Source organism: Bombyx mori, chromosome 2 (assembly GCF_030269925.1).
Source record: "Bombyx mori chromosome 2, ASM3026992v2".
NCBI lineage: Eukaryota > Metazoa > Arthropoda > Insecta > Lepidoptera > Bombycidae > Bombyx > Bombyx mori.
In genome coordinates, this window is record NC_085108.1 from 1,732,987 (window position 1) to 2,005,942 (window position 272,956).

Genomic DNA, 272,956 nt, shown 5'->3' on the forward strand with positions numbered 1-272,956 from the left:
TATGAGCTCGCCCACCCATCTAAGCAATAAAAAAAATGGCGTTTATATACTATAGTAGTACTCTTAGCAGTAAATAGTAGGGATGTCAAAACTAGGAAGATCCGATGGGAATTTCTCATCGCCTGCTTATATACAGTATCCTACATCCAAATTAGAATTATCAATTAGCGAAATTAGCACCAGAAGAACACAAACACAACGATTCCACTATTTACAAATTAATTATATTCAATCCACAATTTGATTTGAGCATGGTTTGAGCGTCGATAAATGACAATGTTGCCGTTGTAATTCTCGCTAGTAAATCATACTCTATCGTCTTGACTTAAAGTATAGTTCAATTCAATCAGCGCTACTTTTTATTTTGTCATTAAGACGTATAAAATGACCTGTGATGCTTGTAGTGTATTGAATCAGACATTTGCTCGGGTTTCGTTTGGCGTGTACACAAATCCGATTGATATTTCGAAATGTTTTCCGTCATCAAATGTTTTTTGTTCTTGTTGGGTCTTTTGTTGGCTTTTGAGGTGAGTTTTAAGGATTATATTAATTGTCTTATTCTGTTTCAATAATTAATTTGACCATATAGGCATTAAGACGTGAATATAGTTTTCCAAAATCCCCTATAAGAAATTGCAGTTAAATTTATTTGGGTCTCGTAGTTCACCTGGAGTTTATTTTTATTTTTTATTGCTTAGATATGTGGACGAGCTCACAGCCCAACTGGTGTTAAGTGGTTACTGAAGCCCATAGACACCTACAACGTAAATGCGCCACCCACCTTGAGATATAAGTTCTAAGGTCTCAGTATAGTTACAACGGCTGCCCCTGCCCTTCAAACCGAAACGCATTACTGCTTCACGGCAGAAATAGGCGGAGCGGTGGTACCTACCCGTGCGGACTCACAAGAGGTCCTACCATCTGTAAAAAAGCAGAACCCGTGGAAATTATAGAGGTGAATATCGCCTTCGTATCCTGAGACATGAGGCCAAAGTCTGATTGCTTCAACCAGAAATAGGCAAGATTGTGGTAAGCGTTTCCACTCAAAAAACCCTTACAATTTTTTTTTATGACTGCACTTGTCCACGAAAGCCCTACAATTAAATTTCCTGCTTTTCTTAATTACAAATTTGTCGTAACATTTAATTAAATTATGTCTAATAACTGGTAGTAGGACCTCTTGTGAGTCCGCACGGGTAGGTACCACCACACCACCCCGTCTATTTCGGCCGTGAAGCAGCAATGCGTTTCGGTTTGAAGGGCGGGGCAGCCGTTGTAACTATACCGAGACCTTAAAACTTATATCTCAAAGTGGGTGGCGGCATTTACGTTGTAGATGTCTATGGGTTCCAGTAACCACTTATCTAAGCATAAAATATAAAAAAATATTTTCAAACGATTTTTTTGTTTCGACAGGATGGAGACGCTCATTGGATCGGAGGTTGGGGTAGGGGCTGGGGACCTCCCGTGGTGGTAGGCGGGTTCGGATATGGGATCTATAGACCATATCCGCGTCCCATATTCTATCCGCCGCCTCCCCCTCCTCCATTTTTCGGATAAATCCAGAGTTGTATACACGAAATCAAAAGATCTTTATTTTCTGCTAACGGACCCGGCAGACTTCGTAGTGCCTTAATCGATAAATAAAAGACCTAAACTTTTGTGTAAAATAGGCTTAAAACAAACAAAAGGAATTCGTCCGACGGGGGACACATCAAAGGGAAAACAAAATTGTTATTTTTATTTAATTCCGAGCATTTTCATATTTATCTACCTTTTAAACCTTCTCTGGACTTCCACAAATAATTCAAGACCAAAATTAGCCAAATCGGCCCAGCCGTTCTCGAGTTTTAGCGAGACTAACGAACAGCAATTCATTTTTATATATATAGATGAATATTAAAAAAAAAAACTGAATTTCTAATGAAGTTTATGTAAAGAGTGTTTTGAAATGTCACGCCAAGTTATTTGTTTTCCGACTGTGGGTTCATCCACGTAAAAAAAAGTTGTTTGTAGATTAGGCATAAGATGTGTATTTATTCATACGAAACTATATAGATGGGAGTAGGTAGATAATTAATCTATAATAGGTAATCGGATTCTATCAGAAAATAATGTAAAAAGTAATTACTAGTGACCTTAATTTAGTTATAATTATCTGTGAATTGTTGCTTTTGTGACATCGCGATGTTTTAAATGTTACACTAAGCAATATATTCTCACGTCACACGTGGTTAAGCTCTACGTATTAGTCCATGATTTAAGTTAGCTATTGACCACGTTTGACGTCACACGTAAGGCTGGGTTCACACCGCTTTATCCTGCACGTTTATTTGCAGTATACGTCTTATCGAATAGTGTAGACAATGTCGTGCGAACCCAACCTAAAGTTGCGTTCGGTCGAAAAGTAGCAGCCAAGTGAGACCATTAAAAAACATAGTTTCTCTGACCATAGCACCGGCTTTGGATGCGTTTCCCAATCGAGATCGGCATATTTGCCAAATACATCTGGTATCCTCCAAACTTCGGTATAAATATTTTCCCATAATTTCGGGCGAAATCATAATTTTGCATCAGAGAAAATTTGCACACGGTGCGTTGACAACAAATTATTATCCTTATTTGAGAGTAATGTATCGGGATTCATAGGTTAAAATCTCATTTAAATTTGATTGATTGATAGAGAAAAATTCCACACGTATAACTGATTGCTGTGATAAAAAGAAATTATTATCCTTATTTGACAGTAATGTTTTGGGATTAACCTCATTTAAATTTTGATTGATTGTTAGAGAAAAATTGCACAAGTATAATTAATATTTAAAACAAATTTAAAAGTATATCTTTTGAATATACAAGAAAAATTCGAAAATATCAAATATAATTACTCCGTACTATAATTAATTATGCTTTGCAACTGCAATTTTTATTTAATTAATTTAATAATGTAATTTTGTTGTCCTTTTCATAACTGTTTTTTTTTATTATTCATGTTCTTTTTGGAACGAAGTTCCTTACGGCAGGCTTGGAGGGGATAGGGATTTTGCTGCGCGACCGAACTGAAAAAAATGTGATAGTTAAACCGTAAGAAAAAATCCGTGGAAAAAATTGCGTGGAATAAAACCGTTAAATGAGACGTGCGCAGGCGCGACAGTCGCATACACAAGCAAGTAGTGTATAATACCTTTCTCTTTCTCCCTCTTTTTATTATTATTCATATAAATATCTGTTTCTTGGTATATTAATATTATATATTTTTTATAAATCATTGTAAATAAAATAAAGTTGATAACTTTGTAAAGTATTTTTTTTATCAATAAAAAAGTCATAATAACGAATAGAACTTAAAATTAATAATATTTATATAATAAGGAACTTCGTTCCTATCCGGTGTCCCACGACACCACACATCTTTTTATTTTTTAATATATTTTACAATGTTGTGTATTGGTCGGTCTGATGCTGGTGGGCGCGTCACTCCGCAGGTGCCGGCGGGAGATCAGCGCCGCAGTACCGATTGTCTCGATACTGTTAGGAATTGCTGAGCCGGTAACCGTTTCCAAGCCTCGTTATTTTTTTTATCTTTTTATTTAATTTTTTGTACTTAATTTGTGTGTTGGAATAAATGTTTATTATTATTATTATCTATATATTAATTAATACGTGAAGCAAAAACTTTGTATCTCTTTTTACCAAAATTGCGCGGACGGAGGACTATGAAATTTTCCACACTTATAGAGAATATAGAGAAGAAGTGCACAATGCTAATATTTTTTTAAAATAATGCATAAAAGATACATTAAATCAATAAAGAAAACATTACACACACTACATACCATGTATTTGACGCACACACGCATGCATACTATTTATTGTCAAACTTTTGTTCTTGACGTCTGTTGTCAAATTGAGATTAGATTAAATATTGTTTGTCTTTCTTATTACTTTTTATAATGTAGTCTTGGCGAAATTTGTGATTATAGAAGTATAAAATACAATCATAATAGTGTACAAACTTACAATTCCAATTAATTATAGTCGAATTTCGACTACTGCGGGACCTCTAGTTATTATTAATTGGTGCGGCGAAAACAAATTGCTATCCTTATTTGAGAATAATGTATTGGGATTAATTGTTTAAAATCTGATTTAAATGTTGAGTTCGATCGGTGATTGTGGTTTGTTGCTGTTTCATAGAGCTATATTCGTTATGCTTTACTGATCAGCGAATAGCTGTTTGAATTCACTGGTGGTAGGACCTCTTGGGAGTCCACACGGGAAGGTACCGCCACCCCGCCTATTTCCGCCGTGAAGCAGTAATGCGTTTCGGTTCGAAGGATGGGGTAGCCGTTGTAACTATACTGAGATCTTAGAACTTATATCTCGAGGTGGGTGGCGCATTTACGTTGTAGATGTCTATGGGCTCCAGTAACCACTTAACACCAGGTGGGCTGTGAGCTCGTCCATCCATCTAAGCAATAAAAGAAAAAAAATATTAACTTAAAGAGCCTGAAAATTCCTACCGAATTATATCTTTGACGAGATTGTTTCTACTATGCTATTTGGAATATTCTTATAACATATATTTATGTATATACTAGAATGTGGTTTAAAAACCCAAACTATTTGTTAAATGCGTAAATATTTTCAACTTAAAATATAACCTAATTGCCACTCATTGCTTACTAGCAATCACTTACTTATAATCATAGAGCATATTAAAATTATTAACTAGTTGTTAATTTGTTTTATTTGATATATAATATTGAAATATAGCATTGAATATTTATATAAACTGAATATAATAAGGCAAAAGTCGTCGTGGCCTAAAGGATAAGACGTCCGGTGCATTCGTATGTAGCGTACGCAACGGTGTTAGAATCCCGCAGGCGGGTACCAATTTTTCTAATGAAATACGTACTTAAATGTTCACGATTGACTTCCACGGTGTAATCCATTCCATTGTGTAATAAAAGTCTAGCTCGCAAAATTATAATTTGCGTAATTACTGGCGTTAGGACTTCTTGTGAGTCCGCACCGGTAAGTACCACCACCCCGCCTATTTCTGCCGTGAAGCAGTAATGCGTTGTAGATGTCTATGGGCTCCAGTAACCACTTAACACCAGGTGGGCTGTGAGCTCGTCCACCAATCTAAGCAACAAAAAAAAAAGATCAGGTATCTACATCGTGTCTTTTTTTCCCTAATTTATTAGCAGGTAACCTAAGGTGCTATTCCAAGTATGCGCAGACGGGTAGGTGAGTTCACGGGCTCAACCTGAGAGAATGTGCTAACAGCAGCGCTTTGTAGAATCTACCACCGGATCAGAATCGCGATCCACAGAGAAGATCCGGCCAGAAACTCAGCGGGTTGCGTCTATGAGTTAGTTCGCTCACCGAACTCTGCGTCTTAATCAACGAATATCGCTTCAAAATTATTAGCTACCAACAATTTTTTTTACCTTTTTTCTTCAATCTCTTATTTGTGTCATTTTCTACGGCACGTCTGTCTTAGTTCTCTCGATCCAAGAAGGCGTAATGATGACCTTCACTCTTGCTGTAGTCGTCGTGACTTAAAGATAAAACGTCCGCTATCTCGTCTCGGAGGGGTCGCACTGGCGACCGACATAGACATCTACAACGACCGCCCATAGACATCTACGACGTAAATGCCGCCACCCACCTTGAGATATAAGTTCCAAGATCTCAGTATAGTTACAACGGCTGCCCCACCCTTCAAACCGAAATGCGTTACTGCTTCACGGCAGAAATAGGCAGGATGGTGGTACCCACCCGTGCGGACTCACAAGACGTTCTACCACCAGTAATTACGCAAATTATAATTTTGCGGGTTTTGATTTTTATTACACGATGTTATTCCTTCACCGTGGAAGTAAATCGTGAAAATTTGTTAAGTACATATTTCATTAGAAAAATTGGTACCCGCCTGCGGGATTCAAACACCGGTGCATCGCTACATACGAATGCACCGGACGTATTATTCTTTAGGCCACGACGACTTCGCGACGATATTTTGTAATTCAATTAAAATAGTTCGTATTCTAAAAAGTATCATTTTTTAAAACGACCTCTGAGTAAACTCCCATATCAGAGCAGTTATACAACACAATTGACAGTTGTCGCTAAATGTGCCTGTCTGGTATATCCGGAATATATGAGTGGGGGGTGCATCGCTTCTAACAGCTTAGTACCCGGCATGGGAGTACCCAGACCACCGCCAACTCTCCGACGCATCGTCCTATATCGGTATTCAATAGCTTAGAAATAGCTAATACTCCAAACACTAACTTAAAACAACTCCAAGTCATTCCCGTGGTTCGTCAGGAACATCGACCTGCATGATGACCTGGACCTAGAGTCCATCAGTAAGTATGTAGAGTCGGCATCAATGCGCAACTTCGATAAAGCGGCACAACACGAGAACCCTCTCATCGTGGCCGCCGGTAACTACCTTCCCGATCCTGCGGACAGAATGGAAAGCAGTCGACGTCGCCCAAACCACGTCATTTCGGATTCTCCCGATCCACTAATAGTGCTTTTAGGTACCTCAAGCACCGGTCATCGTTCTCGTTGAACCCGTCGCTTGCGACGAAGGGCTCGACGAGTAAATTAACCCACAGACACAGCCCACTGAGTTTCTCGCCGGATCTTCTCAGTAGGTCGCGTTTCCGATCCGGTGGTAGATTCTGCGAAGCACGGCTCTTGCTAGGGTTCGTGTTAGCAACGTCGTCAGGTTTGAGCCCCGTGAGCTCACCTACTAGTGAAGGTTACGCTGAAATAGCTTCTCAAGGCTATAGGTTAAGGTAGGAAAAAAAAATCTCCAAATACGGATATATTCCATGACTAAGCTACTGAAACTACCCTTAAGGCCTTAGAAATGTTTTGACCAAACTGTTATTTTGTAAGTATAGCTGGAAACAAATCACGCTCTGGTCCCAAACGTTCACATCCTAGAGGGACGAGATATCTTTTATATTTGAAGATTTCTCTGGTTTAATAACGTCTTAATTATTTTGACTATATTCATTTTTGTTTAAAAAAGCGCTGTATAGATTATGTAAGATGATGACGGTAGTATAAATTTACCTATATATTACAATTGAAGACATGAGTGGATGAAAGGGGTAATGATACAATTTGTCAATTTTGAGAAAAAGGGTCAACAAACTTTTGTTACATGTACTTTTTATTCGTACATAGCTCCTTAATTCAATGTAAAAACTAAAAAAATCTTAAAAATGGTATTTAACCCCTTCATTCCATTCATGTCTTCAATTGTACTTTACCATCTATCTCTATATATAAAGATGAATTTCTGTTCGTTAGTCTCGCTAAAACTCGAGAACGGCTGGACCGATTTGGCTAATTTTGGTCTTGAATTATTTGTGGAAGTCCAGAGAAGGTTTAAAAGGTAGATAAATATGAAAATACTCGGAATCAAATAAACATAGTTGAAGTCGTCGTGGTCTAAAGGATAAGACGTCCGGTGCATTCGTATGTAGCGATGCACCGGTGTTCGAATCCCGCAGGCGGGTACCAATTTTTCTAATGAAATACGTATTCAACAAATGTTCACGATTGACTTCCACGGTGAAGGAATAACATCGTGTAATAAAAACCAAACCCGCAAAATTGTAATTTGCGTAATCACTGGTGGTAGGATCTCTTGTGAGTCCGCACGGGTAGGTACCACCACCCCGCCTATTTCCGCCGTGAAGCAGTAATGCGTTTCGGTTCGAAGGGTGGGGTAGCCGTTGTAACTATACTGAGACCTTAGAACTTATATCTCGAGGTGGGTGGCGCATTTACGTTGTAGATGTCTATGGGCTCCAGTAACCACTTAACACCAGGTGGGCTGTGAGCAGGACCATCAATCTAAGCAATAAAAAAAAAAAAAACATAACAATTTTGTTTTTCCTTTGACGTGTCCACCGTAGGACGGATTCCTTTTGCATGTTTTAAGTTTATGTTTTATGTTTTATAGATTGAGGCACTACGAAGTCTGCCGGGTCAGCTAGTTAAGAATATAACTCGTTTGTTTGTATCGAGCGATGCCACTAATGGCAGTGTTTAAGTGTTTTCCGCTAGAAAAGATTCTGTATCTAAATATAGATAGAATTTTCTAAAAGAAAACACTTGACAAATGAAGCCGATCGAGGAAAACTTTGTGTAATCTATATCAAAACTTTTACGTGTTTGATTTTTTTTAATTTACGTAATTAATGGTGTATTTTGTATGTATACAATTCGACCTTCCAAAATTTTAGGGGAGTTGGCGCCATTCCCATTGCGAGTCTCCAGTGCTCCTTTATATATTTAATAGCAAACAAATCTCTCTCTCTTCGATCGGTTCCTCACTGCTGAGGATCGTGACTCCGTCCGATTTCGTCAACCAACTGTCTCCATCGATCCCGCCCTGCAGCCCGGTGGAGTGCGTCGCTGATAGGTATCCCCAGTTCCTCCGCTATTTGGTCCGACCATCGTTTGGGACCTCTACCCCTAGGCCTTTTTCCCTCCTATTTTACCGGTCACCACAAGGCGTTCCAAAGCAAACAAATAACGGAATGAATAAAAACGATAACTGCTGACATACTTTATATAATTATAACACACAATATAATTATTACATATAAGTATTACATCAACCACTTAATTAACAATAAGTAACCGGAAAAACCTACAAAGCATAACTTTTATTCCTTAGGCCGTCCGGAATAAAAAGTCGAAGGGAATAAAAGGTCGGATGGAATAAAACAGAAGTCGGAAGGAATAAAAACGTTTTTTTTTTCTTTCTTTCTTTATATTAAATATCTGTTTTGATATAATCTTGAATTTTTATATTTTTCAGAAAATATTAATAATCACAGTGGGCTTAGGCTAGAATAAGACTTAACTCTGCTTAATATCTTTTTGATATGTGTATTGCTATGATATGTATTACTGGGCACCTAAATTATTCAAGGGCGCTATAAGGAAAAAGCTTTTTCCACTAAATATATATATATTTATAACCTTATACTAATAATGATATGTATTTTAACATCAATCATATATTTTTTATTTATATACCACGAATGCCTCTGCCATTTAAAAGATTTATTTAAATCGAAAAACTTACATTTATAACACACATGTAGTAGATAACTTTTTTTTTTTTTGTTATTAATATTAATAATTATGACACGAAAATTCTTAAATTTTTTTTTTAATAACATTCTCATAAGTATCGATAAATTTTATATAATGCTTTTTTTTTTTTTTGTAAATTAAATCGTTTCTAAGACTACACGGATAGAATTTTTTAAACTTAAGTTTGGAATTTGATTTTTTTTTTTTTTGTTTTTTTTGTTTTTCTTATTATTTTAAATTTAAATCTTTATAACCTATTTTTAAATCAAATAAGTAGACATACGTGATCGGTTGGCCGTTTTTCAGAGCGTTTTCGTTAATTTTTTTTAACCATTCCAGTTTTTTTTCTTTGGATTACACTTTTTTTTTTTTGTGGAAGAATTGATACGTTAGTTGGAAACCTGGCTCCTTGGAAAGAATTTCATGAAGATTTATAAAAAAAAAAACAGTGTAATCCAAAAAGTTTTTAATTGTTTATTTATTTAAAAACAAAACTCTGTCCGTTTACCGACATTCTTTTTTTTTCATTAAAAGAAATAACCTTCTAGAATTATTTCCTTTTATCGTGCATCCACAAAATACGCAGCTATTGTGGATTACGAATTAAAAAAAAAGCTGCCAATGAACGCACAATCAGATCCCGGCGCGCAGATGTTCAATCGAGAATCTTCTATTTCGAAAAAAATAAATGCGATACGGTATTTTTGGTGGCGCGGCGTTTGAAGCTTCTAATGGAGGCGGTAAGCTCCGATGCGCTTTTCGCCGGTCGTGTGCTCCACGTACTCGCGGATCTGGTCGATGGCCACCGGGCCGATGCAGACCAGGGGCTCCTTGAAGTATCCACAGCTCTAGAATAAAAATATACACTTAAATTTGGTTATTAGGTCAGTTGGTAGCGAAAACAACGTGTACGGGTTTTTGGTCAATGAGAGGTGCCATTATTGGAACGAAGTTCCTTATGGGACGACGCGGACGGGTACCCTAACCGGGAAAAAACGTCCGTAACGTAAGATTTTTATTAGTAATGCACACAGTGTACCACGTAACTTTGTAATAACGTACAAAAAATAACATATTTTCTTATCATTCATTGACCACGATCTCAGAGCGTTCGTTTGCGCAATACACTAACTCTTATGCAAACAACCGTGAATGAAGTGTACCACAATAAGTTCGCACGTTACCGAATGACCGTGGGCTGTTACGAAACCTCCAGTTTTATTTTTTTTATACCTCGAATAGAACTTAAAATTAACATTTTTATAATAAGGAATTTTGTTCGTGTCCAGTGTCCCACGACACCACACATCTTTTTTGGTGTAATAATCATTGACAGTGCGTTAGGTATCTCGAAGGTTCTTTTCTCAAGCCTTCTCCTCAGTGTGGCCTCAAAATATCCAATCCAGACAACCGAATAAGACACAGTCGGCGTTGCCCTAAACACGTCAATTTGGATCCTTTTGTTCTATTGTCCTCGGTCACCGTCCTCGTCGAGCCTTTGGAATGCGACGAAGGGCTCAACGTGCAACTTAACCCTCAGACACAGCCTTGCTACACAGGCTATCGACTAGTAGTTTCTCAATCTTGCTCGATATAACGTTCAGAAGGTATCTATATACATAGAAATGAATTGCTGTTCGTTAGTCTCGCTAAAACTCGAGAGCGGCTGGACCGATTTGGCTAATTTTGGTCTTGAATTATCTGTGGAAGTCCAGAGAAGGTTTAAAAGGTAGGTAAATATGAAAATGCTCGGAATTAAATAAAAATAACAATGTTGTTTTTCCTTTGATGTGTATCTCGTCGGTCGGATTTCTTTTGTTTGTTTTAAATTTATTTTATACCAAAGCTTAGGTCTTTTATTTATCGATTGAGGCAGTACGAAGTCTGCCGGGTCAGCTAGTCAAGAATATAACTCATTTTTGTTGTATCGAGCGATGCCACTGATGGCAATGTTTAAGTGTTTTCTGCTAGAAAATATTCTGTACCTAAATATAGATATAAATATAAATATAAAAAGGTCGGAATTAAATAAAAACAAACAATTTTGTTTTTCCTTTGATGTGTCCCCTTGATGTGTTTTTTATTTATCGATTGAGGCACTACGAAGTCTGCCGGGTCAGCTAGTCGACAATAAATAAATCCGTAACGGTGATTTTATTCAGATCAAACGATGTTTGAATACCCTTTTTAGTAGTCCAAACGTATCGGTCTGGTCATTTAGCGCATTCAAGAACACAAAGAGAAACTTCAATCAAACGAATTAGTATAGCAAATTTCAATGTGAACGTTATGTTGAAAAATCCTCAAAGGATTTCTTTGGCGCTTTCACTCGACTTGCCTAAATGATTTCCTTTGAGCTCTTCAAACGCAAATCGTCCGAGTATTTACGGGTATTTACATTTAAGTAATGGTCCCGCAGTAGTCGATATTCGACTATAATTAATGGAAATTATAAGTTCGAACATTAATAACGTTCTATTGTCAAAGACTTCTTTATGAACAGACGACCCGCCCTCGCTTCGCTTCGGAAACATTAGAACACACATGAAAAAAAAAAAAAAAAAAAAAAAAAAAAAAATTGTAGCCTATGTTCATCAGGAACAATGTCGGCTTCTAATGAAAAAAGAATTTTTCAAATCGGTCCAGTAGTTTCGGAGCCTATTCGAAACAAACAAACAAACAAATCTTTCCTCTTTATAATATTAGTATAGATTTCGCCAAGACTACATACTCAAGACTACAAGACTTCGTACTACACTACTACTACTAGACTACACTATAGACAAATAATATTAACTTATCTTTTTTAAGAGATTTTATGACCTGGTAACTGAGACCTTTAAGTCATGTCTTATTTTAATTTATATTATTCATATTTTTATGAAAAATGATATTATGGAGTGAAATGAAATGAAGATGATTAATTTGAGACACTAATCAACTGGGATGAAATTAAATGAAATGAATTGAGATGATATGGGATGAAATATAATCTCAGTAAAATGGTGGTCATTTACTAAGATTTTTTCAGTGGACTTTTTGGAGAATCCCGAGAAGTTACGTCCAGCGGCTTTGTTTCATTTTCCCACATTTGTGCACTTTCACAGATATTAAACAGTTAATAAACCACCATTATTACACATTTAAACCCGAAGAAACACTAAATAGACAAAATAAAACAAATCACACAACTTCACTCCTCGCGTTCCCGCCAAAAAGTCCAATATTAACCTATTCTCAATTTGACCACAGACTATACGCAATAACAAAAGTTTGACAATAAACAAAGAGTAGGTATATATGTTTAAGTGTGTATGTCAAATACATAGTAGTATGTGTAATGCTTTTTTTATTGATTTAATGTATTTCTTATGCATAATTTACAAAAATATTATCATTGTGCACCCCTTCTCTATAAGCGTGGGAAATTTCATACTCCTTCGTCCGCGCAATTTTCGTAAAAAGGGGTACAAAGTTCACGTATTAATATATAGATTAGATAATATAGATAATATATAGATATGTGGTGGGCACGGTAGAAAGAAAAATACCCTGGCTGGTCACCAAGCTTGTAACCGGATCAAGTAACCGCGCGCACCGGACTCTGTTACAACCGCCCTGAGGGAAGCCGAAAACCGAACCAAATGGAAGGTACAAAGAGCCACGGAGGCCTTTTTTAATTTTTTGTATTGCTTCGATGGGTAGACGAGCTCACGGACCCTTTGGTATTAAATGGTTACCGGAGGAGTGGAAGTCGATCGTGAACATTTGTCAAGTACGTATTTCATTGGAAAAATTGGTACCTGCCGGCGGGATTCGAACATCGATGCATCGTCCACCCATCTAAGCAATAAAAAAAAAAGCAAGTTCCTCACCTTCCTAGACTTCTGGCGGTGTCGGCGTTGCATGATGCAGCAGAGTCCCCTGGTGATCTCGCATTCGCTGGACGTGGTGCAGTCCTCGTTGTATTGCTTGCGGCCGGTGGAAGGCGGGCGGCAGATGTGCATCTCACCTGAGCGAAATGTCAGCTCAGAATCAACTTTTAAAGGACGCTTAGTGTACTGCTGGAGAGACTCATAGTGACGGGCAAAAGGGATGCAAGACAATCCAGAGGTCGGAGCCAAAAACAGATGGAGGAACCAAGTTTCCGAGAATCTGGACAGGAGACTGAGCCACGCACTTCCGACATAAGTGGCTACAAATCACAAAAAAAGATCATAAGGTCACGATATTCAGCAATGAGCGATCGATTGAAGGAGGAGTAGTGTACTGGTATTTCCTGTCATCGTTTCCTACTAGGATCTAGGATTTTCAAAAGACAGGTTAAAAACTCCCTTTGTTTAGCGAAATGTTCAACCATCAGTCCAATTACGCAAGTCAATGAAAATTTCTGGTTTTTTAGCATACAATGTTACATCTTCATCCTTAGGTATCATGAATTTTCGACAAATGCGTATTTTCATATGAAAAAATTGGCACTTGCCTGCGGATTTTGAACGCTGGTATAGTCGCTTCACTCGATACGACTGTACCATCGTGTTCTTTTGTAACACCATGCTTTAGCACCGCTTTAAAAACCAATACTCAGAAGAAGCGGTAAGGATTTCAGGGTTTTTTTAATTTCAAATAAGGCAACACAGTCATTTGACTTTTGTGTCTATCTTAATGATTAACATACCAGGAGCAGCTTCCTCGCAGATCAGTCCGGCATCGCATTGGTTCTCTCGGTTGCAGATCTCGCCAAGCTTCCTTCCAGCAAACGCTGATAGGCACCGTCCTCCGTCATCTGTTTTAAAGACGTCATATAAGATCCTTTTGGAAAACTCACATAAAGAAAAAAAGGATTGTGTGGTTTTATGAAACAAATGGTAAAAGTGAAACTTTTTTTCACATTTAACTAAAAAAAATTGGAATATTATTCCATTAAGGGTATAATAATCGCTTTATCAATCTTAATTTTATGGAAAATTGGAATGATATGGGAAAGGATAATGGTAGACTAAGTCTCCAACTAATATTTTTATTGAATCCGCCGCCATATTGGCCTTGGCTGTTCTGACGAGCGCCTTTCACTTTATCTCTATTCTGAGGCCGACCGTCACGCGACATGCAACACACAGACGAAAAAGTTTGAGACGATGTAATAAAAGTTTCAAACTCGGTAACCGGTTAAGAATCGTCATACGCTTTCATTTACGCCAAAAGAAAACCTTTTTAATCTTTATACACTTTCTGCCGCCATTTTATCCGGATATCCCGGTCTCAAACAATTTCCTTTAACCTCTAAATCCCTCCGGGAAAATACTTTGTTAACGTTTTGTTACGACTGAAATGTTTATTCTGTCGAATACATTTGTTCGTTGTATTTGGATTAAGGCTTTTTAAACTTTGAATCAAGATTTTATGATGATTTACGTAGGTAGACACTGTCAGACGAAAATAGACTCTATCGCAATCATAATTAAATAGTTATTTCTAACTATTTAGAGCTAAAGAATAGGCTAAAGATTATTTATGGTAAAATGGATAGGTTGCTTTATCTGAAAGATATATTTCTGATGCATAATATTATTATATAGTTTTTTGTTTTAATTGAAGGATTATAATCACTGGTGGGTGATTGATAATTGGGTGTACAGTGAGCTTTTGGGTGATCTTCTACCATCTTCCTGTAGAGTGGTGTTGTAAAGCAATCATGTCGAATGTAAGCTTCGACATGATTGCTGTAAGCTTAGAGTTTTTACTGGTGGTAGGACCTCTTGTGAGTCCGCGCGGGTGGGTACCACCACCCTGCCTATTTCTGCCGTGAAGCAGTAATGCGTTTCGGTTTGAAGGGCTGGGCAGCCGTTGTAAGTATACTTGAGACCCTAGAACTTATATCTCAAGGTGGGTGGCGCATTTACGTTGTGGATGTCTATCGGCTCCAGTAACCACTTAACACCAGGTGGGCTGTGAGCTCGTCCACCCATCTAAGCAATAAAAAAAAAAAAAATCATGTAGGGGCAGAACTCAAGTGGTGATATACATAATATTACGTCGGTAAGAGCAACGCCATCTGTCGCCGAACGGCGGAAGCGAATATCAAAGGAACTAGTAAACTCGAGAACGCTCGAGAAATACAACGCTATCTATTGTCAGATAGCGGAAACAGATATCCGAGCTACTCGTTCTGTCAAGAATGTTCTCGATAATTGTGGAGATGTCCTATCGACTATAAAAGCGCTATAGAGATGACACGAAGGCAGTTAGTAATCGGGTCTATGCGAAGCGAAACGGCGAATGGATCATCTGAAGCAAAGCGGTAGAAGTGAATTACAAATGTTAAGTGTTCTGTGAGTATGCCGCCCTGCCTATTTCTGCCGTGAAGCAGTAATGCGTTTCGGCTTGAAGGGTGGGGCAGCCGTTGTAACTATACTGAGACCTTAGAACTTATATCTCAAGGTGGGTGGCGCATTTACGTTGTAGATGTCCATGGGCTCCAGTAACCACTTAACAATAGGTGGGCTGTGAGCTCGTCCACACATGTAAGCAATAAAAAATACAAATTCTAAGAGTTAAATAGAGTTTTAATTTGTACTTCGGTAAAATTCTTATTTATCCCGAACCCCAGCGCGTAACAATATCTATGACCTCTAGTAACCACTTCACACGAGGTGAGCCGCGAGCTTGTTCACCAATCTACGCGAAACGTGCAAGTTGTATTTCCTAATGATTCCAAAATTAGACCAGTTTAATTTTAATCTTCAAAAGTCATTTGATGTGTGCAAATAAACGGAAGATTAATTTAATTCCCTTTGGCTCCAACGATTAATTAATAATAAATAATGGCTTTTGAGGGCTTATTAATATGGGAGAGGTAGAACGAGCTCCGAGGTTGGTTTCATTAAAAATGTATGCTGTGTTTGTTGGCCGAACATTGGACAAAGCTGGATTGAGTTGGCTTTCATTTTCGGGATATTTGTTGAATTAGCCAGAGGGTCGTTTGATGTTTGATCCGCGAAAGGTAATGTGGAGTCTAATGAAGGAAATTGTTTAGTTAGAGTGAATAATGTGATTATAGTTGATTGCGAGGAAATCGTAGTGAATGCACCGGTGTTCGAATCCCGCAGGCGGGTACCAACTTTTCTAATGAAATACGTATTCAACAAATGTTCACGATTGACTTCCACGGTGAAGGAATAGCGTCGTGTAATAAAAATCAAACCCGCAAAATTATAATTTGCGTAATTACTGGTGGTAGGATCTCTTGTGAGTAAGCGCGGGTGGATACCACCACCCTGCCTATTTCTGCCGTGAAGCAGTAATGCGTTTCGGTTTGAAGGGTGGGGCAGCCGTTGTAACCATACTTGAGACCTTAGAACTTATATCTCAAGGCGCATTTACGTTCTAGATGTCTATGGGCTCCGGATATCCACTTAACACCAGGTGGGCTGTGAGCTCGTCCACTCATCTAAGCAATAAATAAAAAAAAGAATGGGATGAGATTCATTATCATCTCAGTAAACCGGTAGGTATTTGTTGAAGCTTCAATAGAATCTTTAGAGGAGACCGTGAAGCCAAATCCAATAGTTAGTTTTATTCTCCCAGACTTCTTCGATTGCACAGGTATCAAGCGATTGACAAGTTACACACAATGAACTCTGACAAATAAATAAATCAACAAAGCCAAACCATTCCAAGAACTTGTCTCCTTGGGTTTTCCCCTTAAAAATAACCAAAACTGACATCGACAGAACAAGGTTTCCTTAAAGCAATGTATATAACAATGTAAGGTATATTTATTAGATAAAGAATGAGTATATCAGAGGAAGTGTGAAGGTAGCCCCGGTAAGTAACAAATTAAAGAGCGGACAGTTAGCGTGGTATGGGCATGTAATGCGTAGAGAGAAGATGCATGTGACTAGGAGATGTATGGAAAGGGTAGCGCAAGGTAGAGGGGGAAGAGGTCGACTGAAGAAGACATGGATGTAGTGTGTGAATGAGGATATGAGAGAGAGAGAGGAATGAGTGTTGAGTGACGGCTGATGAAGGGAATGGAAGAGAAAAATTAGCTGTGCCGACCCCACTTAGTAGGATAAGGTGGAGAAAAAGAAGAAGATAAGATGAAAAATCTTTTCAAATCTGCGGAATAGTTAAGTAATAATAATGTCAAATATGACAAAGTTATTTTCAATGTATGTTCAGTGTATGCGTGTGAATATCAATGTGTCATCTTGCTAAATAGGTTAGCTATCAACGAGAATTCATGAACGATTTTGTATAAATCTTTACGATAGTCGATGATTCAGTTGTTTTTTATTTTATATGGCGTAGGTGTTAAGTGGTAACCGGAGCCCATAGGCATCTACAACGTAAATGCCGCCACCTACCTTGAGATATGTCTTCTAAGGTCTCAGTATACAACGGCCGCCCCGCCCTTCAAACCGAAACGAATTACTGCTTCACGGCAGAAATATGTAGGGCGGTGGTATCTATCCGTGCGGACTCACAAGAAGTCCTACCACCAGTAATTACGCAAATTATAATTTTGCGGGTTTAATTTTTGCTGCGGGCATTACGAATGTCGCACCCTTTAGTTGTTAGTCAATACTTTGCTCAGAACGTTTTAAAGACACTCCCTAATATCCCTAAATAGCGTAAACGCTTAATATAGGCTTAGGCCTGTACCCCTGGATATAGTTGACCTTGAGACATGAGGTCGAATATTTTATTGCATGACCCTTTTTGAACCAGCTGAAGCTTCTAGTTAGAAACAGAACGATGGTTTTTTTTTACCTACTTAAGCTGATAGCCTTGAGAGGCTATTTCAGAGTAACTTTAACTAGTAAGTGAGCTCATGGTGCTCAAATCGGAGTGATGCTAACACTGTTCTTAGCAAGAGCAGTGCTTCGCAGAATCTACCACCGGATCGGAAACGCGACCCACTGAGAAGATCCGGCGAGAAACTCAGTGGGCTATGTCTATGGGTACGATAGCATTCATCCTTCCAAGTTCACAGTAAATCCGTTCTGTAACTACACAAGCTATGAAATCTTTGACTTTGCTTTTATGACTTGAATTTCAACTTGGGATTCAAGTAACACACACTCCCTATCTGAAGTCTCTGAATAAGCAATCACATAGCTATTTTTATGGACTTCTGGCCATAGTTAACTACGGACTGGTCGTAAAATTGCTATCGAAGTTCAACGAAAACAACCTTAAAGTTTAGCTGTTAAGTCTCAAAATCGCGCTCCGAGCTACGTTATAAATCAATTAAGGTTGAACTCTAAAAGCTTTTTACGTCATAAATAAGGTATTACTAAATTAACCTTCAGTCTTTAAATAAGATAACTAAATAATGAAACACACCCGACCAATGTTTGTTAAAATGTTGGCCAAACTTTTACTCTGCGCGGATAAGAGGGTTTTCCGTTTAATCACGTCCCGTGAGATCGTTGTGGCTTTTATGAGGCACTGTGGCTTACGTCAACACCAGCCGTGGGTTTTATATGAACTAGAATCTGTACACAAAAGAGACTTTTTCAGAAAAAAAAAATTGCTATGAATATCCCGTTGTGGTAAGAATGCGTCACTACAATTACGTTTTTATTTACTATTATTGCTTGAATCCAATAAACCCACCGCTGGACGAGCTCACGGCCCACCTGGTCTTAAGTGGTTACTGGAGCCCATAGACATCTACAAAGTAAATGCGCCACCCATCTTGAGATAAGAGTTATAAATTCAATTCAAATTCAAATGGTTGTACCTAGCCGTGCGGACTCACAAGGCGTTCTACCATCAGTGGATAAAGTTCAATAAAAATGACTACTGTTTAATTTGAACCTAACAGTATTAGAATAATTCAAATTTCATTCGCCAATGAATCTGTTAATAAGCCTGCGTTCTTGATTCACGAATTGCTTTAACGATGGAGAAATAATTACGTATTGTTACGGGTCAGCCGTGCCAGTCTCAAACTAGATGGGTGCATTCGCACTGGTCTCTATCGCTTCTCTTTACCATTTAACATAAGGAATCATATCTATTATCGATCTATTGAGGTTCGCGGGGATCTGCTGGATGCAGGCAGCGCAGGACCGATCTTTGCGGCGAGGCTTGGGGGAGGCCTATGTCCAGCAGTGGGTGTCTGTAGGCTGATAAGAAGATTTGGCCGGTGTTCTGCGTCTGGCGGGGCTTGGATGTCAGGCGAGAGGACATTGGAGGCGTTTAGTGGGTGGGCTTTTAGCATCCTCGACCCTGCCCTTTACAACATTCGGCCGCCGTGTCCCTAGCGGAGGTTTGTTTGGTCCCTGACCCGTAAATTGGCTTCTAATGCCCCATAATTAAATTGCATTTTTGTAATTAATATTCAAAGTTTAGAGAATGAAAAGGTTGTTCCTATATTTAATAACTAGCTTTTTCCCGCGACTTCGCGTGGAATAGTTCACAAATAATGCTTTATTTTAGAACAAATTTAGTTAGCATAAAAAACGTTATAGTGAGCCAAACTTAACATATGTCGCGGACTTTTTTTTTAGATCCTTTAAAGGGGAACAATTCTGTCATAGATTATTTTAGCGAAACTTTAACCGTTTCTGCAGCACACGCAGCGGAAGCTCTCAAAAGGGAAAAAACCCCGATTTTGAAACATTCTTTATCGGTGCTCCGCTTGTATTGGTCTTAGCGTGATGGTATAAAGCCTATAGACTTCCTCGATAAATGGGCTATCTAACACTGAAAGAATTTTTCAAATCGGACCAGTAGTTTCTGACATTAGCGCGTTCAAACAAACAAACTCTTCAGCTTTATAATATTAGTATAGATGGGAACAACTGCGTTCGTCCACAGTGCGTATATTAAATGTTATTTTATTTCTATAATACTTTATGTAAATGAGGCTTTTATTCTTATTAAAGTCATCATGATTTAGGACATAAGTTATCGTATCTTCTAATGCTTTAAGAACCGCAATGTCATCATTATCAGCGATACCGGTAAGTCGTAGAAAAATAAAGTTCCTTTTACGAGGCAACTTCTATTACCATTAAAACTTCGTGCATATAAAAGTTTTATCTGTTTCAAGCACGACACGTTTAGCATAAAAAGCTCGGAGCGTAACAACTTGGAAGACTTTAGCAAGAAAATACGACTTCAGGGAAGCATTAGCCGTGACTTTGATTACCGGGACTTATAGACGTGACTACCCATTGCGGAATGGGGGGTAGATTCTCATTTGTATCTGTCACAACGGTACCCACCCTTCAAGTTGGAACGAAGAACTACCTTGTATCAGAAATCGGCGGAATGTATAAATATTCGTATGATGTAACGATAGGCTTTTCTCGCAGTAGATACTGAGCTATAGTATACTGGTACAATACTCGATGAATGTTGCTGCCTGTTTTCAGATATATATATATTGCTTAGATGGGTGGACGAGCTTACAGCCTACGTGGTGTTGAGTTGTTACTGGATACTATAGACATCTACAAAGTAAAGCGCCACCCACCTTGAGATATAAGTTCTAAGGTCTTAAGTATAGTTACAACGGCTGCCCCACCCTTCAAACCGAAACGCATTACTGCTTCACGGCAGAAATAGGCAGGGTGGTGGTACCTGCCCGTGCGGTCTCACAAGACGTCCTAGCACCAGTAATTACGCAAATTATAATTTTGCGGGTTTGATTTTTATTACACGATGCTATTCCTTCACCGTGGAAGTCAATCGTGAACATTTGTTAAGTACGTATTTCATTAGAAAAATTGGTACCCGCCTGCGGGATTCGTACACCGGTGCATCGCTACATACGAATGCACCGGACGTCTTATCCTTTAGGCCACGACGACTTTAAAGTCCTTAAATCTTAGAGGCATTTATCGACATCCACAGGAAGAAATGAGGTATTGCTATTTTAGACCGCCACTTACAATAATATCTTAACTTAGAAACGATACAAAAAACTCGTGTTTTAGTATCAATAAAAAAACCACAGTTTTCCTTAAGGCCTATGAAAGCACTTTTAAATTATGGTCATGTCATTTTTAGAGTTTCGAAGCGCAGTTCCAATAACTACCAGAATCTTCAATTAACTCAGGGCCTGGTCTGCTCTGAATATAATGCATACATTATCTCTATACCTATATATAAAAATGAATTGCTGTTCGTTAGACTCGCTAAAACTCGAGAACGGCTGAACCGATTTGGCTAATTTTGGTCTTGAATTATTTGTGGAAGTCCAAAGAGGGTTTAAAAGGTAGATAAATATGAAAATGCTCGGAATTAAATAAAAATTACAATTTTGTTTTTCCTTTGATGTGTCCCCCGTCGGACGGATTCCTTTTGTTTGTTTATTTTATACAAAAGCTTAGATCTTTTATTTATCGATTGAGGCACTACGAAGTCTGCTGGGTCAGCTAGTAGCAAATACATTTTAGAAAGCATTTTAATTAGTACATACAATTTGACTTTAAGTGCAAGAAAATGGCCTATTAGACAACTGACCAACAATCCACTTAGGAGTGTTGCTGTGTGGAGGATTTTCAAAGGAAGGAATTTAAAATCCCCCTATTTCATAGCAGCATTGTGACATAGTGATAAACCAGGTGAATAGTACCAAATCCCTAGCACTAAACCTGCTCTGGGCGTACAGTTTTTACCGCATACTAAAAAAGGACATTTTGTTCTCTGCAAATGTGACATGGGTCGTCAAATTTAGATTACACACTCAAGTTGTATAGGATAACTTTGAACGTAAATTCCCTATAGTTTCTGTCGGCCATTTTGTTATCACATGCGTTATTAGAAGCCCCGCAGTGTTCACAAATCTCACCCGCATTTGTATTTTTGAGTCGGGTCAAACAATCATACCAAACAGTATGGAGTCAGCACTGTCGTGTGTTTGACAAGCAATTATTAGATTTTCATTTTTGTGTGTGTTTGTGAAGTCACTGGGTTTGAAAGGAGGATTGTTTTGTATAATATTTTTTTAGGAAAATACAAGGTCCAAGCTTTTCAATCATCTGATAAAAGTATTAATTCATAAGGTAAAAGACAATATGCACATTTTGTTGGTAGTTTAGGGTCTTGTAAGCCCATATGGGTGTGTACCACCCTGCCTATTTCGGTCGTGAAGCAGTAATGCGTTTCGGTTTGAAGGTTGGGGTAGCCGTAACTAAACTCAGACCTTAGAACTCGGCAGCGATTATACTATAAAAGTGAGGCTTAGAACTCATATGTTGAGGTGGGTGGCGACACTTACATTGTTGATGTCTGCCGGCTCCGATAACCATTCAAAGCAGTATAACAAAAGGGGATAAAATTCTGTTGTTGAAACAGTACACGGATGGATTGTGACAATTCCAAAAAGAATGGGATATATAGAAAGGCATTGATTGGTGTTGTAATAATTTGGAGAGTATATCCCAGTTTCGTTTTAAAATGCAGTTATTTCTCCAGGGATTCGATTTACTTGAGAATAGTTGAGACTTTGTCTTGATTAGCTAGAGGCGACCACTCTGCCAATACTGTAGTGACGAAGAAGAAGAAAACATAATATTGTTCTTGTCGTGACCAGTGACAAGACCTGGATTACGCTGATTCTTAAAATACGAGAGATCGACTGATAGATTCAGGTACCAGATTCAAGGAATCCAGAGAACGATATAGGCCACTCTGTTTCACGGGAAATACAACGCGTTTCCCACTTTCTGAACTACAAATTTAACGCGGATGTAACCAAAAGGTACTTTTATTTAAAACACGTTCGATGAAGATCTCGAAGGAGGCTTGTGTTGGTATAGTGGTTAGCGATTCTGGCTTTTGTACCAGATGGTCAGGTTTCGGATCGGATCAGATTTCCGACCAACCAGCGTGTTTATCAGAGTGTTTAAGATCTTCGGTCGTAGTTCTCTTCTAGTATCTCCTTTATCCATAAAATAGTTTGCGAGCTTTAAGAAATAAACGAGAGCTTTCGTGGTTCTGCTTACTCTACTTAACTAAACTTAACTTCTCTACTTATTAAAATCCGCCAACAAATATTATTCGTGTAACAATTATTAATTCTCACCCAATTAATTAAGATTATTTTATTAACACGCAAATAAATAATCCCATTAAATTAAAATTTCCACGAAAAACCTATTTTGGTTATGTTAGTTAATTAAATTTGATTGCTTTCACTCGGAATTAAATTTAAATGAATTATTGAACAGTCGACAAAAAGTAATTAATGATGTTAACATGAAGTTTTTATATTTGCGTTATTTCTATGAGTTCTTGCTTTCTTAATTATCCAGTTTTGGCAGTGTCCACGCTCTGGTTTCGAGTGGCGGATTCTATATCCATGGCAGCGTTAGTACCGCCACTTACTTTGAGATATGAGGTCGCACTATTCTATTGTATAACAGCAGCCCCAGCCTTCAAACCGGGAAGCATGATTTCCGCGCGCTAGAAATAAGCAGGATACTGTATGACGATGGGTGGACGAGCTCACAGCCCACCTGGTGTTAACTGGTTACTGGAGCCCATAGAAATCCACAATGTAAATGCGCCACCCACCTTGAGGTATAAGTTCTAAGGTCTGAAGTATAGTTACAACGGCTGCCCCACCCTTCAAACCGATACGCATTACTGCTTCACGGCAGAAATAGGCAGGGTGGCGGTAACCACCCGCGCGGACTCACAAGAGGTCCTACCACCAGTAAAAGCAGCGGATTTTATATCCATGGCAGCGTTAGTACCACCAGTTACCTTGAGGTATGAGGTCGCACTATCCAATTGCATAACGGCTGCCCCACCCTTCAAACCGGGAATCACGATTTCTGCGCGCTAAAAATAAGCAGGATACTGCATGATGATCGCAGTATGCAACTACCTGTCTCATTCGTCTCGGGCTTAGGATAATCTAGCACAATGGAGTAGAGTCTACTGATCATCAAGAAAACGCACCGGTCTCCAGACACAGAAGTCCGCCGCAGCAATCGCCGTTGGTCACACACGGGGAGCTATAGCAGTGTGCTGGTTCATCAATCACGTTCGAGATGCGGTTGTTTTCCAGGGCCTCGTACGCTTCGTCAGGTTCCACCTGTTACAAAAGAGCCTTCAGTGTCGGCGTGGTATGTTTAATGGCACCAGAACTTCTATTACTACGAACGTGATGGTGGTAGGACCTCTTGTGAGTCCGCGCGGGTGGTTACCACCACCCTGCCTATTTCTGCCGTGAAGCAGTAATGCGTTTCGGTTTGAAGGGTGGGGCAACCGTTGTAACTATACTTGAGACCTTAGAACTAATATGTCAAGGTGGGTGGCGCATTTACGTCGTAGATGTCTATGGGCTCCAGTAATCACTTTACACCAGGTGGCCTGTGAGCTTGTCCATCCATCAAAAAAAACGTGACCGCGAGACAAAACCCAAATAGATTTTTGTTTTTATTGCCCCGGATTAGCTCACAGCCCGTCTGGTGCTAAGTGGTTACTGGAGCGCATAGACGTCGACAACCTAAATGCCGCCACCCATCTAGAGTTATAAGTTCTAAGTTTCATTAGTACAACCCTTGCCTCAGCCTTCAAATCGGAGCGCATTACTGCTTCACGGCAGAAATGGGCTGGGTGGTGATACCTACTCGTATGGACTCACAATCGTCTTTTTGAAGTATTTATTGATAATGTAATGAATTGTAAAAGTTTGTGGTGTGCCCAAATTCTGTGACGATTTCAAAGCGCACGTTTAAGACGTTGAACGCCATGACGGACACCATGTATCAAAGGCGTACTTTCCTCTAGAGCCGCACGCACTCCAATATATATAATTGGGGTGTTTTTTCGTAAATATTGTCAAGAAATAACTCAAAATAATGTGGGGGACATACGGCAAAAAAAAGCTATATGTAATTATTATTTTACCCAACTTAATGGCGGTCACTTATTGTCCTCCACGGCACACTGGGCTAAACATGGGTTCTAGTCTGGCGTTCAACGTGTTAAAAGCCGACTTGGATAGAAACTGTTTTTTTTAATTGTGTGTTTAATTGTCCATTCGTTTTACTGGAATTTCAACATCAGTCGAACAACGAACTGTCTACGGAAGCAGAACTAAAATCCCTATCACAGAATTTATTATAGACCCTGGTGTATTCATTAGGGGTCGCCTAAAATTATCCTTTGCAATAGGACATGTTCTCACAGATCAGCAGGCAATGTCCGATGACATTTCACGTCACCTTTGCGGTTGGAAGGGCAAGAATCCCATTTTAAAACAAAGGTGTATCCAGAGGTAGATATAGATGACATTTTCACTTTACCTAATTTAGACAGTACTAGCTGTACCCGGCCGCTTCGCTGGGCATTTAAAATTAACATTATTATTTCTCACCCCACAAAGATTCTCATAATTAACGCCCCCGCAACTGGTGTAGGGAGTCCAACACTCATATAAATATTAGCCTATCCATTAAATACATGTATTTTCTACATGGACACCAAGTTTCAAGCCAATCGAATGCATGGTTCAGTAGTTATAACGGAACATCCGTAAAACCACTGTAGATTTATATATTAGTATAGATATGTCAAGAAAGATAAGCAAATGCCATATTATTATGTCGGGTTTAGAGGCATATTAAGATCATTTAACAGTGGTTTCAAATATACACTAATCAATAAAGTTGAAGTGTCATCTTTTAATAAAGATTATTATTATAACAAGTAATAAACATTATTATAACATATGCATAAAAATGATTTGTCTTTGTATGTTTGTTTTGGAGAATCCTCGAAATGGCCGGACCGATTTGAACGGGTCCTGGTAGATATTTTGGGCAATTGGTTGTTTTTAGGGTATCTTATAAGCTCGTATAGGCTTCCATTTTATTTGTTGTCTGGTCTGGTATAATTGAGATTTCAATTTCAAGATGACCTCACATACGTAGCAACTAGATAAAGAGCGTTTCCAGATATCTTTTTTGCCACGTACCATCCGGCTATGGAATGAGCTCCCCTGCGCGGTGTTTCCCGAGCGCCATGACATGTTCTTTTTCAAACGAGATGTGTGGTGAGTATTTAACCGTAGGCGGCGGTTTGGCTCTGCCTCTGGCATTGCTGACGTCCATGGGCGACGGTAACCATTCGCTATCAGGTATGCTCGTCTGCCAACAACGGCAATAAAAAAATGGTATGAGGCACTATGCAACAAGAAAAACTTAGGCAAAAATCTTACCTGCCCGTAAGGATAGTGGCGATACGGGGACCTTCCGTAGCCAAGATTGGCCAGCATATCGGAGCTGAAACGGTTGAAGAGGCCACCCCAGGCGTGGGCGCCGGAGAGACAGCCCAGCACTAAGATCGCGGTGGCAGTCATGGCGAAACTGGTCCGAAAAAAAATATATGTAAGTTTATGTTTTTTTTTTATTGCTTGGATGGGTGGACGAGCTCACATCCCACATGGTATTAAGTGATCACTGGAGCCCATAGACATCCACAACGTAAATGCGCCACCCACCATGAGATATAAGTTCTAAGGTCTCAAGTATAGTTACAAGTGCAAGATATTCACGAATCCTTAGTCAACTTTCGCATCTATCTAAATTAAACACGCTATTTCATATTTAGTTTCCGATATTTCGTTTTTTCCAAGCGCCATGATCACGAATAGACAGCAGGTAGTATTGCATGAAGTCATCGTGGCCTAAAAGGATAAGACGTCCGCTACATTCGTATGTAGCGATGCACCGGTGTTCGAATCCCGCAGGCGGGTACCAATTTTTCCAATGAAATACGTACTCAACAAATATTTACGATTGACTTCCACGGTGAAGGAATAACATCGTGTCATAAAAGTCAAATACGCAAAATTATAGTTTGCGTAATTACTGGTGGTTGGACGTCTTGTGAGTCCGCACCACCGCCCTGCCTATTTCTGCCGTGAAGCAGTAATGCGTTTCGGTTTGAAGGACAGGGCAGCCGTTGTACTGTGAAAAGTGAGACCTTACAACTCATGTCTCAAGGTGGATGGCGGCATTTACGTTGTAGATGTCTATGGGCCCCGGTAACTAATTAACACCAGGTGGGCTGTGGGCTCGTCCATCCATATCTATCTTCTATAAATATAAAAATGAATTGCTGTTCATTAGTCTCGCTAAAACTCGAGAAAGGCTTCACCGATTTGGCTAATTTTGTTCCTGAATTATTTGTGGGAATCCAGAGAAGGTTTAAACGGTAGATAAATAAGAAAATGCTCGGAATTAAATAAAAATAACAATTTTGTTTTCCCTTTGACGTGTCCTCCGTCGGACGGATTCCTTTTGTTTGTTTTAAGTTTATTTTATACAAAAGATTAGGTCTTTTATTTATCGATTGAGGCACTACGAAGTCTGCCGGGTCGGCTAGTAAGTAACAAAAATAAGGTAGGATGTTAATGGCGGAGTCTATTGCTCGTCAGACGCAGGGTATACGTTCTATTAACATTGTAACTCGATGACTCGCTCGGACTAACTTAAGACTCGTTCCAATTAATTGAATAGCCAAATTGAATCTAACCGTAGAAGTGAGTCATTTTTGACACGCCCTTATCGACTTGACCTGTACCTTTGTATCTTGACCTTTATCTACCTGTATTCAATCATGATTTCCAACTTCAAACGTTCGTATAATTAGACAAAAAAAAATGCACGCCTGTCAAGAAGCGATGATATTGCAATCAAGTATATTCATATATGTAGTCTATGTAGGGTCAACCAAAAAAAAATATTTTTTTTTATTGCCCTTGTAGTCAGACGAGCCTGTGGCCCACCTGATGGGGAGTGGTTACCGTCGCCCATGGACTTCAGAAATGCCAGGGGCAGAGCCAAACCGCTGCTTACCGCTAAATTTGCATTATTAAGTCATAAAAACAATATATCTTAGTATAATCTCGTATGCCTGCAATACAATAAAAAAATTAGCATAAAAGCTAAATGCTAATAAATAATGCTAATAAAACTTTTGTTATGGGAACACAATAATGTTACAAAGTCTTTTTTTTAATTTAGTATAATCTCGTATGCCTGCAATACAATAAAAAAATTAGCATAAAAGCTATATGCTAATAAATAATGCTAATAAAACTTTTGTTATGGGAACACAATAATGTCACAAAGTTTTTTTTTTAATTTAGTATAATCTCGTATGCCTGCAATACAATAAAAAATTAGCATAAAAGCTAAATGCTAATAAATAATGCTAATAAAACTTTTGTTATGGGAACACAATAATGTTACAAAGTTTTTTTTTTAATTTAGTATAATCTCGTATGCCTGCAATACAATAAAAAATTAGCATAAAAGCTAAATGCTAATAAATAATGCTAATAAAACTTTTGTTATGGGAACACAATAATGTCACAAAGTTTTTTTTTTAATTTAGTATAATCTCGTATGCCTGCAATACAATAAAAAATTAGCATAAAAGCTAAATGCTAATAAATAATGCTAATAAAACTTTTGTTATGGGAACACAATAATGTTACAAAGTTTTTTTTTTAATTTAGTATAATCTCGTATGCCTGCAATACAATAAAAAAATTAGCATAAAAACTAAATGCTAATAAATAATGCTAATAAAACTTTTGTTATGGGAAAACAATAATGTCACAAGGTTTTTTTTTAATCAAGTTGCACCCGAGCTTTTAATGCGGTTTGTATTTAAGCACTTCGAATTTTGGTCAATTGGATTTTACTGGTGGTAGGACCTCTAGAGTCCGCGCGGGTAGGTACCACCGCCCTGCCTATTTCTGCCGTGAAGCAGTAATGCGTTTCGGTTTGAAGGGCGGGGCAACTGCAGTAACTATACCTGAGTGGGTGGCGCAGTTACGTCGTAGATGTCTATGGGCTCCAGTAACCACTTAACAACTATGTTAGCTGTGAGCTCGTCCACCCATCTAAGCAATAAATATAAATATATATAATGATGTCCTTAATTCTCCCAATATTTACCGCGTAACTTAAAATAGACTCTCCCATTTAAATAGCACGGAAGCTAAAAATGTTTATAATTTTAGTTAATAGAAGAGAATAATGTTTCCATGCTTTTTCTTTAAATTTGATTGTCACCCTAGCAACCATTGCGGTTTGTAATGGTGTAACTACGAATTATGGCTGTATGAATTTATTTATTAAAACCGTGTAACATAACTATGGCGTGGTTAAAGATGCTTACGTTAATTTTTTTAAAAGGCTTTTATTAGCTTGGGATGTGCCTTTGTTTGTATTTAAGGTAATCTTTGAATGTAATTTTCGGTAAAAAGACACGTTGATTGACGATACAGCAATTGTATAACAATAACAAAAACTCCCTCTAATATCCCGACTGGTATTAAAAGGATAACAAAAATAATTAAACTAACTGTTATTAAATTAAATTAATTGTGGAAATTAATTAATTTTTAAACTACATACTTTTTTTTAGTTGAGAATTAAGTGCCTTAAGAATTAGTTGAATAGCTTTTGCCTGATGGACACAGAGACTGACAGACATCTCGTTTATACAAATTAGTGGAGATTTATATGTCGATAATAATAACAGTATATGAATAACACTTTGTAACAGTCTTCTTATCATAAGCTCCTATAGCTAATCGCGAATAAAAAGACTAACAAAATAAATAATAGGGTTATAATAGATGCAAAATATTTGAAGAGTTTTTTTTTTCAAAAATCTCTCCTTTATCCCGAATTCGAGTTTAGTTTTAGAAAAATGGTTTTTTTTTTAAAAATTTTATTGCCTGGATGTGTGGACGAGCTCACAGCCCACCTGGTGTTAAGTGGTTACTCGAACCCATAGACATCTAAACGTAAATGCGCCACACACCTTGAGATATAAGTTCTAAGGTCTCAGTATAGTTACAACGGCTGCCCCACCGAAACGCATTACTGCTTCACGGCAGAAATAGGCGGGGCGGTGGTACCTACCCGCGCGGACTCACAAGAGGTCCTACCACCAGTATTCATAGACTTTAAGTCGATTTTAAATTTCTAGTGATCTTACGCCAAAAACCATCACATAGATTGTCCTATTTCTGCCTCAAAGCACGCCGGCTCGAAGAGTAGGATAACCTATGTTCCAAAACAATGGATATTTCAATCTAAAGTTGGATAGAGCGTTGTACAAACGCTTTCCTCACTTCTAAAACCAGAAAGCTCGATAGCTTCCCGGCAGAAATAGGCAGAGCTGCGGAACTTTCCCATGCAGCCACACAGCACACCCTACCACTAGCGAAAGCTTGATAAAACGATTATAATTTAGCAGAACACTCCCCCACCCCGTAACAGAAAAAAAAAAACACATCAAAATCGGCCAAATGGTTTTGTGAATACGTCCCAAAAACAATATTTCGGATTATACCAATAATAGTCTTTCTACTCGCGTTAAAATACAGACAATGTCTTCTACGGTAAGCTGTATTAAAAGCGTAATATGAAATACGTACTCAACATATGTTCACGATTGACTTCCACGGTGAAGGAATGACATCGTGTAATAAAAACCAAACCCGCAAAATTATAATTTGCGTAATCACTGGTGGTAGGACCTCTTGTAAGTCCGCGCGGGTAGGTACCACCACCCCGCCTATTTCCGCCGTGAAGCAGTAATGCGTTTCGGTTCGAAGGGTGGGGTAGCTGTTGTAACTATACTGAGACCTTAGAACTCATATCTCAAGGTGGGTGGCGCATTTACGTTGTAGATGTCTATGGGCTCCAGTAACCACTTAACACCAGGTGGGCTGTGAGACGTCCACCCATCTAAGCAATAATAAATAAAAAAAAACGTTAAAGATGCAAAAAGAGTAATTAAGTAACTTCCGAACAATTCACTGTATTAGTGACTAGCGGCCCGCTCCGGCTCCGCTCGGGTCTTTAACAAAAATTTCAACGATATTTGACGTTGTTTTATTTTTTTAAATAAAAGAACACTTATTACGGCATAACTATAATAGTTAGATATATGTTGTCGCGATACTTTTTGTAAATAATAATGTGTTCTACAAAGTCGTAGTACATTATTTTATTCTATCATCAATAGTTTTCGCGGGGCACGCGATGTAAAGAATATTTTAGGTAATTTTTTTACACCTTGGGTTACATTATTGGAGTTTTAGTAAGGATTCGTAATTTTTTTCAAAAAAGATTATAGCCTATGTCACTCGGGAATAGTGTGGCTTCCAAACTGTGAAAGAATTTTTCTAATCGGTTCAGTAGTTTCGGAGCCTATTCAATACAAACAAACAAACAAATCTTTCCTCTTTGTAATATTAATATAGATCTATATATTAATACGTTAAGCAAAAACTTTGAATCCCTTTTTACGAAAATTGCGGGGACGGAGGAGTATTAAAATTTCCACGCTTATAGAGAATATAGAGGAGTGCAGAATGTTAATATTTTTTAGAATTATGCCTAAAAATACTTTAAATCAATAAAGAAAACATTCCACACACTACCATGTATTTGACGCACACACGCATGCATACTATTTATTGTCAAACTTTTGTTCTTGACGTCTGTGATCAAATTGAGAATAGATTAAATAATGTTTGTCTTTATTAATATTTGTCTATAGTGTAGTCTTAGCGTTGAAAATACAATCATAACAGTGTACAAACTTACAATTCCAATTAATTATAGTCGAATTTCGACTACTGCGGGACCTCTAGTTAAGTATAGATTGGTGTGTGTCTTTAACTAAATGATTCTAATGTTCGGTACTCACTGAGACATCTTTGCTCTGCCGTCTTCTGGCCCCGACTAGAGGTTCGATCCGTATAGACCAGTACAGGGGTACTTCATTGCGCATGAATGGAAATTCTAGGGGTGTGTTCAAAATGCTTCTGACGTCATACGGAAATTTTACGTCCGTATCATTTTGTTTCGACGGTGGAGAATTTGATTTGTGTGATCGGGCATGTTCTGCGATTTCTTTTTTTTATTGCTTAGACCGGTGGACGAGCTCACAGCCCACCTGGTGTTAAGTGGTTACTGGAGCCCATAGACATTTACAACGTAAATGCGCCATCCATCTTGAGATACAAGCTCTAAGGTCTCAAGTATAGTTACAACGGCTGCCCATACCCTTCAAACCGAAACGCATTACTGCTTCACGGCAGAAATAAGCGGGGCGGTGGTACCTACCCGTGCGGGCTCACAAGAGGTCCTACCACCAGTAAACCACTGTCCACCACCTTCTTGCATGTTTCCGTCATTGACTCCGGTACGGATGAGAGAAACGTTGTACAACGCTATTGAGACTTGTACCTCATGTCTCAAGGTGGGTCGTGGCCTTCACGTTGTGACGTCAATAGGCTCACGATCTTTCAATGTCGCATCAAGGAGGTATTTTATGTTAAACCCTGTACAAGAAATATTTCGGTTAGTATTTGGATTCAAGAAATATTGAACCCAAAATGAGGTTGGTAAGAGAGTGTTAACTATGAATGTGGAAGGCTATAGAGGAAGAGGTAGACCTAAGAAGAAATAGATGGACTGTGTGAAAGACGATATGTTTAAGAGGGGAGTGAGCGAAGAAATGGTATATGATAGAAGAGTATGGAAGGAGAAAACATGTTGCGCCGACCCCAGGTGACTGGGAGAAGGGCAGGAGAATGATGATGAATAAAGAACAATTTTTTTATTGCTTAAATGGGTGGACGAGCTCATGGTGTACCTGGTTTTAAGTGGTTATCGGAGCTCATAGACATCTACAACGTAAATGCCGCTACCTATCTTGAGATATGAGTTCTAAGGCCTCAGTTTTAACAGTACAACGGCTGCCCGATATATCAAACCGAAACGCATTACTGCTTCACAGCAGAAATAGGCAGGGTGATGGTAGGCAGAGAACCCCGCTGTCACTCAATGCTCCCAGAATTATTTCTCAATTAAGACTGGAGGAAATGTCCGAGGTAAGAAATCTTAACATTCATCGCTCACTATAAACTCATCCTTAGAATCTTGGAGGGGGTTTACACGTCACACCGATTTACCAGTCCTTAGACATGTATATATATACAGTTTTCTTAAAGACACCCTAGAGAATGACGGAATTGTTCTTTTTTATCCACTAATTTAGGATCCTGAGTTCGTCCGGTAGTTAATAAGCAGCCGTAGAGGTCTGCGGTTAGCGTTATCAGTCTTGGATGAGACAACAAGTCGCACTAGATGATTAGAGCAATGATCATCAAGCATCAGCACCCTGGTGATGACTGGTCAAGAGAAGTTGAACAAGATACTGTTCTCAAAGATGATGCCTAATATAATATTACAAAAAAAAAAATCTGTCCCCTACTTTATCCCCTTGATATCTACCCTAATGTTGAGCACCTACGGGCGACTACCAGCTTGCTACCCTGCCGATGCCGAGCTGTCATGCATTTCTGTATTAAGGATAAATAAAACTTTTTTACTGGTGGTAGGACCTCTTGTGAGTCCGCGCGGGTGGGTCCCACCACCCTGCCTATTTCTGCCGTGAAGCAGTAATGCGTTTCGGTTTGAAGGGTGGGGCAGCCGTTGTAACTATACTTGAGACCTTAGAACTTGTATCTCAAGGTGGGTGGCGCATTTACGTTGTGGATGTCTATGGGCTCCAGTAACCACTTAACACCAGGTGGGGTGTGAGCTCGTCCACCCATCTAAGCAATAAAAAAAATATTAAAAAAACTTTAGTAAGTCGTCGTGGCCTAAAGGATAAGATGCACCGGTGTTCGAATCCCGCAGGCGGGTACCAATTTTTCTAATGAAATACGTACTTAACAAATGTTCACGATTGACTTCCACGGTGAAGGAATAAAATTGTGTCATTAAAATCAAACACGCAAATGTATAATTTGCGTAATTACTGGTGGTAGGACCTCTTGTGAGTCCGCACGGGTAGGTACCACCACCCTGCCTATTTCTGCCGTCAAGCAGTAATGCATTTTGGTTTGAAGCGTAGAGCATCCGTTGTACTGTAAAAAACTGATACCTTAGAACTCATATCTCGAGTTGGGTGGCGGCAGTTACGTCGTAGGTGTCTATGAGCTCTGGTCAAAACTTAACATCAGGTGGGCCGTGAGCTCGTTCAACTATCTAAGCAATAAAAAAAAACCACTTTATCTACATAATATGTTTTTGTATGGATGGGCAAAAGCCTCATGGCCTAACTGGTCTGGCCGTGCCCATAGATATCATATCGGTCACCATCAGCCCAGAGACGTGAGGTCTAAATTTCAATTGAATCGTGTCACTGCCCCCTCATCTTTTAAATTGCAAGGAGTGACTTCTTGGCGGTCAAAAGAGACGGAACGGCAAGCATCTGTAGTTTCATGTCTATATTTGTATATTCTTCGGTTTTCGATCGCAGACATAATTAAACTTTTACGGTTTAATCTCGCGACTTTATTGTCTACTAGCGGTCCGCTCCGGCTCCGCTCGGGTCTTTAACAAAAATTTCAACGATATTTGACGTTGTTTTATTTAAAAAAATAAAAGAACTCTTATTGCGGCATAACTATAATAGTTAGACATATGCTGTCGCGACACTTTTTGTAAATAATAATGTGTTCTACAAAGTTGTAGTACATTATTTTGTTCTATCATCAATAGTTTTCGCGGGGCACGCGGTGTAATGAATATTTTATGTAATTTTTTTACACGTTGGGTTACATTACTTGAGTTTTAGTAAAGAGCACTTTTTTTTTTTTTTCAAAAAATATTATAGCCTAAGTCACTCGCGAATGATGTAGCTTCCAAACAGTGAAGGAATTTTTCAAATCGGTTCAGTAGTTTCGGAGCCTATTCAATACAAACAAACAAATCTTTCCTCTTTATAATATTAGTATGGATATATTCTATATACGACCTTTCAAATGAGTTAGAGAATATGTTGTCTCCGTTGCCGCGAAATAAGGAAGAACAAACAAGAGTAACCAATCAAAAATGAAACATGAAACAAAAAACCTTTATTTAAAAGATAACGCTTCGCAATCTTCGATTTTGGGTTCTGGGCTGACGACTGCAGAGCGCTTCGACTCTTGGGGCGTTTCGTGTCGATCGACAATGCTTAAATCAATAAGCTCAATAAAGCTTCAACTAATAACACGACCAGTTGAAGCAGTCCTGGTAAAAGCCCTCCACCGATTCCGATGAGGAGATCTTCAGCCAATTCCGTTATTGTTTTCACTAACGTACTCAGCAAGCCTTGCAAATTAAGCACATTCGCTGGCGGTGTGTTAGGATTGGCCCCGATCGCATATTCGGGTAAGGATCGTAAGAAGTTCACGATGGCCAAAGCTTGGGAGTAAAGTTTGAGTAACGATGTCTCTAAAGCTCCCAAGTCGACCGGGATAATGCAGCTAATGCTAGGGGGTAGGGTGTCGAAGATCGAGAGCAGTGAAAGCAGGAGGTTGTAGACGTTGTTGAGGAGAGGCAGCAAGATGTTGACTAGTGGATAGACGGCAGGTAGCTGGACTCCTGTCGCGTAGACTGGTGTCTGAAAGAAATTAACTGTTAATATTGAATTAAAAATCGTGTTTGACTGGAGATTTTGGGCTAGAAAGAACGTTTTGCGATAGAAACAGGGCGGAGATTGGTACCTACGCGTGCGGACTTAGAATACGCGGTTATCTATAAAATTATGTCTCAAAGAAATAGATTTATGATGAATATGGGTTCTGAACATCTGTCTGGCATCAATGTCTTTATCCACTGCGAGGAGGACAGGAAAGAATGGAGGTCTATTGATGGCAGGAACTGCTGAGAGTCCGCATGGGTACGTACCACCACCCTGCCTATTTCTGCCGTGAAGTAGTAATGCGTTTCCGTTTGAAGAATGGGGCAACTGTCGTACTGTTACAAATGAGACCTTATAACTGTTGTCTCAAAGTGGGTGGCGGCATTTACGTTGTCAATGTCTATGGGCTCCGCTAACCACTCAACACCAGGTAGGTAGTGAGGTCGTCCACCTATCTGAGCAAAAAAAGGAACATGGTCCGAATAAAAATGCTCCGTAAAGTTCACGACCATTGAGAAACACGATGCAAGGAGGAGAAGGCCACAGACCGTTCAACTTGTATCTTTAACGTCACAATCAGAAATACTATTACTGTATGCACCTGAGCTAAGCCTTTACGCTTTTGTGAAATTAAAATTAAATTTAGCGTCGTATTTTGTAGAACTTACCGTCAAAAGAAAAATCGTGCCAATACAAACCAATGCAAGGGATGGTTTCGACATCTCCATAAATAAATAAAAACTAAACGAATCGATATTTTGACAAACGAAAAAAAATATCTTTATACGTTGATTGATTAAATATTAAATAATGTATCCGACATTTACAATTACATCTATTTAAAGAGTGAATTGTAAAAATTACGCAAACGCGCCATATTTATTTTACAATAGCTGATAAAGTTTTTATAATCTTGAGAATCGATTTCGTTACGAATACGAATTATGTAAATATTCGCGTTGCGTTACACATTCGAATGTTTTATCGATTTTCTTTTTGTGTTTACTAATCGATTTCTCGAAGCGATAATGTTTCTAGTTGACATAATCGATGTTCGCTTCAGCTGAGCTGTGCCAATTGAAGCCTTGTCTGATTTAGTCACAGAGCATTCGTACCTTTCTTTTATTGCTTAGATGTGAGGACGAGCTCACAGCCCACCTGGTGTTAAGTGGTTACTGGAACCCATAGACATCTACAACGTAAATGCGCCACCCACCTTGAGATATAAGTTCTCAAGTCTCAAGTATAGTTACAACGGCTGCCCCACCCTTCAAACCGACGCATTACTGCTTCACGGCAGAAATAGGCAGCGTGGTGGTACCTACCCGCGCGGACTGACAAGAGGTCCTACCACCAGTAATAACGCAAATTATAATTTTGCGGGTTTAATTTTTATTACACGATGTTATTCCTTCACCGTGGAAGTGAATCGTGAACAACGCTATCTGTCAAGAGTGAAACGATTGAGAAGAAGAAGTAGTATCCTGGCCCAAATCACTGGGTCTAAAAAAGATTATTATTTATTTAAGGCGGTTTTTTTTGTGTTTGACCTATATATATTTATTTTGAATGAATTTCTTTAAAGCTGCTTGCAATAGGAGTTGATTGAGAATGAAACTCGTGGATCGAGGTGATCACGGCCCTAAGACATGAGGAGTGCGACTGAGGAAGAAGAGGAGAATGATATTGGACGTTGACATTGACAATGGATATTTTATGTTATGACATAGAAATCACGATAATGACATGCTCAACGACGTAGCGACGTCACGATCCGGTTAATCGTTTCATGTAAATGGACATTCGTTTTTATTGTTCGCAACGCAAAAGGAATACTAGATATGTCCTAGAATTTATTCTGACGGATATAATATTTATGAGAGATTTGGAGATAGAAAACAAAGCAACAAAGCAGTCCATGTTTGTCTTAGTTTGTTCAAATGGAAGTTTATATAACATTTGAAATCAGCTAAGTATGAAATACGATCTTCAGTACTTTTATTAATTGTAGTAAGTGGATTACAGTAAGCTCATACATCACTACGAAATTTCAGATCCTCCCAATCCACTATCGGTGCTTTTAGATACCTTAAGCACCGACCACTGTTCTTGTCAAAACCGTCGCTTGCGACGAAGGGCTCGACGAGCGCATTAACCCGCAGACACAGCCCACTGAGTTTCTCGCCGGATCTTCTCAGTGGGTCGCGTTTCCGATCCTGTGGTAGATTCTGCGAAGCACTGCTCTTGCTTGGGTACAGTGTTAGCAACACTCCGGTTTGAGCCCCGTGAGCTCACCAACACGTCAAAGAGAAGCTGAAATAGCCTCCCAAGGCTATCAGCATAGGCAGGGAAAAAAACCAGACTGGTTCCTACCAATTAATCTAATGAAACATGTACTTAACATATGCTCACGAATCACTTTCCACGATGAAGCAATAACATCGTGTGATAAGAATCAAATCTTTTATAATACTTTTTTACTATGCGTAATGACTAAGCAATTGAGTCGTAGACCTCAAGCCTCAAGACACCAGTGACCGCTTGATACCAATTAAGTTGTGAACTTGTTTCCTAATCTAAGCAATAAAAATTATTATTACGAATAATAGTTAAAATTGTGCTTCATTGATTGTGAAGTAAAGATTCGATTATAGATACTTTTACGGATTATTTTTTTTTAATCACGCCACTTTAACTGGTCCCGTGATAAGTTCGTAAAGAACTTGTGTTACAGGTACCAGATAACGGATATAAATGTAAGATTTTTATTATACACATACATATATTTAATATACATCCATAACCCTGGAAAAGACATTTATATTTATCATACAAATATCTTCCCTTGGCGGGATTCGAACCCGCGACCTCCTTGTGTAGTGACCGTGTCACTTACCACTACACCAGACGGTCGTCAATGTTTTACATTTGATATATATAACTCACGGGGCGTGATTGTTTGACGGGGGTATAGGGAGACCCAGTGAAACGGTACCCGCTGCCGCCCGCCGGTCAGTAGGGGACCTGAACCCGGGTGTCTCTACTAAACTCCGCCCCGGGAAGCTGTCCCGCCAACCGGTGTAAAATCCTGCCGTGCGGTCGTCGTGCCGGAGTCGGAGACCGGAGTGGATCCCGGCGATCGCACGCAGAGTGGACTGGGGGCCCTTCCATGCCCTGCGTCAGTCTCTCACGCAACCCGTGGTCGAGCACGTACTATGTTCCGCGCTTCATTCAGGTGTTGCCTCGATCTCACCTCCAACATCCTACTTCTCCTAATCCTACTCTCCGAAAACATAAACATCATGAAGACGACAAAAAAAAAGAAAAGGGTTTCACAGGCGGTCCCCCATTCCACATTTAATGTGGATTTCAGCAATGTCAGGGGCCTACATAGCAACCTTGACGCCGTACACCACCACCTTGAGACGGCGCAGCCTGCCCTGCTTTTTTTTTAACGGAGACGCAGATATCTGCTCCGGATGATACCTCATACCTTGAATACCCCGGCTACGTATTGGAGCACAACTTCCTGCGTAAAGCCGGGGTGTGCGTATTCGTCCGGGCTGATGTCTGTTGTCGCCGTCTTCGGGGCCTCGAACAACGGGACCTGTCCCTCTTGTGGCTGCGCGTAGATCACGGGGGCCGTAGCCGAATCTACGCGTGCCTGTACAGGTCCCACAGCAGTGATGCAGGTTCAGCTCTGTTTGAGCATGTGCAAGAGGGGACCAACCGCGTGCTTGAGCAGTACCCATCTGCGGAGGTAGTGGTTCTTGGAGACTTTAATGCTCACCACCAAGAGTGGTTGGGATCCAGAACCACTGACCTCCCGGGTCGGACTGCCTACGATTTCGCCTTGGCCTACGGCTTCTCCCAGCTGGTGACACAGCCCACCCGTGTCCCAGATATCGAGGGGCACGAGCCTTCTTTGTTGGACCTTCTGCTGACCACAGATCCGGCCGGATACAGTGTGGTGGTCGACGCTCCGCTTGGATCGTCTGATCACTGCCTTATTCGTGCTGCCGTACCACTCTCTCGTCCTGATCGTCGAACGACGACCAGGTATCGAAGAGTTTGGCGGTATATGTCAGCAGACTGGGATGGATTGCGTGAATTTTACGCATCCTACCCATGGGGGCGGTTCTGCTTTTCCTCTGCTGATCCTGACGTCTGTGCGGACCGTCTTAAAGACGTGGTGCTCCAGGGGATGGAATTGTTTATTCCCTCCTCTGAAGTGCCCGTTGGGGGTCGCAGCAGACCCTGGTATAACAATGCCAGCAGGGATGCTGCACACCTCAAGCGGTCCGCATACGTGGCATGGGATAATGCCAGGAGACGTCGGGATCCTAACATCTCGGGGGAAAGGCGGAAATATAACGCCGCTTCCAGGTCCTACAAGAAGGTAATTGCCAAGGCGAAGTCGGAGCACGTCGCTAGAGTTGGCGAGCGATTGAAGAGCTATCCCTCCGGGAGCCGTGCTTTTTGGTCGCTCGCCAAAGCTGCAGAAGGAAACTTCTGCAGGTCTAGTCTCCCACCACTGCGCAAGTCCGATGACAATCTGGCCCACAGCGCGAAAGAGAAGGCTGACCTTCTGGTCAAACTCTTCGCCTCGAACTCGACTGTGGACGACGGGGGTGCCACACCACCGAACATCCCCCGGTGTGATAGCTCCCTGCCGGAAATCTGCTTCACACAGTGTGCAGTCAGGCGGGAGCTCAGACTCCTGGACGTCCATAAGTCGAGTGGGCCAGACGGCATCCCCGCAGTGGTTTTGAAAACGTGCGCCCCTGAGCTGACACCTGCGCTAACGCGTTTGTATCGCCTCTCTTATTGCACTAACAGGGTTCCGTCTTCATGGAAGACCGCCCACGTCCACCCTATCCCCAAGAAGGGTGACCGGTCGGACCCATCGAGCTACAGGCCTATCGCGATAACTTCCTTGCTTTCCAAGGTGATGGAGCGAATTATAAATACACAACTCCTGAAGTATCTTGAAGATCGCCAGCTGATCAGTGACCGACAGTACGGTTTCCGTCACGGTCGCTCAGCTGGCGATCTTCTTGTATACCTTACTCACAGGTGGGCTGAAGCCTTGGAGAGCAAGGGCGAGGCTCTTGCTGTGAGCCTTGATATCGCGAAGGCCTTCGACAGGGTCTGGCATAGGGCACTTCTATCGAAGTTACCATCTTACGGAATCCCCGAGGGTCTCTGCAAGTGGATCGCTAGCTTTTTGGATGGGCGGAGCATCACGGTCGTTGTAGACGGTGACTGTTCTGATACCATGACCATTAACGCTGGCGTTCCACAAGGTTCGGTGCTCTCCCCCACGCTTTTCATCCTGTATATCAATGACATGCTGTCTATTGATGGCATGCATTGCTATGCAGATGATAGCACGGGGGATGCGCGATATATCGGCCATCAGAGTCTCTCTCGGAGCGTGGTGCAAGAGAGACGATCAAAACTTGTGTCTGAAGTGGAGAACTCTCTGGGGCGAGTCTCCAAATGGGGTGAATCGAACTTAGTTCAATTCAACCCGTTGAAGACACAGGTTTGCGCGTTCACTGCGAAGAAGGACCCCTTTGTCATGGCGCCGCAATTCCAAGGAGTATCCCTGCAACCTTCCGAGAGTATCGGGATACTTGGGGTCGACATTTCGAGCGATGTCCAGTTTCGGAGTCATTTGGAAGGCAAAGCCAAGTTGGCGTCCAAAATGCTGGGAGTCCTCAACAGAGCGAAGCGGTACTTCACGCCTGGACAAAGACTTTTGCTTTATAAAGCACAAGTCCGGCCTCGCGTGGAGTACTGCTCCCATCTCTGGGCCGGGGCTCCCAAATACCAGCTTCTTCCATTTGACTCCATACAGAGGAGGGCCGTTCGGATTGTCGATAATCCCATTCTCTCGGATCGTTTGGAGCCTCTGGGTCTGCGGAGGGACTTCGGTTCCCTCTGTATTTTGTACCGTATGTTCCATGGGGAGTGCTCTGAGGAATTGTTCGAGATAATACCAGCATCTCGTTTTTACCATCGCACCGCCCGCCACCGGAGTAGAGTTCATCCATACTACCTGGAGCCACTGCGGTCATCCACAGTGCGTTTCCAGAGATCTTTTTTGCCACGTACCATCCGGCTATGGAATGAGCTCCCCTCCACGGTGTTTCCCGAGCGCTATGACATGTCCTTCTTCAAACGAGGCTTATGGAGAGTATTAAGCGGTAGGCAGCGGCTTGGCTCTGCCCCTGGCATTGCTGAAGTCCATGGGCGACGGTAACCACTCACCATCAGGTGGGCCGTATGCCCGTCTGCCTACAAAGGCAATAAAAAAAAAAAAAAAAAATTTTTGAATTAAAGGACTCGATTAAAACTACTTTTACGGATTAATATTGGATTTTATTTATTTAATGATTTATTATTGATATTTGTGAATTAAAGGACTCGATTAAAACTACTTTTACGGATTAATATTGGATTTTATTTATTTAATGATTTATTATTGATATTTGTGAATTAAAGGACTCGATTAAAACTACTTTTACGGATTAATATTGGATTTTATTTATTTAATGATTTATTATTGATATTTGTGAATTAAAGGACTCGATTAAAACTACTTTTACGGATTAATATTGGATTTTATTTATTTAATGATTTATTATTGATATTTGTGAATTAAAGGACTCGATTAAAACTACTTTTACGGATTAATATTGGGTTTTATTATTGACATTTTACGATATTGATTAATCCGTAAAAATGGTTTTAATAAATTAATTATTAATTTATTAGGTTTATACACAAGAATACAGTGGCGGACTTAATGCCTCAGGCATTCTCTACCAGTCAACGAAAGGTGATCTATAGTGTTTTGTGGTAGGTGTATTCCTTTTTGAGTAATAAGAAATTTATAATAACTAGAGGTCCCGCAGTAGTCGAAATTCGACTATAATTAATTGGAATTGTAAGTTTGTACACTATTATGATTGTATTTTATATTTCTATGATCACAATTTTCGCCAAGGCTACACTATAAAAAAATATTAATAAAAACAAACAATATTTAATCTATTCTCAATTTGACCACAGACGTCAAGAACAAAAATTTGACAGTAAATCATCAATAAATAGTATGCATGCGTGTGTGCATCAAATACATGGTATGTAGTGTGTGTAATGTTTTCTGTATTGATTTAATGTATCTTATAAGCATTATTTTAAAAAAATATTAGCATTGTGCACTTCTTCTCTATATTCTCTATAAGTGTGTAAAATTTCATACTCCTCCGTCCGCGCAATTTTCGTAAAAAGGGATACAAAGTTTTTGCTTCACCTATTAATGTATAGATTATTATATAAATATACAGACACATACATAGTATACATACATAAACATAACATAACAAATTATATAATATATCATAACGGTAATATAAAATTGACACATAATATATCATTAAAAAAAATTCTCATGCTTAAATAATTACACACACATTTATACACAACATAAAACGTCAATTATCTGTACGGTCTATATATTAATACGTGAAGCAAAAACTTTTTATCTCTTTTTACGAAAATTGCGCGGACGGAGGAGTATGAAATTTTCCACACTTATAGAGATTATAGAGAAGAAGTGCACAATGCTAATATTTTTTTTAATTAATGCATAAAAGATACATTAAATCAATAAAGAAAACATTACACACACTACATACCATGTATTTGACGCACACACGCATCATCATCATCATCATCTTAGGCCTTACAGCCCAGGGTGGGCCTTAGCTCTCTCTCCAGACTGCTCTGTTCAGGGCTTTCTCCTTCCAGTTCTTGACGCCGATATTTTTGAGGTCGCGCTCCACGCCATCCAACCATCGAAGTTTGGGTCTGCCACGACTTCTGCGGCCCTCTGGTTTGCCATAGAGCAATTGTCTTGGCATTCTGGTACTCTCCATTCGAACCACATGTCCTGCCCATCGTAGGCGTCCAATCTTTATAGTTGTTATGATGTTAGGATCTTTGTAAACATCATACAACTCGTGGTTATAGCGCGTCCTCCATATCTGGTTTTCCCGCACAGCACCGAATATCCGTCTTAGAATCTTACGCTCGAACACAAGTAGACGGTTCTCATCTTTTTTGCTGAGTACCCATGTCTCTGAGCCATAAATAAGAATGGGTCTCAGTAGGGTCTTGTATAAAAGAATTTTGATATTTCGTGACAGAATTTTGGAACAGAAGTATTTAAGCAGGCCGAAGTAGCATTTATTCGCCGACAGTATTCTCTTAACTATTTCTGCTGTTATATTATTATTATTCGTTATCAGAGAACCAATGCACACACGCATGCATACTATTTATTATCAAACTTTTGTTCTTGACGTCTGTTGTCAAATTGAGAATAGATTAAATATTGTTTGTCTTTGTTAATATTTTTTATAGTGTAGTCTTGGCGAAATTTGTGATTATAGAAGTATAAAATACAATCATAATAGTGTACAAACTTACAATTCCAATTAATTATAGTCGAATTTCGACTACTATGGGACCTCTAGTTCATCGAAAACTTCGATAAAAATGAAAAAGAAACAATTACTAACTAAAAACAACAAAAAAAAAATTACATCAACCCCTATGGGTTCTCTATCAGTCTTATCTATCTATGCATAGATATAATTCACAGATGAAAGAAAAAAAAAATCGATAACAGATATTACGCAAATTTTATCATTACGCAAACATTACTATTACCGTTTTACCTTGTTACGTCATTACCGCAATCAGATAATGTCGCATATTTATATGATTATAAATTAATAAATTTATTTATTATTTATATATTAGTCTTATAGTGCGCTAGTTTTTTTTTAAATCATGATTCGATCGATTTTATTGTGTTTCGCTGTATTATTGGTTTGTATATTTCTACTTTTTACTAATGGTAGGAACTCTTGTGAGTCCCCACGGGTAGGTACCACAACCCTGCCTATTTCTGCCGTGAAGCAGTAGTGCGTTTCGGTTTGAAAGTTGAGGCAGCCGTTGTAACTATACTGAGACCTTAGAACTTATATCTCAAGGTGGGTGGCGCATTTACGTTGTAGATATCTATGGGCTCCAGTAACCACTTAACACCAGGTGCGCTGTGAGCTCGTCCACACCTCTAAGCAATAAAAAAAAAACTTTAGCTGTATATAGCCATATTGTCTGTCTGTGGGTGTCGTAGATACTAAGGAATCAATTGAAGATCCGTAGGTCGTATTTTAAGTCGGCAAAACCTCAGCGCTCTGCAGATTTTTAACGCGAAGCCGTCCCATCATACAACAAAAAGGAGACTTAGGTCTGGTGTCTCGTGGTGAGGTCGGTCACCAGCCTCACTACCTTCTACCACCACCCTGCCCGTTTCTGCCGTGAAGCAGTAATGCGTTTCGGTTTGAAGGGTGGGGCAGCCGTTGTACTGTTAAAACTGAAACCTTAGAACTTATATCTCAAGGTGGGTGGCGCATTTACGTTGTAGATGTGAGCTCGTCCGCCTAAGCAATAAAAATAAGATATTATAAACTTCAATGCTGAGGGTTGTGGCCACCTTTAATAACTTGGTCCTGGATTATCCTGCGCTAGCCTTGCCTATCCTCGACCGCGCGGCTAGCCTATAGCGTAGAGCAGCGGTCGGGGAACTTTTTTAACTATTACCCGAAAATATTTTTGTGTAAGCTGATATTACCCCATGGCGAAGAACAAAAAAGGGTGCGTGTACTTATGTACGCGCGTAAGAAGTTATACTTTATTTTTGTTAAATTTATTTCTTTTTTTTTTGTTAAATCTTAAATAATTAATAATAAATATTAAACGTTAATAATTTAATAATATTTAGTATGAATTATATTAAATAATAATTTTGTCATTTATATTACTAAAAAATGAATGCTAATAACACATTTTTTTACGAGTGTACATGCGCAAAAGTTCACCTGCGGCTATATTCAGACTCGCCAAGTTACGTCGGTCGTATTGTAATGAGCGATTTTGTGGGCAACTTCATTCTGTTAAATTTGTGTCACGGTGCGCGCGCATCGTAAACTTTCACTCTCATCAATTTTTCATAGCGCGCCTAAAGAAGTATAACTTCAAAAATAACAAAATCGTTTCTTTTTAACATCTTTCATATTATAGACGCCATGATAATTTTGAAAAAAAAAAAAAGATTTTTTCGTTTCTTTTCATTTTGTTTCATCGAGTTTGAAATCACAACGATTCTAAAGAAGTTTCACTTCATTATATACTTTTTACTCACAAAAGTTTAATTTTTATCCCCCAAAATTTCATTTTACTCCATTTGGGGTAATTTACCCAGGTTCTCCGACCGCTGGCGTAGAGCTATCTGGTTCGACCAGCAGATTGTTGTTCTGGCTCTGGACCTTCTTCCGCATACCTTGGCTTTTACCAGCAGCTTTTCTAAGTTGCCACCAGTTTACGTAATAAAATAACAGTCTACCATTTGTGTAGGATTGTTGACACGATAAATAAGTCCATTGGATATTAGGTGGCGCTTGGGTTCGAAGATTACGGGTCGTTTTCTCGCCCAACTGTCCTTAATTCACTTTGCAGTTCCCCGTATTAGCTTAGATACCAATCTTGTGCTTAATTAAACAAACTAGTGGCTTTCTAATTGAAATCGCCATGATTTTTTTGAGTGAGAATCCAATCTCGAATTCGACATTGAGATGAGTCTACAATAGAAAATGTCAAGAGGAGAACTTCTTCGAGTCTTTTAATAGCAAAAACACGCGTCCTCTCTCAACTCTCAAACTTTCATACCGATGGAGTAAAATTACGATCACTTCCTGACCCGTAATGTACTGCGAAGCAGTAATGTGATAAGATTTCAACAGAAGGATCATTGTTGGATGCATAATATGCATTTTTGTCTATCTATGGGGTTCAATGGTTGCTTTGATATTTGAATGAATTGCATTGAACGGAAACAGTAATGAGTTTCCGTTTGAAGAATGCGTCAGGCGTTGCTCAATTGGGACTAACAATTAAATATTATGTCTCAATATGAGCGGTCGCAATTAAGTGGCGATTCCTCTGGACTTCTGTTACCACTTAAAAAGAGATAAACAATTATACTCTTCACCCGATTATGAATTCTAGAATAAATTTGTTTTAATAAAGAAAATTGACAGTAGTCTTGAAAATATTCTAATATCGACGAATAACGAAAACTGTGCAGTGTTCAAAAAGTCGGAAATAAAAATTACAATTTAAAAAAGCACGTGTGGCACTCAGGGACTGCCGCGGTACAGCTATTGCATAGCATATTTTATCAACTTATGCAATTATAATTAGACAATAATAATTTAATATTAAAACAATAATTAAAATAAGACCACGCTATACTTATAAACATTAACAATAGCAAAACATTAACTGTCCTTCAAAATCATAAGCTAGACCGCGTGAGAGAGAGATGGGCAGACTTTTTATGATGCGCATGCAGTTTGACGTCACGCCGCGCGCTTATTCACAAACACTACACAAGCGCAACGTGTGAATGTGTTGAACGCGAGCTACATGGTAGGCGGAGTGAGGGGTGTTAGGTTTTATTTTCGTTACGGAATTTCTTGATTCGGTCGCCGCGCTTAAAAGCCCGCGATAAAAGCTATGCAATACAATTAAAAATTCACAATTAAACCGTACCTAAATGTACTTTTAGTTACGCCATTTCATTGTAGCGAGAAACCATGTGAAATCAAAGGCCAAACAAATAAAACTTTCCTCTTTCTCTGACAGGTCGAACGAGCTGACGCGATGATACCGGCGTACTCCGTGTCAGCATTGCGTCTCGCATTCGACGAGATCGCGACGGTTTTACCAGTCGCGAACCAGCTCGCCTGCCTCCTGATACCGTTCCTCATCAACTTGATCAACAACCTGAACAACCTCTCGAATATAGTGCAGAATCTGACGCCGGCAATACTGCCGTATTTTGGTTGCACTCTGCCGCTGCTTTACGCAACGCTGACGGATCTGGCGAGCGTCCTCTTCCTGTACATCAGTGTGTTGATTTCGCTGTTTCGTTCCAACGTCCTCGCGGCTCCGGGTCTGCTGTTGGGGCTAGTGGTGCAGGTGTTAAACCTGGTGCTGACGCTCTTAAGCGGGCTGACAGACGGAAGCGGCTTGCTCAGTGGCCTGATAAAGCTAATAACGTGTGTCGTCGTTGAATTGGAGAAGCTGTTATTGTGATTTCAAAGGACCATAGATTGTAATGCGTTATTAATATATATATACTTAATATTATAAAGAGGAAAGATTTTTTTTGTTTGTTTGTCTTGAATAGGCTCCGAAACTACGGAACCGATTCGAAAAATTCTTTCGCTGTTTAGAAGCTACATTATCCCTGAGTGACATAGGCTAAAATCTTTTTTTGAAAAAATTAGGGTTCCTTACTAAAACTCAAGGTATAAAAAAATTACCTAAAATATTCTTTATATCGCGTGCCCTGCGAAAACTATTGATGATAGAATAAAATAATGTACCATGACTTTGTAGAACACATTATGATTTACAAAAAGTATCGCGACAGCATATGTCTAACTATTATAGTTATGCCGCAATAAGCGTTCTTTTATTTAAAAAAATAAAACAACGTCAAATATCGTTGAAATTTTTATTAAAGACACGAGCAGAGCCGGGCCGCTAGTTAGCTTATAAAGCGATTCGTATTTTATTTCGTGTCACGTATGGTGTTAAGATACCATTATCCATCATCACCATTCATCTGAGGACTCCATTGAGCGGCTGGTGGTGCAAGACAAAGTTTAGGGCAAAAGATCTCGCGGACGATCTCCAACACGATGGACCGACCTCATAAAATCTATGACAAACTCCAATATAAATGATTGGTTTCACTCTGCGAGACATAGAGTGAAAGCTCCTCGAAGAAAGTTTTCTAGAAAGTTTCTAGTTCGATCTTCTCAGAGGGTCACGTTTCCGATCAGGTGATAGATTCTGCGAAGCACTGCTCTTGCTAGGGATAGTGTTAGCATCACTCCGGCTTGAGCCCCGTGAGCTCACCTATTAGCTAAGGTTACGCTGAAATAGCCTCTCAAGGCTATCAGCTTAGGTAGGGGAAAAAAAGCGAGACGTCATGCCATATGGCGTTGCATCGCGAGAGCATCGGTGTCACAGTATTCGACTGATGCATGACCACGACCACTCTGTCAAGAGTGTACGACTAGGAAGAAGTTAAGATACCGTGGTCTATTTTTTGTTCCCCACCTATTCAGTAGTCTGAGGGGCTATTCCAGTTACATCCGGATGGGAGTCCATATAGACACAGCGCGAACGCCGCCTTAAGATGTAATAACGAATCGAGCTGTTGCATTGGAGGTCTATGATCGCTTGGCGTCAGAAATGGTCAGAATTGTTGATCAGAGCACCAATTATTAGGCACCACGGAATAGTTAAATAAAGTTGGAATGGTAATGTAGGCGGGGCAAGCGTGCCACAGTTATGATTGTACAAACATAACTCGACCGATTCTTTCATTCACCGCGTTTAGTGCGCTTCGGACTACTTTAGCCAACAGATCTCCGCTTTATAGTGCCGTGATGTGCAATTATAACTTGTAAAACAAAAAATCAGACCTCAAGTATAGAGCGAGGAGGTATATCTTTCGATCGGTAAGTCGAAATTACCATTTAATTACAATATTATTTGTCTAAAACATAAAAATATACTGAGCATTATGAAATTCCAAACATTAACAATATTATTGCAGCAAGTTATAAATAGCATACATTGCGCGATGTGTACTCGCCCAATGAACGCAATGACCAAGTCAGCTTCCAATGTACTACATGCATTGCGTTCTCTACACTTCAATCTTTGAAATTTCGGCGTTTGCCCTGATTGGCCGTGGTGCAGTTGTCGATAGTGAGGTGACCATGTGGTGAAATAAAATCATTGACAGAATTCTCGACTATATTTATATTTGACATGGATATTTTTTGCATTATTTTATATTTAATTAATGATACCTAGTATATTCTTAGTGAGACGTATTTTGAGTAAAATAAATATGTATTATTATTATTGAATTATTATCATTGAATTAATGTGAAGGTATAATATAAAGGGACATGTAGACCTCTCAATTACGGGTATTTACTATATTGTCTAAGACGTATTAAAATCTAAGTAAAATGCTATTTGACTTATGCAGTTAATTAAAAATTTTAGGTTTCCTAAAGAACCTAACGCCAGCGAACAATGGATTGACGTGACAGGTAGAGGAAACTGGAGACAAAGACGAGTACTATTTACTACTACTACTCTAAACATTTTACTGAAAATGATTTTACCATAAAAAAATCAGAATACACTTAATTTTGAAAAATTCATTCGCAATTAATAGCAAGCGCCAACTGCTTAACAAATACGTTTTATTCCAGGGACAGTGACTATTTGTAATTAATAAAATTAAAATATTTTTTTTTTTCAATATTTATTCCATGTTTCATTTTCTCCATTCATTTCATTCAAAGATTATCGATTTTATCAAGCACTATCGTGTATGAACATTTTTATTGCCTTTTTGCGTGTGTGAGTGTGTATGTCTACGGGTGTTTTGTGCTAGTTTGCGAACGCATATCTGTCCTGAGATTTATGTGTGGGTGTTTTTGTTGTGTGCGAAATTCTTGTAATCACAGTGTGTGTATGTGTAGAAATTAAAATAGTGGGGATGAAGCGGCGACACTGGTTCTAATACAAAATTAGAGCAAAGGCCTTTCCAACCTTATTTATCTATTCCGTGTTAGGCACCCTTCTTCTTTGTTTAATGGTATAAAATATACCTTATATTTAATTTACTATAATTTTTCATGGTGGTTAGGACATCTTATGAAACCGCGCGGGTAGGTAGGTACCACCACTCTGCCTATTTCTGCCGTGAAGCAGTAATGCGTTTTGGTTTGAAGGGTGGGGCAGCCGTTGTAACTGTATTTGAGACCTTAGAACTTACATCACAAGGTGGGTGGCGCATTTACGTTGTAAGTGTCTATGGGGTCCAGTAACCACTTAACACCAGGTGGGCTGTGAGTTCGTCCACCCATCTAAGCAATAAAAAAATCGTAAAAACCATAATGTTAGTTAAGATGTACAGAGTAAGCATATAAAACAAATAATAGTCGGTGACATAAATTTGCCTTATCGCTGAAAGCGTTCTCTTCCAGACAACCTTGCAGGGAGAGGAATAAGCGAACTGGACGGTACTATATCTTAATAAAATAAAATAAATATTATCTCGATTTATTTCTTCGATCTTCTTAATAAGACGCAGGAATATCTAGTTGACTCTGGGAAAGAGAAGTTCGAAGATACTAAAAATTAATCTATTTGTAAGATACCTATAAGACTTTTTTTTATTGCCTAGATGTGTGGACGAGCCCACATGGTGTTAAGCGGTTACTGGAACCCATAGACATCTACAACGTAAATGCGCCACACACCTTGAGATATAAGTTCTAAGGTCTCAGTATAGTTACAACGGCTGCTCCACCCTTCAAACCGAAACGCATTACTGCTTCACGGCAGAAATAAGCAGGGTAGTGGTACCACCTACCCGTGCGGACTCACAAAAGGTCCTACCACCAGTAATTACGCAAATTATAATTTTGCGGGTTTGATTTTTTATTACACGATGTTATTCCTTCGCCGTGGAAGTCAATCGTGAACAATTGTTATGAACGTATTTCATTAAAAAAATTTAAAAGGCTACAACATACATTAACAAACAAAAGCAATAATTGTTAGGTAACTCAGGAGCCTTAGTAACAAAAATCGACATAATTCCTTCAGTGCGCTGTCTAAGGCACTGGCGGTCAAAACTTAAAACATTTAATATTTAGAATTCTTGTTCCAATCGAGTCCTTACATAACCCATCCAACTCCGTACTAGTTTTTCGGACTTGGGACACGAAGACTTTACAATTAGTCGCCCGATTCGCTGGGAATTTAAAATTAACATTATTATTTATTGTCATTATTATTAGGGAGTCCAACACTCATATAAATATTAGCCTATCCATTAAGTATATAATATATTTTCTACATGGATACCAAGTTTCAAGTCAATCGGATGCATGGTTTAGTAGTTCTAACGGAACATCCGTAAAAACCACTGTAGATTTATATATTAGTATAGATTTGAAAATTGGGAGCATCACAAACAAAGCCCACCATAAAGAAATGTGGCAATATATTACGATATCGTACATTCAAAATCGTGCTCAATCATCGACTCCGATTAAAACTCTCAATCAATCTCAATCGATAAATCAATTTAAAATGTATATATATATAAAATGAAATTGATAAAACTATCACGTATTTCTTAATTCTGTTTTGACAGCGATGGTATAATCGATCGATCGTTTTGAATTTTTAACGATAAACACAATAATGTTAGCGAAAGATGAATTTTATCTTAATAATCTGTTGCTCCTTGAATTTTTTGGTGAGTTCGTTTTTGTTATCACGTGAATCTGCTATAGAATGAGCGAGGTTTTTTTTTTATATTGCTTAGATGGATGGATGAGCTCACAGCCCACCTGGTGTTAAGTGGTTACTGGAGCCCATAGACATCTACAACGTAAATGCGCCACCCACCTCGAGATATAAGTTCTAAGATCTCAGTATAGTTACAACGGCTAACCCCACCCGTCGAACCGAAACGCATTACTGCTTCACGGCGGAAATAGGCGGGGTGGTGGTGCGTGCGGACTCCCAAGAGGTCCTACCACTAGTGAAGGATTTTGATGCTTTGCTAGCGACGGACGTAAGTTCTCTCCCTCATATCCTGATAGCCTTGTGAGGCTATTTCAGCTTCACCCTAGCGTGTAGGTGAGCTCTCGGGGCTCAAATCGGAAGTGTTGCTAACACTGGCCCTAGCAAGAGCAGTGCTTCGCAGAATTTACCTCCGGATCGGAAACGCGACCAACTCCGGCGGGCAGTCCGGGAGATCCGGCGAGAAACTCAGTGGGCTGTGTGTATGGGTTAATTTACTCGTCGAGCCCTTCGTCGCAAGCGACGGGTTCGGCGAGCACGGTGACCGGTGCTTGAGGTACCTAAAATCACCCAAAAGTTCTTATGGGCAACTATCGATTTATACACTAGACGCGACGTGTTTTTGTCTTTAATAGCACGAGGGAAAATATTTAATAACTCTAAATTCGTTTATTTGTTGAGCCTAAGTTAAAAAGGTTACTGGTGATTCCTCACACTTAGTGTATTAGTGTAAACGGCCGTCTGGTGTAGTGGTAAGTGACATGGTCACTACACAAGGGGGTCGCGGGTTCGAATCCCGCCAAGGGAGGATATTTGTATGATAACTATAAATGTCTTTTCCAGGGTTATGGATGTATCTTAAATATATGTATGTGTATAATAAAAATCTTACATTTATTTCCGTTATCTGGTACCTGTAACACAAGTTCTTTACGAACTTACCACGGGACCAGTTAACGTGGCGTGATTGTTAGTAAATATTTATTATTATTATTATTATTAGTCCACGGAGGGTCCATATGTTCTTTGTGATCTGTAGGGGGTCCGGGATAATTCCCCGGGATTGTTGATGTCTATGAGTGGAGAAAATCTACCCTTAGGTCAGCAGTATGGTCATTTGTATAAAAAAGCTATTAAACAAATTTCAGTGGACCATAACTTTGTATCTCAATCTAGAGCAATATTAATAATATGTACATGTATTGAAAAATGGATACGCTGTTTATGTAAAAAATAATAATCGAAATAAAAGATATTAATTTTATTATGTAATTTTCATTTCAGGTGACCGCAACCCCGCAAGTCACTGTACCAGTTCAGATCCAACCTTTGTATCAAACCAATGGATATACTCAGCTGTCTAACACTTACACGCCATCCAAAAACATCCCTTGTAACCAACTAGCTACAGCTCAAAATTATGTAGCGAGCAATAATCAATATCAACCGCTGATATCTAGTATAAATCCAAACGAAATCGTCAAGGTCATATTGAGCAGAGTTTTGACAAGTCCTCATGTCCACAGAGTTGAAGTTCCAGAAGTAAAGCCTCAGCACAATCCTGACGCAAAGGAACCAATAAACACTAATGTGCCACACGTTGTCAACAATTATTTTATTGTATCACCGGAATACTTGAAGCTTAACGAAACAGTTTTTAAGAAAGTAAAAGATAAAAAGCCGGAAACGAAGCCGGAAGCGGTAGTTAATAGCGACGAAAACAAAGATAAGAAAGAGCAAGCTACTGAACCGGTAATAAGAAAAAAAAGTAAAAAGACGAATAACAATAAGAAAAGTAACTCAAATAAAGACAAAGAAGTAAAAGGTGATAACCTATTGAATAATCAAGATACTAAAAGAGATAAAAGCAAAAAAACAGATATTACAAAAAGAAATAAGAAAGATAATAAAGAATCCTGTAAAGTAGACGCAAAAACACAACCGAGGACACCAGATGTCGACCAAAATTGTAAAACTACTAAAAAGGATTGCCAGACTAAAAGCACCAACATAGTATCAACAGACAGTTTGACACACGGTACAAATCAAAACGAAGAAGTAAAGAAGATAAATAACAAACGCACACAGCTCGAAAATACAGAGCTCAATTCCAATTACTTCGAAGATATATTTAATCATTTGCAAATGCCTGACATAGATCTCGAGAATCGAGTGACAAGAAATTCTAAAGACGACGAAATAGTTAAAGATTTTCGCAAGAAATTCCCCGAAGTGTCTGAAGATATAGCGCACTCTATACTGAAATATGTCAAATCTAACCTTCAAAATACCTTCAAAGCACCCACAAACTTTCCTTACGGATTATATCAAATACCACATATGAGTTACGCTCCAAATTTTGGATTTAACGTTAGAAAGAAAAGAAGAAAACACAAAAGAAGAAAAAAGTCTAAAAGAAGACACCGACATAAACATAAGTGGCAATTTCAGAGCAACGATAACGTGAATTCTGATTTACACGATGTTAAAATGAAAGAAAGCTACAGACAAGGTAAAGAAATTTATGAAGAAGTTGATCAAATCAATCAGAAAACTTGGAGCGCTTGCTCTGTAGCACCAAAAGATGTTACTAGTTCACCTAATTTACCCGCCGAATCAGTGGTTCAAAAGGCTTCGGAAACATCTAATACTACATCAATAAACATTAAAGATGAACTACCATCAGAAAAGCTCCAGCCTCAAATAAATCAGACTCAAGAGTTCGAAGTATTCAAAGAAAAACCTGTTACTGAATTCAAAAAGGAAAAATCAGCACAACTTCCTGCATCAAAAAGAATTGAAACGAATATAGATGTACTAGGGTATTCTGAAGTAAAAGATCTTTTAGGTAGTGGAGAGAAGGAGTTCTTGGATTTAGAACAAGAATATATGGTCCCAATTATGTACGACAATATGCTAATAGACGATTATCATCCTGCTTACCCAGAAGATACTATATCTAATCTTGAAAAGGAATACATCATTAAGAAATTTTATGATAGGCATTACTATACAACGGATAGAAATAAGGGATCGGATAGAAATAATGAAAGAAAATTACTGCAGCATTTGCTAGCAGATGCAATATTATTGAGACAGCATCTGAAAGATAGCAAAATTTATAAAGACATCGAATCTAGAAATATTATGAATCTTCTAGAAGTATATAAGCACGCAGAGCCGTCATTTCCGCAGCAAATTATATCTAATGTAGATGCGAATCCAAAAGTAAAGATAGAAGAGTTTAAAACTCCAACAATACTTGAGTTTCCCGATTTTGTTACAAAGAAAATCGATAAAAATATTCTAACCCAAACAGAGAGCTTAGATTTGATGGAAGATGATAAGTCAGCATATTCAAAACATAGCAACGTCAGAGTGAAGCCTGTAACAGAAATAAGAAGGGTACTTGTCCCGTCGAATAAGAAAGAGAATATAGAAACTGTGTTTGCTAATTCCAAAGTCATCAAATATGGTGGTGACGCTGAACTAATTGAGACAGGCAGCGGCAAAGATATTGGCGAGGAACAAATCAGCTACGTTACTTCGAAATCTGTTCGGTTTGATGAAATGTGGTAATGTTGGGTTTTTAATTAAATATATTTTTTTAATTTATTTCTTGTCATTGAAGTCCTTCTATGGAGAGCACTTTTGGAACTTCAGCATTGTTTGAAGTCTTCTTGCCGTCGTCCCTTCTTATGTGGGCATGTGCTCTTATCAACCTGCATAGGGATTTAAAATAAATATACAATAAATATAGACATGGGACATCATCATAATCACCATCACCATCATCACCACCACCTCCACCACCACCAAAGAATTATTCTAGCTATTCAAAGAAGGCACGCTGCCAGTATCTTCAGAACCTCGCCTAAAGGAGTCCCTCCTTTTAATAATATATTTTAGCTATTATATTTGTTTTTTAGTTTTAGGTTCATTGTTAAAGTTAATTGTCTTTGATTTTTTTTTCCGTTTGTAACTAGTTAAATATTATATTGTCTTAAAATACATTTTTACAATCTAGCTTAGATTTAAGTCTATTGATTAATTGGTATATTAAGTCTTTGGTTCTCAGTACAGAGAATCTTAGTTTTGGGCCAAATTTGTATTACGATTTGTACCCCATTCGGATGGGGGTTTGTGAAAGATATTTGGTATTCGGAATGTACTCGTTATTATCTCGTATATATTTCTATTTACTGGTGGTAGGACCTCTTGTGAGTCCGCACGGGTAGGTACCACCGCCCCGCCTATTTCTGCCGTGAAGCAGTAATGCGTTACGGTTTGAAGGGTGGGGCAGCAGCAAAAAAAAAAGTCCTAACTTTGAGCTTTTTTTTTTATTGCTTAGATGGTTGGACGAGCTCACAGCCTACTGGTGTTAAGTGGTTACTGGAGCCCATAGACATCTACAATGTAAATGCACCACCCACCTTGAGATATAAGTTCGAAGGTCTCAGTATAGCTGTTGAATGAAATAGTATTTATTTAAGGCCTGTAATGTAAACTAATATTCTTAAGAAATTACTAATGTATTTTTGGAAGAAATATCATTCCAGCGTTCAATTTATTTGAGAAATCCTATCTTGAAGTTTTTGCAAATGTAATTAGACCCATTAGAATTTAAAATGTCATAGCTAAGGTCTGAATAATTAGACAAGGCAAAACCTTGTATCGGAAGAAGTTGCATGGGATTTTTTTATTTGACCAACGATTTACTTGTTTCGTTCATATTTTATTCCTATAGAGAGAATATGAATGATAGGTCATTGGAATGCATCGGAACAGAAAGTGCAGGAAGTTCTGGCGGGTACTCATCATAGAACACAAGATATTTGACAGATGCCTGAATCTCGCTTACGACATTTTCAAGATAAGCATGCATAATATATACAAGTTCCGAGCAACAACATATGAACCGTCGGTCTACCGAGTAATTTCACCAGCTCAGTGGAAGTCACTATCCTCACAAAGTATTATGATATTGAATGCAGATCCACAATACACCCTAACAAATCCGAACATGGTCGAAGCTGGTACCAATCAGGCGATGATCGATAAGATATTAGCCGGCGATGGTATGGTTCCACCGCTTATTGTCACTAAGAAAACGGCAATGATTTTGTGAAATAACATATTTCGTGAACTTTATTACTGTAAATCAGCCCTAACAATTTATTGGGTAAAAAAGTATGCTTCGTTACAAAGACAAACGAAGCTACAGAAAGAAAGACATTTACATGCGGTGTGTTAGTATTTGCAAAAGCATAATAGCAGGTAATTCGCATTCAGTCCTTTAGAGTTTAAGCATCTCTCGTTCCAAGCGCTTTTTTTAATTGTTGTATTATACGAAATATAACTATCACTGACAATGTTTGTTTATTATTTTTTCTCAAATCACATATTCTAGAATTGGAGGTTATTTTTTTGATAATTGTTGACCCCGCCTATTTCCGCCGTGAAGCAGTAATGCGTTTCGGTTCGAAGGGTGGGGTAGCCGTTGTAACTATACTGAGATCTTAGAACTTATATCTCAAGGTGGGTGGCGCATTTACGTTGTAGATGTCTATGGGCTCCAGTAATCACTTAACACCAGGTGGGCTGCGAGCTCGTCCATCCATTTAAGCAATAAAAAAAAAAGTTTGGTAATTAAATAATTTGAACATAATTGAATGTCGGAAATGTTGTTTTCGACTTTACAGGACTAATTTTAGTCCTACTTTCTGTTGTAACAGTTGCTATTTTTCATTTCATTTTGGCAAATCGTCTTCCTTTTGCACATATCTGAAGTTCACGCATGAAATTTACAAAATGATTTATTTGTGTAGTTTAGGTGGTCTCTTTTCCCTACCTATTCGACTGTATTCGGTAGCCAAAGGGGCTATTCCAGTTACTAGTGGTCCCGCAGCAGTCGAAATTCGACTATAATTAATTTAAATTATAAATTTTAACATTATTATGGTTCTATTGTCAAAGTTCTATTGTCTATTGTTCTTACTGGTGGTAGGACCTCTTGTGAGTCCGCACGGGTAGGTACCACCGCCCCGCCTATTTCTGCCGTGAAGCAGTAATACGTTTCGGTTTGAAGGGTGGGGCAGCCGTTGTAACTATACTAGAGACCTTAGAATTTATATCTCAAGATGGGAGGCGCATTTACGTTCTGGATGTCTATGGGCTCCAGTAACCACTTAGCACTAGGTGGGCTGTGAGCTCGTCCACCCATCTATACAATAAAAAAAAAGATGGCCGAAAATTACTGCCATATATATATCAAACCAAGTGACAAGAGCAGAATTGACAAACCTAACCCGAGATTCTAAAGAGACATTAAAACTCAAAATAAAATTATGAATAAATATTTATTTAAAATATAACAAAACAATAAAAATACAATAATAATAATTAAATACAAACAATCAAAATATATAGTTGTAGCTGCCGTAATTGTTGCAGTTCGGAATAGGTGCAAAATCAACGGTCCCGAATGGAACGACCACGTCATTACAACCGGGCAAAGTATTACTTAACAGGTTGCTAACGACCATTAGTTGTAGAGCGTTGGCTAGGTTGTTCGCGACCGTGCTGTCCTGTATGATCGTGGTTGCAGGGTTCTGGTATAACGCGTCTAATCCGTAATCTAGGTTGCAAGCGGTTACATAGCTGGCCGGGTTCGGTATTACCGTTTCGGAAACCGGCAGAATGCTTGTCTGCAAAGGTAGCATCCGATTTACGCATTGTGCTTTGGCTACCTGGAATAAATTAATTTGTTATTAGATAGTTGTTGATTGTTGAACCACAAAGATTCCACATGGAAAACCCCGACTTTTTTGTGCGAGACCATTCTCCTTAAGAGAAGATTAATGGAGAGAATCGCTTAAATGACTCAGGCCGTAAATTACTGGTGGTAAGACCTCTTGTGAGTCCGCACGGGTAGGTACCACCGCCCCGTCTGTTTCTGCCGTGCAGCAGTAGTGCGTTTCGGTTTGAAGGGTGGGGCAGCTGTTGCAACTATACTGAGACCTTAGAACTTATATCTCAAGGTGTGTGGCGCATTTACGTTGAAGATGTTTATGTGCTCTAGTAACCACTTAACACGAGGTAGGCTGTGAGCTCGTCCTCACATCTAGCAATAAAAATAAAACTGAATTAAATCAAACAGTTTTTGAAGTGAAACTTTTTTAGGCGCGTTGAGATTAAAATTTAATTCGCCACAGATTCGTTACGGCTAGAGAGAAAAGATACAATTTAGGAAGAGTGGGAGTGAGAAAATAGACAGAGCGTCTCGTGAACCACTCGACCGTCGAGTGAGGGAAAGGACAAAGTGAGCTAGGTCGTTTCTCTTATACACAGCATTCCCTATTACAAGAGAAATTTGATTTAAGGATGAGAAATGAAGAAAAGCACAATAATACTACATGCCGCAAAAGAAGTTTCACTTCTTTCACGTGTACCATGTTGCATGCGCACTATTTCTTTCTTTTTTTTTACAAATCCTATACCTTTAAACGAGCAATTCTTGTATATAAGTATTTATATATATATATATATATATATATAACCTGAATCTCGGAAACGGCTCCAACGATTTTCATAAAATTTAGTATACAGGGGACTACGGGGGCGATAAATCGATCTAGCTACGATTTATTTTCAGAAAATGTTGTTTTATTCGTGTTTTCAGTAATCAACTCTTCCCGACATCTATTGGCGAATAATAATACTATTTTTCTTAATTGAGGGCAACTAACCGCTTTAAAGACACAACAAGATGGCGTTATCAAAAAAAAAAACCGAACAAAGCTCGGTCATCGTCTAGTCTATCTCTCTCTCTCTCTTCGATCGGTTCCTCACTGCTGAGGATCGTGACTATACTACTAATATATAATAATAGTCTATACTAATATTATAAAGAGGAAAGATTTGTTTGTTTGTATTGAATAGGCTCCGAAACTACTGAACCGATTTGAAAAATTCTCTCACTGTTTGGAAGCTACACTATTCCCGAGTAACATAGGCTATAATATTTTTTGAAAAAAATTTGGGCTCCTTATTAAAACTCCAATAATGTAACCCAAGGTGTAAAAAAATTACCTAAAATATTCTTTACATCGGGTGCCCTGCGAAAACTATTCATGATAGAATAAAATAATGTACTACAACTTTATAGAACACATTATTATTTACAAAAAGTGTCGCGACAGCATATGTCTAACTATTATAGTTATGCCGCAATAAGTGTTCTTTTGAAAACTTTGTTAGACCCGAGCGGAGCCGGAGCGGGCCGCTAGTTTATCTATAAACACATTCCGCCCTACCCACAGAAATCTATTAGCGGGAACGATTTAAATTCCTCGAACACGGAAACCGTTCATATATTGCGCACACTTCAAATTTCAGATACACACTCTAACGATCCATACAAAGCCCAGTATATCATCGCAATAACTATCGCTGAGGGACCAATAAAATATAAAACTTACGTCTGATACCGCCATAAGAGCAAAACAGAAAACCTTTAGTGATTCCATTAGAACTCAGACTATCAGAACGAGTTTTACAATAACTATCTAACTAATATATCGCAGTACAGCCGATTGTTATGGTTATATACATGCTAATTGTATAATTACACAATTATTATCAGATTAATGATTAAGCAAATGATGATAAGGCTTCGATATCATTATTTTTGGAAATGAAATCAATGATTAAGTGATTGCATCTATTGCAATTGCAATCGGAAGACACAGGCAGAGAAATGAAAACGTGCTAGAAAATATACAGTTACGTTTTTATTCTTAACGGCCGTCTGGTGTAAATGACATGGTCACTACATTAGGGGGTCGCGGGTTCGAATCCCGCCAAGGGAAGATATTTGTATTTTTTTTTTTATTGCTTAGATGTGTGGACTAGCTCACAGCCCACCTGGTGTTAAGTGGTTACTGGAGCCCATAGACATCTACAACGTAAATGCGCCACACACCTCGAGATATAGTTCTAAGGTCTCAGTATAGTCACGACGGCTGCCCCACCCTTCAAACCGAAACGCATTCCTGCTTCACGGCAGAAATAGGCGGGGCGGTGGTACCTACCCGTGCGGACTCACAAGAGGTCCTACCACCAGTGTATTTTATGAGTAATCAAAGACAAACGAAATATTTAACACGGACCACACCAGTAGACTAAATAATCAATACTAAAATATAAAGAATATTTAATGTTATTTATACATCAAATTGTACATGATTATATAGTTAAAATTTGTACTTTTTTATTTCTATTGCTTAGATGGGTGGACGAGCTCACAGCCCACCTGGTGTTAAGTGGTTACTGGAGCCCATAGACATCTGCAACGTAAATGCGCCACCCACATTGAGATATAAGTTCTAGGTCTCAAGTATAGTTACAACGGCTACCCTACCCTTCAAACCGAAACGCGTTACGGCTTCATGGCAGAAATAGGGAGGGTGGTTGTACTTACCGCGCCGACTCAAGTTTGGATGCTGTTTAAGTCCTCTCTCTCTCTTTCAATTCTCAAACGTCCAATGCTGGATATTTGCCTCCCTAAAATCAGGCCGCTACCGGTCCTGCGATGCCTGGATCCAGCGGATTCCCACGATCATCATCAGGTCGTCGGTTCACTAGGGGGGAGGCTTACCGCGCTACGTCTTCTGGTACCACGAACCGGGTCGCCAGTCGAGAACTTTTTGCCCCCAGCGGTCATCTGTTCTAAGAGCAATGTGCCCTGCCCATTGCCACTTCAACCTCGCATCCTTTAGGCTATCTCCGTTTTCATGCTAGCTACTCAATCATACAAAAATGTCTCGGCCTATTTGGATTAAGTTTGGCACGAAGATAATCTATATTTATTTATTTACTAGCATCGCTTCGGAATCATTAAATTTTATTATTGATAGCTGAGTCCCGCGTTGTTACCCTGACGTGACCGGGTAACGCCGCGGGGCGAAGCTAGTCTAAATAAAGTAGCCTAAGTTACTCCTTATATCATCAGCTACCTATCAGTGAAAGTCGCGTCAAAATCGGTCCAGCCGTTCCAGAGATTAGCCGGAACAAACAAACAGACAGACAAAAATTGTCAAAAATGTTATTTTGGTAGCTTAAAAAACATTTTTTTTTCTTTCTTTATAGTTAGATATTATCGTAGTACCTAAAGAAAAAAATTAAAAGTTTTTTTGGCGCACCCTAATCTTTATATCTATCTATATTATTATACTAGCGACCCGCCCTCGCTTCGCTTCGGAAACATTAAAACACACATGAAACCAAAAAAAAAAAAAATAATAATAAAAAGTAGCCTATGTTCATCAGGGACAATGTCGGCTTCTAATGGAAAAAGAATTTTTCAAATCGGTCCAGTAATTTCGGAGCCTATTTGAAACAAACAAACAAACAAATCTTTCCTCTTTATAATATTAGTATAGATATAGATATAGATTTTATTATATCTATCTATCTATCTCCTGCAACTGCGGTTTCAACTTGTCGACTCTCCCAGCTATATTGGCGAATTGATTTCTCTGTTGAATAGCCTCATTTCTCATTTTATTCTTCAATGAAGCTTTGAGCTGTTTCCATGGCTCGCTGAGCGACCTTCAGCTGATGGACTAGCCGTATTGTGAGTACAGCAGGAAGCACTGGTTGAAAGCTTTTGTTTTCGGGCACTATGGGATTTGAGATGATAGGACACCACGTACTTGGCCGAACGCTGCCCAGCCCAGAGGAATCCTCCTCTTAGTTTCTGAGTATTATATCTGAGTGTTATAGTCGCTAATTATGCTCTGAGGAATTGTTCGAGATGATATCTCGATTTTACCATCGCACCGCCCGCCACCGGAGTAGAGTTCATCCATACTACCTGGAGCCACTGCGTTCATCCACAGCGCGTTTCCAGAGATCGTTTTTACCACGTACCATCCGGCTATGGAATGAGCTCCACGGTGTTTCCAGGGCGCTATGACATGTCCTTCTTCAAACGAGGCTTGTGGAGAGTATTAAGCGGTAGGCAGCGGCTTGGCTCTACCCCTGGCAATGTTGAAGTCCACGGGCGACGGTAACCACTCACCATCAGGTGGGCCGTATGCTCGTGTCTGCCTACAAGGGCAATAAAAAAAGGAATATTTCCTAGTGTGGTGAGCACGTGCGGATTTTTTTATTGTCATTGAAAACAGGCTAGCACACTGGCCTCCAAAGCTAAGTGGTCACCGTCGCTGCCTTGTTACTGCTGTATCCTTTTTTCCTTCATTCTTTTCAGAACTTCGACCAGGCGGCACACTGTGGCATCGGAGATGAAGAAAATCTGGTTAAGCAACTAATGGTAGGATGACTTTTACTGGTGGTAGGGCGTCTTGTTACCGCTCTGCCTATTTCTGCCGTGAAGCAATAATGCGTTTCGGTTTAAAGAGTGGAGCAGCCGTTGTATTGTAAAAAGTGAGGTTTAGAACTAATGTTTCAGGATGGGCGGCGATAATAATGTGCTTTATATCTATGAGTTCCGGTGACCACTTAACACCAGTTGGGCCGTAAGCTTGTTTACCTGTATTAGCAATAAAAAAGGTGCATACCAGTAAATCACACACTAAATCGCATATAGACACATAGAAGGCACAAGTACAGGGATTGATTATAAATAGCGTCTCTCAATTTCTAAGAACAGAATTTTTTTAAGCGGCATCCAAAGCGTGAACTGAAAATTGATCAGTATTCATAATTCATTCCATAAATCCAATCCAATTCTCTTATCGTGAAGACGAAAGCAAAAGTCAAACAAGATGCCTCAAGGTACTGTTTGTCCTTTTTGTGGCAAAGAAACATGAATCAATAGTGTTTTTTTTAAATATTAAATTCCCTAAGAAATATTTCAATCCATTATTTATTACATGACATGTTAACTGCGGGATTATTTTTCTGGGACTCTCTGCTAGTGCGTACGAGACCTGGTAGACCTCACAAAAGTCCGTTCTTGAATATACCTATAGCCATAGAAATGTGGACACAGTTGCCTCCAGTATCGAGCGAAGCAGCGCGGTTTTGACGTCCAGCCATCAGGAGACAGTCGTGCATGAGACTTTTTTAACCATCACGAAATTGACTTGTTAAAAAAAAAAGAAAAAAAAACAATACCCATACGCCACGAATTTATAAATTCCCCTTTCTTTTTTGATTGATGTCGATGAAATTTTGACAGAATTGAGAGATTATTTAAGTCAAAAGTCATATACAGCGTTTCTAATGCAAAACAATTGGTTTTTAATCCGTTGAAAATGCTAATTAAATTTTTCATTTTCGAACAAAGATAACCCTCACTTTACTCCTAGCTATTTATCCCACATGGTGGTGGGGTCAACTTTCCTTATTCTACTCCTCCACTTTGCTCTGTTTTCGACTTGAGCGCTATGACATGTCCTTCTTCAAACGAGGCTTGTGGAGACTATTAAACCGTAGACAGCGGCTTGGCTCTGCCCCTGACATTGCTGATGTCGATAAGCGACGGTAACCACTCACCATCAGGTGGGCCGCATGCTCGTCTGCCTAGACGGGCAATATAAAAAATCCTCGTCAGCAACATTGCATTCCGTTTGGCCCTTCAGCACTACATCTTTCCACCTTGTCTTGGGTCTATCTCTAGATCTCTGACCGGGGAGGTCAGGCACTAGTGCCAAATTTCTGACGTTGTTTGAACAAAGAGAACACAAAAATAAAAAACAATAAATTAAAATTTATTCAGCACATACAATGAATTAAAATACTAGGCTACTAATACAGATCTGAAGGTCCAAAGAGGTCTTTGTCCACGACGTACAAAGATTTTGAGGGCGAGCCATATACTGAGGGAAAAGATTCACCAAATGACGGACTACTGTTAATGGCTTCGTAAGGCGACATCAGGGCCCCGTGGGATCGAGAAGATCGTCTCGCATTTGAGTCATACGCGCGGAAAACATTCGGCTCATAAGAACCAATGTACTTTGAATTGGACAACGGCACCGGTTCCCCTGTGTAATACGGCTCTATTTCATATTTTGGTTCAAATTTGGCAGCTTCTAGAACATATTTGGGTTCGTGCTTTAGCGTTTCTTGAAGATAATGGGGTGCGACGGGCAACTTGTCAATGGCTCTAGCCAGATTTGAAATAATTTCGCTGTTCTCTTTCGGATAATTAAGTAGGTTGCTGACTATTAGCAATTGTAGTGCTATGGCCAAGTTGTTCAGTACGTTCGGATCCAATGCTGTCTGTTTTGGGGCTATTTCACATGGCGTGGGTGTGATGGTTGGCGGCTCAGCTGGGCGGTTGATTGGTGCTGGCCTGGGTGGATAGGCAGCTGGATTAGCTGGATATGGAATTCCTGTGACTATGTAATGGGGCGGAGCGGTGACATGGGAATTTACCTAAAAAAAACATGCTAATCAGTTTTGCGAAAACAATAGTTGTCTAGTATCTTCTAATCTTAATACAATAGTTTTTCGTGTGAATACTGAAGAGAAGAGAGCCTTTCTTTTTAAAGCCACACTATGTGATGAGCATGGTTATGGTAGCCGCTGTTGTGACGAAAGAATGAGATGACAGAACCAACTCAAACATCTTCACAGGGCACCATGATTCTCCGATATAAGGCACAATAAATAAAAACTAAAACCCTTCGTCGACTCACCGGTTCCTAATAATGAAAACTAATTAAAATGCATTCTGATAAAAACTAATTTTTTTAAAAATCAAATCTCACCTCGTTTAAAATTAAATGAAAAATCGAAATGACGAAAATTAACGAAGACATGACAACATCTATGACAACTTTATCAATTGACGTGCTCTTCGTACGAACCTACGTATTTACCGTGTTTTAGATCACACATTATCTCGATTTCGTTATCTTTAACTTATCAATGAATTTATTATCTCATTGCATATTGCAATATCTTTTCTCGACTCTGTTTATTTTACGTACGATTATTTTTGAAGTCGTCGTTGCCTAAAGGATAAGACGTCCGGTGCATTCGTGTGTAGCGATGCACCGGTGTTGGAATCCCGCAGGCGGGTACCAATTTTTCTAATGAAATACGTACTCAACAAATGTTCAACGGTGAAGGAATAACATCGTGTAATAAAAATCAAACCCGCAAAATTATAATTTGCGTAATCACTGGTGGTAGGACCTCTTGGGAGTACGTTGGCATGGCCGCTGCCAGGCAAGCGTACCTCAAGGCACAAAAAGAGGAGAAGGAGCTCACTGAGAGCGCGCGCACCACACGCCACAAGAGGAGAGCGGCTGAAGGGTCTGTCCCTAAGCCCGATGCCGAGCGTAGGCTCCATCAAAGTGCAGAGGTGGCCCTGATGGTCGCCGCCAAATCCAGCAGCCCGAAGGGCACGTACGTGCGTGCACTGAAGGAGTTGGCAGTCACTGTCAAGGAGGCCACGGAGGACCTTGTGGGCTACACCGCAGCCGAAGAGGCTAAGAGACTGCGAGCGGTCAACGTCAAGCAGGAGCAGGAGATCCTGCAACTGCGTAAGGAGCTCGATGAAGTTAGAAGGGAGTTGGCGAGGGTTACGCAGGTGCTAGCGTTGCCCACATCGACTGCGACCCCGGCCCCGAACACCAAGGAGGAAGAGGAGGAGTTGCGCCTACAGCGCATTATGCGAGCTGTCGGCACTATGCTCGACGCTCGCTTTGAAGGGCTGGAGGCACGGCTTCTACCGGAGCCCCGAATGCGACCACCGCTAGCGGCGGACAAGCAGAGGAGCCGGGAAGAATCGTCTAATCCCCCTGTCGTCGTTGACGCTGCACCGGATGCGGCACCGTCATCGGTGCCACCGATGACATTGGCGAAAAAGAGGATGCGTGGCCCCAAGAGAAGTGTCACCGCGCAAGCGGCTTCATCCGAAACGCACACCTTCCTCCCGGCTCCAGCTTCCATGATCGAGAGCTGGTCAACGGTCACCCGTAGGGGTGCTCGACCGAGGGAGGAAGCAGTGAGGACGGTTCCAGCGGCAGCTATCGCTGAAGCGGAAAGGAAAGACCGGTCTTCTGTAAAGAGGAAAGAGAAGAAGCTGCGCCCTCCACGCACTCAGGCCGTTGTCCTCAAGCTGCAACCAGAGGCCGTGGAAAGAGGACTCACGTACCGCACTGTACTCGCCGAAGCGAGGGCCAAGGTAGATCCTGGGGCACTTGGAATACCCATCCAGCGCATCCGGTCTGCAGTGACTGGGTCTAAGGTGCTGGTAGTGGAAGGTGCAGACCAGAGCGCCAAGGCCGATCTCCTGGCCCAAAAGCTTCGTGAGGTTCTGCCCACAGAAGGGGTCATAGTGACCAGGCCAGTAACGACTGCAGCCATCCGCATCAGCGGACTGGACGACTCCCTGATGCCGGAGGAACTTACCGCGGAGCTTGCCCGGATTGGCGAATGCGCTCCTGATGCGGTGAAGATCGGAGACATCAAGTATGGCCCAGGCGGGATGGGTCAAGTATTGGTCCGGTTGCCCGTCGTTGCCACGATGAAGGTTCTCGCCGTTCCAAAACTGAGGGTTGGTTGGAGCGTGCTCCGCGCTTGTTTGTTAGAGGCTAAGAAGCTACAGTGCTTCCGATGCCATGAGCTAGGGCACGTGAGCGCCCGATGTCCTTCGTCGGTCGACCGCAGCCGGGATTGTTATCGGTGCGGCCAGACCGGCCACATAGCGGCCGGCTGCTCTCTTGCACCACACTGCACTGTATGTACCGCTGCCGGCAGACCGGCGGACCATGTCTCCGGGAGCAAGGCTTGTGCCAAGTTCCCTAGACCGAGACTTAGAAGAGGAACTTCCGCTGCACTTGAGAATGCACGGAGGCAGCCCGGTACGGCTATGGAGACATCGAATGGCGTCCTGCTATGACAGGTGTCCTTCGATTCCTGCAGGGGAATCTCAACCATTGCGCCAGAGCTCAGGACCTTTTGTTCCAGAGCATGGCGGAGGGGTTGACCCATCTTGCGGTGGTCGCCGAGCCGTATCGGGTCCCTTCGAGCCCCGATTGGGTGGCCGATTTGGAGGGCCGAGTGGCAATCATCCGGCGTTGTTGTGTGAGTGCTCCGCCTACGTTTGCCGTTGTTGAAAGAGGTCGCGGCTTCGTTGCCGTCCTCTGGGCCGAGATATTCGTGTTGGGAGTGTACTTTTCCCCAAACAGGACGCTCGCCGAGTTTGAGGTTTTCCTCAGCGAGCTCAGCCGCGTCGTTGGAAGGTCGCACTTCCGACGGATTCTCGTTCTAGGTGACCTAAATGCCAAGTCATTGTCTTGGGGTTCCTCTAGGACGTGCCCCAGAGGTAGAGCGGTGGAGGAGTGGCTGGTCGGAAGCGGTCTCCTCATCCTCAATCGCGGTACGGAACTCACATGCGTGCGACGTTTGGGCGGGTCCGTGGTGGACGTTACATTCGCCACGCCTGACGTCGCATATCGCGTACGCGGTTGGGCGGTGATGGTTGGCGAGGAGACCCTCTCCGACCACCGTTACATCCGATTCAGTGTCGCCGCGACCCCGGTGGGTTCTGTTCGGGGCTTTTCCTTGCCCATCAGTGGCAGCGCTAGGGGTCCTCGTTGGGCCCAGAAGCGCCTCAACATCGAGCGGTTGCGTGAGGCGGCCATAGTGCAGGCATGGCGTCTTGACTCGCTTGGCGAGCCAGCAGACGTGTGCGAGGGGGTGGAGCGTCTGCGCGAGGCAATGTCACGGGTGTGTGACGCTGCTATGCCTCGCGTGAGAGCTCTCGCTCCTAAGCGCCAAGTTCATTGGTGGACCGAGGAGATCGCCAGCCAGCGCCGGCTATGCGATATTAGTCGTCGCACATACCAGCGATATCGACGACGAAGAACGCGCCGGGATCCCAACGAGGAGGACCGCCTCTACGAAGTGTACAGGACGGCGATAAGAACCCTGCGCTTGGCTATCGGGGAGGCGAAGGAGGCCGCCTGGAGCGACCTACTGGCCTCACTGGACCGTGACCCGTGGGGGCGGCCCTACAGGCTGGCGCGTAATGCGCTTCGCCGTTGGGCTCCTCCCGCAACCAGCACCCTGCCGCCGGAAGCATTGCAGCGGGTAGTCGGGGGTCTGTTTCCCGATTTATCCGGGACGGCCTTCGTCCCCCCTGTGATGACAATGGCGCGGATTGCTGATAGCGAAGAGCTTGAGGACGTCTCCCAGGTGGAGTTCGATTTGGCTGTGCAGAGGATGCGGGCTAAGCGCACGGCACCCGGTCCCGATGGGATCTCGTCCCAAGCGTGGGCGCTCGCCTTGACAGGTGACGGCTTGGAGCCTGCCCTCCAAGGGCTATTCAGCAGGTGCCTCCGTGAGGGCAGGTTCCCAGAGCCATGGAAGACTGGTCGGCTTGTCCTTATTCCTAAGGAAGGCCGGCCACGTGACGAGCCAAGCGGGTACCGCCCAATCGTCGTGCTGGACGAGGCTGGTAAGCTCCTCGAGCGCATCGTCGCCAGTCGCCTCGTCCAGCACCTCGAAAGCGTTGGGCCTGACCTGGCTCCTAACCAATATGGTTTCCGGAGAGGTCGCTCCACCATGGACGCGGTCTTGCGCGTCCGCCACCTCTCCGATCGTGCGTGCTCCGAGGGGGGCGTGTTGTTGGCTGTGTCGATTGATATCGCCAACGCCTTCAACACGATCCCTTGGAGCACGATCGTGGAATCGCTCCGGTTTCACCGCGTCCCCCCTAGTCTCCGGACCCTGATAGAGGATTACCTCTCAGGGCGAAATGTAGTCTTCCCCGAGAGGAGGGGGTGGGGACGGAAAGCGGTGTCGTGCGGGGTCCCGCAGGGGTCGGTACTGGGACCACTCCTGTGGGACATCGGTTTCGACTGGGTCCTGCGCGGTGCTAGCCTGCGTGGCGTCGACGTAGTGTGCTATGCCGACGACACGCTGGTGACGGCCCGCGGAGCCGACTACAGAGCCGCAGCGATCCTTGCGACGGCGGCGGTCTCCACCGTCGTTAGTCGCATTCGGAGATTAGGTCTTGAGGTGGCCCTCCGCAAGTCCGAAGCGGTGTGCTTTCACCCAGTCCGGAGGGGACCTCCTCCGGGAGCCAATCTCATAGTCGGCGGAGTATCGATCGCTGTCCAGCCGAAGCTCAAATATTTGGGCCTTGTGCTGGACAGTCGATGGCGCTTCGACCACCACTTTGGTGAGTTAGTCCCGAAGCTGCTGGGGATGGCGGGCGCACTAGCCCGTCTTCTCCCCAACGTCGGTGGTTGCAGCGCCGGCGTCCGGCGTCTGTACCTGGGGGTCGTGCGCAGTATGGCTTTGTACGGCGCTCCCGTGTGGTCGCCCGCACTCTCTGCGCGCAATGCAGCTTTGCTGCTACGAGCGCAGCGGGTGCTCGCGGTGAGAGTCATCAGGGGGTACCGTACGATCTCCCGGGAGGTCGCCTGCGCCCTCGCCGGTTCCCTTCCTTGGGATCTCGAGGCTGAGGTAGCAGCTGCGGTATACCGGCGCAGAACACAGTCCCTGAGTCGGGGACGGACGCCCGGCCCGTCGGCTGTCGGTCGGTGGAGGCGTGCTGCGCGTCATCTGGCGTACGCCAAGTGGAGGGAGCGGTTGCTGGAGGAGCTTGGCCAAACTTCAGTCACTCGCCGACGCACCCTCGAGGCCCTGGTGCCCGTGCTGGAGGCATGGTCAGATAGACGACACGGCGTGCTCTCCTTCCACTTAACGCAGGTCCTCTCGGGGCATGGTTGCTTCGGGAGGTACCTGTGGAAGGTCTGCAGGAGAGAGCCACATCCGGGTTGCCACCAGTGCGGGCATCCGGACGATGACGCTCAGCATGCACTCGAAGCGTGCCCGCGTTGGGAGCGCTCGCGGCGAGACCTCATCGCGGTGCTGGGGAGAGACCTCTCCTTGCGGGCTGTCGTCGCCCGCATGCTAGAGGACCGGAATTCTTGGGAGGCCATGACCAGGTTTTGCGACCTGGTCATGGCGTTCCGTGAGGCTGAGGAGCGCGAAAGGGAGTGGGATCCCTCTTCGGCTTCACAGCGAAGAAGGCGGAGTGGGCGGCACGGGCGCGAAGCTCCCGTTCATCTCCCGTAGGGGCTGTCGGGTGCCGGGTGCGGGGGTGCCCGGTACTCGGCTGTTGGTCCGGTGGTGAGGCGGCGCAAGATGGCTCCTGTGCACCGCTCACGGTGTGTCTCCGAGACGACGTCCTGCGGGATTTTCCCGGGGATGGAGTGCCGTCCTATTAACAGGATGGGTACCGGCGACGGCGAGCCTTCGGCGCGCACTGTGCGGTACCGTGGGTTTCGTGGAGTCGGAGTGGTGGGGCTCGATGGGGTTTAGTCGGTAGTCGTTCTGCGGGGCAAGTGCTTCGCGCGCCTTTTTCAAGGCGTAGTCTCCTGTGAGAAATTGGGGGAGGTGAAGGACCTCGGCTCTTCTCTTCTCCCCTTCTTCCTCTCAGGAGGCGCCGGAGTCCGACATAACCCGGTCCGTTACCCCCCTCGACCGGGTATCCGTAAATGGATTCCCCAGCGTTAAAAAAAAAAAAAAAAAACCTCTTGGGAGTCCGCACGGGTAGGTACCACCACCCCGCCTATTTCCGCCGTGAAGCAGTAATGCGTTTCGGTTCGAAGGGTGGAGTACCCGTTTAACTATACTGAGACCTTAGAACTTATATCTCAAGGTGGGTGGCGCATTTACGTTGTAGATGTCTATGGGCTTCAGTAAGCACTTAACACCAGGTGGGCTGTGAGCTCGTCCACCCATATAAGCAATAACAAAAAAACCTAGCTTAAATCGGCTGACTCGAAAATAAAGTTCATGATTATAAGTACGGTATTATAATAGGACCATTGATAATTTCTGTTAGCCAATGTTTCCAATGCCGAATGGACAATAATAATTCAGCCAAGTCGCGCATTCCTACAAGAAAACTCACATTATGATATAAATTAATAAGAAATATGAATATGCCAAGGTAGGTAGTGGGTGAAGAGTTTTATTGCCTTCATAGGCATACAAGCACCTGATGCCAAGCGATTCTTGTTGCTCATAGATATCAGTTTTGCCAGGGGCACACAAATTGCTGGGTATTACTGAGAAAATGTTCCAGATGTCATGAAATCCAGAGGGAGTTCATTCGAGACTTGGATGGTTTGTTCCAAAAAAATCTCTGTGCATGAACGCGGAGGTGCCGGTGACATGAGGTGCGATAGAAATCTTATCCAACAATTCTTCAGAGCACATCCCGTGGAGCATACGGTACAAAAGAGAACCGCAGTCCCTCCATGGAAGAAAATGATCCGTGAGCACACGGCCAGCTTTGTATATAGTGTTAAAAAAACAAAAAAAAAAGCCCGCTGAGTTTGTTTCGCCGGTTCTTCTCAGGACTGTGGCTTTTTTTGGAACCGGTGGTAGAGTTAACATTGTTATTTGTATTTTGACATTCAACAAGTGTGTCATACTGACATCTAAGTTGAAATAAATGATTTTGAATTTGAATTTGAATTTGTTAATAGGTGCCAAGGACGTCTCTATGTTCAAAACGACTAACTATGACAGATGACTCTTCGTCTGAAGAAGGAAAGAGTGAATGAGGAGGAGAAGATGCTGGTGTTACGCAGCTTATGACTATCGCGATTTATTTAGAAAACTTTTCACACCCTACATCATTATTCTGCCTTCAATAACGTATGTAACATTAAGAATATAAAGTACATTAGAGTAACAGCTTACTAGTAGGTAAGACCTCTTGTGAGTCCGCGCGGATAGGTACCACCACCCTGTCTATTTCTGATTCCGTGAAGCAGTAATGCGTTTCGGTTTGCAGGGTGGGGCAGCCGTTGTTACTATACTGAGACCCTTAGAACTTAAATTTCAAGATGGGTGGCGCATTTACGTTGTAGATGTCTATGGGCTCCAATAACCACTTAACACCAGGTGGGCTGTGAGCTCGTCCACCCATCTAAGCCATAAAAAAAAAGCTATCTGTTAAATGGAAAAACGGAATTTGCTGTAAGGTCATGGCATGGTTCGAGTTTTTTCCCCCCGTTTGTAGCATTCATGTAGCCACGATCATTAGTGGCGACCATACGAAATTAACTAATCCAAACAATTAGATTCCGGATCCTGAGGGGAAACTAAATTTTCAAGGGTCCCGCAATGGAAACGATAACAAGAGACATAGGAATATATTTTAACGGGTGTATGGACTTCGAACATAATGCGGAATCTCTAAAGAGCATAGAGGTCTTTAATATTGCGTTAAGGTAACATCGCTGACACTCAATAGCAATGTCAGGAATAGTCAAGACCCTGCCCACTACTTATGACCCCCTTTCAAGTTGAAACAGGACATGTCGTAACGCTCAAGAAAAACCGAAGAGAGGATTTTATTACAAACAAGCGGGCCACTCCGGCTCCGCTCGGGTCTTTAACAATAATTTCAACGATATTTGACGTTGTTTTATTTTTTTTAAATAAAAGAACACTTTTCAAGAGCAATTGAAGAAGCCTATGTTACTCGGGAATAGTGTAGCTTCCAAACAGTGAAAGAATTTTTCTAATCGGTTCAGTAGTTTCGGAGCTTATTCAATACAAACAAACAAACAAATCTTTCCTCTTTATAATTTTATAGTATAGATAGATTTCTGGTAACGCCTTTTCATTCACCATATTTGATGGCAATTAGCCGCGATACAATTAAACACAAAAGAGTTAGAATGCTTAGGATTTAGTAGGCTAATTTGATAGATTCAAAGGTCTGCTTCTTATAAAGTGATTTCTTTTGGTTTTGATATACAACACGAAATCATGGCTTGAATGCGAAACGAAATTTCAAAACCAATACGTATTCCATACTGTTGCCGGTAATCTTTTCCGAACACGTTTGCGAACGTGTATTGGAAAAGGGTGGATTTGGATGGGGGAGATGAGTTCGGGGTGGGAACTTAGAGCGAGCTAGTAATCTGAGGCGCCAAAATAAATCAATAAACCCTTGAGATTTATTGGCTCGGGATCTTATTGAAGATTCGTGTCCAGAAATTTGTTCAGCTATTCAGTGGTGCAAGATAAAATACCTACTCTTTAGTAGAGACTGGAAACATCAGTGATTGATAGATAAATAGATAAGTTTTAGATTTAGTTGGTTTATTGATCTTTGTAGTAACCTGAGGGGGCGCAGCCGTGCCGTGCGCTACTAGCAATCACGCTGCATGACAGAAGTCTTAAGGAACTGCTGTGAGAAAATGATAATGACGGACTGGTTCTGGTTTAGGGCGGATATTCCAGGACAAAAGTGGCTCTACCTGGGGCAGCTTTACTGATAGCCGTACCGAGACGGCTGAAGTAGAGTCGTTGACTGTCACCTCGATGACTCCGTATCCTGGGATCCTTCTAGAGAGCTGAGCTTCTGGTTATACTTTTTACCGCGAAATTCTATCTACCTTGTCCGGGTTCTGTCTCAAATAGGGATCAAGCAATGAACTTGAGAGTTACTTGAAAGTTATACTAAGAAAGGAAATAATGAGGTGAGACTGACTGAACTGAACTGACTGGCTAGCTTGAAAGGCCCATCCTATGAGGCCTTTAGTATCTTCGAACACTGAGTCGCACAAATCAGCCGTTAACCCTAAGCACGGGAACCAAGTATGAGGTTCGGCGTCTTGCCCGAAAAAAAGGCCGTTCAGCTGTCTACCTTATTGCTTTGACGGTTTTGCAGTATCTTGTTTTTTTATTTATAGCTTAGATGGGTGGACGAGCTCATAGCCAACCTGGTGTCAAGTGGTTAATGGTTATGAGCCCATAGACATTTACAACGTAGCTGCGCCACCCACCTAGAGATATACGCATTACTGCTTCACGGCGGAAATAGGCAGGGTGGTGGTACCTACTCACGCGGACTCACAAGAGGTCCTATTACCAGATATTGTATAGAAAGGAATCGTTATGCATCACAAAATAGCGATGCTTATCTATGCCAAATACTAAACCCCTTTCTGCAATGAAGGAATTTTGCGTTCTAGTATGATATGTGGGACATCATTTACAATACAGTTAAGTTTTAGACCGGCTATTTCAAGATCAGCATTATTTCTGACTTCGATAGATCAATAATAAACTGAAGTTTATACAAAACTAGATAGTATATACCACATCCGTTTTTCAGTATGCAACGGTCTGATTTAATTTTGCTCGGTAAAGGTGGAGGCACATTTATTTGTATTTATATTACGCACATTACCAATCTATACTAGTATATATACATACATATATTTCGGCATACATTTTATTGGGAAAGGAATTTTTAGGTCACTTATTTCTAAAGTCTACAACCTTGCTCAATGAGTTTTTTCAATTAGGTAATAGCGTATTTTGTAGTAAATGTGTAATAATGTAATGTCTTCATGTAATGTTATATAATATAGTTTTTTTTTTGTTTTTTTTTTTTATATAATGAACAGCATTTTTTTCAATGAATGCAGTCGGTACCTGTAATTGTGTTAGCATTTAGTGTGAAATCAATGTATATGATACTTGTAATGTTCTGTGCTGATGTATAACAAGTTGGTACCGAATAAATAAAATAAAATAAAATAAATTCGTGGTCAATTTTTTTTCTATAAAAGAGAGGATGAACCGACCTTGACACATGAGGTTGAAGAATTTTATAATTGCTGTCTCATATTTTAAACTAGAACTCAAAGTTACAGAAATAAGCAGGATTGTGGTAGCTATCTGCGGGCTTATAAAGCGCTCTTTTTTCGGGTCTAGGCCTAGCCTCTTACGAGGTTCCCGCGTCTAGCTGGAACTAGATCGTCGAAGTTGTTAGAGGTCCACTCATTAAAGGCCTCCTTGAAGCCAGGTCCACTCCGGAGACCATTACCGGTCAAGGTAGAGGGATTACCGTCATTCGTCGTCGGTAAAATCCTAAAAGTGGCGCCGCGAGTTGGGTTGTAGTGCTGACCGCGTGTACCCCTGACTCTGACCCTAAGCGGAGATTAGATGTTGAGTGAAAGAGTGCTAGTAGAGTCATTTGATGAGTACGGTCCTAAAGTATCCTTGGGGTCGTGGTTTGCTCCCACATCTGCAAATCGTCAAGTCCCACATATGTACCCCGTGTGCCCCCTAGGCGCGAAGATTTCTTATGAGATTCGACCCTTTGCCCGAAAAGAAGCAAAAACGGCGGATTGCCGTGGTTTTTGATACGCCCTACCACTAGGGATTACACAATTTACACATTCTGTGAGTTTGATTTTATTACACGATGCTTTTTCTTCGAATCTAAGGTTACTCAACATATTAATTATTAGCTGTACCTGTCCGCTTCGCTGGGCATTTAAAATTAACATTATTATTTCTCACCCCCCCAAAGATTCTCATCGTTAACAAACCCGCAACTGGTCTAGGGTGTCCAACACTCATATAAATCTTCTTCTTCGCTGTCCTCCACATAGTTCTGAATTTTGTACATTCTTCATTCACAATTCAGTCTATTCTTCTATGGAATGCGCTCCCACTCAAAATAAGGTCGGCCACTACACGTGAAGCGTTTAAGACGAAGGTTCGAGAACTGTTTCTCAGAGAGTTAGCAGAGTCATCTAATTGATAATATTTGTTTATATATGTTTTTATATGTATATATTTATATATATCTATATATTTATGTATTTATTTAAGTACTATGTATTATGTATGTTATATGTACACATAATATATGTTTAAGTAATATCCCCTTCACACTACACCTACCAAGCTTCATCTCTGCACTCTCCTAAGGTAGACTGTTAGAGAATGCCTATGGCATTAAGTCCGCCTTTATACTTTCTAGTATAAGAAGTTATAAATAAATAAATAAATAAATAAATAAATATTAGCCTATCCATTAAGTACACGTATATTCTACATGGATACCAAGTTTCAAGTCAATCGGATGCACGGTTCAGTATTTATAACGGAACATCCGTAAAAAACACTGTATATTTATATATTAGTATAGGTGTATTCGCAAGAAGCACGAGTGCCGCCTTCTAATATTTAATTAATTATCGCCAGATGAGAGCATGTTCGTTTGAGGGGAGACAGTGATAACCCAGAACTCTCTATAGAAAAATATAAAGCTATGGTGATAGACCGCCTATCTTTTTTTTTATTTTATTGCATAGATGGTTGGACGAGCTCACAGCCCACCTGGTGTTAAGTGGTTACTGGAGCCCATAGACATCTACAACGTAAATGCGCCACCCACCTTGAGATACAAGTTCTAAGTTCTCAGTATAGTTACAACGGCTACCCCACCCTTCAAACTGAAACGCATTACCGCGCCGCTTGTTGTCACTAGAAGTTTGCTACGGGCTGTTCACGGTTTTGTATAGGTGTTGTCCAATCATGTTTCCAGTAAACCCGAATTGCGATTGAATGGTACGCCCAAAAGCACTATCTCTTTTTGATGAACTATGAAGGATCTTAGGAAGGATTTAAGGTTGGCTCTGCCCCTGGGATTGCTCACGTCCATGGGCGACAGTAACCAGTCACCATCATTACTGGTGGTAGGACCTCTTGTGAGTCCGCACGGCTAGGTACCACCGCCCCTCCTATTTCTGCCGTGAAGCAGTAATGCGTTTCGGTTTGAAGGGTAGGGCAGTCGTTGTAACTATACTGAGACCTTAGAACTTATATCTTAAGGTGTGTGGCGCATTTACGCTGTAGATGTCTGTGGGCTCCAGTAACCCCTTAACACCAGGTGGGCTGTGAGCTCGTCCACACATCTAACCAATAAAAAAAAAAATAGAACAATAAATAAGCCCGACTAAGTTGAATATTAAAATCAGACTAGGTCGTTTCTTAGATCTCCGGTTTTCTCTATAACTTCAGTATCAGTTTCAGAACAGGAAAACAGCGGCTCATAGTCGACTCACTGACCACTGACGTATTTCAGATGTGGTACTAGAGAAGAATGTTGAAAATACTGAAAATATTGAAACAACTCTAGACTACGTCAAGGTTGTCTACAACTTATTTGTCTTCAACGTATTCTAGTACTTAGACTACATTGGCAGCGGCAACCTTGAAGAGTTTGGGAATGATGATGGCAAAATGTCATTGGGACGCAGTTTGGTCATATCGACTAAACATTAATTGTACCTACTAGTCTTGCCATAAATACTGAGACAAAGGAAAAAAAAAAACTTTTGCAAATAACATTTATTACTTTTACAGTGCGTTAGTTTAATACATAAATATAAAACAATTTAAAGTATAAAAAAGCTAATTCGAAGTGGTCTCCATTGGCTGCAATACAGTCCTTTAAACGTTGAGGCCAGTTCTCAATAGAAGCACGCACTCTTTCCATGGGAAAAATTTTCACTGCCAACCGTACGGATTGTTTTAGGGACTCCAAATTATCATGGCGTTTAGAGCAAGCCGTACTCTCTAAAACTGACCATAAATCATAATCCAGCGGATTAAGATCGGGACTAGACGACGGCCAGTCTTCAGCTCTGATGAAGTCCGAAACGTTCGTTTCCAACCAAGACTGCGTAGACCGAGCTTCATGACCTGGCGCCGAGTCTTGCTGGAAGGACCATTCTTGATTATTGAACATGGTGTTGTTAAGGGGCTTTACTACCTTCTCAAGAATGGTATCTTGATACACTTGTGCCGATGTTTTGATACCTTTTTCACAAAAGTATGGCTCAGTCACTCCTTCTTTTTTTTTATTGCCCTTGTAGGCAGACGAGCATACGGCCCGCCTGATGGTGAGTGGTTACCGTCGCCCATAGACTTCAGCAATACCAGGGGCAGAGCCAAGCCGCTGCCTACATAGCTAATAGGCAGCCCCCCCATCAAACCATCACTGAAGTCGGATAGTGCCCACGTTGCACTCTGTCAACTAATTGGGAAGCTTCCTTAGAGCTTTGAGCATAAAAACGGTCGTTTTGTTTGTTAAAATGTTGCTCAATTGTTAAAATTTTCTCATCCGTAAACAAAAATTTTCTATGACCTCCCTTTGCGTACCGCTTCAGTAGTTGTTTCGATTTTACCACCCTATTCTCTTTTAAATTATCAGTTCAGAAATGACCAGTACGTCTCTTATAGGCTGCAAGTCCTAAGTCATCTTTTAAAATACGCGACATGGTTCTAGGTGATATCTTTATTTCCCGAGATAAAATCTTTTGCTTTCGGACAGGATTTCATCGAATTCTTTCCCTTACTGCTTTGACCACCTTTTTCGTACGAACACTACGTGGACGGCCAGATCTTTTTCTGTCACAAACAGAGGAGGTCTCATTGCACCTATTAACCCTTTAACCGCCATGTAGTACAACGATGCCTTACGTGGCGCACTGAAGTACTGTTACTAAGCGTCTAACTATTTTAATTGCCTAGCTTTGCCTTCTTTTGTTTGTTAATGTACGTTTTAGTTATTTTGGTCTCTTAGAAAGAGATTATTTCTTTGTATCTTCGAATACGTCTTTTCCAGAGTCTACTAGATATTCCGGCGCCTTAGTTACAGAATGCGAGATAATTACTTCAGTGCGCCACGCATGGCATCGGTGACTTACATGGCAGTCAAAGGGTTAATAGCCCGGTACACAAACATTTTACTAATACCAAGCGTATGGAGAGTTTTAAAAATTGCATTTGGCTCCATACCTACTTTGTGTAATGCGATCACAGCGATTCGGTTCTCTTTATCACCCCACTCCATTTTAATATCGCAAAATATTGTACAATGTATTGGCGCCGAAATGAGAAAACTCAATGAGCATTCATATAAAAATGACAGATTCCAAATTCAAAGGTAATATTTTGTTTATTTTTAATTGTAACAGTATTTATGGCCAGACTAAGTATATGTAGATAGGTCACATTGACTACACATTAATTGTATACATGTGGATAACGAAATGTTTGTTTTTGATTCTTTTGAAATATTTATTTAATTTTACAAAATTACTTTATCTATAAAAAGGTTTCTTCATTTAAAATACACAATTTTCCACGATGTTGTCAATCAAGCTTATTTATTCACTTCATTCTATCCAAAATAGTCAAAGATAAATTTATAAAAAAAAGTTTAACTCGCCCTATAGTTAAACTATAGTAAAAATCTATCTAATTTATGATAACACTATCCCAGAGAAAAAAATTCACCAAGTTACAAACTACTTTACCCATTAATAGCGATGGAAATATAGAATATATCCATTACGCCTTCACATATTTATCATCATCATCATCATCTCAGCCTGTCCATTGTCCACTGCTGAACATAGGCCTCTCCAAGTGATTTCCAGTGCGGCCGGTCCGTTGCCACCTGCATCCAACGTGACCCAGCGGTTCTTACCAGGTCGTCGATCCATCTCGTAGGTGGCCGTCCCGCACTGCGCTTGCCAGTACGTGGTCTCCACTCGAGGATCTTTCCGATTTATGAAGGCCTGTAGTTCTATTAGGTACACGTCTAAGTGAACAGATACCAAAACGTTTTAAAGCTCATATACAATGCGTGGCTTAAAGCCGAAGGAAGGGATTCAGCAAGTTCATGATCGTCAGATATGAAGAATGAAACTTGAAGAGAGATGGTAAAATAGGGAAATAAGTTTGTATATTTTTTTTCCTACCTATGCTGATAGCCTTGAGAGGCTATTTCAGCTTCGCCCCAACGTTTGTAGGTGAGCTCGCGGGGTTCAACCGGAGAGTTGCTAACACTGACCCTAGCAAGAGCAGTGCTTCGCAGAACCTATCACCGGATCGGAAACGCGACCCACTGAGAAGATCCGGCGTGAAACTCAGTGGGCTGTGTCTATGGGTTAGTTCGCTCGTCGAGCCCTTCGTCGCAAGCGACGGGTTCGACGAGGACGGTGACCGGTGCTTGTGGTGCCTAAATGTATAAATATAAGCACTCTTAATTTCTTTACCTTATATCTCTGGAGAGCAGCGGGGCAGTCAATAAACAACCCTATTTATATTTCCTTAAAGTGTATACAAATAACTAGGTCACATATCGCCAGCAAACAGCTGAAACGACATGATTATTGCAAAATTATAATATATTCCTATTCTAAATAGTAGCTAGTTCGAATCGTGTCGAATTCTTTAAGAATAGGATTACATTGACTTACAAAATTTTCAATTACAAAAAAAAAACGTTACAAAATAATATCCGATAACATTTTTACTAAATTCATAATATAATTGTGTTTGTTTAACGTTTTATGCAATTGACAAATTATGTCACCGTGATAAGTTGTTTTCGTGTATATAAGGCATTGGGTTGTACGTATCGTTTAGAAGGACCAGAATAATGGTGTTCCCTTTGTTAATATTGTTTATAAGTTTGATTTACAAGGTAACTATACATTTTGTTAATTCATTATAAATAACTAGACTAGGAGATGTATGGAAATGGTAGTGCAAGGTAGAGGGGGAAGAGGTCGACCGAAGAAGACATGGATGGAGTGTGTGAATTACGATATAAGAGAGAGGGGAGTGAGTGTTGAGATGACGGCTGATAGAAGAGAATGGAAGAGAAAAATTAGCTGTGCCGACCCCACCTAGTGGGATAAGGTGGAGTAAAAGATTATAAATAACTACTTAGACGATGACCGATGATGATTTTTTTTATAACGCCATCTTGTGTTGTCTTTAAAGCGGTTAGTTGCCCTCAATTAAGAAAAATAGTACTATTATTCGCCAATAGATGTCGGGAAGAGTTGAAGATATACTGGGCTTTGTATGGGTCGTTAAAGTGTGTATCTGAAATTTGAAGTGTGCGCAATATATGAATAGTTTCCGTGTTCAAGGAATTTAAATCGAACCCGTTAATAGATTTCTGTTGGTAGAGCGGAATGTGTGTTTATAGATAAACTAGACGATGACCGAGCTTTGCTCGTTTTTTTTTTATAACGCCATCTTGTGTTGTCTTTAAAGCGGTTAGTTGCCCTCAATTAAGAAAAATAGTACTATTATTCGCCAACAGATGTCGGGAAGAGTTGATTATTGAAAACATGAATAAAACAACATTTTCTGAAAATAAATCGTAGCTATATCGATTTATCGCCCCCCGAAATCCCCTGTATACTAAATTTTATGAAAATCGTTGGAGCCGTTTCCGAGATTCAGATTATATATATATATATTTATATACAAGAATTGCTCGTTTAAAGGTATAAGATATGTTGATAAAATAAGTTTCTGAGCGTTATACGGGAATCAAATAGTTTGTTTGGATTTATAATTAATCTTTACGGTTTTATAAGAAATCAGACGTAATAAAAATAAGTTTTTTTTTTATGATACAGATACATAATGAAATATCTTTGTGCCTCTTTTACGTGTACATTCTCGGAAAATTCCAATATTTGATATAGTAACGTGATTCACCTGTGTACATAATCTCAATTCAAATATTTACGAGATATAGAAAATGAATTTCAATGATATTAGAACTAAAAAGTTTAATTAGTGCCGAATTTTGAAAATCGATTGGCAATTGCAGTTTTTATTCGAATATTTATGGACGTGTTAGTGGTCAACAGGCTCAGCATCGGAAACGACCATCGACTATCAAGAGCTACGCTGAGCATAAGGTCTGATTGGAAAGACGCCGCAGTCTACACTCCGACCTAGCCAGTTCGAAATCAATGTAGGATCAGAAGTTTTCCATAAAACTTTGGAAGAACGATTCTTTAACTTGGAAACCGCCAACGATGTCGACGAAGACCTCAAAAATTTAGTCACAGTCGTGAGGGAAGAGGGTGCAAAAATTTTCAGGGGGCAGCGAATGGGTAAAAACTTTGTGCCGACTTGACTTTGCGACTCATGACCATACGGCTTCAGGACACATCCTCCTCTCCATCAAAACGATCGACTCTAAGCAAGCAGAAAACGTAATGGGTTCGATGTGACCTTTGACGCTCCCAAAAATGGAAAGAACCATGGAGAAAACCGATGGGTTGAAGGTATTTAACCAGCAGCTTAAGAGAGGCCGTTTATCGAAACTCAAGAACTTTGATGGCAACGTCATTGTGTCGCAGACGGAAATTCTCGCTGAGATTGCAAAACAATATTGTCAGCTGTACAAGTCTCACACCACCCGTCTTATACAGGATAGTCACATCTAGACACAGCCCAGTTTCTCGCCGGATCTTCTCAGTGGGTCGCGTTTCCGATCCGGTGGTAGACTCTGCGAAGCACTGCTCTTGCTAGGGTCAGTGTTAGCAACACTCCGGTTTGAGCCCCGTGAGTTCCCCTACACACGTTACCGTGAAGCTGAAATAGCCTCTCAAGGCTATCAGCACCGGTAAAAAAAATGTAGAGCCCCACTCACGCGCCATTTCACCGACGAGCTACCGCACGTCAGCACGGACGAAACAAAATTGGCTCTGAGACAACTCAAGAATGGAAAAGCCCCCGGGGATAATGGTATAACAACTAAGCCATTGAAGGCAAGAGAAACACATCTCTTAGTAGAGCTATATAAGATCTTCAATCAAGTCATTCATCGCGGGAGAATTCCGAAGGCGTGGAATAGCAGTATTGTTGTCCTCTTTATCAAAAAAGGGGACAAGACTCTTTTGAAGAACTATAGACCGATCTCTCTCCTGAATCACGTCTACAAGTTGTTCTCACGAGTCATCACAAACCGTCTACCAAGAAGGCTCGACGAATTTCAACCCCCAGAGCAGGCTGGGTTTCGGAGCGGTTACGGCGCCATATACCACATACAGACACTGCGGCAGAAAAAGTTAACAGAGTACAAAAGTTTACAGAGTATAATCGGCCCTTGTGCTTACCATTCGCATGAGAAGGCTTTAGACTCCATCGAGACCTGGGCTGTGCTGGATTCTCTGCGGCAATGCCAAGTAGACCATCGCTATGTGTAGGTGTTGGAATGCCTCTACTGTGCCACGATAAATGTTTGAGTACAGAATCAGCAGTCTAATCCTATCTAATTGTTATTTCCCCGAAAATATTTCCTAGCGCATTGGTGGATATGTCTAAGACGCTGGAATGGAAAAAAATCGGCATAAACACTTGCGGTTTGATGCTGAACGGCTTAGCAGATTCTGTATTACGAATTGGACTCTGGATGAACGTGGATAATATTAAAGTTATGTTCAATGGTTACATTAGATCGAGTCCGATGGTCTTGACGGACTGCCCGCTTGAAGCTGTTGAAGAATATTTATAGCTCGGGCAGATGCTGCAGTTGGGTAAACACAGCTTGGAGAGGGAAGTTAAGAGAAGGATCCAATTAGGCTAGGCGGCGTTCCGCAAACTACGTGGAATCTTTTCATCGCACATCCCACAGTACCTGAAAACGAAAGTTTTAACCAGTACGTCTCACCGGTTATGACTTACGGAGCCGAGACGTGGACACAAGTGCGGCTGGTCCGTCAGCTTAAGTTCACTCAGGAGCCATGGACAGATTCGTGCTCGGAGTTTCTCTGAAGGATAAAATCAGAAATGAGGATATTCGACATAGAACTAAAGTCATCGACATAGCTCTAAGAGTCAGCAAGTGCAGGGTCGGCCATGTAAGCCACAGGACCAACAATCGCTAGAGTGGACGGGTTCTTGAGTGTTCTCGGGTGTAGGGATGACCTCCGAACGGTGACCGCTAAGAGTTGGATGTGTAGAGGCCCATGACTGATGATGATTAGTGGACTTGTGCAGAAAATTTTCGTATTAGTTCGAAGGCTCGTGACTTTAAAGTTAAGAGACCTAGTGTAATCGAGCCGAACATAATCAAATTACTAAATGCATGTTCTCAAACAACTTCTATGATGAGGACATAATATCATGTCATGATAACATCCAAATTATAAGGTGTTTATGATTGGCGGTAGCACTTATTGTGAAATTAAATGAGTAGGTGCTCCATTCTACCTATTTCTGTTGCGAAACAGACGTGTGCTCCCGTTTGGAGAGTGCGACAATTTTGGAAAGGAATTGAGGCCTTTATCTGATGTTGCAAGGTGGCTGCAGCAACGGCGTCGGGATATCTATCTATGGACATTGGTATTCATGGATATTCCCACACGGGTATTCCCTTAGCATCGGGTCAAACGCGAGGTCGTTCGTCTAGTGCAATATAAAAAAAAGACACATCTAATTCCTGTCGATAATCTCGGAAATATATTGCTGTTTCTCTGTTTCGGTAAAATATTTGCTTTACTACCTAATAAATTTTGGAGCAACCTAGTTTATTGGAACGCTGAACATTAGATGGAAAATCCAAAAATACGCTTATCTAAAAATAAAACAAATGAGCGTGATGCGATGCCTCCTTGTGCATCTTCCTCTCCATCATCAGATACTGCTGTTCTGCTTTAGAATGTTGAAGACAAATGGACAAATGACTAATTATATCAAATAAGCAGTTGCCCAAGCCTTTTGAACCAAAGCGTATTTTCCTAATATATTTCTACTATCTGGGACTGTGTTGATCAATAGCGCGTTTCCTAAGATCACACTTGTAGAATCCGTTTCTTCAATGAGACCTCACGTTCTTCTTCAAGAGCCCCGTCATGCTTCAAGCAAGATTTGGAAGGTTGTGTCCCTATTTTGTCGATGTCCATGAGTGATGACCGATGACCGTTATCGATACGAAACCAATGTTTTTTTTCTGTGTCTCCAACAGTGACCTCTATGTCTATAGAACGACTGTGTTTTGAGGTTGAATGAGGTGCTTATTACAAGATTTTTGATGAGCACAATGAAATGTTATACGTGTATTGAAGAAATAGTTTAAATCGGCTGATTGAAGCCACCAGTGCAAAAGCGTAAAATTTTGGTGGGAGTAAAGAGATGGTACTCCATCTCTTTCTCGCAAAACCAGTTTTCGTAGGATCATAAATGGATATATGTGTGATGTACTGGTGGTAGGACCTCTTGTGGGTTCGCGCGGGAAGGTACCACCACCCTGCCTATTTCTGCCATGAAGCAGTAATGCGTTTCGGTTTGAAGGGCGGGGCAGCAGTTGTAACTATACTTGAGACCTTAGAACTTGCATCTCAAGGTGGGTGGCGCATTTACGTTGTGGATGTCTATGGGCCCCAGTAATCACTTAACACCAGGTGGGCTGTGAGCTCGTCCACCAATCGAAGCAATAAAAAAAAACGTTTTATACGGTATACGGTATGCCTTATATGAAATCAAAACGCTCATTTCCTTATTTATTAGCATATTCTAAATGGGTGGCCCATAAGTCCTTTGATATGAAAAAAAAATTATTAAAATAAAATTAATTACATTATGAATTAAATTTTTATTTACATAAAAAGCTTAAAAAACGGGAATTATTTTTTGAAAATAACATCTCCTAAATGTAATCCGTTGCGATCACGGCACTCTTGCAAACGACGTCTAAAATTGTCGATGACTGCGCGGCACGTCACTGCTGAAATGCTTGTCATTTCTCTGCGGATGTTTTCTTTTAGGGCCTCAATTGACCGCGGGTTTGTGTCGTATACTTTAGCCTTAAGGTAGCCCCACAATAAAAAATCCATCGGGGTCAGATCTGGACTACGTGGAGGCCAGGAAATGTCTCCTCTCTTAGAGATAACTTTGCCAGGAAAAAGTTGACGGATAACGGGCATAGCAGTGTTAGAGGTGTGAGAAGTGGCCCCATCCTGTTGAAACCACGTCCTGGCATTAAAGCCTGAAAAGTTTTGCAATTCTGGTATGAAAAACTCTACGTTTAATGCTCTGGCGCGCTTACGAGTTGACTGTGTCGGATTTTCGCGAATAGACTGTGTCACTGTGTCTATGTTTTGTTCCGTACGTGACGTCCTTGGGCGACCCAACCGCGGTTTATCTAACGTCGAACCGGTCTCCTCGAACTTAGCAACCCAGTTCTTAATCGTTTGAAGAGTTGGAGTGTCGTCAAAGTTGTGTAAACCTTTGTGTTCTCGAAATTTACGCCGCGCAACGGTTGCCGAATTGTCGTTTTTATAAAACTCGCGCACACAAAACGCACGGTCCGCTCCGGTAAAACGCTCCATCGCGACTAAATTCCCAGAAACCGAAGTTACTCCCCCCGCTTCCCCTGCACCGCTCACGCGCGCCCTGTTCGTTTTATTCAAATTTTACTTTTCAAAGGACTTATGGGCCACCCTGTACGTTCTTGTAAATTGACTATGTACATATGTGTATAATAGATGAATACAAGTTTCCTTTTTGATTAATTATCTTGAATGAAACAATGAATTATCTTTAATTCTTCCGTTTTAATTTCAGGTGGACTCCCAAGTATGTCCAGGGCCCGGCCAGTTTTTCGCGCCACCGAACTTATGCCCTTACCCGGGCCAAATATTTCCCCAGCTCGTACCTCCGTGCCAGGAAATTATAAGGCCGGTTGAGTCCGTCATATCTCAGCCATTGTACCCCGGATCCCCTCCTGTGGCCACCACCATCATCGACAACACCGTCTCGAATGCTTTAGCCAATGCCATCCAGCTTCTAATTGTCAGCAATCTTATTGAAAACACAATGAACACTGGAATTTGTCCAGGAACTTTTTTGCCTTACTTTGACTCAATTATCAAACCTGCTCCTTGCAATCCAATAGAATATCCAACCCAAGTCGAGATGGTCACTGTTAACCCTTGTGTATGCGAAAGTCCTGTGATAGAAACAGTGACCCCGATATACTACGACGCCAGTCCCTGCCCTAACTTCGCCCAGGAGGTCGTGCAAATTCAGCCATCCTCTCCATCTTTTTGCTCCATTCCATCCACTGGCTTTCCTTGCTCCGATTTCCTTGGACCTCCCATCGCTCCTATCGCCACCGAGGTCATGTTTCCTTCCGCAATACCTGCCCAATTAACGTGTAACTTTGGCTATATGAACGCTAATGTGCCGTGTGTCAGCGTAAACGTCGAACCCGCCCCGTATGAACCATGCTCGCAGTTTTGCAACGGACCATTTTATTAAGATTATAAACTGAAAAATTATAATTTTGATTCATTTATTTCGTTGATTAATTATTATCAATTTGCCCTTATTCTATTTTAGCGTTATTCATGCTCGGAAGTGGCTTACTACCCAGCGCCCTCAAAGATAATTTCACGCACTTAACATAATATTATAGTATAATATTACTTATCGCAATTAGCAAATTTATCACGAACACAAATAAATAATACCATAATGTCAAAGAAATAATTTATTGAATAATTTATTAAATAAATAAATAAATAGATTGGATGACCATAATTGAATTGGGTTTATATAGAGTTACCAAATAAGCTCATGAGATTCGATAACAAGCTGCATGTCGGCTGTGCATTACTTACGGGGCTGTTAAAAGCTGCCGTTATAAAGTTAGGGACCATGCTAGGGGAAACCGCTTTAGGAGAAACGACGTTAGGCGAGAACGGATTAGGACAGCCGCATGAAAAGACCGGCGAAGTAAAAACTTCGTTTAGTACCGGAGATGCCAACTGCAAAGCCAATTCGGGACCACCCTTTGTGTTCTGTAGTAAATTACAGATGATCATTAACTGGATTGTGTTGGCCAAGTTCTTGCAGACGGTCGGAGTGCAGTCCGTAATTATCGTGGCCGATGGAACCCTTGGAGCGACACTGTTGCATGGTGTCTCGGTTATCACAGGCTGGTTGATGATCCTTGACGCTTCGTATATCCTAGGGGATTCTATCACTCTAGGGCTCTCGATGAGCCTAGGGCCCTCAATGAGCCTCGGACTCTCGATGAGCCTGGGACTATCGTAGAATCTAGGGCCCTCGAAGATCCTTGGTCCGTCGTAAACTCTGGGCCCTTCGATGTATTCCGGCATTTGTCTTGGAGTTATGCTGTAGGGTTGCTGCCGGAGATATTGCGATTTTGCTGTCTGTAGAACATATAGAATCATATATTGATCGATCTTAGACATAAATTATGGAACTAATTTCATTTTAATTGCGATTATAAACGCGGCAGAGAGACGGGTTTTTCGAGGAAGAACTATAGGATCTATTAAAAAATTAGCGGTGGAAAGAAATTTTCTTTTTTATTGCTTACATAGGTGGACGAGCCGAAACTGCTAAGTGGTTACTGTAGCCCATAGACAACAACAAGGTAAATTACGTCATCCACCTTGAAATATGAATTGTCAGTCTCAGCATAGTAAGTACGACGGATTTCCCACCCTTCAAACCGAAACCCATTACTGCTTCATTGTAGAAATAGGCAGGGCGGTAATAACTACACGTGCGCACAAGACGCACCAGGTCTTGACTGGGATAAAACTATTTTTTAGTCTATTAAAATGTAACTAATGCCTATTTATCTGGTAGCCATTTTTACTGGACATTAAGAATGATCAGAGTTTCCCTAAAAATAATTAACTGCTTACCTTATCAAATATAGTCATAGAAATCAACAGCAAAACAAACTTAGACATGTTTTTTCTTTAAATTAAATAATTAATAGACAAATGTTAGATCCGGATTGCTTGTAGTGTTTGATTTAGCGCAACATAATTTTTATACTTTTCCATCTAAATCACAATCGATGGTTCGTGATCTATCAATGATTTGCGATAATGTTTATATGAAAATTACAAGCTGTTTCGTAATTATTGCTATGATAACTGTTTTATCGGTTCGACTATCAAAATCTTGTTTAATCTTCGTGCTCATCGACTTATGTGAATCGTAGTCGTGGCCTAAAGGATAAGACGTCCGGGGCAATTGTGTTGAGCGATGCACCGGTGGTTCGAATCCCAGGCGGGTGCCAATTTTTCTAATGAAATACGTACTCAACAAATATTCACGATTGACTTCTACGGTGAAGGATTAACCGGAAGGATGCGATACTTTAAGACAATTTTTTTTTTGAATGGAAACTAGCGACATCTTGTTGCGGATGCCCCTAAACTTATAAGTTTTTAAAGTTAAGGCATTTAATTATTGTATAATTTAAATTATACATAATTTAAAATAAGTAAATTAAAATTTTATAAATTTGTGGTTTCTGAAAATTTACGAAAAGCTTCATTAAAAATTAAAATATAGGATAGGTAATATATTACTGTCATCTACTGTAGCAATGAGAAACTAATCGAAGCGAAGCCGTCTAGTGTCCGGCGCCCATAAACAATTTTGTTGAGTGCTTGAGTTGCGTATCTATGACTAATTTATGCGTATTGTCTATGACACCAGCTATTTACGAAATGAAGCCAGACTATATAGCCTAGCGGTGACTTTGGGTAGGAATATGTATCCACACTAGCCGATACAACAGACGTAAAAAAACATATATATTTATCACTACATAAGTAGTCTATACCCTACATCCTATGGACCTTTTGGCGGGAACGCGAGGAGTGAGGTTGTGTGATTTGTTTTATTTTGTCTATTTAGTGTTTCTTCAGGTTTAAATGTGTAATAACGATGATTTGTTAACTGTTTAATATTAGTGAAAGTGCGCAAATGTGCGAAAATGAAACAAAGCCGCTGGACGTAACTTCTCGGAATCTTTCAAAAAGTCCACTGAAAAAATCAATCAAGGAAAAAGGTCTTAGTTACCAGGTCATAAAATCCCTTTAAATAAAAAATATACGTCCTATGCTTGTCTCTATAGAGTGTCGTCTTTCGTGTGTCTTTTACATTTAATCAAATTCCAGAACGGTGATGGGACAGTTTTCATTTCAGCAACTTTTAGATTTGATAACACCGACGCATCAGTGTGCTTAGTGCGAGTTTTTTAAAGTTCTCGATAGAGTAAAAGTAACTCAAATTTGTATGCAGTTGGAACAGCGCCCCTAGCGGCAAACGTAGGCAAACGTTCCAACTCCATACAAATTTAAGTTAACTTTTACGCTATCGAGAACGTTAAAAAACTCGCACTAATCACACAGACATGTGAAATGTTTTTGAAGTTATACTTCTTTAGGCGCGTTATGAAAAATTGATGAGAGTTAAATATTTACGATGCGCGCGCACCGTGACACAAAATTAACAGAATGAAGTTGCCCACTAAATCGCTCATTACAATACGACCGACGTAACTTGGCGAGTCTGAATATAGCCGCAGGTGAACTTTCCGAACCGTACCGAGAATTACCGAATTTATACGATGTCAAGAAAAGGGATGTCCAATATGCGTGTGTGAGGATGTTGATTAATCGTTTTTTTTTCAAATTGATTAAAAAAAAAAGATATAAATTTAATAAAAATAAAGTATAACTTCTTACGCGCGTACATAAGTACACGCACCCTTTTTTTTTTTTGATAAGCAGCTGCAGCAGGAGAGAAAACAGGAAGACATCAAACAATTTATCACGACAATTCAAAATAATTCAGAAAATTGCATAACCCGTTTCGATAAGATATAAAAAAACAATTTGCAATCGATCGGTTTATTAGGACACAAATTATGTTATTCTATATAAAATCGAGACAGTTTTCTTATCTAAAACAATTTTATTTGTAGCTATTTTAAAATGGAACTGCCTTACGTTTTGTGTGTAATATTATTTTTGCAGGTAGGTTCAATAATTTGTTTTTATTGTGTTGCTAAAATATTGCCTCAGAGCGAATGATTACACCTAAACTGACAAAAAGGCTTTTGATAAAAACGTAATCAAACAAAAGTATTTTTTTTTATTGCTTAGATGGGTGGACGAGCTCACAGCCCACCTGGTGTTAAGTGGTTACTGGAGCCCATAGACATCTACAACGTAAATGCGCCACCCACCTTGAGACATAAGTTCTAAGGTCTCAGGTATAGTTACAACGGCTGCCCCACCCTTCAAACCGAAACGCATTACTGCTTCACGGCAGAATTAAGCAGGGTGGTGGTACCTACCCGCGCGGACTCTCAAGAGGTCCTACCACCAGTAAATTAGAATTAATTCGGATTCCCATTCTTAATTACTAATCTAAACGAGAAATTACGTACGATAGGTCAAAGCGAAACAAAACTTTGGTTAAGTTAAAGTATTTTGATTGGAAAAAAAAATGTTTTTTTTTTTTTTTATTTTTTATTATTGAAAGTTTACTGGTGGCCCGAAGGCCTTTCCAGTTTCACCAGGACAGGTGGGCGAGCAAAGGCTCAGCCAAGAGGGGTGGGATTTGCTAACAACTGCCCGAGCGCCTCCGAAGGAGACCTAACAACTCAAGAGCAATTGTTTCGCGAATGAATCTACTACCGGATCGGAATCGCGACCCGCTGAGAAGATCCGGCGAGAAACTCAGCGGGCTGATGCATGGGTTAGGTTGCACGTCGACCTCTTTGTCGAGTTCGACGAGTACGGTTACCGGGGTCCCTAAGCCTGCCCCTAGTATTAGAGCTGAAGGCATCTAATGCAAAGGTTATTGGATCTGATGGATCCGTAAGGACGTGTCTAGGGCGTCGACGGTGACTGGCTCCTGCATGATCAGGATTCGGAGAGTAGTCAGCGGCGGCAACGATAAGGCGATTATCATGACGCATAGCCTTATCGAAGTATCGTTCCGACGCTGACTTCATGTATTTCCGAATTGATTCGAGGCCCAGGTCGTCGTGTAGGTCAACGTTCCTCACGAACCACGGAGCCCCGACAGCTAACCTGCAAAAGCGGGATTGTAGGGATTGGAGGGTGTCTATGTGTGTGCGGGCCGCGTGAGCGAACACCACACTCGCGTAAGTCATGACGGGCCTTATGCAAGTTTTGTAAAGTGTCACCTTGTTCCGAAGGGACATTTTACTCCGCTTACAGATCATGGGGTAGAGTCTACCGAGAATAAACGCGGCACGGTCACGGACTGATTTTATATGCGGGCGGAATGTCATCGATGCATCCAGGGTAACGCCCAGGTACTTGACCTTCCTGGCCCAGGGTATGGGTTGTCTAAAGAGAGTAATCGGGGGTGTGAGATTCCTCCTCCTAATCCGGGAGGAAATCCGTGTGGAGCTTCCCCTCTGAAATAGCACCGCAGTACTTTTCGCTGGGTTGATGTCTATGCGCCATTTTCGGAACCACTGTCCTAGGGCTAGGGCTGCGCTCTGAAGCTTCTTCGCGATTAGGGACTTATTTCTACTAGAATAGTAAACAGTCGTGTCGTCGGCGAATAAAGCTAAATGGGTCGGCGGCGACCGGGGAAGATCGTTGACGAATAAGCTAAATAGGAGGGGTGAGAGGACAGAGCCTTGCGGGACTCCAGCTGTGAGAGGTCGTGGGGAGGAGCGGGTTCCCTCGACTCGATATCGAAAAGAGCGGTTCGACAAGAAGTCCCGTATGATGAGCACGAGACTATCCGGCACGCCCATGTTGAATAGTTTGAAAATCAAACCATTGTGCCAGACTTTGTCGAACGCTTTTGCGACGTCGAAGAAGAGAGCTCCCGTGTATAACGGTTTTGGTCGATTAAGCCCCACAAGAATGTGCTCCGTGAGGCGGTGCACCTGTTGAACGCATGAGTGATTTGTACGGAATCCGAATTGTTCATCGATAAGAATGCCCTTGGATGAGACGAAGTCTCTGAGGCGTTTGTAGAGCAGACGCTCATACAGTTTGCCTAGAGACATGAGGAGGCTAATCGGGCGGTAGCTCGTCGGATGATTTTTTGGTTTACCGGGTTTATGTATGCCGATAACGTCCGCTTCTTTCCACACCGCGGGAAAGATACAGTTCGCCATAGCGGCATTGAAAATAGATGCCAACATCACGATGAGTTGGACGGGTAGAAGTTTAATAACGCGGTTGGATATACCGTCAGAACCGGGAGCCTTGCGAGGACGTAGGTCTTTGATCAAGTCTTTAACTTCCATCGGGGTGACGGGTGGTAACGCATCAGAGGGTGGCAAGGAGGCTCTGCGTTCTACCTCACTGTCTACTAATTCTACATGAACAGGGTCCACGGATTGAGTGCTGGGCGTGCACTGGGTTTGCAATGTATCGGCCAGCAGCTCTGCTTTTTCGTCATCATCGAACGCCGCGAGTCGGCCTGAGGGGCCTACGAGGGGGGGCATACTTACTACCATATCCGATTTGAGAGTACGAGCTAAGCGGTAGTAAGACCTTTGGGAGGGCGCGAGTCCTTCTAAGAAATCAGACCATCTGGCATCTCGGACTTCGGCGATGCGAGACTTTACGTCGCGTTGTAGGGCACGCATTCGAATACGATTTTCCGCGGTAGGATACCTGTCGTAGGCGCGTATCGAGGCGTTCTTAGCTCTAAGGAGTTCCCTAATATCGTCGGACAATTTGAAGCGGTGAAGGAAGTCCTCCGCTACAACTTGTTTCGATGACCTATCTAATGTCGAGGTGATGTGTGACGTTAAGATGTCTATGGCTTCAGCGGTATCCTGAGGAGACGGGATAGAGTCCGGGTTAAGCGGGAGCGACGGTGGATCAGATTCAGCCAGGCTGATGCCCAGCGTGTGCCAATCCACCACAGTCCTCGTGACGGGAACGGAATCGGGAGCGCGACCGAGCTTCATAACGACGGGACGGTGGTCTGAATCTAACTCTGAAACTACTTCGATCGAGTGTAAGCGCAGAGTTACGTTTTTTAATAACGCTATGTCGAGTATATCCGGGCGATGCGCGATATTTAGCGGGTAGTGAGTCGGGGTTAGCGGAGCGACGATATCGAAGGCAAAAAAAAAAAAAAAAAAATTTCTGATTACTTTATTTCAGTTATCTTATCGGCAGCATAACAAACAATATATTGTGCACAAAAAAAACATATATGAAAAACTACTTAGATAGTGTAAAAGTCAGAATGTAATCAGTGTGGCCGTATGTAGTCATTTTTTTTTTATTGCGCATAACTGCTTCACTGCAGAAATAGGTAGAATGGCAACTACCCGTGCGGACTCACAAGAGGTCCTACCACCAGTATATGAAATGGCTGCATAGTATGCGTTTCTAGAGATATTTCTTGAGCTTAAGAAGTATATTGGTCATGTTTCAAGTTCTTGACTTTGTTACTTAATTGGGTATAATTACATTAGCAGTTTAAACTACTTCTGCTAAGTTCAATAATTGTTTTCTCTCTTCATGTTATCGTAGGCAGTGAGAGGTTTTCAACGGAAATTTCCGTGTTACCAGCCGGAACCTCTTAACTCCGGATTGGTAGTAATTCAAAACCTGGTCACTCCAAATCGAGTATACAGAACCAATGCGGATTGCCTTCAGACTTTGACGTCGAAAGCGAGAAATCATGAGCGGATAATGACGTCACCATCAAGGATGCCGTATTATGAAGAATTAGTACCAATTTCTCCCAAATTCAAACGCAACGACGAACTGGTTCTATCTACACCGAATTTTATCGACGCGCTGAACCTGAACTCGAATCAAAACTTAATGTTGCCAGCATCAGAATTCGAATGTATCGAAATAGTGTTCCCAGCTATAATAAATTTCGATGAGCAGTTAATTATGCCGCCTTACCCCGTGGAATTGCCATACGGCTTGGGCTATCTACCTGCGGCAGTGCCGTTGGTAGAAAATTATTTTACGCCAACACTGGATCCAACAAGTACCAACTTATTGGTACCGATTGCAAACGATTTTGATTACATGGCCTTGGCAACACCTTTGGAATCTGACTTGAAGTATTCAGCCAAACCAATCATACTGTAAATTTGTGTTTTAAGTAATAAACATGTTTTCTAGTGATCTTGACTTTTTATTACCTGGTACTCTTCTTTACTGCTCTTGTAGGTTATTGAGCATACGGCCCACCTGATGGTGAGTGGTTAGCGTCGATCATGGCCTTCTTTTTTTATGACCTGGTAACTAAGACCTTTAGGTCAAGTCTTATTTTAATTTTTAATCTTATTTTTGTGAAAAATGATAATATGGAGTGAAATGAAATGAAGATGATTAATTTGAGACATTAATCAACTGGGATGAAATTAAATGAAATGAGATGAGATGATATAGGATGAAATATAATCTCAGTGAAATGGTGGTCATTTACTGAGATTTTTTCAGTGAACTTTTTGGAGTATCCCAAGAAGTTACGTCCAGTTGCTTTGTTTCATTTTTCCACATTTGTGCACGTTCACAGATATTAAACAGTTAATTAGCCACCGTTATTACACGTTTAAAACCTGAAGAAACACTAAATAGACAAAATAAAACAAATCATACAACTTCACTCCTCGCGTTCCCGCCAAAAAGTCATCATGGCCTTCAGATAAGTTAGAGGCAGATGCTAATCGCTGCCAAGCTAAGTCTCATGTCATTTCTCCATGCCTCAGAGTAGATGGCAAATGGTATTGTGATGGGCCCTCGCCATCATCAAGCAATAATTCATAAACTCTTAGAATTCACAAAACCAACCTCGTATTCATTAATATACGTCTTGTGAGTCTGCACGGGTAGGTACCACGACCCTGCTTATTTCTACCGTGAAGCAGTAATGCATTTCGGCTTGAAGGGTGGGGCAGCCGTTGTAACTATACTGAGACCTTAGAACTTATATCTCAAAGTGGGTGGCGGCATTTACGTTGTAAATGTCTATAGGCTCTAGTAACCACTTAGCATCAGGTGGGTCGTGAGCTCGTCCAACCATCTAAGTACCGTCCCGGTGATGGTGCAGTACCGTGAACCCATTATTACCGTGAAATATTCACGGAACAATTTGTTGAGCGATTAATCATTTTTGACATATGTACGTACCTGACGAAAAAATGTATAATTTACATCCAATTATTTTCCTATCAATCACACATCTACACAATATAAAATTTATTGATAATTACAATGCAATAATTACATAATTAACTGTAACAACGATAAAAATAGTACATATATACTACGTTTTATTTTATATTTGTATTATTATTAGATAATTATATATTTAATATTTGTGATTTTTTTTATTCTAAAGTTTATGGTGAATATGTTTTTATTATTTTTTCTGGTGTTAAAGGTATGTTTAGTTTTTTTTTAAATGTCAACATGTTTGTCGAATGCTTAACAAAAGAGCTAGCTTTCCCGCCAAAAAGTCCTTCTGTAATCTTTTAACGTAATCAGTAATCGACGTCTATCAAGTCTCAATTAAAGTAATGAACATTTTCCAAATAAGATATGACCTAAAGGTCTCTGTCACCAGGTCATAAAATTAAAAAAAAAGTCTCAATTTCCTTTTTTTTCAGACAGCCCAAGCACAAGTGTGCAATGGATTCGTTTCAAGCCAAAATTCAGCTAGTCAACATCATAGACAAAACTTACAGAGTTCGCCGTCAGCAGTGAACCACCAAAGCTATTGGGCCAGCCAACCGAAATGTTGGCCAAGTGAAGCCAAAGCCTACTTCCTGCCAAGTGCACCGGCGTCTATGAAAGCCGCAGCGTTCAATACAATAGAAAATGGCTTGGGCGATCCTTTTGCGAATGCATTAACAAAAACGTTAAATGAAAAGCCTCGTAACCTTGCGGAGAACTTTGCAAATAAAATGCCGTTAAAATTTGAAATTACGCCCCCGCCACCATGTCTCCCAATATTGCCAGGAATCATTGAATTCCCTACTATATTTTTATCTGCGAATGAATTGTGCCCGAATTGTAAGCGGCAAGTCACTGCTGAAGAAGTTTTTCAAGAGAAACCGACTGTGCTTCCCAATATGTTTAATTTTGACAAAGAGTTGGTGAGGGGCTTTTTGAATAGCTTGGGATTGTGAATTCGGTACGAGTTTTAATGCTTCGGAATCTAATAATTTATTTTTAAGTATAATGTACCTTTATCAAATTAAATTTAGTTACAAAAGATTTGAGAAATATTAATAATAAAAAATATGCCTCTAGTATTAGGGGTTAAAGTATGAAATTGCCGATTTGTACTGAAAAATTGAAATTGGTTTTTTTTTTTCATTTAACATATTTATTTAATCAAAATTACCATTATAATTACATTGCTGAAATCTAATTGGAAGGTCATTTATGCCTTTGCGATAGAACTCTGGCGATCTAGATTCCACAAGCTGTGTGAAAGCATTTTGTACTGCCTCCTGGGAAGAAAACTTTTTATCACGTAGAAAATTCTCCAAATCACGAAAAAAATGGTAGTCCGTTGGAGCAAGGTCTGGCGAATACGGAGAGTAACGAATGGTTTCTAATTGCAGTTCCTGTAGAGTTAAAACGGTTTCTCGTGCGTATGAAGTCTCGCGTTATCATGGAGCAATAATGGTGAAGATCGATTCATGAGTCGGGGCTGTTTTACTGCAAGTTTTGCCATCATTATTCGGAGTTCGGCACAGTAAGCCTCTGCCGTTATTGCTTGACCAGATCGGAGAAAGCTATAGTGAATAACACCATGCTGAGACCACCAAACAGCGGTAGGCAGCGGCTTGGCTCTGCCCCTGGCATTGCTGAAGTCCATGGGCGACGGTAACCACTCACCATCAGGTGGGCCGTATGCTCGTCTGCCTAAAAGGGCAATAAAAAAAATAAAAAAAAAACAGTTACTATTTATTGGTAAGCTTTGCTTTAAGACACTGTTGCGGCGTTTGACCTGGGGTCAACCATTGTATTTTTCGCTCACGGTTATCGTAAAGAAACTACTTTTCATCAGATGTCTCAAATCGATCCAATATTCCTTCATTTCTGTATCGATTTAAGAAGGCAACATCAGTTTCGATATCCAAGAAAGTCGATAATCGAATGTTGCACATTTTTTATTCATTTAACCTCATGGGTACCATTTGAAAAAAAGTTTCACACAAAAACCTCAAGCCATGAAGGTTCTATGTCAATTCGAAGTACCTATTACAATATAATGGCAATTTCATAATTTAACCCCTATTATATTAAATCAATAAAAACTAATAATATGTATTTAATTGTTTTTGTTCGAATTATCACTATGTGGATAGGATTAACTATCTGGACCTATCTATCTACCTATCGATCTAACTATCTGGACCTTTACTAGCTTGTTTCGCTCTTCTATATCATTCCCACACTACTGAGGATCGCGACCACATGTGACGTACTTCCAATGTGCTCGATCACGAGTGGCATGGACTGCATGGTACAGACTACCACTAAGTGCTTCTCTTGCTAGATCTGACCATCTGGCTGGTGTTCTGCCCACGGCGCGCTTGCCCTCTATGCGACCTGTAATTATGAGCTTCTCTAATTCATGTTTGGGAGACCGCGTGATGTGTCCGAAGAAGATCATAGTACGTTCCCGGCAGATGGAAGAGAGCCTTTTTCAGATGTTTAGAGAGCTGCCTTATGGACTGAGCTTGTTTCATCTAGTGTTAATTAGTTCCATTAAACTTAATTTCGTAATTTAACTTAATTTCGTTTTCTCATTTGGTTCGATTTAACTTTTCATAAAATAAATAGCGCTTCCCTCCAACCTTTGTTACAAAGATTTGGTTGTTTGGGCTATATTCCCTTTGTCTATCTTGTGGACGAATCAAAAAATCAACTGTGATCTTTCATCTGTCACAGTTCTATCTAGGTACTGGGTGTCTTGCATTTATTCCTTTAGTATTATTTTTCTTCTGTGAAACTGCAATAAACTAAAAATGGTGGAAGCTCAAAAATACCGCATCGAGCAAGAAATGACTAATCTGGTTAATGAACTAGATCGTAGCTATTTACGAAAAATGCAAGTATGTTAACCTAGAAGTTGCTAATAAGCTTAAGAAAATTATGCAATAATGTAATAAAATAACATAATTTGGACGTCTATTTATACTTTATTAATCTATTAAAAATCTGAAATAATAATACTGTCATAAAGACGAGAATTATATCCTCCAACTATTTCTTATAGAATTTATTGTTATATACATTACTAAGATCGAAGAGGTCTTTATTGAATATTAATTTGCTTTAAAGGGAACACACTTGGCATTCAAATATAAAGATAATCGTTAATTGTAATATATTAGTAACATATATCAATCTCTCGAAGATATAATTAGTCAAGCATACATTATTATGTATCAATAAATCGAAGCTACTGGTCGGTCATAATTATTATGACTACTGTGGTTTATTCTCATGTTTGTTGTTCGTCAATAACCGCGATAGCTAAAGTAATGAGCATAAGTATTGCACTAGATAGAAATAATGATAGCTGGATGTTTAATCATCCAAATGGAGCTTTTTTTTCTTATTTATTTACTTATTTATTGCTTAGGTGGGTGGACAAGTTCACAGCCCACCTGATGTTAAGTGATTATTGGAGCCCATAGACATATACAAAGTAAATGCCACCACCTACCTTGAGATATGGCAGAAATAGGCAGGGTGATGGTACCTACCTGTGCGGACTCACAAGCTGCCCTACCACCAGATAAAAATATACAACTAGATTGAAACAACAACAACAATATACATTAAGGGCTTATTTTGTGATCTCCATGTTTTTGAGTTCAGGTTGCTAGTGACTTTACTTTGTATCCTAATTAGTATAGCCATTTATCGACATCGATAAGTCTTTAGACTGGTAGATATACATGTCGGGGAAGGGTTGTTCCCACTCATTACAGTCATTACAATGTAAATGCGACTTCCCACCTTGAGACCTACACTCCAAGTCTTTATTGTGTAATGGCTATCTTTGCCATTTAAACTGGTCCGTATCAACTCTTAACCACAGTATACACAGGTAGGATGCTGGTACTGGTTCGAAACAAGCCTTACCACCAGTGAAAGTAACGTAATAAAGAACTAAATTTTTTTCTGTATATCTCAGGGTGACATGCATAGATGTGCATCCAAATGCTGTGACGATACACAATCCTCATTGGAAAGGGTTCATGGCTGCATAGAAAACTGTACTACACCTCTCAATCATGCCAATAATTATGTTCAGGTGAGATTGTTTAAAGGGTGTTTTGTGGTCTTTAGTTTGTACAATATGTCAGGATATAACAGAGTATATTCTTGATAGTGATGCAACAAATATCAGTATATTCAATATATGTATATAAATATATAATACTAGCTGGCCTGGCAAACGCTTTTTTGCTGTATAAATTATTTCTAGGAAATATAAATAACCTAGTTACCGACTGCAGTGCCATCTGCCGGGCTGATTTGTAATCTGATTCTTCTGATTCTGATTCTGATTCAGATTTGATTTAGATAGATTAGATTAGATAGAATACCATTTGGTGGTCATTTTGCATTTTCATCACTAGATAGATCAGTGAACAAGCTCATGGTCCATCTGTTGGTTAGTGGTTATCTGCAACCATAGACTTTCCTCAATTCAAATTGACTGACTCAGAGCACTAATAGGTAGTACCTACGAGCCATCCATACTTTAAGACAAACAAAATACCAGCTCAGAGCTAGGAATTTCATATTTGTACATAATTAAGAACATGAAATCAATGAAATGAAATCATGAAAAGAAACATAATAATATGTAAATGCCTCCTTATTCAACATAATGTAATTTTTCAGAACGAGATCAATCATTTCCAGAACAGGCTACAGAGATGCGTTATGGATTGCAATGACACGGCCAGAGATAGATTAGGACCTGATCCTAGTCAAGAAACTGTAAGTGATATATTCGGAACATACAAATTCATTAACATACTGTTTTTTTGTCTACCAACCTTACCTCCATGACGACGTAGACCTAGAGTCCATCAATAAGTATATACAGTCAGCATCAGTGCCCCATTTCGAAAAAGCGGCACGCCACGACAATTCTCTCTTTGTGGTCGCCGGTAACTACATTCCCGACCCTGTGCTGAATGATAAATGGTCAATGTCGCCCTAAACGAGTTATTTCGGATCCTCCCGATCCACTAACGGTGCTTTTAGGTATCTCAAGCGCCAGTAGTAATCAAAACCAATTGGCCAAGGAAGTCACAAAGGACATCTCAATTGGAACACAACCCTTGAACTGGATTCTTTATTTCAGTTGTAACTCTGAAAACTGATATTTATTTGTAGACACTTGTTCATTGGACAACTGATGGCAGTCTTAATTAGCCTAAGTTAAAGTAGCCTAAATTACTCCTTATATCATTACCTATCAGTGAAAGTCTCGTCAAAATCGGTCCAGCCGTTCCAGAGATTAGCCGGAACAAACAGACAGACAGACAAAAATTGTAAAAAAATTTATTTTGGTGTATGTGCCGTATAATATATATTCATGTGCATGTAGTAAAAAGCGGCTATTTCAATATTACAAACAGACACTCCAATTTTATTTATATGTATAGTATAGATTACTATAAATAAAATCTCAGAATTCGATCTATTGAATGAATGAATGATGAATATTTAAAAAAAATCTAATATTAAAAAAAAAAAGACATGCCCGCTGAGTTTCTTGCCAATTCTTCTCAGGACGGAGGCTAGTTTTTGTGAATTGGCGGTAGTTCTTTTTGACGTTCAACAAGTATGTACTTTCATTTATGTTGAATAAAAATTTTTTGGTTTGATTTGATTTGATTTGATTGATTTATATACACTTTATTTTCAGATTGACAAATGCACTATAGATTTTGAGAAGTGTGCCGTGAAGTGCGTCGATAAACACATGTCACTCATTCCCGGCATGATGAAGACAATGAAGAAAGTGTTGGCAAGTGGAAAACCACCACCCACGACAAACGAATAACGTCAGAGTTATTTTCAGTGACAGTAAATTACCTCACGGTACAATAACCAGTACATAAACACTATTATTAAGTCTGGTTCATATAATGATTATCGAACTGAATGATTGAAGCAGATGAGTTTAGTGGTAAAACTCAAAAATGAACTAGAAATAACGCACATTTTTTTTTTTTTTTATTGCCCTTGTAGGCATACGAGCATACGGACCACCTGATGGTGAGTGGTTACCGTTGCCCATGGACTTCAGCAATGCCAGGGGCAGAACCAAGCCGCTGCCTACCAACATCCTAACATCCTATCTGTACTCTTCAATTTACCCGTGATAATGGGGTTTGCTAACATCAAATCAAAATGTTAGGACCTCATTAAAACCGAAAAACTTGGTAATAATAGTGTTTAACCCCATTAAATAATAGTGTTTATATTGTAGATAATCCTGAAAGTTTAGTTGTTTTAAACTACTTAGTGTTTTAAGTGATTGATCAAAGTAAATTTATTTTTCTGTTCTGGTTTAAAGTGTTGACAATTATATGGAATTTGTTGAAATTTTATGGTTGTACATAAAAATATAAGCTGTTTACAATTATTGATGTTTTATTTTTGTAATATTTGTGTGTGAAACTAAGAGCATTGAGATTATATTATGATTACTTTCATGTTAGGTCTGTTTGTATCTGTTTAGATTGTTTTGAAAGGCAAATTTTTTTTTTGCTTGTATGTGTGGACGAGCTCACGGTCCGCGTGATGTTAAGTGGTTACCGGAGCCCATAGACATCTACAATATAAATGCTGCTACCCACCCGAAACGAACTTATTCTAACCAAATCAAATGTGCACTTATATATAAATAAAAACATTTCAATTGGCGTCACACCCATAAATAATACACATATATTAGTTAGAGATGAGCAACTCAAGCACTCAACAAAAATGTTTACGGGCGCCGGCCACTAGATGGCCTCGTTTTGATTAGTTTCTCATTGGTCCTGTTGATGGCAGTAACATACTACCTATGCTATATTTTATTTTTAAATGAAGGATTTTGTAAATCTTGAGAAACCACAAATTGATAAAATTTAATCAATATGTCTCTAACAAATTTAAGACTTGTTAGATTTGTATTTTTTTTTTATTTTCTATGTTTAGTTATATCTATATATTAATACGTGAAGCAAAAACTTTGTATCCCTTTTTACGAAAATTGCGCGGACGGAGGAGTATGAAATTTTCCACACTTATAGAGAATATAGAGAAGAAGTGTACAATGTTAATAGTTTTTTAAAATAATGCATAAAAGATACATTAAATCAATAAAGAAAACATTACACACATTACCATGTATTTGACACAACACATATATATAAATATACTCTTTGTTTATTGTCAATTGTAAAACTTTTGTTAGTGTTTAAAGTCTGTGGTCAAATTGAGAATAGATGAATATTGTTTGTCTTTATTTATTATTTATGTATAGTGTAGTTTTGGCGAAATCTGTGGTTATATTATATAAGTACAATAGTATTTGACAATAGAACCATAATAATGTTTAAACATAAAATTTCAATTGATTAAAGTCGAATTTCGACTTCTACGGGACCACTAGTAATAATGAAATACCTTAACTTTAATAATATATAAGTTTACGGGCCTCCGCTACAAGATGTCGCTAGGTACCATACAAAATAAAATACTTGTCTTAAAGTACCGCAGTTTCAGGGACCTGGTCACACCTCTCATCTTCTGTCTTCTTAAGTACTTTCTCGAAATTTTCATGACAAATGCGCCCTAAAAAAAAAAAAATTATTGCAATGAAAAAATCAAACATCACATACTTGTCAATGCTATTGGACAGGTTCAATTATATTATATCAAAGTTGATTTTATGTTTTAAATCCAAATAGGGTTTTACAGGCGTGTCCCTTATTCATACATCCATCTATTCGGAAAGCAATTTTATCATTCGGATGTAATAACATTAAATAGTATTTTTCTACGAATGTACATTATAAAGATTTTTAAAGATATTTTGAATCTGTCATAATAATTTATTAGGACTTTTTTCCTACCTATGCTGATAGCCTTGAGAGGCTATTTAATTTTCAGCTTCTACTTGACGTGTAGGTGAGCTCACGGGGCTCAAACCGGGAGTGTTGCTAACACTGGCCCTAGCAAGAGTAGAGCTTCCCTGAATCTACCACCGGATCGGAAACGCGACCCACTGAGAAGATCCGGCGAGAAACTCCCACTGAGTTTCTGCTGAGCTGGCATTAAGACTAGAACTAGGAGAAAGGTCTGCAGTATTTATTAAACAGATTACAGACATTTCGCGGGTTTTTAAGATTTTAAACTATTATTGATTGTCCTTTTTTTATTTGGTTTTCTATAAAAGTGTGTTTTGTAAACCTTATACATACCTTAATATGGTGTAAAAATAGAACATCAACACGTCAATAATAAGCTATTAATTTGTACAGCGGTTGAATTAGGCTTTGTTAATATTGTGGAAGAGCTGTTAAAATTGGGAGGTAATTCCGACAAAAAATCGATAATCCTGATTATCCTGATTATCCTACTAATTCTGCTATCGTGGCTATCGTGCTCTGAGGAACTGTTCGAGATGATACCGACGTCTCGTTTTTACCATCGCACCGCCCGCCACCGGAGTAGAGTTCATCCATACTACCTGGAGCCACTGCGGTCATCCACAGTGCGTTTCCAGAGGACTTTTTTGCCACGTACCATCCGGCTATGGAATGAGCTCCCCTCCACGGTGTTTCTCGAGCGCTATGACATGTCCTTCTTCAAACGAGGCTTGTGGAGAGTATTAAGCGGTAGGCAGCGGCTTGGCTCTACCCCTGGCATTGCTGAAGTCCATGGGCGACGGTAACCACTCACCATCAGATGGGCCGTATGCTCGTTTGTCAACAAGGGCAATAAAAAAAAAGTAATTGAATTATCATCGGTCCTTGATAAGTATGCCAAGTGTCGGGTTGATCCGACATTTTCAAGGGAATCAAAATGATTTTCAAAGTTTTTTTTTTACTTATTTTTATTGCTTAGACGTGTGGACGAGCTCACAGTCCACCTGGTGTTAGTTAAGTGGTTACTGAAGCCCATAGACATCTACAACGTAAATGCGCCACACACCTTGAGATATAAGTTCTAAGGTCTCAGTATAGTCACAACGGCTGCCCCACCCTTCAAACCGAAACGCATTACTGCTTCACGGCAGAAATAGGCGGGGCGGTGGTACTTACCCGCGCGGACTCACAAGAGGTCCTACCACCAGTAATTACGCAAATTATAATTTTGCGGGTTTGATTTTTATTACACGATGTTATTCCTTCACCGTGGAAGTCAATCGTGAACAATTGTTAAGTACGTATTTCATTAGAAAAATTTGTACCCGCCTGCGGGACTCGAACATCGTTGCATCGCTAGATACGAATGCACCGGACGTCTTATCCTTTAGGCCACGACGACTTCAAGTTTCCGTTAAACATACGTGTGAAGTTAATAAAAGCGTGTTAAAAAGAATCATTATTGTCCACTTTAAAACTGCTTGCGTAATTAGATTTATATTATTTATCATATAATTTTTAATATGAGAAATATTATAATTGATTACCAACACAGATAAGTTTTACGCAAATTATCGACAATCGGAATGCAATTTTTTGTTTGAAAATCATTATTTTATCGTGACTTTAATTGTTTCATAACTTTATTAATTTTTAAGTATATAAAGTTGAATTTTTATATCACTACGTATATTATTAATTCGATATTGTTTTTGTAAGAACGATGGAGCGTATTGTTCCTTTAATATTTCTCACTTTGTTTTGTGTGTTTGTAAGTACTAACACTATTTATAAAAATAACTATTAGGTTATAATATATTTGATAGTGGTCGCAACCGTCTATACTTAAAAACAAAACCGTTTTCTGTTCAAATATTTATATACAACTAGCTGACCCGGCAGACTTTGTAGTGCCTCAATCTAAAAAAAAAACACCTAAACTTTTGTATAAAATAAACTTAAAACAAACAAAAGGAATCTGTTTTTTTTTTTTTTTAATTCCGAGTATTTTCATATTTATATACATTTTAAACCTTCTCTGGACTTCCACAAATAATTCAAGACCAAAATTAGCCAAATCGGTCCAGCCGTTCTCGAGTTTTAGCGAGACTAACGAACAGCAATTCATTTTTATATATACAGATTGCAATGTATTAATTTGACCACTCTTAATTATCTTAACTTATATACTTAACTTAACTTATATACTTTTTATTCAACAATTTCTTACCGCGATTTTCAACTATTGGACGAAATCGTAGTAAGAATATGTACGTCAAATATATATATATATATTTATATAGCTTAGGTGGGTGGACGACCTCACAGCCCACTTGGTGTTAAGTAGTTACCGGAGCCCATAGACATCTACAACGTAAATGCCGCCACCCACCTTGAGATATCAGTTCTAAGTCTCAGTATAGTTGCGGCTGCCCCACCCTTCAAACCGAAACGCATTACTGCTTCTCGGCAGAAATAGGCAGGGCGGTGGTACCTACCCGTGCGGACTTACAAGAGGTCCTACCGCCAGTAAATTGTGTTTATTTTAAAACTTTAACGATAGTTGGACGATGTAACTGTAAACTAAGGGATTCCTTTGCACACTGAGTAATATTGAGTTTCGATTAATAGTTTTGTCAACAAAATCTTTGTCAAGCAATTTAATGGCAATTCGAAGCATGTTTTGGTTTTAAATTGCTGCCATTGCTTGACATGTCCAATTTTATTGATAAGTGACTCGGGTATAACTTCCTTTCCCAGATTTTGGTTGAAATTGGCTCAATGAGGTTTTGACTTTAGTGATTTAGATTAGTGAGAAAATTATGGGGAAGTCGTGGTAATATAACATGTAAAATAAACTTAATAATAATGTAGTAGTTACACAAATACTATATTGGGATGATATGACGTGGATTCGTGATTATTTAAACCTGCAAAGATATAAAAAAGTGGCACCGTAACAGACGCCATTTTTTTTCGTTTCAAATTAGTTACAATTTTGTAGATTTCTTCTATAGTTTTAATATGGAATCATCATCATTATCATTCTTTCCTATTACCCTCTGCTGGGGTGTAGGGCTCGAATCAAAATTTTCCATTTATATCGGTCTTGGGCAGTCTGTTCTATGGAATATGGTTGGAAAATATTATAACATTAAAACTAATATTGACACGTTTTTCAGGCGGATTCACAAGTGATCTCATCGTTTAAAACAACAAAAACAAATAAATTCAGATTGCCGCTATGCGGCTGTCAAAAACAACTAGAAATGCCAAATTATGGATCCGGGGTGCCAATTGATTCGAACTTCAATTGTGGCTGTATAGATGCTTGCGGGTGCCAAGTCCCGTATCTAAACATTCTAGATTTACCTTTTCTAGCATCATTTGCCAGTTCTATACCTATCGAGGCTTATAGTTATTTATTGCCAGAAGTCGGTGACTTCGTTCGCGCTCCAATACCTCGAGTACCATCATCCGTCGCAGATGTACCGAATTGCGTATGCCAAATGCCGAACTGCGGATGCCATATTGCCGATTGTGGATGCCAACGAAACAAATTCGGTGGCCCGGTTCAGAATTATAGATATCCGCTGAATAAATGTGAATGCAGGATTCCGGAATGCGCATGCCAAGGTTTTGGTTACGGATGCCCGAATTGCGCTCGGCCATTGACAGAATGCAGATGCCAAAATTTGAACTGTGGATGTCAAGCAGGAGCTTGTAACTGCCAGAATAGCCCATGCACTTGTCAAATTAGCTCGTGCACTTGCCAAAGCAGCCCATGCACTTGTCAAAGTATCCCGTGCGCTTGCCAAAGTAGCCCATGCACCTGCCAAAGTAACCCATGCACCTGCCAAAGTAACCCATGTACTTGCCAACGTAATCAATGTACTTGCGAGAGTGACCTCGGTATTTGCAAGGCCCTACAAATGCCAAACATCATTGATTTCTTGACTTCAATAGAAATGCCTTACCCTCAAAGTACTTACAGTCCTCCCTACGACTTTACCTCTTACTACGGATTATCTGTGCCAAGCTGCAACTGTCAACCAAACTGCGCCTTTGGCCCGGTTCAATTACTACCAAACCCATACGACAGTCCGCCTTTTGATATGTTTGGATACAACTACGATCTACCTGCCTGCTCGTGTGGATGCCATTTGGAAATTCCAATAAGTGGATTGGAGCTACCGAAGTGTGCTTGTCAGTTACCGAACTGCTGTTGCCGAGACGGGATATGTAACTGCGGGATGGACTGCGGCTGCGGGTGTGGGAAATATCTACGTCAGATCACATTGCAACCGCCATTCTTGTGAATCATTATCTATATATTAATACGCGAAGCAAAACTTTGTATCCCTTTTTTACGAAAATTGCGCGGACGGAGGAGTATGAAATTTCTCACACTTATAGAGAATATAGAGGAGGTGTGCAGAATGTGAACTTTTTTTTTAATTGTGAACAAAAAATATAATAAATCAATAAATAAAACATTACACACACTACTATGTATTGGACACACACGCGTGCACACTATTTGTTTATTGTCAAATTTTTCTTAGTCTGTGGTCAAATTGAGATTAGATTAAATATTGTTTGTCTTTATTAATATTTGTCTAAAGTGTAGTCTTGGCGAAATCTGTGATTCTAAAAGTATAATAGTCTCTGACAATAGAATCATAATATTGTTCAAACTTATAATTTCAATTAATAGATAATATATTATAATGTTTGATGTGCACGATTTTCAACTTTATGTTATCCGTCAAAAGTTCCATTTTGATTTGTTTGTTCTATTGGTAAACTCAAATTGAATTTATTTTGTAAGCTAATAATAAAATATATTTTTATAATCTTAATTTTTTATTCATAAACCAGTCCGTCAATAGTCCAACAATTATATAAGTTTTTGTCTGACATTGTTTAGTGAATTTTTCTGTTCGACAAGTTAACTTTTAGAAATAAAGAAATAGTATTATATAACCAATGAATTCCCGCCAAATCTCACTATATAATACTAAGCATTTTATTTTTCTTAGATTAACATTTGTTGTTGCAAATACGTATGAACTAATTTACTTCAATTTCAGCTAGAAACAAATATATTTTCAGTGAATTTACGATTTCGATATATTTATGATTGAGATGAGATATAAGTTCTAAGGTCTCAGTATAGTTACAACGGCTTCGCGGCAGAAATAGGCAAGGCGGTTGTACCTACCCGCGCGGACTCTCAAGAGGTCCTACCACCGGTAAAATTAAAATTAAATAGGGTATGGTTGCACGAAAGAACTAATAGAATACATTTGTTTATAGTTATATACCGTTCACTTATTGTATTAGTGGTACTTATTCCTGAAAAGTTAATAACTTAATTCAATCGAGTAAAAGACGCGTATATATAAAATTAGAAAAAAACACGCCTATTGTTATCTATATACATAATAATAGCATAACAAAGAAGGATTTAATGACAAATTTAACCTCATGAAACACGCTGTACTGAAAAAAACGGAGACCTTAGTACTCATGTCTCGAGGTGGGTGGCGGCATTTATGTTGTAGATGTCTATGGGCTTAGTTAACCACTTAACACCTGGTGGGCCGTGAGCTCGATCGGCCGTCTAAGCAATAAAAAAACACTACTGAAATGTACCAATACTGTAGTGCATTCATAGTGACCGTAAAATAAAATACATTTAAAATGGCGGTCCTGTAGCCAAATGCCTCCAATGCCAAAGTTTATTCCACCCCTCTTTTAAAACACAGTTTCAATGCAGATATATCTTTTACGCTAATCAATTTTACTTCTATATATTTTAGTAGCTGCTCCCAAATCATTGCGCCAGACTTCAAATTCAATTAACGCCATTTTGTTAACTCATTCATTGAACAATAAAACTTTTCTTGTAACTGTGTGCTTAGCGCGAGCTTTTTAACGGTCTCGATAGCGTAAAAGTTAACTCAATTTGTATGCAGTTGGTACGTTCCAATTCCATACAAATTTGAGTTAACTTTTACGCTATGGAGAACGTTAAAAAACTCGCACTAATCACACTGAAGTCTTTAAGAACTCCGTCTATAACCGTCTACTTCCTTAAAATTTTAGCCAAAATAAACGATTTCAAGATTTATCTTAACTTGTCTATTCTGTATTTATTTGACGGGATAATGTTACAATGTAGTTACGAGAAACTATTATGAAATGTTTCTTAACATGTTTCTTGTGAGTTATCAGTGATGATAGTAAAATAATGACGTGACAAAGATATTATGTAGATTTTAGATAATAATGTTTCGTAATTGAACTAGAATATAAAAGAATCGATTGAAACTACAGTCTGCATGTTATTAAAGCACTAGCTGTCGATAAGATAACAGGTATTTATTCTTCTTAATTTTAATTTATAATTTCGGATAAGCTTATACAGATTTTATAACTGATATTTATAAAAGGTAGGAAATCGTATTGTTTATTATATGAACTGTTATGCTCTTATTATCCTATGCCGCAATGCTTTTATTAAAAAAAAAGTGGGGCATGAAGACCAAAAGACTAAACCCTTTCGAATAATAATTCATTTCTATTTACGTCATTCGGGGCCAAAATAAATTTGACATTTAGGGTTTAGTCTAATTAACCGGAAATGTACGCAATAGTACATAATGTGTGTTTTGTGTTCGTGATTGCATTAAAATTCTTAGAAACATTCAAAATTTGAGGTTAGGTATGCGTTTGCCTCGCTGAAAATAAAAACAAAATGTTGAACATAATGTCAAGCATTAGCTAATGAAACCACACCCCTTTGCCTATATCTTTAATTCCATTTTATGATGTTTCTTGCAATTTTTTTAAGTGCTTTTTGGCGGGAACGCCAGATGCGATGTTCTGTGAATTGCTTTATTTTATCAACTAGCGACCCGCCCTCGCTTTACTTCGGAAACATTAAATTTTATTATTGATAGTTGAGTCCCGCGATATTACCCGCGGTTATTGTCGTACCGCGGCTGACTCCGCGGGGCGAAGCTAATCTAAAAAAAGTAGCCTAAGTTACTCCTTATATCATTAGCTACCTGTCAGTGAAAGTTCCGCCAAAATCGGTCCAGCGTTCCAGAGATTAGCCGGAACAAACAGACAGACAGACAGACAGACAAAAATTGTAAAAAATGTTATTTTCTAGTATTTCAATATTACAAACAAACGCTCCAATTTTATTTATATGTATAGATTTAGTGTTTCTGCAGGTTTAATCGTGTAATAGTGGTGGTTTATTAACAGTTGCGCGAAAGTGGAATAACGACAAAAGCTTCTCGGGCTTATCCAAAAAGTCCATGGAAGTTGCAGTAAATAACCACCGTTTTACCGAGACTTCATTTCACCTCATGTCATCCCGAATCATTTCATTTCATCCCAATTTATTACAGTCTCTATCACTATCTCCTTCATCTAATTTCACTATAAATCCAATAACAAATTCAAGGCCAATAACAAAATACATATTTTCTTACAATTGAAGATTTTTATAAGCTCGATACTGGCAACAATGCTATCTTACGAAGCCAATTGCCATACTTAAAAAAGGAGAACATATAGTTACACACTTACTTACACTTACTGTACTGATATATACTAATCTGCTTATTTCGGTCCACTTGTAATTAATTTATCATCAGAGTTGCCATTAATCAACTTTGAGATCCGGAAAAACTGTTGTATAATAACAGTAACAATAACATAAATACATTTAACAGACCCAAAAAGGTTTCAATTAATAACATTTCTATTTCAGATCTCCAAACAATGGGAAGAATTAGAGTCATCTTTGTTTGCGTCTCAATCATCTTATCATCACAACAGTCGTATGCCCAATGTCCAGATACAGCTCTAGCCTCATTATTGAGGCAAATTTTGACGCCATCGAAAGCACCAATGGCAATACAAGCTATTAAATCTGCCGCAGAGGATACGGGCAGAACGATGTTTGCCCCGGAAATGATTAAGTCGAGACGGGTTATTGTGCCAAGCCAGAATATGTTCGAACCAATCGCTGTACCCAGAGAACGAGAAATCGTCCCATTATCCAGTATCGTGCCGGCCAACGATTGTCCCATCAGAATACTGGCAAACGAAATAGCACGTGCGCCAATCGAAGTGCGCGTACTACCAAATGAGTTTCCGTGTGATTGTCAACGAACTTTGACACGACCTCGAGTGGAATGTCAAACTCAATCAGTCATACCTTTTGAGCAATATCCCGTTAACGAGTTCTACAGAAGCGCTCCGGTCGTGAATTACATGTCACCCCAAATGTACCCCGAGAGGCAGCCAGCGGGGAACCCTTATCTGCCCATTGCTTCTCCAATATCAGCCCTTTCGACGACGTCATCCAATTTTTTACCACCGCCAACACAGGCGCGGAGTCATTTTCTAAGGAAAGTGCCCATACCACCTCCTACTTTGTAGATCTTATGTTTAGATTAAATTATTGGAATTTAATTACTTTGGATAGTTACGTAAATTATTTTTGTGTGTTATTTAATTAAAATAAATAATTTATTTATTAATAAATTTGTACGTTTTTCTAATTGAGAGGTAATCTGTGTTCGGCTATAGATGGGGGAAAGTGAATAGAAAAGAGATCAAACACATCAGGAATAGAGTTATGGCAATCTTTTTTTTGTAGTATAACTAGCGACCCGCCCTCGCTTCGGTTCAGAAATTGTAATTTATTATTAATTTCTCCACCATTTAAAGGATGTTATTATACATATAAACCTTCCTCTTCAATTACTCTATCTATTAAAAAAAAACGCATCAAAATCCGTCCGACTTTGTTTAATACTATGTAGTGATTTACGTCTAAATAATAGGTTGTTGTGCATTGGGCTATCTATGCAATTTAGCTACGACGAATATTCTTGCAAACGAGACGGAAATCTCGTGAAGATCTCGATGGCACTCGGGCAGCTGTTAGTAAATCCCACCCCTCCCACGTGTCCTGCTCAAACTGGAAAGGCCTTTGGGCCATCGGTAAGACTTCCTTCCTAAAAAAACATAAAAACATAAATCATAAGGTACTAAAAACTAATACTTGTTGTTGTATGACAAACATACTTATATACCTTTAAATACACACATATATATATAGAAAATAAGCGCCCAGACAAAGAGCAAATAAACTTGTTTATCACACAATGTTTGCCCGATGTGGGAATCGAACTCGCAACCCTCGATGCAACATTCCGAGGCGGTAACCACCGAGTCAGTCCTCTCATAAACTCCGCTAGCTATTGTTACGCCGGTATGAGCAACGCCATCTATCGTCGAATAGCAGAAACGAAGATCAAAAGACCTGTAAACGCTCGAGAAGCACAACGCCATCTATTGTCAAATAGCATATCGAAACTACTCGACTTATCAGGAAGGTTCTCGATAATTCTAGGGATGTCGTATCGACTATAAAACCGTTGCAGGGATGACACGAAGGCAGTTAGTAATCGGATCTACTCGAAGCGAAACAGCGAACGGAACACCTGAAGCGAAGCGGAAGAAGTGAATTGAGAATTTTAAAGTGCTCGTTAAGTGTTTTAAGTTAAATAGAGCTTTAAGTTAAATAGAGCCGTTGTAACTATACTTGAGACCTTAGAACTTATATTTCAAGGTGGGTGGCGCATTTACGTCGCAGACGTCTATGGGCTCCAGTAACCACTTAACACCAGGTGGGCTGTGAGCACGACCACCCATCTAAGCAATAAAAAAAATAAAAAACTTGTACTCCGGTAAAAATTTTATTTATCCCGAACCCCAGCGCAAAACACTATTGCACAATCGAAGCTACCGCCCGTAGTGCAACTCACAAATGCCAATTTACGCAATACAATTATGGATTTCCATTAAAATAAGTCTTTTCAAAATCACACAACCACAGATTTGATAGCGCCTCGATAAAGATTTACGCAAGCACCCGATTGAAATATATTTTAGTTGCACAAAATTAAGTGAATATAAACTGTGTTTGTTTAATGGACGTTACTACTGTTATATATATGCACTGTGACACTATTGTGGATAATACCGTTGTTCAAGTTCAGATTAATATAGTTTCAATAAAACTTTTCATTCGTGGCCGTCGTAATATAGAAAAATGTTAATCGAATTATTATTTGGATGCACAATCGTTTTGGCTGTAAGTTGTTATTATTGAAAATTTTTAATTGAAGCTTCAGCTTTTGAATTAGCTTCAGTTAACTCATCAACTCATTTGGAGTCATCGTGGTATTTGATAATGGAAAATTATTTTTTATTTGTTACCAATCAATGAATGAGCTAGAAATTACGTTTTTTTTTTTTGTCAGGAGGAAATCGCCGGACTCCCACCCTCCACTGGGGATGGAGGGTGGGGCATGTCGGAGTCGAACCGACTAAAACCTCCTGTCGCTCAACAACCAACGTCCAACCCTCGCATGAGACAGAACTCATGAAAAGGCAAGGGGAGGAGAGTGAAGCGTTTAGTGCGGAGCACATCTCTCCCATCACCCTCCCCCTCGGGACGCCGGACCAGCGGTCGTCGGCGCCACGACCACCAGCCCTCTCGGTCGGCAGGCTATCCGGAGCCCGCCTAGATGGCGCCGGTTAGAATGGGTTATCCTACGGAATACCCCGCTGGGTCAGAACCAGCGTGGGTCGAGGATAGCCGGCCTTCCATCACCCGGATGCTCTTGCGTAAAACGCGTGCAGAGCAGCTTGCACGTCGTCTTCTTAGGCCCCCTTCGCCGGTCCCCAGACCGACATATGAAGGGGACCCGAAACACTTAGAGGGCCAGGGCTTGGGCGAGATCCGCCTCCCTGGCCCCCGCTCGACGGCGGCGGGCTTGCGCGTCTCTCACGCGCTCCGCCGCCTCCTTCTGCGAGATGGTGCACTCGCAAAAGTCGAGCATCGCCTTCCACGACTCGTCGTCGCCGAGCAACGATGCCACAACACTCGGCAACGACAAGTCGATTCCTATTTTTGCGACGAGGACACGGCGCCACCCCTCCCATGCGGGGCAGGCGACGAGCTTGTGCTCCGCCGTGTCCAAGTCGCAACCACAATGGTGGCACTCTGCCGTCGGCTGGGCTCCGATCCGGTGCAGGAACTCACCGAAGCAACCATGCCCAGTGAGCACCTGCGTGAGCCGGAAAGTGAGGCGTCCTCTGTTACGATTCACCCAGTTCACAAGAACCGGGCGAATCGCCTCGACGGTCCTACGACCAGCCGAAGGATCGGCCAGCCGTCTGGACCATGACTCCAGACGATAATTCATTTTGCGGCTTCGATTTTCGTTATACTACGTTATTTCGTCATCTTGAAAGTAACTTGTGGGCGCGAGTCGAGAAAAATTGGACTTGCCACCGGGATTCGAACACTGAGACAGTCGCTTCGCTTCAAACGAGCACATTGGTCGTCTTATTAATTAGGCCACGGTGACTTCAATTAGTTGTGTCTGTGTAACGGGCTTTATTAGAAGGCACAGTCACCTGAAGAGCAATGGAAAGGGTTATACTTGAAGTTTCGCTGCTAGAAAATAATTAGGAATGAAATGATACGCAGGAAAACTGTGATAAGCGACATAGCCCAAAGGATGCGAGGTTGAAATGGCAGTAGGCAGGGCACATTGCTTATATAACAGACGGGTTGGGAGGCAAAAAGTTCGGTACTGGCGATCGAGCACCTGAAGTTGTGGTTGGGTAAAGCGCGTACGAGGAAGACGAATGACCTGCTAAAGGTCACGGGCTTCGCTGGACGCAGGCAGTATCGGTCATTGTGGCAAACCTTGGGGAAGGCCTTTGTCCAACAGCAATGTCTGTTGGCTGATGATGGTGCCTCATTTAGCCTTCCAGTAGTCTTGGCTTAGTTACCCAAATTACGGGTTATGAGGCATCTTGCGTATTCGCATGGATACATACCACCACCCTGTCTATTTCTGCCGTTTCGGTTTGGAGGGTATGGCACAGGTTGTGCTGTAAAAATTGATATTTAGAACTCATGTCTCAAGTTAGGTGAGGGCTTTTACATGTCTATGGGCCGGTGAGCCGTGTGCTCGTCTACTCATCTTAGCAATAGAAAACTAGACGGGTGAACGAATTTACGATTCAATTGGGGTTGGGTTGTGAGTTCACAAAGTTAAGTATTACCAAGCCCCTTTTCTCACCCGATGTAATCATGTGTAATCACAATCCAATTTAGTCTTCGACCTGATTTTTCAAGGTGAATGTTGGTATTCAGATTCTGATATGCAAGGGCCTCGTCAATAAACAGCGAGAAATTAAAAAAAAAAATTCTCTGATTCCAGGTAAACAGTCAAGTTTATTTACAGCAGCCATTGCGTCCGAACACGCCGCTGATGCCAACCGGCGCTGCTTTCACCGGACTATTCTGTACGAACTCCCTACCGTTACCAGCACCGATCCACTGTGAGACACCGCGTCCATGCCACAGACCGATCACGAATTGTGTGCCGTTTCTAACGAATTCCTTGTCTATGGCAGCACCATATCCATTTGAAATCATCTCTAAGTGCTGCGAGACACCAGCCATCCTGCCAGTCACGCCACCGGTTTGCCCGAGGTGTGTACCGTTGCCGGTACAGTTTCCCTGCGAATCAAAGCCACCATGTTGCCCACCAAAAGCCCCCAGCATTCTTCCCCCACTGATCCCCTACGAATACCCATTAATAACAGCGCTACCAGAACTGCATCAGTTAGGCGGTTTAAGTCCAACGATAACGCCGTGCGGAGCGATAACCGAAGTGTCTTTACCGGATATTATGCCAAGCTACTTGCCGAATCCATTTTTGCCAATCGCGTCGCCAGTCTCGGCGCTGGCTCCCCTGTTTTCTCCCCTCCTACCCCCTGCATTACCATGCAACTGCGGTTGCAATTATTTGAAAAAAATACCTATTCCTCCCCCCTGTATTTAAGTTTTAATAAATTTCTATAAGCTTATGTCCAGCTGTGGACGTCTGTGGGCTTAAAGAATAGAGGTAAGAAAGACCCGTAATGTGTCTGATCCAGGGGTCAGTTTGAAAGTATTTACTGATTTAGGCTCTATGAATATTTAGTACCCGATGGGCTTTTTTCGTCCGCCTATCTAAATCAAAAGTAAGACGTTAGTCGTGTTTGTTTCTATAAAATTAGCATTATCCATTTCCATTCGGAGATCAATAGAATTGAGACTAGACCTCATGTTTCAAGATGGGCTGGCGATATTTACGTTGTAACTTCTATGACATTTGTTATCCACTCGACCCAAATCGGTCAGTGAATCAATTCGTCTTTAAACACAATAAAAATTGTTTAAAATCAAAATTGGCCCGGTATCCGGTTGTTAAGAATGAAAGCGCCATTACAATTGTTTCCACTGTTATTTATTGACCAATAAATAGTTCTTGTTAATATTTTCGTTTGATTCTCAGTTTCCCTTTACTAGTGTACGACTCAGGTTCCAAAGCCAGTAAATAAATATATAGATTGCAATAGTTCACTTAATATTGCTTTAATTGTAACTCCACTTGTACAATCTTTAGATATCTGCTCACTACTGAATACACTGCTTTTTTTTTTTTAAGAGATGTTATGACCTGGTAACTGAGACCTTTAAGTCATGTCTTATTTTAATGTATATTCTTAATTTTATGAAAAATGATATTATGAAGTGAAATGATATGAAGATGATTAATTTGAGACATTAATCAACTGGGATGAAATTAAATGAAATGAAATGAGATGAAATATAATCTCAGTAAAATGGTGGTCGTTTACTAAGATTTCTTGAGTGGACTTTTTGGACGATCCCAAGAAGTTACGTCCAGCGGCTTTGTTTCATTTTCCCACCATTATTACACATTTAAACCCGAAGAAACACTAAATAGACAAAATAAAACAAATCACACAACTTCACTCCTCGCGTTCCCGCCAAAAAGTCCACTGCTTTCTGTTGCGTTTTTTCAGACTACCGCCTTTTTTATTATATCACGTCCCCACTACTGCCATTGCTCCCACCAACAGTGTTGCTATTTGGCAATCCGATAATTGCCTTAATTTTAACATGATACATTTTATTTTAATTTTTTAAATTATTTTACAATAAACCTTACACTAGTATGACGTGATAAAGTCTTATAAATCGATAAACACCGGCTGCACACACGAAAAAGTGTCACGTTCCGCCCGACCCTGAGCGTGCAAGCGAGAGCGCGGAACAAGCGACAGAGAGGCACGATCGGCCCAAGCGTTGGCTTGTGACACATTTGCTCTTCCCTTGTGACGTCAGAACTAGCAGTTCAAATAGTTTTACTACTGACATTATCACGATAAGCTATTTGTATCCACATACAGAGTGTGCTTTTAAGTCACAACTGTGTGTATACAGAGAGTATTTTTCGTGACACATTTATTATTATTATTATTATTTTTTGCTTAGATGGGTGGACGAGCTCTCAGCCCACTTGGTGTTAAGTGGTTACTGGAGCCCATAGACATCTACAATGTAAATGCGCCACCCACCTTGATACATAAGTTCTAAGGTCTCAGTATAGTTACAACGGCTACCCCACCCTTCAAACCGAAACGCATTACTTACTGCTTCACGGCAGAAATAGGCGGGGTGGTGGTGCCTACCCGTGCGGACTCACAAGAGGTCCTACCACCAGTGATTAAATAGGCTGACGATTTGCTGGTGGTAAGGCATACCATGTGTCCAAAGAGGTATGTTTTTTTTTATGCTTAGATGGGTGGACGAGCTCAAAGCCCACCTGGTGTTAAATGGTTACTGGAGCCATAGACATTTATAACTTAAATGCTAAACGCATATCTGCTTCACGGCAGAAATAGGCAGGGTGGTGGTACCTACCCGTGCGGCCTCACAAGAGGTCCTACCGCCAGTAAAACCGTATTTTTTATGATTAACACGACAAAACCGATTCTAAGTATTCGATAAGATTGATTGCTCGATGGCTTTACACGCAAACTTATGCAAAAAATACAAAAAAATATCATTATCTATATATTAATACGTGAAGCAAAAACTTTGTATCCCTTTTTACGAAAATTGCGCGGACGGAGGAGTATGCAATTTTCCACACTTATAGAGAATATAGAGAAGAAGTGCACAATACTATTTTTTTTTTAAATAATGCGTAAAAGATACATTAAATCAATAAAGAAAACATTACACACACTACATACCATGTATGTGACGCACACATGCATGCATACTATTTATTGTCAAACTTTTGTTCTTGACGTCTGTTGTCAAATTGAGAATAGATTAAATATTGTTTGCCTTTGTTAATATTTTTTATAGTGTAGTCTTGGCGAAATTTGTGATTATAGAAGTATAAATTACAATCATAATAGTGTACAAACTTACAATTCCAATTAATTATAGTCGAATTTCGACTACTGCGGGACCTCTAGTTTATTATTAATTCATTACAAAATTCGATAATTTTTAAAAAGAAACAAAGACTTTAACTATGGCGCTTAACGTTTAACGTTCTCGATATCGTAAAAGTTAACTTAAATTTGTATGGAGTTAGAACAGCGCCCCTAGCGGCAAACGTAAGATCGCTGTTCTAAGACGAGAAAAGCTCCGTGCTGAAATTGCGCATATCACCCATTGTGTATAGCCGGAATTTTTCAGCCGGTGACTATAGCCACCTATGGCGTATCCTTTGTCGTATCACTCTTGTCAGAGCGGTCGTGATCGTTATTCAGTATCATCGCTTTGGGCAGATGTTATGCGCCTCACGAACAATCACCAATCCCGGTTTGTGGTGAGTCTGGTCCTCCTCCTCCTTCAGTCGATCGCTCATTGCTGAGCATCGTGATGCGCCCGCCTGTGACCTTTTTTTGTAATTTGTAGCCACTTATGTCGGTCTGTGGCACAGTGAAGTGCGTGGTTCAGACTCATGTCCAGACACTCAGACACTCGGTCACTCCATCTTTTTCGGCTACGACCTCTGGATCGTCTTCCATCCACTTTACCCGTCACTATGAGTCTCTCCAGGTTGTCAGAGGGTTTTCTTGCTATATGACCAAAGTATTCTGTCAAAGTAGTCTGGTACACTCATGCAAACAACTGCCACTGCCGACTTGACTTGGTCGGCAACCTTCCGCGCGATCTAGTGCCTTCTACTTTGCCCTGAGCGACAAGGCGCTCTATGGAGTAATTTCCTAGTCGGGAGACATGTCCGAAAATGATAGTATGCGCCCATGCACGAGTGCCTAAAGACGCTGCTTAATGCCGAGTTCTTGAAGAATGGAGATATTGGTGCGAAGCTCGACCAAATCAAATGAAATCAAATTTTTTTTTTTTATTCAACATATTTGAAAGTACATACTTGTTGAACGTCAAAAAGAACTACCGCCAACTCACAGAAACTAGCCTCCGTCCTGAGAAGAACTGGCAAGAAACTCAGCGGGCATGCCTTTTTTTTTAATTATTAGAATTTTTTTTAATATTAGATTTTTATTAAATATTCGTTTTTACAAGGAGTTTTCTTTATTTATTGTTTAGAGGGGTGGACGAGCTCACAGCCCACCTGGTGTTAAGTGGTTACTGGAGCCCATAGACATCTACAACGTAAATGCGCCACCCACCTTGAGATATAAGTTCTAAGGTCTCAGTATAATTACAACGGCTGCCCCACCCTTCAAACCGAAACGCATTACTGCTTCACGGCAGAAATAGGCGGGGCGGTGGTACCTACCCGTGCGGACTCACAAGAGGTCCTACCACCAGTAATTACGCAAATTATAATTTTGCGGGTTTGATTTTTATTACACGATGTTATTCCTTCACCGTGGAAGTCAATCGTGAACAATTGTTAAGTACGTATTTCATTAGAAAAAATGGTACCCGCCTGCGGGACTCGAACATCGCTGCATCGCTATATACGAATGCACGGGACGTCTTATCCTTCAGGCCACGATGACTTTATAAGTCCATTTAATTCAATTTAAAAATTAAAAGACTTACCTGGGCTACGAGGGCGATGGCGCAGACGAAAAGAATGAGTTTAGCGGCCATGTTGTTTCACTGAGTGACTTCAGAATGAGTTGACTCTGAACTTCATCAGCTTTGACACCAAGCAGTTTCCCTGAAAATCCGCATGGTTCATATCTAAATGGCATATAGACGTGACTTTGGAGATATTCTGCAGTTTTCGTCTTTCGGGCGATCTAATAAGGAAACAATTACGAACACCTGTTTGATTAAAAACCAAACTATCATTGTTTCTCTACTGTTTTTATTTATTTATTGTTTAGAGGGGTGGACGAGCTCACAGCCCACCTGGTGTTAAGTGGTTACTGGAGCACATAGACATCTACAACGTAAATGCACCACCCACCTTGAGATTGATTTGAAGTCGTTGTGGCCTAAAGGATAAGACGTCCGGTGCATTCGTGTTGAAGCGATGCACCGGTGTTCGAATCCCGCAGGCGGGTACCAATTTTTCTAATGAAATACGTACTGAACAAATGTTCACGATTGACTTCCACGGTGAAGGAATAACATCGTGTAATAAAAATCAAACCCGCAAAATTATAATTTGCGTAATTACTGGTGGTAGGACCACTTGTGAGTCCGCGCGGATAGGTACCACCGCCCTGCTTATTTCGGCCGTGAAGCAGTAATGCGTTTCGGTTTGAAGGGTGGGGTAGCCGTTGTAACTATACTGAGACTTTAGAACTTGTATCTCAAGGTGGGTGGCGCGTCCACGTTGTAGATGTCTATGGGCTCCAGTAACCACTTAACATCAGGTGGGCTGAGAGCTCGTCCACCCATCTAAGCAATAAAATAAAAAAAAAAAAAAATATAAGGTCGTAAGGTGTCAAGTATAGTTACAACGGCTGCCACACCCTTCAAACCGAAACGCATTTACTTTACTGTACTGTTATTACTGCTCTACGGCAGAAATAGGCAGGGTGATGGTACCTACCCGCGCGGACTCTCAAGAGGTCCTACCTCCAGAATTTTTTTTTATAACGTAACAATTATTGCAATATTGAAATGCCCGGAGTGAGCAACTCATTCTAACTTTGTACAATCTTCTAGATAATCATTGACTTTATAGTAAGCTTTATTGCACAGATGTTCTTTAATAGTTTTCTTAAACCTATGCAATAGAATAGATCCATGAAATACCAAGCGTTCGTCTCCCGCACCACATCTGCCGCTTTTCTCGACCTGCCGCAAAGTCCGCGTCTCCGCAGCGTATTTTTTTTTATTGCCCTTGTAGGCAGACGAGCATACGGCCCACCTGATGGTGAGTGGTTACCGTCGCCCATGGACTTCAGCAATGCCAGGGGCAGAGCCAAGCCGCTGCCTACCGTGTAAGAATATGGTGTATAGCTGGCGTTTTTCAACCGGTGACTGTAGTCACCTATCAAATAGTATGCTTAGTGCGAGTTTTTTAACGTTCTCGATAGCGTAAAAGTTAACTCAAATTTGTATGCAGTTGGAACAGCGCCCCTAGCGACAAATGTAAGCAAACACACAGGGGGCATTTTGTGGCGGATGACTTAAGTCCCCGATAGCAACAAATGGATTATTTTTAAGCTATTGCATAGCTTCTATCACGGGCCTTGAGCGCGGCGACTGAATCAAGAAATTCCGTAACGAAAATAACCTGACACCCCCACTACGCCTACCATGTAGCTCGCGTTCAACATATTCACACGTTGCGCTGGTGTAGTGTTTGTGAATAAGTGGCGTGACGTCGCACTGCATAAGCATCATGAAAAGTCTGCCCATCTCTCTCTCACGCGGTCTAGCTTATGAGTGTGAAGGGGACAGTTAATGGTTTGCTTTTGCTAATGTTTATAAATATAGCGTAGTCTATTATTTTTATTATTGTTTTAAAATTAAATTATTATTGTCTAATTGTAATTGCATAAGTTGATAAAAAATGCTTTTCAATAGCTTTACCGCGGCAGTCCCCGAGTGCCACACGTCTTTTTTTGTTGCATATTGAATGGTCGGTCACGGACATAAGTAGTCATCTCAAAACATGTCTGAATGGTTCTAAATTGTTGTACATATTTATTTGGTCTTTTTTCGGATGCGATTTTTTTTTTAATTCAGCTCTCGTGCACAAACCTAAATGCCGTGGCAAGCAATGACATTTGCAGGAATATCTCACGGGAAATTGCAGAGAGTGAAGCAAACCATGTTGCTAATGTACAAGTTGTTTGCACGTCTCTTCTGTGTTTATATGAGCTTATAGATCTATTAATGTGAATACAATTTCAGGTCGCAATCTCTGAATCAGCAAATCTAGTAACCCTAGCTTACAAGATAGCATTAAGAAACAAAAAAAAGTGCGTGCGTACAAAGTACACATGTCAGAAGTGAAACTTTTTTGGCGAACTAATTTATAAGTCTTGCTTATATTTATACAAATCTAAAACTTTACATTTCCGAGACTTAGAGGAAGGGAAAAAGGAAGATATGTTCCCGCCAAAAGTCTGTCAAATGTCAATCTCAAACCTCAGTGTTGACAGTCACATTATGTTTAGATTTCTAAATTGTAAATGACTAATATTTTGCCAATTGAATTGACTAATTTAATTTCACGCTATTTGATTAATGTTCCAAATTCTTTTCATTTCATTTCAATTCCTATTAACATTTTTCACAAAAAAAATATAAAATATTAGGCTGTATGGTATGATACATTTGCCTTTCCAGTTGGAAAAATACAACAATTACTACTACTACTGACATTTGACAAGTACTTAATTTCAATAGTAGTTTGATGTCACTTCCGTTGCATACCTGCGTGACGTTCTGCAAAAATGTTACCCTCAACCCTAAAGAAGTTTCACTTCAAAAAAATACATTTTTATTTATTGCCAAATTTGCTTCAGATCGCTTTGGGCGAAATTCGGGAGAAGCTTTCTAATCGATTTTAAGCATTTGGCCAGATTTGACATCTAATACAGCTCATGAGAATATATCTCATGATTAATACAACGGAAATGGTACAAATAATAACGAAGATCTTGCCTTGTGATCTTGTGATTGTGATGTGTGATATTAATACGTGAAACAAAAACTTTGTATCCCTTTTTACGAAAATTGCGCGGACGGAGGAGTATGAAATTTTCCACACTTATAGAGAATATAGAGAAGAAGTGCACAATGCTAATATTTTTTTTAAATAATGCATAAAAGATACATTAAATCAATAAACAAAACATTACACACACTACATACCATGTAGTTGATGCACACCCGCATGTATACTATATATTGTCAAAATTTTTGTTCTTGATTTCTGTTATCAAATTGAGATTAAATATTGTTTGTCTTCGTTAATATTTTTTATAGTGTAGTCTTGGCGAAATTTGTGATTATAGAAGTATAAAACACAATCATAATAGTGTACAAACTTACAATTCCAATTAATTATAGTCGAATTTCGACTACTGCGGGACCACTAGTTCGTGTTAAAAACGTGTTCTATTACAATGTTTAAGACTTTTTTATTGCATTGCATGCATTGTGAATCAGTTGGTGAGGCGTTAAGTCTGTTTAGGCGCTTAGACTAAGTACCAATTGAATACAATCGTTACGTTCAATCACAAATCGAAGCGTATCCAACCACTAACCATGATTTTTCCTCTGACTTTAATTGACAAGCTTAATCCGTGTGAAACTAGAAACTCGAATCTCAACATGGCTTCCCTATAACGGATATTATTTTTTGTTTAACCAGCTAAATAAATGCCGCGCTGATTAAGGTTAGCATTTTTTAAGACTACTTTTACGGTTTGGTTTTATTTTTGTTGTCATCTATACTTAATATTATAAAGAGGAAAGATTTGTTTGTTTGTTTGTATTGAATAGGCTCCGAAACTACTGAACCGATTTGAAAAATTCTTTCACTGTTTGAAAGCTACACTATTCACGAGTGACATAGATTATAATATTTAAAAAAAAAAAAAATAGGGATCTTACTAAAACTCCAATAATGTAATCCAAGGAGTAAAAAAATTACCTAAAATATTATTTACATCGCGTGCCCTGCGAAAACTATTGATTATAGAATCAAATAATTTACTACGAATTATTATGTATAAAAAGTGTCGCGACAGCATATCTCTAACTATGCCGAAATATGTTTTTTGTTTTTGTTTTTTTGCTTACATGGATGGACGAGCTCACAGCCCACGTGGTGTTGTTAAGTGGTTACTGGAGCCCATAGACATCTACAACGTAAATGCGCCACCCACCTCGAGATATAAGTTCTAAGGTCTCAGTATAGTTACAACGGCTACCCCACCCTTCGAACCGAAACGCATTACCGCTTCACGGCGGAAATAGGCGAGGTGGTGGTACCTACCCGTGCGGACTCACAAGAGGTCCTGCCACCAGTGATTACGCAAATTATAATTTTGCGGGTTTGGTTTTTATTACACGATGTTATTCCTTCACCGTGAAAGCCAATCGTGAACATTTGTTGAGTACGTATTTCATTACAAAAATTGGTACCCGCCTGCAGGATTGGAACACCGGTGCATAGCTATATACGAATGCACCGGACGTCTCATCCTTTAGGCCACGGCGACTTCAAAATTTAAAATTTCTTCTTCTTTCAAAACTCAAAAGTTCTTTTATTTAAAAAAATAAAACAAGGTTAAAAATCGTTGAAATTTTTCTTAAAGACCCGAGCGTGGCCGGAGCGGGCCTCTAGTTAAAAATAATGTTGCTCCCGCTTCGTAAAAGCAGATTTAATTTTGTCAACGGGCCGCGAAAATCGCGAATATAATACTGAGATGAGTTTTTGATGCTGCTATAAGTAGGTTTAATTTTAAAGAAACCTTATCGGCGCCTTAATTGAATGCTTTAAAAACAAAATATTAATACAGCACTATATTGTTAAGTATTGTTGTCTTTGTTTCTCCAGCGTTGAATTTCCAAATGAATTACACAATTGTTGTTAATTGCAAAAAAAAAAAAACGGTGAACTGGATCGTATTGTGAGGCACAGAATTGACGCAGGATGGATGAAATGGCGGCAGGTCACGGGCACCATATGTGACTCACACATTCCACTTCCCCTAAAAGGGAGGATATATAAGACCTTAATAAGGCCGTCTGGTATGGATCAGCTTGTTGGACAACGAAAGTGACGGATGAAAGGCGATTGCATGCAGCAGAGATGCGAATGTTGCGATGGATGTGTGGAGTAACGAGAATGGATAGAATACGGAATGAATATGTTAGAGGAAGTCTGAAAGTGGCAGCTGTGACAGAGAAGCTGAGGAGTGCGCATTTGGGATGGTATGGACATGTGTTGAGACGAAATGAAAATGAGGTTGGTAAGAGAAGAGGTAGACCTAAGAAGAAATGGATGGACTGTGTGAAAGACGATATTAATAAGGCCTGCCGTCTGGTATGGATCAGCTTGTTGGACAACGAAAGTGACGGATGAAAAGCGATTGCATGCAGCAGAAATGCGAATGTTGCGATGGATTTGTGGAGTAACGAGAATGGATAGAATACGGAATGAATATGTTAGAGGAAGTCTGAAAGTGGCACCTGTGACAGAGAAGCTGAGAAGTGCGCGTTTGGGATGGTATGGACATGTGATGAGACGAAATGAAAATGAGGTTGGTAAGAGAGTGTTAACTATGAATGTGGAAGGATATAGAGGAAGAGGTAGACCTAAGAAGAAATAGATGGACTGTGTGAAAGACGATATGGGTAAGAGGGGAGTGAGCGAAGAAATGGTATATGATAGAAGGGTATGGAAGGAGAAAGCATGTTGCGCCGACCCCAGGTGACTGGGAGAAGGGCAGGATAATGATGAATGATGTTAATTGCAAATTAAACGTGCTATCGGCTACATTGTTCAGGATCACTTATAAATTTTGACGATTTTCGGGTATTCGCAATTTAAGCTGCTAACGATTGCGTCCTGATATTGTAATCGATTATCGTCTGCCCACAGCCCATCTTTCGTGCTCTTGCAAACGTTGGCTGCGATCATGAGGTTTTGTATTGCGGACAGCTTCAAAACATGCGCTAAGTCGTTTAGTTTCGCTCTGTTGGTAGCTCTGGTGCTCTGAGCCCTCGCGGAATCCGCACACGGCAGGTTTCGGCACGAAAACAGTTGGCTAGTGAATGGTGATGGTGTCGCCTCTATGCGTTGAGTTACGCAGCCGTTCGACGTGTATTGCAGGGAGCTCTGTGGAGGAAATTTATTAATCGTTAGCTGTTTATTTCAATTCAGATCTATTCAAACGTGCGCCTGTACAACAAAATCCCACAAGATGTACAGAACCTACATATACATAGGTTTAAGAAAACTATTAAAGAACATCTGTGCAATAAAGCTTACTATAAAGTCAATGATTATCTAGAAGATTGGACAAAGTGGGAATGAGTTGCTCGCTCCGGGCATTTCAATATTGTAATAATTGTTATGTTATAATACTCATTGTAAAAATGAATATTTAAAAAAAATTCTAATATTAAAAAAAAAGTAATTTAATATTTAAAAAATAATAAAAAAACAAGCCCGCTGAGTTTCTTGCCAATTCTTCTCAGGACGGAGGCTAGTTCTTGTGAATTGGCGGTAGTTCTTTTGACGTTCAACAAGTATGTACTTTCATTTATGTTGAATAATTTTTTTTGATTTCATTTGATTTGAGACACATTTCATGTGTCGTTGTAAATCTCACCAGAGGCACATGAATATATCGGTCTTAACAAAAACCGGGGAAAACAAAATCGCCGCCGCTATTTTTATATAAAGCGAGTTTAAACCGTAAAATTATTTTTAATTTATTTAAAAAATCATTTAAATATATTTTTATCAAAAGTTGTTTTGCAAGTTGTACTTGCAAAGCTAGGGGTGACGAAACATGAACCGCCTCATGGACAAGTGGAAACTAAGGTACGTTAAGAGCAGTACGTCCTACCTAGCACACTACAAATACTGCGCAACATTCACTCCACAGTTTTATTGCTTTAATGGATGGACGAGCTCACAGCCCACCTGGTGTTGAGTGGTTACTGGAGCCCATAGACATCTACAACGTAAATGCGCCACCCACATCGAGATATAAGTTCTACGGTCTCAGTATAGCTACAACGGCTACCCCACCCTTCGAACCGAAACGCATTACTGCTTCACGGCGGAAATAGGCGGGGTGGTGGTACCTGCCCGTGCGGACTCCCAAGAGGTCCTACCACCAGTGAAGTTTAACAATTTTAATAACTTACGCTGATCCCAATCAGAATAGTGAGAGTAAATATTACAGTCTTCGACATCATGCGCCGATAACTTGAAACGCCCGTACCGAGCACAATTTTGTTCTATGATAGTTGAAATATATTAAAAAAAAAACTTCTTTTATAATAAACGCGAACACGATTTCGTTACAAGTTATCTTATCAACGCCTACTCAAAGTCTTTGTTTCTTTTTAAAAATTATCGAATTTTGTAATGAATTAATAATAAGTATTGATAATTTTTTTTTTTTTTGTATTTTTTGCATAAGTTTCCGTGTAAACTCGCACTAAGCACACAGCGGTAGCGAGAGTTAAATCATTTATTATTAATCTTTTATCAATTACTAGCTGTCCCGGCAAACATTGTTTTGCCATATATAAGATTTCTAGGGAATTTCTAGTGTAGAAAAAAAAACTAACTTATTGTAAGTGTGTAAGGATGTGGTAAATGAGTGAAAGAGGCATGTAGCGCTGTGAACGATGAGGGAATATATAATAAAAATAACAAAAACCTAATTCAACCACATAATACCTCATTATAACAAATTAAAGGCCAAATAAAAAAAATATGTTAGGGGTGGACAGCCCTAATCACTTAGGGGTATGAAAAATAGACAGTAGCCGATTCTCAGGCTTATTGAATATGCATAAAAAATTTCATAAGAATCGGTCAAGCGGTTTCGGAGGAGTATGGGAACGAACATTGTGACACGAGAATTTTGATATATTAGATATCATCTTCATAGACAGATTGATATTACAGACAGTGTTACTTATAATAAATTATGATGTCTTTGTGTACGTATCAAATTTTAAAAGCAATTAAATTATTTAATCACTTAACGAATTGAACAATCACATTTAATTGTTCACGTGCAAACAGTTTTAGAGTTAATGACAAAACGTCTCTTAATCTTATATATACCCTTAAACGAGCAATTCTTGTATATCAATATATATATGTATATAATCTGAATCTCGGAAACGGCTCCAACGATTTTCATAAAATTTAGTATACAGGCGATTTCGGGGGCGATAAATCGATCTAGCTACGAACTATTTTCAGAAAATATTGTTTTAATCGTGTTTTCAATAATCAACTCTTCCCGACATCTATTGGCGAATAATAATACTTATTTATTTATTTTATTATTATTTGTGGTCATAGTTTAACAAAGATTAATAAGCTAATATTAATAAATGTATCACTATGTCCTGCTAGTAAAGCGTACAAATATTAGGTGTAAGTTTAATCTACATTAAAAAAAAAAAAAACTTAAATTATTCTACTTTATCATCTAAAGTTATCGTCTAAATATTCTGACATACTATAGTAAGCCTTATCTATTAAAAATATTTGCAATTTTTGCTTAAAATCTTGTGAATCTACTGTCTTCAAAATGTTTATAGGTAGTTTATTAAATATTCTTGATGACATACTAAAAAAACTTTTGTCATAAAGGGCAGTTCTATGAGGTAGCGAAGACATTTTTAAAGTATTCCTAACAGATTGCGGTTTTGCAAACAGATGTTTGTTCGTTTTGACAAAAATCACTACCTCATAAATATATAAAGATGTAAAAGTCATGATTTTTAACTTTTGAAAGAAAGGCTTACATGCTTACTATTAAGCTCTTTCAGCAGACGGCGTTGTTAAGCCACCCGAAGGCAATGAGTATTTGGTTTAAGGTTAGACCAAGAAAATGAATTGTTTGTTTATATTATTTGTGTCTTTTACATATAAAATATAAAAAAAATACCGGTCATCGTCTAGTTAGAAATAAATCTATATATTAACACGTGAAGCAAAAACTTTGTACCCCTTTTTACGAAAATTGCGCGGACGGAGGAGTATGAAATTTTCCACACTTATAAAGAATATAGAGAAGAAGTCCACAATGCTAATATTTTTTTTAAATCATGCATAAAAGATACATTAAATGAATAAAGAAAAAAATACACACACGGCCATATATTTGACACACACACATATTATGTATATATACTCTTTGTTTATTGTCAAACTTTAGTTAATGCTTAAAGTCTGTGGTCAAATTGAAAATAGTTTAATATTGTTTCTCTTTAATATTATTTGTCTATAGTGTGGTCTTGGTGAAATCTGTAGAAGCAGTCTGTCAATGTAACCATAATAATGTTCAAGCTTATAATTTCAATTAATTATAGTCGAATTCCGACTACTGCGGGACCACTACTAAATTTAAATACGCAAAAATTACTTGTGCTGACGTGCTTCCATACCCGATCCTGTGAATCGAATGGTGAACAGTCGACGTCGCCTTAAACACGTCATTAGGGATCCTCCCGATCCACCAACGGTGCGTTTAGGTACCTCAAGCACCGGTCACCGTCCTCGCCGGACCCGTCGTTTGCGACGAAGGGCTCGACAAGTAAATTAAACCATAGACGCAGCCCACTGCGTTTCTAGCCGGATCTTCTCAATTGGTCGCGTTTCCAATCCGGTGGTAGATTCTGCGAAGTACGTCTCTTGTTAGGGCCAGTGTTAGCAACAATTCCGGTTTGGGCCCCGTGACACAGTATATACGTGAGATTACTCTTTCATAAAAATGTGTATACCCGTGTGTATTGGAAAGCCAAAATGAATAAATACCGTGTATAGTAAATGGCGCCTGTGTAAGAACATTATAGAACAGAGAATGGGGTTAAATTAATTCGTCTTCTGACAAATAATCTTGGAAGGGACAAGTACCAAGTCATTATCTAAAAATTGAAAAAACCAGGTTTGGCATACCATAATCTGCATTAGTCTTACAAGACATACCTACAGAAGAGTGAGGAGCAGTTCATTAGGTTCGACCCACTCACTGGCAGTCGGCATATTTCAATCCATAAACCTTAAAATATATTTGAAAGGCGAAACACAATTGATGTTAATGGACCTATCATGACTATGTGACTGGAAACCAGATAATGCGCGTAGCACGTCTTTTTTCCCCCTACCTAATCGTTGATAGTCTACCGTGCTATTCCAACTTCATGTGGAAGGGTAGGCGAGCTCACGGGCTCAACCTGAGAGAAATGCTAACACTAGCCCTAGCAAGAGCAGTGCTTCGCTGAATCTACTATCGGATAGAAATCGCGACCCACTGAGAGCATCTGGCCGGAAACTCTGTGGGTTGTGTCTATGGGCTAGTAGATTTAATTGCCATTGTAGACAGACAAGAATACGATCCATCTGATGATCACACTTGCTAAGCAGCAGCGGAAAGCAGTTACTGTCGATTTTATAGAATGAAGCTCAGCTGGGTAAGATTTTGTTGCATCAATATTTTCGGAACGTATATATGTAATAATAATAATAAATAATAATAAAAATCATTTATTGCCTTTCACATCACAGAAAATAAAATGGAATACAAATAAAAGAAAAGAAAAAAAAAGAGAAAAAGGCAAAAGGAGGTGGCTCAGCTATTGCTGTTCGAGGTTGATAAATCGAACAGCGCTGATTTTCAGTCACCCCCGTTTCCCCTTGGTTCTTTGCGGGATTGAAGGCTAATTACGTGTGTACATACTTAGAATATGGTATAAATTAGTAAAACTAGTAAATAATAAAAATTTAAGAAAAAAAACCAAACAAAAATCAAATTAAATTGTGAACCCGAATACAAAACATAATAAGCACACAGTAACAACACCCCGTAGGCAGCCCACAACGAAACAACATGTCTTTTTTTATTGTTTTGATGGGTGGAGGAGCTCACAGCTCGCCTGGTGCTAAGTGGTTACTGAAGCCCATAGACGTTTACAACGTAAATGCGCCACCCACCTTGAGATAATAGTTCTAAGTCACAACGGCTGCCCCACCCTTCGAACCGAAACGCATTACGGCTTCACGGCAGAAATAGGCAGGGTGGTGGTACCTACGCGTGCGGACTCACAAGAGGTCCTACCACCAGTAAGCGTTTAGTCACATCCGATATGAAATTAAATTAACTAGAGGTCCCGCAGTAGTCGAAATTGGACTATAATTAATTCGAATTTTAATTTTGTACACTATTATGATTGTATTTTATACTACTATAATCACAAATTTCGCCAAGACTACACTATAAAAATATTAACAAAGACAAACAATATTTAATCTATTCTCAATTTGACAACAGACGTCAAGAACAAAAGTTTGACAATAAATAGTATGCATGCGTGTGTGCGTCAAATACATGGTATGTAGTGTGTGTAATGTTTTCTTTATTGATTTAATGTATCTTTTATGCATTATTTAAAAAAAAATATTAGCATTGCGCACTTCTTCTCTATATTCTGTATAAGTGTGGAAAATTTCATACTCCTCCGTCCGCGCAATTTTCGTAAAAAGGGATACAAAGTTTTTGCTTCACGTATTAATATTAAATTAATAAAGATACATCACGTTTTTAATTAGACGCGCGATACCAAACAAGAGCCACATTGGGAATCGTGATAAGCAATGTTTTATTCGATAAATCTGACTATAAATATAATCGTTTGAGATAAAATTAAAAAAAAAACAAAACGTTTACAATCAGTGAAGATGTGATGTAGTATATTTTTGTCGTTCAAAAAAAAAATGTATTTAAAATGCATGATAATATTAATCAAATTGTTTTTGGTTCAGGTAAAGTGATTTAAAATTTCTTTTTTTTTGGTGGAAAAAAAAACGGTTCTTTTTTATTTGACAAACCGCTTATATAGATAAACAAACCGCAAACTATTGCAATCCATGAAGCCACGTATAATAAATAAAAATCAGGCTCTACTGGTGGTAGGACCTCTTGTGAGCCCGCACGGGTAGGTACCGCTGCCCTGCCCATTTCTACCGTGAAGCAGTAATGCGTTTCGGTTTGAAGGGTGGGGCAGCCGTTGTAACTATACTGAAACCTTAGAACTCTTATCTCAAGGTGAGTGGCACATTTACGTTGTAGACGTCTATGGGATCTGGTAACCACTTAACACCAGGTGGGCCGTGAGCTCGTACACCCATCTAAGCAATAAAAAAAAACTTCACAACCGTCCTTATGCAAGTTGTTTTCACACTCAAAAGTGTGAATTCAACAATAAATTATATTTTTTTTATCTATATATTAACACGTGAAGCAAAAATTTTGTATCCCTTTTTACGAAAATTGCGCGGACGGAGGAGTATGAAATTTTCCACACTTATAGAGAATATAGAGAAGAAGTGCACAATGCTAATATTTTTTTTAAATAATGCGTAAAAGATACATTAAATCAATAAAGAAAACATTACACACACTACATACCATGTATTTGACGCACACACGCATGCATACTATTTATTGTCAAACTTTTGTTCTTGACGTCTGTTGTCAAATTGGGAATAGATTAAATATTGTTTGTCTTTGTTAATATTTTTATAGTGTAGTCTTGGCGAAGTTTGTGATTATAGAAGTATAAAATACAATCATAATAGTATACAAACTTACAATTCCAATTAATTATAGTCGAATTTCGACTACCTACGGCGGGACCTTTAGTTTAAGTTAATGTGTGTAGATTTTATTCAATGTTGAGAATCTAATAAATAAAAAATACAGTTATTGGGTGTTACTCCGATATAGATTGCATAATGTAACAAGCATTCGAAGTGTAGAAAATATTAATGAAATAATACATTTCAATCGGTCTACGTGGGCAGTGGGTATTTGTTAAGCCATTTCTTACGGTTTATTGTTTAAATTCAATCTTTAAGATTTTCAGCTCTTCAAACGATTTGAGTTAAAGGACAATGCCCAAAAGTGGGCCAACTTTATGTCAAAACTATTTGTACTTGAAAAACTATGACTTATTTTTTCACGTTGTTTAGTTTATGTATCAACATTTCTTTCACCCTGGCATTGTTTTACAAAAAAATAAATTACTTAATTGTTAACATCCCAAAACTGAGTGCCATCGTTTTTAAATTCGCCAATAGGCAAAGGCCTTAGCCCATACAGCCTTATAGTAAACCTATATGCTGCCAAACGAAAGAGTTGCCTGTGACTTGAACAACAAATAAAAAAAAATAGCTAATGCTTATAATTCACAGACTTTTTAGTTTATTTTTGTTCAATTCATTATTTATATATTGTTATAATAATTATTATTTAATACCATGAATTATTGAATATCTTTAAATATGAATGATTCCATTAGTAAAAATATCAATGGCCTACCATTACTCTATTCTTATTATAATAATATATGATCAGAGTTTTGGCAGCAATCCGAGTGAAGCGTCACTTGAAGTTTTATTTTAATGTTTTTTTAATAGTTTATTGTGATGTATAATATATAAATTGGGTGTTGTTTTGTGTATTAAACGTCAATAATCGTTGTTCACGATTAACGACATAAAAAAATATAACTACGACAGATTAGGCTGTATAGGCTACTCTCTTTGCCTGCTTATTGGCGAATTTAAAAACAACAACAACAATATCGTTGCCGACTTCCGGATTTCATTTCATTTTATTATTATTATGAGGATATAATAATAATAAAATGTATGTAAGGGCTTATTTCTAGCAACATTAACCACAATTAAGTTATTTAATACTGTAAATAATGATGAGAGCGATTATTGATTTCGAAGAAAAGAATTAACAACTTAATTTTAGCTGCAGAAAAAAACAGATTTCTCTTAAACCCGGATGAGAATATAAAAATCGTTTTCTGAATATGAAACGATATTTCTTGGTCTATCAAATTAAGTTAAAACCATCATGACACGACAACTTTTTTTAGGGGCCCAAACGCCCATAGAAAATGGGCATTGTCCTTTGCCAAATTATAATTGTTATATTATCACCAAACTTGGAAATTTAATAATTATAGTAATTCCGCTGAATTGATTTCGTAACCAGGTAGGCTAGTTTACGCCGCTAATTGTAAAGTCTTGTAGATAATCTGTCATCGAAGAATATACAGCGTCATCTCTTTTAAATAAAGAAACTGCATTTACCTTTTGTTATGTATGTACACGGTTCACAGTACTGTATCAAGGCCTTCGAGATTACATACTAATTACATAAGATTAAGTACATAAATACAGTCTGCATTCTGATTGTTTTTTAAATCAACATTTTATTTTCAGTCCATCGCAGCACAGTGTTTGCAATTCGGAGAATGTGACTGCCAGAGAATCTCTAATCGACAACAGTCGAATGACATATTAATGCTAACAAATACAGTTGAAGACGGAAGACGCGTGGTATACGACAACAATAATCATATTAAAATCAATTTCCCGGAATATTTATTGCGAAGACTTATAACGAAGATAAATTCTATGGCCAATGATAGCGGCAATATGAAAACCATCGGTCCTGATGTAGCAGTGATTAATGAACCTTATATAAACAGGTATAGAGATGCTATTGAACCTAGCGATATGAGTTCGTTAAGTCGTTTCGTAAAGCAAACTGAAGTAACAGATATAGGAATACCTAAAGTAACACAAAATCAATACGATAATGAACGCGTAATCCTTAATAGTTTGAGAGAAAACAATTATAATAATGTTAAGAATGGTAATAACAGAGTTTCAAATGAAAATATTCAAGCTAGTTTTTTGAATGCAATCCCAGAATATTCCAAGCTGTTTATCACAAATTACGAATTAAACGGAAAACCAAATGTCAATCAACAGATTTTGGGACCAAACAATCATAATAACGATCTTTTGAATTACGTTCCAAGTGTTAATACTCCATTTGTAAATTACGTAGAAAACAGCAATAGAGTTCCTACAGAATTCCAGCGAAATTACAACGATTTAACTGGCAAGCTGATAATCGATGCTTCAGCTGGCAACAAACCGTTGTATGATGTACCAGCTACTGGAATGGCTGTTGCAAACGAAGCCGTAATTATGAATAGTAAAAATCTGACTCCAACGCTTGGAAATTTTAAGTACCAACCTCTTAATTTTGATGACACATTTAACAACGCACACAACAGTCCGCGTTACATAAAAGATATAGCAAATATGAAAGTCAATTTTATACCTAACATGTTTTTGGAGACTGCAGATGAATCAAGCATATTTGACGAATCGAGTCTAATGAATACGCCTCATATAAACACGTTGAATTTGGGCAAGTATGGAAGTTTGCCGATCATAAATGGACTCCCGGTTGCTGGCATAACCGAAACAGTGACATTACTAAATGCTTTGTAATTGTTTAAAAAGATTGAATCTGTCGACTGCTTGTATAAGTATGTATGTGATTAAATGAGTATTTAAATTTTGTTGATTTTTTGAAAGCAACATTTTTAGGTCAAACCTATTTAAGTAATTGATTGTTACTGAGCTTTCGTCGTGTGTTTGTAGTTCACTCCCTTATTTCCCTCAGACACAGCATAGATCTACTGTTTGTTTAATAGAAAATGACCCTCAGATATGGCCCAATGAGTTTCTCTCCGGATGTTCTCAGTGGGTAGCGTTTCCGATCCTTTGGTAGATTCTTCGAAGCACTGCTCTTGCCAGGCCTAGTGTTAGCAACTTGTCAGGTTAGAGCCCCCCCCCGTCGCGCGGAGGCTCCAATCTCGGCGGTCCGTGTTGGAGGCGTGGTCTCGCCGCTTGGCGGACCCGTCGGCCGGCCTCCGTTCCGTCGAGGCGGTCCGCCCGGTTCTCGCGGACTGGGTGGGCCGCGACCGCGGATGCCTCACCTTCCGGCTGACGCAAATGCTTACCGGCCACGGATGTTTCGGCCGGTACTTGCATAAGATAGCCGGAAGGGACCCGACGGCACAGTGCCACCACTGCGCGGACCGCGACGAGGAAGACACAGCGGAACACACGCTGGCGCGTTGCTCTGGGTTCGACGAGCAACGCGCCGCCCTCGTCGCGGTCATAGGAGAGGACCTCTCGCTGCCGCGTGTCGTGGCTACGATGCTCGGCAGCGACGCGTCCTGGAAGGCGATGCTCGACTTCTGCGAGTCCACCATCTCGCAGAAGGAGGCGGCGGAGCAAGAGAGGGAGAGCTCTTCCCTTTCCGCACTGATCCGTCGCCGTCGAGCCGGGGGTCGGAGGCGGGAATACGCCCGTACGTCCCGGCCCCTGTAGGTAGCGGCCTCCCCCCGGTGAAGGTCAAGGGGCGACCTGAGCAGCCAGCACTCTAGCGCGCTGCCGTGGAGTGAATAGAGCGACCGGTCGACGGTGTATCGCGTCCCGACCCGGCAGGCTGGTTCTGGTCCAGCGGGGTATTCCGGGACACCAGCGGCACCGTCTGGGCGGCCCGACGGGCTGCCGTACCGAGACGGCCGACGTTTCAGAGCCTTCGATTCGCCTCGAAGGCTCCGTCGGCTGGGCGTCCTTGGGGTGAGCCGCGCCGTCTGGTTGTAGTGTTGACCGCGGTAGCCCCCCTACCTCATCCGGGTTCTCACCTCGGAGGGGATCGGACGTCGGGTGTAAGAGTGCAGGGGAGTCGTTTAGTGGGTGGGTCCTAAAATCCTTGGGCCCGCGGTCTGCTCACAACACCATGCAGATCGTTGAGTCTCACATACCCCGCGCGCCCCTTTTGCGCGGGGACCTCGTAGGAGGTTCGGCCCTCTACCCGAAAAAAAAAAAAAAAAAAGGTTAGAGCCCCGTAAGCTTACGTATTCGCTCGGTGAAGCTGGCATGGTCCCTAGAGACTACCAACATAGGTAGGAAAAATTCCTTATTTTTATTGTGTGTGTGAAGAACATAGTGAATAATTTCTTTTTATTTCCAATAGAATTGTGATTAAATTGAAATAAATCGAACGAAATCAGCTGAATGTGCCAAAATATATTCTTTTAGAAGACTATAAGCAAATGAAATTTTTTTTCTTCTTAATTAATAACTATAATCTATGGTTTACGGTAAATAATTCAAGCAAACAGGCATGAGCATCCATCTAAATAAATATCTAATATTGAAAACGCAATTAGTGATCGCTATCTTATTTATACTAAAATATAAATCTTCAGCTTTGGCTCTCTCTGATTATTATAATTATTAGATGAGTTTCAAAAGTATTATAATAAACTATCGACCTGCCTTCGCTTCGCTTCGGAAACTGTAATTTATTATCGATTTCTCCACTATTTAATGGATGTTATTATACATATAAGCCTTCCTCTTTAATCACTCTATCTATTTAAAAAAACCGCATCAAAATCCGTTGCGTAGTTTTAAAGATTTAAGCATACATAGGGACAGAGAAAGCGACTTTGTTTTATACTATGTAGTAATATTCAAAAAAGGCTTACTTAGTAAAACTGGTTGGGAAAGTGAAGGGTTTGATATCGATGCAAGTACTCCATGCCAGACCCAAGATTCAGCGTTGATGATTTCATCACTCAATACATTAGCTTTAAGTGTTACAGCAAGTTTATGTGGGTGGAGTTTTCGTTGAAACATGCAATCCCAATCATTCGCTGTTACGTGGTCACGTCAATAGTAACATTGTAACAGAGTGAAGTAAGTAAGAAGAAAGACACGTCAATTGATAACCTGAAAAATTGGGCAATTCTAATTTAGCAGAGACCAAAGGATGAAAATAATGTGTTATAAAATTAAGAATTGTATTCAATCATAGAATCCTTCATGATAATAAGCGCATTTTTCAGTGTTCTGATAACGCAATTTTGTTTCCATTTAAAAATGTGTTATTCGCTACATCTATCCTGCTCTATCTAATAAAGAGCAAACGGAACAGACACAAGGAAGTAATGTTTTTTTTGCACCTTAAACATTTTTTTGATTGTATTTTTCCAAAATGTCACGTTTCATTTTTTATTGAATCATAAATTAGTATTAAGCTAACGGTTTTGCTTGTTGATTAATTACCGTCTACGAACAAACAAGTGATTTTTTTTATTCATTTACTAAATTTGGACTGGTGTTAAGTGGTTACTGGAGCCCATAGACATCTACAACGTAAATGCGCCACACACCTTGAGATATAAGTTCCAAGGTCTTAATATAGTTACAGCGGCTGCCCGACCCTTCAAACCGAAACGCATTACTGCTTCACGGCAGAAATAGGCGGGGTGGTGGTACCTACCTGTGAGGACTCACAAGATATCCTACCACCAGTAAACAGTAAGATAATTACACAGATGTATCTACATAGAAGAGATAGTGAAATGGAATGATAATCGGTTTTTAGGAGTTTAATATTGACCTCATGTATAGAGTTGCCGGATTTACGTTGGGCGTTGAGAACTTAGCATTGGTCATGGTACGGGTAGTTAGCGATTGATTACGATCAACTACTGCTGACGAACAAACACACCCGCTGAATCGTTTTAAATAGATTCAATTTTTAAAAGATATTCGAGAATAAAACTATCAAGCCGTATGGGTAATTAAGAAATATTATAAATAACTAATTTAAATGGGTCACGTATTTCATTCAAATGTATACTCAGAGATGCACGTACTCCAAAATGTTTCTAATCTTTTTAATTCTGCTAAAGGAAATCGTTGTGACTCAGGTATATATTATATTTTCTTTATCTTTTTTGTTCTTAAGTAAGAAAGAAGACGTCTGCACTTAATTTAGCTGGGTACCCTGAAGTGAAGTGAGTATTAAGCCTCTGGATATAGTACCATTAGTGTTGCTGCTCCTTTTAAGACAAGGTAAGGGATGCTTGCTTCGGTGTAGAAATAGCCATAACATCGAATAGCAAAATAAATCGCTCCAGCAACAAGTGGGGGTCTAATTTCCAACCTGCCAAGTGGCTTCCATAATAGAAGCAGTAGTATTTATCCGGTAAATCTCTCAATGGCCTTTTTTGACATCGATCGGTAGAGATATGCTGGTGTTGTTTTAAGCAAATCAGGCAAGCCTTTTTTTTTCTTTCGGGTAGAGGGCCGAACCTCCTACGAGGTCCCCGCGCAAAAGGGGCGCGCGGGGTATGTGAGATTCTACGATCTGCATGGTGTTGTGAGCAGACCGCGGGCCCAAGGATTTTAGGGCCCACCCACTTAACGACTCCCCTGCACTCTTACACCCGACGTCCGATCCCCACCGAGGTCAGAACCCGGATGAGGTAGGGGGGCTACCGCGGTCAACACTACAACCAGACGGCGCGGCTCACCCCAAGGACGCCCAGCCAACGGAGCCTTCAAGGCGAATCGAAGGCTCTGAAACGTCGGCCGTCTCGGTACGGCAGCCCGTCGGGCCGCCCGGACGGTGCCGCTGGTGTCCCGGAATACCCCGCTGGACCAGAACCAGCCTGCCGGGTCGGGACGCGATACACCGTCGACCAAGCCTGCCTTTTACTACATTCAAAACCTTGTACACTATCGATTTTGTTTTGTTTGATTTACTTGAAATTTCTCCACAGCAAACAGAGACGGCCGTTGATGAGGGAGACGTGGCAGTGGTCGCCGAAGATGTCGCCAAAGATTCGGTTAAAGACGAAGTGATCAAGAAAGCCTCAGTACCTAAAACTGTACCGTTTTCCGGTCGCGCACACGCCAAAGGAAGTGTCAGAATCGTCACTCATTTTGGTAACTAAAACTTTTAGATACATGACTCGAAAAATTCTGCATAAATCCGATTTAAGCTTTTGTATTGTCTAGAATGTGTCCATTGCCCATTATGCATTTGAAGTCGTCGTGGCATAAAGGATAAAGCGTCCGGTGCATTCGTAGCGATGCAACGGTGTTCGAATCCCGCAGGCGGGTACCAATTTTTCTAATGAAATACGTACTTAACAATTGTTCACGATTGACTTCCACGGTGAAGGAATAACATTGTGTAATAAAACTCAAAACCCGCAAAATTATAATTTGCGTAATTACTGGTGGTAGGACCTCTTGTAAGTCCGCACGGGTAGGTACCACCGCCCCGCCTATTTCTGCCGTGAAGCAGTAATGCGTTTCGGTTGAAGTGTGGGGCATCCGTTGTAACTATACTGAGACCTTAGAACTTCTATCTCAAGGCGTGTGGCGCATTTACGTTGTAGATGTCTATGGGTTCCAGTAACCACTTAAAACCGGGTGGGCTGTGAGCTCGTCCAGACATCTAGGCAATAAAAAAAATAAAAAAATAAAAAATGCATTAAGTGGCTATCAGGGTCTACAGATATTTCGACTTAAAATGCGGTCGACGACCAATTTTCGGGCCATTCCGATTTCTGTACAAACATTGCAATAGTTTTGTAGCCAGTGAAATAGAAATGAACTTTATCAAATTAACAGTCAATAATTTATTTATTTTTGTCTAGGACCAAACTACGGAAGAAAACCGTGGCCTTTTTTCATGAGAACTGGCCCGCTACCACGCTACATAAACTCTTCGTACATATGGCCGTTACGTGTAATTGAAATCCAACCCCAACCGTGTTACCGACCATTCCGGATGCAACGGTTCGGGCCAAAGTTTGCACCGTTTTTCGATTTCGTGCCAAGAAGAACGATGTGGCAGCGTTCCGTGGCAATACCGATGTTGAACGTGCCACGTTATCAATGTGTTCCGAGATTGCAAAATCTGAAAGGCGATGATACTACGGATGACTGATTGGCATCATTTGGCGGCAATATTGATATTGGTCATAACTTAACATAACCGCTTTTATATATATAAAAAACAATATAAATAGGCTATATATACTATTTCCTTTTTTTATGGCTTAGATGGGTGGACGAGCTCACAGCTAACCTGATTTTAAGTGGTTACGGGAGCCCATAGACATCTACAACGTAAATGCGCGAACCACCTGATCGACACCGGCAAAATACCTGTCACATAAGTAGATAACAATATTCAATTACTAAGTTAAAAGCAAATGTTTGGGCGTTTTAGTAGTATCGTTTTTTAATAAGTAATTTAAAGCTAATTCCATTAAATATCCCGCGCAATCTCAAGACTGTGGATCAATTATCACTTAATCATCATTGGTGTCCTATTTAGACAAGTATGGGAAAACATAATTCACCATTTACAATAGGTCTCATCCTAGAATCATTTTCTTTTTGCGCTTAAACGGGTGGTTAGCTCACCGCCTATCTGGTGTTAAGTGGTTACTGGAGCCCATAGACATCAACAATGTCAATGCTGCCACCCAGTTTTAGACAAGATTTCTAAGTCTCAGTTAGTGGCTATGCCACACTTTAAGCTGAAACTGCTTCACGGCAAAAATAGGCAGGGTAGTGGTTCCTACTAGGGCGGACTCATTAGATGCCCTAAAACCGGTAATAAAGGTTGAGACAGTTCTCCTAAGAATTTGTGTTACTTTGAAATAAGAGCTATCATAGAAATTTTGTATCTTATATTTGGTGGTTTCTTAAGGAGTCTTATCAACGGTAAAACTTCTGTTCCAACCTCTCTTTACCACTTCGGTAATGGTTTAATTCATTCTGCATTAAAAAAAACATAGACCTTAATCACTGACACCACAAGACTTAGATTCATATGATATATTTTTATTACGTTTCCTCTTTTGTTTTGTTGTGGATATTATTTCTTGTAAATAAGTGCAAAAAGTGCTATCGATTTTTTTTTGCAAAAGATTATGTTCACCAATCGGTTCCAAGGAAAAAAATCGGCTGTCAAACAAGGGACTAAAATGTAGTGAACTGTTTCTTTATATATATACCTATTTATATTTAAGGGTTATTGGAAATATGAAGTAACTCTGCTAGTAAATTCCAGATTAGATTAAAAGTAATAGATTTTGTCGTAGAAACTTTTAAAATATCTAGTTTTCATGATTTTTAATTTACAATAAAAAGTTGTTCGTTTCTGGATTTTTCGAGAGAACATCAGTTAAATTGTAAACATAATATCATAGTTTCATGATTGTCTTCATATTTTCATCTCGCCTTGTCGGTGGTAACCTTTATTATGGTTACGTCATCTATCCAGTAACCCTGTACAGACAAAAATGTAACTTTATTATCTTACCATAAAAAAACATCTTATTTTATTTTAGTATATTAAAGATTTTGGTTTTTTAGCAGCTGTTATTCATAAGCATTTTCTTCTTAACCTTATTCCTCATTATTAGTGTGGTCAGAGCATGTCTACTTATTATGCTACATAAGGTCTTGGCATTATGATCGGTCAACCCTCCTTGGATGATATCTCTAATGGCATATCCACTGTAACGTGCCATTGGGCTTTTTCTCTTTCTTCTTTTCTTTTTCTTTTACTTCATCCTTTTTTGGTCCTACGAATTCCTTTTTTAATTTTATAAAAATATTTATATTACACAAAAATTTACATTTTAAAATACTAAAATATGAAAATTTCAATAATTCCATTCTTTTTTCAGTATTTTCATAATAAAAATCAATATGACAGTTGTAATCCATACGGATTGGAGCATAAACAATTTCAGATCCGAAATATGACATTTTACTGAAAACATCTCTCTAGGTTTGAAGGGTGGGGCAGCCGTTGTAACTATACTTGAGACCTTAGAACTTGTATCTCAAGGTGGGTGGCGGCATTTACGTTGTAAATGTCTATGGGCTCAGGTAACCACTTAACACTAGGTAGGCCGTGAGCTCGTCCACCCATCTATGCATTAAAAAAAACAATGAAGCATGTTGTACTTATCTGAGACGAACAGAGTTGTTTCTATCGCTTTCTGGTTTTAAAAAACTATTAGTTTAGTTCTAAATCCGTTGGTACATAAATCACCAGCAGAGACATTATCGTATTTATTATAGTAGATCTAGACGGTGTTACTCGGATCATATATTTTACCGTACTAAAAATATCCGATGTGTTAATTTTAAAAAAGATTATAATATACTATCAGTAACATGTTTGTAATGTAACATATTTAGTATAGATTATGAGATATCGTTATAAATTATGACAATGGTAAATGTATTCAGCTATCAAACTCTAATTAAAAATAGAGATTAAGGAAAGTAAAGTAAAATTTTAAAAAATCAGGGAATACTAAATATTGATTTGGATTTTACAATTGATAGTAATATCATGACCGAGTGATTATTTGTTGGTTCCGTGTTTCACTCTGAGCAGTTGCAAGTAGTACTCATTTTTACATGAAACATTTGGAATTCACTTATCCTTTTGTAGGGTTATACTTTATTACTACACTTTTGCGAATCCCTTAAGCTCGTAGCGAATGGACGCGTCGTGTGCTCTTTCCCTCCACGCGGGGGGTTACAGTAAATTAGCAGATGAAAGGGGGTGGTTTTTCAGAAATGCAATTTTTTTTTATTGCTTAGTTGGGTGGATGAGTCTTTATGATGGATGAGTTTTTATTGCTTAGTTGGGTGAATGCGCCACCCACCTTGAGATATAAGTTCTAAGGTCTCAAGTATAGTTAAAACGCCTGCCCCACCATTCAAATCGAAACGCATTACTGCTTCACTGCAGAAATAGGCAGGGTGGTGGTACCTACCCGCGCGGACTCACAAGCGGCCCTACCACCAGTAAAAATATCCGCAACTCCCTTGTAATCATCGTTGTAGCGTGTAAGCTGCTTCAGGGGTAGATCTGGGAGAGGTTGACGGAGTAACCGTGGACAGCATCGTCACTAGAAACATTGTCACCCTACTTGAAGACTTTTTGAACTATCATTCATTCTTTTGCCGTTTTTATTATTAACTAGCGGCCCGCTCCGGCTCCGCTCGGGTCTTTAACAAAACATTTCAACGATAATTGACGTTGTTTTATTTTATTAAATAAAAAAAACACTTATTGCTATAATAGTCAGACATATGCCGTGGCGACACTTTTTGTAAATAATAATGTGTTCTACAAAGTCGTAGTACATTATTTTATTCTGTCACGAATAGTTTTCGCAGGGTACGCGATGTAAAGAATATTTTAGGTAATATTTTTACACCTGGGTTACATTATTATAGTTTTAGTAAGGATCCCTAATTTTTTTTCAAAAAAGATTATATAGCCTATGTCACTCGGGAATAGTGTAGCTTTCAAGCAATGAAAGAATTTTTCTAATCGGTTCAGTAGTTTCGGAGCCTATTCAATACAAACAAACAAATCTTTCCTCTTTACATCCTCTTTATAATTATATAATATTATAAGTATAAGTATAGCTAAACAATTAAAGTATTTATAATTATTCCTATATCTGTTTTTTATTGTACAGCATGGCGTACGCATCTAGTCAACGGGTAATGTAATTCGTGGTCATAATAGACGACGAATTAATAACGAACCGGGTGCATTCCTAGCAGATTTATCTGTTGATTGACTATTGACGCGTATAATAAAACTGAACCAAAGAATGTAGCTAAAAAGCAATTAACCACATATGACGTCATGCGATGTCGGGGTTCGATAGTTTTGAAGTCGAACGTTTTAATTTAGAAAAAAAAAAATCTTTAATCTACTCTTAATTTGTTTTTTTTTGTTTGTGCCTATTGTGAGGTTGGGAACACAGTTTTAGTTCCCTATTATTTACATACCGATTTTTTTAGAGATACGACAAAGGAAAGATCTTCAACCAAGCCCAGGATATTTTTCGGTAATCAAAGGACCGGGAAATCTACTGCTGCAGTATTGAATTTTTTTTCTTCCATGCCTATTCGCTGTTAGTTTGTAGGTATTTGCTGGTAGGTGCTATTCTAGCTACGCTGTGACTGGTAGGTGAGCTCACGGTGGTCAACCTGAAAGAACATGCTCACACTGGCCCTAACAAGAGCAACGCTTCGCGGAACCTACCAGCGAATGGGCATCGCGACCCACTGGGAAGTGGGTTGTGTCTATGCGTCTACATCAATTCTATTATACTGCTCTACACATCATTGTGCTTTGTATCAGCAAGCATTGCAGTAATGCTTCAATGCGTAACATGTTCTCATCCGTACTAGATTACCTAATTTTGAATTCAGCTAATAAAAGAACGAAGCCCATGAAGTATTTTTCCTGATGGTACTCTTGGTATACTCGAAATTGGAAAATCCACGAGCACCTGGAAATACCGACCATATTTGATGAAGTTACTGGTGGTAGGACCTCTTGTGAGTCCGCGCGGATAGGTACTACCGCCCTGCCTATTTCTGCCGTGAAGCAATAATGCGTTTCGGTTTGAAGGGTGGGACAGCCGTTGTAACTATACTGAGACCTTAAAACGATATCTCAAGGTGTGTGGCGCATTTACGTTGTAAATGTCTATGGGTTCCAGTAACCACTTAACACCAGGTGGGCTGTGAGCTCGTTCACCCATCTAAGCAATAAAAAAAAAAGTTAAACGATACTCAGCCATCTTTAAGAACCATTTGACAGCTCACCAAACCCGTTGTCCGGTATGCTCTTGCAACCAAATCCGATTAGACTCAAGAGAGCCGACGTGCTACCCTACTAAGGTGAGACGGAGCATTGGCGCTGCCCCTCCAAACCACAACCTCTGGCAACTCATCTGTTCATAGTCATGTCGACTGACTGCAGGTGTTACAGTAGAAAAAAAAAGAAGAATTTTGAAGCAAGCGATTGATAAAAGGGAGATACCTTGAACACGGTCATTTTAAAGAGTTTTTTTTTTTATATTTTTGATGTAAGTCGCAAAAATTATAATTTGGTAATTACTGGTGGTAGGACGTCTTGTGAGTCCGTACGGGTAGGTACCACCACTCTGCCTATTTCTGCCGTGAAGCCGTTGTACTGTTAAAAGTGAGACTTTAGATCTCATGTCTCAAGGTTTTACGTTGTAGATGTCCATGGGCTCCAGTAACCAACTTAACACCAGGTGGGCCGGTGAGCTCGTCCACCTATCTAAGCAACAAAAAATTGAGACTTTCACTCAATGTAACGACTGAAACAGACTGCACAGAAAAATACATAAAAAAAAACAGCGACAATATCTCACTAAGTTTATCGCACAGCTAACACGCAATCTCATCTTTCTTCCGCAAAATGATAAAGAATAAATGATAATAAATTCGTATTGAAATTACTCAAGAACGTCACGTCTCATTACAACGACGATTATAAAAGAAATCATTACGTTTCTCTTTCTTCAAACTTTCAATTGTTTATTAATATGGGTGGTCTTCGCTGTGTCGTTTATTTAAGTTTAGTGCAGGTATTATAAGGCAATGAATCGAGAGATGTCTGTCTGTCTTTCTATATAAACGGTTTTAGAATTTTTTACCATTCTATTAAATAATTTGCAACTTTTTCGTCGCAAGTTTTTATGGTCGCTACTGTGACTATGGTTGTCTATTTCAAAGTTTAATATCGGGCCAGACTTTTATTGCAATTTGTTTGCAAATGATTTTATAGTGATACCTGGTTTTGAAAAGTTAGTGGAGCCCTTAGACTGCTTAACTTCCAGTTTTTTTTTTCAAATCGGTACGCCAGTGTGCTTTTACAGAAATAATCTGGAGTGCGGTACCTATAATATTCTCTAGTAAGAGTAACTTCTTATAGGACCCGACTGTCTATAGTTACCAAACAATACGTCTAAATTAATGTGTTTACAATTTCAGATCGCATTCACACAAGGCTTGAAAAATCAAAATCAACAAAACTGGATGAATTTTGTGAATCAGAATGCACAACTGTCATTGAATCCAGTTTTAACCAGAGGACTCGGTACCGGTACCCCCATCTTTAATCAGATTGGCATGGGCAACGTGCCAGGGAACATACCAAATGGAATTTCAAACGTAAATTTGGTAAATTCTATGCTAAGCAATCCGTACGCTACTAGAACCAACTTCAACTGTGCCAATATGGTCAGCAAAAATGTCAATAGCAATGGAGGCTTCATGAACAATTTGGCAAACTTCTATTCGAAAATGCCACTATCTTTACAAGATATCACAAAATCAAGCGCAATAATAGGAAGTCTAGGTGGCACTAACACTTTGAATAGCTTACAAAACGTAGCTATACAAAATTTACTTAATGCTAATTTAATGAACGTAGATTCAGTACAACCAGGCTCAGCTAATATAGAAGGAAAGCAACTGGTGCCACTGTATGAAGCTAAATCAAACATAGTGACAGCAACAAACACGCCTGACAGTATAAACCATTTATACAATGCAAATTTTCCCTCGGTACTTGCGTTAAAATCAAGCGCAATTGCAGGGAATCCACCCAATTCTAATATTCTTAACAGCTTACAAAATGTAGCAGCACATAATTTAATTAACACTAATTTAGTTAACATGGACGCAGCCCAATTTGGTCAATCTAATCTGATCCAAACAACAAATTTTCCTGACCACTTAAATCATTTATACAATAGCAATGTACCGTTGGCAATTAGGGATTTGCCAAATCAACCATTTGGGCTTCATGTTCTGGCGGATGGCTTGAATATTGGCGGGACAGTTTCAATAGCTGGCAATATGCCGATTTACGGATCAGTCGCGCTAAGTGGCAACTTGCCGACAGACGGGTCCGCCATTGTGAATTACGGTTGTTCTTGATCCTAATAAGTATTTATTTTAAATCCTAAGCTATTTAAATTATTTATGTTATGAATTAGATAGTAAAAAGTGTTTTTAAAGTTGTTGTCTTTCATTTTCTTTTGTCAAACGTTGTATCAGAACTCTTGGTTTCTAGAACCTGTTGAATTTTAGTTTTCAAGACATGTCGATCTGCATCGTTTCAATGATATTCTTCAAGTGTTTAGGAGGTCTGAAGGAGTACCAAGGAGTACCAGAGGGATTCCTAGTACTCCTTGGTGGTCTGAATGTACTTGGTCATTTCTCATAATAATATGTGTTTGACGGTACGGTAGGCAGCGGCTTGGCTCTGCCCCTGGCATTGCTGAGTAGGTGCTGAATGGCTGCCATGGGTGTCTGCCTACACGGGGAATAAAAATAAAAGTATATAAAAATATTTTATTTGCTTCACGACATTTTCTGTGGCGAAAGTAGAAACCAAATTGGTTAGTTTTATTAAACATCAATTTTAAATATCAAGAAACTGTACTTGCCGCATATCATATTTCATTAAAAATGTGTATTTGGTAACTAATTTATTGTCACGTAAGATTGCGCATATCACAGTATTTTAAAATTTTCGCAATCCCGTTTATGAAATTTTCACTCGTGTATATTTTAAGTTTTAGAACATGGGGAGATAGGAAAATATCTCTTAAAACCAAAATGAGACTTGTCCGAACTCTGGTGTTCACCACATTCTTTCTCTATGGTGCTGAGACGTGGACTCTGAACTTAGCTGATTATAAATTATCACCGCATTGATGCCTTCGAGATGTGGTGCTGGAGGAAAATGCTACGAATCCCGTGGACAGCATATCGGACTAATGTATCCACATTCAGATAGCTCAATATCCAAACCAGGCTCACTACCATATGCCCCAAGAGGATATTTGAGTTCTTCGGTCACATTGCCAGAAAGAGCGGTGAAAGTCCTGAAAAAATGATAGTAACTGGCAAGATTGTAGGCAAAAGATCTTGTGGCTGCAAATCCAATGGTGCGCTGGTCCGACCCAATCTGCACCACTCTGGATACCACCGTCTACGATGCCATACACACCACCGAGAACAGAGGAAGATTGGGAAACATCATCCAAAGAAGGATAATGGGAGGAGATGGTCACGACCCTCAGACATGATGAATGCGGCGCAGGGAGGAGGATATGTTAACGCACGGGTATTAATTATTATCTGACAGAAAGCTATTTAGTTATCGGTCTCATTCCAACTATGAATAGGAGTATCCAAAGTTATTTTCCGTTGATAGGCATACAACGAAGGTACCAACCATACTTCAACGATACACATCAACAGTGGAATGTAATTATCTTTTTATTAATTTATTATAATTATGGGGTCGATGACGCTGAAGATGAAAGGAGATTGTCTTGCCTTACGGAGCATTTAATGTTTTGGAGTTTACAGCAAAGGTTCAGCAACAATAAATAGTGCTTTATGATATGTGGACTCTTAGGTTCTTCTTTCTTCTATGATTTAAAAGACCAGCTCACAACCTGACATTTAGTGGCCACAAGAGCAGCACAATTGCAATTCTGCTGGCTACATTGAGATGTGACAGAAAAATTGTACCGAATCTTCCTTACACACAACCCGGTCATTACAAGAGAATACATACATCTAATATATAAAATTCTCGTGTCACAATGTTCGTTCCCATACTCCTCCGAAGCCGTTTGACCGATTCTCATGAATTTTTTTATGCATATTCAGTAAGCCTGAGAATCGGCTACTATCTATTTTTCATACCCCTATAATTTTTTTTTATTTGAACTTTTTTTTTTGTTATAATGAGGTATTATGTGGTTGAATGAGGTTTTGTTATTTTTATTATATATTCCCTCATCGTTCACAGCACTACATACCTCTTTCACTCATTTACCACATCCTTACACACTTACAATAAGTTAGTTTTTTTTCTACACTAGAAATTCCCTAGAAATCTTATATATGGCAAAACAATGTTTGCCGGGTCAGCTAGTTATCTATATATTAATACGTGAAGCAAAAACTTTGTATCCCTTTTTACGAAAATTGCGCGGACTGAAGACTATGAAATTTTCCACACTTATAGAGAATATAGAGAAGAAGTGCACAATGCTAATATTTCTTTAAAAATAATGCATAAAAGATACATTAAATCAATAAAGAAAACATTACACACACTACATACCATGTATTTGACGCACACACGCATGCATACTATTTATTGTCAAACTTTTGTTCTTGATGTCTGTGGTAAAATTGAGAATAGATTAATTCATGTTTGTCTTCATTAATATTTTTCTATAGTTATAGTCTTGGCAAAATCTGTGACTATAGAAGTATAATAAATAGTCTTTGATAATAGAACCCTAAAAATGTTCAAACTTATAATTTCAATTAATTATAGTCGAATTTCGGCTACTACGGGTCCACTAGTTACAGGAATAATGTCACAGACGTTGAGATTTCAGGTTGTTCATTTCAAACAGACATACGAAAGCAGAACATACCAATCGAAAGCGGAAAATAGCGTTTCGGGGTATTGGGAGAATACATAGAAACCAATAAGTAAGGTGATTTAAAAAAAAAAAGGAAGGGACAAATTACCCATGATTATTTGAAGCCCGCCTCTGATATATGTATCTAAATATTATCCTACAGATATTACACACCCAGAGACAGGTTTCTAAAAAATCAATCATACATTTGTTTAAATGAAGGCGTCGTGGCCTAAAGGATAAGACGTCCGGTGCATTCGTATCGAGCGATGCACCGGTGTTCGAATCCCGCAGGCGGGTACCAATTTTTCTAATGAAATACGTACTTAACAAGTGTTCACGATTGACTTCCACGGTGAAGGAATAACATCGTGTAATAAAAATCAAACCCGCAAAATTATAATTTGCGTAATTACTGATGGTAGGACCTCTTGTGAGTCCGCATGGGTAGGTACCACCACCCCGCCTATTTCTGCCGTGAAGCAGTAATGCGTTTCGGTTTGAAGGGTGGAGTAGCCGTTGTAACTATACTGAGACCTGAGAACTTATATCTCAAGGTAGGTGGCGCCTTTACGTTGTAGATGTCTATGGGGCTCCAGTAACTTAACACTAGGTGGGCTGTGAGCTCGTCTACCCACCTAAGCAATAAATAAAATAAATAAAAAAAGGAAATTCCAAACGCCGCTAATAGCTATTTATAAATTTAAGGATAATAATAATTAATAATTCGAATTTGAAATTGATAATTTGAAAAGTATTGTTAGCTCCAAACCTGTATGTCACGTCAATACATGCCCAAAGTGTGAATCAAATCTACAACCCTAGGCCCAGTTGTCAGTGCTTGGTTAAAAGTCTGACAGATTTAAATCCGTAAGCAGGTGTTTTGGCGTTAAGGCGATGGCACGAAGGACCATCATTTGTCAAAGTATCGAACAATATACTGCACGGTCACTAAATGTAAGATAAGGAGTCTTTAGTATAATTATTTGAACGCTGATGCAAGAGGTAAAATATTTGCGATATATCATTTAGTAAGACTGTTTTAAAACCGATCTGTACTGATAATAATTATAACTTACAAAATCATTTTTATGTTGTGCGTGAACGTTGTAGATTCGGTCATCTAGATAATCTAGATGACCGAATAGATTAACAAACATAACCTCCTCAGAGAGGATAACCTCAAAGCAAAACAAAGAGACAAGACAATGATTTATCTGTACTAATGTCACAAAGAGGAAATATTTGTTTGTTTGTATTGAATAGGCTCCGAAACTACTGAACCGATTTGAAACATTTTTTCACTGTCTGGAAGCTACACTATTCCCGAGTGACATAGGCTATAATCTTTTTTGAAAAAAATTAAGGATCCTTACTAAAACTCCAATAACGTAACCCAAGGTGTAAAAAAATTACCTAAAATATTCTTTACATCGAGTGCCCTGCGAAAACTATTGATGATAGAATAAAATAATGTACTACGACTTTATAGAACACATTATTATTTACAAAAAGTGTCGCGACAGCATATGTCTAACTATTATAGTTATGCCGCAATAAGTGTTCTTTTATTTAAAAAAATAATACAACGTCAAATATCGTTGAAATTTTTGTAAAAGACCCGAGCGGAGCCGGAACGGGCCGCTTGTTGAGTTAATAAAAGAAACGGGTTATTATCAATTTATTTTTTTAATATTTTATTCATTTAAAGAAAAATTAATACGCAGGACCGTTGCATCCGCAGTTGTTGGCCACGCTCACCAATCCTCCAGCCGGCACTGTACCCTCGAACATCACATATCCCACTACAGGCACGTTCCCGCAGACGCCAGTGTTGCCACCCACGGGCAATTCACCCGACACGGCCACATCGCCGTAGCCAGCTGGACCACCACACGGGGCATTGCACCCCACATTTCCAGCATATGGCTGACGAACGTTGCAAGCGCAACCCGGGTTTCCAAGTACTTGGGAAAGAGCGTTCTGGAAAAACATTAAAAGTGTCATACGAATTAACTTGAATATGGTTCACTTGATAAAGGTTGATAATCCTAACTCCAATAACTATATAGAGGTTATAATTGCCTTAATCTATATATTAATACGTGAAGCAAAAACTTTGTATCCCTTTTTACTAAAATTGCGCGAACGGAGGAGTATGAAAGTTTGCACACTTATAGAGAATATAGAGAAGAAGTGCACAATGCTAATATTTTTTCAAAATAATGCATAAAAGATACAGTAAATCAATAAAGAAAACATTACACACACTACATACCATGTATTTGACGCAACACCCATGCATACTATTTATTGTCAAACTTTTGTTTTTGGCGTCTGTTGTCAAATTGAGAATAGATTAAATATTGTTGTTAATATTTTTTACAGTGTGAAATAAATTATTATATAATTGACGAAATTTGTGATTATAGAAGTATAAAATACAATCATAATAGTGTACAAAATTACAATTCCAATTAATTATAGTCGAATTTCGACTACTGCGGGACCTCTAGTTTGCATAAATATATCATTGGCATCACTCCGATAACGCAGATGTCGCAGAGCCATCTAAGAATTAGGTCTAGAAACTATACTTACACGAATTTTTTTCATGGCATTATCTGGCTTGTTGGATCTCAAATGCTTTTTGAGTCGAATTTGAATCTAGACCAGACCATTCTAGATGCTCAGCTATTGATTTATACAATAGTATTTATTGTACAATTTTCTTTTGTTATCACCGAATTTCGATTCAAACCACAAAATATTGGATCCTAAATATCTTTGACATGTGTTTTTTCAAATAAACAAATATTTAGTGGAACTGCGTTAAGGTTTTTTGCTGGTAGTAAAGCATCTTGTTAGACCGCATGGGTAGACCACTAACCCGCTTACTTCTGTGGGGAAGTTTTTTTTGCCCCAGTACACAGACAAGCGCACAGTCCACCCGATGGCGAGTGTTAGCCGTCACTCATGGACTTCAGCAATGCCAGGAGCAGAGCCAAGCCGCTGCCAACCCTTAAGTAATCCCCGCAAGTCTCGTTTGAAGAAGGACATGTCATAGCGCACGAGAAAAACCGTGGAAGAGAGCCGGATGGCACGTAGCGAAAAAGGTCTCTGGAAACGCACTGTAGTTATAATAAGTAGTAATGCGATTCGGTTCGAAGGATAAGGCAGCCATTGTACTACAAAACTGATGATGTCAATAGGGTCCAGTTACCACTTAACACCAACGATAGGCATAAGCTCATCCAGTCATCTCAGCAATAAAAATGTATTAAATCGAAAGCTACATACCTGAGCGAAAAGACCCAACAAACACATAAAGTACCAGCGACCCATCTTGCGGACGAAAACGCTGTTGTTCAATAACATTTTTTTATCAAATCCACCTCCATTTATAGCTTCGATTGCGTAATATATAACGCGATTATGCAAAACACATGTTACTCAGAAATTCTAACATATATTGTTTAATTAGCGATAAACAATATTGAACATTAGCAAACGATCACGAACTGTACGATAATGGAATCAAAAAATTGCCATTGTTTTAGTAGTTAGTCGCGTCTTAATTGCTTTGAAGACGCTTGATTGTATGGTCAAAATAGATAATAACAATTTACTAACAATCGCAGCACGTTAACTGGTCCCGTGATAAGTTCGTAAAGAACTTGTGTTACAGGTACCAGATAACGGATATAAATGTAAGATTTTTTATTATACACATACATATATTTAATATACATCCATAACCCTGGAAAAGACATTTATATTTATCATACAAATATCTTCCCTTGGCGGGATTCGAACCCGGCGCCCCCCTTGTGTAGTGACCATGTCACTTACCACTACACCAGACCCCCCGCCCTCAGACTCCCGTTGCGCCCCCAGCCCGTGCCATTCCGTCGCCGCGTCCGGTGGCACAAAATAAAACCCAGACCCCTCCCCCGGTTATCCTTCAGGAGAAGGCAGCTTGGGATCGAGTTTGCCTGGCCCTTAAGGCCAAAAATATCAATTTCACGAATGCCCGTAACCTCGCGAACGGCATTCAAATTAAGGTTCAAACACCCGACGACCATAGGGCCCTCTCTTCTTACCTCCGTAAGGAGCGTATAAGTTTCCATACGTATACGCTCCAGGAGGAGCGCGAACTCCGCGTTGTAATACGCGGAATCCCAAAAGAGTTAGATGTAGAGCTCGTCAAGGCCGATCTGTTAGAACAGGGCTTTCCAGTGAATTCTGTGCACCGTATGCACACCGGCCGCGGTAGGGAGCCATATAATATGGTTCTAGTCACCCTCCAGCCTACCTCCGAGGGTAAGAAAATCTTCAACACACAGACCATCTGTAGGCTCTCCGGTATCGCCGTCGAAGCCCCCCATAAAAAAGGCACTCCTAGCCAGTGCCATAACTGTCAACTGTACGGGCACTCTTCCCGTAACTGTCACGCGCGCCCCCGATGTGTTAAGTGTTTGGGCGATCACGCCACGGCCCTCTGCGCTCGCGACCAAACAACCGCGACGGAACCGCCTAGCTGCGTCCTGTGTCGAACACAGGGTCACCCCGCGAATTACCGTGGTTGCCCCCGAGCCCCTAAAACAAATCGGCGCGTCGCCCGCCAAAACCGCCTCCGAGCTTCCGGCCCAGACATCAAAGCCTCGGCGCCCTCTGTGTCGCAGGCTAAGCCAGCGTTCGTTCCGGCACCGGTGCCCAGTGTCTCGGCCTGGGCGAAACCGCTGCCGTACACGAACACGGCTACAACTCCCTCCTCCGCGATTCGTCCCGCCCCCGCGACTCGTCCCTCTCCCGCGACTTGCCCTCCGACCGCGTCCGACAATCTCGCTTTAGCGATCGACTTCTTTCAGTCGATCAACTTTGAGCGCGTTAACGCTTTGGGCGACGCCATTCGCGCTGCCTCCACTGCACAACACTTTATCGCCGTTGTGCAGGAATACGCCGACGTATACGCGTCACTAAATACGTACGTCCTCCCCTCACTCCGCCGGTAATCAATGGCGTATATAAGTAGAGTAAAGCCCCTATCCGTAACGATAGGATTTTTAAACGCTTACGGTCTCGCAAATCAACGTGATCAGGTTTCTGACTTTTTGCGTGACCATCAAATTGATATATTTTTAGTGCAGAAGACCCTACTTAAGCCCGCGCGCCGTGACCCTAAAATCGCGAACTATAACATGGTCAGGAACGACAGGCTCTCTGCTCGTGGTGGTGGTACCGTCATTTACTATAGAAGAGCCCTGCATTGCGTCCCGCTCAATCCTCCCGCGCTCGCTAATATCGAAGCATCAGTGTGCCGAATCTCACTGACGGGACACGCGCCGATCGTTATCGCGTCCGTTTATCTTCCACCGGATAAGATCGTTCTAAGCAGTGATATCGAGGCGCTGCTCGGCATGGGGAGCTTTGTCATTCTGGCGGGCGACCTAAATTGTAAACACATCAGGTGGAACTCACACACCACAACCCCGAATGGCAGGCGGCTTGACGCGTTAGTCGATGATCTCGCCTTCGATATCGTCGCTCCGCTAACCCCGACTCACTACCCGCTAAATATCGCGCATCGCCCGGATATACTCGACATAGCGTTATTAAAAAACGTAACTCTGCACTTACACTCGATCGAAGTAGTTTCAGAGTTAGATTCAGACCACCGTCCCGTCGTTATGAAGCTCGGTCGCGCTCCCGATTCCGTTCCCGTCACGAGGACTGTGGTGGATTGGCACACGCAGGGCATCAGCCTGGCTGAATCTGATCCACCATCGCTCCCGTTTAACCCGGACTCTACCCCGTCCCTCAGGATACCGCTGAAGCCATAGACATCTTAACGTCACACATCACCTCGACATTAGATAGGTCATCGAAACAAGTTGTAGCGGAGGACTTCCTTCACCGCTTCAAATTGTCCGACGACATTAGGGAACTCCTTAGAGCTAAGAACGCCTCGATACGCGCCTACGACAGGTATCCTACCGCGGAAAATCGTATTCGAATGCGTGCCCTACAACGCGACGTAAAGTCTGGCATCGCCGATGTCCGAGATGCCAGATGGTCTGATTTCTTAGAAGGACTCGCGCCCTCTCAAAGGTCTTACTACCGCTTAGCTCGTACTCTCAAATCGGATACGGTAGTAACTATGCCCCCCCTCGTAGGCCCCTCAGGCTGACTCGCGGCGTTCGATGATGACGAAAAAGCAGAGCTGCTGGCCGATACATTGCAAACCCAGTGCACGCCCAGCACTCAATCCGTGGACCCTGTTCATGTAGAAAGTAGACAGTGAGGTAGAACGCAGAGCCTCTTTGCCACCCTCGAATGCGTTACCACCCGTCACCCCGATGGAAGTTAAAGACTTGATCAAAGACCTACGTCCTCGAAAGGCTCCCGGTTCCGACGGTATATCCAACCGCGTTATTAAACTTCTACCCGTCCAACTCATCGTGGTGTTGGCATCTATTTTCAATGCCGCTATGACGAACTGTATCTTTCCCGCGGTGTGGAAAGAAGCGGATGTTATCGGCATACATAAACCCGGTAAACCAAAAAATCATCCGACGAGCTACCGCCCGATTAGCCTCCTCATGTCTCTAGGCAAACTGTATGAGCGTCTGCTCTACAAACGCCTCAGAGACTTCGTCTCATCCAAGGGCATTCTCATCGATGAACAATTCGGATTCCGTACAAATCACTCATGCGTTCAACAGGTGCACCGCCTTACGGAGCACATTCTTGTGGGGCTTAATCGACCAAAACCGTTATACACGGGAGCTCTCTTCTTCGACGTCGCAAAAGCGTTCGATAAAGTCTGGCACAACGGTTTGATTTTCAAACTATTCAACATGGGCGTGCCGGATAGTCTCGTGCTCATCATACGGGACTTCTTAACGAACCGCTCTTTTCGATATCGAGTCGAGGGAACCCGCTCCTCCCCGCGACCTCTCACAGCTGGAGTCCCGCAAGGTTCTGTCCTCTCACCCCTCCTATTTAGCTTATTCGTCAACGATATTCCCCGGTCGCCGCCGACCCAGTTAGTCTTATTCGCCGACGACACGACTGTTTACTATTCCAGTAGAAACAAGTCCCTAATCGCGAAGAAGCTTCAGAGCGCAGCCCTAGCCCTAGGACAGTAGTTCCGAAAATGGCGCATAGACATCAACCCAGCGAAAAGCACTGCGGTGCTATTTCAGAGGAGAAGCTCCACACGGATTTCCTCCCGGATTAGGAGGAGGAATCTCACACCCCCGATTACTCTCTTTAGACAACCCATACCCTGGGCCAGGAAGGTCAAGTACCTGGGCGTTACCCTGGATGCATCGATGACATTCCGCCCACATATAAAATCAGTCCGTGATCGTGCCGCGTTTATTCTCGGTAGACTCTACCCCATGATCTGTAAGCGGAGTAAAATGTCCCTTCGGAACAAGGTGACACTTTACAAAACTTGCATAAGGCCCGTCATGACTTACGCGAGTGTGGTGTTCGCTCACGCGGCCCGCACACACATAGACACCCTCCAATCTCTACAAGCTCGCTTTTGCAGATTAGCCGTCGGAGCTCCGTGGTTCGTGAGGAACGTTGACCTACATGACGACCTGGGCCTCGAATCTATCCAGAAATACATGAAGTCAGCGTCGGAACGGTACTTCGATAAGGCTATGCGTCATGATAATCGCCTTATCGTTGCCGCCGCTGATTACTCCCCGAATCCTGATCACGCAGGAGCCAGTCACCGTCGACGCCCTAGACACGTCCTTACGGATCCATCAGATCCAATAACTTTTGCATTAGACGCCTTCAGCTCTAACACTAGGATAAGGCTTAGGGACCTCGGTAACCGTACTCGTCGAACTCGACAAAGAGTTCGCCGTGCAACCTAACCCATGAATCAGCTCGCTGAGTATCTCGCCGGATCTTCTCAGCGGGTCGCGATTCCGATCCGGTAGTAGATTCATTCGCGAAGCAGCTACTCTTGAGCTGTTAGGTCTCCTTCGGATGCGGTCGGGTAGCTGTTAGCAAATCCCACCCCTCCTGGCTGAGCTTTTGCTCACCCACCTGTCCTGGTGAAACTGGAAAGGCCTCCGGGCCACCAGTAATCCTACAATCATAAAAAAAAAAAAAAAAAAAACTACACCAGACGGCCGTTGAATGGCTTTGAAATATTTTTAGCTAGAAAGAGCTCGCTCATAAGATTTTCTAGACTCTTAACTAATTTTGGATGTAGTAATACCATCTATTATATTATTATGCAGGACAAAAAATCAATTTATTCAAAACCTACTAAAGAATGAGAAATATCTCTATCTATACTAATATATAAATCTACAGTGATTTTTATGGATGTTCCGTTATAACTTCTGAACCATGCATCAGATTGACTTGAAACTTTGGTATCCATGTAGAAAATACATGTACTTTAGGGATAGGCTAATATTTATATGAGTCTTAGGTTTCCCTTATAATAATGACAATAAAACAATAATGTTAATTTTAAATACCCAGCGAAGCGGGCGAGTATGGCTAGTATTTGATACTTCTGTTTGCTTTGTTTATTGCGGTTTTTTATTTTCACTTTTCAACTGGCTATTTGGTATTTGATCCTAATTTGTAATTTGATTTAATATTGGAGAGGATCTTTCATTTTTACCAAACGTCACCACAATAGTATATTCACATGATATATGACCACTGGGATTAGCTCCCTTTACCCATAGTGGATCGATTACCAATGTGATGTTTATTAGTAAAAGCTTTCCAGGAATATACCAGACAGGAGAAGAATGCCAAAATGATGAATGAATAAGGATACCAGAGTTCTCTAACTTTAAACACGCCTAGCTACTTTTGTTTCCTAAGCCGCAACCAAGCTAATGCTACACATCCACAATATCGATGCCAATAATTTGATCGTACAAATTTTTATTGCGTAGAAATGTATACAGATTGAATCGTGTAATTTATAATTATATAAAAATTTATGACTTTAAAACGGTATAAACGCAAAAACAATAAAACTTAACATTTAAGATCTCCTAGACTTAAGCTCATTGGAAGGTTTAGTAGTTCAAGGAAGAGTAGACGGTCAACGCTCTCGCGGCCGATCATCCACAAGGTGGACAGACTTGGTTAAGATATCTACGAAGTGTTCCCTTACTGAGTGTACACGTACCGCCACAAATAGAGAAAGATGCAGAAGACTCTCAAAAGCCGCAACCAAACATTAAGACTTATGTAACCGCGACCACTCCGCCAGGAGTGAACGGCTGAGAAGAAGAAGAAGAAAGACTTAAGTGTTTTATTTTTATTATTTATTATTAACATAGAAGTAGAAACACAAGCATAATGTGCATCTGTGCTTGAACTAGGTGATAAAACCTGTATCTCAAGCAGCAGTGCTCCTCGTACAAAGAATACAACAGCTTTACTTCACAGAAACAGAAAGTTAATAGACAAGAAATACATGTGTTGATATAAATATGTGCTGATGATGAGATAAGCCCTAAGATTAGTTTGAACTGTTTTTTGGGTTGTTTCTGTATTTTTTTACACAAATAAACAAATGAATAATAGACAAAAAGAAATTGTTAGGGCTTAACCTTAAAAATGAAGATATATTTTTTCAAACAGGTCTAGTTAGTGGTTATTGTCTTAAGTTTCAAATAGATGATGATTCAGATAGAAGCATATTAGTTAGTTCTTGGTTCTGCGTGGTTGTAACATATTGGAGTTTGAATACTGTTCTTTAATGCGGCCTTTTCATGATCATGTAATTAATATGTATCCGTAATCTATATATTAATACGTGAAGCAAAAACGTTGTATCCCTTTTTACGAAAATTGCGCGGACGGAGGAGTATGAAATTTTCCACACTTTTAGAGAACTAGCGATCCGCCCCCGCTTCGCTTCGGAAACATTAAATTTTATTATTGATAGGCGAAGCCCGCCATGTTGCGCGCGGTACGACAATAACTGCGGTTGAAGCCGCGGGGCGAAGCTAGTCTAAAAAAAGTAGCCTAAGTTACTCCTTATATCATCAGCTACCTATTAGTGAAAGTCTCATTAAAATCGGTCCAGCCGTTCCAGAGATTAGCCGGAACAAACAGACAGAAAGACAGACAAAAATTGTAAAACATGTTATTTTGGTGTATGTACCGTATATACTATTCATATGCATGTAGTAAAAAACGGTTACTTCAATACTACAAACAGACACTCTAATTTTATTTATAAATATAGATATAGAGAAGGAGTGCAGAACACTACACACACTACCATGTATTTGACGCACACACGCATCCATACTATTTATTTATTGTCAAACTTTTGTTCTTGACGTCTGTGGTCAAATTCAGAATAGATTAAATATTGTTTGTCTTTATTAATATTTTTCTATAGCGCAGTCTTGGCGAAATTTGTGATTGTAGAAGTATAAAAGTCTTTGAAAATAGAATCATAATAGTATACAAGCTTTTAATTTCAATTAATTATAGTCGAATTTCGACTATCGGACGACCACTGGTATTAATAATTTCTCGCCCAACTCCAAGAAGTGGTCCTAAACACGTCGTTTCGGATCCTCCCGATCCACTAACGGTGCTTTTAGGTACCTCAAGCACCGGTCATCGTTTTCGTCGAACCCTGCACCACGTCAGGTCTGAACTCCGTGAGCTCACCTACTTCTTAGGTTACGCTGACATAGCCTCTCAAGCTTAGGTAGAAAAAAAAAACAAGAAGCTACCCAAGTTTTACCCGGATGTGTGGGTTTTTATTTATTTGTTTTTTATTGCTTAAGTGGGTGGACGAGCTCGCGGTCCACCTGATCTTAAGTGGTTACCTGAGCTCATAGACATCTACAACGTAAATGCCGCCACTTACCCTGAAAGATGAGTTCTAAGGTCTCAGTATAGTACAACGGCTGCTCCACCCTTCAAACCGAAACGCATTACTGCTTCACGGCAGAAATAGGCAGGATGGTGGTACTTTCCCATGTGGACTCACAAGACGTCCTACCACCAGTAATGACGCAAATTACTATTTTGCGGGTCTGATTTTTATTATACGATTTAATCCTTCACCGTGGAAGTAAATCGTGAACAATTGTTAATTAAGTACGTATTTCATTAGAAAAATTGATACCCGCCTGCGGGATTCGAACACCGATGCATCGCTAGATCGCTAGACCGATGCATCGGACGTCTTATCCTTCAGGCCACGGCAACTTCAACGGTTTTGATACTGAAATGTAACTATACTGAGATCTTAGAACTTATATCTCAAGGTGGGTGGCGCATTTACGTTGTAGATATCTATGGGCTCCAGTAACTACTTAACACCAGGTGGGCTGTGAACTCGTCCACCCATCTAAACCAAGTCAAGTCAAGTCCTTCGTCAGGGAAGGCACTCGTGAATATTTTATGAGTACGTACCACTTTAGTAAAAATTGTTTAGTAAAAGTTGGTATCTGCATGTGAGATTTTTGAAGGCATCGCTTAATACAAGAATCCCGAGCGCCTTAACCTTTAGGTCAGCACAACTGGACTATCCAAGAATTTCAGCTATCTTGCTTTTTATTTATTATTTATTAAGCCTTTTATTCCATGCAATTACATTTTTTTTTGTACATTTAGTTTATATAATATATGTATGGACCCCTCTCAGGTAAAGGCCTCCTCCAAAGATTTCCACTCTGCTTTGTCTCTGGCGACATAAATCCAGTGTGGTCCAGCAACCTTTCTAATATCATCCTCCCAACGCGTGTACGGTCTGCCGACGCGCCGCTTGCCCTGTGGACCGTCCCATGCCATTACTTTCGATGTCCATCTCCCATCCCCGAGTCGTGCTACGTGGCCTGCCCACTTAAACTTCAGTCTTTGAGCATATTTGAGAGCGTCCACTGTTTTGGTTATGCTTCTTATCTTTGTATTACGCACTCTGTGTGTCTTTTTTATGTTGAGCATGCTGCGTTCCATTCCCCTCTGGCACGTTATTAATTTATTTTTAATGTTACGCGTAAATTTTTCACGTCTGGCAACCGTATGTAAGACACGGTAATGTACAAGTGTCCATGATTTTCTTTTTCACTTCTGTTGGCATGTTACTTTTCATTACTTCTCTGTAACTCCAGAACTTATTCCACGTAATTCTTGTTCTGCGCTCCACCTCTAGTTCATTGCTATTGTTGTCCAGTGCTATCTGCTTTCCTAAGTAGATATATTGTTCCACGTACAGTATTGGTTTGTGTTCTAGTGAGATGGTTCTTCTACAGCTGTTTGTCATGATGTTTGTTTTTTTCAGGTTAATTTCTAATTCGACTTGTCTGCTAGCTTCGTGTAATGACTGTATCATGCGCTCTAAGTTACCACCGGTTTCAGATAGCAGTACTAAGTCATCTGCGAACCTTAGATGACTTAGGCAGTCACCTTTGATATACAAGCCATAGTTTTTCCAGTCTAATTGATTTATAATTGATTCCAATACTGCAATAAATAGTTTTGGAGACAATGGATCCCCTTTTCTCACTCCTCTATTGATGTTAAAATCAGGGCCAATTGTTTTTTTTTTTTTTTTTTTTTTTTTTTCGGGTAGAGGGCCGATCCTCCTACGAGGTCCCCGCGCAAAAGGGGCGCGCGGGGTATGTGAGACTCAACGATCTGCATGGTGTTGTGAGCAGACCGCGGGCCCAAGGATTTTAGGACCCACCCACTAAACGACTCCCCTGCACTCTTACACCCGACGTCAGAACCCGGATGAGGTAGGGGGGCTACAGCGGTCAACACTATAACCAGACGGCGCGCATCACCCCAAGGACGCCCAGCCGACGGAGCCTTCGAGGCGAATCGAAGGCTCTGAAACGTCGGCCGTCTCGGTACGGCAGCCCGTCGGGCCGCCCAGACGGTGCCGCTGGTGTCCCGGAATACCCCGCTGGACCAGAACCAGCCTGCCGGGTCGGGACGCGATACACCGTCGATCGGTCGCTCTATTCACTCCACGGCACGGCAGCTCCACTGGTAGCGCGCCGCGCGGCCTCACCCCCTCAGGTCGCCCCTTGACCTTCACCGGGGGGAGGCCGCCACCTACAGGGGCCGGGACGTACGGGTGTATTCCCGCCTCCGGCCCCCGGCTCGACGGCGACGGATCGGTGCGGAAAGGGAAGAGCTCTCCCTCTCTCGCTCCGCCGCCTCCTTCTGCGAGATGGTGGACTCGCAGAAGTCGAGCATCGCCTTCCAGGACGCGTCGCTGCCGAGCATCGTAGCCACGACGCGCGGCAGCGAGAGGTCCTCACCTATGACCGCGACGAGGGCGGCGTGTTGCTCGTCGAAACCAGAGCGATTTTTTTTTTAAATAAGTATTGATCACTGAAAGTCTATTTTCAAAAGCAAAATCTATTAATCTTTGACCTCTGTCATTTCTATCTCCATATCCATATATTCCTGTAACGATATGTTCTTCTTTTAGTGGTTGACCTATTTTTGCATTAAAATCTCCAATAATTATAAGATTTTTTGAAGATGTATGAATTGCTATGTCCAAACTTCGATAAAATTCTGTTATTTCTTCTTCACTTGAAAGACTTGTGGGGGCATAGGCTTGTATAATTCTTATAATATATCCTTGAATGTTGAGGTTAAGCAGGGCGATTCTTTCCGTGAAGCCTATAAATCGTTCAATATAAGGTTGTAAGGATTTCTTTATTAAAAAACCCACGCCGTAAAGTCCTGGCGTGTGGCCTACATAACATAATATCGTGCTCTCATATTCTTCTATTTGACAGCCCATTCTCCTAACTTCTGAGAGACCAATGACGTCATACATTATTTCTTTCAAGGCTTCTTCGAGCTCTAATAGTCTTTCATATGAAGAGAGTGTTTTCACGTTATTTGTTGCTATGTATAACTTGTTTGTTGATAGATTTCCAGATTTTGGGCCAATTTCTAATTGTTTCTTTGAAGGGTAGTGGTCAATCTCTTCCACGGTGACCAGCCGGCTTGGAAGATGGTTTTCCGTGTTGTGTTTTTTATTATTTTTATTTTTGAGAGGGTGTGCCGATTGCTATTGGTTCGGATTATGTTTTGGCAAAACTTGTTTAGTTGAATTTTTATTCGCCAAATAGTTGAAGATCACTGCCTTGACTACATTTTCAGAACAACTAGTTGTGCCCTGTGAGGTGTTTGATGCAGGTTTGTTTTTCTTTTTTGGTTGAGTTCTAGGTGATGAATCAATGCGATTATCGGTTTCTTGAGGCGATGTCGGGAGAGATCGTTTACTCTTTACTAATCGATTATTTATTTCTTGTTTTCCTATTATAACTATTTTATCGTATTTTAATATAGCTTTGTTACCCTTATCTCTTTCAACTTTTACTTGTTCCTGTAGCATTCTCCGTTTCTCTAGAATATTCTGTGGGTAATCTTCCTTAATGTAGTAGTTTGAATCCTTCAATAGCTTCTTTTGTTTGAGAATTTCAATTTTTCTACCAACTGTGGTCAGTGTCATAACAATAGGCCTAGGTTTCTTTGTATTTTTCCCTATTTTTCTGATTTCTTGAATTTCTTTTCGGTCTAGTTTGATTCCCAGATATTTTGATGTGAAATTAATAATTTCCGTTTCTAAATCCGAGTAAGAGTAGACTGAGTTGTGTTCTTCAATGCCAAAAAAATACAATATTTCGGTTTCTTGCCTGTTTCTCCAATATATGAAGTCTTTGTTCCTGCATTTCAAATTGTTCTTCTAGGGTTTTATATTTTTGTTCAAGTTGACTTAGTTATTCGTCTAAAATCAGATTCACATTATCCGTAACTGTTTTTGCAACTTCTATACCGCTTTCCTTTATTGCGATTTTTTGGCCTTCGAGATCTTTTTGAATTAAGCGTAGGGTGGTTATTGTTTCTTCCATTGTTATAATTCACTGGGATTTATGAAGCAAACGACGATTCCAAGAAAATCTTATTTTTGTTTTCATACAGGCGGTGCCCTCTTTTGAGCACAAACAGAATTTAGATATGAGAATGCCGATAATTATTGACAAAATGGTTGATTATCTAAATATGTGTTTGTGTCGTCCGCTGGTAGATGGCGCTGATTACAGCAATATGACTCCGATGTTTAGTTTTTTATTTCCAAGACTGTAATTATTAAGATTTTCTTTTTAGGTTCACTATTCACTGTTTTTAAAATTGTATTCACTAGTTATTTGCACGTCACCGGTTATTGCCGGACCACAACAATCCACTTTGTTTTTTGAAGGTATAGCACCGGTTTCACAATGTTCGTCCAATTTTTCTATTTTTCGGTTCTTTTTTCAAGTCTACTATTCCACTAATTCTATTAAGTGTAAAGTGTCACTTTTATTCACTTTTTCTATAGTTTAGTACACTTTTTTTTATTTTTAATCACTTATGAATACACAGTCGATGTAATCGTGGCACTGCTTCGCCTACCCTCTCCATCTTGCTTAGCACCTAACAAATTTGGTACACCAAAAAAAAAAAAGACCAACCATTTCCTTTTGTTAGTTTAAATCATTTATTAAGTATACATATATCTCTATGATCAACATCATTCACGTTCTAATTCTCACCACCAGCAACGACTATAGCGCTTCAACAATAAATCAGCGCCTCTTGATACAACATACCAAATACCACAAATATATTTTTTATTTAGATTTAGTAGACACCCCTACAACCGCAACCGCCTTTCCTAAAGCCGCCCCATAAGCCACGTGGGAAGGAAGTGAAACCAACTGGAGTCACCGAGGGAACAATAAAATCGCCAATGATCGGTGAGATAAAGCTTTCTGAAACAATGCCAACGGTGCCATCACCGCAGCAGCTCGAAATGGCACCGGTCCCAGAAGTGGGAAAAGATCCATCGGTCGAGACAGCGCCCAAGAACGGCAGACTGCCAATGACGGTGACTGCTCCTTCAATGGCGTTCTCTGAAGTTACTACGAGTCCGGTAGGGGCGACAGGAGAGGAACTGGTAACGGTGAAACCGCCGCCAAAAGATGATGGGACGCCTCCGTAGCCGCAGCCGCATCCTTGGCCGAGACCACGCCTGCCGAAGAGCGACAGCCCATCGTAGCCCCGACCACCAAATGGTCCGAGGAATCGATTTCTATAAAGGGCATGACCGATGCACTGGCTGGATATGGCCTGAAACATAATTGACATCAATTATAAGTTAGGAAATTTAATGACAGTGGTTTTTGAGGATATTAATCAGAAGACTTAAGGATTAACTCCTCAGCTTTTTTTTATTACTTAGATGGGTGGACGAGCTCACAGCCCACCTGGTTACTGGAGCCCATAGACATCTACAACGTAAATGCGCCACTCATCCTGAGAAATAAGTTCTAAGGTCTCAAGCATAGTTACAACGGCTACCACTACCCTTCAAACCGAAATGCACTACTGCTTCACGGCAGAAATAGGTAGGGCGGTGGTACCTATCCGCGCGGACTCACAAGAGGTCCTACCACCAGTAACAAATCAGCTGCTTCATCTTCCTTCTACGAGAAAAGATAATGCTAATCGAGGAATACACATATTTTTTTTTTTTTGGTTATTACTTTGACATTATCCGATAACTCAAAATATTCAGTACTAGATTAAACATAATATTTTTATTTTATTTTTATTCATATTTTGTTTTTAGTAAGACATTTAGACTCGAAACTTTGTTAAGCGTCCCCAGAGATCCTCATTTCTTCATTGATGCGGTTAATAAGGAGATGATTTTAATTCACTTAAATTCGGACTTTCTCTAACTTAACTTAATGATTATCTATCTTAATCTCTCTCTCTCTCTCTCTCACTCTCTCTCTCTCTCTCACTCTCTCTCTCTCTCTCTCTCACTCTCTCTCTCTCTCTCTCACTCTCTCTCTCTCTCTCTTAATCTCTCTCTTAATGAGTCTCTAAGTTAATGATTCAATATTAACAAAAGATCCTGTGTTGGTCAACTGATCGAAATGAGTATAATCTTTCTCGGCTATAGTGAGTAAATGCGATACAATCCTTTATTTCTTCCTTCCATTCCTTTAGTTACTAACTAATACGCTTCTATCGATCTTCTTCTTACTAAAATTGTAATTCACAATTTAGGAAATGCTCGTTAAGTGAAAACAGACAAACGAATGCCCAAAAACGAGGAGCATTGGTTTTTAGAAAAGCTCTCTCTTCGTTCAAAACTTCTCTCATAAAACACGTAAGAGGTAATTGCAACTTATTCTGTATAAACTTTGAAAGTTGAAAAAAGTTTATTTTCCTCTGTGTAGCTCTTCTGATAGTAGAACTTTAAAAGTAATCTGGATTCAAACTATATTGGTTTTACATTATTATGTATGAATTGGTTGGAAGTGTGAAACTAGCAGTTTGTCAGGAGAATATTTTTGTATGAACCAAATGCAGTTCCAATTTCTTGCTCATCTATAATTCTCTCTCTTTCAGGGATCAGATCAGATCAGAGTCTCATTTATTATTTAAAATGTTATACAAAAAAATAAAAATAAAAACATTTCTTTTCAATTAACTAACTATAATTAGTTTATTGGAACATCAACACGCTCTGAATGAGGCTAAACAAAAAATTTACGCGCTAAATAAATCATGTTACCTTAATAGCCACTCAATTTAAAATTAATTTAATGTCCATATTAATTAGTTTTAACCCAAAAAGTAACAAGAAAGATTCACACTAGCATCTTGAGCATCTTGACTGCTCAGAATACGTCCTGTCACCATTTAAAGCACTTAGATCGAGCCTACCTAGCTAGCCTAGCACTAACTCACAGACTTACAAAATATAAGCTCGAGATTGAAGAAGAAAAACTTACCTGCACAAAACTGGTTAAGGCCAAGATAAAAAGTTCCTTTGCCATGTTCAATATAAAGACAATTAATACGCCTAGCTCCGCTACTTGCTTCCCCTTTTATATACTAGCCGGTTTGACACTTACCAAAGCGTTCTCATTTTAACTCGGATAAAGGCTACGTGACTTCACTTGTTGCAGTTTAAAAACATCGCAGTCATTCAAAGTTGACTCTTACCCAAACTGAGAAAGATGTGGTGAAATCCAATCGTTTCTGTTATCTTAATGTCCGTCTTTGATTTTAAGAATAGCATTGACAAGGGAACAACCTACTGATCAGTAATGTTTTCAAATCTCATGCCAAAAACGATATGTCATAGCTCTGAGGATACATCGACAGGACGGCTTTATCCAGAGCTTATTTATAAGTTTGAACAGTCCGAAGTAAGGGATAGCTTTACGATCGTTCTAAGTTTAGTAACAAGCTTACGTACTTGATGCTTCATCATCGAAATTGTTCCTTTAAATTCGCACTAATAGGTACATGATTCGATTTTGAACAGACGCTTATAGTATGCAGGTACTAATTAAAACACTCTATTATTCTGTAAAATGAAAAGTGAAAGAGTTGGTTAATTAATTTACTTTATATTTTTAGCATATTAAATAGGTAAGAAAGAAATCATTTATTCGCCAAGCACAGTGAAAATGAGTTATTACATAAAGTTAAAAGCAGCGTGTATGCTTTGTCATTATTTGACATGCGAATTTTAGTGGACTGCAAGATATTATAATATTATACTAGAGTCCCGCAGTAGTCGAAATTCGACTATAATTAATTGGAATTGTAAGTTTGTACACTATTATGATTGTATTTTATACTTCTATAATCACAAATTTCGCCAAGACTACACTATAAAAAGACAAACAATATTTAATCTATTCTCAATTTGACAACAGACGTCATGAACAAAAGTTTGACAATAAATAGTATGCATGCGTGTGTGCGTCAAATACATGGTATGTAGTGTGTGTAATGTTTTCTTTATTAATTTAATGTACATTTTATGCAATATTTAAAAAAAATATTAGCAATGTGCACTTCTTCTCTATATTCTCTATAAGTGTGGAAAATTTCATACTCCTCCGTCCGCGCAATTTTCGTAAAAAGGGATACAAAGTTTTTGCTTCACGTATTAATATATAGATAATTTACCATTCATTCATCCATAATTCAACCAATAATTAAAAGTTCCATTTATTTTCAATGTCGTCCCTAAGAAAATCATTTATGTCATAATAATTTCGACTAATAAGATTATTTTTTAGTTTTTTCTTAAAATGAAAATCGTCTAAGTCTCTTAATTTCTTTGGTAGTTTATTAAATATCCTAACTCTCATACCTAGTATACTATTATTCTTCTTTATATTCCTTTTTGTGCCTTAAAATCTTGATCTTTCTACTGCTAATTATTTCCAAAAATTACCAGTCTTTTAATCACTCAACAATAAATCCACACTCAGCAACAACAAAGAAATGGCCTATACAAAGGCCGTTTTTTTAAGATTACAAGTACTTTCAAATTGTACTCCCAGTCTATAGCACAAAAAAATAGATACATCCATACGCAGAACAAATTCTGGTCATATCTCTTGGAACCATTGTGTCCGTCGATAATTAATGTTGACCTTAATTGCCACCTACCAGTTCAAAAACAAATCTTCCCCTACGGCGTTCCTTCAACGATTTTTTCTTTGTCCTCATAGGCAAACAAGAATACGGTTCTTCTTCAACCCAATGCAATCCTTTTTGTAAATATAAAGCTTATTTTCCGTTAACAGGTTTAAGCTTTTAACGCACTTAGTGGATATTTTCGGGATCTCATGGTGAAAGAAATGTGGTAATAGGCTGGGTGTTTATTTAAATATTTTTTCTTATTTCCTCCTTGCATCGTGTTCCTCAGTGAGGAGGGTCGTGAGCTTTACGAAGACCTTTAGTTTTGACTATGTTTCTCCATTCCTTGAATCGATGGATAGCGATATTGATGCAGGAGTTCAATTTCGCTACCCACTGCGACTTACAGATTTACTGGTCCGAAAAAAATTATTGAAATTGAAAATTTATTCTTTTTTATTGAAAATTAGGCGCAAAGATCCTATTATTCATTCTGTGTTTGTATCCACCACGAAAGTAAAGCATTCACTACATTGTCTATATCTATATCTATACTAATATTATAAAGAGGAAAGATTTGTTTTTTTTGTTTGTTTCGAATAGGCTCCGAAACTACTGGACCGATTTGAAAAATTCTTTTTCCATTAGAAGCCGACATTGTCCCTGATGAACATAGGCTACTTTTTTTTTTTTTGGTTTCATGTGTGTTTTAATGTTTCCGAAGCGAAGCAAGGGCGGGTCGCTAGTTACTATATAAAACGACTCGTGACAACCAAAAAAAATATTGAATGTACTCGTAATATCATATTTTTGTATTTTGCCCACGTATCGATAAAATATGAGACGATTTTATTATTATATTGTTATTTGTTTGTATATTGTTTGTTAGTAAATTGAGCGACTAGATGATACTTACATCGCCGTGACTTTCTCTACATCACCTTTTGTGAAGACTGTTTTTTTTTTTTCCTACCTAAGCTGATGGCCTTGAGAGGCCATTTCAGCGTAACCCTAACAAGTAGGTGAGCTCATGGGGCTCAAACTTGACGACGTTGCTAACACTAACCCTAGCAAGAGCAGTGCTTCGCGGAATCTACCACCGGATCGGAAACGCGACCCACTGTGAAGATCCGGCGAGAAACTCAATGGGCTGTGTCTGTGGATTCATTTCCTCGCAAGCGACGGGTTGGACGAGAAGATGGACCGGTAAGGAGTGTCTAAAGTAAACAGCACGCCAAAGCACCAAATAAAGTATGAATAAAATAAACCATCAACAAGGAATTATTTAGATGAGTTGGGTAAAAGTTTAAATGATTTGGGCCAGTCTTCAATATGTACTTAAATATGTATAATTGGTCGCAGTTTTTGTTATCCTGAAGTAAGGGTTGCTTAGGAGCTAAAATACACGAGAATGCGATCTAGCAACCCTTGCTTTGACTAGCAGTTTTTGAAGTCGTCGTTGCCCAATTTTTCTAATGAAATACGTACTCAACAAATGTTCACGATTGACTTCCTTGGTGAAAGAATAACATCATGTAATAAAAATGAAACCCGCAAAATTATAATTTGCGTGATTACTGGTGGTAGGACCTCTCGTGAGTTCGTGCGGGTGGGTACCACCACCCCGCCTATTTCCGCCGTGAAGCAGTAATGCGTTTCGGTTCGAAGGGTGGGGTAGCCGTTGTAACTATACTGAGACCTTAGAACTTATATCTCAAGGTGAGTGGCGCATTTACGTTGTAGATGTCTATGGGCTCCAGTTACCACTTAACATCAGGTGAGCTGTGATCTCGTCCATCCATCTAAGCAATAAAAAAAAAGCTATTAACTAATCGCGCTTCATCACTCATTCAGAACTTCAGAACTTCTGACACTCCAACTGTTTTTTATTTATTCCTGACTACGTTTTTTGGTATTTCTAATTATCTCAGTATAAGCTAATTAATGTTTTAATTTGATCATGTTTCGTACACAATTTTCGTGGTCACCAAACTAATCTAAAGCTTAAGGCATTTGTTAGTTAAAATAAACTAATTTGGTTTCAATGAGTGAAATGTATTTAAAAAAAAAATTGAATGCATTTGTCAAACACGTCTCTTTTACTGTATCTGTTAAATCTATACTTAAGCTAAGTGATTTTAAAAGTTATTTTTGCTAAACACATGCTTTTCGTAAAAAGTTACATAAATGTGCATATTCTTTAAATTTTATTAAATAAATTTTTAGATATGCTCTTTTAAATATTTTTCACATCAGTACATTATTGACGCTCCGTCCTAAAATCTTTTTCTTTAAATTCTTCTTGCTTACTGATGGTAGGAGTAGGACCTCTTGTGAGCAGCGCTTTGCAGAATCTACCACAGTAATGCGTTTCGGTCTGAAGGGTAGGGCAGCCGTTTTGACTATACTGAGATCTTAGAACTTATATCTCAAGGTGGGTGGCGCATTTACGTTGTAAATGTCTATGGACTCCAGTAACCACTTAACACAAGTTGGGCTGTGAGCTCTTCCACTCATTAAGCAATAAAAAAAAGGTACCTAAAAGCACCGTTAATGGATCGGGAGGGTCCGTAATGACGTGCTTAGGGCACGGTTTTAAGATAAGTATAGATATGACCCGATTAAGAAATTTTAAATAGTATATTTAGTTTAAAATCTAAAAAGTACATTTAAGATATCAAGCGAACTAAAAATGTATATTTATATTAAACTGGTGATCCCAGTGATGATGATGAATTTTCATCGGTCCTTGCTACGTGCCAAATTCGAAGTCCATCAGACAATTACAAAGATAAATACTTACAGATCATAGCTGGAACCAAACCTTACCCAAAAAAAATCTATACTATAAATAAGGAAGATTATTGGATTTTGATTATGAAGATGCAATGCAGAAGTATAATTCTTATACCGATCTTGAAAACCTCAGAATTTAAATTAATATCTAACGTTCAAAATTATTAGATAGCTTCAGACTTAACTGACTGCGATTCTTTTCAACTAAGTCGAATATTCCCGACATCCGAACTCAAGATAAACCGTTATTGTAATTAATTACAAAACTGAACTTTGAAAACTGCATTTTGTAACAAAACGTGTTCGAAATAAAAAAAAAACACCTTTCAATTAAGAAATTTTCGTAAAACCTTATAAAAATTGGATTGGATTAAAAGGAAAATTACGAAAATAACAATCAGAGAGCGGTATAAATTTGGTTTTCTCACTGTCTTATTTAGTATCAGCAAAATTTTGTTTTTAATACGAGATGTGTGCTATTTCTTTCATCCTACTCTTCATTCAGGCTTGCCTGATCCAAGTAAGTTTTCTTATCTATACTAATATTATAAAGAGGAAAGATTTGTTTGTTTGTTTGTTTCGAATAGGCTCCGAAACTACTGGATCGATTTGAAAAATTCTTTTTCCATTAGATGCCGACATTGTCCCTGATGAACATAGGCTACTTTTTTTTAATTTTTTTTTATTTAATTTTTTTGGTTTCATGCGTGTTTTAATGTTTCCGAAGCGAACCGAGGGCGGGTCGCTAGTACTGTTATATATCAAATCAAATCAAATCAAAAGCTGAGGCTGAGGTACGCAGCACAATTGTATATTGTGCAATATATATTTAAATATACATCTTCTCTTAACAATCTGGTTCTTCATTTATTTTAATCCTACTTTTACTGATTTCACATCCGCATATCCGTGAGAAGTAATTTATTTGTCATTGGAATATTAATTAATTAGTAGGTGCAGGTTCAAAAAGTCGTCGTGGCCTAAAGGATAAGACGTCCGATGCATTCGTATCGAGCGATTCACCGGTGTTCGAATCTCGCAGGCGGGTACCAATTTTTCTAATGAAATACGTACTTATCAAATGTTCACGATTGACTTCCACGGTGAAGGAATAACATCGTGCAATAAAAATCAAACCCGCAAAATTATAATTTGCGTAATTACTGGTGGTAGGACCTCTTGTGAGTCCGCACGGGTAGGTACCAGCACCCTGCCTATTTCTGCCGTGAAGCAGTAATGTGTTTCGGCTTGAAGGGTGGGGCAGCCGTTGTAACTATACTGAGACCTAAGAACTTACTTCTCAAAGTGTATGGCGCATTTACGTAAATCTCTATGGACTCCAGTAACCACTTAACACCAGGTGGGCTGTGAGCTCGTCCACCCATCTAAGCAATAAAAAAAATAGACACACGCGTATCTAATGCATGAATGGGCGACTCGAATCAACGCCTGTGGAATCTAACAAGTCTTAACTACCATTCACTAAATAGAGATTAGGGTTAATTAATATTTGAGGATACGAATGGATGATGAAGAAGCAGTACCAGTAGAAGTATCAGTAGGAAAGCAAGTAGCATCGAGAGCTCGACAAAATATTGCCAAGTAAGATCCTCTGGGCCCTAGCCTAGATTGGAATTTTGGATGCTATTTCGTGGTAACAGGAAATCGGTTATCTATGATGCTGCTCATAATCTATATACATATAAATAAAATTGGAGTGTCTGTTTTTAATACTGAAATAACCGCTTTTTACTACCTGCATATAAATATATATACGGTACAGACACAAACAATTTTTTTTTACAATTTTTGTCTGTCTTTCTGTCTGTTTGTTCCGGCTAATCTCTGAAACAGCTGGACCGATTTTGACGAGAATTTCACTAATAGGTAGCTGGTGATATAAGGAGTAACTTAGTCTACTTTTTTAGACCAGCTTCCCCCCGCGGCGTCACCCGCGGTACGAATATAACCGCGGGTAACATCGCAGGGCTTAGCTATTCAATAATAAAATTCAATGTTTCCGAAGCGAAGCGAGGGCGGGTCGCTAGTTTAAGATAAGTTAGCTCGCCGTCCTTAAGGCCTTCACTGCGGAACAATTAGTATTTTCTGCTTTCACCGTACATAGTTTCGTTTGCAATAATTTCGTGTGCATAATTTAGATTACTTTTAAGGTTTAAACTCGTCATTATAATATTATTTTCGACATTTAATTCAGGATAATCAGGAAAATCGTAAAGTATTTGGATTATCGGAATTAATTAAGCGACAGTAAAAAAAAAATAGCGAGATTAAAAACGTAAAAGTAATTTTTAATTATATCTTTAAATTATTCAAAACAATTTACGATCTCAAAATATAATTCTGTTAATTGAAGATCTCAAAAGTCTTGCTTCTGATTTTTTAGTTGTGATTTTGTTTGTGATTAGTTTATCGTGAATTGGTCACGCTCAAATATTAGTTTAGTTATTAAAGTTTTGATTCTTCATACAGATGTATAGTATAGTGTTTCTGATTGTTGTTTAAATTCGTTCACAATCAAGATCTAAGCAACGAAAATTGTTATATTTTCCTCGGATTATGATAAAAAAATATATATTCTCCTATTTCACCTTCCAAAACTACGTTAATTTATATTATAATACACACTTAGTATTTCTGTTAGTCATAAAATGTGATAGTCGATCTAGAAGTTATATAAACAGAACACCAATTTCTGAATGTTAAGAAAATTCATTGATTCTTTTATCTCTTGTCCCAAAGGCTATGGTTGCTTTGTTATGTGCGTTAGCTTCGGGATCTGGAGGTTTGCAATCGTCTGATTTACCCAACATTTTGTACTGACATTACGTTCTTGCAAGGTGTATGAATTAAGCAATCAAAAGAATTATAATTAGCGGATTTTTAAAACAGAAAATTTGGATATATAATAAAAAAAAATGTTATTTATTTGTTTCAGAATGCTGTCGGTGTCTGTTTAGGAAAGACTGGTATTAACAATGCTGTTGTTGCACCGTTGGCTGGCGCCGCCATTGCCCCTGGTAGACTTGGCTATGAAGGCTGCGGCAGCTATGGCGGTGTTGGCGTTGGTAACATCCGCGTGGCTGGCGAGCTGCCCGTGGTCGGTATCACCTCCGTCGCTGGTCGCGTGCCCATCGTGGGTACTGTTAAATTCGAGGGCCCCGCTTGCGCTGGTGGCTGCGTTACCATTGCTGGCCAATGCACTCCCATCTGCGGATGGGGTCTTGCTTATTAAAACTAATATTGTTTTGGATAAAAATAAATGTTGATTGATCAGAAGTTCTTTTGATGCATATGCTCCCTTTACTTCCTTTACTTCCTTATATTGATCGAAAATTTTCTAAATCTAAAGTACTCTCCAAAGACCATGGACAGACTCTCAAAAAGATCTGAAGACCACAACATCACTCCAATTGGTCAGGGCACTGGTATTCCCCATCTTATTGTATGGAGTTGAGATCTGGACTGTCAAAGAAAGAGAAAGAAAAAGGATCGATGCCCTAGAAATATGGTGCTGGAGAAGGATGCTCCGTATATCTTAGACTGAGCATCGCACCAACGCCTCGATCCTAAAGGAACTTAACATCTCTCAAAGGTCTGTCGTCAACAGTACAATCCAGGATTCTCCGATATTTTGGACACATATCGCGACCGAAAGCGGAGTCTATCGAGAAACTTGTTGTTCAGGGAAGAAATTTGTTGTAGAGTCAATGGTAAAACACCTCATGGACGAAGCCCTATCAGCTGGACCCATAAAGGACCGACTATGATGATGAAAGTACTCTTGGCGTTTAGATGTGTACACGGCGCTTTATTTTTTATAATCCTTTAGAATAAAATACATCGTATACTCGTGAATCAAATGATACCAATTAGAAATAGGGTTGTCGAAATCCGTTCCGTTTAGCCGGAGTGGTAGAGTTCGATCACGCCTTGTTTTATCTCGCGCACTTTTCCCAAGGTGTCGTCTCTTAAGAGGAATTCGGAACACGTCCTTACGGATCCATCAGATCCAATAACCTTTGCATTAGACGTCTTCAGCTCTAACACTAGGAGTAGGCTTAGGAACCCCGGTAACCGTACTCGTCGAGCTCGACAAAGAGGTCGACGTGCAACCTAACCCATGCATCAGCCCGCTGAGTTTCTCGGCGGATCTTCTCAGCGGGTCGCGATTCCGATCCGGTAGTAGATTCATTCGCGAAGCAATTGCTCTTGAGTCGTTAGGTATCCTTCGGAGGCGCTCGGGCAGTTGTGAGCAAATCCCACCCCTCCTGGCTGAGCCTTTGCTCGCCCACCTGTCCTGGTGAAACTGGAAAGGCCTTCAAGCCACCAGCAATATTTCAATCATAAAAAAAGGGATTCGGAAGAGGAGGGGGACATCGGCTCTACATCATCTATACTTTAAAATTACCCCGGAAAAGGTGTACTGAAGCTAATTGAGGATATTTTGATATAAGATATTTTTTAATAAACCACACATGGAAAAAGATATGCAGTTTAATATATTTCATATTTACATAATAATCCGATATCTCATATACGCTGTGATATGTGTATACGATATCTCATAACCTTATAAATGTTTACAATAGGCCTAACACAAGAATAGTTTCGATAAAAAGCCGATAACGCGAACCAATGAAATGCATTACAAATGTTTATCGTTTTGTCATATTTATTATCATGTCTACATAATCGTATGACACGCAGAGAGAAATTAAGTAATTAAGAGAACTGTGTTGTATATATATACACGATTTTATTTTAATCATAACAGAATCAAAAGCTACTCCGATATCTGTTCATCATGAAAGTATTTTGTTTGTATTATATCGCAGCCTTACTGGTCACGGTAAGTTATTTTGAAAACATACACGGAAGTTAATAGGTTTTAAGGCGTTGTCAAATGACGATTCAAAATAGGCTCTACGCCGGTTCACTGGCCTGGAACTAAAGTTCAAAATCGCATATCAGAATTGATGTTGCACATACTTACAAATAATCTTCATAACAGAGAAGAGAAGATGACATTGTACAAGTCTGAATCGCACCAATGATATTTATCAGATAAGTTTATTGTTCTTAGTAATTACAGTCTTGATAGATTAGTCTTGAGCGTCACATAGGTGGTAGGCAGAGGCTTGGCTTTTGGCATTGCTGATGTCCATGAGCGACGGTAACCACTCACCATAAGGTGGGCAGTATGCTCGTCTGCCTATACGGAATAAAAAAAAAATAGTACTGCAGGGGTCAGTTTTTTTCTAATGAAATACGTACTTAACAAATGTTCACGATTTACTTCCACGGTGAAGGAATAACATTGTGTAATAAAAATCAAACCCGCAAAATTATAATTTACGTAATTTCTGGTGGTAGGACCTCTTGTGAGTCCTCACGGGTAGGTACCACAACCCTGCCTATTTCTGCCGTGAAGCAGTAATGCGTTTCGATTTGAATGGTGGGGCAGCCGTTGTAACTATACTGAGACCTTAGAACCTATATCTCAAGATGGGTGGTGCATTTACGTTGTAGATGTCTATAGGCTCCAGTAAGCACTTAACACCAGGTGGGCTGTGAGCTCGTCCACCCATCTAAGCAATAAATAAAAAAAGATGCACCCCACGATGTCCCCTCATCTTTGCATGATCGAAGCCATCCTAATGTAGTAATTCAAAAGACCTCCAACTGCAGACATGATTTGGTCGGACCACCTCATGTGAGACCACAGTCTTACACTGTCCAATCTTCATTGCACGATTAGGATGGATTAGTTATCTCATCGGAAAATGAATCCGAAGAGAGTTTCCATCTGAGATTCTTCTGTAAAAATTAGATGCTCTATTATGCCGAGCTCTTGAAGTACAAGACGTGATTCGGATACTTGATCCACGAAATACTAAGCATTCTCCTCCGCCCAACTTAGTATATATGAAGCAGTAATGCGTTTCGGTTTGAAGGGTGGGGTAGCCGTTGTAACTATACTGAGACCTTAGAACTTATATCTCAAGGTGGGTGGCGCATTTACGTCGTAGATGTCTATGGGCTCCAGTAACCACTTAACACCAGGTGGGCTGTGAGCTCGTCCACTCATCTAAGCAATAAAATATATATATATATATATATATATATATATATATATATATATATATATATATATATATATATATATATATATATATATATATATATAGATGAGCTCAAATATATAAAAGTTCCGAACAAAATAAGCACATTAAGACAATTGGAAGGCCGAGCAATGACACCTGGTCGGTAAAAGACAATTATAAAGAGTCGGTCGGACTCTTTGTAGTAGTCCCTATGAAGTTAACTTTAGCATCTTAACTCAAAAACTTGAACTTGTATATAAATTGGATAGATCTTCTGACAATTGAATTAAATCGTAAGCAAATCTAAGATGAATTCAATACAAGTTTCATTTCAATCGAGATTTCGGAAGGCGAATGCTAATGTGTAGTTTTGGGGATAAAGGTTTTCATGATTAAAACCCTTCCTTGATTTATTGAATAGGACTTAAAGGAATATCGGTTCTTTCTTATAAAACAAGGCAATGCTTTCTCAGTAGATTTCGATCACAAACTGCTGGAAATTGTTTAAAAACCTTAAAATAGTTCTTAAATTTGTTTCAGGTTGCAAACGGCCAGTGTCTCGGTCGCGAACCACTCTTACCGACAGGTCTTAGTCCAGGCTGGGCCGGTTTCGATAGTTCTGTACCATTCGACTTTGGATTCGGCGGTCCAGGGATTGGCTTCAATACATTCGCACCTCCAAACGGCTTAGCAGCTTCTTATGGCGGAGGACTAACAGTTACCAGTTCCTCCCCCATTGCTCCAACAGGATTGACAGTTACTTCTGAAAATACTATCGAAGGCACGCTGTCTCTTACCGGACAGCTACCATTCTTAGGTGCTGTGTCTGCCGAAGGTAAATTCCCTTCTGTTGGCGTCGGATCTGTAACTTATGGATGTGGAGACGGTATTATTGGTATCACCGCAGAAAACCCAGTCATTCCCTTAGCTTCAGGATACGGAAATCTTGGTGTTCCATACAATAGCAGAGGTTATGGTCCAGTTTATTAATATTGGTTTGTTAAGTTGTCACAACTAATTTAGATTTGTAAGAATTTTGTTAATTTTTCTTAGATGACAGATAATTTAAGATACTAGTGATTATTTATAAAATATTCGTAATAAAATTTTATTTTATTTAAAAACACTTTGGTATTATTTGGTCGTATGTGATTACAAACACAGTATTCAATACTTTAAGTATTGCTTAACGAACGCAAAGGTTGCAACATAACATTTTTCAAAATTCAATATAAATTTGGAAATGATTGGCAACCAATATAGACTGATTGCTTAATCTAGTTAGTGCTCTTTGATGGTATATTCGATGCTGATATAGATACAATACAATAATACAATTATGTTTCCAATTGATCTGAAGTCTGATGTGATTTTCCAAGTACGTTGAAAAACATCAATGAAGCTAACTGACTTGCTATAGAGTTATACTAGTAGCAATAAAAAGCTACTATACAACTGCTTCATCACACAACAAAACCAACAAAATGCTCTGGTTGAAGCCATAGCGACAGAGTAGCGAAGATCCTACTCTTAAAATTTACAAAATCTTGTCTACTCTACTGCTTAGCATCAAAAACAATCAGAACGGTAATAACCTCTACTCACAAGGGTTACCCAACCCACTTTTTCAATGTTAAATATGTAGCAAGATTTATCAACTTTGTATTGGTAACCCATGTGAAGCAAGCTTTATCGTTAATACTAAGGCACGTTACAAAAATACTTATTACATTTGAGTTCTTTAACACATTTTGTAATTGATTCCATAAGTCTAGCAAGGCCTGACGAATCTTGGCTAAATTTTTGATGTAATAGTCATTTGCATATATCTTTAGCGTAATAATGATTTAGTGTCGTAAGGTATTATGTATGTGGAGTAATTTAGTAGGTTAGACCGATACGTCCAAGCAGGAAATTTCGTATGAATTCTGCCAATGTTTCTCTCTAGCTTGGATTTTTATTAGGGTGCAGAATTTTTTCGTGGTCTGGAGATGTTTTTAGCTTAACGAGGACGTGTGGGTGAGTTCTCATTCAGGATGGTGGGGTGAGATTTGCTAAAAAATGCCCTACAGGCTCTACATGAGGTCTAACAACTCAAGGGCAGCTGCTTTGCGTACGCATTTACTATCGGATCGGAATCACGACCCACTGTGAAGATCCGGCGAAAAACTCATTGGGCTGATGGGTTTCATGTCACATCAAACGTCCAGTAGACCTATTCTTTAACTGGTCCTGGAGATAGAATTAGAACATTACGATATTATTCCTGCTACTGCTGTCAGGGTTGTTATAGCGGCAGCCATGATCGCAGCGTTTCAGTGTCAATGGTTCATTACATATGATTGATTACATATAATTTTGCGAGCTTACAAAACTAAGGCCTTATTGGCGTTGGAGTTTGAAGTTACTGATTGCTCATACGAATCCTTCATCGTATTTTGCAACACAACAGAAAAGAGTTGGGGTCGCGTTATTTTACTGGTGGTAGGACGTCTTGTGAGTCCACACGGGTAGATACCACCACCCTGTGTATTTCTTCCGTGAAGCAGTAATGCGTTTCGGTTTGAAGGGTGGGGCAGCCGTTGTACTATAAAAACGGAGACCTTCGAACTTATGTTTCGAGGTTGGTAGTGGCACTTATATTGTAGATGTCTATGGGCTCCGATAACTACTTAACACCAGCTGGGCTGCGACCTCGCATACATATCTAAGAATAAAAATTTGCAATATTTGTATCATCAACTATATTAAGAGAATTACCAACTAATATAGAAAAAAATATACATGCGCCTTATCAAATGTTAGAAATAAGAAATAGAAGTGACGTCACTTCATTTGTATAATTTAAGCTCCTTATTCGCGGGGTATATGTTTCGTAAATAAGCCGTCAACTCAGAAACCGTGAATACGCAATGATAATTTACATAATATATCAGATTACAGGGATACGTTCCTACGTGACCAAATAAAAACATAGTTTATGCATAGTTGTAATTAGGTCTATTTTACTTTTTTATTAGTCCGTTTGACGATGCGCTTACAAAAGTTATTCGGTTGGATTCCTACACATTAGAATATTATTTATCAATGTGTACGTATCGATGAACTTTTTTTTTTTTTTTTATGATTGAAAATTTACTGGTGGCCCGAAGGCCTTTCCAGTTTCACCAGGACAGGTGGGCGAGCAAAAGCTCAGCCAAGAGGGGCGGGATTTGCTAACAACTGCCCGAGCGCCTCCGAAGGAGACCTAACAACTCAAGAGCAATTGCTTCGCGAATGAATCTACTACCGGATCGGAATCGCGACCCGCTGAGAAGATCCGGCGAGAAACTCAGCGGGCTGATGCATGGGTTAGGTTGCACGTCGACCTCTTTGTCGAGTTCGATGAGTACGGTTACCGGGGTCCCTAAGCCTGCCCCTAGTATTAGAGCTGAAGGCATCTAATGCAAAGGTTATTGGATCTGATGGATCCGTAAGGACGTGTCTAGGGCGTCGACGGTGACTGGCTCCTGCATGATCAGGATTCGGGGAGTAGTCAGCGGCGGCAACGATAAGGCGATTATCATGACGCATAGCCTTATCGAAGTATCGTTCCGACGCTGACTTCATGTATTTCCGAATTGATTCGAGGCCCAGGTCATCGTGTAGGTCAACGTTCCTCACGAACCACGGAGCCCCGACAGCTAACCTGCAAAAGCGGGATTGTAGGGATTGGAGGGTGTCTATGTGTGTGCGGGCCGCGTGAGCGAACACCACACTCGCGTAAGTCATGACGGGCCTTATGCAAGTTTTGTAAAGTGTCACCTTGTTCCGAAGGGACATTTTACTCCGCTTACAGATCATGGGGTAGAGTCTACCGAGAATAAACGCGGCACGGTCACGGACTGATTTTATATGCGGGCGAAATGTCATCGATGCATCCAGGGTAACGCCCAGGTACTTGACCTTCCTAGCCCAGGGTATGGGTTGTCTAAAGAGAGTAATCGGGGGTGTGAGATTCCTCCTCCTAATCCGGGAGGAAATCCGTGTGGAGCTTCCCCTCTGAAATAGCACCGCAGTACTTTTCGCTGGGTTGATGTCTATGCGCCATTTTCGGAACCACTGTCCTAGGGCTAGGGCTGCGCTCTGAAGCTTCTTCGCGATTAGGGACTTATTTCTACTAGAATAGTAAACAGTCGTGTCGTCGGCGAATAAAGCTAAATGGGTCGGCGGCGACCGGGGAATATCGTTGACGAATAAGCTAAATAGGAGGGGTGAGAGGACAGAGCCTTGCGGGACTCCAGCTGTGAGAGGTCGTGGGGAGGAGCGGGTTCCCTCGACTCGATATCGAAAAGAGCGGTTCGACAAGAAGTCCCGTATGATGAGCACGAGACTATCCGGCACGCCCATGTTGAATAGTTTGAAAATCAAACCATTGTGCCAGACTTTGTCGAACGCTTTTGCGACGTCGAAGAAGAGAGCTCCCGTGTATAACGGTTTTGGTCGATTAAGCCCCACAAGAATGTGCTCCGTGAGGCGGTGCACCTGTTGAACGCATGAGTGATTTGTACGGAATCCGAATTGTTCATCGATGAGAATGCCCTTGGATGAGACGAAGTCTCTGAGGCGTTTGTAGAGCAGACGCTCATACAGTTTGCCTAGAGACATGAGGAGGCTAATCGGGCGGTAGCTCGTCGGATGATTTTTTGGTTTACCGGGTTTATGTATGCCGATAACGTCCGCTTCTTTCCACACCGCGGGAAAGATACAGTTCGCCATAGCGGCATTGAAAATAGATGCCAACATCACGATGAGTTGGACGGGTAGAAGTTTAATAACGCGGTTAGATATACCGTCGGAACCGGGAGCCTTGCGAGGACGTAGGTCTTTGATCAAGTCTTTAACTTCCATCGGGGTGACGGGTGGTAACGCATCCGAGGGTGGCAAGGAGGCTCTGCGTTCTACCTCACTGTCTACTAATTCTACATGAACAGGGTCCACGGATTGAGTGCTGGGCGTGCACTGGGTTTGCAATGTATCGGCCAGCAGCTCTGCTTTTTCATCATCATCGAACGCCGCGAGTTGGCCTGAGGGCCCTACGAGGGGGGGCATAGTTACTACCGTATCCGATTTGAGAGTACGAGCTAAGCGGTAGTAAGACCTTTGGGAGGGCGCGAGTCTTTCTAAGAAATCAGACCATCTGGCATCTCGGACTTCGGCGATGCGAGACTTTACGTCGCGTTGTAGGGCACGCATTCGAATACGATTATGCACGGTAGGATACCTATCGTAGGCGCGGATCGAGGCGTTCTTAGCTCTAAGGAGTTCCCTAATATCGTCGGGCAATTTGAAGCGGTGAAGGAAGTCCTCCGCTACAACTTGCTTCGATGACCTGTCTAATGTCGAGGTGATGTGTGACGTTAAGATGTCTATGGCTTCATCGGTATCCTGAGGAGACGGGGTAGAGTCCGGGCTAAGCGGGAGCGATGGTGGATCAGATTCAGCCAGGCTGATGCCCAGCGTGTGCCAATCCACCACAGTCCTCGTGACGGGAACGGAATCGGGAGCGCGACCGAGCTTCATTATGACGGGACGGTGGTCTGAATCTAACTCTGAAACTACTTCGATCGAGTGTATGCGCAGAGTTACGTTTTTTAATAACGCTATGTCGAGTATATCCGGGCGATGCGCGATATTTAGCGGGTAGTGAGTCGGGGTTAGCGGAGCGACGATATCGAAGGCGAGATCATCGACTAACGCGTCAAGCCGCCTGCCATTCGGGGTTGTGGTGTGTGAGTTCCACCTGACGTGTTTACAATTTAGGTCGCCCGCCAGAATGACAGAGCTTCCCATGCCGAGCAGCGCCTCGACATCACTGCTTAGAACGATCTTATCCGGTGGAAGATAAACGGACGCGATAACGATCGGCGCGTATCCCGTCAGTGAGATTCGGCACACTGATGCTTCGATGTTAGAAAACGCGGGAGGATCGAGCGGGACGCAATGCAGGGCTCTTCTATAGTAAATGACGGTACCACCACCACGAGCAGTGAGCCTGTCGTTCCTAACCATGTTATAGTTCGCGATTTTAGGGTCGCGGCGCGCGGGCTTAAGCAGGGTCTCCTGCACCAAAAAGATGTCAATTTGATGGTCACGCAAAAAATCACAAACCTGATCACGTTGATTTGCGAGACCGTAAGCGTTAAAAAATCCTATCGTTACGGATAGGGGCTTTATTCTACTTATGTACGCCATTGATTACCGGCGGAGTGAGGGGAGGACGTACGTATTTAACGACGCGTATACGCCAGCGTATTCTTGCACAACGGCGATGAAGTGTTGTGCAGTGGAGGCGGCGCGAATGGCGTCACCCAAAGCATTAACACGCTCAAAGTTGATCGACTGAAAAAAGTCGATCGCTAGAGCGAGATTGTCGGACGCGGTCGGAGTGCTGGTCGCGGGGGAGGAACGAATCACGGGGGAGGGACGTATCGCGGGGGCGGGACGAATCGCGGGGGAGGGAGCTACAGCCGTGTTCGTGTACGGCAGCGGTTTAGCCCAGGCCGAGCTGCTGGGCACCGGCGCCGGCACGAAGGCAGGCTTAGCCTTCGGCACAGAGGGTGCCGTGGCTTTGATGTCAGGGTCGGAAGCTCGGAGGCGGTTTTGGCGCGCGACGCGGCGATTTATTTTAGGGGCTCGGGGGCATCCACGGTAATTCGCGGGGTGACCCTGTGTTCGGCACAGGACGCAGCTAGGTGGTTCCGTCGCGGTTTTTTGATCGCGAATGCAAAGAGTCGTGGCGTGATCGTCCAAACACTTGACGCATCGAGGACGCGCGTGACAATTACGGGAAGAATGCCCGTACAACTGACAATTGTGGCACTGGCTCGGAGTGCCTTTTTTATGAGGGGTTTCCACGGTGATTCCGGAAAGCCTACAGACCGTTCGAACGTTAAAGATTTGCTTACCCTCGGGGGTAGACTGGAGGGCGACGAGAACCATATTGTATGGCTCCCTCCCGCGTCCTGTGTGCATGCGGTGCACGGAGTTTACGGGTAGGCCTTGTTCGAGTAGGTCGGCCTTTACGAGCTCGGCATCTAACTCCTTGGGGATGCCACGTATGACTGCACGGAGCTCACGCTCCTCCTGGAGCGTATACGTATGATAACTTATACGCTCCTTTCGGAGGTAGCTTGAGAGGGCCCTATGGTCGTCGGGTGTTGCTACTTTTATCTGTATCCCGTTCGCGAGGTTACGGGCACTGATATAATTTATGTTCTTGGCCTTAAGGGCCAGGGAGACACGGTCCCAAGCAGCCTTCTCTTGAAGAATCAACGGAGGAGGGGCCTGATTTCTTGTTTGTGCCGTATCGATGTACTGATTAGATCCACGAATAAAGAAATCTTTAGCCGCGAGTATAGGAATTGGGTAGCGAACAGTGAAAACACAAATAAAGGATGCGCCAATAAGGAGCTTTAAGGGTAATTAATCCATTTGTTATTTGTTGGTAAATTCAGTGCGTTATTCTCTGGTAGTTGGTTGGTTGTACCGTGAGCTTGCCAAAGCGATACCTCCACTCCATATCTTCCACGACCCAACCTTATTTCCCAGATTGAGGAGTGGGGCAGTCGTTACGATACAAATTGTGGTTTCGACCCCATGACTCAAGGCATTGGAGACGTCAATCATCAAAGCCAGGGCATCAAGCCCTCAAAACCATTTAGCGAAAAAAAAAAATTATTTGTTTTATTTATATTATATAAAAATTAATTGCTGTTCGTTAGTCTCGCTAAAACTCGAGAACAACTGGACCGATTTGGCTAATTTTTGTCTTGAATTATTTGTGGAAGTCCAGAGAAGGTTTAAAAGGTAGAAAAATATGAAAATGCTCGGAATTAAATAAAAATAACAATTTTGTTTTCTCTTTGATGTGTCCCCGTGGGACGGATTCCTTTTGTTTGTTTTAAGTTTAGTTTATACAAAAGGGTATTTTATTTACCGCGTCAGCTAGTACAAAATATAAAAGCCATTATTATTATGGTGATTTAGCAAACTAAACAATGTTACCATCTAACATAATAAAAATATAATCGGTCTTAAACAATTACTTACAAGCGTTATTCTTATCACAGTTAACTTTAGTTAATCTTAGGTAAGTAAATAGCAGTGCTGCACTGATATATACATACATAATAATACAGATAATAAACACCCAGAGCAAACAAAATTGTTCATCACACAACCTTTGCCCGATGTGAGAATCGAACCGACGTTTTGAATAGTCTCAGGCAGTGTTTCCCAAACTTTCTTTCGCCATGCCCTACTGCAAAATTTCAAAAATGTTTATGCCCTCCATACATAATTATTAACATTAAAAAAATGATTTGTTCAGTTAAGAAACATAAATGATGGGTTTTAAAAAGAAATCACTATGAAATTGTTTCCAAAACACAGTAAATAATATTTCAAAACATATAATAAAAACTGAAATTCAACATATTTTCTATATTAATTTAGTGCGATTGCCCCCTCTTGTTTATCAAATTGGCCCCTTGTGGGGCGTGGGCCCCACGTTGGGAAACACCGGTCTAAGATCTTATTCGTTCGCAATGAAATTGTTTTTAATAGTGTCTACCAATCGTAGAAACCGAAGAGAATCTAGTTTGATTATTGTCTTCAAACGCCCCTGCTAGTGAGTATGAGAGTATCCTATCCAAAAATGGACGTCTCTCAAACTTCAATTAAATTTTCTTAATCGGGTCCCATCATTTAGACTATCTAGACATCATCATCTATATATTAATACGTGAAGCAAAAACTTTGTATCCCTTTTTACGATAATTGCGCGGACGGAGGAGTATGCAATTTTCCACACTTATAGAGAATATAGAGAAGAAGTGCACAATACTAATATTTTTTTTAAATAATGCGTAAAAGATACATTAAATCAATAAAGAAAACATTACACACACTACATACCATGTATTTGACGCACACATGCATGCATACTATTTATTGTCAAACTTTTGTTCTTGACGTCTGTTGTCAAATTGAGAATAGATTAAAATTGAATATTCTTTGTCTTTATTAATATTTTTATTATAGAGTAGCCTTGGAGAAATTTGTGATTATAGAAGTATAAAATACATTCATAATAGTGACAAACTTACAATTCCAATTAATTAAAGTCGAATTTCGACTACTGCGGGACCTCTAGTTGTTTTAAAAACACTAGTGGTCCCGCAAAGTCGAAATTCGACTTTAATCAATTGAAATTTTATGTTTAAACATTATTATGGTTCTATTGTCAAATACTATTATACTTATTTAATATACTGACAGATTTCGCCAAAACTACACTATACATAAATAATAATAAAGACTAACAATATTCATCTATTCTCAATTTGACCACTGACTTTAAACACTAACAAAAGTTTGACAATTGACAATAAACAAAGAATATATTTATATACATAATAATATATGTGTTGTGTCAAATACATGGTAGTGTGTGTAATGTTTTCTTTGTTGATTTAGTGTACCTTTTATGCATTATTTAAAAAAAATATTAGCATTGTGCACTTCTTCTCTATATTCTCTATAAGTGTGGAAAATTTCATACTCCTCCGTCCGCGCAATTTTCGTAAAAAGGCATACAAAGTTTTTGCTTCACGTATTAATATATAGATTTCAACAAATATACCGTCGACATTTCTAATATAGAGGAGTAAAGATATAACTCGTCAGAAGTCATCGCGGCCTAAAGGATAAGACGTCCGGTGCATTCGTGTGTAGCGATGCAACGGTCTTCGAATCCCGCAGGCGGGTACCAATTTTTCTAATGAAATACGTACATATCAAATGTTCATGATTGACCTCCAGGGTGAAGGAATAACATCGTGTAATAAAAATCAAACAGTAATTCGTTTAGATGTCTATGGGCTCCAGTAACCACTTAACACCAGATGGGCTGTAAGCTCGTCCACTCATCTAAGCAATAAAAAAAAAAAGTTTAGAGGATATATTTAGACGATTAAAACAGAAACAATTTCGATAGAATTTATTCACGATGCATGGTCATTTTCGATTTGTTCTATTAATTGTTCTTCAGATGTTACTGAAGCCGTAACCGCAACCGCGTCTGGTGTAGCCTCCATAGGGCCTCCATTACATAGAGACGGTAACCAGCGCCGTAGCCGAGTCCGCGGTCCTCAGCGATGATGCCGACGCCGCCGTCACCGCAGCCGTAGTTGATGCCACCAGCACCAACAGCGGAGAATTCGCCGACAACAGCGCCAGTATTGTCGTCGTGGCCTAAAGGGACGTCCGGTGCATTCGTGTGTAGCGATGCACCGGTGTTCGAATCCCAGGCAGGCGGGTACCAATTTTTCTAATGAAATACGTACTTAACAATTGTTCACGATTTACTTCCACGGTGAAGGAATAACATCGTGTAATATAAATCAAACCCGCAAAATTATAATTTGCGTCATTACTGGTGGAAGGACCTCTTGCGAATCCGCACGGGTAGGTACCACCGCCCCACCTATTTCTGCCGTGAAGCAGTAATGCGTTTCGGTTTAAAGGGTGGGGCAGCCGTTGTAACTATACTTGAGACCTTAGAACTTATATCTCAAAGTGGGTGGCGCATTTACGTTGTAGATGTCTATGGGCTCCAGTAACCACTTAATATCAGGTGGGCTGTGAGCTCGTCCACCCATCTAAGCAATAAAAAAAAAAAGTTCTAAGGAAAGGTTACCACAGACACTGACAGTACCCTCGTGCTTGTCATCGGAAGATACACCTAAACCAGTAGGAGTGGCAGAAGCGGCGATGAAGAGGAGACCTCATTCGTTGGGAGTTCTGAGAGCGGAAGCAGAAGGACTGTCATCCAGACCCCATTGCTGTAAGTGCCTTAGCCCCAACCTCCAAAGCCACAGCCGCCGAGACTGGCGGCGATGCCATCTAAACTAACACTTAAGGCAGCCTATAAAGAAATAGCGGGTGATATTAGTTAAAATACATCTATTTCATCACAACTTCGAGTATAATTAGCTTTAAATGTTACAAGAGTCCGTTCATATCACAAACACACATGCCTCCATTTTTAGAGACGAATTCGAAATCCCAATTTGATATGAGGAAGAGAAGAGTGAGTGTTGAGACGACGGCTTATAGAAGAGAATGGAATTGAAAAGTTGTGCCGACCCCACCTAGTGGGATAAGGTGGAGAAAAAGAAGAAGAATTGATATAAATATAAATAAATAAATATTTTACTAACAATCACGCCACGTTAACTGGTCCCGTGATAAGTTCGTAAAGAACTTGTGTTACAGGTACCAGATATCGGAAATAAATGTAAGATTTTTATTATACACATACATATATTTAATATACATCCATAACCCTGGAAAAGACATTTATATCATACAAATATCTTCCCTTGGCGGGATTCGAACCCTCGACCCCCTTGTGTAGTGACCATGTCACTTACCACTACACCAGACGGACGTTAAACTTAACAGCTATGTAACTTTTCGATCTGGAATGCTCGATTGCTTTACGTCAGAAATAGGTAAAATGGTGGTACTAATCTGTGGTTGTTCAAAACAAATCTTACCACCAGTAAATAGTTAAAGAATTATAAAATTGGTGTGCGTTTTGAACGCGAAGGTGTTTATCCAATTGTTCGTAAACATTTGTGATGACTAGAAATTTCCTTAGAATAACCGGTAACCTCAACAATGTGACGGTTTGAATAGTCTGTCTTATTCGCTTGCAATGAGAGTGGTTTTAATAATATATATGAATCGTGAAAACCAAATTAAATCTAGTTTGATTATTGTCTTCAAACGAATTTATTATTGAGTACAAAATTAAATATCCTATCTGAATAGAAAAGAAATTTTAATAAATTTGAATTAAAAATAGTGTAAGAAAAAATGATTTTATTGTAAAGAATTCTATTTTTTAGTTGGATTTTCTATAAAAAGCGTATTTTGTTAGTTTTTTTAAACTATTATTTCTTTTTCATTATTTAGTTGAATTTCAATTATTTAAATATATTTTTTATTTTTTTTTGTTTAACATTGATTTGTCATCAATCCTTAATAAGTATACCAATCCGATGTTTTGAAGGGGGTCATGTTCAAAGATTCCGTTACATACTAACATACATAGAGAGAGAGAGAGAGTATTCTTTATTGTACACCAAAAAACAAATAAACAGTGCGATACATTAAAAACAAAAAAGTACAATTGGCGGTCTTATCGCTAAGAGCGATCTCTTCCAGACAACCATCAGGTGGACAATAATCATTTGGAAACAAACTACGCGCGGTGTACCATTCCAGTGAAATACATATACATATATGTACACATACATATACACATACATATCTCCGTAAATATACATATAATTAATACAAAGTATTATAATATAATAATAATTATTAAAAATAAAAAATAAATAAAAATTAAATTTAAATTTTGCTTCTTTACACACAAATAAGAATAAGCAATTTACATATAAAAGATACTTAAAATACCTTTGAAACATATACAATTTAAGTAGATACCTACGTCTGAAGCTAATAAAAGCGTGTTAAAATAGGCGTCTCCCAAACATTATTTTTATTTTTAATCTACCTACTCTCTGGGAGCCTAAGGGACTATTTCAGCTACGCGCAGAAAAGTGAGTTAACGGGTTCAACTTGACAGAATTTGCTAGCAAGAGCAGTGCTACACAAAAACGGTAGCCCCAGCAAAGTCGCATCGTTTCAAATTATGTAACCTCAAATCGATTATCATCACCATCATTTACCAACCTGAGCAAAAGCGGAGATGCAAACGGCGATCATGAGTTTGGCGGCCATTTTGTTTGGCGGCCATTTTGTTTGGTGGCCATTTTGTTTGGCGGCCATTTTGTTTGGCTGACAGACTTCAGAATGATATCATCGGTACTTCGGTCTGCTTTTATACAGAGCACTTTTGGTATCCTATCTTATAGACGTGACTTAGATGCACGAGAATAAAAAGCCTTTTTCGGAACGATGTTATCAGAAGACTAAATGTTGAAACCCATCTAGAAAATTCGAAGAAAACGTGTCGATTCAATAAAAAGAGTCTAATTTCTTCATAATCGACCCATTTATTTCAAAATCATAACGAAATCGTCCCTAAAACCAAGAATCGTTACGGTATATAACATTTGCTCTCGTAGTACTAAAATTATTCTGTATCCAGTACGCGAATACATCATCATGTCTACCTTCGCCTTCCTCGCCCTCTGCGTTCAGGCTTGCCTGATCCAAGTAAGTAAAAACTAACAAAGAGTTCTCTGACTATTTCACTACAACACAAGATTTAAATTCGCTTAATCAGATACTAATCCAATGCTCTAGCTCCACTGCATCCAACCACGACAAATGAAGTCGTCTTGGCCTAAAGGATAAGACGTTCGGTGCATTTGTAGCGATGCACCGGTGTTCGAATCCCGCAGGCGGGTACCAATTTTTCTAATAAAATACGTACTCAACAAATGTTCACGATTGACTTCCACAGTGAAGAAATAACATCGTGTGATAAAAATCAAACCCGCAAAATTATAATTTGCGTATTAACTGGTGGTAGGACCTCTTGTGAGTCCGCATGGGTAGGTACCACCGCCCCGCCTATTTCTGCCGTGAAGCAGTAATGCGTTTCGGTTTGAAGGGTGGGGAAGCCGTTGTGACTATACTGAGATCTTAGAACTATATCTCAAGGTGTGTGGCGCATTTACGTTATAGATGTCTATGGGCTCCAGTAACCACTTAGCATCAAGTGGCCTGTGAGCTTGTCCACACATCTAAGCAATAAAAAAAAAAAGATACTAATCCAAAGTTTTAGTCCCACCGCATCCAGCCACAACAAATACTTATAAATACAGTAAAAGCTCTTTATTCATGTTCTGTAAATATGCCGCGAGACCTTGAATATGGAAAAAAGCGCGTTTACAAAGGATATTCGGTTGGATACCTACATATTGGTATCATTTTCATCAATCTGTATATACCAATGTACCGATTAGATCCGAGAATAAAGAAATCCTTAGCTGCAAACATAGGAATTGGGTCGCTTTTTTTAATCCTCCAATAGTGCAAACGCGAATGAAGGAAGCGCGAATAAGGGAGCTTTTACTGCAATCCGTACCTAGGAATGATACTGCAACTTTGTAAGGGGTGGGGATAATTAACTTCACTTTCATACTTTAATATCGCTTTTTATATTGTCACTAGCTTTTGTCCGCGACTCCGTCCGCGTGGAATAGTTACTTTGGCATAACGCTAAAAGTTACCCCCCCCCCTTCATTTATGTAGAAAGTGAAAGTATTTTTTAATTATAGAATGTTAAAGAGCTATTTAAACCTCTATTTTGAAACATTCTTTATTGGTGCTCCACTTGTATTGGCTTTACCGTGATGTTATAGCCTATAGCCTTCCTCAATAAATGGGCTATTTAATACTGAAAGATTTTTTCTAATCGGACCAGTAGTTCCTGAGATTAGCGCGTTCAAACAACGTTTGTTTGAACTCTATACTAATATTATTATTAGCTGACGACTGTCGTCCGTGTACGTTTCCTATAAAAGAGGGTAGCAGACAGTAGGGTGAAGGTGTGGGTAGAAGTGTCGTTGTGCTTTTGGCATTGCCAGTGTCCATGGATGATGGTTACCTCTTTCCATTAGGCGGGTCATATTCCTGTCTGCTAATTGAAGCAATACAGAATGGGTATGCTCATCAAGGTTTCTTAACTGTCTGTATTCTTTTAATTAATCTTTATAAGTAGTTCTAATGGAAACATTGTGAGCAATAGACCAACTTTTGCACCTTGGCTCCAACCTTTTGACCAGTTCTCAATTCATGGTATAGTTAGCATATGTGGTTAAAGGAAATTTACCTCAGATTATGTCAAAGTCTAAATTACTAGGTGTAATGTTTGCCGATCTAAGCATGTGTTTGATTTTTTAGAGTGTATACGGCCAGTATTGGGGTGGTCTGGGTGGTTGCGGCTGCGGCGCTGGGTGGGGCGGCCGCGGATTCGGCTATGGAGCTGGCTGGGATGGCTTCGACGCCGGGTGTGGAGGCGAGTACGGAGGCACTGGAATCGGTAACGTCGCTGTTTTTGGAGAACTGCCCGTCGCCGGTATAACCGCCGTCTCTGGTCGAGTGCCCATCATCGGTGCTGTGGAATTCGGAGGCCCGGCATGCGCCGGAGGTGCTGTCTCTATCTGCGGTCACTGCGCTCCCGTCTGCGGTTGCGGTCGTGGGATCTACTAAGAACGCTTCGTATCCGAAAAACTTTCACGAATCCGACAATAGAAGGCTACGAATAAGCAGATCTAGTTTTATTTCATTACCCACTAATATACCCATACACGAAAGAACAAGTTAAAATTTAAGAAAACAATTGAATTATAAAATACATCGAAATAAAATGGGATCTTCGCGTGTCTCACGTGGGATCCTGCCCCTGCACTCTGGCCCAAGGACCGATCTCTCCCGATGTCAGAACCCGGGTGGGGTAAAGAAGTTATCGCGGTCAACACTGCAACCAGACGCGCAACTACAAAATCCCCCAAGATATTCCTCGTTCTAGGATTCTGATAATTGTAATACTACATTAAGAAAGGTTCTGTAATCAATATTGAATTTACTGGTCGTAGATATTAGGTAGAAAATATTAATCGCCCCCAAAACCACCACGATTCAGTTTATATCCACGAAGTGCTCGTGAGTTTCGGCTTGAAGAATGGGCCAGTTATTTCATAAAGCAATCGAGGCTACATCTTTTTGTTTCAAGGCGGGTTTTTTATTTTTTTACTACACGATGTTATTCCTTCATGGTGGAGGTCAATCGTGGACATTTGTCAAGTACGTATTTCATTAGAAACATTGGTACTTGCCAGTGGGATTCGAGCACCGGTGCATCGATAGATACGAATGCACCGGACGTCTTATCCTTTAGGCCACGACGACTCATGAGTGGTGGACATTCATTCACCTTTTGATGTTTAAGGGATTCGGTAAGCACAAGGACTGTGATTAACTTTGTTCATCTGTGCAACTAAAATTGCTCGCGTCTGAATTGGCTTTTGATTGTTTTTTTTTATTACTTAGATGGGTGGACGAGCTCACAGCCCACCTGGTGTTAAGTGCTGAGACACGAAATGATGCTGATAATGTTTATGATGATTGATTCCTTGTGCCGTGCGGTTTTTTTTACTATCAATTAACAAATAAACCAAAAAATTCTCATATTACTCGTTTTTTTGTTGTTCAGAAAATGTTGTTTTGTAGTTGGAACTCAGCCGTGTGACAAACTGTTATAGCTAGATCTAATCTTCACATTTTTTGTCCAGTTTTGGTAATATGGTAGAAATTTAGCTGCAAAGGGTCCACCGGAGCTTCGTTTAGAAATTGGTCTATGATCTAAAAAAAATCTGGCAACCTCAGCTGCTCTAAGCGAAATATGTTTTGTCCTGTATCTTTGAACGAATGTCTTAGAATTTTGCATACTATTTGGTATAAGTGTATTAAGGTCATATGACTGTATTAGTAGTATTAGTGTATTAATAATAATAATAAGCCTTTATTGCTTTTTTACTTACTAATTACTTTTTTTTTTTTTTTTTTTTTTGGTCAGGAGGAAATCGCCGGACTTCCGCCCTCCACTGGGGATAGAGGGCGGAGCATGTCAGAGTCGAACTGACTAAAACCTCCTGTCGCTCAACAACCAACGTCCAAACCTCGCATGAGACAGAACTCATGAAGAGGCAAAGGGGGGAAAGTGAAGCGTTTAGTGCGGAGCACATCTCTCCCATCACCCTCCCCCTCGGGACGCCGAACTGGCGGTCGTCGGCGCCACGACCACCAGCCCTCTCGGTCGGCAGGCTATCCGAAGCCCGCCTAGATGGCGCCGGTTAGAGTGAGCTATCCTACGGAATACCCCGCTGGACCAGAACCAGCGTGGGTCGAGGATAGCCGGCCTTCCATCCCCCGGATGCTCTTGCGTAAAACGCGTGCAGAGCAGCTTGCACGTCGTCTTCTTAGGCCCCCCTCGCCGGTCCCCAGACCGACATGTGAGGGGGGACCCGAAACACTTAGAGGGCCAGGGCTTGGGCGAGATCCGCCTCCCTGGCCCCCGCTCGACGGCGGCGGGATTGTGCGTCTCTCACGCGCCCCGCCGCCTCCTTCTGCGAGATGGTGCACTCGCAGAAGTCGAGCATCGCCTTCCACGACTCGTCGTCGCCGAGCATCGATGCCACAACACTCGGCAACGACAAGTCGTTTCCTACTTTTGCGACGAGGACACGGCGCCACCCCTCCCATGCGGGGCAGGCGACGAGCGTATGCTCTGCCGTGTCCAAGTCGCAATCACAATGGTGGCACTCTGCCGTCGGCTCGGCTCTGATCCGGTGCAGGAACTCACCGAAGCAACCATGCCCAGTGAGCACCTGCGTGAGCCGGAAAGTGAGGCGTCCTCTGTCACGATTCACCCAATCCACAAGGACCGGGCGAATCGCCTCGACGGTCCTACGACCGGCCGAAGGATCAGCCAGCCGCCTGGACCATGACTCCAGCACGGACCGCCGAGATTGGGCCCTCCGCGCTCTGACCACACTGTGGCTGGGACGCGCCACGCCCCGGGCGCGAAGGTCAGCCCGCCACTGATAGTCAGCAGCGAGCGCCTCCGCTTCCAGAGCCCAAGGCGGCGTCCCAGCCAGTACACACGCCGCCTCAAAGGAGATGGTGCGATAACCACGGATGACCCTGACCGCGATGGTGCGTTGCGGCCGTTGCAGCAGCTTCGCCACCCCCGCGGCCAGGGACTGGCCCCACACAGGCGCCCCGTATAGGGCCATTGATCGCACCACCCCCGTATAGAGACGGCGCGTCACCTGGTCAGGCCCCCCGACGTTGGGCAGAAGCCGGCTTAACGCGCCGGCCACCCCCAACAAACGAGGGACCAGGTGCTGAAAATGAGCACGGAAGGTCCAACGACTGTCCAGAATGAGGCCGAGGTACTTCAACTGCACCCCGACCCCAATCCGGACGCCTCCAACCACGATATGGGCATCGACAGGTGGCACTCTCCGGGGCCTGTGGAACCACATGGCCTCGGATTTACTGAGTGCCACGTCGAGGCCCAATCTCCTGATTTTGCCGACGACATGCGCCACCCCAGCGGTAGCAAGACGGGCAGACTCAGCAAAACTCCCCCCCCGGGCCACGACCAACGTGTCGTCTGCGTAACAGATTACGCTTAGGCCCGGGAGGAGGGCACCCCTCAGTACCCAGTCATACCCGATATTCCACAAAAGGGGGCCGAGCACCGACCCCTGTGGAACACCGCGCACGACCGGGAACCGGTGCACGATCCCACCGTGTCCGGTACACGTGACCGATCTGTCCTCCAAGTAGGAACCCACCAGCCGGCGAAGGTAGGGGGGCACTCCGTGCCGTTCCAGCGCCCCCCCTATCACGGACCAGGGCAGGGTGTTAAACGCATTGGCGATGTCGAGAGACACCGCCAAAGCCACCCCACCCCTGGAGACGGCCTCCTCCGAGAGGGCCCGCACGCGAAGGATCGCGTCTACCGTTGAGCGGCCCTCTCGGAAGCCATACTGCTCCGCCGACAGATCGGGTCCCACCCTGACCAGATGCTGGATGATGCGGGCTGCCAGAATGCGTTCCAGCAGCTTGCCCACCTCATCCAGCAACACGATGGGACGGTACCCGGCGGCAGTATCCGCCGGGCGCCCCTCCTTTCTCAACAGCACGAGTCTGCCCGTCCTCCACGATGAAGGAAACCGTCCCGACTCGAGGCAGGAGTTGTAAAGCCTCAAGAGTCGGTCCCCTAGGGCACCAAGAGCCAAGGCCCAAACCCGGCCATGCACGCCGTCCGGGCCGGGTGCAGTGTCTTTCGCGCACATTTTGCGCACGGCCACACGGAGCTCCGCCCCCGTTATGCGGGGCACCTCAGCAGGGACTTCGCCGTCGTATTCCGGCGGCGCGTCCATAGCGGGAGCGGAAAATCCCTCCCGCTCCTGCGGGAACAGCGCCGAGACGATGTCCCGCAGCTGCTGAGGCTGGAGACGCTCCGTGATCGGGGGGGCCCATGGGCGCATTTTATTGCGCACCATATGATAGGGCCGCCCCCACGGATCCTCATCCAGCGTCTCCAAGAGACCCTCCATGTGTTGGTTCTTGGCTCTTCTGATGGCCAGCTGCAATGCCCTCTGCGCGACGCGAAATGCGCCGTGCAGCCGGGCCTCTGCCGCCGCGAACGCAACCGGATCGTTGCGCCGCGGCAGGCGGCGGCGGCGATGCCTGGCGCACTCGCGCCTCGCCCGAACGCACTCCACGCGGAGTTGCGCAATTTCGGGCGACCACCAGTACGCCTGGCGATTAGGGAGTCTAGGGCCGATCCGGGGCATCGACGCATCACAGATGCGACGCATCGTGTCCCGGAACCACCCCGCCTCTCCCTCGACCTCGACTGGGTGTGGACGCATGGGCGCCCACGCCGCCACCGTAGAGGCTTCCATCAGGAGCGCCTTATTCAGGCGCTTCAGTGCCCACTTGGGGAATGACCGGGATGCACCACGGGGGTGGTCCCCGTGGACGTCCGCGACTGCGGAGCGGGCGGAGAGATCAAACCGAATATATCGGTGATCTGACAGCGTCTCCGCCCCCTCCAAAACTCTCCAGTCGCGGATACGGCGTGCGATGGCCGGGCTTGCGAACGTAACGTCCACAATAGACTCGCCCTGCCACCGCACGCACGTCGCAACCGAACCTCTATTCAACAAACAGAGGCCGGCCGCGTGCGCCCACCTCTCCAGTAGCCTACCACGAGCGTCCGAGCGGGGGGAGCCCCATGCAACAGACTTCGCATTGAGGTCCCCCGCGAGAATCACTGGACGAGGAGCGAGGCGGCGAGCAATCGCCCCGATCCCGCCCAGGAAATGCCCGAACTCGACGGTAGGCCTATTCGGAGAGAAGTACGCCCCGATCACGACGGTCCCTTCCAGCTGCACCGCGACGAACCCTTGACCCCTGGTCACCATCGCCAGGGGGGGGATCGCCGCGTCTCTTCTTATGACTATGGCCGCCAGGCCGCCGTCGTCCCCAAACCAGCAATCATTTGCTGGGGGAACGAAGTACGGCTCGGCGACCACAGCCATATCTATGGACCACTCCGCCATGCTCTGAGACAGCATGTCCTGAGCTCTGGCGGAGTGGTTTAGATTTCCTTGGAGGAAGCGATAGGTGCGGTCCATTACTGTTGGACCACATCCATCGCCCCCTCCCCTTCACCGCTGCCCCCGCCCTCCGGCACCGGCGCCGCATCGGGGATTACAGCGTTGGCCAGTGCTCCTCTGGCCAACCTTCTCTTTTGTCGGCGCTTTGATTTTCGGCGCCGGTTGCGTTCGGTATTATCACCGGACGGGAAGCACGCCTTGCCTCCCGCCCGGTGGTTTGCCCTGCGCCCGGCCGCAGCGCACAGAGCGCAGTGCGGGGCGGCTGTGCAGGACGCCGCTTTATGGCCCGGCTGGCCGCAGCGGAAACACAGACCGCTGCGGTCAACCGAGCTAGTGCACCTAGCGAGGCCGTGCCCGGTGCTAAAACATCGGAGACATCGCCAGGCACGTGGTTCTTGGAGACGCACGTGGGCCGCTATCCAGCCCACGCGCAGTCTCCCCGGGTCCCCCGTCGATCTTCCCGGCGGAGGAGTGGCCAAGGAAGTGGCTGCCTCCACAGGGCAGCGCGCCCACACCGACCTGGCTCCAGAGTACCCTGAGCGAAGTTCGCCCACGGTCACGCTCTCCAGGGCACATCCACCTTGGGCGGCTATCGCGGCTGCCACCTCCTCCTTGGTAGCACAGTCGTCCAGGCCGGTGATTCTAATCTCGGCCATCCTCACCGGCCTGTGCACGCGCACCTCATCCTCCGGCAGTGCCACGCGGAGCGTCGCCACTAGTTTGTCCGCGATGCCAGAACTATCGGCACCGGGACACTCCAGCAGCTTCGCTCCATTGGCTGTGTGCCGGAAGCGGAGGCCCTCCTCTGCCCCGATTTCATCCAAACTTACGGCCGCGCGCGCCCGGGCCATCACCTCATTATAGGTGAGGCCCTTTTCGGCAGCGGCCGGCAGCAACGTCACTACGACGGCAGCCGACCGCGCTGCGCGCGGCCTCTTCTTTTTACCATTCTTCTTCCTGGCTGCCAGTGCTCGATTCTCACGAGGAGCAGCTACGGCCGCCAGCTCTGTGCTTCGTGCTGCAGCGGTCGGCGCTCGACCCCCTCTGGGAGCTGCCAGAGCCGCTGTCTGCTGCCTTGCTTTCTTGCCCCGCTTCACCACTTCCGTCCAGCCCTCGTCCATGCTTGACGGGGGAGCAGGAAGGGGACGGGGTTGGGATTTTGGGGCAGGATTCTGGGCACCCGTACCCTTGTTGTTTTGGTCCCGGCCTCTACGCCGTGCCAACCTCGCGGATGGAGTGGGGATAGAGGTCGGCCGGGCGGCCTGGCTCCGCGGGGTGGCTGCAGCTGTTGGCGCCGGGATGCAGTCTCCGGAACCAATCGAGGAACGGAGCATCTCCTCGAGGCCGGCAAAGTGTTTGCCGACCTCAACCGCCACCGCCCGCGAGATACAGGCCACCATTTCCTCTCTGCTTGGGAGGGAGTCCACCTCTACCATCCCAGCAGCCGTGTTGTGTGGCCCGCGAGCCTGCAACCCCGCAGCACGCGAGGGCGAAAGAGGCGGCGGTAGCGCCGGCCACTCATCCACCATCCTCGCCAGTGGCGAACGGATGTCTTCAGCCCGCGCTGGCGCAGGGCTTAGCCTTCCTCTCCGTGTAGACGCAGGGGCGGCCGATATCCGCGGAGGCGGCGCAGGCCTTAACTCGACCCTACGTGGAGGGCGAGAGAGCGCGGGGCTATGCGCTAGCGGGACAGGGGCCACACGATTGGGCTCTGGCATTTGCGCCGTCACACTCACAGCGGACCGCAAGTGCACGTCAATATCCATCGCCCCCGCGGGGGGGCCAGAGCGAGCCAGCGGCGGCCTCGGCAACAGGGGAGTCCCTCCCCGCAAGGCCGGGGTATCTCCCGAGATGCGACTCTCTCTGGAGTCACAATGAGCGACAAGATCTTTGCTCTCCACCTCTCGGCTCTCTACCAAGTCATAAAGCTTGGACATGGTGGGGATCAGCCTTGTTCTCACCATAGCGGCTGCCTCCCGGAGCCGTTTCCGGTAGCTGCTGCCTGGCTCGGCGCCCTTGGCAGCCACAGTCGACAGCAGCTTGCCCAAATTGACCAGTGCAAGGTCGAGGTCCCGGAACGTCTCGTCCCCGCTAGCCAGGGACGCGGCCGACGTCGACATCGACTCCACGGACGTCGCTGGTGACACAGCGCCCCTCCTCCTCACTGGTACCCACTGGGGAGCGGGCATCGCGTCTTCCGACGTAGCAGGCCCCGGAACCACCGGAGTCACCTCCTCGATGGCCATCGTCTTTTCCGGCACCTCAGTGCCGGAGGATGACGCGCAGCTGTCATCGGAAATTGGTAATGCCGTCTTTCTTCTCCCCCTCTTTTTCCCCGCCGATGGTTTGGTGGGACTGATTATACCCGAGTCGCTGGCGAGCGCAGAGCGCATCGAGCCGGCGATCGGGGAACACCTCGGTTCGACGGGAATTCCGCTGCCCGTCGCACAGCCCCCTTCATCCTGACAATTGTTGCCCCCCCCAGAGTACGTGGGGCAGCGTGCTTCCACTGAGGTGGAAGCACGGAGGGATTCTCCGCCCGACTCGCGGGCGGTACCCTCCTGGGGTACAAACTTTTTACAATGTGCCATCATATATTGCCTTTTTATTAACCAGGGGTTTGGTCCCCTGGGATCTATGACACCCTCGGGACTGGAAACCCTCCAGCCATACATCCCATCGCCGGGTGTCGAGCTTGGGATTAGGGCATTTTTGAAGAGGTTTGCATCCTCGCGGCTTCGACCAGTAAAGGCAGAAGCCCCCGTTCCCCATGACTGGGGTTTACGGTTTGGCCGACGGTGGCCGAAGCCTGTCCATCGCCCACAACGCGGTGCGGAGCCACGCCGGCGAACCGGTACCTCCCATATCTGGAAGGCCTTCCCCTGTAGCCGAAGCCGGGGACATGGCAACCCGCAGCCGGAAGACACCAAAGTGCCGCTGGCTCACCAGGCTCCCGAGAACCAACCCCTCATCCCCAGAATGGAACTCTTTGTCAGTGCAAAGGGCGTGGGGAGAAGGTCCCTCGCTCCCTCTCAAGGCATCCCCCGCAGAATGCGAAGGCGGCCGAGGAGAGCTGGGCGCAGTTCTCTTAGTCGCGGCGTCCCACACAGATTCCTCTGCACGCGATTTTAGGGACGCACGCTTAAGCCCCACCGCCACGACAAGGCGGAACTACATTCGGTGGGGACTTACTAATTACTAACTTAATACATTACTTAATAACAAATTAAATTTAAGTGCAACTTATAATCAATTATTCCGTTCGGCGTTCGGTGTGGTTTTAAAAACAGCTTGTCTCTCGACAAAGGCCTCCTCTAAAGATTGCCAATATTCTCGATTTTTTGGCCATTCGACTCCATCAAAAAACAATTCATAAACAACTTCCACAATCAACAAAAGCAAATTAGTGTATTAGGCCGTAATTAAAACGAATTTAATTCAGAAATAATAATTTATAATTTGATTATTCGTAGATTTTTTCAAAGCACGCGTTCTATTTAAAAGAACCCACGGCCGCAACCACAGGTAGGACCGCAATGTCCGGCTATGCAAACCGAACCGCCAGCGCAGGCTTCCCCACCGAAGCTAACAGTACCGATAACGGGCACACGGCCTATAATGGTGGTGGTACCAACAACGGGCAACTCGCCAGCGACGCCTAAATTCCCGAAGCCTTCGCCGCCGTATTCGCCAATGTCGTATCCAGCGTCAATACCATTCCAGGCAGCGCCGAAACCGTTCCAACCGGCACCGAGTCCGTACCGACCAGCGCCATATCCAAGACCACCCAAACCAGCACCGCAGCCACAGCCGCCCAGAACGCCCAAGTACTGGGTGGACACGTTCTAAAACACATGGACATGCTATGAGATTTTAAAGATACTAAAATATGTTAGAGTAGATTAATTATTGGTGGTAGGACGTCTTCTGAGTCCGCACGGGTAGGTACCACCACCCTGCCTATTTCTGCCGTAAAGCAGTAATGCGTTTCGGTTTGAAGGGTGGGGCAGCTGTTGTAACTATACTGAGACCTTAGAACTTATATTTCAAGGTGGGTGGCGCATTTACGCTGTAGATGTCTATGGGCTCCATTAACCACCTAACACCAGGTGGGCTGTGAAACGAAAACCGAATCTTTTCATTTTATTTGTAGCGTCTTATATGCAGTAAATACTTACTTGGATCAGATAAGCCTGAATGCAGATGAGAAGGAAAGCGAAGATAGACATTTTGTTTTGTTTTCTCGTCCAGATACAGAATGAAGGCTCTTTTAAAAACTAACGCTTTTATACTAGTCAGCCTAGATTCATTTTTTTTTAATTCCGTAATAGTATATATTAAAATTACGAAACCTCTATTCTATTAAATAGGCACGTTCTATTAGAAAAAAAAAATAGTACAAAAAACGTTGATATTACATCAGTTTTCTAGATTATCTTTATTGAAGCTTATATAAGGAAGAACCTTAACAGAAAGTCACGTACATTGAATAGGATACTTGGTAACAGTTTTGTATAAAATGCCACGGCAGAAATAGGCAGGGTGGTGGTACCTATTCATGCGGACTGACAAGCGGTTCTACCACCAGTAACTATTATTACTACCTGTAACCGCCAGTTATTACTGCCGTTGGTGTATGTCGGTACTCCTGATGACCTTTCTATCTTGGGGGGGTTTTAACTGTTCCCGAAAACAAGTCCATGGTCTACAGCCAAGTCAATTATCACCACTAAGGATTAATTTCACACCGATAAAGACATGATATTTAATAGCTTCAGGGAAAAACCTTGCAGTGGAATTAATCCCAGAACGTATTAATACGTAGCAAAAGCGATATTTGAAAATTTGGAAGCACATCGTCCCAGCCAATGCCTTAGAACTCCACTCCTAGGCAATGTGGTGCGATATTGAAATAGAGACGGTTCATTTATACATATAAATAAAATTGGGGTGTCTGTTTGTAATATTGAAATAGCCTCTTCTTACTACATGTATATGAATATATATACGGTACATACACCAAAATAACATTTTTACAGTTTTTGTCTGTCTTTCTGTCTGTTTGTTCCGGCTAATCTCTGGAACGGCTGGACCGATTTTGACGGGACTTTCAGTGATAAGTAGCTGATGATATAAGGAGTAGCTTAGGCTACTTTTTTAGACCTTGGACGGCATCGATCTGAACTATCCCTTTTTACCTTTTATATATTATTTAAAATCTCATTATTCTAGTCAAACGGGACCGAAGTAAATGGAAACAAAGCGTATATGGTCACGACCCTCATTAGTGCGGGTACTGACAAAAAATAATAAAATTTTAAGGCAATAAATGATTTGATTATCATTTACAAGTTCATCTCCTGTCTTTTTTTTATAATTCAATTCTATATAGCTCCAAAATTATTCTTCATAGCTGATAGGCATCAGAATGCTGTAAATATTATACGCTGGATCTGTCGTGCTACTTGAGATTCCAAGTGCCTTTGACTGTCATTCTATCCACACGTCCACAAACGTTTCCAGTTTGACATAGCCCCTTCCCCCGTCAAACCTCGCCAAAACGATCTATCCTGCGTTGCTTACATCCAGCAGATAGATCCCAGCGAATCTCAATAGTTTGTCGATTCACCTGGTGTGAGAACTATCATTCACTTCTATAAAAATATAATCAAAAGGGCGGAGAGTAGAAACAGAAACAAAACTTAAGGCCTGAACAGGCTTTTGAGATATTTCCGCTCGAGAGGAGCTCAGATCATACAGTACTACCAAGAGTTAGATGATCAGGCACGTGTAATTTTTTTAGGTTCTCTTGAGAGCTCCCTTAAATATTTTACTTTGTATTCTCAAACACCTGGTTTGGATTCTGAAGCAAATTATTACAAAATTTACGATTTTGGAGTATCTATTTATCTATCTATCTTTCAGCCCGCAGGCATCTACTGGTGAGTATAGGCCTGCCTAAGCTTTGCTACAACGACAGGTTCTGCGCTGTCTCTTTCTTTTGTGTTTTAAACAGATCATCAGTCGACTCCTACAATCAATTCTTCTTCTTTTATTTTACAGGTTTTCTTTTGATCAGGACCCACGAATTTGGTCAAGGTGTTGCATGCACCACAGTCAGTCAAGGATTTTCCATGGCTCTCCATAAGAATTAAGCTTTAGGTTTATATTTATTATGTAACCAAACGCTACGTAATTAATACCACTCACGAACATAGCCCAAGAAGATCCGGAACAAACTTCTTAATTGACCAAACATAGCTATTATTCCGCGAATATGGCTTCAGTGTTTTTTTTTCTTTATTGCTTTAGATGTATGGAAGATATCACACCGCACCTGCCATTAAGTGGCTACTGGAGCCCATAGACATCAACAACGTAAATCCTGCCACTCATCTTGAGATAGTTTTAAGTCTTAGTTTTAGAATACAACTACATGTTATGATTTGTCTCATTACAGGTTCACGATTATATAAGAATTGACTGGCAACAAGGCTTATTGTATACCCACACCGATAGATTCCACAAACCCTTATAATCCTGCCGCCAAATAATGCGTTCCAGCTTGAAGAGCGCGACAGTTATATTATACGATTGAGATTATAAACCTTATTTCTCAAAGGCATCAGTAACCACATAAAACCAGAGGGGCCGTCAATGCTCTGGGTGACAGCATTATACAAAGATGATGGTCTAGACGTAACTTCATGATTACTATTGGTATAAAAGACGATGATCGCGACACATAAAACAAGCAATCATAGTTGTTCGCACATTGCTAACATTGACGTAATGTATGCACGAATTACAGATTTTTTTATTTTATTTTTTGTTGCTTAGATGGGTGTACGAGCTCAAAGCCCACTTGGTGGTAACTGGATACTGGAGCCCATACACATCTATAACGTAAATGCGCCACCCACCTTGAGATATAAGTTCTAAGGTCTCAAGTATAGTTACAACGGCTGCTCCACCCTTCAAACCGATCCAATCCCTTCGAACCGTTATGGATCATGATTGAGTGAAAGATATAGGAGAGATCGTTTTAGAAGGGTAAAGAGACAGCGAATGGGTGTTGGGCATATAGTTTTATTTTTATACTAAGAAAGAATTATTAAGAAAGACGGAAAGTTTGTGTGAAGCCATCAACTGTTTTATTGGCCCAAAACGAATAGAGGATCCCACTATATCTACCATTCTAAAGACTTACCGATATCGATAAATGCCTAAACTAATTAGGGTACGAAATAAGGTCACTAACAACCTGAACTCAAAAGCATGGAAATCACATTAAACCTTTAAAGCTTTTTGTGTGTTGTCATATGAGTAATTCGTTTCTATCTAGCTGCATATTTTTATCTGGTAGTAAGGCTCTAGTGAGCCCGCATGGTTAGGTACTACCACCCTGCATATCACTGCTGTGATCACTGAAGCAGTGATGCGAATCGGTTTGAAGGGTGGGGCAGCCACTGTACTGTAAAACTGGGACTAAGAAATCATGGTCTCAAGGTGATTTGTGGCATTTACGTTGTTGTCGTCTATGGGCCTCAGTAATCATTTAGCATCAGATGGACAGCTCGTCCACCTATGCAAGCAATAGAAAAAAAGACGGTTAGGAATATAAAAGCATAATTGTAGAAAAAGTTGTTATATTTATTTTGTTGTACATCTATTCATTAGACACCACCACATCCACATCCGCATCCGTTTCCAGCGTAGCCTCCGTAGCCGAGACCGTAGCCAGCGCCTTAGCCGAGACCGGCGTGGTCCTCGGCGATAATGCCAACGGCGCCATTGCCGCAGCTGTAGTTGATATCGCCAGTGCCACCAGTAGCAAACTCACCGCCGACGCTGCGGTTTCGAGGAAAGGCAGGTTGCCGCAGATGCCCACAGTTCCTTCATACGTGTTCTCGGAAGACACACCCAGGCCAGTGGTGGCGGCAGAGCTGGTGACAACAGCGAGGGCTCCTCCACGGGACGCTCAGAGAGCAGAAGCAACGCTGATGTCATTGGCCAAACCGCGATACCCAAGACCACCGTAGCCACAGCCTCCGCAACCGGCACCAGCGCGGCCCAGATCGAGGTACTAGCCCAAAGCAGCCTGAAGTTACAAATAAAATTATTTAATCTATTACAATACTGATATCTAGAGCACCGATATTAAATTTTATTGACTGAATTTCTGACCGGCGCAAGAGCAGCAAAGCAGACGAAGAAGATGAGCTTAGCTACCATTTTGGTTCACTGAATAACCTCGGAATGGATTCAGTGTAGCTCCACAGCTTTTACAGAGAATACCGGGTACTGTCATATCTCACACACCTAACTTGACTGTTAAAGGTACAATCATTTTCGAAATACAATTATCTAAGAGCGGTATTAGAAAAGAATATTTAAAAGTACGTGATCTATATTCGATGAAAAGTAACATTTCCCAATTGTATAATTGTTATTACATAATGTTTTCGCAGTATCAGCCAACAAATGACTATAAAACAACTGAAATATGGAAGTAAAGTCATTCTGTATTCAATCGGAGTATTCTCTACAGCAACATGTCTACCTTCACATTCTTCCTGCTCTGTGTCCAGGCTTGCCTGATCCAAGTAAGTTGTTGCTTTTTAAATTTAATTTGCTGTCTATGCATGCATTACTTAGTTGTTGTCACATTAAAATGGTTTCTGAAGATATTACCCGATATTTTGATACAGCTATTACTTGAAGTTACTTTCTCTACTCCATGGGAACGATAGGTTGTTCTCAGAAAGCGGCATGGCAGGTTTAGTAGTTAATTTGGACGTGGTCTACTAGACATGGCCACTAATATTCCGAGTAGACTATTATCTTGTAACATCCTGTGATCCGATAAGGTAGACACTATATTTTGAATATTTTTTTTATTTTTGTAGAACGTGTACAGCCAGTACTTGGGTAGTCTGGGCGGCTGCGGCTGCGGAGCTGGTCTGGGTGGCCTCGGACTGGGCTATGGAGCTGGTTGGGACGGCTACGGAATCGGATGGAATGGTCTTGGGGCTGGCTGGAATGGATTCGACGGTAGATACGGCGATGGCTGCGGCTCATACGGCGGTGAGGGTATCGGTAACGTTGGAGTCGCCGGTGAGCTGCCCGTCGGTGGTGTCACCGCTGTCGGTGGCCGCGTGCCCATCATCGGTGGTGTCGAGTTCGGAGGTCCCGCCTGCGCCGCTGGTGCCGTCTCCATCTGCGGACACTGCGCCCCCATCTGCGGATGTGGACGTGGTATTTACTAAGTGGAACTCAGTTTGATTTAAAAATCTATACAGTATGTGAAAATAAAATCTTTCTGAGACTGTATTTTGTTGTTTCTCATCCCACTCTCTATTGCCGTCTCTAAATGGTGATCCTGCAAAAAAATTAAAGACTATCTTATCAATTAAATCTAGACATAATTAAATTTACTTCTACTGCTTAAGTTACCCGTTTTCCATGACTAAAAAAATTGTAAATTATTCAAAAAGTCAGAAATAATATAATGACATTAAAAAAAACTAAGATTAGATTGCAGTCGTCGTGGCCTAAAGGATAAGACGTCCGGTGCATTACAGTGCATTGAAATATGTACTCAACAGATGTTCACGAATGAATTCCACGGTGAAGGAATAACATCGTGTAATAAAAATGAAACCTGCAAATCCTATGTAATTTGCATAATTACTGGTGGTAGGACGTCTTGTAAATTTGCATGGGTAGGTACCACCGCTCCGCCTATTTCTGCCGTGAAGCAGTAATGGTTTTCGGTTTGAAGGGTGGGGTAACCGTTGTAACAATACCTTAGAACTCATGTCTCAAGGTATGTGGCAGCATTTATATTGTAGATGTCTATAGGCTCAGGTAATCATATTACACCAGATGGGCCGTAAGCTCGACCACCGATCTAAGCAATAAATAAAATAATTAAGATTATATTGTAAAATTAATTTAAATTTCAAATTAAAATTGTAATTCTACTTCATAATATACATACTCCGTGTATATTATGGAGTAGAATGTTGTTTAATACAGGCTGAGGTATTTTAAATTAATTCATGAAGATAATACGTCAGAGACGTCGCGTCATCATACTGTGGGTGCTGGCGGTCACTTTATATCATATGCCAATAACCATTATAATGTCAGATAGATCGCAAGCTTATTTGCCAGTCTGCCAAAACACAAAAAGTCAGCTAATACCTGTCTGGTTGCAGTGTTGGCCGCGGTAGTCCCCTTACCCAAGCCGAGTTCTGGGCTCGGGGGGATCGGACACCTATAGGGGAGTTGTTTAATGGGTAGGGTTCTACATTCCATCCCTTGGGCCCGCGGTTCGCTCCCAACATTTGCGGACCGTTCCACATACCCCACGCGCCCCATAGACGCGGAGACCTCATAGGAGGCTCGGTACCCGGCGAAAAAAAGAAGCTAAAAAGATATCTGACGAATGACGCTTTAGTAGGCATATACCCGCACGCGACTAAGCGCGACTCCACATTAAATGAGGCCTACTTCATATTACCTGACATTTTGTACCGCTCAGTATTATTGTCGATTAGTTTTTGTATATAAGTGCCTGTTGTTTATTATTTTCATTCAGTGATCTTTGCTTCATTGATCTGACCAATCTATATAAAATATATAAAAATGAATTGCTGTTCGTTAGTCTCGCTAAAACTCGAGAACAGCTGGACCGATTTGGCTAATTTTGGTCTTGAATTATTTGTGGAAGTCCAGAGAAGGTCTAAAAGGTAGGTTTAAAAGGTAGGTCTAAAAGGTAGGTATATGAAAATTAACAATTTTGTTTTTCTTTTGATGTGTCCCCCGTCGGACGGATTCCTTTTGTTTGTTTTATGTTTATTTTGTACAAAAGTTTAGGTCTTTTATTTCTCGATAGAGGAACTACGAAGTCTGCTGGGTCAGCTAGTAAAGTAATAAAAATCTCGCCATTGTTTATCTTACGCGCACTGATTCACATCAGATCTGTTTTGAACATTATTTACCGAACGGTAAACTGTAATTGGCTGAAGGCCTGGTACAACCAGCCACTTAAACGCATAGTGACTCTAATACCATCCCTTAAGAATTCTGGATAGTTATTTCTTTATTGGCTATATGCAGACGAGCATACGGCCCACCTGATGGTGAGTGGTTACCGTCGCCCATAGACATATACAACGTAAATGCGCCACCCACCTTGGGATATAAGCTCAAGATATCGAGTATAATTACAACGGCTGCCTCACCCTTCAAACCGAAACACATTACGGCAGAAATAGGCGGGGCGGTGGTCCTTCCGGTCGGACTCACCAGACATCCTATCTATCACCAGTAATTATGAAAAATACATAGAATTTTGCAAGTTTGAGCTTTATTACACGATGTTATTCTTTCACCGTCGAATTCAACCGTGAACATTTAATTTTGACAGTACGTATTTCATTAGAAAAATTAGTACCGGCCTGTGGGATTCGAACACCGGTGCATCGCTAGATACGAATGTACCGGACTTCTTATCCTTTAGGCCGCGACTACTGTAATCTGATCTTAGTTTTTTTTTTAATGTCATTATATTATTTCTGACTTTTTGAATAATTTACAATTTTTTTAGTCATGGAAAACGGGTAACTTAAGCAGTAGAAGTAAATTTAATTATGTCTAGATTTAATTGATAAGATAGTCTTTAATTTTTTTGCAGGATCACCATTTAGAGACGGCAATAGAGAGTGGGATGAGAAACAACAAAATACAGTCTCAGAAAGATTTTATTTTCACATACTGTATAGATTTTTAAATCAAACTGATTTCCACTTAGTAAATACCACGTCCACATCCGCAGGTGGGGGCGCAGTGTCCGCAGATGGAGACGGCACCAGCGGCGCAGGCGGGACCTCCGAACTCAACACCACCGATGATGGGCACGCGGCCGCCGACAGCGGTGACACCACCGACGGGCAGCTCACCGGCGACTCCAACGTTACCAATACCCTCACCGCCGTATGAGCCGCAGCCATCGCCGTATCTACCGTCGAATCCATTCCAGCCAGCGCCAAGACCATTCCATCCGATTCCGTAGCCATCCCAACCAGCTCCATAGCCCAGTCCGAGGCCGCCCAGACCAGCTCCGCAGCCGCCCAGACTACCCAAGTACTGGCTGTACACGTTCTACAAAATTAAAAAATATTCAAAATATAGTGTCTACCTTATCGGATCACAGGATGTTACAAGATAATAGTCCACTCGAAATATTAATGACTACATCTAGTAGACCACGTCCAAATTAACTACTAAGCCTGCCATGCCTCTTTCTGAAAACAACCTATCGTTCCCATGGAGTAGAGAAAGTAACTTCAAGTAACAGCTGTGTCAAAATATCGGTAATATCTTCAGAAACCAATTGAATGTGACAACAACTAAGTAACGCATGCATAGACAGCAAATTAAATTTAAAAAGCTACAACTTACTTGGATCAGGCAAGCCTGGACACAGAGCAGGAAGAATGTGAAGGTAGACATGTTGCTGTAGAGAATACTCCGATTGAATACAGAATGTCTTTACTGCCATATTTCAGTTGTTTTATAGTCATTTGTTAGCTGATACTACGAAAACGTTATGTAATAACAATTATACAATTTAGAAATTTTATTTTTCATCGAATATAGGTCACGTACTTTTAAATATTCTTTTCTATTACCGCTCTTAGATAATTGTATTTCGAAAATGATTGTACCTTTCACAGCCAAATCACGTGTGTGAGATATGACAGTACCCGGTATTCTCTGTAAAAGCTGTGGAGCTTACACTGAATCCATTCCGAGGTTATTCAATGCACCAAAATGGTATCTAAGCTCATCCTCTTCGTCTGCGTCGCCACTCTCGCTCAGGTCAGCAATTCAGTCAATAAAATTTAATATCGATGTGTTCTAGATATCAGTATTGTTAATAGATTAAACAATATAATTTGTGACTTCAGGCTGCTCTGGGCCAGTACTTCGGTCTGGGTCGCGCTGGTGCCAGTTGCGGTGATTGCGGGTGCGGTGATCTCGGGTAGGGTGGTTTGGCCAATGACATTAGCGTTGCTTCTGCTCTCGGAGCGTCCCGTGGAGGAGCCCTCCCTGTCGTCACCAGTTCCGACGCCCCCAGCGGCCTGGGTGTGTCTTCCGAGAACACGTATAAAGGAACCGTGGGCATCTGCGGCAACCTGCCTTTCCTCGGAATTGCAGTCGTCGGCGGTGAGTTCGCTACTGGTGGCACTGGCGATATCAACTACAACTGCGGCAATGGCGCCGTTGGCATCATCGCCAAGGACCGCGGCGGTCGCTGGTTACGACGCTGGTTACGGTCTCGGCTACGGAGGCTACGCTGGAACCGGATGTGGATGTGGTGATTTGTAATGGATAAATCTACAAATAAGACTAGCCAAATATAAATAAATATAATAAATTATATTCGAAAACACTAAGTATTTTTTTTAAATTTCAATTTATTATGAATCTAATCCAATGGATTTTATCTAACTGAAGTCGTCGTAGCCTAAAGGATAAGACGTCCGGTGCATTCGGATCTAGCGATGTAACGGTGTTCGAATGGCGGATACCAATTTTTCTAATGAAATACGTACTTAACAAATGTTCACGATTGACTTCCACGGTGAAGGAATATCAGGAAGGAACATCATGTAATAAAAACCAAATCCGCAAAGTTATAATTTTGCGTAATTACCGGTGGTAGGACCTCTTGTGAGTCCGCACGGGTAGGTACCACCGCCCTGCCTATTTTTGCCGTGAAGCAGTAATGCGTTTCGGTTTGAAGGGTGGGGCAGCCGTTGTAGCTATACTGAGACCTTAGAACTTATATCTCAACGTCATCGATCGAAATTAGTATTTAACAGATCAAAATACATGAAAATTATGCTTGCCTTAGATCTAAAAAAAAAATTATCTTGCCAATACATCGAATTTTCGCTAGCTTTTGGGGTGTTTTGTAATTTACTTGAAATTGAAGGCTGGACGGCCTAAACTGACTTAAAATTCGTATTCAGCGGGTCGAAAAACATGCCCGTAGATAGGTGGCGCCCGGTGCACAGATATCTTTTTTTTTGTGTGCCGGTGTAATGGTTTTATTCCCAAACTTCAGTTTTATATATTATTTTGACCCATCCAACTTGTTTACTGGTTTCGAAACAGCGACTCTAGTTATTATGAAACTTTTGATTTTTTTTTGTATTTTGACACGTTTTGTTCCAAATTTCATCAACATTCAAGATAACCTTAATTTGAAGAAAGCTATCGTTCTGATGCATTTCAAAGTACTTTTTAATGTAGATCATATTTTTTTAGCACATAGTTCTTTATAGAAGCTGATATAAATCACAATGAAGATATTCTGTGGTAATTCAGTGGTATAGTATAAGTTTTTTTTTTTTCGCAGGCAGACGAGCATACGGCCCACCTGATGGTGAGTGGTTACCGTCGCCCATGGACTTCAGCAATGCCAAGGGCAGAGCCAAGCCGCTGCCTACCGCAAAATCCATAAGTCCATCCTCTTCGTCTGCGCATCTGCCCTTGCTCAAGTTAAAGCTTCTCAATGCTTATAAGCTGATCTTTATTTTGAAATGTACATCTTCATGTATCTTTAGGCAGCCGTGGGCCAATATCTTGACCGCATCGACACTGGCTTCGGTGGTTGTGGCGGCGGTCGTGGTTATAGAGGACTGGCCAACGGTCAAGGACATCTACGCTGCTTTCGCCCTTGGTGCTTCTAACGGAGGAGGTTTCTCCGTCGTCACCGCCTACTGTCGGTGTCTGCGGTAGCCTGCCGTTTCTTGGTACTGCTGATTACGCCGGAGAGTTCCCCACTTATGGTGCTGGTGGTATCAACTACGGTTGCGATGACGGCGGCGTCGGCATGGCATCACCGATGAGAGAAGCATCGGCTACGCTGGTCGTCTCTGCTACGGTTCTAGATATAGTTTCAGTTATGGAGGCTACGCCGGAAACGGATGCTGATGTAGATGTGGTAGAATCTACTGATAGTATGAACTGATACATAATTGGAATGAGAGAATATAATAAAATTGCAGCCTACACCGTAACTTTTGATTTCAATGTCCCAATTATAAAAGTCTATTTTTTTTGTGTTGCTATATCTAGCTTGCTGGGTTGTCAAGTAATTCACTGCCAGAGATAAATCTCTGGAGAGCACAGCAATAATCTATTTTTTATTTAAAGATTTACTGTCGCGCATTCTGATAATTTTAGCGTAGATAATTTTTTAAGGAGAACCCCTCCACGTAACACCACGTATCCTTTTCAGTCAATTTGTCTATGAGAGATACAAAATCTAAAGAGGTTAACAAAAACAAACAGTCTCTAAGAAAAAAAAAAACTATAACCGCAGAATTTCGTTCTCATATAATGAAACCAACGGTCTAAGAAAATTTCAACTGAGTCACATATTCCAATATAATAAAAAAAAACATGGAATTTCTGCTGTCTGTATTCTACGGAATCTTACGATTAATAATTTAGGTTAGTATTATGATGATAGCAAAAAGATATATTAAATTTTTTATTTAACTTTAAATACAATATTAGATTCAATAATATTTATAGATTCATATGCAATGCGCTGTGTGGTGCCAAGAATTTCACCAATCTATATATGTTCGATTCCATAGTATACTGTGGCTGAGGAATCCAAGAAAGGGCAGCAAGCTTTTCTGAATGCTGCATTAGTGCATCTTCGAATATTCTTGAGTAGAGACCACGTACTCTAAAACGCAGTGTCGTATGGTCATTTAGCAAATGGATTGATGACCTAGTGAAAATCGCTGGGTCACGATGGAAGCAAGTGGCAACGAACCGGCCGCATTGGGGATCGATTGGAAAGGCCTATGTTCTACAGTGGACAGTTAAAGGCTGAGATGACGAATGTTGTGGAGACTTACCTAAAACAATCATTTGTTTTTATTATTTATTTATAACTTTATATACTAGACAGTATAAAGGTGGACTTAATGCCATAGGCATTCTCTGACAGTCTACCTTAGGGGAGTGTAGAGATGAACCTTGGTAGGTGTAGTGTGATAGTAATATTACTTAAACATATGTGTATATATGACATACATAATATTTATAGATACAAATTCTTCTTCTTCTCAGTCGTTTGTATCTATAAAAATTCTGAAAAATTCTGGCGGAGTGGTCGTGGTTACGTAAGTCTTAATGTTTAGTTGCGGCTTTTGAGAGACTTCTCCATCTTTCTCTGTTTGTGGCGGTTTGTGGCGGTTCACTGGTGGTAGGAACTCTTGAGAGTCTGCGCGGGTAGGTACCACCACCCTGCCTATTTCTGCCGTAAAGCAGTAATGCGTTTCGGTTTGAAGGGTGGGGCAGCCGTTGTAATTATACTGAGACCTTAGAACTTATATCTCAAGGTGGGTGACGCATTTACATTGTAGATGTCTATGGGCTCCGGTAACCACTTAGCACCAGGTGGGCTGTGAGCTCGTCCACCCTTCTAAGCAATAAAAAACGTGCACACTCAGTAAGGGAACACTTTGTAGATAACTTAACCAAGTCTGTCCACCTTGTGGATGATCGGCCGCGAGATACAAATACTCGTACTTAAATAAATAAATATACATATACATTCAATTTATTATATTTTATATTATCAAGATTACCAATTTTTTTTATTGCCTAAATCAATGAATGAGATCACGGCCAACCTGATGTTAAGTAGTTGATGTAGCCCATAAGCATCAGCCATATAGCTATATAGTACAACGGCTGCTTCATCATACAAACCGGAACGAATTACTGGTCTAATAAAGAGCTCATAGTCAATGTTGAACGTAAAAATAACATGGCGTAAACATTTAAACACTTTATGACTAGCTGACCCAGCAGACTTCGTAGGGCCTCAATCGATAAATGAAATATCTAAACTTTTGTATAATATTATAACTTAAAACAAACAAAAGGGATCCGTACGACGAGGGACACATAAAAGGAAAAACAAAATTGTTATTTTTATTTAAACCTTAAACCTTTTAAACCTTCTCTGAACTTCCACAAATAATACAAGACCAAAATTAGCCAAATCGGTCCAGCCGTTCTCGAGTTTTAGCGAGACTAACGAACAGCAATTCATTTTTATATATAGAGATAACAACTGCAGCTTGGTTTTAATAAAGTGTTAAAAAAAAAATATTGTTGCTTAGATGGGTGGACTATCTCACAGTCCACCTGGAGTTAAATGATGAGAGTATCTTGAGATATGAGTTCTAAGGTCTCCAGTGTAGTAACAACAGCAGCCCCTCCCTCCCCCCTTCAAACCGAAACGCATTACTGCTTCACCTCAGAAATAGGCGGGGTGGTGGTACCTACCCGTGCGGACTCACAAGAGGTCCTACCACCTACTAAATAATTAAATATCATAGAATAATATTATGACATTTATAAATTTGATTATAGATCATGAGGTCCGATAGCCATTTATGAATTTCAAGACTTCCACTAGTACTAATTATCTGTAAAGGCTAGGCTTATTAGAAGCAGGCCAAGGTTTTGCTTCAATTGATTTTGCTAAGCTAAAACAGAATTGGAGCCATGAGGCTATGACTACTCTAAATGATAAGTATTGAAGAGACTAAGAGAGAACAGATTAGTATCTCTAGAAATTCGAACATCAAGGGCTCGTCTTATGGATATGTGTATGAATTCGACTATTTAGCTTAATTCTTATTACATGGCCCAAACGCTTTTTTTAAACTATTATCTTCATAATAGATCGTCGCTTCTCAAACCCGATTTGACCACAGCTCAAGAAGCTACCATCTACAACGACAGATCATTGCACCACGACTGGCCGGTGATCTTAAAGTGTTGGAAGAATTCTGAATTCGAAATTCCGTTAGAGCTAGCAAACACGTTACTCCAATGATCACGATTAAAACAAAAACAACAAAGGATGAATCAAAATATTTTTATTGTATGTAGATTTTATCGGTACATGACTAGTTGGTTGGTTAATCACTAGATTCCACCATAGCCGCAACCGCATCCGTTTCCGGCGTAGCCAAGACCGTATCCAGCGCCGTAGCCGATGCCATCATATCCGGCACCGTAGCCGAGACCACCAGCATAGCCGTTGCCTCTCTCAGCGGTGATGCCGACGAAGCCATCGCCGCAGCCGTAGAAGATACCGCCAAGACCCGCAGTGGGAAAGACGCCCTCTACTAGAGCGGAGCCTAGGAAAGGCAGGTTACCGCAGACAGCGACAGTACCTTCGTATTCGTTTTCGGACGCGACACCCAGACCAGTAGGGGCGGCAGAGGAGGTTGCTACAGGAAGGCTTCCACCTGAGAAGCCTCGGCCACATCCTCCTCCGAGACCGCCGTAGCCACCATATCCGAGCCCACCATATCCGAGTCCACCGTACCCAGGTCCTCCGTACCCAAGACCTCCGTAGCCACGTCCACCGCAGCCACAACCGATGCCCATAGCAGACTACAAATTACAGAAAACATGAATTCATGAGAACCGTACTCCACAGATATTTCAATATCAACCTTCAGATGAAGGGTTGAAAACCCTATATCACGCTCAGCCCAACTTTCAAACTGCAACGCATGCTACAACTATCCCTGAGCGCGATAGTGGTGTTTACCCCTGTCAGTAATAACGTAGGTCATAAAATTTGGGTGCTTTAATTGCTAACACATGAAGCTCCTTATTGGGAGTCGTTCGTGGGCACGTGTTAGGAGTTATTGGATACGATCAGCACCTCGCGTCTTATGCGTTAGACAGTGGACACATCTGATTAAATATAATACAGTTTTAGCATACAGAATCAGCAAAAGAACAGTGTATAAGAAAATTCACCAACCTGAGCAAGAGCTGCGATGCAGACCAAGAGAATGAGTTTAGCGGCCATGTTGTTTCGCTGAATGACTACACAATGAGTTCAGTGTAAGCTATTCCTCGTTTTATACGAATATGTTTCTAATGAATCCATTATCTATTTACTATACGTGACTCACACTCATCGGAGTTGTAAACCCTTTTCACAACAGTGTTATCTAACGATGGTGAAATTGGGGCGAAAAGATACAACGGTACGTGGTAATTTACACAAAAAGAAAAGTATTGTACTATCAAGAATTACTATTTCGAAAACCTAATGAAATTGTATTAAATGTAGTATAAAAAAAGGCAGTATAAATATGTAGATACTACATATTATTTGGACGTAAAATCATTCTGTGGCCAGTTCGTGAATATCTTACAACAACATGTCTTCTTCCTTCAATTTCTTCATCCTCTGCGTGCAGGCTTGCCTCATCCAAGTGAGTACCTTGGTTCTGGACTGTTTTTGCTTACGCACTACATACACAAGTTGGCTGTGAAATTTCGGCCCAGAATATCACCACCTTACTCTCACATTATTCCAGTAAGTGTCACAAGTAGCGAATAAAGGATTCGAAGCCGAATGGGCAGAAGCGTTCTCTGTGTTATTTTACTTATTTTGTGTCATATATGTGGAGGAGCTCACAGCCCACGTGATATTTTAGAAGTCATCGTGGCAGTTCTGAAGGATAAGACGTCCGGTGCATTCGTGTTGAGCGTTGCACCGGTGTTCGAATCTCAGGCGGCTACCAATTTTTCTAATAAAATACGTACTCAACAAAATATGTTCGCGGTTGACTTCCACGGTAAAGGAATAACATCGTGTATTAAAAAATCAAACCCGCAAAGTTATAATTTGCGTAATTACTGGTGATAGGACTTCTTGTGAGTCCACGCGGGTAGGTACCACCGCCCTGCCTATTTCTGCCGTGAAGCAGTAATGCGTTTCTGTTTGAAGCCGTTGTAACTATACTGAGATCTTAGAACTTATATCTCAAGGTGGGTGGCGCATTTACGTTGTAGATGTCTGATGATTTAGATGGGCTCCAGTAACCACTTAACACTAGGTGGGCTGTGAGCTCGTCCACCCATTTAAGCAATAAAAAAAAAAACTAAGTGAGAAAAAGAAAGGTAGCCAAAGATATCAACGTAAAATGCTGACGCTGGTGTAATTTGTTAAGAAGCTGTGATGAATAATACCGAAACTAGACCACCAACAGTGAACGTGGCTGTTTAGGGGTAAATTTTCGTTTAGTGCATTTCCTAAGTGCTGCACCAGGGTCTAGCCAACACGACGACTGCTTACTATTATCTATTTTTCATCGCAAATGACAATGCTGTTCGAAATCCCTTCGTTTCTTTTGCCCTTTAAGCAACAAAATGCATACATACCTTAACGCGTTCGTCGCGCTGGAGATTGTTTAGATTTTGCGCAGATTAAAATTTCCATGTTGGAAGCGGTTAAAACAAGAAAGAGTCAGGCGTTCTTCTGCCCTCCCCCCGGTGAAGGTCAAGGGGCGACCTGAGGGGGTGAGGCCGCGCGGTGCGCTACCAGCACTCTAGCGCGCTGCCGTGGAGTGAATAGAGCGACCGGTCGACGGTGTATCGCGTCCCGACCCGGCAGGCTGGTTCTGGTCCAGCGGGGTATTCCGGGACATCAGCGGCACCGTCTGGGCGGCCCGACGGGCTGCCGTACCGAGACGGCCGACGTTTCAGGGCCTTCGATTCGCCTCGAAGGCTCCGTCGGCTGGGCGTCCTTGGGGTGAGCCGCGCTGTCTGGTTGTAGTGTTGACCGCGGTAGCCCCCCTACTTCATCCGGGTTCTGACCTCGGAGGGGACCGGACGTCGGGTGTAAGAGTGCAGGGAAGTCGTTTAGTGGGTGGGTCCTAAAATCCTTGGGCCCGCGGTCTGCTCACAACACCATGCAGACCGTTGAGTCTCACATACCCCGCGCGCCCCTTTTGCGCGGGGACCTCGTAGGAGGTTCGGCCCTCTACCCGAAAAAAAAAAAAAAGAAAGGCGTTCTTCTGCAGTATTCACTCCGTACACTAAGGTTGTGAGCCGCTTGGGTTTCATTGCTACTGCGACGAAACTTTTTCTAGATGTCCATAGTGATAAATTCCCATAGTGATAGATTATGAAGCGAGATATTGGATTGAAATTCAAACAGAGGTACACTTCATGTTTATAGAATGTCTACGGCCAGTACTTGGGAGGATTAGGCGGTTGCGGCTGCGGAGCTGGTTGGAACGGCTGGAACGGACTCGGAGCAGGCTGGAATGGACTCGGTGTTGGGTGGAACGGAATCGACGGAGGATACGGTGCCGGCTGTGGCTCATATGGCGGCGAGGGAATCGGCAACGTGGGTGTTGCCGGTGAGCTGCCCGTCGCTGGTACCACCGCTATCATTGGTCGCGTGCCCATCATCGGTGCCGTCGAGTACGGAGGTCAGGCCTGCGCCGTTGGTACCGTCTCTATCTGCGGACACTGCGCACCCATCTGCGGATGCGGCCGCAGCAGTTTCTACTAAGAAATGTCAAGTTGCCGTCAGTGAAATTGGAAAGAAAAATGATCCTAATCTATTAAAATATTTTAATTTATTTCTTGTTTTTCTGTAAGTCCTTTCGATTACTTTGCTAAGAAGGTTTAGTACCATTTTATGATACCATTAAAACACCATTTGCATGTGGTAAATAGATATTTCAGTTTCTTTGGTTATCGCATGTGCTACCGGTGTTACCGGAGCTCATTTCACAACTTGGAAACCACCACCCATCTTAAAGCACAAGATTCAAATCTAAATTGAATAGTAGTATACCGGCTTTTCCACCCTTCGAAAAGTAACTCTAGACTGCTTTATATCAGGATCAGGCAGGATGGTGGAACCTACCTATAGGGGTAAAACCATACGCTTTATTATCAGTATTTGCGATGCTTTTCCATTTTATTACCACACCGCTCTCCACTACGCCATGTAATTCTCCACTGCGTTCATGTGCAATGCGTATGCATATATTTCTTACCACATGTCAGGTTCTAAATGAACTCCTTTGCTCGGTGTTACCAGACTGCTTGCTATAAGGGGCCTTTTTCGACAACGCTACGAAAAGCGTCCTAACTGACAGCGGTTTTATTATGCCCCTGTCAACTGTGGATTTGGACATCTTGACATTAAATAACATAAAAAACTTCAGAGGTGTCAAGGGACACCCGGATGGAACGAAGTTCCTTTCGATTAATTAGTGAAGGAATTGTAATTTTTTTTAAGTTATAATAATAAATTACGGCATTATGAAGAAGAAAAAAACAATACTATGAACTAAATTACTATTGTTGAAACGCTATCTCGAGAAACTGTACTCATTACGCGGACCAATCGGATACGAGCAATGTCACGCGATAAGCGCCTACACGTTGATTGGTCAGAATGACGGATCTAAAAAGTGTCGTGACAACTTTTCGTAAGAATTTTTTCCGTCTAGCCCCCTTTCACAACGCGCGATAAGGAACTTCGTTCCAATATCGCTTAAACATTAAATATTGCTTTTTTACTTCCGTCTGATTCCTATGCCGAGTTAGACCCGGTAAGGTGCTTGTCTCCCAAGCTATTTATCATCTCCATCAGACCAAATAACTCTTGCATTAGACACCTTCAGCTCTAACACTAGGAGCAGGCTTAGGGATCCCGGTAACCGTACTCGCCGTACTCGTCGAACTCGGCAAAGTGTTCGACGTGCAACCTAACCCATGGATCAGCCGACTGAGTTTCTCGCCGAATCTTCTCAGCGGGTCGCGATTCCGATCCAGTGGTAGATTCATTCGCGAATCAGCTACTCTTGAGTTCTTAGGCTTTCTTCGGAGGCGCTCGGGCAGCTATTAGCAAATCTCACCTCTCCTGGCCGAGCTTTTGCTCGTCCACCTGTCCTGGTGAAACTGGAAAGGCCCCCGGGCCACCAGAAATACTTTAAACATAGAAAAAAGAGAAAAAAGACACTTGGTAGGGACTGCCGCGGTAAAGCATTTTTATCAACTTATGCAATTATAATTAGACAATAAATAATAATTTAATATTAAAACAATAATAAAATAAGACCACTCTATATTTATAAACATTAAAAAAAATAAAACATTAACTGTCCCCTTCACACTCATAAGCTAGACCGTGCGAGAGAGGGATGGACTGGAGACTTTTCATGATGCGCATGCTGTGTGACGTCACTCCGCGCGCTTATTCACAAATACTACACAAGCGCAACGTGTGAATGTGTTGAACTCGAGCTGCATGATAGGCGGAGTGGGGGTGTTAGGTTTTATTTTGTTACGGAATTTCTTGATTCGGTCGCCGCGCCCAAAGTCCGCGATAAAAGCTATGCAATAGCTTAATAATAATAATCTGCCTTTGAGATTTGAACACCGAAAAGTCATTTCATTTCATAGGAATATACACCGGGCGTTTCCATTAGGTTACGAAGTCTTGTATGTTTTCCTTATAATAATTATGTTTGGATTATGAAATCTATTGTGGTCTTTTTTGCCATCAGTTCACTCTGTAATACTAAAATATAGATTGTATTTTTGTATGTAAAGTGTGTTAATTTTCATAATTCAGGGAGCTAACGAAAGGATACCTTTGTAAAATGAATAGTATCAAACTACATTTGCTGCAATTAAATTTTATTTCTCATACAAGTCGAGTAAATTCAGCCGTAAGTCACGTTATCATATTTAGTATCCGCAGCCACATCCGCATCCGCCGTAGCCTCCATAGCCGAGACCGTAGCCGCCTCCGTAGCCCAGACCATAGCCAGCACCATAGCCGAATCCATCCTCTCGGGTGATAGCGACCACGCCATCTCCGCAGCTGTAGTTGATATCACCAATACCACCGGTGGGGAGCTCGCCAGCGACATCAGCGGTACCAACGAAAGGTACATTACCGCAGACACCGACGCCACCCTCGTACCTGTTCTCGGAACGTACACCTAGGCCAGTAGGAGCAGCCGAGGCAGAAGACACAACGAGACCGCCACCGGAGAAACCACCACATCCAGCGCCGAAGCCCCCGAAGCCGTAACCACTATAACCCAGACCACCGTAGCCCAGGCCACCGTAGCCAAGACCACCGTAGCCCAGACCACCGTAGCCCAGACCACCATAGCCCCAACCGCCACATCCGCAACCACAACCGATGCCCAAAACGGACTGTGAACAAGAATAAGGAACAATTTAATATTTACGGTTTGAGGAAATTTATCTTTTTTTTTATTGCTTAAGATGGGTGGACGAGCTCACAGCTCACCTGGAGAAGTGGTTACTGGATCCCATAGATATCTAAAACGTAAATGCGCCATCCACCTTGAGACATAAGTTCTAAGGTCTCAGTATAGTTACAACAGCTGCCCACCCTTCAAACCGAAACGCATTACTGCTTCACGGCAGAAAAAGACGGGGTGGGTCCTACCACCAGTAAGTATCTCATGTTTCAAATAATAAATTTACTGTAAAAAAAGCGATAATTGACAGATATGAGTAGAAGGATTACGATTTTGACATTATCTTAAAAAGACCTCTCACGCTTTTTTACAATTGATTAATTTAATTTTTTTGTTGGATTTTCTATAAAAGCGTATTTTATAGTTTAATTAAACTATTGTTTATTTAATATCATGTTACAGTTAAACATCTGCATGTCAATAATAAGCTATTAATTTGTACAGCGGTTGAATTACGTTTTGTTAAAATTGTGGAAGAGCTGTCATAGTCCCAACAAAACATCGCTAATTGTTCACATTATTGAATTGTTGTCGGTCCTTGATAAGTATGACAAATTTCGAGTTAATCTAACATTTTTAAGGGAATTAAAATGATGTTCAAACTTTCTGTTACATATATACATACTAACATACGTACGAAGCTAATAAAAGCGTATTGTAAAGACGTACCTGTGCCACGAGGGCGGCGGCGCAGACGAAGAGAATGAGTTTAGCGGCCATGTTGTTTCACTGAATGACTTCAGAATGAGTTCACTTGAGCTGCTTCAGCTTTTATACACAACTATTTGCCTTATCGTTCTCGTAGAGTTTATCTTAATGAATTATTGACGTGACTTTTGACACTATTTCCCAATTTTCGCCCTCAAAATCAACATTGATTCTATGAAATTTTGAAATCCTTTCAGAAGGCTTGAATTAAACAACGATTAGTACAACGGTGCTCTGTTACAAAATGTTCTGTTATCTCAAGGTGACCACGACCCTCGGCTGCTATATAAGGTGGATGTTCTGTACTTGGAAACATTCTAGATCAAGTGTCTGAATACATTGCAACATGTCCACCTTCGCTTTCCTCCTCGTCTGCGTTCAGGCTTGCCTGATCCAAGTAAGTATTTCATTTGTTTTCTATTTAAGGTAAATTTTACGTTCCGAAAAGTCTTCTGTAACTTTCTCGGTTGTATTTAATGTAGTAGTATGCGATTCTTTTCAAATGTTTAATCTGTGTGACTGTTTTAGGACGTGTGTAAAATTCGAGATTTAGTATAGACACTTTATTTGATTTTTCACCAAAATATTATTCTATGTAAATATTTTAGAACGTGTACGGACTGGGAGGCTGCGGCTGTGGAGGCGGCCTGGGCGGTTTCGGACTCGGCTACGGCTTGGGTGGATACGGCGGCGGATATGGCTATGGCGGATACGGCGGTGGTTACGGTGGCTATGGCGGCGAGGGCATTGGTAATGTGGGTGTCGCCGGTGAGCTGCCCGTCTGTGGTGTCACCGCTGTCGGCGGCCGCGTGCCCATCATCGGTGGTGTCGAGTTCGGAGGTCCCGCCTGCGCTGGCGGCTGCGTGTCTATCTGCGGACATTGCGCCCCTACCTGCGGCTGTGGATACGGTGGTCGCTTTTACTGAAGACATCAACTGGCATGATGCAATGAAATCCTGAAATTGAAAAATAAATATTTGCAAAGCATCAAAATCTGGTTTTAGTTTAATATGAGGTTGAAGTGGCTGTTGGCATTTGTTGGGTACGCAGCACGTCACCCGTGTCGATAAGGCGAGTGACGCCAACCCAGGTTGGACGGGTTTATGAATCTTATAAGATTTCTTGAAATCCTATAAGACGCCGGATGCCCGTCTCGTGGCGATTATTCGTGTCGATCTGAAGCAGTCGATGTAGGGTCCTGAGGTGTACGATATCGTACAAGCTCACTCGAAATTAAAACTCAAAACTTTACTAATTAACGTAAACCGAGCCGACCGATCTGTCAATACAACCGAATTCAATAACCGACGATCTTTTCAATGGTCTTCAAGTCTTCAATAAATATCTTCGAGGCGCTGATGTCTTTACTCGTGCTTTTTTTTGTAATCTTCGTTCGGAGGGTCGGCGGCCGGCGGTTGGCAGGTAGTCGGTCGAGGGTCGGTCGGTAGGTCGGCAGGTAGTCGGTCGGCAAGTCGGCAGGTAGTCGGTCGAGGGTCGGTCGGTAGGTCGGCAGGTAGTCGGTCGGCAAGTCGGCAGGTAGTCGGTCGAGGGTCGGTCGGTAGGTCGGCAGGTACCTGACAGCGTCGCAGGGTCGCTTAACTACCTCGGAATGTTACCCTACAGAGATCTCGTGTAAAATACGGCTCTCGTCGAGATCATTTTCACTATGATCGGCTCGGTTTATTCGTTATATCTATTTATTTAATAAATGTATATACTAATGCCTTATACTTAACTATTCTATGTTGTAATCCCTATCGATACATATAACTTATTCTATGCTTAATCTATATGACGCGCCCGTATAAACAAAATACCCGGTCCTGAACACAGATAAATGCTGTTTGTTACATCGTTTCGGGACGCGGGCCGGGCGCGTGTTCATTTAAGTTAATATGCTAATCTTAAAACTATTGGGAATAATAAAGCAAAAGTGTATACTATTTATTTCAAAGCAACTTACGTTCTATTCTTAGTAAAATCTATGTGCACGTTATCTATATCCTTATCTATCTATATGCACTCTATATAATTTATCTATTTGTTATAACTCTATTTCTATGTACGTATCTATATAAATCTATTATTCTATTCTATATTCTATTATATTCTTCAACTTATTCTATAATTATGGGGCGACGCCGCTGTCGCCAACATCCTCCCCCTCGTGCGTAGCACCGACTCCTTGTCGTGGCGACTCTATGGGCGTGGGCTCGTCGCTCGTTGCAGGCACCAGCAGGATCATCTTGGAGGCAGGTCTCTTAAGCAGACCGCCGCTCGTTCTGACGTCGACGGTTCGTACGCGGTTGTCGGGGCCTGGATAAGTGTGGACAACTTGCCCGCGCGGCCATGTGTTGCGTGGCAGCGTGGAGTCCACTATGAGGACGGTATCCCCACACTGCAAGTCCTCGCCAGCTGCTCTCCCGTCGATCTTCCTGGGCAGCAGCGTAGGCAGATATTCCTTGACCCACCTACTCCAGAAGTGGTCCGCCATACGCTGCGCCACTCTCCATGTCCTTTTGCCGGTCAGGTCTTCGTCTGTGTAGTCGCCGATGCTTGGAGCTCCGCAAGACCTCCCTATGAGGAAGTGGTTCGGCGTGAGTGCTTCTGACTCCCAACTCTCTTCCCTGGCGACGAGAGGTCGCGAGTTGACGACGTGCTCCGCCTCCAACAGAAGAGTGTGCAGAACTTCTTCCCTCGGGTGTCTTTCCTTCAGTGTGACCGCCAGCGCGGTCTTCACGGACCGCACCAAACGTTCCCACGCGCCTCCCATGTTTGGCGCTCCTGGCGGGATGAACTTCCATTTTATGTTCATCTGAGCGGCCCGTGACACGACGTCTGCTTCCCTTGCATTCTCGATTGCCTGCTTGAGCTCCTTGTTGGCGCCGACGAAGTTAGTCCCATTGTCGCTGTAAATGACTTTGGGCGTTCCTCGCCGGGCGGCCATCCTGCGCAGCGCTAACAGCATTGAGTCTGCCGTCAGTGACGCTGCTAGCTCCATGTGAACTGCTCTCGTGGCGAGGCATGTGAACAGCACGCCCCACCTCTTCTCGTGACGTCGTCCTACAGTCACCGTCATCGGTCCGAAGTAATCGACGGCAGCACAGGTGAACGGCGGCTCTCCATGTCGTAGCCGCTCTATCGGCAGGTCTCCGGTGGGCGGTAGTCGTGGTGTACTCCGATAGACCTTGCACCACTGGCATCGGACGGCCGTCGCTCGAATAATCGATCTTAGACCTAGGATCCAGTAGCGCTGCCGCACCTCGTTCATCACCGTTGCGTGGTTACCGTGCTGGAACGCCTCGTGATAGTGTTTGATCAATAATCTCGCTATCACGTGCTTCCCGTCCAGCACGATCGGTCGCTTGCAGCCTGCATCTATGTATTGCGCTGCGTCGATACGTCCGCGCAGGCGCAACAGGCCATCTTCCATCACGACGTCGAGCCGTCGCAACTTGGGGTGACGTTCGGGATCTTTTTCACCGAAGCTCTCTCCTTGGCTGCTTCTCAGTAGGATCTTCTCCGCCTTCTTCAAGTGGGGCGGATCAAGCGGCAGCCACGCTTCTGTAGGTGCTTCTGGAGTCCTTATCTTCCATGTTGATCGGGGTTGCTTCGTTCGTGTCGTCCTCCACGTGGGATCTTGCTGCTTCGATTGTCTGGACACGCAGGCGCTCTCCTTCCGGGGTCGACACAGCTCGATAAATTGGAGGACCCTGGCTGTTGCTCTCAATAACTTGACCCAGCTCGACAATCTGTGCGGATCGGGCGTGGGTCGAGCGTCAGCGGTCCTCGCCGTGGCGACCAGGTAGGCCTCTTTCTCTTCTCCAGACGGTTCTTGCTTGAATGTTCGCGGCTTGGGCCAGCGCGATTCATCCCACGTCAGGAACTCGGGTCCATTAAACCACCGATGCGTGTGGTCGAAATCCGCCGGCGCCTCTCTAGTTGCGTCGTCTGCTGGGTTTTGCGAGCCAGGCACCCATCGCCATTCTTGGGGCTTCGTTGACTCTTCTATCACGGCGAGTCGGTGCGCAACGAAAGGTTTGAACGTGCGTGGGTCGGTCTTTATCCATGTCAGAACTGTACTGGAGTCAGTCCAGTACGTCCTTCTGCCGACCGCGATGTCCAATTCGTTCGCTATCGCCTGCGCCATCCTTGTCCCCAGCAGTGCAGCTTGCAGCTCCAGCCTTGGGATAGAGACTGGTCTCAGTGGGGTCACCCTGGCTTTCCCTGCTAGAAGCGTGACGCGGTAGGTGCTCTCGTCTGTCCTCTGACGCCAATAGACTGCACACGCGTAGGCCTTCTCGCTGGCGTCGGTGAACGTGTGCAGCTCCCCCTCAGTGTTACAGTACGAGAAGCATCTTGCTATTCGGAGGCCTTGCAACATGCGAAGGTTCTCCATATAGCGTTTCCACGCCACCTCGTCCTTTTCCAGGATGACGTCGTCCCAGTCGATCCCGCTCCGCCAAATGCTCTGAATGAGCGCTTTCCCTTCTATTAGCACGGGTGATGCCAGCCCCATAGGGTCGAAGGTTGACATTACCGCGCTAGTCACTTCTCGTTTGGTCGGGGTCCGTGCTTCTATATCCTTTGGGTCTCGTGGATGTGTCCGGAATCCCATCTCGTCCGACTCGTAGAACCACCGCAGGCCCAGGGTCTTTTCTTCCTTCGACCCCAGCTCTATGTCTCCTGGGGTCACACCGCCTGCGAGGCTCGCCAGAATGCAGCGCCTTCTATTGCCCGCGCGGCTTCTGGATATCGATGTCCGTAATCCTTGGCATTCTTATTTGTAACGAAAGACGTCGCGCTCGATGAACAGGCCGCTCCGAATATGACCGACGTCATTCTATACTCTTTGGAGCGGCCTCGCGTCGATCTTCTCTATAGAGAAATCTCGGGCTGTCGCGGTCCACGTCCCTGATCCTTATCTGCAGGAACCTTTCCTTGGTGTCCGCGACAAGCCCTTGCCGGAACCGCAACACCACTCCGAACAGGGATTGTAGGTCCGAGCTTCGAAGCGGCCGTCTTCGCGTCTCTCACCTCTGTCATCCTCCTTCTCCAAGATGTCGAGCGCCTTTGTCTCCATATTCGTGCTCGGACGCTTGGGTGCGACTCTATCGCGATGTGCTCCTTCACCAGTCTGTCCAAGGCCTCTTCGCGCATCGATACATGGGCGCAGGTGAGGAAGTTGACCTCTTTTGCGTTGTTGCCGTCGAGACCATGTAGCACCCATCCCAATTGGGTGAATGAGGCTACCGGCTGGTTCCTCCTGCCCCTGCGCGTCCTCCTGGCGGCGATGAGTCCCCAGTTGTCCTGCCCAATCAATAGTTGGGGGGATTGTTCCTTGTAACATAACTGGTCCGCCAGGCTCTTCAGATGCGCGTAGCCTTCGATGGTTTCTCTCTTCAGTCGCTGGGGTGCAAGGCTCATGTCATCCATTGTGCGCGCTCCGACGATCGTCCTCTTCTGCCGCTGGTGAAGCCCTCGAACTCGGATGTCAAGCTTCATCGAGTCCTTTTTCGTCAGGGTCTTCCCGCCCACGGTCTCGAGGCGGAGCATCTCCTTGGGTCCCTTCAGGCCGATCTGCTTCGCCACGCTCGAGTCCAAGAGAGTTACCGTGGAGCCTTCGTCCAGCAGGGCCAACACCGTCGTCGATCCCGACGGCCCGTACACTTCAACGGGCACCATCTTCAAGTACGCCCTGCTGATCTGTGTGCAGTTGATGGGAAGTCGCACGTTGTTCGCGATTTCCCTGTTCTCTGCTGGCTCTGTCTCCGGCTTCTCGTTGTGTAGCGAGTGGTGGTGCCAGCGCTTGCACGTGCGACATGGCGGTCGTTGACACGATTGCTTCCGGTGTTTACCGTTGAGGCACTTGTAACATAGGCGCGACTCCTTGGCAATTCTCCATCGTTCCTGCACCGTAGCTCCCTTGTATATCGGACAGTCGTACAACGGGTGCCCTTCCTTGCATTGCGGGCACGCCGGCTTGTCTATTATTACTCTGTCCGAAGTTGCGCGCTCGGTGCAGTCGGTTGTGGCGTGCGTCGCCTGTCGCCTCGATGGTTGTCTTTTCGTTGCCACCTCAGCCACGGCGTGTGGCCCGCACCGGTCCGCCTTCTTGTTCAGGAAGCCGCACATCGTATTGAGGTCCGGGTCTCCTTCAGTTTTATCGATAATGTGGTCGTACCACCGGAACCTCAGGATGGTCGGCATCTTGTCGACGATGCTCTTCAGCAGTTCGGGCGACATCAAATATTGGGGTTTCCGCAGCCCCCTGATCGCTGCGACGGTATTGTTAACATTGCTCGCCAGTGAGCAAATGTCGTAGGCGGAGTCGCTTATCGTCGGAAGTCTTCGTATGCGGTCTAGCTCCGCTAAGACTAAAGCGTCCGCTCTTCCATAGCACCGCCGCAGTGATTCCATTACTTCCTCCGGTGTGCTCTCGGAGTACAGCTGGCTGCGGACTCCTTCCCTGGCTTGTCCCTTCAGCGCTCTTCTCAGCCGCGCCATGTTTTGAGCGCTTGAGAAGAGTGGAGCGGTATCTTCGTAGACAGCCTTGAAGGCCACCCACTCCCTGCAGTCGCCTTCGAACGTCGGCAACTGGTGCATGTAGTCGGGTTGTGGCGGCAGCTCCTTGGTCGTTGCGCTCCTTACTGCTTCCACTATCGCCTTAGCCAGGTCCCTGTTGCCGCACTCTTCCATGTTGGCCTTGCTGACGGGGCGGTTCTCAATGTGCTCGCCTGCGGGCTCCTTGTCCATACTGCCCGCTGACGTTTGGACCCAGGCCCTGACCTGGTCCTCCCGGTCCTTTGGCTCTTCTATAATGGAATCATCGTCGTCTTCGCTTTCGGCCTGAATCAATTGCAGGCGGAGTCTGGCGGCTATGGTGGCTGCTTGTGCTTCTATCAATTCTTTTTCCGCCAGCTCCGCTCTCGCTGCCAGTTCTTTACGTCGTAGCGATTTCTTCGACGCGGGTCTATTTTCACCACGTGTCCGCGTCGTTGTCTCTTCAAGTTTTGTGTTCTGGGTCGTACCGGTCGCGGAGCTCACGTATGTTTCGTACGAAGTCGCTTCTGTTGCCTCCGGACTGGTTTCTTGAACCGCAGGTTCGAGTGGCTGTTCCCTCGATGATCCCTTGTTGCTCCTGGTGATCGGCATCGCTGAATAATCGCTGGATCCGGCTCGAAGGACCAGCTGTTGGGTACGCAGCACGTCACCCGTGTCGATAAGGCGAGTGACGCCAACCCAGGTTGGACGGGTTTATGAATCTTATAAGATTTCTTGAAATCCTATAAGACGCCGGATGCCCGTCTCGTGGCGATTATTCGTGTCGATCTGAAGCAGTCGATGTAGGGTCCTGAGGTGTACGATATCGTACAAGCTCACTCGAAATTAAAACTCAAAACTTTACTAATTAACGTAAACCGAGCCGACCGATCTGTCAATACAACCGAATTCAATAACCGACGATCTTTTCAATGGTCTTCAAGTCTTCAATAAATATCTTCGAGGCGCTGATGTCTTTACTCGTGCTTTTTTTTGTAATCTTCGTTCGGAGGGTCGGCGGCCGGCGGTTGGCAGGTAGTCGGTCGAGGGTCGGTCGGTAGGTCGGCAGGTAGTCGGTCGGCAAGTCGGCAGGTAGTCGGTCGAGGGTCGGTCGGTAGGTCGGCAGGTAGTCGGTCGGCAAGTCGGCAGGTAGTCGGTCGAGGGTCGGTCGGTAGGTCGGCAGGTACCTGACAGCGTCGCAGGGTCGCTTAACTACCTCGGAATGTTACCCTACAGAGATCTCGTGTAAAATACGGCTCTCGTCGAGATCATTTTCACTATGATCGGCTCGGTTTATTCGTTATATCTATTTATTTAATAAATGTATATACTAATGCCTTATACTTAACTATTCTATGTTGTAATCCCTATCGATACATATAACTTATTCTATGCTTAATCTATATGACGCGCCCGTATAAACAAAATACCCGGTCCTGAACACAGATAAATGCTGTTTGTTACATCGTTTCGGGACGCGGGCCGGGCGCGTGTTCATTTAAGTTAATATGCTAATCTTAAAACTATTGGGAATAATAAAGCAAAAGTGTATACTATTTATTTCAAAGCAACTTACGTTCTATTCTTAGTAAAATCTATGTGCACGTTATCTATATCCTTATCTATCTATATGCACTCTATATAATTTATCTATTTGTTATAACTCTATTTCTATGTAAGTATCTATATAAATCTATTATTCTATTCTATATTCTATTATATTCTTCAACTTATTCTATAATTATGGGGCGACGCCGCTGTCGCCAACAGCATTGTTAGTAAAACAGATTCCTGGTGGTCCCAAAAAGTTCTCGAGTATCGAACATACACCGGAAGGCGCCGCGAAGGTAGGCCTCCTAAAAAGTGAACAAACAACCTGGTTATGACGAAGACGCTGGCTGTGGGCATTGCATGACCCGTCACTCTAGCAAGCCTCTAGGGATGACGACAAGTGTGTCTCTTCAGCACTGTGACATGTCCATTTTAATTGCGATTAAAATGTGTATAGTTTTGGCTGTACCACTGGCTTGTTCATATTCCCAAGCGATCACAAACGAATAGTTTGACTGTAAATGCAATGAATAGTTTTATTATAGATCTGCTGCTTCTTGCGTTAGAACTAAAAGCGTCCAATAGTATTGGCACTTGATCGAATAGATTCATCAGGCGACTTATCTAGGGCGACGACTATTACTAGTTGCTGCTAAGATCTGGTGGTAGGACCTCTTGTGAGTCCGCACGGGTAGGTACCACCGCCCTGCCTATTTCTGCCGTGAAGCAGTAATGCGTTTCGGTTTGAAGGGTGGGGCAGCCGTTGTAACTATACTGAGACTTTAGAACTTATATCTCAAGGTGGGTGGCGCATTTACGTTGTAGATGTCTATGGGCTCCAGTAACCACTTAACACCAGGTGGGCTGTGAGCTCGTCCACCCATCTAAGCAATAAAAAAAAAAGATCAGGGATGTAATTACGGCGTCAGGATTAGGAATTTACTTTTTCAGGTCGCTGTCTCGATGTTGATTTTATATTATTATGCTCTCTAAGTTCGAGACACAGATTATCGTCCAAAGGATCCACGTCCCACAGGTCCAATGGCACTCTAACGTTTATTCTACAAATCGGATATGTAGTGTTTGTAGGGTATTTAAATTGTTGGGTCCTATGCGAACGCAACAAAATTCAAATTCAAATTCAAAATCATTCATTTCAACTTAGATGTCAGTATAACACACTTGTTGAATGTCAAAATATGAATAACAATGTTAACTCTACCACCGGTTCCAAAAACGGCCGCAGTCCTGAGAAGAACCGAAACAAACGCAGCGGGCTTTTTTTTTGTTTTTTCTGAAATATATATATATTTTTTTTTTAAATAAGTAAAATATTTGCAATAAACGAAAAAACAAGTCAAAAAATACAATTACAAAATAATAATAATAATGAAAAATGAAAAGGCCAGGAGCGAACGCCTCATTCCCACGTAGTGCCATCTAGTAGATAATCCTTAACTTTATAATATGCCTTGTTGCACAAACGTTCCTTGACAGTTTTCTTAAATCTATGAACAGGTTGTAATTGAACGTTTTGTGGGATCTTGTTGAAAAGTTGTACACCCAGCCCCCTCAAAGAGTTGCTTATTTTCTTAATTCAAGCCGCCGGCAACGCAAGCCTATGTTTGTTCCTAGTGTTCACATTATGCAAATCGCAGACTCTGGGGAATTCTTCAATGTTTTTACGCACGTACAATAAATTTTCAAAAACGTATTGTGACGCTAAAGTTAGAATTTTGATTTCCTTAAACTTGTCCCTCAAGGATTCCCTCGGGTGCATATTATAAGCAGCATGAATAGCCCTCTTCTGCAGGATGAAAATCGTTTCGACATCGGCAGCATTGCCCCATAGCACTATGAAAATAGCTAAAATAAACCAGACATACGGCATGTCATCTTCATTAGTATACCCAACTTCAACATTCGCATATATCGTAATGTTGTTTTCCCTACAAGCTTATAGCCTTGAGAGGTCTTCCAGCTACACTCGGTTTGGGTTTCATTATAGGGTCTAAGCATATCTTGTAAAGAATGTTTCTAAAGAAAAGAAATGTTTTGCAAAGAAAGGAACAGCTTACTGCGTTTGCAGATTATTGGATATAATTTGTTTAGAATGAAAACAGCAAGATCACGGATTACTTCGGTGCGAGAACTGAGCTATCCAGGGTGATTCTCAGATACTTCTCCTTCCTGATCCAGACTATTAATTGGCCAAATAGAGTGATTGGGAGCTGATGTGCCTGCGTCTACAGCGGAGTGAGATGCGGATTAAGGTCCCCTTTTCTGACCACCATTGCCTTATCCAGATGTTCTTGGTAGGGTTAATCTTGCTTAACCAATTGAAATGTTCGAAAGATATGACCGAGGTAACAGCTGCTCCTTCAGCGCCTTTGGATAGCTGGGTCAGTGGTGACCGAGAAATGTCTTTAATGTAATGACTGTACAAGGTGAGGCGAGGAAGGAATCTTGCGGAATTCTACAATACTTTGGCATGCTAAGAATGTAGTTCTCTCAACTCAATATCAAAGCGAACGACACAGGCTCGACACGTTTGAAACCCATAATTTATAAATCAACCGTTGCTGTATCAGACATGGTGACTACGCATCGTCGAAGAAAACGGTTCTGATGATTGTTGGGAGGGTCTCGTGCAGTTTACCTAAATACATGAGGAAACTAATGGAGCGGTAGCTAGCGCGGTGGGCTTTAGGTTTCCCGGGCATCATCTAATGATTTCTGCGTCGCAGGATATTGGCACTTCGTCATAGCGGCATTTTGAAGTCGTCGTGGCCTAACGAATATCAGGCGGGTACCATTTTTTCTAATGAAATACGTACTCAACAAATGTTCACGATTGATTTCCACGGTGAAGGATTTTTTTTATTGGTTGGACGAGGTTGGACGAGCCCACCTGGTGTTAAGTGGTTACTGGAGCCCATAAACATCCACAATGTAAATGCGCCACCCACCTTGAGATATAAGTTCTATGGTCTCAAGTATAGTAAGAACGGCTGCACCCTTCAAACCGAAACGCATTACTGCTTCACGGCAGAAATAGGCAGGGTGGTGGTACCCACCCGCGCGGACTCACAAGAGGTCCTACCACCAGTAAAACCTTCCTGTGTTTTACACTACTCGAGAAATTTTTTACCCAAGTCAACATCTGTTCTACTAGCAATGCAGACTGCTGACAGCCACTTCATCCTCACGATTAAACTAAAACCAGATTTTGATGCTTGCAAAGATTTATTTTTCAATCAATTGTCAATTTTCAATATTTATATTTCATGAGAACAGGACCTCGTTGCATCATGCCATTTAATGTCTTCAGTAATAGAGACCACCGTATCCGCAGCCGCAGGTAGGGGCGCAATGTCCGCAGATAGAGACGCAGCCGCCAGCGCAGGCGGGACCTCCGAACTCGACACCACCGATGATGGGCACGCGGCCACCGACAGCGGTGACACCACCGACGGGCAGCTCACCGGCGACACCCACATTACCGACGCCCTCGCCGCCATAGCTACCGTAACCACCGCCGTATCCGCCATAGCCATATCCGCCGCCGTATCCACCCAAGCCGTAGCCGAGTCCGTAGCCGAGTCCGTAGCCGCCCAGGCCGCCTCCACAGCCGCAGCCTCCCAGTCCGTACACGTTCTAAAATATTTACAAAGAATAATATATTGGTCAAAAATCAAATAAAGTGTCTATACTAGATCTCGAATTTTACACACGTCCTAAAACAGTGACACAGATTAAACATTTGAAAAGAATCGCATACTACTACATTAAATACAACCGAGAAAGTTACAGAAGACTTTTCGGAACGTAAAATTTACCTTAAATAGAAAACAAATGAAATACTTACTTGGATCAGGCAAGCCTGAACGCAGAGGAGGAGGAAAGCGAAGGTGGACATGTTGCAATGTATTCAGACACTTGATCTAGAATGTTTCCAACTACAGAACATCCACCTTATATAGCAGCCGAGGGTCGTGGTCACCTTCGGATAACAGAATTTCATAATGAAAAGTTGTGAAACTAGAGTAATCTTTACTGCGTTCAAGTATTTTTAGTTTATTTCAAAATTACACGAAAATCACTATTGATTCAGAAGGCTACAATTTGGAAATCCTCAAAAGTCACGTCAATAATTCATTATGATAAATTCTACGAGAGCGATAAGGCAAATAGTTATGTATAAAAGCTGAAGCAGTTCAAGTGAACTCATTCTGAAGTCATTCAGTGAAACAACATGGCCGCTAAACTCATTCTCTTCGTCTGCGCCACCGCCCTCGTGGCTCAGGTACGTCTTTACAATTAAAACTTACATTTAATGTAAATTGCATTCTAATATTAAAAACTCCATAGAGCAAACAGCTGCTCGCTTTGCCGATATTTCGAATAAGTAGGTACCTAATAATAATATTAATATAATATTGAATTACTTCACATTGTTAACAGTCCGTTTTGGGCATCGGTTGTGGTTGCGGTTGTGGAGGTCGTGGCTACGGCGGTCTGGGCTATGGTGGTTTGGGCTATGGTGGTCTGGGCTACGGGGGCTATGGAGGTGGATGCGGCCGTGGTTTCAGTGGTGGTGGTCTCCCTGTAGCTACTGCCTCTGCTGCTCCCACTGGTCTGGGTGTAGCTTCTGAGAACAGGTACGAAGGTACCGTCGGTGTCTGCGGCAACCTGCCGTTCCTTGGTACTGCTGATGTCGCTGGCGAGTTCCCCACCGCCGGTATTGGTGAAATCCTCTACGGCTGCGGAAACGGTGCCGTTGGTATTACCCGCGAGGGTGGACTCGGCTATGGAGCTGGCTACGGAGGCGGCTACGGTCTTGGCTATGGAGGCTACGGAGGCGGCTACGGTCTCGGCTATGGAGGCTACGGCGGATGCGGATGTGGCTGCGGCTACTGAACAAATTGTCAACACGACGCTTGTCCTTTTATAATCTGAACACTCAAAATATATTTCACTCCAGCATCAAATTGTGTTTCAGTGTAATAATTTTGCTCCGTGGCGATATGATACAGAGATAGAATATTATTTACTGTCATCGTGGTTTAAACGATAAGATGCCCGGGATACTCGCATCAGACGATGCGACCACGCCGGTGCTCGAATATAAATTAGTATCCACATTGAACAACAGTTATAATAATTTAAAGTGGTAAATTAAAAAGAGTAATTGAACATAAATCCGAAAATTTTAGAATTATTTTATGTCTGACTTTTTGAAATTCTAAACAGTATAATATGAGCTTTGTTGAATTAAAATCGAATGAAATCAAAGAAGGTTTACCATTCCATATATTCTCAGATGTTGTTGCAACAAATAATAATAGTGAGATAGTAGTCCTGTTTATTACTTTTATTGCATGCAGCAGTTTTTGTTAGCATATTCCTTTCACTTAATCTCTTTGGCGGTAAATTTAGTAATGTCTCAGATTATATACCTTTTATTAGCCGGTTTCAAACAAGAATTTATAACAGCACCGTGGGAGAATAAGAACAAGAAATAAAGCAAGAAACGGATAAGAACAAGAAACTAATAGAATTAGCTATTGAAAACAGTATAGTCAATTCAAAAAAATAACTTCCAATAGATGGACATGAATATCGCCAGATGGTCGGTACAGAAACGACACAGACTGCACCTTAACGGTCAGACCCAATTTTTTTACGACTGCGACACCATCACAAATCTCAATTTTAATAGCTACCGTACAATGCTTAGAACATATCTGAACATATCTGAACACATCATCAGCTTTGAAACCAAGCCGGCCTTTCAAAACGATAACAATAATAATACAAAATAATGAAATAATAAGTTCCCCACCGCCGGTATTGGTGAAATCCTCTACGGCTGCGGAAACGGTGCCGTTCGTATTATCCGCGAGGGTGGACTCGGCTATGGAGCTGGCTACGGAGGCGGCTACGGTCTTGGCTATGGAGGCTACGGAGGCGGCTACGGTCTCGGCTATAGAGGCTACGGCGGATGCGGATGTGGCTGCGGCTACTGAACAAATTGTCAACACGACCCTTGTCCTTTTATAATCTGAACACTCAAAATATATTTCACTCCAGCATCTAATTGTGTTTCAGTGTAATAATTTTGCTCCGTGGCGATATGATACAGAGATAGAATATTACTTACTGTCATCGTGGTTTAAAGGATAAGATGCCCGGGATACTCGCATCAGACGATGCGACCACGCCGGTGCTCGAATATAAATTAGTATCCACATTGAACAACAGTTATAATAATTTAAAGTGGTAAATTAAAAAGAGTAATTGAACATAAATCCGAAAATTTTAGAATTATTTTATGTCTGACTTTTTGAACTACTAAACAGTATAATATGAGCTTTGTTGAATTAAAATCGAATGAAATCAAAGAAGGTTTACCATTCCATATATTCTCAGATGTTGTTGCAACAAATAATAATAGTGAAATAGTAGTCCTGTTTATTACTTTTATTGCATGCAGCAGTTTTTGTTAGCATATTCCTTTCACTTAATCTCTTTGGCGGTAAATTTAGTAATGTCTCAGATTATATACCTTTTATTAGCGGTTTCAAACAAGAATTTATAACAGCACATCTTGGGGGAACGCGAAGAGTGTATTTGGGTGAATTGTTCTATTTTGTTAATTTAGTATTTCGTCAAATTTGTTAGCATTTATGGAAGTGCACAAATGACAGAAAACTAAACCAGGCCGCTGCACGGGGCTTCTCGGGTTTGACCAAAAACTCCACGCAAGTTTCAGTAAAAAAAAAAAACACCGCCTTACTGATTATTTATTTTATCTGATCTCATCTCGCGTCATTTATTTTTCCCAATTGATTGTGGAATAAGTCATAGTTATTGAAGATTTTTGTGAAACCGAAACTGGCAACAATAGAGTCGCATAAAGCCCAATAGCCATGCTTAAAAAACGAAGAAGAAGAAGCTCATTAATCTTCTGCAGTATCGTAACTAGATGGCGCTACCGCTATAGTTCGATTATTAATTGCTAAGTTATCGCACGTGATTTAAAAATCTATTAACCTAATTCAATTTTGATGTATTGTGAAAGAAAAAATTCTATTACTTTAAGGAGAAACAAAAGGTAAACACCCAACGAAACAACCTACACATTCACACTAAGACAGCCGGTCACCGTGGGGGAATAAGAACAAGAAATAGAACAAGAAACGGATAAGAATAAGAAACTAATAGAATTAGCTATTGAAAACAATACAGTCAATTCAAAAAAATAACTTCCAATAGATGGACATGAATATCGCCAGATGGTCGGTACAGAAACGACACAGACTGCACCTTAACGGTCAGACCCAATTTTTTGACGACTGCGACACCATCACAAATCTCAATTTTAATAGCTGCCGTAGAATGCTTAGAACATATCTGAACACATCATCAGCTTTAAAACCAAGCCGGCCCTTCAAAGCTATAGCAATAATAATACAAAATAACGAAAGAATAACTGCTTAGCTACTATAAAATAGAATCTCAACTCTGTGACAGAATCATCTCTAAAACATTCAAGAACGCAACTGAAATATAATACGATGCAAGAAATACTAACAGCATAGCCAAATCCAATATTGAAGGCGAATCAAACATTAAGAGAAAAATACCAGAAAAATCCATTGAACTCCTAGAAAAAATATCAAAATTAATCAGTACCACAAATAAAACAAAAACATGATTGTTTTAAAACAATAAATCAAAAATCAAAAAATTTTTTCTCTGATGAGATGAAATAGGAATTTTAATAGCGGTCAAAAAAATTGAAACTTTGACCTCAAATGGGGAAGTGATTTTCACGTTCTGGCGGCTATAGGTTAAGTACTAATACGGAAGTACGGCCTACAAGACAGGTCATGAGTCCGTTTGCCCGTGAACAGGAAATACACTGTGCTTTGAGTAATGAATGACCAATGATTTTACAAACTACGGAAATTCGGAAAATAATAGACAAAGTTTTGATGCCAAGCGAACTGTTTATTACTTTGATCAGGTTATTTGGATTTCAAGCTTTTGTCATTGATTTCTTCTCATTAATAACCACCCCATCCGCAGCCGCAAGTGGGGGCGCAATGTCCGCAGATAGAGACGCAGCCGCCAGCGCAGGCGGGACCTCCGAACTCGACACCACCGATGATGGGCACGCGGCCGCCGACAGCGGTGACACCACCGACGGGCAGCACACCGGCGACACCCACATTACCGACGCCCTCGCCGCCATAGCTACCGTAACCACCACCGTATCCACCATAGCCATACCCGCCGCCATATCCACCCAAGCCGTAGCCGAGTCCGTAGCCGCCCAGGCCGCCTCCACAGCCGCAGCCTCCCAGTCCACTACCCAGCCACTGTCCGTACACGTTCTAAAATATTTACATAAAATAATATTTTGGTGAAAAATCAAATAAAGCGTCTAAACTAGATCTCGAATTTTACACACGTCCTAAAACAGTCACACAGATTAAACATTTGAAAAGAATCGCATACTACTACATTAAATACAACCGAGAAAGTTACAGAAGACTTTTCGGAACGTAAAATTTACCTTAAATAGAAAACAAATGAAATACTTACTTGGATCAGGCAAGCCTGAACGCAGAGGAGGAGGAAAGCGAAGGTGGACATGTTGCAATGTATTCAGACACTTGATCTAGAATGTTTCCAACTACAGAACATCCACCTTATATAGCAGCCGAGGGTCGTGGTCACCTTGAGATAACAGAACATTTTGTAACATAGCACCGTTGTACTAATCGTTGTTTAATTCAAGCCTTCTGTAAGGATTTCAAAATTTCATAGAATCAATGTTGATTTTGAGGGCGAAAATTGGGAAATAATGTCAAAAGTCACGTCAATAATTCATTAAGATAAACTCTACGAGAACGATAAGGCAAATAGTTGTGTATAAAAGCTGAAGCAGTTCAAGTGAACTCATTCTGAAGTCATTCAGTGAAACAACATGGCCGCTAAACTCATTCTCTTCGTCTGCGCCACCGCCCTCGTGGCTCAGGTACGTCTTTACAATACGCTTTTATTAGCTTCATACGTATGTTAGTATGTACATATGTAAAAGAAAGTTTGAACATCATTTTAATTCCCTTAAAAATGTTAGATTAACTCGAAATTTGTCATACTTATCAAGGACCGACAACAATTCAATAATGTGAACAATTAGCGATGTTTTGTTGGGACTGTGACAGCTCTTCCACAATTTTAACAAAGACTAATTCAACCGCTGTACAAATTAATAGCTTATTATTGACATGTAGATGTTTAACTGTAACATGATGTTGAATAAACAATAGTTTAAGAAAACTAAAAAATACGCTTTTATAGAAAATCCAACAAATAACAAAATGTGTGCAATTCACACGTGTTAGAAGTGAAACCTTCCAAAATTAAAATACAATTATCCTAAACGTCTTAAGTATATGTAAAATTTTGTCATTAGTAAATAATTGTAAGGTAGCGCCCTCTGTGAATTGATATTTTAATTTCACGTATAATCCTAAATTAAAATTCACTACAAGAGCTTTCATACACACGTTAGTATTAAAAAATCTCACAGATGGCGCTGTATTAAATAGTATGTATATTTCTGTCGCATTCTTTGCTGGCTTCATCCTACACATTTTTGTATTTGTGTCTCTTACCTGTCGTTTTTTCCGTTGCATCCGGTTTGAAATCACAATGATTCTAAAGAAGTTTTCACTTCAAAAATAATAATTAATCAATTGTAAAAAAGCGTGAGGTCTTTTTAAGATAATGTCAATATCATAATTCTTCTACTCATATCTGTAAATTATCGCTTTTTTTACAGTAAATTTATTATTTGAAACATGAGATACTTACTGGTGGTAGAACTCACCCCGTCTATTTCTGCCGTGAAGCAGTAATGCGTTTCGGTTTGAAGGTTGGGCAGCTTTTGTAACTATACTGAGACCTTAGAACTTATCTCTCAAGGTGGATGGCGCATTTACGTTTTAGATATTTATGGGATCCAGTAACCACTTCTCCAGGTGAGCTGTGAGCTCGTCCACCCACCCATCTTAAGCAATAAAAAAAAAAGATAAATTTCCTCAAACCGTAAATATTCAATTGTTCCTTATTCTTGTTCACAGTCCGTTTTGGGCATCGGTTGTGGTTGCGGATGTGGCGGTTGGGGCTATGGTGGTCTGGGCTATGGTGGTCTGGGCTATGGTGGTCTGGGCTACGGTGGTCTGGGCTACGGTGGTCTGGGCTACGGTGGTCTGGGTTACAGCGGTTACGGCTACGGAGGTTTCGGCGCTGGATGTGGTGGTTTCTCCGGAGGCGGTCTCGTTGTGTCTTCTGCCTCGGCTGCTCCTACTGGCCTAGGTGTACGTTCCGAGAACAGGTACGAGGGTGGCGTCGGTGTCTGCGGTAATGTACCTTTCGTTGGTACCGCTGATGTCGCTGGCGAGCTCCCCACCGGTGGTATTGGTGATATCAACTACAGCTGCGGCGATGGCGTGGTCGCTATCACCCGAGAGGATGGATTCGGCTATGGTGCTGGCTATGGTCTGGGCTACGGAGGCGGATACGGTCTCGGCTATGGAGGCTACGGCGGATGCGGATGTGGCTGCGGATACTAAATATGATAACATGACTTACGGCTGAATTTACTCGACTTGATTGCGAAATAAAATTTAATTGCAGCAAATGTAGTTTGTTACTATTCATTTTATAAAGGTATCCTTTCGTTAGCTCCCTGAATTACGAAAATAAACACACTTTACATACAAAAGTACAATCTATATTTTAGTATTACAGAGTGAACTGACTAACTTGCAAACAAGACCACAATAGATTTCATAATTCAAACTTAATTATTATAAGGAAAACAAACAAGACTTCGTAACCTGATCAAACGAAATGACTTTTCGGTGTTCAAATCTTACAGGCAGATTATTATTAAGCTATTGCATAGCTTTTATCGCGGGCTTTGAGCGCGGCGACCGAATCAGGAAAATCCGTAACAAAAATAAAAGCTAACACCCCCACTCCGCCTATCATGTAGCTCGCGTTCAACACGTTCACACGTTGCGCTTGTGTAGTATTTGTGAATAAGCGCGCGGCGTGACGTCGCACTGCATGCGCATCATGAAAAGTCTGTCCATCTCTCTCTCGCGCGGTCTAGCTTTTGAGTGTGAAGGGGACAGTTAATGTTTTGTTTTTGTTAATATTTATAAATATAGAGTGGTCTTATTTTATTATTGTTTTAATATTAAATTATTATTGTCTAATTATAATTGCATAAGTTGATAAAAATGCTTTACCGCGGCAGTCCCTGACAAGTGTCTTTTTTCTCTTTTTTCTATGTTTAAAGTATTTCTGGTGGCCCGGGGGCCTTTCCAGTTTCACCGGGACAGGTGGACGAGCAAAAGCTCGGCCAGGAGTGGTGAGATTTGCTAATAGCTGCCCGAGCGCCTCCGAAGAAAGCCTAAGAACTCAAGAGTAGCTGCCGAGTTCGACGAGTTCGACGAGTACGACGAGTACGGTTACTGGGATCCCTAAGCCTGCTCCTAGTGTTAGAGCTGAAGGTGTCTAATGCAAGAGTTATTGGGTCTGATGGAGATGATAAATAGCTTGGGAGACAAGCACCTTACCGGGTCTAACTCGGCATAGGAATCAGACGGAAGTGAAAAAGCGATATTTAATATTTAAGCGATATTTATGATAGTTAATGTCAAGATGTCCAAATCCACAGTTGACAGGGGCATAATAAAACCGCTGTCAGTTAGGACACTTTTCGTAGCGTTGTCGAAAAAGGCCCCTTATAGCAGTCTGGTGACATGGAGCAAAGGAGTTCATTTAGAACCTGACATGTGGTAAGAAATATATGCATACGCATTGCACATGAATGCAGTGGAGAATTACATGGCGTAATGGAGAGTGGTGTGGTAATAAAATGGAAAAGCATCGCAAATACTGATAATAAAGCGTATGGATTTACCCGTATGGGTAGGTTCCACCACCCTGCCTGATCCTGATATAAAGCAGTCTAACGTTACTTTTCGAAGGATGCAAAATGCGGTGTACTATTCAATTTAGATTTGAATCTTGTGCTTCAAGATGGATGGCGGTTTCCAAGTTGTGAAATGAGCTCCGATAGCACCGGTAGCACATACGATAACCAAAGAAACTGAAATGTCTATTTATCACATGCAAATGGTGTTTTAATGGTATCACAAAATGGTAGTAAAGCTTCTTAGCAAAGTATGCGAAAGGACTTACAGAAAAACAAGAAATAAATTAAAATATTTGTTTTATTTTATCATATTAGAATCATTTTCGTTTCCAATTTTACTGACGGCAACTTGACATTTCTTAGTAGATTGTGCTGCGGCCGCATCCGCAGATGGGTGCGCAGTGTCCGTAGATAGAGACGGTACCAACGGCGCAGGCCTGACCTCCGTACTCGACGGCACCGATGATGGGCACGCGACCAATGATAGCGGTGGTACCAGCGACGGGCAGCTCACCGGCAACACCCACGTTGCCGATTCCCTCGCCGCCATATGAGCCACAACCGGCGCCGTATTCTCCGTCGATTCCGTTCCACCCAGCACCGAGTCCATTCCAGCCTGCTCCAAGTCCGTTCCAGCCGTTTCAACCAGCTCCGCAGCCGCAACCGCCTAACCCTCCCAGGTACTGGCCGTAGACATTCTATAAACATGAAATGTTCCTCTGTTTGAATTTCAATCCAATATCTCGCTTCATAATCTATCACTATGGACATGATAGAAATACGTGTAATGATGTAGAAAGAGTGTCGTCACCGTAGCAATGCCACACAGGAAAGTTTACCCCTAAACAGCCACGTTCACTGTTGGTGGTCTAGTGCCGGTATAATTCATCACAGCTTCTTAACAAATTACACCAGCGTCAGAATTTTATGTTGATGTCTTGGGCTACCGGTAATCACTTATTTTTTTTATATTTTTGTATTACTTAGATGGGTGGACGAGCTCACAGCCCACCTGGTATTAAGTGGTTACTGGATCCCATAGACATCTACAACGTTAATGCGCCACCCACCTTGAGATATAAGTTCTAAGATCTCAGTATTTTTACAACGGCTTCGAACAGAAACGCATTATTGCTTTATGGCAGAAATAGGCAGGGCGGTGGTACCTACCCGCGTAGACTCACAAGAGGTCCTACCACCAGTAATTACGATTAAATTTGCGAGTTTGATCTTTTATTACACGATATTTTATTCCTTCACCGTGGAAGTCAATCGCGAACATATGTTGAGTACGTATTTTATTAGAAAAATTAGTACCCGCCTGAGATTTGAACACCGGTGCATCGCTCAACACGAATGCACCGGACGTCTTATCCTTTAGGCCACGATGACTTCTAAAATATCACGTGGGCCATGAGCTCCTCCACATATACGACACAAAGTATGTCAAGAAATAAGTAAATTAATGCAGAAAACGCTCCAGCCCATTCGGCTTCGAATCTTTTATTCGCTACTTGTGACACTTACTGGAAGAATGTGAGAGTAAGGTGGTGATATTCTGGGCCGAAATTTCACAGCCAACTTGTGTATGTAGTGCGTAAGCAAAAACTTTTAAGAAACAAGATACTCACTTGGATGAGGCAAGCCTGCACACAGAGGATGAAGAAAGTGAAAGTAGAAGACATCTTGTTGTAAGATATTCACGAACTGGCCACAGAATGATTTTACGTCCAAACAATATGTAGTATCTACATATTTATACTGTCTTTTTTTATACTACATTTAATCCAATTTCATTAGGTTTTCGAAATAGTAATTCTTGATAGTACAATACTTTTCTTTTTGTGTAAATTACCACGTACCGTTGTATATTTTCGCCCCAATTTCACCATCGTTAGATAACACTGTTGTGAAAAGGGTTTACAACTCCGATGAGTGTGAGTCACGTATAGTAAATAGATAATGGATGCATTAGAAAACTTATTTGTATAAAACGAGGAATAGCTTACACTGAACTCATTGTGTAGTCATTCAGCGAAACAACATGGCCGCTAAACTCATACTCTTGGTCTGCATCTCAGCTCTTGCTCAGGTTGGTGAATTTTCTTATACACTGTTTTTTTGCTAATTCTGTATGCTAAAACTGTATTATATTTAATCAGATGTGTCCACGGTCTAACACATAACACGCGAGGTGCTAAGTTTATCCAATAACTCCTAACACGTGCTCACGAACGACTCCCAATAAAGAGCTTCATGTGTTAGCAATTAAAGCACCCAAATTATATAACCTACGTTATTACTGACAGGGGTAAACACCACTATCGCGCTCAGGGATAGTTGTAGCATGCGTTGCAGTTTGAAAGTTGGGCTGAACGCGATATAGTGCTTTTGAGACTTAAAACCCTTCATCTGAAGGTTGATATTGAAATATCTGTGGAGTACGGTTCTCATGAATTCATTTGTCCACTAAGATCAATATGTTTTCTGTAATTTGTAGTCTGCTATGGGCATCGGTTGTGGCTGCGGTGGACGTGGCTACGGAGGTCTTGGATACGGAGGTCCCGGGTACGGTGGACTCGGATATGGTGGGCTCGGATATGGTGGCTACGGCGGTCTCGGAGGAGGATGTGGCCGAGGCTTCTCAGGTGGAAGCCTTCCTGTAGCAACCTCCTCTGCCGCCCCTACTGGTCTGGGTGTCGCATCCGAAAACGAATACGAAGGTACTGTCGCTGTCTGCGGTAACCTGCCTTTCCTAGGCTCCGCTCTAGTAGAGGGCGTCTTCCCCACTGCGGGTCTTGGCGGTATCTTCTACGGCTGCGGCGATGGCTTCGTCGGCATCACCGCTGAGAGAGGTAACGGTTATGCTGGTGGTCTGGGCTACGGTGCCGGATATGATGGCATCGGCTACGGCGCTGGATATGGTCTTGGCTACGCCGGAAACGGATGCGGTTGCGGCTATGGTGGAATCTAGTGATTAACCAACCAACTAATCATGTACCGATAAAATCTGCATACAATAAACATATTTTGATTTATCCGCTGTTGTTTTAATTGTGATCATTGGAGTAACGTGTTATTTTGGTAGCTCTAACGGAATGTCAAACTCACAGCCCTTTTGAGCAATAAGATCATCGGCAAGTTTTTATGCAGTGATCTGTCGTTGTGGATGACAACGTCCTGAGCTGAGGTCAAGTCGGGATTGGAAAGGTCTGAAGCGACGACTAGTTAAGCATAGAGCAATTCTGTTGCAGAGGATCTATCCTGTATCCCACGTTTGTACAGATATTATTTTGTATGAATCATTTACCGTGATCTGTTTTGTTTTCATTTTATAATTGCATATGCTTGTCTTAATGCATGGTGGTAACGAAACGATATTAGTACTATTGCTAATTATTGAAGTGAAATTTCTTTAGAATCGTTGTGATTTCAAACTCGATGAAACGAAATGAAACGAAACGAAAAAATAAGTCCATAGAGACACAAACACATAAATGTATAGGATTCAGCCGGCGAGAGAATGAGATAGAACACATTATACGCTACCTCATACTATAAAAGATGATTTACAATTATTTCTATTTAGTTTGTTATCAACAGATGTCGCTGCACGTAAATTCAACAATTCCTTAATCGCGGTGACGAGATGTTACACAGTTGATAGACGTTCTCGTATTTCTCTCCCAGGCGGTTCCCCCAAGGTGAGGCTGCTCCATTGCACTGCAGAGTGGTTGACCCTTGCCATTTTTTTTTTATAAATTTCACTTCTGCCGTGTGTGACTTGCACTGCACACACACTCACTTTTTTTTTTATCCTTGAGCTTATCCTGAAAAAGCTTGCTCTGTTTTATCTACCATAAAAACTGGTGTTATAGCTATAAAAGAAAAAATATGCGACCGGTAGGAGCTTTAATATACGTTCGGAGCGATTCAACCTAGTTAAGTAAAATTCCATGACCGAAATTATCCTACAAAGTTTTAACGAATACAAAATTTTATTTCCTGATATCTTTATATCTGAATCAAGTGGATTTGTTGTGAATTTAGTTTTGATTGACGGACGTCATCACGAAAACAATCGGTCGCCTAAAAATGCCAACTGCCCCGTGGCCAGAAACCGTGAGCTACGTGTGCATAGAATTTTTGTGGGCACTTAAAATTCATATTCCTGTATATCCACCTATTGGAAACAATACGAGTATGAACAACAAGAATCAATCAAATACAATGAAAGTAATTTTGTTGCAAGCGAATTTTATTCTTGAACCAAATCAAGGAAAATCAGTCTTAAGTAATTTTAAAATATTTAGTATCCGCAGCCACATCCGCATCCGCCGTAGCCTCCATAGCCAAGACCGTAGCCGCCTCCGTAGCCCAGACCATAGCCAGCACCATAGCCGAATCCATCCTCTCGGGTGATAGCGACCACGCCATCTCCGCAGCTGTAGTTGATATCACCAGTACCACCGGTGGGGAGCTCACCAGCGACCTCAGCGGTACCAACGAAAGGTACGTTACCGCAGACACCGACGCCACCCTCGTACCTGTTCTCGGAACGCACACCTAGGTCAGTAGGAGCAGCCGAGGCAGAAGACACAACGAGACCGCCACCGGAGAAACCACCACATCCAGCGCCGAAACCCCCGAAGCCGTAACCACTGTAACCCAGACCACCATAGTCCAGATCACCGTAGCCAAGCCACCGTAGCCCAGACCACCGTAGCCCCAACCTCCGCATCCGCATCCGCAACCACAACCGATGCCCAAAATGGACTGTAATTAATGGGGAATAATTAAATATTTAGGATTTTTAGTGAATTGTTGAGTTTCAAATAAAAAGACGTACCTGAGCCACGAGGGCGGCGGCGCAGACGAAGAGAATGAGTTTAGCGGCCATGTTGTTTCACTGAATGACTTCAGAATGAGTTCACTTGAGCTGCTTCAGCTTTTATACACAAATATTTGCCTTATCGTTCTCGTAGAATTTATCTTAATGAATTATTGACGTGACTTTTGACATTATTTCCCTATTTTCACCTTCAAACTCAACACTGATTCTCATGTAATTTTGAAATCCTCTCTGAAGGCTTGAATGAAACAAGAGACACGAGAGAAATACGACGGTGCTATGTTACAAAATTTTCTGTTGTCTCAAGGTGACCACGACCCCTGGCTGCTGTATAAGGTGGATGTTCTGTCGTTGGAAACATTCCAGATCAAGTATCTGAATACATTGCAGCATGTCTACCTTCGCTTATCTCATGCTCTGCGTTCAGGCTTGCCTGATCCAAGTACGTAACATTTTGATTAAAAAACTCTATTATTGTTTATTTTTTTAGTGCTTAGATGGGTGGACGAGCTCACAGCCCGCCTGGTGTTAAGTGGTTACTGGTGCCCATAGACATCTACGACGTAAATGCGCCACCCACCTTGAGATATCAGTTCTAAGGTCTCAGTATAGTTACAACGGCTGCCCCGCCCTTCAAACCGAAACGCATTACGCAACCTACCCGTGCGGACTCACAAGAGGTCCTACCACAAGTAGGATTAAAATTTTAGTATGATTAATAGTTTAACATTATAGGTAGGCAGTGGCTTAGCTATCTGCGGACGCTGTGCTCCTACCTGCAGGTGTGGTCGTGGTGGCTACTACTAAGAAGGCATATTCTTGCGATGTCGAAAAATTCCGATCAGGCGATAAATAAATAAATGACTTAATTGAATATATACTTAACTGTTTTGTTCATTGGCACATTATCGTGCTGCGAAGCTTTCTGATGCTGTCTTCTGATCTTAGAAAATGGTTTGAAGTCTAGATCGTTATGAAGATTTACTGCATTCCTAATTACCAAAATGACTAAATTCCTCACAAACCGGCTCCTCCGACGGTTTTCCAATAAAAATGGGATTGTGTGATGTGAAGGCTCTTAATGTGACTTCAGGCCGCATGAAAACGCCACACTTACAAAAGCCCTCACTCAAAATACTGTATTGCGATGCGACTTTGAATAAACTAAGCTGGTGCAAAATGGGAATTACTCGGAAATAAATACCAGACTTTCGTGTTTACCAGAGTTTATTCGAACTTATAAGTTTATTTTATCATCATTATCATGTTCTACAAGTAGACGTCACCGCAACCACAACCGCATCCAACGTATTCTCCATAGCCTAAGCCGTAGCCAAGTCCACTCGCGTAGCCGAGTCCACCAGCGTAGTCAAGTCCTCCAGCGTAGCCGAGACCACCTTCAGCGGTAATGGCGACTGCTCCATCGCCGCAGCTGTAGTTGATCTCACCAATGCCCGCAGTGGGGAACTCGCCTGCGACATCAGCGGTGCCCAGGAATGGAATGTTGCCGCACACATCGACAGCGCCTTCGTATCTGTTCTCGGAAGCTATGCCGAGACCAGTAGGCGCGGCAGAGGAGGTGACGACGAATAACCCTCCTCCGTGGGAGGCTGCAAGAGAACTAGCAGCGGTGAGACCACAGCCAGCGGTGTAACCGAGGCCACGGTAGTTGAGATTCCCGCATCCACAACCATTGTTCACGCGGCCGATGTACTGGCCAACTGTGGACTAAATGAGAAGTATTTTAGTTTACAAAAATCACTTTTATTTATTTATTAAACCTATACTCGTATTAGCTAATAATTACCGCACCTTGTACTTTTAAGCCGAACGTTTTGTTTTTGTTGGATTGCTTTTGTTTATAATACAGTATATTCATTAAAAGTACAGCATATTACTGGTGGTAGGACCTCTTGTAAGACCGCACGGATAGGTACCACCATCCTGCCTGTTTCAGCCGTGAAGCAGTAATGCGTTTCGGTTTAAAGGGTGGGGCAGCCGTTGTAACAATTTTTTTTTTCGGGCCTGGGCCGAACCTCCTACGAGGTCCCCGCGCATAAGAGGCGCGCGGTGTATGTGAGACTCAACGATCTGCATGGTGTTGTGAGCAGACCGCGGGCCCAAGTATTCTAGGGTCCACCCACTAAACGACTCCCCTGCACTCTTACACCCGACGTCCGATCTCCGTCCGGGGTCAAACCCCGGTCAGAGTAGGGGGGTTCCAGCGGTCAACACTACAACCAGACACGCGGCGCCACCCCGAGGATGCCCGACCGACGGGTCGTCGAGGCGATAGTCGACGACCAACGTCATCGGTCTCCGCGGTACGGCGGCCCTACCAGACCGCCCAGGCGATGCCGCTGGTGTTCCGGGATACCCCGCTGGGCCAGAACCAGCCTGCCGGGTCGGAACGCGACACACCGCCGACCGGGTTGCGCTTCCACAGTATATTCGGCGATGACAGCGCCGACGAAAATGCGGACCGCATTGCAGTCCGCAGCCGCCAACGCGTCGTCCCGTCCTCCTGGCGCCAGCGCGCTAGAGTGACGGTAGCATGCGGCGCAGCCTCAGGTCGCCCCGTGACCATCACTAGGGGGAAGAGACTGCCTCCTCATAGGGGCCGGAGCTGGACAAACGCCCTCCTCCGACCCCCGGCTCGGCGGCAGCGGCACGGCGATATTTACATTTAAAGAAGTACACTCACCTGAACCGCGAGAGCAGATACGGACAAGAAGAGAATAATCTTGGCTGCCATGTTGTTTTACTAAGATATACTTGTATACTCTTTCAACTATCAAATTTCTGTTTTTATATAGTTTTGTTGCCAACCGCTATCTCTATTACGTGACAAACTAGAAACTATGTCCCTTTATATTAAATCATTAGGTAATTTCAGTAATAATTACGTAAACACAGATATGTGATTTAAAACTAAAGCCTCAATTATTATTGAATTTGTATTTTATTTTATATTTTGAATTTGATGAGTTACTTTAGAAGTTCTCTATTTTGAAGTTCGACGGTTATGAAAATGACTAATTTTAGAATGATAGACAATATGGAATTCGTTTTTTTGATTTTTTTTATATGCGGGTCGTTTGTCGCTACCCACAAGAGGGAGTGTGGAAAAAGTTGGTGGCGCGCTAACGTTGGTAACTATACTGAGACCTTAGAACTTATATCTTTTTTTTTATTGCCCTTGTAGGCAGACGAGCATACGGCCCACCTGATGGTGAGTGGTTACCGTCGCCCATGGACTTCAGCAATGCTAGGGGCAGAGCCAAGCCGCTGCCCAACAAGCTGGGTGGCGCATTTACGTTGTAGGTGTCTATGGGCTCCAGCAATCACTTAACACCAGGTGGGCTATGAGCTTGTCCATCCGACTAAGCAATAAAAAAAGGCTATTACGTTCTACAAAAATTTAAACGAACTCAATCTATCGTGGTTGGAAACAGGATAACGCATCTAAATGGATTCAACCAACGTTTGGTCCTTTATGGTTCAACAACGAATGTGTCCAGTCCCAAAAATGAGAAATTCAGTTCAGATATGACAATTCGGAGAGACTGAAGAATTCGTGATTGCTTTCAAATCGAAGAGGCTACATCAGATTTCAAACTGCTGCCGTTGATAAAGTAAAGAATTAGAAATTCTACTTTATAACGTTACAATATAGGTTTACAATTCAAGATTTTAGAAGGATTACTGGTGGCCCGGAGGCCTTTCCAGTTTCACCAGGACAAGTGGGCGAGCAAGGGCTCAGCCAGAAGTGATGAGATTTGCTAACAGCTATCCGAGCGCCTCTGAAGGCCTATCGGCTCAAGAGCAGCTGCTTCGCGAATGAATCGCGACATGCTGAGAAGATCAGCGAGAAAATCAGCGGGCTGATATTTAGGTTAGGTTGCACGTCGAACTCTTTGCCAAGTTTGACGATTAAGGTTACCGGGGTCCTTAAGCCTAAGAGTAACTACTAGGTTAAGAGTAACTAGGCTGGCCGGGTCGGCGGTGACCGAGGTATGTGCGCAGATTGAGTGCTGGACGTGTACTGGTTTTGCAATGTATCGGCCAGCAGTTCTGCTTGTTGGTCGTTGGTGAGTCGGCCTGAGGGGCCTACTAGGGGAGGCATAGTTACTACCGTAACCGATTTGAAAGTACCAGCAATAGTAAGACCGTTGTGAGGATATGAGTCCTTCTAAGATATTAGACGGACGGACATATTGGACTTCGACGATGCGAGATTTTACGTCCTGTTGTAGACCACGAATTGGAATACGATTCTCCTCGGTAGGATACCTATTGTAGGCATGGATCGAGGCGTTTTTGCGACAAAAAGCCAAGCTAACTTATGCAATGCAGGTGTAGGCAATGGACTGGAACCATACAAAAATAATCGGTGGAAAGTCATAACATCAGAGTGGATAGAGCCAAAAGGAAAAATAATAGCAGGCAGACCGAATAAAAGGTGGGTTGACGGCATAACAGACATAGCAGGCAATGACTGGCTGATTATTTGCAATAAATAGAGACAAACAGAGAAAAAAAACCAGAGAATCCGTATCCCAAAAAACGAACTATCTTAGATTAAAAGAAAAACATATATTTATATAAATACTAACAAATGAAAGCCAACATTTACATCTTGGAATATAACATTTACTCTGCTATTTACAGTAAAATGAGGAATATAGGTTTTTTATTTTATTTATTTATATTTTTTTTTTTATTACATACACTTCATGTAAAACTTACATTGGCGGACTTAATGCCTAAGGCATTCTCTACCAGTCAACCAAAGGTAGAGAAGAGTAAATGAGTAATATGTGAGTTTGTGAGCCCCCTTTTTCGCACACATATGGCGAAGACTTCCTTGAGGGTTTTGGTCGATGGGCTGAGCAGGACCGTATCGTCTGCATTTTTTTTTTTTTATTGCTTAGATGGGTGGACGAGCTCACAGCCCACCTGGTGTTAAGTGGTTACTGGAGCCCATAGACATCCACAACGTAAATGCGCCACCCACCTTGAGATACAAGTTCTAAGGTCTCAAGTATAGTTACAACGGCTGCCCCACCCTTCAAACCGAAACGCATTACTGCTTCACGGCAGAAATAGGCAGGGTGGTGGTACCCACCCGCGCGGACTCAAAAGAGGTCCTACCACCAGTAAAAAAGCATAACTAATGTTGTTTATAAAACATCCTTAATCGAACAACCGGCTCTGCTGAGCTCAGGGACTAGGTCATCGACATAAAAGGTGAAGAGGTTCGGTGATTTTAGCCCACTCCTAACACCACATTGCAGCAACATATCCTATAGCGTCTCCGACCATACCACCACATTATCCTGATTCCCGTATCAATACTGGTTGATTGGAGTCGGTATAGTTGGTAGTGACATAAGTTCGACTGGGTAAAATACTGGTGGTAGAATCTCTGCGAATCCGTATGAGAACTATCATCTCCCTGCCTATGTCAGCCATGAAACATTAACGCAATGCGATTTGAAGAGCGAGGCAGCCATTGTATTTACAATACTGAGATTTGGAACACATGTCTCAAGATGGGTAAGGCGGCAGCTACGTTGTTGATGTCTATGTGCTCCCGTATACACATTACATCAAGAGAATCGTGTCGACTTGATTAAGAAATTAGAAAACCTAACATGTATTGAGGAAAATAGTTCACACGTTCAAATAAAATACAATTTTGGTACTAAACACACAATGAGGATTATTACTGAATGTAGGTTTTATTGATTTTTTCACTAATATTCAGCTCAATGAGCCTCAACATCTTTGTCCGCATCCGCATTTTCCGCAGTCACCGCAGCATCCACAGCAGCATTCACTTCCTCCACAACCTCCACAGCCGCATCCGCATCCACCGCAGCCTCTACAGCAGCATTCACCTCCTCCACAACCTCTACCGTCGCATCCGCATCGTCTACAGCATCCACAGCTGCCTCCGCATCCACCGCAGCCTCCGCTGCCACATCCGCACCCGCCGCAGCTTTGGGTGATACCGACGCAACTGTTTCCGCAGCCGTAGTTGATTCAACCACAATCTGAGCTGCACTTGTCGCCACAGATAACAGCAGTACCAAGGAAAGGTACTTCACCGCAGACACAGACATCACCATTGTACCAGTTCTCGGAACATATACCAGTAGGAGCAGTCGAATGGGAACACACACGGAAACAGTTACAACAACCAGAGCCACAACCGGTGCCCAAAACGGACTATGAACAAATGTAACAATTAAATATTTTTAAGTAATCATTTTAAATCAATTTAATTCAATTTAAAATTAAAAAACTTACCTGGACCACGAGAGCGGTAGCGACTTCAGAATGAGTTGACTCTGAACTGTATCAGCTTTTATACCGAGCAGTTTCCTTGAAAACCCGCTTGCTTCATATCTAAATAGCATATAGACGTGACTTTGGAGATATTATGCAGTTTTCGTCCTTCGGGCGGTGTAATAAGGAAACAATTACGGACACCTGTTTGATTATAAACCAAATTGTTATTGTTTCTCAATAGTCTCATTATAATCTTAGTTGAGAAGGCCTAGTTGCTTATTTATGTAACCTTTACCTTAATATTTTTATGTTTACCTGTTGTAATTTAATTTTGATTTTGATGTTTTTAATTTTTTATTTTTTTTATTGCTTAGATGGGTGGACGAACTCACAGCCCACCTGTTGTTAAGTGGTTACTGGAGCCCATGCACATCTACAACGTAAATGTGCCACCCACCTTGAGATTAGGATCTCAATATAGTTACAACGGCTGCTCCACCCTTCAAACTGAAACGCATTACTGCTTCACGACAGAAACAGGTGGGTTGGTGGTATCTACCCGCGTGGACTCACAAGAGGTCCTACCACCAGTAAACTAATTATGTAGTTACTTAGTGCTACTAATTATGAGAAGATTTTTTAAACATTTTTACTGTCATCGACCTTGTTGATATTACAGCCACATTTCGCCTTGATATACCCATCGCGGGACACTCTGAATACAGAGAAATGAAGATTTCATTCTTAGCTTTTAACTGGACTGGTGCCTGGGTAGATGTTTGGGAGGCTGCAGCTGCGGATGCGGTGCTGCTTGCAATAGTTATGGGAACGAGAGCGTCGGTAATGTTGGTGGAGCCGGTGAGATGCCCGTGTGTGTTGTTACCGCTTTCGATGCCTGATTGTCCAAAATCGGTACTGTTGAGTGCAGAGGTCCCGCCTGCGCTAGCAGTCGTGTCTCTATCTGCAGACGTTTCGATCCTACCGGTAGCTGCAGCTGCGGATATAGATGTCGTGGCTACTGAAAAGAAAGTTGAAATCAAAGGTCTTTGTGCAAAACAAAATATCGAAATTGGGCTTTCAATAAAAATGAGTTAATAATTCGTCGTAAAGCATCTATTAACAAAGTTTCGCTTAACTATCTGGCAATAACATCGGTACTTGTAAATAAATGATATTAGCATAATAATTAAAATTTTACTATGGAACATAAGATACAAAACACAGTGGAATTAAAGTACTTTCGTATACCCAGAGGTTCATAGTTCTAATGCAGCAGATGTGAAGATACTTGTTAATCATTACGATAGAAGCACCCGTCACGTGCGGACGTGCTCATCGACCACTCGATCGCTCGGCCTTTGTTCGCCCTACTTGGCTTGTGTTCGTGGTACATCTGCCGACCAAGTGTTTTTCCTGGAAGTTTTTATTTGTTTTGTTTCTTTTTGTTATTTCTGTTTTGTTGTGTTTTTTTTTTGTCCTATAGTAATTGCGCCGCATCGCCACCTGTGTTCAATAGAACCGCTCAGCTCCGAGAAGTTGGAGCCTCGCCGCAAGGCGAGTGTTTTCAAAACCCGGGGCCGCCCCACCTGGGCACTCAGCGATCATGGACGCTGTATTCGCGGAATTCCTCCGACTTCGTCACCCACAGCTCGCCTCAGAGTTTCTGGCCTTCAAGGCCAATCACACTGCGAGCCCTCTCGAAGACTCCGCCGTGCTCGCTGCTTCTGCGTCGCCTGTACCTGCGTGCAAAGCTTCTGCATCGAGCACCTCAGCCTCCGTCGTGCCTGCCGTTCCCGCGTCGCCTATACTGGCGAGTAAAACTGCTGCGTCGTCCGCCGTGGCCACCGTTCCAGCAGCACGATCATCCACGGCCTCCGTCGCGCCCTCCAAAACACCTGCTCGTAGGTCACCTGCGCCCGCCTCCTCGTCCTCCGACTCTGACTCGGAGATGGAGGTCGACCTCGCCCCCGTCTCATCGACGGATAGATTCACCTTGGTATAAAAGGGTAAGAAGCGTGCCGCGGAGTCTCGAGCTCCCGCGGCCGCTAAAATTAGCAAAGCCGCGAACGCGTCGCGCCCCCGCCCTCAGACTCCCGTTGCGCCCCCAGCCCGTGCCACTTCGTCGCCGCGTCCGGTGGCACAAAATAAAACCGAGACCTCTCCCCCGGTTATCCTTCAAGAGAAGGCAGCTTGGGATCGAGTTTGCCTGGCCCTTAAGGCCAAAAATATCAATTTCACGAATGCCCGTAACCTCGCGAACGGTATTCAAATTAAGGTTCAAACACCCGACGACCATAGGGCCCTCTCTTCTTACGCGCGTACGAGTAGCGCGAACTCCGCGTTGTAATACGCGTAATCCCTAAAGAGTTAGATGTAGAGCTCGTCAAGGCCGATCTGTTAGAACAGGGCTTACCAGTGAATTCTGTGCACCGTATGCACACCGGTCGCGGTAGGGAGCCATATAATATGGTTCTAGTCGCCCTCCAGCCTACCCCCGAGGGTAAGAAAATCTTCAACACGCAGACCGTCTGTAGGCTCTCCTGTATCGCCGTCGAAGCCCCCCAAAAACAAGGCACTCCTAGCCAGTGCCATAACTGTCAACTGTAGGGGCACTCTTCCCGTAACTGTCACGCGCGCCCCCGATGTGTTAAGTATTTGGGCGATCACGCCACGGCCCTCTGCGCTCGCGACCAAATAACCGCGACGGAACCGCCTAGCTGCGCCCTGTGCCGAACACAGGGTCACCCCGCAAATTACCGCGCATGCCCCCGAGCCCCGAAAATAAATCGCCGTGTCGCCCGCCAAAACCGCCTCCGAGCTTCCTGTCCAGACATCAAAGCCTCGGCACCCTCTGTGTCGCAGGCTAAGCCAGCGTTCGTTCCGGCGCCGGTGCCCAGTGTCTCGGCCTGGGCGAAACCGCTGCCTTACACGAACACGGCTAGAACTCCCTCCTCCGTGATTCGTCCCTCCCCCGCGACTCGTCCCTCTCCCGCGACTTGCCCTCCGACGGCGTCCGAAAATCTCGCTTTAGCGATCGACTTATTTCAGTCGATCAACTTTGAGCGCGTTCACGCTTTGGGCGACGCTATTCGCGCTGCCTCCACTGCACAACACTTTATCGCCGTTGTGCAGGAATACGCCGACGTATACGCGTCATTAAATACGTACGTCCTCCCCTCACTCCGTCGGTAATCAATGGCGTATATAAGTAGAATAAAGCCCCTATCCGTAACGATAGGATTTTTTAACGCTTACGGTCTCGCAAATCAACGTGATCAGGTTTCTAACTTTTTGTGTGACCATCAAATTGATATATTTTTAGTGCAAGAGACCCTACTTAAGTCCGCGCGCCGTGACCCTAAAATCGCGAACTATAACATGGTCAGGAACGACAGGCTCTCTGCTCGTGGTGGCGGTACCGTCATTTACTATAGAAGAGCCCTGCATTGCGTCCCGCTCGATCCTCCCGCGCTCGCTAATATCGAATCATCAGTGTGACGAATCTCACTGACGGGACACGCGCCGATCGTTATCGCGTCCGTTTATCTTCCACCGGACAAGATCGTTGTAAGCAGTGATATCGAGGCACTGCTCGACATGGGGAGCTCTGTCATTCCGGCGGGCGACCTAAATTGTAAACACGTCAGGTGGAACTCTCACACTACAACCCCGAATGGCAGGCGGCTTGACGCGTTAGTCAATGATCTCGCCTTCGATATCGTCGCTCCGCTAACCCCGACTCACTACCCGCTAAATATCGCGCATCGCTCGGATATACTCGACATAGCGTTATTAAAAAACGTAACTCTGCGTTTACACTCGATCGAAGTAGTTTCAGAGTTAGATTCAGACCACCGTCCCGTCGTTATGAAGCTCGGTCGCGCTCCCGATTCCGTTCCTGTCACGAGGACTGTGGTGGATTGGCACACGCTGGGCATCAGCCTGGCTAAATCTGATCCACCATCGCTCCCATTTAGCCCGGACTCTACCCCGTCTCCTCAGGATACCGCTGAAGCCATAGACATCTTAACGTCACACATCACCTTGACATTAGATAGGTCATCGCAACAAGTTGTAGCGGAGGACTTCCTTTACCGCTTCGGGTTGCCCGACGATATTAGGGAGCTCCTTAGAGCTAAGAACGCCTCGATACGCGCCTACGACAGGTATCCTACCGCGGAAAATCGTATTCGAATGCGTGCCTTACAACGCGACGTAAAGTCTCGCATCGCCGAAGTCCGAGATGCCAGATGGTCTGATTTCTTAGAAGGACTCGCGCCCTCCCAAAGGTCTTACTACCGCTTAGCTCGTACTCTCAAATCGGATACGGTAGTAACTATGCCCCCCCTCGTAGGCCCCTCAGGCCGACTCGCGGCGTTCGATGATGACGAAAAAGCAGAGCTGCTGGCCGATACATTGCAAACCCAGTGCACGCCCAGCACTCAATCCGTGGACCCTGTTCATGTAGAATTAGTAGACAGTGAGGTAGAACACAGAGTCTCCTTGCCACCCTCGGATGCGTTACCACCCGTCACCCCGATGGAAGTTAAAGACTTGATCAAAGACCTACGTCCTCGCAAGGCTCCCGGTTCCGACGGTATATCCAACCGTGTTATTAAACTTCTACCCGTCCAACTCATCGTGATGTTGGCATCTATTTTCAATGCCGCTATGGCGAACTGTATCTTTCCCGCGGTGTGGAAAGAAGCAGACGTTATCGGCATACATAAACCCGGTAAACCAAAAAGTCATCCGACGAGCTACCGCCCGATTAGCCTCCTCATGTCTCTAGGCAAACTGTATGAGCGTCTGCTCTACAAACGCCTCAGAGACTTCGTCTCATCCAAGGGCATTCTCATCGATGAACAATTCGGATTCCGTACAAATCACTCATGCGTTCAACAGGTGCACCGCCTCACGGAGCACATTCTTGTGGGGCTTAATCGACCAAAACCGTTATACACTGGAGCTCTCTTCTTCGACGTCGCAAAAGCGTTCGACAAAGTCTGGCACAACGGTTTGATTTTCAAACTATTCAACATGGGCGTGCCGGATAGTCTCGTGCTCATCATACGGGACTTCTTGTCGAACCGCTCTTTTCGATATCGAGTCGAGGGAATCCGCTCCTCCCCACGATCTCTCACAGCTGGAGTCCCGCAAGGCTCTGTCCTCTCACCCCTCCTATTTAGCTTATTCGTTAACGATATTCCCCGGTCGCCGCCGACCCATTTAGCTTTATTCGCCGACGACACGACTGTTTACTATTCCAGTAGAAACAAGTCCCTAATCGCGAAGAAGCTTCAGAGCGCAGCCCTAGCCCTAGGACAGTGGTTCCGAAAATGGCGCATAGACATCAACCCAGCGAAAAGTACTGCGGTGCTATTTCAGAGGGGAAGCTCCACACGGATTTCCTCCCGGATTAGGAGGAGGAATCTCACACCCCCGATTACTCTTTTTAGACAACCCATACCCTGGGCCAGGAAGGTCAAGTACCTGGGCGTTACCCTGGATGCATCGATGACATTCCGCCCGCATATAAAATCAGTCCGTGACCGTGCCGCGTTTATTCTCGGTAGACTCTACCCCATGATCTGTAAGCGGAGTAAAATGTCCCTTCGGAACAAGGTGACACTTTACAAAACTTGCATTAGGCCCGTCATGACTTACGCGAGTGTGGTGTTCGCTCACGCGGCCCGCACACACATAGACACCCTCCAATCTTTACAATCCCGCTTTTGCAGGTTAGCCGTCGGAGCTCCGTGGTTCGTGAGGAACGTTGACCTACACGACGACCTAGGCCTCGAATCTATCCAGAAATACATGAAGTCAGTGTCGGAACGGTACTTCGATAAGGCTATGCGTCATGATAATCGCCTTATCGTAGCCGCCGCTGACTACTCCCCGAATCCTGATCACGCAGGAGCCAGTCACCGTCGACGCCCTAGACACGTCCTTACGGATCCATCAGATCCAATAACCTTTGCATTAGACGCCTTCAGCTCTAACACTAGGAGCAGGCTTAGGGACCTCGGTAACCGTACTCGTCGAACTCGACAAAGAGTTCGCCGTGCAACCTAACCCATGAATCAGCTCGCTGAGTTTCTCGCCGGATCTTCTCAGCGGGTCGCGATTCCGATCCGGTAGTAGATTCATTCGCGAAGCAGCTACTCTTGAGCTGTTAGGTCTCCTTCGGAGGCGCTCGGGTAGCTGTTAGCAAATCCCACCCCTCCTGGCTGAGCCTTTGCTCGCCCACGTGTCCTACGGCCTACGGGCCACCAGTAATCCTTCAATCATTAAAAAAAAAAACTTGTTCATTTTAAGTGGTTAATAGCACAAATTAATTTTAACTCAATATTTTTAATACTGGTTTCATAACCTTAAGACCGGAATGGTCTAGTATTGTAACGCAGAAGTCAGTAGAGTTATCCACCCACACAGATGATCTGCACGTGTCGCTACCACTAAAATGAGGGGTAAGACAAGAGCAAGCTTTGCGCAGTATTTGGAAGATAAAACTACATTACTGAGGCTTAAGACCGTATTAGGAAATGAATAGACTATTCAACTAGCCACACTTATTGGCTTCACTCACCACAGCCACCTCGAGTCAAGTTGTCGTGATTTATAAGTACTATAAGTACGCGAACATTGTACTGTTTTCGAAGAGATAGAATTCAATTGTTATGGAATAATGCCTGTTCTTGTGCATTAAATTGGAGTACATCAATTATGCCAGGGGCATACGACCAAGCTACTATCTGTATTTAACAAATAAATTAATTCTAATAATCTATCCTGACATATTTTAACCATTCAGTTTTTTAGACTATTAGTTTTTCTGAAAAAGATTGTAAGCTCCTATTGCCTAATTAGTTATATTTGATATCAGATGTGATCGTGATTCTTCAATATATTTGCCAGCCAAGTTTTATCCAACCATAAAACATACTGGAATATCTCATGGTTAAGTATCAACCCCCGTCCATTTTAGCCTTGACAAATAACACATGGCTATTTAAAGGTGGGGCAGCCATCTATACTAATATATAAATCTACAGTGGTTTTTACGGAAGTTCCGTTATAACTACTGAACCATGCATCCGATTGACTTGAAACTTGGTATTCATGTAGAAAATACATGTATTTAATGGATAGGCTAATATTTATATGAGTGTTGGGTTCCTTACACCAGTTCCGGGGGCGTTAATGATGAGAATCTTTGTGAGGGTGAGATATAATAATGTTAATTTTAAATGCCCAGCAAAGCGGACGGGTACACCTAGTTGTACTATAAAACTGAGATTAGGAACTTATATCTCAAGACGGGTAGGGCGGCATTTACGTTGTTGATGTCTATGGGCTCCGGTCAACACATAACATCAGGTGGGCCTCGTCCACCCAATTAAGCAATTAAAAGAATCAGCAATTAACACGTATTCAGGAACATTTCACACATTACAATAAAATACAATTGTGGTACTGAAAAGACAATGAGGATAATTACTGAATGTGGGTTTTATTGATTTTTTCAATAATACATAACTCAATGAGCTTTTTAATAGACGCCACAACATGAACGTCCGCAACTGCATCCTTAGCAGCAACCGCAGCCTCCACAGCCGCATCCGCACCCGCCGCAGCTTCGGGTGATACCGACGCAACCGTTTCCGCAGCCGTAGTCGATACAACCACAACCCGAGCTGCACATCTGGCCACAGACATCAGCAGTACCAAGGAAAGGCACTTCACCGCAGACACAGACACCACCCTTGTACCTGTTCTCGGAACATATACTTAGACCAGTAGGAGCAGCCGAATTGGAACATACACGGAAATTTTCACAACATCCACAGCCACAACCTCCACAACCGCAGCCACAACCTCTACAGCCGCAGCCACAACCGGTTCCCAAAACGGACTATGAACAAATGAAACAATTAAATATTTTTAAGTAATCATTTTAAGTTCAATTAATTCAATTTAAAAATTAAAAGACTTACCTGAGCCACGAGGGCGACGGCGCAGACGAAGAGAATGAGTTTAGCGGCCATGTTGCTTCACTGAATGACTTCAGAATGAGTTGACTCTGAACTACATCAGCTTTTATACCGAGCAGTTTCCTTGAAAATCCGCATGCTTCATATCTAGATAGCATAAAAACGTGACTTTGGAGATATTCTGCAGTTTTCGTCCTTCGGGGGGTGTAATAAGGAAACAATTACGAACACCTGTTTGATTAAAAACCAAACTATCATTGTTTCTCAACTGTTTGTCATTTAATTGTTTCTTATCTCAAGGTGAACATGATTCTTAGTTACTATATAAGAACGAAGTCTTGAAGCTTAAAGTATTCAAGATTAAGTGCCTGAATATCCAGCATCATGTTTACCTTCGCTATTCTCCTTCTCTGCGTTCAGGGCTGCCTGATCCAAGTAAGTTTTATTTTTTAAAAGCTTCCGAATGTAAGCAATATTTTTAACTTAATAGGTCAGCTGTAGACCTCTTTTGTGCCCTTTCATTGTTCTCTGATTATCTTCGTAATAAAAACGAAAACGTAGAGGATTTCACAGATCTTGAGACATGAGGTCGAATTCTGATTTGTTCTGTAAGTGCTCCCTTCAAGCCGGAGAACAATGTTTCCTGTCTGTAGCAGCTCATAATAGAGCATGTTACCACTAGTAATTGTGCATTTAATAATTTAATCATTACACGATATTATTCCTTCACCGTGGAAATTATTATTAAAAGCGTGATGGGTACGTAAATGATATATTTATGTACGTCTACTTTTTTACTCCAATACTTTAGATACATTGTAATTGAGGCAGATACTTACTCAAATTCTACAATTGACGAAATTGGTGGATTATGTACAGAGAAACTAATGTGTCAATGTTAAATTTTAATTTATGTGGCTGTTTTAGAATGCGTACGGTCAGTGCTGTGGCTGTGGATGCGGTGGTGGTTGCGGTTGCGGTTGCTATGGCGGCGAGGGCGAAGGTAATGTGAACGTCTGCGGTGAGCTGCCCGTGTGTGGTGAAACCTGTGTCTGTGGCCGCGTGCCCATCTGCGGAGGTGTTTGCTTCAAGGGCCCTGCATGTGCTAGTGGTTGTGTCTCTATCTGCGGACGTTGCTGCGGATGCGGGTGCGGAGGTTGCGGTGGATGCGGATGCGGCTGTGGAGGCTGCGGTGGATGTGGATGCGGCTGTGGAGGCTGTGGTGGATGCGGATGCGGCTGTGGAGGCTGCGGAGGATGCGGATGCGGACGTAGATGCTGTTGCTGCTAAAAAACTCATTGAGTTATTTATTATTGAAAAAATTTATAAAATCCAGATTCAATAATAATTCTCATTGTATTTTCAATACCACAATTGTATTTTATTTAAGATTGAAAGCAAACATCTTTGTGTAGTAAAAAAAATCTAAATTGAGTTTTCAATAAAAGCGAAATTCATAATTCGTCTATTTTCATTAGATCTGTAGCATGTTAAAGGCTGTGGAGGCTGTGGAGGCTGCGGTGGATGCGGATGCGGCTGTGGAGGCTGCGGAGGATGCGGATGCGGACGTAGATGCTGTTGCTGCTAAAAAACTCATTGAGTTATTTATTATTGAAAAAATTTATAAAATCCAGATTCAATAATAATTCTCATTGTATTTTCAATACCACAATTGTATTTTATTTAAGATTGAAAGCAAACTTCTTTGTGTAGTAAAAAAAATCTAAATTGAGTTTTCAATAAAAGCGAAATTCATAATTCGTCTATTTTCATTAGATCTGTAGCAGGTTAAAAATTCTTTGTTACGTAATATTATTATTACATCTACATTATTACATTATATAAATAGATTTAAATTTTAATAAATAATTGTATGTTGAACGGACAAACGATCCGAATTTTTATATAGTGACTGCATATACAAAATAAATGTACATCTAGACACACTTGGTGTAGGTCCTCGCCAGACCTAAGGGGGTTGAGGCTGCGCCGCATGCTACCGTCACTCTAGCGCGCTGGCACCAGGAGGACGGGACGGCGCGTCGGCGGCTGCGGCGGCTGCTGCATTTTCGTCGTCGCTGTCATCGCCGAACATACTGTTGAAGAGTAACCCGGTCCGCGGTGCATCGCGTTCCGACCCGGCAGGCTGGTTCTGGCCCAGCGGGGTATCCCGGAACACCAGCGGCACCGCCCGGGCGGCCTGGTAGGGCCGCCGTACCGCGGAGACCGACGTCGTTGGTCGTCGACTATAGCCTCGACGACCCGTCGGTCGGGCGTCCTCGGGGTGGCGCCGCGTGTCTGGTTGTAGTGTTGACCGCGGGAACCCCCTTTCTCTGTCCAGGTTCTGACCCCGGACGGAGATCAGACGTCGGGTGTAAGAGTGCAGGGGAGTCGTTTAGTGGGTGGGCCCTAAAATCCTTGGGCCCGCGATCTGCTCTCAACACCTGCAGATCGTTAAGTCTCACATACCCCGCGCGCCCCCTAGGCGCGGGGACCTCGTAGGAGGTTCGGCCCTCTACCCGAAAAAAAAAAAAAAAAAGGTCCTCGCCAAGTCAGTCAGCTGGTCGAGGTCTAAGGCGAGACGCTTGCGCTTTTTGAATGACTTTGGCTTACAACAGTGATTATAAAATACTTATAAGCGCTTCATGTTATCGTTTCTCATATCTCCACTCTTTTCTCCTTCTTTGTGTTTTGCTTTCTTTTGATAATAAACTGATAGTACTTTAAACTGTGCGGGTGGTTTAATTTTACAACAGTTCATTGGTGACCTCTCATACAGAACGCAATATGAGTGTGGAAAAAACAATTGCAAGTGGCAGTAGTGACCTTGGTCGTGTGGGTGTAAGGGTATCACCGTTCTACCCGGATGAACCTGCGCTCTGGTTTGCACAGCTGGAGAGCCAGTTCCTGTTGTCGAGTATCACCGCTGACTCGACAAAATTCCACTATACCTGCAGCCAGTTGGATGAAACCTACGCCTCGACAGTGGAGGGTATCATCCCCAATCCTCCAGCCAGTGGGAAGTACGAGCGACTAAAGTCAAAGTTGATTAACCGTGTTTCCAAGTCCCGTGAAAAGAAAGTCCAACAACTCCTGCATCACGAGGAACTCGTTGTGTCTCAAAAGTGAGAGAGATTCAGTTCAGATATGACAATTCGGGGAGACTGAAGAATTCACGATTGCTTTCAAATCGAAGAGACTACATCAAATTTCAAGCTGCTGCCATATTCATAAAGTAAAGATTTAGAGATTTTACTTTAAAACGTTACAATATGGGTTTACAATTCAAGATTTTAGAAGGATTACTGGTGGCCCGGAGGCCTTTCCAGTTTCACTAGGACAGGTGGGCGAGCAAGGGCTCAGCCAGAAGTGATAAGATTTGCTAACAGCTATCCGAGCGCCTCCGAAGGCCTATCGGCTCAAGAGCAGCTGTTTCGCGAATGAATCGCGACATGCTGAGAAGATCAGCGAGAAAATCAGCGGGCTGATATTTAGGTTAGGTTGCACGTCGAACTCTTTGCCAAGTTTGACGATTAAGGTTACCGGGGTCCTAGCCTAAGAGTAACTAGGTTAAGAGTAACTAGGCTGGCCGGGTCGACGGTGACCGAGGTATGTGCGCAGATTGAGTGCTGGACGTGTACTGGTTTTGCAATGTATCGGCCAGCAGTTCTGCTTGTTGGTCGTTATTGTAAGCCGTGAGTCGGCCTGAGGGGCCTACGAGGGGAGGCATAGTTACTACCGTATCCGATTTGAGAGTACGAGCAAAGCCATAGTAAGACCGTTGTGAGGACATGAGTCCTTCTAAGATATTAGACGAACGGACATATTGGACTTCGACGATGCGAGATTTTACGTCCTATTGTAGAGCACCAATTGGAATACGATTCTGCTCGGTAGGATACCTATTGTAGGCATGTATCGAGGCGTTTTTGCGACAAAAAGCCAAGCTAACTTATGCAATGCAGGTGCAGGCAATGGACTGGCACGATACAAAAATAATCGGTGGAAAGTCATAACATCAGAGTGGATAGAGCCAAAAAGAAAAATAATAGCAGGCAGACCGAAGAAAAGGTGGGCTGACGACATAACAGATATAGCAGGCAATGAGTGGCTGATTATTTGCAATAAATAGGGACAAATAGAAAAAAAAACAAAGAGTTCGTATCCCAAAAAACGAACTATCTTAGATTAAAAGAAAAACTATTATATTTATATAAATACTAACAAATGAAAACCAACATTTACATCTTGCAATATAGCATATACTATGTTGTTTACAGTAAAATGAGGAATATAGGCTTTTTATTTTATATTTATTTTTATTTATTTACTAGACTTCATGTAAAACTTACATTGGCGGACTTAATGCCTAAGGTATTCCCTACCAGTTAACCAAAGGTAGGTAGTGCAGAGTAAATAGTAGTATATCTGAGTTCATGAGCCCCCTTTTTCGCACACATATGGTGAAGACTTCCTTGAGGGTTTTGGTCGATGGGCTGAGCAGGACCATATCGTCTGCATAACTAATGTTGTTTATAAAAACATCCTTAATCGAACAACCGGCTCTGCTGAGCTCAGGGACTAGGTCATCGACATAAAAGGTGAAGAGGTTCGGTGATTTTAGCCCACTCCTAACACCACATTGCAGCAACATATCCTATAGCGTCTCCGACCATCCCACCACATTAACCTGATTCCCGTATCAATACTGGTTGATTGGAGTCGGTATAGTTGGTAGTGACATAAGTTCGACTGGGTAAAATACTGGTGGTAGAATCTCTGCGAATCCGTATGAGAACTATCATCTCCCTGCATAGGCAATGCGATTTGAAGAGCGAGGCAGCCAATGTATTTACAAAACTGAGATTTGGAACTCATGTCTCAAGATGGGTAAGGCGGGAGCTACGTTGTTGATGTCTATGTGCTCCCGTATACACATTACATCAGGAGGATCGCGTCCACTTGATTAAGGAATTAGAAAACCTAACATGTATTGAGGAAAATAGTTCGCACGTTCAAATAAAATACAATTTTGTCACTAAACAGACAATGAGGATGTTTGAATTCGGAACGAAAAAGGTGTCAACGAGCGACGTCCGCTATGACGCCTTACCCCTTTTTCCATTTCCAGCCGTCAAGGGCGATACATCTGTTTCTAATTTCTTATAGTCATTAATTTTAAATTCTTTATTTTGTCACTTATAGATAAATAAAAATATCAAACTAATAATACAGTCCACTCTTATTCACTACAACGCAACATATGGTCCTTCGAGCCCGATTATTACTGAATGTAGGTTTTATTGATTTTTTCACTAATATTCAGCTCAATGAGCCTCAACATCTTTGTCCGCATCCGCATCCTCCGCAGTCACGGCAGCCTCCACAGCAGCATTCACTTCTTCCACAACCTCCACAGCCGCATCCGCATCCACCGCAGCCTCTACAACAGCATCCACATCCTCCACAACCTCCACAACCGCATCCCCATCATCCATAACCACTACCGCGGCATCCGCATGGTCTACAGCATCCACAGCCGCCTCCGCTGCCACATCCGCATCCGCCGCAGCTTTGGGTGATACCGACGCAACTGTTTCCGCAGACGTAGTCGATTCAACCACAACCTGAGCTGCACATGTCGCCACAGATAACAGCAATACCAAGGAACGGCACTTCACCGTAGGCACAAACTTCACCATTGTACCGGTTCTCGGTATATATACCAGTAGGAGCAGTCGGTTGGAAACACACGGAAACAGTCACAACCTCTACAGTCGCAGCCACAACCGATGCTCAAAATGGACTATGAACAAAATATAAAACAATTACATATTTTTAAGTAATAATTTTAAATCCATTTAAATCAATTTAAAATTAAAAGACTTACCTGGACCACGAGGGCGGTGTCGCAGACGAAGAGAATGAGTTGACTCTGAACTGTATCAGCTTTTATACCGAGCAGTTTCCTAGAAAATCCGCTTGGTTCATATCTAAATAGCATAAAAACGTGACTTTGGAGATATTATGCAGTTTTCGTCCTTCGGGCGATCTAATAAGGAAACAATTACGAACACCTGTTTGATTAAAAACCAAACTGTAATTGTTTCTCAATAGTCTCATTATAATCTTAGTCGAGAAGGCCTAGTTGTTTATTCTTTGTTTATTTTATTTTGTTTTTTATATGTACCTGTTATAATTTAATTTTGATATTGATGTGTATGTAATTTGATGGATTATTGCTATCTGATAAATAAATGAATTGAATTGTTTCTTATCGGTTTTGTAGAGTGTCACCTTGTTCCGAAGAGACATTTTACTCCGCTTACAGATCATAGGATAAAGACGGCCGAGAACCAAACACTTAACACATCGGGGGCGCGCAGTTGGCAGTTATGGCCCTGACTAGGAGTGCCTTTTTTATGAGGGACTTCGACGGCGATACCGGAGAGCCTGCAGACGGTCCGTATGTTAAAAATTTGCTTACGGCCTGGCCACGGGGATCGGCGGTGCGAACAGCGAAGCGATGGACGAGGCGACCATTCGCGCAGCACCGTTTGCAGGCCACGGGTACTCACGTTCGCCGCCGCGACTAGTAAGGAAGTCCGACAGCGAAATGTCTATATCGAAATTATCTCGATATTGCTTACAAATTAATAGTTTTTTGGTTCACCTATTATTTGGAAAAGATTGTGAAGTACATGATTTGAATAAGAATCGGATATACCTATAGATGGAGAATTCCACAAGAAGTACGAGAAATAGTTTGGGTGGCTAGACTTCCAAATAGCTGGTCTAGCTAGTATTTCAGCTATATATTTTTTTTATTGCTTAGATGGGTGGATGAGCTCACAGTCCACCTTGTGTTAAGTGGTTACTGAAGCCCATAGACATCCACAACGTAAATGCGCCACCCACCTTGAGATATAAGTTCTAAGGTCTCAAGTATAGTTACAATGGCTGCCCCACCCTTCAAACCGAAACGCATTACTACTTCACGGCAGAAACAGGCAGGGTGGTGGTACCCACCCGCGCGGACTCACAAGAGGTCCTACCCCCAGTAATTACGCAAATTATAATTTTGAGGGTTTCATTTTTATTACACGATGTTATTCCTTCACCGTGGAAATCAATCGTGAACATTAAAATTTGTTGAGTACGTATTTCATTACAAAAATTGTTACCCGCCTGATATTCGACTACCGGTGCATCGCTCAACACCGGACGTCTTATCCGTTCGGCCACGACGAGTTTAAAAGTATAAAAAAAAAATTTAATAAAAAATATAAAAATTTCGGCGTTCATTTTTCGCGGCGAAAACAACTAAACTCATTTAATCACTGCACTATTCGCCGCGACTACCGCTCGACTCCGTGGCTTGCGCCGTCCTTATTCGTGCATTTGTTTTGCTCGCCCGCCGCATCGTAAGTCGCCCGCGCGATTCGCTCGGTACATTTCGCCGGTCGCTTCGCCGGTCGCCGGTGCGCGTGGCTTGTTAGGTACATTTCTATGCTCTTATTTTAGTCGCTAGACGCTTCGCCGTTCGCACCGCGCGAATATTCGTATCGGCGAATGTCCCGTGGCCAGGCTGTTACCCTCGGGGGTAGGCTGGAGAGCGACTAGAACCATATTATATGGCTCCCTACCACGGCCGGTGTGCATGCGGTGCACGGAATTTACTGGTAGACCTTGTTCTAGCAGGTCAGCTATGACGAGCTCGGCATCTAGCTCCTTCGGGATTCCGCGTATGACAACGCGGAGTTCGCGCTCCTCCTGGAGCGTATAAGTGTGGAAACTTACTTTAGTGTGGAAACTTATACGCTCCTCGCGGAGGTAACTTGAAAAGAGCCTTATGGTCGTCGGGTGTCGTTACTTTTATTTGAATCCCGTTGGCGAGATTACGGACGCTGACAAAATTGATATTTTTGGCCTTAAGGGCCAGGGAAATTCGGTCCCAAGCTGCCTTCTCTTGAAGGATAATCGGGGGAGGGGTCTGAGTTTTATTTTGTACCACCAGACGCGGTGACGGTGTGGCGCGGGCAGGGGGAGCGACGGGGGTCCGAGGCCGGAG

At 41.7% G+C, this 272,956-nt stretch overlaps 38 protein-coding genes and 3 long non-coding RNA genes across 45 annotated transcripts; 22 read left to right on the forward strand and 19 right to left on the reverse strand.

Annotated features, from left to right (window-relative positions):
• Positions 1 to 296: 296 nt before the first annotated feature.
• LOC134200480 (uncharacterized) lies at positions 297 to 3,641 on the forward strand. The gene is made up of 2 exons (XR_009975436.1): positions 297 to 527; positions 1,417 to 3,641. It is a non-coding gene; the product is annotated as an uncharacterized LOC134200480 (long non-coding RNA).
• A 4,959-nt stretch (positions 3,642 to 8,600) lies between these two features.
• Positions 8,601 to 31,952, reverse strand: itg (ITG-containing peptide). 2 transcript variants are annotated; one of them, XM_012689382.4, is made up of 6 exons: positions 31,870 to 31,952; positions 26,345 to 26,492; positions 24,079 to 24,214; positions 13,826 to 13,933; positions 13,023 to 13,159; positions 8,601 to 9,995 (listed from the first exon to the last, which is right to left on the reverse strand). In XM_012689382.4, the coding sequence occupies exons 1-6, from the start codon at positions 31,875 to 31,877 to the stop codon at positions 9,876 to 9,878; spliced, it is 657 nt and encodes a 218-aa protein (XP_012544836.1). In that variant the 5' UTR covers positions 31,878 to 31,952; the 3' UTR covers positions 8,601 to 9,875. The 2 variants fall into 2 exon arrangements, with proteins under 2 accessions (XP_012544836.1, NP_001124360.1); NM_001130888.2 differs by lacking the exon at positions 31,870 to 31,952 and having other exon boundaries at positions 9,871 to 9,995; positions 26,345 to 26,538.
• Positions 31,953 to 35,077: 3,125 nt separating this feature from the next.
• Positions 35,078 to 36,457, reverse strand: LOC119628406 (uncharacterized). Its single transcript, XM_038017091.2, has 2 exons — positions 36,312 to 36,457; positions 35,078 to 35,622 (listed from the first exon to the last, which is right to left on the reverse strand). The coding sequence occupies exons 1-2, from the start codon at positions 36,369 to 36,371 to the stop codon at positions 35,194 to 35,196; spliced, it is 489 nt and encodes a 162-aa protein (XP_037873019.1). The 5' UTR covers positions 36,372 to 36,457; the 3' UTR covers positions 35,078 to 35,193.
• Positions 36,458 to 44,419: 7,962 nt separating this feature from the next.
• On the forward strand, positions 44,420 to 48,257 carry LOC101738566 (uncharacterized). Its single transcript, XM_004924926.4, has 2 exons — positions 44,420 to 44,550; positions 47,431 to 48,257. The coding sequence occupies exons 1-2, from the start codon at positions 44,512 to 44,514 to the stop codon at positions 47,881 to 47,883; spliced, it is 492 nt and encodes a 163-aa protein (XP_004924983.1). The 5' UTR covers positions 44,420 to 44,511; the 3' UTR covers positions 47,884 to 48,257.
• Positions 48,258 to 52,023: 3,766 nt separating this feature from the next.
• Positions 52,024 to 55,818, forward strand: LOC101738437 (MATH and LRR domain-containing protein PFE0570w). The gene is made up of 2 exons (XM_004924925.4): positions 52,024 to 52,156; positions 53,491 to 55,818. The coding sequence occupies exons 1-2, from the start codon at positions 52,115 to 52,117 to the stop codon at positions 55,783 to 55,785; spliced, it is 2,337 nt and encodes a 778-aa protein (XP_004924982.1). The 5' UTR covers positions 52,024 to 52,114; the 3' UTR covers positions 55,786 to 55,818.
• A 2,728-nt stretch (positions 55,819 to 58,546) lies between these two features.
• On the reverse strand, positions 58,547 to 60,815 carry LOC101738300 (uncharacterized). The gene is made up of 2 exons (XM_004924924.4): positions 60,687 to 60,815; positions 58,547 to 58,955 (listed from the first exon to the last, which is right to left on the reverse strand). The coding sequence occupies exons 1-2, from the start codon at positions 60,732 to 60,734 to the stop codon at positions 58,623 to 58,625; spliced, it is 381 nt and encodes a 126-aa protein (XP_004924981.1). The 5' UTR covers positions 60,735 to 60,815; the 3' UTR covers positions 58,547 to 58,622.
• Positions 60,816 to 64,922: 4,107 nt separating this feature from the next.
• LOC101738165 (uncharacterized) lies at positions 64,923 to 66,076 on the reverse strand. Its single transcript, XM_038016809.2, has 2 exons — positions 65,949 to 66,076; positions 64,923 to 65,613 (listed from the first exon to the last, which is right to left on the reverse strand). Exons 1-2 carry the CDS (start codon positions 65,997 to 65,999, stop codon positions 64,981 to 64,983), a joined length of 684 nt encoding a protein of 227 aa, XP_037872737.1. The 5' UTR covers positions 66,000 to 66,076; the 3' UTR covers positions 64,923 to 64,980.
• Positions 66,077 to 66,397: 321 nt separating this feature from the next.
• LOC134198707 (uncharacterized) lies at positions 66,398 to 69,713 on the forward strand. Its single transcript, XM_062671927.1, has 3 exons — positions 66,398 to 67,986; positions 68,310 to 69,649; positions 69,691 to 69,713. The coding sequence occupies exons 1-3, from the start codon at positions 66,398 to 66,400 to the stop codon at positions 69,711 to 69,713; spliced, it is 2,952 nt and encodes a 983-aa protein (XP_062527911.1).
• On the forward strand, positions 69,279 to 71,728 carry LOC119629402 (retrovirus-related Pol polyprotein from type-1 retrotransposable element R1). The gene is made up of 2 exons (XM_038015120.2): positions 69,279 to 69,484; positions 69,543 to 71,728. Exon 2 carries the CDS (start codon positions 69,757 to 69,759, stop codon positions 71,275 to 71,277), a length of 1,521 nt encoding a protein of 506 aa, XP_037871048.2. The 5' UTR covers positions 69,279 to 69,484; positions 69,543 to 69,756; the 3' UTR covers positions 71,278 to 71,728.
• A 9,726-nt stretch (positions 71,729 to 81,454) lies between these two features.
• LOC101738039 (uncharacterized) lies at positions 81,455 to 88,156 on the forward strand. Its single transcript, XM_004924922.4, has 2 exons — positions 81,455 to 81,529; positions 87,424 to 88,156. Exons 1-2 carry the CDS (start codon positions 81,485 to 81,487, stop codon positions 88,117 to 88,119), a joined length of 741 nt encoding a protein of 246 aa, XP_004924979.1. The 5' UTR covers positions 81,455 to 81,484; the 3' UTR covers positions 88,120 to 88,156.
• Positions 88,157 to 88,336: 180 nt separating this feature from the next.
• LOC101737906 (uncharacterized) lies at positions 88,337 to 89,682 on the reverse strand. The gene is made up of 2 exons (XM_004924921.5): positions 89,541 to 89,682; positions 88,337 to 89,036 (listed from the first exon to the last, which is right to left on the reverse strand). The coding sequence occupies exons 1-2, from the start codon at positions 89,586 to 89,588 to the stop codon at positions 88,413 to 88,415; spliced, it is 672 nt and encodes a 223-aa protein (XP_004924978.1). The 5' UTR covers positions 89,589 to 89,682; the 3' UTR covers positions 88,337 to 88,412.
• A 7,282-nt stretch (positions 89,683 to 96,964) lies between these two features.
• LOC101737766 (uncharacterized) lies at positions 96,965 to 97,980 on the forward strand. Its single transcript, XR_009974858.1, has 2 exons — positions 96,965 to 97,059; positions 97,286 to 97,980. It is a non-coding gene; the product is annotated as an uncharacterized LOC101737766 (long non-coding RNA).
• A 1,574-nt stretch (positions 97,981 to 99,554) lies between these two features.
• LOC101737624 (protein FAM136A) lies at positions 99,555 to 103,314 on the forward strand. The gene is made up of 4 exons (XM_004924919.5): positions 99,555 to 99,748; positions 100,840 to 100,959; positions 101,556 to 101,654; positions 102,592 to 103,314. The coding sequence occupies exons 1-4, from the start codon at positions 99,662 to 99,664 to the stop codon at positions 102,727 to 102,729; spliced, it is 444 nt and encodes a 147-aa protein (XP_004924976.1). The 5' UTR covers positions 99,555 to 99,661; the 3' UTR covers positions 102,730 to 103,314.
• A 121-nt stretch (positions 103,315 to 103,435) lies between these two features.
• On the forward strand, positions 103,436 to 109,665 carry LOC101737482 (uncharacterized). The gene is made up of 2 exons (XM_004924918.5): positions 103,436 to 106,580; positions 107,992 to 109,665. Exons 1-2 carry the CDS (start codon positions 106,533 to 106,535, stop codon positions 109,126 to 109,128), a joined length of 1,185 nt encoding a protein of 394 aa, XP_004924975.1. The 5' UTR covers positions 103,436 to 106,532; the 3' UTR covers positions 109,129 to 109,665.
• A 1,495-nt stretch (positions 109,666 to 111,160) lies between these two features.
• LOC101737341 (uncharacterized) lies at positions 111,161 to 113,380 on the forward strand. The gene is made up of 2 exons (XM_004924917.5): positions 111,161 to 111,192; positions 112,602 to 113,380. The coding sequence occupies exon 2, from the start codon at positions 112,613 to 112,615 to the stop codon at positions 113,273 to 113,275; it is 663 nt and encodes a 220-aa protein (XP_004924974.1). The 5' UTR covers positions 111,161 to 111,192; positions 112,602 to 112,612; the 3' UTR covers positions 113,276 to 113,380.
• Positions 113,381 to 126,451: 13,071 nt separating this feature from the next.
• LOC119629771 (uncharacterized) lies at positions 126,452 to 129,267 on the reverse strand. The gene is made up of 2 exons (XR_009975455.1): positions 129,093 to 129,267; positions 126,452 to 128,052 (listed from the first exon to the last, which is right to left on the reverse strand). It is a non-coding gene; the product is annotated as an uncharacterized LOC119629771 (long non-coding RNA).
• Positions 129,268 to 133,617: 4,350 nt separating this feature from the next.
• On the forward strand, positions 133,618 to 144,448 carry LOC101736924 (TBC1 domain family member 5 homolog A). 3 transcript variants are annotated; one of them, XM_062673103.1, is made up of 3 exons: positions 133,624 to 133,734; positions 141,441 to 141,606; positions 142,326 to 144,448. In XM_062673103.1, exons 1-3 carry the CDS (start codon positions 133,687 to 133,689, stop codon positions 142,616 to 142,618), a joined length of 507 nt encoding a protein of 168 aa, XP_062529087.1. In that variant the 5' UTR covers positions 133,624 to 133,686; the 3' UTR covers positions 142,619 to 144,448. The 3 variants fall into 3 exon arrangements, with proteins under 3 accessions (XP_004924972.1, XP_062529087.1, XP_004924971.1); XM_004924914.4 differs by lacking the exon at positions 133,624 to 133,734 and adding an exon at positions 140,504 to 140,585; XM_004924915.4 differs by lacking the exons at positions 141,441 to 141,606; positions 142,326 to 144,448 and adding an exon at positions 136,213 to 137,368 and having other exon boundaries at positions 133,618 to 133,734.
• A 3,551-nt stretch (positions 144,449 to 147,999) lies between these two features.
• Positions 148,000 to 149,567, forward strand: LOC101736796 (uncharacterized). The gene is made up of 2 exons (XM_004924913.5): positions 148,000 to 148,130; positions 148,537 to 149,567. Exons 1-2 carry the CDS (start codon positions 148,089 to 148,091, stop codon positions 149,485 to 149,487), a joined length of 993 nt encoding a protein of 330 aa, XP_004924970.1. The 5' UTR covers positions 148,000 to 148,088; the 3' UTR covers positions 149,488 to 149,567.
• Positions 149,568 to 153,676: 4,109 nt separating this feature from the next.
• LOC101736564 (chorion class CA protein ERA.1-like) lies at positions 153,677 to 155,507 on the reverse strand. 2 transcript variants are annotated; one of them, XM_004924911.4, is made up of 2 exons: positions 155,307 to 155,507; positions 153,677 to 153,989 (listed from the first exon to the last, which is right to left on the reverse strand). In XM_004924911.4, exons 1-2 carry the CDS (start codon positions 155,382 to 155,384, stop codon positions 153,723 to 153,725), a joined length of 345 nt encoding a protein of 114 aa, XP_004924968.2. In that variant the 5' UTR covers positions 155,385 to 155,507; the 3' UTR covers positions 153,677 to 153,722. The 2 variants fall into 2 exon arrangements, with proteins under 2 accessions (XP_004924968.2, XP_062529413.1); XM_062673429.1 differs by lacking the exon at positions 155,307 to 155,507 and adding an exon at positions 154,285 to 154,329.
• Positions 155,508 to 174,774: 19,267 nt separating this feature from the next.
• On the forward strand, positions 174,775 to 177,558 carry LOC101744313 (chorion class CA protein ERA.1). The gene is made up of 2 exons (XM_012689391.3): positions 174,775 to 174,825; positions 177,262 to 177,558. The coding sequence occupies exons 1-2, from the start codon at positions 174,775 to 174,777 to the stop codon at positions 177,556 to 177,558; spliced, it is 348 nt and encodes a 115-aa protein (XP_012544845.1).
• A 1,456-nt stretch (positions 177,559 to 179,014) lies between these two features.
• On the forward strand, positions 179,015 to 181,554 carry LOC101736313 (chorion class CB protein M5H4-like). Its single transcript, XM_004924909.5, has 2 exons — positions 179,015 to 179,175; positions 180,971 to 181,554. Exons 1-2 carry the CDS (start codon positions 179,131 to 179,133, stop codon positions 181,418 to 181,420), a joined length of 495 nt encoding a protein of 164 aa, XP_004924966.1. The 5' UTR covers positions 179,015 to 179,130; the 3' UTR covers positions 181,421 to 181,554.
• A 12,121-nt stretch (positions 181,555 to 193,675) lies between these two features.
• On the forward strand, positions 193,676 to 195,730 carry LOC134198674 (chorion class A protein L12-like). The gene is made up of 2 exons (XM_004924908.4): positions 193,676 to 193,726; positions 195,422 to 195,730. Exons 1-2 carry the CDS (start codon positions 193,676 to 193,678, stop codon positions 195,728 to 195,730), a joined length of 360 nt encoding a protein of 119 aa, XP_004924965.1.
• A 315-nt stretch (positions 195,731 to 196,045) lies between these two features.
• LOC134200022 (nematocyst expressed protein 3-like) lies at positions 196,046 to 203,111 on the reverse strand. The gene is made up of 2 exons (XM_062671940.1): positions 201,665 to 203,111; positions 196,046 to 196,053 (listed from the first exon to the last, which is right to left on the reverse strand). Exons 1-2 carry the CDS (start codon positions 203,109 to 203,111, stop codon positions 196,046 to 196,048), a joined length of 1,455 nt encoding a protein of 484 aa, XP_062527924.1.
• A 1,104-nt stretch (positions 203,112 to 204,215) lies between these two features.
• Positions 204,216 to 204,947, reverse strand: LOC101744169 (chorion class A protein L12). Its single transcript, XM_004924964.3, has 2 exons — positions 204,897 to 204,947; positions 204,216 to 204,563 (listed from the first exon to the last, which is right to left on the reverse strand). The coding sequence occupies exons 1-2, from the start codon at positions 204,945 to 204,947 to the stop codon at positions 204,216 to 204,218; spliced, it is 399 nt and encodes a 132-aa protein (XP_004925021.1).
• A 4,326-nt stretch (positions 204,948 to 209,273) lies between these two features.
• On the forward strand, positions 209,274 to 210,051 carry LOC101736040 (chorion class A protein L12). The gene is made up of 2 exons (XM_004924907.5): positions 209,274 to 209,324; positions 209,628 to 210,051. The coding sequence occupies exons 1-2, from the start codon at positions 209,274 to 209,276 to the stop codon at positions 209,985 to 209,987; spliced, it is 411 nt and encodes a 136-aa protein (XP_004924964.1). The 3' UTR covers positions 209,988 to 210,051.
• Positions 210,052 to 212,471: 2,420 nt separating this feature from the next.
• Positions 212,472 to 213,240, reverse strand: LOC110385001 (chorion class A protein L12). The gene is made up of 2 exons (XM_021347189.3): positions 213,190 to 213,240; positions 212,472 to 212,889 (listed from the first exon to the last, which is right to left on the reverse strand). Exons 1-2 carry the CDS (start codon positions 213,238 to 213,240, stop codon positions 212,536 to 212,538), a joined length of 405 nt encoding a protein of 134 aa, XP_021202864.1. The 3' UTR covers positions 212,472 to 212,535.
• Positions 213,241 to 218,697: 5,457 nt separating this feature from the next.
• LOC101744025 (chorion class B protein M2410-like) lies at positions 218,698 to 219,648 on the reverse strand. The gene has a single exon (XM_062673300.1). The coding sequence runs from the start codon at positions 219,229 to 219,231 to the stop codon at positions 218,764 to 218,766; it is 468 nt and encodes a 155-aa protein (XP_062529284.1). The 5' UTR covers positions 219,232 to 219,648; the 3' UTR covers positions 218,698 to 218,763.
• A 374-nt stretch (positions 219,649 to 220,022) lies between these two features.
• LOC101735781 (chorion class A protein L12-like) lies at positions 220,023 to 222,177 on the forward strand. The gene is made up of 2 exons (XM_004924905.4): positions 220,023 to 220,076; positions 221,828 to 222,177. Exons 1-2 carry the CDS (start codon positions 220,023 to 220,025, stop codon positions 222,164 to 222,166), a joined length of 393 nt encoding a protein of 130 aa, XP_004924962.1. The 3' UTR covers positions 222,167 to 222,177.
• Positions 222,178 to 224,289: 2,112 nt separating this feature from the next.
• On the reverse strand, positions 224,290 to 225,629 carry LOC101743878 (chorion class B protein L11-like). Its single transcript, XM_004924962.5, has 2 exons — positions 225,579 to 225,629; positions 224,290 to 224,838 (listed from the first exon to the last, which is right to left on the reverse strand). Exons 1-2 carry the CDS (start codon positions 225,627 to 225,629, stop codon positions 224,362 to 224,364), a joined length of 528 nt encoding a protein of 175 aa, XP_004925019.1. The 3' UTR covers positions 224,290 to 224,361.
• A 159-nt stretch (positions 225,630 to 225,788) lies between these two features.
• Positions 225,789 to 226,610, forward strand: LOC101735638 (chorion class A protein L11-like). Its single transcript, XM_004924904.5, has 2 exons — positions 225,789 to 226,014; positions 226,226 to 226,610. The coding sequence occupies exons 1-2, from the start codon at positions 225,964 to 225,966 to the stop codon at positions 226,541 to 226,543; spliced, it is 369 nt and encodes a 122-aa protein (XP_004924961.2). The 5' UTR covers positions 225,789 to 225,963; the 3' UTR covers positions 226,544 to 226,610.
• On the reverse strand, positions 226,549 to 230,459 carry LOC134200036 (uncharacterized). The gene is made up of 3 exons (XM_062671958.1): positions 230,455 to 230,459; positions 227,789 to 230,365; positions 226,549 to 226,573 (listed from the first exon to the last, which is right to left on the reverse strand). The coding sequence occupies exons 1-3, from the start codon at positions 230,457 to 230,459 to the stop codon at positions 226,549 to 226,551; spliced, it is 2,607 nt and encodes an 868-aa protein (XP_062527942.1).
• A 6,479-nt stretch (positions 230,460 to 236,938) lies between these two features.
• On the reverse strand, positions 236,939 to 237,777 carry LOC101735370 (chorion class A protein L11-like). The gene is made up of 2 exons (XM_004924902.5): positions 237,580 to 237,777; positions 236,939 to 237,368 (listed from the first exon to the last, which is right to left on the reverse strand). Exons 1-2 carry the CDS (start codon positions 237,628 to 237,630, stop codon positions 237,039 to 237,041), a joined length of 381 nt encoding a protein of 126 aa, XP_004924959.1. The 5' UTR covers positions 237,631 to 237,777; the 3' UTR covers positions 236,939 to 237,038.
• A 42-nt stretch (positions 237,778 to 237,819) lies between these two features.
• LOC101743727 (chorion class B protein L11-like) lies at positions 237,820 to 238,702 on the forward strand. The gene is made up of 2 exons (XM_004924961.5): positions 237,820 to 238,017; positions 238,176 to 238,702. The coding sequence occupies exons 1-2, from the start codon at positions 237,967 to 237,969 to the stop codon at positions 238,629 to 238,631; spliced, it is 507 nt and encodes a 168-aa protein (XP_004925018.1). The 5' UTR covers positions 237,820 to 237,966; the 3' UTR covers positions 238,632 to 238,702.
• Positions 238,703 to 241,706: 3,004 nt separating this feature from the next.
• LOC101735500 (chorion class A protein L11-like) lies at positions 241,707 to 242,465 on the reverse strand. Its single transcript, XM_004924903.5, has 2 exons — positions 242,325 to 242,465; positions 241,707 to 242,113 (listed from the first exon to the last, which is right to left on the reverse strand). The coding sequence occupies exons 1-2, from the start codon at positions 242,373 to 242,375 to the stop codon at positions 241,784 to 241,786; spliced, it is 381 nt and encodes a 126-aa protein (XP_004924960.1). The 5' UTR covers positions 242,376 to 242,465; the 3' UTR covers positions 241,707 to 241,783.
• Positions 242,466 to 242,683: 218 nt separating this feature from the next.
• LOC101743587 (chorion class B protein L11-like) lies at positions 242,684 to 244,431 on the forward strand. Its single transcript, XM_038015921.2, has 2 exons — positions 242,684 to 242,760; positions 243,872 to 244,431. Exons 1-2 carry the CDS (start codon positions 242,710 to 242,712, stop codon positions 244,361 to 244,363), a joined length of 543 nt encoding a protein of 180 aa, XP_037871849.1. The 5' UTR covers positions 242,684 to 242,709; the 3' UTR covers positions 244,364 to 244,431.
• A 1,667-nt stretch (positions 244,432 to 246,098) lies between these two features.
• Positions 246,099 to 247,424, reverse strand: LOC101743449 (chorion class A protein L12-like). The gene is made up of 2 exons (XM_062671963.1): positions 247,367 to 247,424; positions 246,099 to 246,355 (listed from the first exon to the last, which is right to left on the reverse strand). The coding sequence occupies exons 1-2, from the start codon at positions 247,422 to 247,424 to the stop codon at positions 246,099 to 246,101; spliced, it is 315 nt and encodes a 104-aa protein (XP_062527947.1).
• A 339-nt stretch (positions 247,425 to 247,763) lies between these two features.
• Positions 247,764 to 248,777, forward strand: LOC101743307 (chorion class B protein M2410-like). The gene is made up of 2 exons (XM_004924958.5): positions 247,764 to 247,831; positions 248,240 to 248,777. Exons 1-2 carry the CDS (start codon positions 247,784 to 247,786, stop codon positions 248,711 to 248,713), a joined length of 522 nt encoding a protein of 173 aa, XP_004925015.2. The 5' UTR covers positions 247,764 to 247,783; the 3' UTR covers positions 248,714 to 248,777.
• Positions 248,778 to 250,048: 1,271 nt separating this feature from the next.
• Positions 250,049 to 250,639, reverse strand: LOC134200042 (chorion class B protein L11-like). The gene is made up of 3 exons (XM_062671966.1): positions 250,589 to 250,639; positions 250,442 to 250,515; positions 250,049 to 250,394 (listed from the first exon to the last, which is right to left on the reverse strand). Exons 1-3 carry the CDS (start codon positions 250,637 to 250,639, stop codon positions 250,049 to 250,051), a joined length of 471 nt encoding a protein of 156 aa, XP_062527950.1.
• Positions 250,640 to 251,860: 1,221 nt separating this feature from the next.
• LOC101743021 (chorion class B protein M3A5) lies at positions 251,861 to 253,346 on the reverse strand. The gene is made up of 2 exons (XM_004924956.3): positions 253,296 to 253,346; positions 251,861 to 252,319 (listed from the first exon to the last, which is right to left on the reverse strand). The coding sequence occupies exons 1-2, from the start codon at positions 253,344 to 253,346 to the stop codon at positions 251,861 to 251,863; spliced, it is 510 nt and encodes a 169-aa protein (XP_004925013.1).
• An 11,039-nt stretch (positions 253,347 to 264,385) lies between these two features.
• On the reverse strand, positions 264,386 to 264,965 carry LOC134200456 (chorion class high-cysteine HCB protein 12-like). Its single transcript, XM_062673373.1, has 2 exons — positions 264,889 to 264,965; positions 264,386 to 264,806 (listed from the first exon to the last, which is right to left on the reverse strand). Exons 1-2 carry the CDS (start codon positions 264,937 to 264,939, stop codon positions 264,483 to 264,485), a joined length of 375 nt encoding a protein of 124 aa, XP_062529357.1. The 5' UTR covers positions 264,940 to 264,965; the 3' UTR covers positions 264,386 to 264,482.
• Positions 264,966 to 265,260: 295 nt separating this feature from the next.
• On the forward strand, positions 265,261 to 266,643 carry LOC119629663 (chorion class high-cysteine HCA protein 12-like). Its single transcript, XM_038016187.2, has 2 exons — positions 265,261 to 265,320; positions 265,813 to 266,643. Exons 1-2 carry the CDS (start codon positions 265,270 to 265,272, stop codon positions 266,173 to 266,175), a joined length of 414 nt encoding a protein of 137 aa, XP_037872115.1. The 5' UTR covers positions 265,261 to 265,269; the 3' UTR covers positions 266,176 to 266,643.
• Positions 266,644 to 272,956: the final 6,313 nt, after the last annotated feature.

Bases quoted from the DNA above. Each gene is read 5' to 3' on its own strand.
- LOC101743587 (XM_038015921.2), top strand. From the start codon at position 242,710: ATGGCCGCTAAACTCATTCTCTTCGTCTGCGCCACCGCCCTCGTGGCT. The intron at 242,761-243,871 runs GTACGTCTTTAC...TCTTGTTCACAG, and splicing joins CCACCGCCCTCGTGGCTCAG to TCCGTTTTGGGCATCGGTTG.
- LOC101738566 (XM_004924926.4), top strand. From the start codon at position 44,512: ATGATTCGATCGATTTTATTGTGTTTCGCTGTATTATTG. The intron at 44,551-47,430 runs GTTTGTATATTT...TTTCTCTGACAG, and splicing joins TGTGTTTCGCTGTATTATTG to GTCGAACGAGCTGACGCGAT.
- LOC101743727 (XM_004924961.5), top strand. From the start codon at position 237,967: ATGGCCGCTAAACTCATTCTCTTCGTCTGCGCCACCGCCCTCGTGGCT. The intron at 238,018-238,175 runs GTACGTCTTTAC...CATTGTTAACAG, and splicing joins CCACCGCCCTCGTGGCTCAG to TCCGTTTTGGGCATCGGTTG.
- LOC101737482 (XM_004924918.5), top strand. From the start codon at position 106,533: ATGGAGCGTATTGTTCCTTTAATATTTCTCACTTTGTTTTGTGTGTTT. The intron at 106,581-107,991 runs GTAAGTACTAAC...CACGTTTTTCAG, and splicing joins TCACTTTGTTTTGTGTGTTT to GCGGATTCACAAGTGATCTC.
- LOC101735370 (XM_004924902.5), bottom strand. From the start codon at position 237,630: ATGTCCACCTTCGCTTTCCTCCTCCTCTGCGTTCAGGCTTGCCTGATC. The intron at 237,369-237,579 runs GTAAGTATTTCA...TAAATATTTTAG, and splicing joins TTCAGGCTTGCCTGATCCAA to AACGTGTACGGACTGGGAGG.
- LOC101738039 (XM_004924922.4), top strand. From the start codon at position 81,485: ATGGTGTTCCCTTTGTTAATATTGTTTATAAGTTTGATTTACAAG. The intron at 81,530-87,423 runs GTAACTATACAT...TTTTAATTTCAG, and splicing joins TTATAAGTTTGATTTACAAG to GTGGACTCCCAAGTATGTCC.
- LOC101735500 (XM_004924903.5), bottom strand. From the start codon at position 242,375: ATGTCCACCTTCGCTTTCCTCCTCCTCTGCGTTCAGGCTTGCCTGATC. The intron at 242,114-242,324 runs GTAAGTATTTCA...TAAATATTTTAG, and splicing joins TTCAGGCTTGCCTGATCCAA to AACGTGTACGGACAGTGGCT.
- LOC101736924 (XM_004924915.4), top strand. From the start codon at position 133,687: ATGTATTTAAAATGCATGATAATATTAATCAAATTGTTTTTGGTTCAG. The intron at 133,735-136,212 runs GTAAAGTGATTT...TTTTATTTTCAG, and splicing joins TCAAATTGTTTTTGGTTCAG to TCCATCGCAGCACAGTGTTT.
- LOC134198707 (XM_062671927.1), top strand. From the start codon at position 66,398: ATGGCCGCTGCCAGGCAAGCGTACCTCAAGGCACAAAAAGAGGAGAAG. The intron at 67,987-68,309 runs GTTCCCTAGACC...CGTTGTTGAAAG, and splicing joins GGGAGCAAGGCTTGTGCCAA to AGGTCGCGGCTTCGTTGCCG. The intron at 69,650-69,690 runs GTAAGCTCCTCG...CGCCTCGTCCAG, and splicing joins CGTCGTGCTGGACGAGGCTG to CACCTCGAAAGCGTTGGGCC.
- LOC101743449 (XM_062671963.1), bottom strand. From the start codon at position 247,424: ATGTCTTCTACTTTCACTTTCTTCATCCTCTGTGTGCAGGCTTGCCTC. The intron at 246,356-247,366 runs GTATCTTGTTTC...GACTTGGAGCAG, and splicing joins GGCTTGCCTCATCCAAGTGA to GCTGGAATGGACTCGGTGCT.
- LOC101744169 (XM_004924964.3), bottom strand. From the start codon at position 204,947: ATGTCTATCTTCGCTTTCCTTCTCATCTGCATTCAGGCTTATCTGATC. The intron at 204,564-204,896 runs GTAAGTATTTAC...CATGTGTTTTAG, and splicing joins TTCAGGCTTATCTGATCCAA to AACGTGTCCACCCAGTACTT.
- LOC101736564 (XM_004924911.4), bottom strand. From the start codon at position 155,384: ATGTTATTGAACAACAGCGTTTTCGTCCGCAAGATGGGTCGCTGGTAC. The intron at 153,990-155,306 runs GTATGTAGCTTT...ATGTTTTTCCAG, and splicing joins TGTTGGGTCTTTTCGCTCAG to AACGCTCTTTCCCAAGTACT.
- LOC101743021 (XM_004924956.3), bottom strand. From the start codon at position 253,346: ATGGCAGCCAAGATTATTCTCTTCTTGTCCGTATCTGCTCTCGCGGTT. The intron at 252,320-253,295 runs GTGAGTGTACTT...CTTCTCATTTAG, and splicing joins TATCTGCTCTCGCGGTTCAG to TCCACAGTTGGCCAGTACAT.
- LOC101737906 (XM_004924921.5), bottom strand. From the start codon at position 89,588: ATGTCTAAGTTTGTTTTGCTGTTGATTTCTATGACTATATTTGATAAG. The intron at 89,037-89,540 runs GTAAGCAGTTAA...TATGTTCTACAG, and splicing joins CTATGACTATATTTGATAAG to ACAGCAAAATCGCAATATCT.
- LOC101735638 (XM_004924904.5), top strand. From the start codon at position 225,964: ATGTCCACCTTCGCTTTCCTCCTCGTCTGCGTTCAGGCTTGCCTGATC. The intron at 226,015-226,225 runs GTAAGTATTTCA...TAAATATTTTAG, and splicing joins TTCAGGCTTGCCTGATCCAA to AACGTGTACGGACTGGGAGG.
- LOC134200022 (XM_062671940.1), bottom strand. From the start codon at position 203,111: ATGCGCTCTGCGCTCGCCAGCGACTCGGGTATAATCAGTCCCACCAAA.
- LOC101736040 (XM_004924907.5), top strand. From the start codon at position 209,274: ATGTCTACCTTCACATTCTTCCTGCTCTGTGTCCAGGCTTGCCTGATC. The intron at 209,325-209,627 runs GTAAGTTGTTGC...TTATTTTTGTAG, and splicing joins TCCAGGCTTGCCTGATCCAA to AACGTGTACAGCCAGTACTT.
- LOC101738165 (XM_038016809.2), bottom strand. From the start codon at position 65,999: ATGTCTTCGTTAATTTTCGTCATTTCGATTTTTCATTTAATTTTAAAC. The intron at 65,614-65,948 runs GTGAGATTTGAT...TGTTTTTTTTAG, and splicing joins TTCATTTAATTTTAAACGAG to GTAAATTCCCATGTCACCGC.
- LOC119628406 (XM_038017091.2), bottom strand. From the start codon at position 36,371: ATGGAGATGTCGAAACCATCCCTTGCATTGGTTTGTATTGGCACGATT. The intron at 35,623-36,311 runs GTAAGTTCTACA...AATTTCTTTCAG, and splicing joins GCACGATTTTTCTTTTGACG to ACACCAGTCTACGCGACAGG.
- LOC101744025 (XM_062673300.1), bottom strand. From the start codon at position 219,231: ATGGGCATCGGTTGTGGCTGCGGTGGACGTGGCTACGGAGGTCTTGGG.
- LOC134198674 (XM_004924908.4), top strand. From the start codon at position 193,676: ATGTCTACCTTCGCCTTCCTCGCCCTCTGCGTTCAGGCTTGCCTGATC. The intron at 193,727-195,421 runs GTAAGTAAAAAC...TTGATTTTTTAG, and splicing joins TTCAGGCTTGCCTGATCCAA to AGTGTATACGGCCAGTATTG.
- LOC101738300 (XM_004924924.4), bottom strand. From the start codon at position 60,734: ATGGAATCACTAAAGGTTTTCTGTTTTGCTCTTATGGCGGTATCAGAC. The intron at 58,956-60,686 runs GTAAGTTTTATA...AATTTATTCCAG, and splicing joins CTCTTATGGCGGTATCAGAC to GTAGCCAAAGCACAATGCGT.
- LOC101743878 (XM_004924962.5), bottom strand. From the start codon at position 225,629: ATGGCCGCTAAACTCATTCTCTTCGTCTGCGCCGCCGCCCTCGTGGCA. The intron at 224,839-225,578 runs GTACGTCTTTAC...TCTTGTTCACAG, and splicing joins CCGCCGCCCTCGTGGCACAG to TCCGTTTTGGGCATCGGTTG.
- LOC110385001 (XM_021347189.3), bottom strand. From the start codon at position 213,240: ATGTCTACCTTCACATTCTTCCTGCTCTGTGTCCAGGCTTGCCTGATC. The intron at 212,890-213,189 runs GTAAGTTGTAGC...TTAATTTTGTAG, and splicing joins TCCAGGCTTGCCTGATCCAA to AACGTGTACAGCCAGTACTT.
- LOC101735781 (XM_004924905.4), top strand. From the start codon at position 220,023: ATGTCTTCTTCCTTCAATTTCTTCATCCTCTGCGTGCAGGCTTGCCTC. The intron at 220,077-221,827 runs GTGAGTACCTTG...TCATGTTTATAG, and splicing joins TGCAGGCTTGCCTCATCCAA to AATGTCTACGGCCAGTACTT.
- LOC101737624 (XM_004924919.5), top strand. From the start codon at position 99,662: ATGGTGGAAGCTCAAAAATACCGCATCGAGCAAGAAATGACTAATCTG. The intron at 100,960-101,555 runs GTGAGATTGTTT...GTAATTTTTCAG, and splicing joins ATGCCAATAATTATGTTCAG to AACGAGATCAATCATTTCCA. The intron at 101,655-102,591 runs GTAAGTGATATA...CTTTATTTTCAG, and splicing joins CTGATCCTAGTCAAGAAACT to ATTGACAAATGCACTATAGA.
- LOC119629402 (XM_038015120.2), top strand. From the start codon at position 69,757: ATGGACGCGGTCTTGCGCGTCCGCCACCTCTCCGATCGTGCGTGCTCC.
- LOC101736796 (XM_004924913.5), top strand. From the start codon at position 148,089: ATGGGTGGTCTTCGCTGTGTCGTTTATTTAAGTTTAGTGCAG. The intron at 148,131-148,536 runs GTATTATAAGGC...TTACAATTTCAG, and splicing joins TTTATTTAAGTTTAGTGCAG to ATCGCATTCACACAAGGCTT.
- itg (XM_012689382.4), bottom strand. The intron at 24,215-26,344 runs GTAAGATTTTTG...CTTTTGTAACAG, and splicing joins GCCACTATCCTTACGGGCAG to GTGGAACCTGACGAAGCGTA. The intron at 13,160-13,825 runs GTATGTTAATCA...CATTTCGCTCAG, and splicing joins CTGCGAGGAAGCTGCTCCTG to GTGAGATGCACATCTGCCGC.
- LOC101744313 (XM_012689391.3), top strand. From the start codon at position 174,775: ATGTGTGCTATTTCTTTCATCCTACTCTTCATTCAGGCTTGCCTGATC. The intron at 174,826-177,261 runs GTAAGTTTTCTT...TATTTGTTTCAG, and splicing joins TTCAGGCTTGCCTGATCCAA to AATGCTGTCGGTGTCTGTTT.
- LOC134200456 (XM_062673373.1), bottom strand. From the start codon at position 264,939: ATGGCCGCTAAACTCATTCTCTTCGTCTGCGCCGTCGCCCTCGTGGCT. The intron at 264,807-264,888 runs GTAAGTCTTTTA...ATTTGTTCATAG, and splicing joins CCGTCGCCCTCGTGGCTCAG to TCCGTTTTGGGAACCGGTTG.
- LOC101743307 (XM_004924958.5), top strand. From the start codon at position 247,784: ATGGCCGCTAAACTCATACTCTTGGTCTGCATCTCAGCTCTTGCTCAG. The intron at 247,832-248,239 runs GTTGGTGAATTT...TGTAATTTGTAG, and splicing joins GCATCTCAGCTCTTGCTCAG to TCTGCTATGGGCATCGGTTG.
- LOC134200036 (XM_062671958.1), bottom strand. The intron at 226,574-227,788 runs GCACGAGGGGGA...TTTCAATTTCAG, and splicing joins CGACAAGGAGTCGGTGCTAC to GATTTCATTGCATCATGCCA.
- LOC101738437 (XM_004924925.4), top strand. From the start codon at position 52,115: ATGAATTTTATCTTAATAATCTGTTGCTCCTTGAATTTTTTG. The intron at 52,157-53,490 runs GTGAGTTCGTTT...TTTTCATTTCAG, and splicing joins GTTGCTCCTTGAATTTTTTG to GTGACCGCAACCCCGCAAGT.
- LOC134200042 (XM_062671966.1), bottom strand. From the start codon at position 250,639: ATGGCCGCTAAACTCATTCTCTTCGTCTGCGCCGCCGCCCTCGTGGCT. The intron at 250,516-250,588 runs GTACGTCTTTTT...CATTAATTACAG, and splicing joins CCGCCGCCCTCGTGGCTCAG to TCCATTTTGGGCATCGGTTG. The intron at 250,395-250,441 runs CTTGGCTACGGT...TTACAGTGGTTA, and splicing joins GGTGGTCTGGGCTACGGTGG to CGGCTTCGGGGGTTTCGGCG.
- LOC101736313 (XM_004924909.5), top strand. From the start codon at position 179,131: ATGAAAGTATTTTGTTTGTATTATATCGCAGCCTTACTGGTCACG. The intron at 179,176-180,970 runs GTAAGTTATTTT...AATTTGTTTCAG, and splicing joins TCGCAGCCTTACTGGTCACG to GTTGCAAACGGCCAGTGTCT.
- LOC119629663 (XM_038016187.2), top strand. From the start codon at position 265,270: ATGTTTACCTTCGCTATTCTCCTTCTCTGCGTTCAGGGCTGCCTGATC. The intron at 265,321-265,812 runs GTAAGTTTTATT...TGGCTGTTTTAG, and splicing joins TTCAGGGCTGCCTGATCCAA to AATGCGTACGGTCAGTGCTG.
- LOC101737341 (XM_004924917.5), top strand. From the start codon at position 112,613: ATGGGAAGAATTAGAGTCATCTTTGTTTGCGTCTCAATCATCTTATCA.